The 251540-nt window shown below is 37.1% G+C and overlaps 10 protein-coding genes across 14 annotated transcripts; 6 read left to right on the top strand and 4 right to left on the bottom strand.

The window, feature by feature from the left end:
• Window positions 1-13254: 13254 nt before the first annotated feature.
• Window positions 13255-32944, top strand: LOC105222552 (mucin-5AC). Its single transcript, XM_049447847.1, has 5 exons — window positions 13255-14337; window positions 22352-22548; window positions 29327-29543; window positions 29809-30111; window positions 30236-32944. The coding sequence occupies exons 1-5, from the start codon at window positions 14298-14300 to the stop codon at window positions 32275-32277; spliced, it is 2799 nt and encodes a 932-aa protein (XP_049303804.1). The 5' UTR covers window positions 13255-14297; the 3' UTR covers window positions 32278-32944.
• Window positions 32945-34947: 2003 nt separating this feature from the next.
• LOC105222558 (ATP-binding cassette sub-family G member 5) lies at window positions 34948-42875 on the bottom strand. The gene is made up of 11 exons (XM_011199927.4): window positions 42515-42875; window positions 42215-42323; window positions 41949-42139; window positions 41743-41887; window positions 36469-36766; window positions 36222-36389; window positions 36045-36162; window positions 35893-35986; window positions 35690-35828; window positions 35252-35630; window positions 34948-35178 (listed from the first exon to the last, which is right to left on the bottom strand). Exons 1-11 carry the CDS (start codon window positions 42581-42583, stop codon window positions 35065-35067), a joined length of 1824 nt encoding a protein of 607 aa, XP_011198229.3. The 5' UTR covers window positions 42584-42875; the 3' UTR covers window positions 34948-35064.
• Window positions 42876-44395: 1520 nt separating this feature from the next.
• Window positions 44396-91058, top strand: LOC105222551 (uncharacterized). The gene is made up of 11 exons (XM_011199913.4): window positions 44396-45222; window positions 84899-85032; window positions 87776-87907; window positions 87981-88214; window positions 88290-88414; window positions 88511-89070; window positions 89134-89521; window positions 89592-90061; window positions 90126-90246; window positions 90304-90584; window positions 90663-91058. The coding sequence occupies exons 2-11, from the start codon at window positions 84902-84904 to the stop codon at window positions 90894-90896; spliced, it is 2676 nt and encodes an 891-aa protein (XP_011198215.1). The 5' UTR covers window positions 44396-45222; window positions 84899-84901; the 3' UTR covers window positions 90897-91058.
• A 475-nt stretch (window positions 91059-91533) lies between these two features.
• LOC105222550 (bifunctional purine biosynthesis protein ATIC) lies at window positions 91534-94737 on the bottom strand. 2 transcript variants are annotated; one of them, XM_011199912.4, is made up of 7 exons: window positions 94673-94737; window positions 93752-93834; window positions 93186-93672; window positions 92527-93112; window positions 92037-92470; window positions 91843-91969; window positions 91534-91771 (listed from the first exon to the last, which is right to left on the bottom strand). In XM_011199912.4, the coding sequence occupies exons 2-7, from the start codon at window positions 93768-93770 to the stop codon at window positions 91652-91654; spliced, it is 1773 nt and encodes a 590-aa protein (XP_011198214.2). In that variant the 5' UTR covers window positions 93771-93834; window positions 94673-94737; the 3' UTR covers window positions 91534-91651. The 2 variants fall into 2 exon arrangements, with proteins under 2 accessions (XP_011198214.2, XP_029404657.2); XM_029548797.2 differs by lacking the exon at window positions 94673-94737 and adding an exon at window positions 93914-94061.
• Window positions 94738-95035: 298 nt separating this feature from the next.
• LOC105222549 (protein YIF1B-B) lies at window positions 95036-97066 on the top strand. 2 transcript variants are annotated; one of them, XM_011199911.4, is made up of 4 exons: window positions 95036-95196; window positions 95553-96127; window positions 96195-96581; window positions 96646-97066. In XM_011199911.4, exons 1-4 carry the CDS (start codon window positions 95163-95165, stop codon window positions 96880-96882), a joined length of 1233 nt encoding a protein of 410 aa, XP_011198213.2. In that variant the 5' UTR covers window positions 95036-95162; the 3' UTR covers window positions 96883-97066. The 2 variants fall into 2 exon arrangements, with proteins under 2 accessions (XP_011198213.2, XP_011198211.2); XM_011199909.4 differs by having other exon boundaries at window positions 95037-95211.
• Window positions 97067-98206: 1140 nt separating this feature from the next.
• LOC105222548 (WD repeat-containing protein 20) lies at window positions 98207-112350 on the bottom strand. Of its 2 annotated transcripts, XM_019989075.3 has the most exons (5): window positions 111065-112349; window positions 104286-104474; window positions 103012-104215; window positions 102311-102954; window positions 98207-102237 (listed from the first exon to the last, which is right to left on the bottom strand). In XM_019989075.3, exons 1-5 carry the CDS (start codon window positions 111599-111601, stop codon window positions 102175-102177), a joined length of 2637 nt encoding a protein of 878 aa, XP_019844634.2. In that variant the 5' UTR covers window positions 111602-112349; the 3' UTR covers window positions 98207-102174. The 2 variants fall into 2 exon arrangements, with proteins under 2 accessions (XP_019844634.2, XP_011198210.2); XM_011199908.4 differs by having other exon boundaries at window positions 102311-104215; window positions 111065-112350.
• Window positions 112351-112666: 316 nt separating this feature from the next.
• On the top strand, window positions 112667-114084 carry LOC105222547 (DNA-directed RNA polymerase II subunit RPB1). Its single transcript, XM_011199907.3, has 2 exons — window positions 112667-113040; window positions 113096-114084. Exons 1-2 carry the CDS (start codon window positions 113028-113030, stop codon window positions 113974-113976), a joined length of 894 nt encoding a protein of 297 aa, XP_011198209.2. The 5' UTR covers window positions 112667-113027; the 3' UTR covers window positions 113977-114084.
• Window positions 114085-119091: 5007 nt separating this feature from the next.
• On the top strand, window positions 119092-131073 carry LOC105222545 (uncharacterized). 2 transcript variants are annotated; one of them, XM_049447937.1, is made up of 2 exons: window positions 119092-119114; window positions 130616-131073. In XM_049447937.1, exon 2 carries the CDS (start codon window positions 130634-130636, stop codon window positions 130880-130882), a length of 249 nt encoding a protein of 82 aa, XP_049303894.1. In that variant the 5' UTR covers window positions 119092-119114; window positions 130616-130633; the 3' UTR covers window positions 130883-131073. The 2 variants fall into 2 exon arrangements, with proteins under 2 accessions (XP_049303894.1, XP_029404660.2); XM_029548800.2 differs by lacking the exon at window positions 119092-119114 and adding an exon at window positions 124242-124274.
• An 11445-nt stretch (window positions 131074-142518) lies between these two features.
• On the bottom strand, window positions 142519-144895 carry LOC105222544 (uncharacterized). The gene is made up of 2 exons (XM_011199904.4): window positions 144742-144895; window positions 142519-143085 (listed from the first exon to the last, which is right to left on the bottom strand). The coding sequence occupies exons 1-2, from the start codon at window positions 144764-144766 to the stop codon at window positions 142622-142624; spliced, it is 489 nt and encodes a 162-aa protein (XP_011198206.2). The 5' UTR covers window positions 144767-144895; the 3' UTR covers window positions 142519-142621.
• Window positions 144896-150761: 5866 nt separating this feature from the next.
• LOC105222557 (uncharacterized) lies at window positions 150762-151711 on the top strand. The gene has a single exon (XM_011199926.4). The coding sequence runs from the start codon at window positions 151079-151081 to the stop codon at window positions 151676-151678; it is 600 nt and encodes a 199-aa protein (XP_011198228.1). The 5' UTR covers window positions 150762-151078; the 3' UTR covers window positions 151679-151711.
• Window positions 151712-251540: the final 99829 nt, after the last annotated feature.

The following is a 251540-nucleotide window of genomic DNA, read 5'->3' as shown; positions in this document are numbered from 1 at the left end:
TTTTCAGAAGCTCTTTGGATATTGTGCAATTGTAGTTCTCGAGGATTTTAGTGCATCATGAAAAAGGCCTGAAAGTGTTCAGAAAATTATCGGTGTAAATTGCATGTATTGGAACCGATAACTAGCAGGTCAGGAAGAGTCCCCGGTTTACCATAGTGAAATACATTTTTTGTAAAATTCAACATATTTCTCTTTAATGGTGATACTCTGATTATAACAAACTTCCAATTTTTCGATACCATTTTTGTATAACGATTTGCCCTTTGTTTCAAAATAGATCTTGTTTCGGCGAAATAGTCGCTGTGGGATAGATCTGGAAAATACGGTGGTTACGGAAGCATTTCGAATGCCAATTCATGGATTTTTGCCTTCGTTTTCATTGGCTTGTGACACAATGCATTGTCTTGGTGAATTAACACTTCTTTTCTCTTTAAATGCGACCGTTTTTTCAAAGGTTTGGTTCAAACGCTCCAATAATAATATATATTAGCCCTTGTTGATGACCTTTGTTTTTCAAGTTAAGCAATAAAAATGGTACCATGAGCTTCGCAAAATAGACGCGATAACCTTACTAGCCGACTATTGCATTTTTGGAACGCATTCATCGTGTACGAATACTGAATAACTGTCGATTGAAATTCGCAGTGAAATGATGGAACCATCTTTCATCCACTGTCACATATCGACCAAAAACTCGGTTTTATTAAGGTTGAACATCTCCAAACACTGCTCCGAATGATCAACTCATCGTTCTTTTTGGTCAAAAGTGAGCTCGCGCTTCATCATCTTTCCACAAAGCTTTTTAATACCCAAATATTCATCAATGGTGTGGTGTCCACGTTCAGTTGAGTGCCTGCTATATCGAACAAATTCACTTTACGGTCATCCAAAATTAGTTTATGGATCTTTTTGATGTTTTCTTCGATGATTGAGTCCGCTTAATAGAGTTGATAGATTGTAACTTAATATATTGTAATTAATGTCAACAATGTCCATGGTTAATGGAGATGTCCGCTTAATAGGGCGTGCACTTAATAGAGATTTCACTGCATTCTTTATTTGCGAATTGTTTTTACTATCCTATCTCCTAAGTTGGTTCGAACTAGACACACAGTGTGCTATATTTTACCAAAATCGGTTTAGTAGTTTAGGAGTCCAACGCAGACAAACAACGTGACTTGTGCTTTTTATATATAAAGATAAGTACATTTCTATGTACGCACTTGGCATAAGTAAACGCACAAATCTAAGAATATGACCCACAAAACTTAATACAAATGCATAAGATGATAGATGGCTGACCCCTCAGTGTGGTTGGGAATCATACTTAGGCTGTTATGTATAATCCTTTGCGAAGCCAGACGAAAAAAACGAATGTAGTTAGATATCAGCTATCGATAAAACGCTCTGAGCCTATCACAAATTTGCTTTATTTATTACCCTTTTATTTTTGTTTCTCCTATTTCCCCATGGTGTCTAAAATTCTATCTATTCTATTCAGTTACCAGTATACCACTTACCATATACCCTAAGCCAGAAGGACGTTGCGACTGTTAAGCTAGCCTGAGGCTCAACAGTCCATTAGTTAATTATAAGAAGTCAACGGAGCTCTTAATGGTTGTCTATGAATAATTAGTGAAATTTCTTCGCATCAGATTGGACAGTTTGATCATTTACCACACCGCTTAGCTAAAAGTGAGCCTCATCGGAAGAAGATGATTCTTCTTAAAAAAAATCGTTTTCAATTTCAAGTAGTTCCAATGCAAAGTAAGCGACGTTTACGGTGGTTCAAGTCTTTAGTTCCTGAGTGAGTGCAATTTTGTACGGATACAAGCCCAAATATTTTCTCCATACTAGCCAGATTTCGTTCGTTCGTCGTTTGAAATAGCTCCAATTTTTGAGAATGGCTTGGAATCGACAAATTATGGTCTTCAGCAACAATTGCCTGAACAGCTGCAATATTTTTATAACTTCAAGTGGTTCTTTGTCTTAATGGCACTTGAACATTATGTAAAGAAAACTTGCGCTCGAAATTTTCAACAATTCGACGAATAGCGAGCACAAGTGAATGATTATTACAACCATAAAATAACAAAAGCGCACGAAATGTTGCATTTGGAGAACGATTATTTTGATAGTAAAATTTAATAATTTGTACACGTTGTTCTTGCATATATCTTCCATTGATGAAATTGTAGACATTACTGATCCCAATAAAAAAAAAAAAACATATTAAAAATGTATGAAAAGACAAAAATTATATCATTCCTATTGGAACGGGCAGAATAGACCCTGGGCCACCGTGACTTAATTATCTTATCCCTATTGGAAAACTCAATGTAAGGTTAGCTACAAAACATTCACTGAGCTTCATATTGAAAGGGTGCATTTTCAACTTGCCAATGCTTATACCAATACAAAAGGTGAACGCTTTATAAATTCGGAAATTAACTAATCATAATTTGTCTTCTTCAAACAAAAACATTTGTTGGGAAATCAAAGTGTAGGACAGCTCTTCCATCTCATTAATATTAAGTTAATATGCAGTGATATTGCATTATTCCGCTTTGGCGGAAATCATGTTGAATTAACCGTATTAATTTGCATATTAAATAACTGTATTAACTTCGTGCTCATTACAAGTCTTCATTGCAAGTAAGCGCCCATCATAATTCATTATAAGTGAAATTTTATTGTATTTAAATGTCATGCTTTCCTTCAATAAGAAATAATATTAATAATAGCTACAAAAAATAAGATTATAATTTCTCTAAAGCGCAAACAGAGATTAATGACCCCGCTCTGAAGAAAACACCAGAAAATGCCAGTAGATTGACAACGAATTTCGCCAACTAAAACTTAGTTGCAGCAAAGGTCTTTTGTATTCAGCTCAATCGATTGTTTGGCCAGCGACAGTTGCACTTCTTCCCACGCAAGGTCTGCAGAGCGCCACATGTCTTCCGGTTGCTGCCGGAGTGCTGGAGACATCGCGAACTACATCATTTACCACAACGTAATCGACACTCAGCGTTCGCGCATTCAAATGAGCGATTATTGCCAGTATTTTCATGACTGTAAAAGTGCCCACTAGCATTTTCCATAATGTTGCATGCTCATCCATGTATGCATGTATGTATGCGCCGCTATTGTAATGAAATTGAAAATGCGCGTCAATTATTTACAGCGCGTGGGACAGCGGGTATGGTGCAGAAAACTCGTATGAGCCAATACGTGCGATTAAAAAGTCATATATCTAAATTTGCCTCATCGCATGTGAGGGTGGGTCTGGTGATAAAATATTGCGGGAACCAAAAATTATTTTTAAATGCTCAAATTTAATAAAAAGGCTAAAATCTATTAATCGAAGGCGTACTATTATCTATTGAGGCCATTACGAAGTTAATTTGAGTTTTGGTTATAAAATGGTTATATATTGGTTATCATACACTTAACCTTAATTAGAGTTTTGGTTATAAAATGGTTATATATTGGTTATTGTATCTGTTAACGATTTTCTTTTTTTTTTATGACACGTTGTTTTGCATTTCCGGTGACGATATGAGTGTTTATATCGTTATTTTGTATATATCAGACAAATCAAAAACATTAACATATTATTGATAAACATTTTGGTTTCTAATTTGAACACCCCTAATGTGCTTGCAAACACACATATATTGTTTATAAATGCTATGCCGGGGCATCATGCCCTCAACCACTATTGGCAGCTTCAATTGGTCATGGCTTAGCATCATAACACTTGATTGTAATGAGAAAATCATCAAACGCTGACTTCAGCAGTTTCTCCAGGAGTTCGACGGCAGGAAAATTCGAACACAGAAAAACTGCTAAGCTTTAAGTGATACTCGTCTCGTTTTGGAGGTTTGCAAGCGTATTTCAGCGCACATAAGGAAGACATTTCTAATGCAAAAAATCACAACAATAATAACAATGTAAATGTGCATAGAAAAGTGCAAAGGAGGCAAGGAGTGAGAAGAAGGCTAAATAGGCAAAGGTTCAAACGTGTTGAGTACATAAATGCACACTATAGTCGGTAACAACTATGAAAAGATTAGTCCTTATTAAGAAAAATATAATATATGTTGACTTTGTAGCCATTGTACTAAGGAGGAAAATAGGGCTTACAGGAAAACTCTATTATAAAAGATGTCCTGTTCTACTGAGTTGTTGGTGCCATTCGAAATTTTTGTTTCGAAATCCGAATAGTGCCCAACAAGCGAAAGAAGTCCTATAAGAAACCTCTTTAATTTTTTTCAATTTAATATTAATCTTAAATAGGTGGCAACCCTTCTAAAAAAAACTTGAACTACATAAAAGAATCTCTAAATATCTTCAATTGAATCCTTGTGTCGTAAATTTTCAGTAAAATAAAAAAATGTATCTTATAAAATTCTCCAAAGGTGGCAACCTTCCAACATTTTTGTCCTATTAAAGTCATCTAATTCGGTCCACCACTCATTAATGCTTTTTTTACTACAAGTGAGAGAATATTGTATAAATTATAAATAGGTGGCAACTCTTCTAAAAAAAAGTTGAACTATAAGCATCATAAAATCTAATCAATTTAATGCTAGTGTTGTAGATTTTCAGTTACAATAAAATTGTATCACTTAAAATTTTCCAAAAGGTGGCAACTCTACAACCCTCTAGTTCTATAAAATTCATCTCATTTGGTCCACCACTCATTAATGCTTTTTTTTACTATTAGTGAGAAAATATTTTGTAAATTATAAATAGGTGGCAACCCTTCTTAAAAAAGTTTAACTATAAGCAACACTAAATCTCTTCAATTAAATCCTAGTGTTGTAGCTTTTCAGCAATATAAAAAGTTTAAATGCTTAAAATTTTCCAAAAGGTGGCAACTCTACAACCTACTAGTTCTATGAAAGTCATCTAGTCCGGTCCACCACTCATTAATGGTCTTTTAACTACTAGTAAGAGTAGTAAGAGAATATATCCTCATTACGTTGCAGTGGAAGGGCTTTAACTTAGATCCTAAAGTAATCTGGCTCCAGAATATTTTTTAAGAATTCTAAAAAAAATTAAATTCCTAAGCCCTGTTTTATGAAAAGTCACCTCAACCATATGTAGGGCTCCTACGCTTCGTTGCATTTGCATTAATTGTTGTGCCCATAAATGAAGCAACTAAAAGCCACAGCCGCAGTCGCGCAGCAGGGATTGCCAAATCGTGTTTGACGCTGTATTAAAACTAAATTTAAATTAATGCAACAGCAGCAGTAAGTTTGCCTCCACACACACACTCTGCTCGATCGATCTCCGGCTCATTACGACACCGACTAAACTGCTCATCTGCCGGTGCGATGATGGCTATGATAGCAGACTTGTGTTGGGCTGTCGATTATTTTGCATTTTGCACGCGTCTTCAAGCGGCGACAGACTATTAAAAGCGCTTTAAGGTGACGCTTGAAGACGCTACCTTCGACCACCTCGAACTTTAGCTTGATTGACATAATGCGCTAACCACTCTCCCACTTGATGTACTTCGAAAAGCATAAATCATTTGCGACTTCACCCATTTTCGTGGTTGCCACAGCCGTCCGTCTTCATGTTGTTGTTGGCTTTTCCGGCAACCTCAACTTTGAAATGCCAAAATCGCATTTACTTACCTCCACATTTGCTTTGTGTCGCATCCAAGAGATGGCTTGTCGGACGGCCTTTAAGTTTTCTTATATTTGCTGTCATTGTTAATGTTATTATGGCTTTTGTAATAATTCTTCACTTTGCTGTTTAGTTTTCGAGGTTTGGAACCTTTGTGCTCCGTTCGTTGGCTGTCGAAGGTGCACGAACAAATGATTGCAGCAATTTTCAACTTAACAGCCGTTGCAGCAATCAAAGTCCAAAATTTTATTAAAAAGAAGTCAAATGACGGAAGTAAATAACGGTTTATTAAATATGCTAATAATTGGTATTAACAATTTTTGGTGCATCAATTATTGTATCTACATATGTACATACATATACATATACTTGTATGTGTATGCTTGGGACATTATTATGCTGTTCAGCAAACAGAAAGGAAAGAAAGGTTCAACTTCTATTTTGATTGGTATTTTTCACTTCAGTCTGTCTTCCCAATAAATATAGATTTACTTCTGTACAATATCTATTTGAGTCACACTATTAAGTTAGGTTATTATAAGTTCATTTCATATTTTTAAAACATTTATTTTATTATTAATTTTGTTACCCAATAATGTGAGCAAATTGTACCCCATACAAAATTGTATTGACTATGTCTTTTTATATTAATTGAGTTCAGGCCGTTACCGGGTGACAGCTGGCGGATAGTGGACGGGTTGTGCTAAGTAGGTTAGTTACGAATAGTAATACACAGCCCCCGACCAAGAGCTGTAGGAGAGAAGGGCTTGGCTCAAAACGCTTCATGCGCTCAATGAACCTCCGACGTAGAGGCGAAAAGATGCCGCTTCAAATTAGCGTCCACAACCCCCACCAGGGTTGCATAGAGGGAGAATGGAAACAAAGCGACGAAGGCACAATGCAGCGAGCAGCATCAAAAGTGCATAGTCGTCTACAAAAACCCTGAGCCCATCAGAATCGAGGCCAGTAAGATTCTTAATATTGAGGACTGGAAACCCGGAAAAGCTCTAGCCAAGGAAAGAGAAAGCTTTTAATGTCGACTACAATCGGCGTCATATTATACTGAGCTGAGTTCTGGGCAGATGTTCTTAAAAAGAAAAATCGGCGGAAGGTAGTGGCCAGAGTGGACCGCCCGCAGCCCACAGAGTTGCAGTGCCAAGAGAACAGTGACAGGTGATGCAATATTAGGGATAAGCGTTAAGGCATTTTCCACTCCTCACCAGCAAAAAAAAAAGAATCATATGCCAAACAAATATTTGAAGGATTTTTAATGACCTGATCTTTGTAATAGAAATGTCAAATTTATTACGTAAATAAAGGGAATTGTTTTGATGAGTGAAATATAAAATGTCAAACGACTGCCAACATTTTTGCTCTCCAAAAAAATAAATTAAAAATCATATTAGAACATTAATCTTATTTTTTATTATATCTTGATTATTTTCTTGAGCATGAAATGTAAATGAGTTACTATATATTCTGAGAGTAGTATACCTGGCGAAGGAGAACAAATGCAACGGAATGAGAGGGTTGTCCTTAGTTAAGCTTGTTTGTATGTTTAGTTCTTATGTCTTAAATATATATGATGTACTAGAACATTCGGTGCTATAAATTTCTCAAAACTATATTTTCTTAAATCTAAATGTTAAATATGGTAATAAATCAATTATTTTTTTGCCAGCATATACCTAGTGCTTTCATTCTCAGGGTTAAAAATATATCAGCTTCTCATCTCAATCAATTGGGATTTCTTACTCCACTTTTAATATTTTGATGAACGTTTGTGTACAAGATATCGTAATAACTTTTGGAATTTTGCCTATAACAATATCTCTTTAAGAATCAGTAGTAATACTATATGCCATAATGGAATGATCTAAGCAACCTTTATACATTTCTCCCATCACTTTTACATCCTACTCGAACACCTCTCGATTTTTCTCACGATAATTATCTAAATTATCTGAAAATATATCCAAATGATTGTGTAGATAGTGTAACTTGATACTCATATTTGCTTTTAAAATCTTCAAGCATATTTTGTCAGCATACTTTGTTTCTTTGAATAATTTCTACCAATCAAAATCGTTTGCTCCCGACAAACAATTATCTCCCAAGGCCTTTTCCAAATCACCGAAAGCACTTTATGTTCTTCAGAAAGACAAATGTATACTAAACACTAATGATAATATTGATTTGACATTTGGCACAGATGTTACTGACAGTATACAAATAGGTTTTTATGAATAAGTTCATCAAAATTAGCTAAGAATCCAGAGCAAAAAAAAAAAACGTTTACATTTGTAGACTGTATTACATCTATAAAAGGGGAAATTTTTGACGAATAAATAACTATTCTCTAAATATGACTACAATTTTGTGTGTCTTTCTTTTGACTTTGTGTTTTTCCATCCAATGTGAGCATAGCAATCAGCCGCAGATCAACCCAGTTGAACACCTGAAGCCCAGAACTCTTAACAATGAATCAAAAAGCTCGTGGCATATCAAAAAGCGCCTTGAACTTTAAACAAATTTGTTGAAGTGGGCATATAAATATTGTAATATAAATATATTAATCGTCGAATATAATATCATTTCGTTTGGTTCGTAGAAGTCATGGTACTGAGATGCTTCAACATTAGTCTAACGAAGCTTGGATTGAGAAGGTGAGTCTAAATATTTTCAGCTCGCCTTTCTCCATGTTGACAATTTGTGTCCTCTAGAATCCTCAGCCTCATCGCATGAGTAGCATTTTGGCTTTAGCATTCGAGAAGGCAACACTAAATTAAAGATGTAATATTAATGGACGGCAAATGTGGAATGGAAGCGATTTTAAAGATATTTCTTACTCCTTGTCGTAAATATTTTATATAGAATGCATAAATAACGGTAAAAAGGTACACTTCAAAAAAAGCACAAAGTATTTGCTTGGAAAACCCATAAGTAATTATGAGAAAAGCAATTGAGACTCTACAAATTAGCATAGAAATGTGAAAACCAAATACAACAGTAAAATTTTATTTAACTAAATTGCTTCAAATATATTAATGTAATTGAAACAATGACTTCATTACTCTAACTAATATTGCAGTGTCATTGAAGTAAGCAATTCACCAATAACTTTTCCAATAATAAAATTTGAGCAAATCCATTCGAAACCAACGAAATCAACCACAAATGCAGCGAAAGCATTGAAATTGTTATTTGTATGCAACCAAGTATACATATATGCATGTATGCATAATCTGAAAAACTATCAATTGTTTAACATCTACATCGGCAGACAGAGTGGAAAGCCTAATCCATGACTGAGCAACTAAAATACAATTGTAATGATACCGCAACCGTCATAGCAATTCACATGAATATTTGCCAAATTTAAATAAATATTTTCCAAATGACACGAAGCAATACACACCGATGCAGGTATGCATGAGTGTGTGGGTGCAAAGATGTTGCGGGACTACAAGTTCCCACACTGCCACAGACGACAGCCGAGCCACCTATGACGTTGACGCTGTCGTCAGCGACGCAAACGATAGTGTGGCAGCAACGACAGCAATTGAGGTGAGGATGCTGCAGCGCTGTTGCCTGCGCCCACCGACCGCACCACGCCACCTTGCCGCTCCACGAGCGCAACGCTCAACGCGCAAGTATATGCCACATGCCACGGCAAGCCACGTTGTGCTGTGGTGCGGCACAGTCACCTACATTCGTGTGGTAATACACATACACACACTCAGACGCACACATAACTTTAAAAGCAAGGTAGCAACAAATAGCTGTGACAGCATTTAAACAACTAAGCAAAACAGCGCGCGATTGTCTAACAACCCAGGCAGGGGAGTAAGGCACGCACACTCAACTTGTTTGCATGCAGCGCGCAGTTGTTGTCAAGCGACGTATAAGCCTCTAACAAAAACAACGACATGCAACATGTGGCATTACACGGTTGTAAGCAGCGCATATTTTGGTCTACATATGTACATACGCCTCAGTTGTGGCAGCTACCACCCCCTCACACGCGCAAACTTCTATTTGCATGTTGCGGCGACAAGCAACAAACGCCTGCAACAATTCTCGCCGCTTGTCGCGCACGAAACGCCAACAAGTCAAAGACATTTTCCATGGCCTCCAGCCGCTGCAGTCACACAATCGACAGCATAAATAGCCAGCCTCTGCGCCAGCCAGCCAAACAAACAAGCAACCAACCGACAACACACAAACACACTTCTGTAGGCATGTAGCAACAATCGTTGCCGCCGCATCTCCGCAATAGCAAAACAATCACGCTAGAAACCGAAAAATGCAGGCGAAGCCACAGTTGAGTCACACGCTCACTCCCCCAACGGCTTGACTATTGTCTCGGTGCGCCCAAACCGCATTTGCAATTCAACAGCAGCCAGCGCAAGAGCGCACTTCCTCGGCGCATCTCCTATTCATACCATTCATACGTCGAAGCTTTGAGCGCCCAGCAATAGCTGCCACAAAAAGCTACACACCTACAAACACACACGCATACACACATAGGTGAGTGTATATTTACATTTATAGATGATGTAAGCGCCGAAAAGTGTGATGCATCACCCGCGCATACGTCGGCCATCCAGTTGCGCTGTTGCATGCCGCAAAGACATTACCTGCACATACACACACACAGCTAGCAACTGCAGAGTCTCAGCCTCCTTTGGTTGCGTTGCGAAGCTTCACACAGCGTCGCTATTTGCCAAAGTTGCTTGCCGTGCGCTTTTGTGCCGCCGCTGCTGCTGCTTCTTCTTCTGCATTGGTCGCTTTTGTCTCTTTGTGCTGCCCATAGTCATTGTTATTGCTGTTGTTGGCCGCTTAGTCGCCTTTGTCTGTTGTCTGTTGTTTGCTGCCTGCTGGCTGTCGTAAATGTTGTCCCATAGCAGTTGAGGCATCTTCAGCAGATTAAAATCTCTGAGCCCATGCGCACAGTGGGTCGCAATCGAACGCCTGCGAACACTTGCGCTTCTTATATAATTCATAGATTTAACGCGGAAAAGTGTGTTTTTGTATAATTTTATGTATTTGACGTAGTCGCCGTAAGAGTTTGAAGTGGGAAAATGATGCGTTAACCATGTTTTGGGGCGGAATTCAATTGCATGGTAGCCGCAGGTGCGGTTGCAATTAGTTGGGGCGTTAGATTGCTTGACAGCTGCTGGGTTACTATGTCAACGAAATACTTATGTAAAGGTGTTTATAAAAATGGGTCAGAAGTGACAAGTGCGGGTTGTTCAACCTATATTAAGCGCGTGGTCAAAGCAGCACACGCTATCTCTTCCTTTCTATAGAGTCTATTGTGCATATCCAAAGGACTATATATTTTTGTTAGAATAGTAAAGTGAATATATAGTTTTGTCTCGGAAATTGAAGGAGAAGCATAGATACAAATGTATTTAGGTTGCCCTTATTCTTGGCATTCGCCTTTCATTTTACATTTTTTCCTTTTATTTCTTATATAGCAAAAATTAAATCTAGGTTCACATCTGCTCAAATTTGACCCGGACTGAAACCGAATCAATCTTTTTCCAGATTGGTACACGCCTTTTGCTAAATAAACAAAACTAAAATTAAGTTCATTCTGGATTTACACCTGATCAAATTTGACTCGGACTATGAAATAAAAACAAAAAAAATGCATCTGGTCAAATTTAACCTGGACTGGAATTGACTCAGTCACTTTCCAGTACATCCTTTTTTATGTTCGTGTAAAGTTTAATCTTTATATATAAATTAATGGGTATTCGGCAGTTGTTTGCTTCCGACGCGAACAACGTCTGGCGATTTTTACCATGGAAAAATTCCATTGGTATCACGGCTTCAGAATTTGTTGATATTATTGCAAAAGTGTTCTGGGGAACCGACGCACAGCATGCAGTCAAGGCCTTGTGCAAAATTAAAAAACACTGATTGAAAATCATCGGTTCATCATCCAAAAGATCTCATTGCAATTTATCTCATGAATCGACTAAAAATATTTTTATTAACATTTTTGGTACGCAGTGTGTCAATGCTAGAATCATATCAAAAGACCTAAATATTTTTCAAGAATGACTGAGAGATCACTGAAGAAATACTAAACAACATATAATATTTAAGGGCCCTACATTCTTCAAACCCATCATTACTGATGACGAGATGCTGGTTAATGAATATGACGTCGAAACTATCCAACAATCTACCTCCTAAAAAAGACCCGAAACCGATAAAACGAAAATGCACTAAGGGTACTGAAGATCATCGCAACTGATACTAATAGCAGTTATATGGAGATTTATATTAAGACTTGACATGCTTGAATTGGTTCAGGAGCCTATTCTGAAGGTAGTAGAGTTTTTTTCAGTCCGAGTCATTTTTGATCACATAGTACAATATTTTGATTGTATAATCCGCACAGTTCTTTCTATTGGAAGAGATGGCTTCAAGTGTTCTAGTTACAGTTTTGAAATTTTTTTAATATTTACCCCGGTTGCCTTTGCTTTCAACGTTCATTGAGGGGGATCAGTGATTTCATGTTCTATCATCTTCACCTATAGAGAAGATCACTCTTTTGAGTTCTACATTATTAGAAGGGCTTATTTTGACTGCAGCAAAGCCTCTAGATCTTCAACAATGTTATGAAGATGCTTGAGGCGGATCTACATACCTTGCGACTTAACAATTTCGTTCAGGAAGTTCCGCTATAGATTTAAGGAACCACTCTACTCGCGCCGTATTTCTTAGATCTGGTTGAGTTGAGTGCGTGTTATGATTTGCTGAATTCTTACATGGAAATTTTATACAAGGATTTTTTCTCGATTACAACTATTACAATTCTCAGTTCCGAGGGGCTACAAGAAAGATTTTCTTTGCTAATAGTGTAGCGTTCCCTACTTTATAAAAAGCTATATTTTCATTTATTAATTCTCTTCCCATTTTGTATTGAGATCCGTGACTTGAAGTGGCATAAACTAAAATCGTCAACTGCTTAACACTTCCTTGAGAATATTTTATAATCAGCTCATTACACATTTGCGATCATGATGCATGATTCCACTTACAACAATGCGCGTATAACTTAGCTTCCCTTTCACTTTTAGAACATTCTACACAAAGTAAGCCAATATGGTCGGCAGCAATTGTAATAAAATACAAGCGTATTGTACACACACACAAACACGCCATCGCATATGCCACCGGGCGCTATTGAAAGTGAAGCTCCACCGACCACTCAATGTTCGTGAGCCAACAACAAAAGCACCAGCAACAACAATGGCTAGATAACAAAACCATAAGCCGTCAGCAACAATTCAGTGTGGTGAAGAAGCAACACGCGCACAATGCGCAGCGCGGCAGAAGAAGTGTGTGTGTGTGACAGTAAGCTGCGTAGCTTCAAAGCTAACACTGTTGACGCCGCTACCAGTACGCCACCGCCAGCGCTGCGCGGCGCTGCTTCGTGAAACCGCTTTTGGCTTTTGCATTTGTCGGATTGCTGCTGCGCTGCCGACGCTGCTGCTGGCGTGCAGTTGGCGGTGTTGAAGATGTTTTTCAAAGCTCTTGGCTTGGCGTTGTTGCGATTGCGCAGAGATGGGCCCAAAGTGGTTTTCCTTTCGTTTGCCACAGATCATTCCGCTTCGAATTCATAAACGATCAGGTCGTGCATCGCGCACCACAACGCGTGGTATGAACATTTTTTGTGTGTGTTTCTTTTTTTGCCTTGTCTCTGGGCATCACCGGTGAGACTTTGTGCGCGCTATAAAAACGCTGTGCGCAGCATTTATTGTGTGTTTCTTGTTATTGTTGTCTTATTTTACTCACTTACTAAAGCTGTCAATTACAACGAGCGCTTTCGTGTATTTACATAGTTTGTTTGTAAAATTTGTTTCTGATATACAAAACGGTTTTCTTCGCGTTTCGCTGCACATTGTAAACGCTTTGGAGCGCCAGCGCCAGTGCCAGTGTCCGCCTTCTAAAGCGCACAAACGCTCGTACGGACATATACGAATGCGTATTTGCATTTGTTTTTCCGCTTGAGCGCCGCTGCGTCCAATAGTTAAAACCGACAAACGTTGCAGGCGCACAGCAAAAAAATTACCGTTAAATCAAGCAACCAAACTCCCGCAACAGCGATGACAATCAACAGCACCAACAACAACAGCAAAGTGGACTTGTGAAAATCTCAAAAACGTCTTAAACGCGTGTGTTTGCTGTTACTTGTTGTTGTTTGTGGAATAGCAACAATTAGAAAATCATTAACTGGAATTAAATTGCAACAGCGTTGACGAGCGGAAGCGTATTGCTGTTGTCTGCTACGCGTTCGCGGTCTTTTACTCTTTCGCAATTCTTTTACAGTGCCTTACGTCTTCATAATTGTGTTGTTATTGCCATTGTTGTATCTAATTGAAGGTGCGCGTATCCTTGAAGTGCGCGGAAGTGACAAGTGAAGTCAAGCGAGTAAATATAATATATATACTTCTACATAAATCCACCGGAAATTATCACGACAGTTAAACGAATCGATTATATAGTTTTAATCGCCTTTGAAAATCGTTTAGATACTTGTGTAAATCACTGCTGCCAAACTTTTTGGACAAGGACGTAATTTAAAACTTAACAGCAATTGGTTAATCTTTAGTGGATATTGCAACGGCAGCATTATGTTGGGAGCTAAAAGCATAACTTGGATTTATATCGGTGGTAAGTTGAAGTTCTTTCTTAAAATAATGACATATATAAAAAAAAACAATTAAGGAAGCGCTAAGGTAGGGTGTAACCGAACGATTATCCGGATGTTCGAGAATGTTTTTATTAGGTATTTGGGGATAAGGCAAGTATGTCCGGACATAGAAATGAGGAGAAAGGAATTTCCCGAATTTTCACAATATTTGTCACAGATCTACATATTTGGCATTATCTTTGGATAAAATACATTGTATGGCTTTTGATTTGTATACTGAAAAGTGAATTTAATTAGTAAATTTAAATTGTGTTGTATGGAAGGAGACATGGTTTTTCTTTGATTTTCTCCATTTTTGCACTATAACATAGGAAGTTTACATTCCTTCCTATCATGTACCAAATTTGGCTCAAATTGGTGGATCAGGTTTCGAGATATAGGTTTTCTCATATATATGGCCGGTGGCATGCACATTATCTTATTATCATAAAAACAATTTTTTAACATTTTTTTTCATATAAAAAATTTTATATTTTACAAAGAAATTCTGAAAAAATACCTTAAACTCTTCCATTGCACCCGCGTTGGCAGGATAACTCCTTACAGCATCATTTAAGTAAAAAAACGTATTTTAGTTAAAACCTTAATTCAAAATTTGAACAAAAAAACTGAAAATTGGATTTTTGGCAGACATTTTTACAAAAAAATTAAAATTGTAGTGAAAATTTCGAACATTTTTTTTTTCAAATATTTGTAATCGAAAAAAAATCCTTCGTCCAAGTCTTTAAGAATTAATCTCAAAGAAATGTTCATGAAGATCGGTTGAGTAGTTCTCGAGAAATCTTGCCAACCGACTTCAAAAACACGGTTTCGAGAAAAACGCGTTTAAAGACGGCGCACTTAGCCTAGCTAGCCTCGAGCGCACAAGTTCTTAAGGCTGTATCTCCGAAACTATTATTTTCATCAACAATTTAGGACAATATTCTAGAGGTGTTGTACAATTTAATAATACAATAAAAAAATATTTAAAAAAACCGATTTTTCGAAACCCATAAACCCATGTAACTCCTTCAGTATCGATGACACCTTTATTTATTGCATTGCCGTACTTTCGGGGTTATAATACGTTTTCAATTATCTTTACACTTTCTAGTGCTGAAGTGATGAAACGTTATATTCTGAGTAAGTTTGGTTGATTTGGCTTAGGCGGATTGGGAGATATGAACATTAAATACATGTACATTATACTCGTACATCTGCAATCCACTGCACCAGATCTGGAACTTAATTATAGCAATTTATAAGTTTTCGATTATTGGTGTTTTGTGGACGTGTCACGAATGATAGTTCCAAAATGTTTCAATAAAATTGGCATAACTTAACACATCTAATTCGATCCTTTATTAATTGAACTTAGTTTTTCTAAACTATGGGTTAAGTATTTATAATAGCCGACAAAATTGCTTTAAACAGCTCTAATATTTAGATCTCCGAGTAGGTTACATATTAAGTTTGCCACAAATTTTGTAACTCTCCGAAGGAAACGTTAGAGATGCCATAAATAATATAGGTTAGGTTAGGTTAGTCTGGTAGGCCAATAAGTCACGCATAGACCAGTTTTGATACCAGATGGAGTTTAGTTGCTAGGTCCAAGGGGAGTAGTCATCCTTAAGGATGCCGGCGCTTGATGTGAATTACAGTTTCTGCGGCCTCACTATCGTTATAATCATATCATATAGTGTAACAATCATTCGTTAACTTCCACATTCCAACGGCTTATATTTTATCAATTTTTGGATTCTCGGTTTTTAACACCGATTTCGTGGTTAAAACTGAAATTTTAAATTTTAATCAAACATTTTTTATTTGAAAAATTCGCAACCCTGAAAGAAAGTCATAATCATTCATGCATTAATATCAGATGGTCAAAATAGCTTTATCATTGAATCAGCGCAATTGAAAACAGACTCAAAATAAACTCCTACCAAGGCCAGGCGAAAATTGCAAATCCAATTTGATAATTTGCGCCGGAATTATAAAATTGCTAGACCTTTCATGAACTGAATTATGGGGACTTCTTCAAATGATGTCGCCAGAAAATGACACACCGCAATGACCAGCACAATTTGCATCATTAAAAGAAGATAATGCTTGTGGAATTATGTAGGTGTGTATGTATTAGTCCATTTTTCTGGCAACAATTTGCGCAAATTTCAAGGTTCATTCATTGGTACTCTTCGTTGAGATTTGGCACATTTAAAACACCATAATGGCGCTTTTATTGCGCATTGCGTGATTCGCATAATTATCTCCCACACTTGTATACAATACGATATACTCGTGTATACCCAAACACTACAAGCTTGACATTAGCGTTCAAAAATTTGATAAAGCGTCAGAAGCGTGAAATATGTGGAACTGAAAAAATAAAAAAAATGACGAAGTTGAAATTAAAAAATAGTTTATTTTTTGGATTCGCGCTCGAAGTAAAAAAAAATAATAAAATTTTGATAAATGTGTACAAAAACTGTTTCGCTCATTAGCATTTGTTTTGGTCAATCACACTGGGCAACTGCGTTGTGCATTGCTTTTGTAGTACTTCGAATACAGTCACACAAAGATTTGTGTTGAGAAATCTAATTACGCATAGAAAATTGATTCTGAATGCAACCGCTGTACTTTTAAGCCGCCGCTGCTGCCATAACAAAACGGTGACTGAAGGTCGCACAATCAAAGGCGCACAGCTCAATCATTGTCTCATCATATTTAGATGGTCTTAATTTAAATGAAGTGTATCATTATTAGATTAACGTGCAACAAATGTTTTCGTTTTTATGATTTCTTTAGGTTTATTTATTTGTTGTAAACAAGCGCTAATAATGTCTAAAGAAGAATATTTGCCTGAAATTGAGCAATAATTGCGATTTCATAGTTAAAAGTAAAATTTCGTCATTATTTGTTTATGTTGTTCAGTTTGTTAATGTTTAAATCTTCGTAATTATATTTCTTAACTGCAATCGGAGGCTATATACTTTGCCTCGTGCAGCTTCAGACATAATTGCTAGTTTCATGCAATATCCGCGAAGATTCGTTATAAAGGTTATTAAAACAGAGGTATGCAGCAGAAGAAGAATAACAAATAAAACACATGAAATCTCAAACAAACTAAAAAAGACTAAAAATAAACTGCTTAATTGTGGAACGTTGCTCGTTGCCAAAAGAGCCAAATGCGAGACTACAAACTGGATCGTTCCTTTTCCTTTACAAAAAGCTATATTTTCTTTAGCGGAACTATAGAGATATAAAAGTGAGGATAGAATTAAATTGTAAAAAAAAACAGGAAGGCGGTGCTATATATATGATTAGCTTCTATGGCAGCTACATTCAAATAATAATACTTTGTCCAGATATTGTAGCCTTGCCTTTAAAAATAATCTATGCACAATTCCGTGAAGATATCTTACCAGTTGTCCACACATGATTCAGTTGTACACGCTAAGTCTTATAGTGACTCGATATCGTCAGTTTCGATGAATGGGCAGCTTGTTAGAAATATAGAACGTAAGCAAGATTTTCAGACCGACATCTTCAAAACTGTGTAACTAGTTCACCTACATATATACAGACAGACGGCTAGACACACGAACATAGTTTAATGGTGTCATTGAGAACTCTGCCGACAGTCCTTGGCGGCATGTTCAAATTTTCCTGGCACACTTCCACTTGCCGTAATTTCTGGTCGTCAGTGAGCACTTTTTAGACCATCTTAGCGCATGTTTAAGTGCTCCGTCACAATGTCAAGAGCCACAGATTTTGATAAATTTAACATCTGAGCAATTAAACGAATACTTAGTCGACGGTCTGAGTTCAAACTTTGCGCACACGAGTCACATTGTCGGTGTTTGTCGAAGTCGTAGGTCTCCCAGCACGATCTTCATCAGCGACCTCTTCCCGGCCCTTAAAAAACGCCTGGTGCCACCGAAACACACCACTTCTTGTTAAAGCTATATCTATAGCTGTAATTAAATCCGCATTGATTGAATCAATATAACCTTTAAATCTCTAATAATTCCCCAAAAACGAAAATAGGGCAAATTACATAAGCGTGACACTGCAGTAATATTATAACATGCCAATAATTTGAATATCATTGAAGTAAAACACTTCAGCGACGGACGCCATCAATAGATATGTGGACACATGTATTTGATTAATGCGACTGGATCGTCAATTTAATTGCCTTTATCGAATTGTTCGAATCTTTGAACATATCCAAATCCATTAACGAGCAGAAATATTAAGAAATCACCGAAACAAAACAAAAATTTTAATTGATTTGGAAAGATGTATGGCTGAAGCTTACGCCAACCCCACACTCAAGCCTCCACCGAAGCAGGTGGAGCGCATACTCAGCTCATAAGTGCCGAATGTGAAGGTGAGGCGTTGCTAATCCGTTAAATAAACACACGCATCATAAAGCTAAGGAAACAATATATTCACACGCTTGTGGCTGCACAAAATATGACATGGACGTGATATGTGGCAACAACAATATGCCACATTACGCACGAGAGGGCAGAGCTAGCGTTAACAATTAAGTAATGCATTAAACAACAATTTTATTGTTTATTCGTACATTATAATATAATATTGTATACACTTCAATACGTTGATCTAACAATTGGCGAATTTGAAATTTCCGAATTATTTTGCGAACAATTCATCATTTTAATTTCTTCTTCACGGGCGTTTGTGTGGCGCAGGTAATTGCGGCAGCTCAAGGTTGCGAAGAATTCGCAAGCGAATAATATTCCCAGCACCCAAACTTTATTGCGTTTAATATTTCCATTCAAAATTCAAATTTTTATCAATTATGCAATAATATTACGTGTGTGTCCAATCAATTTCTTAATTATGTGAATCTTTCACACATTTCCTTGCTGTCTTAATCGCTACTTGAGCAGGGCTCAAAACTTCGTTTCCATATATATAAATAAATGTATATACATATGTACAAATGTTTTCATTTATGTTTGTTTGTTTTTTGTTATATTTTTTCTTGCCTCTTAACCTGGCTAATGACCATCAAGGTACAGCGCCGGTGATTCGGCATTAAGTTGCATAGTAAATGTGAGTAAAACGGAAATTAGCCAACTGACGGTTTGTGGTAATTTTGTTGATTTTAGTATCATCGCTTTTTTACTATTATGAATTAGTAAAAATTATTTATTTTTTGTTTGTAATCTCAATAGTTGTTAATATGAGAATGGTCATTAATATTGCTAAGATTGAGTTATTTCCTCGAGTTTTTTTTTTCAAACTTATTTCTCAATGAAAATTTTAAAGCTGAAGTTGTACGTCAAAGTACGGATGAATTAATTTGATTTTTTCAGGCTTAATAATTAAGCTTTGCTTTCCTTAATAAACAGTGATTAAGTCATTGTGATTAGATTCGACTGAGTGTTATTAAGTGGTATTCCTCATATGTGTGAACATATCTGAAAATATAGTAGTTTATTCATTTTAATATTATATTTTAGACCTTATCTTGCTCTGAATTAAGTAAACTATATATGTACAATAGTTTTATTTCTTCTTCTGTATTGGCGTAGTAGTTTTAGTTGCATGGAAAAATAAAATTTTTTACAAAAAAATTAATTTACAATTCAAGTATAGCTTCCCAAACTTATTTACCGTAATGTTACATATGTATGAGAGTTCTTCAAACACCATATAGAGAAATATATTCATATTTTTTCTTAACCAAAAGTTCTAACTTTTAAGTTTTCTCCCATAATATCAATATTTTTCTTTTTGTTTATTAAAGTTAAAATAGTCTGCTTTCTAAAGTAAACAGGACTTTTGGAATCTAGTGACCCCTGGTGGCGGCATCTAAATGTCGACTGATGCGTTAGAATCTATTATCTTTATCAATTGTCCAGTGAGAATTTCATGACATTTCATTGATTGTATATTAAGTTCTTGTCTTTCGGAACCAATACTAAATATTTTGTAGATATTTTTCTGGAACATTCTAACTGTTTAACTTTTTTTTTTCGAAACAGCACTTTAATGTTGTCATTGTTTGTGAGAATACATTAACGTGCTTTATATCATATCATGTTCTCAAAATGGATCCTAATTTTTTTTTCTGATACCACCTTCTTCAGACATTTGTTTGAATTTGTAATACGACCCTTCTTAGTTTCAGCAGCAAATACGTCAGTGTTATATAGGTTTTTTCAGTTTATGCTTTGAAAAATACTATGCTGGAAATGATTTGTTTCCTTTGATATTGCATATTTCTCAGGAGTCATTATAAATATTCTATGTATATAGAGAAAGGTTAGAAAACCAATCACATGAATTAGTAATATTAGAAACAATTTTAAGAATCATATAATGTAAGTAGAACTGTGAGGCAGCGAAAGCAGAGGTATTGAATTCTGTTATAAATAAATTCATCGACTCGATATTTCCCGTACGGAATGCCTTACTGCCAGTTTTGTCAACAAATTTCTTCGTAAATATAAAGGAATGTAAAAAGTAAAAGTGGAGAGTCGATCGGCGCCGCTCGCAGTAACTCGGACTGTCGTCTGGAATGACTTAACGCATTTTACGTCGAGATCTTAAATTGAAAGTGTACAAAAGGCAGCTTGTGTAAGAACTGAAGCCGCTCAACCTTTCTAAGTGACATCGCTTCGCTCTATGAGTTCTTCCAAAGTTCCAAGAAGATCCGACGTTTTCGAGCAAAATTTTGTTCAGCGATAAAGCTCATATCTGGCTCATTGGGTATGCAAAGAAGCAAAATTGCCGCATTTAGGATGAAGAGCAAACTGAAGAAATTCGAAAAGCTGCCATCTCATCTAGAAAAACGAACGATTTGGTATGGTTTCTTGGCCAGCGGAATCATTTCAAAAATATGAGTTAGAATGAAAACCGTCAATAGCGACTGTTATCGTGCCATGATAACCGACTATTTGATGCCTGAAATAGAAGCTCGTGATCTCGGCGACATTTGATTTCAATAAGACCTCGCCACTTCTCACACATCGCATCAATGCGATTTATTGACAGAACACTTCGGTGAGCAGATAATTTCACATTTCGATTAGAGACGAAGATCGTGTGATGTCACACCGTTAGACTTTTTAGTGTGGGGATATGTAAAGTTTAAAGTCTATGCGGATAATTCCGCTTCGATTTAGGCCTTGGAGCAAAATAGGATCCGTTTAATTCATCAGTCACTAGTCGATATGCTCGAACGAGTCATCGAAATTTGGATTCAATGGATGGACCATCTGAGACGTAGCCGCGGCCAAGATTTGAAAGAGATAATCTTCAAAAAATATACATATGCCAAAAAATGTTCTTTCGAATGATAAACATACCGTATTCAATTTAAAGTGTTTTTTTTTAAGTAGGGACCCTCGAAATGGATTATTCTTTAAATCTGATATTCGAATAAAATGTTATACAAAATATAACATAACTGAAGAAGGCGCAAGTCAAATTGCTGTAGTATTCAGAAAATTAGTGGCCTTTGCAATTTCAATAAAAAAATTTTATTACTTAAATAAATAATTAGCAATTTAGTTAGAAACAACTTTACAAATAATATTTTCGAACACACACAATGACCGCCTTAAACAATAGGCAGCTAACACTAATTGCATACAATTTTACACCTCAACTGACAGCGAATTCTTAACACTATTGCCTTAATACATATTTTGAATAAACAATTTTCTTGATTAAATGGCCTAAAAATGTACAGTCATAAACTACAACAAACATATAAAGCCATTAAACCAGTTTAATTGAGCAAAAACCAATTCTGCGCCAAGGCCATCCGGCCGCGATGAGCCGTCCATTGCAGCAGCAAAGCGCAGTTACTTTCAAAGCGCATTTTCCCAAAAGCCCACTAACTACCACATACGCAATCACGAAAAATATAAACATTAAACATAAAATACAATAATAACAGCAAGAAACTATATTTGTTTTTGTCTTTTTGTCGTTTTGTCATTGCAGCAATACTCTTGGCGACGGCGGCTTGCATTCTGGGACAAGCGCAGCTGGACTATCGCAAGCCATGGCCGACGTACAGCCTGCAAAACATGCCGCAGACGCGCTTCACATGCCACGACAAGATACTCGGCGGCTACTATGCAGATGCGGAGACTCAATGTCAGATGTTCCACGTCTGCGTCAAAGTGTCCGGAGTGGGGGTAAGTGCCAGCAAACATACGTACTAGTGTGTAAGCGTGTTTGTGTGAAGATCACAACCAGTCAAGTCAAGTGGCAATAGCAGCTTTGAACGCTAACAACAGCTACTTTGCAACGCACGAACTGCCAAGAAGAACCAAAAACAAGAAAATTTTAAATAACATTCCAACTACATAACTACAATCAAAGTGTTAGATGCAGGCCATCGCTAGTGGCCATTAGACCGAAATCACAATCAAATTGTCAAAATATGCGAATGCGATATACTTGCGTTTTCTTTGATATACCGATGGCAGCTGCAAGCGGTGCGCAATGTGGGCATCGTATGTGCGCATGCTCAACAAGCGCGCGATAGCGTTGCTCCCTTCACGAAGCAGTTGCCACTGAATTTTCTGTTGTCGTGCATCTCCAGTTGCAAGTAAAACGAGATATGTGTCCAAAGCTGCTACTTGTTCGTAATGTTTGTTCGAGTACAGGAGGTTAATAATTCCAGTTTGAGTTTCTTAAGCTTCTGAATTCAACTTGAATCTGAAAAAGTCAGATTATACTAATATGTATATATGGCATTCTGAGTAGTTTGAGTTCTCAGCAAAATAAGTCAATCCTAATTACACCTATAGCAGAACGATTATCCTACATCAGTTTAGGTAAATAATTTGAAAGTGAAATCAGTATATTTTAAGCTGTTTCCAAGGTTACTACTGATATTTAGAACAGATCTTCAAATACTTATGATATTAACCCATTTTGAAACTCCCATCACCATCGACAAACAGTTCTATCTAATGTGCCAGATTGGTTTGAGCAGTTTCCATACACTATACATATTTAATTTATGGTTCTCAGGTACTCTTAGGATACAAAAAAAGCACACGGACATGCTGAAACACCATAGCTAGATCAGTGATGCATTCTGCACATAATTTTTACAACAAAGCACTATATGATTTTTGTTAGTACTGAATGTAACATCAGCTCATATATTTTTGAAGAATTCTCAACTTGAAGACACTTGTTCGAAACAGAATTCCTCGTAGGAGAGCATGTCTAATACTCATACGACTTCATTTCATCGATGATATGTGACGCAACAGACGAAATGACTCACAGAAAATCTTCTAATACCTCAATGTGCTCTTTCTCGTTCCTTGATATCTAAGCAGTCAAATCTTTAAGCGCTGCGAACGAAGAGCTCGAAGTCTTGCTTGAAATTCGCGAAACTATCGTCAATTACGTTGTATATATTGGAACTGGTTTCACTTTTACTTATCTCCCTTCATTATTGCTATAACTTGCAAGCTTGCCAGAAATAATTGATCGTATTTTATGTAGTCGAAAAAGACTTTTCGTATTTCTATTCACACTTCAACTTAATTTTTTTTTTTTATATTTATAATGAACTTTAATGAACTAAATATGTATCATTTTGGTCGACCACTTTTTGCCATTTTCCGCTAGAGACACGCTACATCATTGCATCAGCGTAAAACTTTTCTAGTTTCTCGGCGAAAGTAATTTTCACAGGCTTCTCTTGAAGCCACCTTTACTCCATTAATGGAGTTCTGCATTGACCGCCAAGTTCTCTCAGTTTTTGGCGAGCCATTAGTGATGTGTATGGTCTAGCGTTGTCCCGATGGAAGACGAAGCCCTTTCTGCTGATCAGTTCTGGCCGGTTTTTTCGATTGTTTCCTTGAATCTCATCAGTTGTTGACAGTAAAATGTAAAATCAATCGTTCGACCAGGCTGGGGCAGCTCATAGTGACGCCAATCTTGGCTTTGCGACCATTTGTTGTTGACCACGCTTGGACCATGATCTTTTTCGCACATTATTGTCATACTTGATCCACTTTTCGTCCCCTGTTACCATTCGCTTAAGAATTGGTTCGATTTCATTTCGTTTCAGCAAAGAATCGCAGATGTTAAGCAGATGTTAATTCGGTCCAAACATCGAGCTTCTTTTTGTAGCCAGGCTTTTTAAATGGTTCAAAACCGTTTGATGATGGTTGTTAAGTTCCTTAGCGATGTTATGATTGCTTATGTGACGGTCCTGGTCAATCTTTTCCATAATTTAATCGACTTTTTCAACGATGGGTCGACCAGAGCGGGATACATCATTCACATCGAAATTTCCAGAACGGAAGCAAGAGAACCATTGTTGTGCTACACGAACTGATACAGCATCGTCCCTTTTCCGACTACCCAATATATATGTATATACTTTTAGTACGCTCTCTCAGTGCCTTAAGCTCTACAAATTTCTATATTTTTAGTTTCTAATTAGCTGATAATCTTCAAAGAGGCTACTAATACAAATTTTTCCTCAGACCTTAGTACTAAAATTAAATAAGAAATGGTCGTTCCAATTTTTTTCGCAAATTTAATTTTTCACTCAAGTAACCCAGTCGTGACTACAAGCAACTCAAGATTTGCCATGCCGATTTTCACGCAAGTACAAAAACAGCCTCAGTGGCGTCACATTTTTGAACGCTCCTACTGTTTTGCCACACGAACTTAACAAGCGATATGTTTGCGAATGACCTTTGCAGTTAAATTAAATTTTATTTCTTCAAACTCGCACATATATTTATCTTCGATTCGCTTCGAAATGCCGTTAAATAAATAAGCAGGAAGAAGCAGCATGTGGGTTGCAAACTCCCTGCTAGCGTTCTTGCGCAGTTGGCTGCCTTCATTGGCGGTTTCACATTTCTGCTTAACGGTTTATTTGCAGATTCTTGCTTTTCCACTATTTGGCTCTTATTGTCAACCGATATTTTCGTCTTTATTGTGTTGTAAATTAATTGAATCTGCACTTCGGCGGTACTGGAGCTTGTTCGCAGCAAATCAGCGCAGCTGGTAATTCAAGTCGGTCACATTTAAAGTGCTGAATTGCCACAAAACATTCTGAATTTTATTGGCTTCGGCAGCTAACGGTAGCCAACCGTAGACTTCTAAGCGGTTGACGGCATGTGCTTCAGTTTATGTGTGTGTATTTCTATGCGAGTGTTCTTGCCATTAGTTTTCCATGTGTGTCACAACATTTATGGTATGTTGCACGTTGTGCGCGACTGTCTGTATGCTTGTGTGTGTGCGCTTGCATTTGGCAATGCTCCCACAGCGCTTGCCGTTTCGCCAAATGGCAGAGTTCAACTGCAACGATAATAATGTATTGCAGAATATGATTTTGCTGCGGTTTTTGCTGTTCGCGCTGATTATAAAATTTATGATGCGCTCTAATGCAATACAACTGTAAGGCGCAAGATACACACATTTTTTCTCGGTTAACAGTTTTCTTACTAATTTTGTGTCTGGCCTAGGGGGCATGAACAATCATGCACTTGCTTTTAAGTAGTCCACAGAGAGTTCTCATAAAAGTGCCAATTGAATAAATATATGTTATCTTATGGATATAAATATATATGAATGTGGATAATCCGTTCAGACATTCTTATTCACATTTTTGTTTAAAAAGATATATAGATTAATGACATTCTAGAAATTATGAGGTAAGAATAAATCTTGACGTTTTTTCGAAAGTATTAAAATGGAAATTTTAATATATATTACTAATTATTAATCATAGCAATAAACAATTTATTTGTTATATAGTATGATTGATTTTGTTTTCTAACTTTATCTTAATATGTCATTTCTTATTGAATCATTATCTCCCAGTAAATATAAGAAATTTCAAAGTTCCCTCAGAAACATAAATATTTTTTTTATACCCTGACCGGCGTACATCAAGTTTGATACGAAGTTGGTAGCACCCAAAAGCAAAAAACGTTAACCCTATAAACTTTACATATTTTGTGACAAAAAAGTACCCGGAAATTGTAAAACGCTCGTTTTTCTCTCCATTCCTATGATTGTTGAATCGTTTGCATGTCAAACTCTTAAACCCATGTCTCATCGGTTTGGAATTCGCACGATCAAGCATGACCAAAGAGACCTGTTTACGGTACTCTTTTTGAAAAAAGATCAGCTTTATCGGGACGAGTGGAGCAAGAACGTATTTCATATCCAAAATATTCACCAAAATCATTCGAGCTTTCTTGCCATCTCTCTAACGCTCGCTGGCGGTTTTTAAGCACCATATCCTTCACTTTTTTAATATTCTTAATACTTTAAGAGATCTCTCGACGGTCTTTGAAGGTTTTGTACTACTTGTAGGCTTGTCTTTTTGATAAAACTGAATCACCTTAAACATTTTCCAGCATTCACAACGTTTCTCCACTCGAAATTTGATTAGAAATAGAAAAATTCAGACAAATTCTTTATTCTATATTTTTTCTCATTGCAAAAATCGCAACGCACTTCTGGGGTGTACCGACTTACAATCCTAACAACTAAGTAAAATACATTTTTTTTAAATATCATTTACACAGGGAATATAAATTATAATATCGGGTTACTTTTTTGTCACAATTAATGAATGATCAGCGGGAGGAGCTGGGTCAACTTGGAAGCATTTGTTGATTTTTTAATTGTCCCTCAGTTATTGAGATATCAATATGAAATTTTCATACACTCTTTTCTTCTCAAAAATTTACTTATTTTTCTTTCAAAATTAAGCCCATGAATGGAAATTTTAGCAAAGCTATCTACCCGAAACTTTACACACTTAACTATTTTCCAAGTTTTATAGTGTTAATATTTCAACGTATTGTTCAGAGAAGACCACTATAGCATACAGCTACCATACAAAGTGACCGATCAAATCAAGTTAAAAATCGGTGAATCTGTGAAAGGTATTATAGTTTCGATGGATCTGGACTTAACGGCTTTTAATTTTTTATTAAGAAAATAGATAAAAACTAAAAGAGGCGAAGAAACCCTATTGAAGGTCGAGTTTATAAAGGCCATTGGAACACTGTAGAAAAGTATATGACAGCGCTTACATTACACCGATATAAACTTTTGCTAAACTACTAGGAATGCGTCATTTACTAAATCTTGTTATAAAACTAGTGAGAAATTGCCAATCTTCTTCTTCTTTATTGGCGTAGACACTGACAATGCGAATGTGAAATTGAAATCTGGAGAAGCAGATACTCAAAAACAGTATCTACAAAGAAATTAATGTATTAATGGATGATTCAAGATGGAGAAGCTCGAATATGTAATTGTAAGCCACAAAATTTAAGTTTGCTTTCAATTTTCTCTTTCTTTCACGACGAAATTTTTTGGTTAATGGAAAGTATCAAAAGTGTTTTTGCTTTAAAGGACAAGTTTGTTACGAGGGCTGCTATATATATTTCTGGCCTAATAATGAAAATAGGAATATTTATCAACGAAAATGGTTTTATTGTTTTTCAAAATATTCTCCATCAAGATTTATACACTTTTCTATGCGCTAAAACCAATTTTCGAAGCACTTTTTCCACTCCGATTGAGACACCTCCAAAATATGGTTTTTGAATGCTTCAACAGCACCTTCTGGCGACGAAAATCGTTGACCACGCATTATTTTCTTGATGTGTGGGAATAAAAAGAAGTCATTGGGTGCCAAGTCAGGGCTGTCCGGCGGATGACCCATCAATTCGACGTTTTGGCCGGCCAAAAATGCGCTGGTTTGAGCCGATGTGTGAGAGCTCGCATTGTCATGGTGCACAATGATTCATCTTCTCTTGTTCGTTTTTCGAATTTCTCCGAAGACTTCAGGCAAACAAATGGTCAGAATTGACCGTCGAACAACTTTCGTTGGATTTGGCTCGTCTTGGAAGACCCACACGGTCGATTTCTGTTTTGTTTCGGGCTCATACGCATAGATCCATGATTCGTCACCTGTGACGATCTTATAAACGTCTTTTGAAGCACCGCGATCGTATTTTTTCAGCATTTCTTTACACCAATCCACACGAGCTCTTTTTTGAGCGATTGTCAAATTGTGCGGGATCCAACGAGAACAAACCTTTTTTACGGCCAGGTGTTCATGCAATATCGAATGTATGCTGGTGGGAGAAATGACGGTCTTGCATTATCAGTTCACGTACGGCATCGATGTTTTCTGGCACAACGGCTGTTTTTGGACGACCTTCACGGAATTCGTCTTTGAGCGAGCGTCGGCCACGATTGAATTTGTTGTACCAGTTTTTCACAGTGCTATAGGATGGTGATTCTTAGCCATACAAAGATTTTAGTTCATCGATGCACTCTTGTCGTGATAATCCGCGTCGAAAGTTGTGAAAAGTGATCGCACGAAAAGGTTCACGAGTTAATTCCATTTTTTGGCCGAGATGAATTTTTTAATTCCCTGCAAATAAAACAATTCACGATTAAATGACAAAACGTTCTGAGTGATGTTATGCTAAAAAATGTCAAACTTTCCAATGGAAATGTCAGATTGCACCTGGCAATACTTAGTGTTGCCTAGGCCAGAAATATATATAGCAGCCTACGTAGATTTCTTATGAATAGCCAGAAGATAAATAAGTGGTCTCACAGCTTAGGCCCGTTCTGGCCTCCATAAGCTGATGTTACAAATGTTCCTTATAGTAATGGATGCTAAAAGAACACCCCAGATCTCGCCACTAATTAAGCTTCAAAAATATTTTGAGTTAATGAGGATGGTGGATCGACCAAAACGCTTCGAATTTTATGAAACTTTCCCCTGAAAGGTTAGATGGATGAGGATAATTCATTAAAATATTGTTGTTTGGTTTTCTTCAATATAATCCATTTCAGATAAAGTTGGCAGTACATTTATATACCAAAACATATTTATATAAATACGTCACACTTTATTGCCTATTTTTTAAATTAAAAAATTTAATCTCACAGGTACAGGACTTCCGTTTCTTGTGTCCCAACGGCACCGCCTTCGATCAGGAAGCGCAAATATGCGCTGATTGGGGTGACGTCGACTGCGAGTCATCCGTGCTCTATTATGGCAGTGACAACTTTGATCTGTATCGTCTGGGTTCAGGTTTTGAAAGTAAACGCGCACCCTTGGCTGAAGAAGAGGAAGCAACATTCCATTTGCAGCGTGCCGAGAGCAGTAAGTGCAAAAAATACTAAAATTTCTAACAAACCAACGAAAATGTATACTCTCTTTCATGACAATATGTAAATTAATATGTAAAATTTGTAAGTAAGAGTAGATTATATAATAATTTTATATTTCAAACATAAAATATCAAGAAACACCCTGCACTTATTTATAACGTCAATTCATGCAAACGTTCCGAATTAAAAGTAATTATACAACATCTGCGATAAATATCTCATTATGATCTGTGTTTTTTAAATTTTTTGCTAAATAGGCGATATACGCCGCTCCAAAGAGACGCGCGTTGATCAAAAGTCACGCCCTGACCAACCGCCGAACTATTCAAAACACTTTGGCGCAACACCTCAACGCAACTCTTACCACAATTACGCAAATTCAAATACGCAAGGCAACAACAACAATGACAACGATGATTATGCACCAACAAAAGCACGAAGAATCGAGACGACACCGGCGCGTAGACCCATTGTTAATTATTACACGCCAACAACTTCGACCACCACCTCCACAACAACTACAACAACGACCACTGAACGCAATTTCGACGAGTCAAAACGTAAGTTGTGACGTATTATTTATTGAGCGACCTATTTCCCGCGGTGAAGGTTTCACTGTTTTCTTCTTTTTGTATTCTGATTTATATTTATTTAAACACTTTTTCTCACGCCATCTTTTTGCAGAAGAGTACGATGACATCTTCAAAGGCTCGCATAGTTCGCACTTCTTCGCGAATCGCAATGGCGGACGCGAGGACGATTTCATTGATCACCCTGTGAAGACGAAGTTCAACGACGTTAATGACTACAACAAGAAGACTACAGAGAGCGCCACCACTGGAAAAACACGCGCTCAGCCAACGCGCCCGAAACGTATTCAGCAAACCAGCACAACGACGACAACCACAACTGCCACTTCCACATCACTTGCCACAAATGCACCGAAAGTCATAAAGAAGGTCACACTGCAGTCTTATTATAACGTCAGTGCCTTTGATTATACCCAGCCGAAGTCCACTACTCCATCGACCACCACTACAGCTGCTACTTCGACTACACGCCCGAGTTACAGCGCAGCAAATCGTTTCAGTTTCAATTCGAATGACTATCAGACGCAAGAGAAAATCGAGCCAACGACCTACAACCCGACAAGCGGCGCTTATCGTATTAAAAGCACAACACCGAAGTATACCGAGTTCACACGGGAGAATACTGTTAGCGCGAGAGGAAGAAGTACGAGCACGAGTGGCAATTCGTATTTGCCCAAAGAGACGACGCAAAGTCAAAGTAAGCCGACCGCTGCAGCGCGAAAAGCGCAAAAATTAGAACGGACACAACAAAAGCTGGCGATTGCGAATGAATTTAATGACTTCTCGAAAATAAAGTTACAACCACCGCAACCTTTCCAGCCTGCACCGAATACACTGTCAACGCAATCGTCGCAATCAACGCAACCATCTCAACGTCCCACAACAGCAAATCAGTACCAAGAACCGCAGTACTTCCGTTCACGTGGCGCAAAAGGTGAAAAGTCGCAACGCAATCAGGGCAATCAAGAACCGACGCCGTTTAGTGGTTCTCCGAAACAGCGCGGTACGCCCACAACTGCCGCCGTTAGTACGGCAAGATCCTCGGTTAATCCGGAGTCGCGTCCACGTGGTTTCGCCAGTCGCGGCAGCATTAACTACAAGGCAACCACACAACGCGAGACGGATTATTATGCGCCTACGACAAGCACCACCAAGAAATTCTCTACACTTGTGCCGAAAACACAACAATCGTTGACGCCGACAACATTCAAGCCAACAACTTACCAAAAACCACTGGATACTTTCGTCTATCAAACGCAACAAACTGTACGTCCTTCAAGTAAGGCGACCAAACAACCGAGTAGTGCAATTAACACTTTAACACCCACCACCGCTAATCCTTACTATGATCCCGATGAGGATGACGGCCAATACCATCCGGAGTTGTATGAGGTGGATTTCCCACGCAATCGTTTCAATCTTCAACGCTCCTCCACAACAAAGTCGCCAACTACAACAACAACAGCCACACGCTCCTCTAACTACAATAATGATTTCCAGAATCCACAAAAACACCTGAAAACCCAACAACAAACAGCATTCCGCAAACAGCAAGAACAAGCGGAGCCAACCGACTTGAGCGATGAAGATGAACTCTTCAAGACCGCACATTCTTTGAACTTCGGCGCTGCCAGCATCAATAAATTGCGCGCAGACATTTTCAAAGCCGAGAAGAACTCACAGCAATACAATTCACAATACAGTCCGAAGCTTGAGCCGTCCACGACGAGATCAACTAGCACGTCAGCGGCTTACACAACAACCACACCCAGCACAACCTATAATTACTTCGCCTACTCCACAACTCAGCCGACAACTAAATTGTATACCACCAGCACCACCTACGCACCGCCAACGACGACATCCACCACAACTACAACGAGACGTCCAACCACCTATATTACCACACCATACAGTTTGCCGGTCTCGACCACTAAGGTCACCAAGGCGCCCAAGAGCAGCAAATCACCAGGCAAAAAGGGCAAGAAAGGCAAGGGCGCCTCAAAGCGTCCACCACATGCCGATGAGGACACCAGTTACGACTATGCCTACTATGACACCGACACATTGAGCGAGTCGCCGCAGGAGTATCCAGACTACGAGATTGCTGAGTTCGTGAAAACGCGCAGGAACTAAGAAGGAGAGCTGAGGCAATTCACACAAACACCTATACTTCATAGTCGCGCCATTATTTACAGTTACAGAAGAATATGTGAACTATCTCTAAATCAGTGTCGTTCCACAAAAACAGAAAGTTGGTGTTGAACTGTCATCTTACTTCCAATACCAACAAAATTAACTTCTTTGAAGATATTGACAAAGCTTGAAGTCGGTGTCAGTGCCAGAGTTTTTTAATGTCACATTTACTTCATCCGCCCACTGTCACCCTGCCCATAGCCGCAGCGTGTGTCGCCCTTCATTATACAGTTATTTTTTGTACTTTTTATACCCCATCCAATATCTTGTAATTTAATATTATTATTTGCGTGTTTCTAGTTATTTGCGAAATAATTATAAAAAATACGCGAAAAAGGCCGCAGTTCATAGTCGTTAGACAAATACTCTACACTTTTACTGTTAGACCTCGATTTTTTATGCAACCACTTTTCGTGCTCTAATTGTCTTTCTTTTTTACTTAGAATTTTCGATAAAATACTTTTTTTTTATTTTTTTATTTATAAAGAAGACAAGTTGAGTTAAGTTACATAAGTTCGCAAAGGCAACTTATTGTAACAACAAAGTGTATTTACTTTGTAAGTTTTTGCTGTAAATAAATTTTAATAAATATTTAAAATAAAAATATATGCTTTTGTTTTTGTTTCCTTATTTAATTGGTAGTAACGGGTGATCCAAAAAGAGGCACCTTTTTAATAGCCTTTATTGACAGATGTTATTTTTTTCAGTATCGTTTGGCATTTCGTCATGGAAAGACTTATGTCTGAACAACTTTTACAAATCGTACAAAGAATGTAGTTCACACGCTTGGCGCTCTTCTTGAGGCCCAGGATTATCATTATGATATGATATATGATTATGTTATTATAAATCCTTCTAAAATATGACAACTAGACTAAAAAAAGAATTGAATGCTAAAAATCCCTTATTTGTGCTTTTCGGACCCAACTAAATCTTTGCTATCAAATTTGACCCAGACCGACAAAAGCTACATTTCCAAACAGTTCCATACAAATTTTTCCTATCGCCTTCAAAATTAATCCATTTTTTATTCCTATAAGCGCTGGCTTGGATGGTCTACAGTTCCTTCAGCGAATACATACCCAAGACATTAACCTAAACGTATGGAGTTAATCAATTGCATAGATATGTTGAGATCCTCTGACGCCAGCACGTCGATTTTCAATATTGCTTCTTTAAATTTTTCGATGTTATCATCATTACCAGAGACGGTCGCCTCGCATGAGGCAAGTTTTCAATGACTAAATGACTTTCACGGTTTGCTTAGTGGTACCCAAATACCAAAACTTGTGTTCGTGGTAAAGTAGACTGCTCAAACCACTTCTTCACATATTCAACGATACCTTAGCTATGATTCTATTGGAAAAATTAAACTTTAATCAATTTCGTTATTAAATATTTTTGTGGAAAATAATGTTAGATAAACTTCTCGCGTCGTAAAGCTAGTTCTGGTCTTGGTCTTGTGTACGTAAAATAACCTGCAGCGCAATCATAGTATTTCTGAAATGCATAATATTGAAAGTTTGACATAAAATGATATCTCAAAACAAATACTTATTATGCCTATATTAATATTCTTAATATTTTTCAAATATCTCCAATGTTTGACAATCGCAGATCAACTATAAATGTATATTGTTTGTTATATAATTCTCGAAACAATATTTTTGTATTGAAATGAACATAAAAAAATTTAGTTGTACGAAATTTCTTACAGTGTACCGTATTCAATGCGCCTGTAAGTATGCCCGAAAATTATTATTATGTGTCATTCAAAGCCTATTATCAAAATTTCACTCTACTCCTATTCAAAATTTAAGAATCTTTTATGTATTCCACTTATTTCACTTAGAAAGTTGATTTTGCAAATTTTTTTATTATATATGGTTTTCCCATTATCATTGATACTACGACAATATTTGCTTGATCATTTGTATCTCATGCACATCAGAGGATAGAGGGTGTCGTCTGTAAGTATATGAAGATAATTAGATTTATGTATGTTATAGAGATTCATTCCACCAATAGCGGTTCTACGGTGCCTTTCCTTGCTAGCTCATCAGCTTTGTAATTTCCTAGCAATCATACGAGTCACTCTACAAAGACACGCGATGTTATTGATAGCAAGGTTCTCTGAGTTTGAAAGCAACTTTCACAGCCATGTACTTTCCTACGATGTCTACGGGTACTATGTGCAAGATGGCGTTAAGTGCCGTGGTTGGAGTGGACCTTAGTGCACCATACATGCTGATGAGGGCCGCGCGTTGAACGTTATCGAGTCTCTAGAACCCTCCACTATCTAAAGACTTCATATAACATAATAGGCTTGGCTATGGTGTCGTAGAGACAGAGCACCACTTTCGGTGAGAGACGTAAGCTTTTGCCAATGGCTCTTCTACAACAATATAAGACAATCGATGCCTTTTGCTCTCTCATCGATATTCGGCTTCCATGGAAACTTCCTATATAGGATGAGCCCTAGATACTTCACTGTATGCACCGGGCAGTATCCACTGTTATTTGAAATAAGCATGTTGCGCTCTTGATAGATAGATCTCGGAATGCGCCTCTTTATGTTTCAGGTCAGAGTTTTTAGGAACACATATGAGATTACAGTCTTAAGTACATTTATTGTTAATTAGAAATTATAATATTATAGAGCTTAACCCAAAATGTAGTACAATGGATCAAAAGGAGCAATAAGTGTTCCGCTTCTCCGCCACTTTTTCAGTCTTTGAACTTCTGTTTCACACATCTGGGCATTGGGAATAGATAGAGCAACATATTAAAAGCTGCCAACCCAACGGCAAAAGCACACGAGGCGGCAACATCAATGGTTTCCTGTATAAACAGAAAATTTTTATACACAAAATTAATAATCCGCCTGTTACTGAGTTAACAAAGTGCAACTTACATCAGGATCGGCCATGCCGAGACGTTCGTGTAGAAAATCTGCCGGTTTGGGGCATATTACGGACGCGGTGGGCGTACAGTTCATTTTGCGCGATTGAAAAGCAATGCTGTGCAGCAACGACGACACATAACGCGTATGCGTGCCCTTTGTATTTTCCTGCAACCAGGGCTGGAGACCTTTGAACGAACGCACAGTGCCGCTGGCCAAGGCTATGCTGATAACGAGAATGTAGGTGACTGCAATGGCGGCGTTGAAGGGCACCTTCACAACCAACAAGAAGGCGATGCTCAACTGTTCAGCGAGAACAAAGCTGGACCACAGCGCCACCAACAAATAGGCGAAAACGGTGCCGTTGGGAAATTTCGGATCCAAAAGCAGGCTGCGGAGCGAAAGGAAATATTCAATTTTTTTGAAACTTTTGAATTTCGGAGTGCTTACGGATAAATGACGCAACTGGCAAATACCGCCGATATCAACGAGAAAGGTATTGCTATGGAGTTGTAGGCGATCAAGAGAGTAGCGCCCGAGTACAAACCTTCGGGTGTGTCCTGTGAGAAACGTTTACGCCATATTGGAACTGTGATGAAAGAAAATGACAAAATTAATTATTTTTAGTAAAGGAAGGTGATATTTGTATGTACATAGGGATATTGTGGTGAGTGTGCCGCAGCCGTAGGCCAAGCCAATAATATTCAGTATCATGCCATTTTTGCTGAAGAAACCGTGCGCATCATCCTACGAGTAAACAAATTAGTAAATTTTTATTTACAGAAAAGTGTTAGTGATAACTTACGCCCACATCAGTGTAAAAGAGCCACATGAGCGCAATCGCTATGGGCAGCAACAGCAAGCGCATGAAGAGCGCTTTCATGCCGGAGAGACCACAGGAAAAGGTTGAAGCAAGCAGTTTGCTAAATGTTGAACAGAAACATTAAAATAAATGATTATTTAGTCGCTAAGTAATACTCACAGATACAACATAATCCAGACTTTCAATTCACCGGGTTTACCATATGCCAAGGGCACCTTACCGCTACCCATTGTATTAAGCGGTGCATCGGACATGGGAGTTTCACGCGAAAAACGCTCCACCAAAGCTTCAATCTGCTGGCTGGACTCTAAAAAGCGATCGCGGCTTCTACGAAAATTAAGAGAACATATGAATTATTTAATTACTAAATTATTTAATTACTAAAAGCACACGCCACTTGATTTACCTGCGATCAACAGTGCTCAAGCAGAGATAGTACATCAATGGGTTCTCGAGTTGTGGACAGGGAAATCCAATACTGTGAAAATATTCGAGCATTGCTCGGGTACCGCCCGAGTACACTACACCTCCCAAGCAGAGAAACAATGCGCGATCGAGAAAAGGAAATACGTCGGAGCGTGGTTTTTCCAACGAGAGCAATATACCGCAACCAGTCTTCTTGGCGCTGTTCGAAAGTATCGATATTAGCAAATAAGCGCTGAGCGGATCTAAGCCCTGTGTGGGTTCGTCGAGTAGGAGCATAACTAAAAATTTTCATAGCAAGTAAAAGTTAGAAAAAAACAAAAAAAAAAAAAAACAAACTATGAAGTTAGGTTTGATGAAACTGCCCCTTAAATAAAAAATTTATATTTCGTTGGGAAAAAAAACTGGCTTTCGCTTCTTAAAAGAAAAATAAACAGGACACATAGAACCTGAATGGAGGATGGGAGGCATGATTGTTAGGAAGTTCACGCAAGTGAGGCAAAAGTTCTCTGATTCGACCATTCATGGGAGTGGCCAGAAACGATTCTTTACATATGACTCAAGAGCTCAAGACTTCCGGTCTTTGACCAAGTATCCTCTGCGGTAGTCCTAAGGAACATCCGTTTGAAGGCGAGCTAAAGCGATGAAGGCGAAATATCCAAACTACTTAGGGTCGTGCGCTGGGGGTTTCGGGACCCGCCACGTAAAAAAAAAAAAACACCCCAAATGAAAAAAGAAAAACACAGCCTCGGATGAGAGACACCCTTTTGATGACGACCATGGCAAACGAAATAAGGACTATGATTGAGGGCATTGCAACCTGGAATGTCCGGTCCCTTAATTGGGAGGGGCCGCTGCCCCGCTGGTAGATGTCCTCGCTAAAGATAAAAAGGCTGCCATCACCGCCGTCCAAGAAATCGCGATGGGACGGGACAAGTACAGAGACGAGTAGAGTCCTTGTGACATTTACTACAGTGGACTATATAAGGAGCGCAAGTTTGAGTGTTGGATTCGTGGTGGGAGATGAGACTCCGTCGCGAGTACTATCATCACTCCGGAGAATGAACGTCTAGCCACAATCCGCATCAAAGCGAGGTTCTTCAAACATAATCGCTGATTTGCGCCCACGCCGCCGGAAGAGGAAGGACGATGTGACCAAAAGAGATTTTTATGAGTGCTTGGACGCGCACTTATGAGAGATGCCCCCCGCCACTGATGTCAAAATCGTGCTGTGGCGACTTCAACGCCACAGGTGTGGGAAAAGAAGGTAAATCTTTGGACAATACGGTCGGTAAATATTTCAGCCTCCACGAGGAAAAACGTCCCCAAATGGGTTGAGGATGATCGACTTCGCCGGGGCCCCGAAAATATTGGTTATCTGTAGAATAGATTCCAGCATAAGAAGATTTAAATCAAAGCTACCTGGCCTGTCTCCGCGACTTTCCGAAAAAACACCCAACCAGATCGATCACTGTTTTGATAGACGGAAGGACACGTCACTCAGTGTTTTAGATGTGCGTGCGCTCCGAGGTCCTAAACATCGACTCGGACCAATATACTTGCTGCAGCCAAGATTCGCACCCGCCGCTGTTCCGCAAAAAAACCGCACGCCAACAACCACAAAGGAAGGTTCGACGTCGAGAAGCTGGCAAATCACAACAAGGACAGCCGAACGGATTTTCTACTCGGATTGCACTCCTGCTCTCTGAGAGCACTCGTCAACAACTCGGTATACAGGGAACTGTGGGGAAAAAACGGATATCAAACCTCCTACGTACAGCTTGCAACCGAAAAACCATTGGTTTTCGGAAAGTGCAAAAAAGAACAGCTGGTACGATGAGGAGTTGGCCGTGTCGCAGCGGAGAGAAAACAGGGCTGCCTACCTCGCAACGTTACGATCCCCGACCACAACCACGGGCGGGATGGGATAGATTACCGAAGTTGAAGAGGGAAGCGAGACGCAATTTTGCAGACAGAAGAAGACAAGAGGCCGAAATGCGTGAGTATGAATCGCTTGAATAAGCTGGCCGACAGGGGTAATGCTCGAAAATTCATACGGAAAAAAGGCGGCGACTTACAGAAGGTTTCAAGGACCGGGAGCATTACTCCTGTCGAAACCCCCAAAGGTGATCTAAGCCAGATTGCCACAGAGCATAATTAGATTATGGGAGGGAAACCAACTTCTCCAGCTGCTGAATGGCAGTGAACACATAGCCAGGAGAAGGCGAACCCGATTCCCCAATCGATGACGATGTAGCAGACGTTCCAATTGCCCGACCATGACGGAAGTTCGAAATGAGCAGTTGCCGCCTGAAAGAACAAACAAAGCGGCAGGGGCCGACGGATTGCCGGGGCCGAGCTATTCAAACAAGGAGGGCAAAAGAAATGATAAGGCGCATGCGCATCAGCTTCTTTGCAAAATATGGTGCGGATGAGAAGCATGCCCAACGATTGGAATTTAAGTGTGCTATGGCGAATCCATCAAAAAAAGTTGGAGACCCCAACAATCTGCGCCAAACTACCGTGGGATTAGCCTCCTTCAACATCGCGTACAAGGGTTCTATAAAGAGCGTATTGTGTGAAAGATTAAAGCACATCGTCAACAAACTGACTTGGGAACCTTATCAGTGTTGCTTGTCAGACGTGGAAAACAAATCAACAACCGATCCAGAGATATCACGATGAGCCAATAGCTGCGTATGCATGGAACAGACCCGTACAGAAAGGAGAATCGACACTCACAACCACTTATTCGTCGATTTCCAAAGCTCGCCTTTCGACAGTACCGAAATAAGGAGCTGCCTTTATGCCGGCAATGTCTGAGTTTGGTATCCCCGACCAAAAACTAAATACGGCGTGTAAAACACTGACGTTGAGCGGCGACCAAAAGCTCCGTCAGGATCGGGAAGGGAACCTCTCCGAGCCGTTCGATACCAAACGAGGTTTCAGGACAAGGCGACTCCCTATCGTGAGACTTTTTCAATCTTGCTGCTGGAAGAAAATTAGTAAGAGTCGGCAGAAACTGAACCAGAGCAGGTACAATCTTTTTAAGAGTGTACAGCTGCTGGAGTATGCCGAATGATTATTGATATCATCGGTCTCAACACCCGCGCCGTTAGTTCTGCTTTCTCCAGACTGAAACCAAGGAAGCAACGCAAAATTGGGTCTGGCAGTTAACGAGAGCCAAGACGAAATATCTCTGTCAATCAAAACAAACAAGTCGGCGCAACTCGCGAACTTGGCACTCACGTCCACTGTTGACAGTCAGGAACCTTTGAAGTTGATTATAGATAATTTCGGTCTATTTAGGAACTCGAGCATTACACCACCAAAACAACAAGTCTCAGCCTAGAAAATCCAAACCCCCAAAAAAGCAGGATTACTCTTGCCAACAGGTGCGACTTCGGACTGAGTAGGCAATTGAAAAGTAAAAGTCCGTAGCTCTGCGATCGAACAAAAAACCAAAACTCTATAAAGTCGCTCATAATTCCCTGTTCCTGCTATATGGGTGCAGATGCTTGGACGACGACAACAACCGATGAGGTCGGACGTTGCGAGTTTTCGAGAGAAAAGTTCTGCCCCCCCGGACGATTTATGGTCCTTTGCGCGTGGCCACGGCGAATACCGCACCGATGGAAACGATGAGCTGTACGAGATAGCTTACGGGACGACATCGACATGTAGTTCAGCTGAATTAAATATTTTGATCATGCTGGCTACGCTGGCTAGGTCCTGTTGTCCGGATGGATGAAAAAACCACTCCAGCTTTGAAAAGTAATTCGAAGCAGGTAACCCGCCGCGGGGAAAAGCAAGGAAGAGGACAAGACTACACTCCGGTGGAAGGACACAGTGGAGAAGGAACCTGCGATCGCTTGGAATATCCAATTGGCGCCACGTATCGAAGAGAAGAAACGATTGGCGCGTGTGTTGGACTCAAGCTATATAATCGCGTAAAGCGGTGTCTACGCCCAGTAAAGAAGAAGAAGAGAACCTGAATTCTATTTGATTTGACTCAATATACGATATTAGAAGGCAAAGTCAACATAAAAGCTCTCTGAAGAGAAATTTACTATGAAAAAAATTAGTGCCAAGAAAATAATGGGTATATTAATCATATTCGTGTACTTATTGACAAAACTTGTAACAATTTTGGATAAGAGAAATATGTAAAGTAGTCTTATTAAGAATCTTCATTTGAAGATCTAACTTATATCCGTGATCTCCAAAGGGTGATCCATTTCGCTGGCTGTGAAAGCTCCCAGAAATTTCAAATTTTATGGGAGAATATTGTTTTATAATTCGAAATAACATCCTTTGCGAAGTTTATTTATGGAAGATTATCTCCTTCAAATGTCTGGTCTGGGTGCGGCTACGATCAGAATGGCTCATCAGTTGAGTCCAAATGGTAACAGGTTGAAATGAAAACGCTTGATGTTGACTCCGAGGGCCTGATTCTACGACTTTACATATCCCCACAGGGAAAGCGTCTAAACGCTGTGATATCACATGTATCTTGATGGGCCAACAACCGGCCCAAAACTTGAAATTATCTGCTCCACCCGAAAGTGCTTCGTCTATAAACGCATTGATTGAGGTGATGTGTGAGAAGTGGCGCAGTATTATTGAAACCCGAAATGTCTCCCAAGGTCATGAGCTTCAATTTCATCAAATAGGCAGTTAGTTCATGGGCAATAAAGGTCGCCAACTTTGATGCCTCTATAGAAAACAACAAACAAAACACAATTGCTCACACATAAATTAAATAGATTAGCTAAAATTATTATTTAGAAAAAGATTGGAGATGCAGTGTTAAGATCATTATCCACCTTCAAAAGCGAGTAACACCGATGGACTGTAAAAGTAGTATTTTCCACAGAGATGCTAGAGGAGTGTTTGAGCTAATTTTGGGTTTCTAAAACCGAAAATAATAATAAAAATTTACCAACACATGGGATTTAATGTGTTGTTATCAAGGGGTGTAAGAGTCAACCCATCACCATTTGCTAAAATTATAAAAATAGCTGTACGTGATGGAAAATATTTTAACTGAAATTCGAAAAAGGACTCTTCAAATACCCCATAGACCTCTTAGCAAATGAGTTGAAAATTTGTCCTTCCGATTTATTGAGAGATGTTATCAGAACAAATCGCATGTCATTATAACAAACATATCAAAACTATCAGGTTAGCGGGATTTCCAGTTCGGTTGTATGTACATATGTCAATAGCACAATTTTGTTTTATTTATGGTACGCACCTGGATCTCTAACTAGCTGTATACCAATAGCTAGGCGACGGGCCTCACTCATATTCAAATATTCGACACGTTTGTGAGCCACTTGAGATAGCGCCAAGTCAGCCAGGACTTGACGTACTTTTGAGCTTTTCAAGTAGCCGGAAAGCTGAAATGGAAAATAAAAACATTGAAAAATTTTAAAAATTGAATGTCGTTTATTTGCTTACTATAGTTGGCGTGTAATGCAAGGTCTGCGCCACCGTTAGTCCCGGTATAAATGTGCACGATTGTGTCACATAGCCGCAACGTTGCTGGAAGAGTGCTTTCGTTAGCGGCGAACCATTTAACAGAACTTGGCCACGCGTTGTGCCATCAGCGCGACGGGCAATTACATCCAACAAAGCGCGTTTGCCGCTGCCTGCGTAGAGTTTTAACAAAAAAATATGGTTTAGTTAATACAAAAAACAACAGTTTTTTCTTATCGTTTTTTTACCTTTGGAGCCCAAAATGGCCATCACTTCACCACTGTGCACAGTTAGGTTGACGCCTTTGAGCACCAGCGCTGGAATGCCGCCGCCATTGAAGCAACCACCGCCATCCACCTGTGAGATAAGACAAGGACTATGTTAGCCGAAAACTAAAGACTTAAGCAACGAACTTGAGAAGAAGATAAACATTTCTTTTTATTAAAATATTTTTTATTAAAATAATATTTTTACTAATACACAAATTTTTGTATTTTTGTTTTGAAAATTATTATAAACAAAATTTTCGGCATTTATCACTCCGCTACCTCTGTGGTGTGGAAAATGTTGTGCGCCTCCAATACGTAATCGCTGCCGATCATTTTCATGTCATTCATTCAGCCGCTACACTGTACTGCCGCTTGGCTGTGACGTCACACACACATACACTCGCGAACACAAAACACGCAAATGGCACTGTTCTCTTCGGTTCTGTTTTGTTTACACTTTTCGTTTGTTTGCACATGCACACTCACTACAAGTAACACTGAAAATTTTACTGAGTTCACTCTAGCTGAAGCGCTGAGAGACTTTGTAGAAAAACAGCAACACTAGTCAGCACTCAACTGGGACCAACTGCCACCGCTGCGCGATCCGTCGACACGTCCGAACACAAAAAACGCTCCGCAATAACTGAAGCTGGAATGGTTTTCTGTGGCTTGCTAAGCCACATCCACGCTTTGAGCCGCGTTGCTGGCTGGTTGACAGCACAGTTTTCCAACTGGAATGGAGCGGCTTGAGAATGTGTAGAAATGTACTTGTTTACCATTTATTCAAATAGAGATAGAACTGAGAGGAAGAGAGTGGTTGGGAGAATGTCTTTTCGCGGCAGGTGAGCAATAACAGTACACTGTGTTTATCAGGTGAGCAACATTATTGGAGTCGAAGTATAATATTATTGTCATGAATTGGAAGTTATTTGCGAAAGACATTTTAGTTTTATTTTTTTATTTTTTTAAATAGATTTTCAGAAAAATGAGCAGTTTAAGAGTAAGATATTTGCGAGTTATATAAGTATAAAACATTTTGAAAATTCGTTTCATTTTAAAAAAGGATACACAAGTCTGCCATCTGCTTGAAAATATACCTCAACCGCGGCGATTAACGCTTCTTTGTTACTAAATTACTCTGCTGCCAGTATATTGTCGAGGTCTGAGTACAGGCCTTGGAGATCAGATTCGGAGAGTATGATGACTGCGAAATTAATTTGAAGTATGATTTGTCCATTTTCGTCAAATTTTCCTTTTATTGGTTACATGGGTTTAGGGGTTGCAAAAAATCCAGTTTTTATTTATGGTCTTATTCAATTCTATAACACCTCTAAAATATTGTCCTAACTTTTCATGTCGATCCGAGTAATAATTTCGGAGATATAACCTTGAGAACTAGTGCGCTCGAGGCTAGCTAGGAATTTTAAAAAAGTCTTTTAGATACAACTCTTAATCAATCACAATTATTTAAAAAAAAAATCTCGAAATTTTAGCAGTAATTTAAATTTTTTTGTAAAACTGTCTGCCAAAAACTCAATTTTAAGTTTTTTTCCTTCGTTCAAGTTCTAAGTTTTGTCCAAAACACGTATTTTTCCACTTTAGATGATCGTGTAAGGAGTTACCGTGCCAACGCGGTCGCTTATTTTTTCCGAGCGGTCACCGGAAATGGCGTTGCAATGGCCGAGTTTAAAATATGTTATTCCAAAAAATTAAGATTTTTTTGTTAATAGCGTATATTTGCAACAATAAAAAATTATAATAAAATAATATTTCATTTTTTATATGAAAAAAAAAAAATTTAAATGCTGTTTTTTAGCCGAGGAAACGCATGTAACCCCTAAATTTTTAATACTCAAACCTATTGTTAATCATTTGTTAGATGAAGATTCTATAATTAATAATTATTTTAATTAAAGCTTTTTCCATTCTTTGCCACAACCAGCCCTTTGACACTACTTCATATCTCCACACATTTTTTTCTCTCACTGTAGAACAACATGTAGCACTCACCTGTTTTCCGCTGTCGCTGAGCGAACGTACGCTGCGCTCACATTTGATCAGTTGTATGAAACCAGTTAACTGGAAATGCCAACATTTTCCAGTCGAAATTTTCAAGTTGGACTTGGCGACTAAGATGGCGTCAGAGGCCAAGTTCAGTTCAGTTAATCGAGAGAGTTTGCGCACGTCAGTTGGTCGGCGCGCGGCGCGTCGTGAGTTTCATTTGAAATAGAAATAAATACATACATACACACATACCACATAAATTAAGTATTTACTGAATGAGAAACATAACGCAAAAAAGCTGAGCAGCACAAGTTGTTTGAAAAAAGTTCGAATCTAACATAAATCACAAAAAATAAAAAGTGCAAGAATTGTTGGAAATAAATAAGTTGAGTATTTATAAATAATAGTTCTAACTAGTTTAGTGTTTGCAGCAAAATAAGAAAATAATTACACACACATACACATGTATGTGGCCAACTGGAAGAGAGCGCATGCCAACCGGGCCCCATTCCGTCCAAGCAGAATTGTGAAAAGTGCTTAACGGCGAGAATACGCAGCGAACGGAGTGCAAAGCGAAATTTTCGTCTAGCTGTGCAGATTTTCAAAAAGATAGATACACAAGTGGAGTCGCGAACACGTATGTGTACACGTATGCAGGCGCACAGCACTGTTCTTTAGAGAAAAGCATACGCACACACACACGTATCTATGCAGTTGTTGGTGTGCGCGTAGTTTGGTGCGCGTCTGTGTGTTGCGGTTTAACGGCTGCCCGTTGAAATAAATACCCCAACTAGTGGTGGCATGCACTATTGGAATATTTGTTGTTGTTTTCGTATATTATTTTTTGTCTTCGGTTCTTAATTCGCGCAAAATCAACAACCCACTAAGGAAGCAAACAAACGAACAACAAACGACTCTCTCTTCGTGGAATTGTGGCAATAGAATCAACAAAGGTGCATAAAAAGAAAATAAAATAAATTTCGGTGAGTGAAACAGCTTTGTAAATAGAGATAAGAAATGGGGCTAAAACACATAAATTACAACAAATGCAAATATTGTGTTAAAATGACTAGTTAGAGGGTGGAATTTTGGTGAGATTAAAAGAAATTCGTATGCAAATGTTTTCTTGTTTTATTCTTTTACTATTTACTTACCTTTTTTATATGTTTGGCTTCTGGCGGATGTATGTGTTTATGTAAAATTACAGATGAAAGAAATGTGTAAAATAAATACAAATGTATAAGTGAATGTTATAATATTTTTAGTTTTCGAAATATGGTTTAATGACTTTTTGTTTGTGACTTGGTGAATCATTGTAACTGCTAAACAAGGTTAAAATAATATCAAAGTGAACAAAAAAATTTTATTTTGATTTAAAGGAATTTATTTTTTCTCTCTCGGTAAAAAAAATATTTTTTTTTATTAAATATTTTTTTTTTTAATAAAATTTTTTTTTAATAAAATAATGGTTTTCTTCACGCAATATTGGCAACATTAAAAAGAAAATCGGATAATAACTGTATTACAATAAAATCCGATTTTCTTTTTAATGTCGCCAATATTGCTTGAAGTAAACTATCATTTTATCAAAGAAATAAAAATTATTAAAAAAAAAAATATTTTTCTTTTACTAAGAGAGAATTATGTTAGGCTTTGATTAATTATCTTTAAAGTCAGGCTAGTACTTTTGAAATAAAAACACTTATTCATTTTTACCCATTTTGACCTCTTATAGCATTTTTTATTATTTGTGACAATATTTAATAATTGTTCAATTTATTTTGTCGCCTTCAAAGTAATCCCCACCAGATATAATACATGTACTTAAGTCTATGATACTTCCAATCCTGGAAACACCTTTCAGAAGCACTTTTTGGGATGACCTTCAGCTCCTTTAGTGTCTTTTGTCTTATTTCTTCGATGCGGCTGTTTTCTGTCCGCTGTCCCTCAGGAACAAATTCAGGGTGTACCAAACCAGGAATATGGAAAAAACAAAGATCATCACCTTGATTTTTAAGCGACTTTGGTGTGCAAGTTTTTGTTGGTTTCGGCTCGTTTTTTCTCTCCATTCCGATAACTGTTGACTTCTGTTTGCGTGTCGAACTCATAAATCCATGTCACATCGGCAGTTATAATGCTTTCGATGAATGTGGAATCGGAATTCGTACGCCTAAGTATGTCCAAAGAGACCTGTTTACGGTAATCTATTTGGATACCTTTTTAACACAGCGTATGTATATAGTTATAAAATTGACCTTAAAGTATTTTTAATTTTTTTTAATGAATTTAAAAAGTGAAATTAAACACTTAAAGTCCTTATTTTTTAATATTTATTTATTGGGAAATAAATTGTTTAAAAATTCCCACTAACACATATAAAAACATAGATTTTTATAAAATAATAATAAAATTAAAGAAATAAAAATAAATATTTTTGAATAAAAAAATAAATTTTTAATTAAATTGTAAAAAAAATTTCCACTAACACATATTTAGATGATTTTTGCGAATTTCTTATTAATTTAAAAAAAAAAACATTATCAAGAAATAAAAAATTTTCGCTATGTGAACTATTGTAAGCATTCTCTGTATTATTTTGAATTATTCAGGAAAGTTTTGTGATTTGCTTATACATTATGCGAATGAGAAAATTCATTGACAAATTATAAGCATATAATATTTTGAAACCCCCTTAGAAAGCCAAAAATGTTTTATCTTATCGACTTTAGTATTTCACATTTATTAATTAACACCTTAAACATGCCGCCATTAGAGAAATGTATGTATATAAAAAGTTACCCAATATTACAGTAAATGCTTTTAAATCTCGTTTTACTTATTCGCACACATAAGAATGTGTTATATAGTTTTTTTGCTTATGTACCTAAATAGGTATATTCACTTGCATTACGTCTTTATTACACTTGTCAGCGGTAAATATACATAAAAGCAGTTCTAGATTAGAAGCTCTTAATGACGCCTCTCCTACAACAACAATAGCACCAACATGCCGCCTGCGAGCCATTCCGCTGGGCAGCGTTAATTTCTTATTTCCTCGCTTTAATTCCTGCCCATGCGTTTATTATGCACGTAACGCGCCCTAACAGTTAATTTCGTTACGCATTAGGTGCCCACCGGCACAAGTTCCTACACACTACACACCTATACATACACAGTGCACGTATGTATGTGTGCACAACCTACAACCTACACAAGACAAGGCAATAACACTTATTTAGATTCAAGAACAAATCCAACAACACAAACAACTCGTCATTGCACAAGCACACAAGTGTTACACGATCGCGAAGGGAGAACGAGCAGTTTCAAACGGGAAAAGTACGAGTAAAACGAGTCAAGTAATAAGAAAATCAAAGAAGTTTGTTTGCTTTTCTGTAACTTCAGTCACACACACACATACACACAGATATGGTGGCGGTTCAGTTGGGCAGAAGCTATGATTACCTTAGGCGGCAGCGTTGTAACAGGTCAAAGATCTTGGAAAGCATTTAGCAAACAACTGAAATAACAACAACAATCATAAAGGCGGCTATATTCGCTCGAGCAAATAACACACACATACACACAAACAAAAGAAGGGCTAGAATGAATTTCTTATACTGGGGATATAGAGTACATTTTCTGGACGGGAAAATATTGCTTACTTTTTGTGAAAAGCATTTGGTTCGGAAGTAACTAAATTATGACTAGTTTAAAAATTATATATTCCAACACACTTATTTCTTCGTGTCTATTCCAATTTGTAGGTCTCTGGGTCCCTAAAAGTGGTAACTGAAAAATAAAGGGTTATCCATTTCGAGGTTATCCACTTTTTAAAGAAAAAACATAGAGACTTCACATTTAATTCGAAAGAGTATTGGAAAACTTCGGATCTTTTTGGAACTTGTCAAGAACCCATAGAGCGAACCGATGTCGTTTGGGAAGGTCGATCGGCTTCAGTATTTTATACGCTTTCAAAATAAGATCTCGACTACTCCTCTAACTAAATTAGTATTTTTGACACAACAAAGACATCTGCGACATCTGAAAAGGCTCTTACAAGTAAAAAAAAACTTAAACCAGTTATAATTTTAAAATCACCACAAATGCACCAGTTAATAATCAACAATTCCTCCACAAACCTTTTCTCAAACTTCTATTTCTTCAACATTCAAGCAACCATAGAATTTACCCTCACTTACAGCACGACTATGAAGTCAAAGCAGCACCAATGTATACTATGATCGTTTGCTATTCGCTTTTCTTGCATCCACTGCTATTCTTTCCTGCTCTCTAGACAGCGCATGCGCGTCGCTCATTTCTCCAGCATACTCGTAAAGCTTTGTAAACTTGTTGTTTAGCTTGTTGTTGTGTTTGTTTATGCTTGTGTTGTAGCATACTGTTGAGTCTTGCTTTTGCTATTTATGCTGCTGCTTTTGTTGTATCTTTTCGTCGCCTATCATCTATTCCACCAGCTATGATTGTTCTTTCCGTTTTCCGCTTGGCATTAAGAATCCAGTTTTTACTATTAGTTCGTTTTGGGTTTTCTTCTCCAGCTTTTCTCTATATCATTGCTTATTGATTTTGCGCTGAAACCAATATACAGCAATATATATTTACTTATGTATAGTATAATGTACAAAGCACATCTGAAAGTATGTGCGTGAGTTAGTGCAAGTGTGAGTTTGGTTGTGCGATTCTAGGTGCCTCTAGCATGAAGGTATCAATTAACATTTTTGTGGTCAGTTTGAGGTAAATATTCTTTTTCATATTGATATTTATGCAATAGAATCGCAGTGAGCTTCAAATAAATATTGTATAGATCTATAGAATAATTATGAGAAATTTTGCAATAAGATTTGAAAATATATATAATATTATATAAATTTTTAATAAATAAAATTCTTAAATAAACCATTATCTTAACCCATACTCAAATATTTGAACGATTTGGACTCTTATCTGCATAAGAATGGTTAGCTCATCATGCGGTATAACAGATTATGTAGATTAGACTAAGAAGCCCGTGTTAAAAATTTCACTCAATTACTACTTCGCAACTTTTAGAAGTTGTCGACTGGTTAAACTTCCATTTACTTAAACTTCATTTACCTTTAATGAAATAAGATAACAGAAAGATCTTTTAAAAAATTATGGTGGAACATTTGGGTAGAACTAAAAGTGAAGATATTGGACACTCTGTCGATATGGATTGAATAGTGGAATTAGAACAAAAAACCTGTTTAGGAAGACGGCGAAGAAATAGTTCAAGAAACAGCGGCAAGCAAGAAAGACACCCAACTACCTTGCCTTCATTTTATTTAATTTTGGTGGTAAAAATCATAAGCAGATTAGTATTTGAAATTAATGTTATTAGAAAATATTTATACGCAGTCTTCATCATGTTTCAAAGTGGCTTAGCTTCCTTGTTGGCAAATATGATTGATTACTTGTATAAACAAAGCTACATAATTTGTAAATGTTGAATGAAATAACATGCGAATGCGAAATATAAGCAGAATATTCATGACATGAAAAAAGATCAAGTTTTTAAGTATAAAAAAATACATTGCGCCCAAAAAGTACCCGGCAACTGTAAATAAAACGCAAAATATTTAATTCTTTATTAATTTTTCTTCGTCGTCTTCCAAGTAATCTCCACAAGATGTAGAACACTGATGCCAACGATTTTTTCAGTCCTCGAAACGCTTTTCATAAGCACTTTTTGGGATGACCTTCAGCTACTTCAGCAAATTTAGCTTTATTTATTTATTTTTATTTATTCGATCGACTGAAAACGGGTGCCATGAAGCGGCACTTTCAGTTTGAGGAACAAAAAAAATCGCAAGCAGGCAAATCTGGTGAATGCGGTGGGTGATTGATAGTATTCATTGCGTTTTTGGACAATGAGTCCTTTTTACAATACTTTCTTTTTTTTAAATTCAGCTTAATCGGGACGTGTTGAGAAAGAACGCATTTTATACCAAAAATACCCAACAAAATCAATGACGAGAGATGTCGTAACGTCTTGCCATCTCTGTAACACTTGATTGACGATTTTAATGCACCATATCGTTCACTTTTTAATATTTTCATAAGTTGGGGAAGGTAGTCTAGAACGAAACTTGTTTTCAATGATCTTTCCACCATCTCTGAAGACTTTGTACCAATCGTAGGCTTATTTTTTGAATCATCGAAAAACTTTTCCAACATTCGCAACGATTCCGCACACGCAATTTGGTTAGAAATACAAAATTTTGATATATAATGCTTAAAATACGTTGATTTCTCAAGAACATTACAAAGAAAGTAGAAAGTCTACAAATTATTGACATTTTTATGCAGAAATGAAATCAATCATTAAATACTGAGAATATGCAAATACATTTTTTAATTTCTACATTAGCTGCTTCGGCAAAATGTGCGACAAGCTCACGTATTTCACTTTTTATTTACAAACACTTTGAGTTAATAAAATTTATTTGCTTGTTTTGCATTCCAAAGCAATTACTGGGCATATCTTCATAGCGTTGATTTGCATATGTATGTGATTACAAGCATTTATCTGCACCTGCAAGCTGCCAATTTGATTTGTTTTATGACAGTTGATAGCTTTCACTGCGCGCACGGGCTTAAACGACACTGAGCATGGCTGAGATGTTGCTGATTTGTATTAACGCGGGTTATTCGTTTGGTAATTTCTAATAAAATTTTTCAGCATTCCAGCATAAACGCTTTTTCATATATTCTCTGCATATATGTATATGTATATAAATATAAGGACTGGCAAACAAGCTAAACTCAATGGAGTTTAAATTTCAGCCTTGCCAGACGCACATGTATTCACCAGCTTTGCGCGCACCATTGATGTTATGTCATGCGATAAATAATAATATTTATTTCGGTTTGTATACCCATATAAATGGTATCAATTTCGATTTCATTGATTTCCTGCCAAACAAAACCGCTTACAGACACACAAGCGTGTTTAATTACAAACGGCGACTATGAATGTCGTGCGTCATTTTTGCTATAACTGAAGTGTACTGCAAGCCAATAATGATATAGCGCAGTCACTCATTCTTTGTTAGCCGATTTAATTACAAATTATGGAAAAATAAAAATAAATATTAACCTTTCAATGGAGGATGTTATTTATATACAAGGGTTGTTAATATAACTATGTTATGTGCTTAATTGTTTTATTGAAGAAAAACTTGAAACAAAAGGCATTGAAAGGTTATTTGCTTACATCTTTGTGAATTAGATTTGATTTTGCTACTTAAAAATCGACGATTAACAGTCAGAGATCTTAACGGATGGATCAATAAAAACCTTAAGAAAAAATTAAAATACGATCGGTTCCAAAACCACCCAATTTTTTCGAAAAAACAGTATCACGTTTACGTCTGTGAAACAATGCTTTCCGACTACTAAGACATCATGAAACTTATTATTACTGGCGATTAGTCTTGGGTCTATGTTAACGACCCGGAAACAGACGATCAGTCGGCCGAATATCGTGGCACAGGTAAGCCGAAGACAAAAAACTAAGTCAAAGCAGGCCCAAAATCGAGGTTATGTTTTCTTCGATTTTCGAGGTGTGGTGCACTCCGAATTCCTTCCGACCAGCCAAACTGATAAGAAGAAATAATATTTGAGTGTTATGCGTCGTTTGTGCGAATCTATTGCTAAACGAAATGGGAATTATGGGCCGACAACTCTTGGCTTTGCACCATGATAATACACCGTCGCATACTGCATTGATTCTTCGTGAGTTTTTCGCCAAATTTTCAACCAATATCGTGGTTCGATAACCGTATTCACCTTACTTAGCTCCTTGTGACTTCTGGATATTTAGGAACTGAAACGCCGCTTCAGGAAAACCATTTTGAGTCTGTTGAAGGCATTAAATGAGAATCGCATTGAAGATAAAGTGTCCGAAAATTGGCTTTAGTAACTATTTAGAGTATTGAGAAATCGTTAATAACACAAATGTATTGGCACCAAAAGGCATTACTTTGAGGAGGACGACATAGATTTTGAAGAATAAATTAAGAATTTTACAATTATGAACAAAGTCTTGCTATTTTTTGCCCATATCAGTATTATAAGCTAAAATCGAAATTTTGAATGAAACTAATATAAATATTTTGAAAAGCAGAAAATATAATAATAAAAATATACATTTATCCGCGAAAAAATTGCCATTTTTGATTGATTGACTCAGTGCACATCCGTCCAGTGCATTTAGTCATACACAACAACCTTAAGAGTAATGCATGCTGTAATTACTGCAAATTACATAATTGAAAACTTGGTGAAAAATTAAAAAAAGATTATGTCATGGATATAAATATCGCATAAATAGCTAAATAGCTTACTCACGTTTTCTCAGAAGGAAAGGAGAAGGAAGCAATGAAATAATAAATGCTGACAGTCATTTATTCAATGAAATGAGGAAAATATACAACAATATTTAATGACTTGACCAACATTGAAAGGAAAAATGCGAGATTTTCGAAGAGTAACGGTACTCATAAACTTGTCACAAAAGGTGAAGAGTCTTAAGTGCCATCGAATAATTTCGTTAATCTCATGGTAGACATCAAAAAAGGGGAACATGTCTAATTTTATATGTGTTTTCGTAAAATATACGCGTGCGCGCCAAAAACTATGCTAAATAAGTATTGAAGGCTTATACATATTTATCCGCGAAAGTTCTGCTAAATTAGTCTAGAGAACTTATGTATATTTTTCCCCGACAGTGAATGTGATTATGTTTATTTCGGATAAGTTAAATATATCCAAGTTCAACATTACAATTGTTGCCTACATGTAGGAGCAAAATGGAAAAATTTATTAAAACGAGGCGCAGACAGCATTAGCGTCAATAAACGCAGTGAAATATGATTTTAATATTTTTACAGAAAATTTACAAAATTATACCTTAACACAATGACTTTAAGCAACAGTAGAATCTTTATACGGATTTTTTTAAAAATTACTTTTTTTTTATTTTTTAGTTTTTTGTTTGGCAAATTCAAGGTTATGCGTACTTACTAAGTCTACTTAAAACTCATTAACATATTTGTAAATACACAGAGTGATAGAAAAAAATTAAAATATTTATATGGAACGTGTGATATTGAATTTGGCGCTCACGTAGCCACTTCTGTATATAAGGAGATACATACTTAGTACGCAAATATTGTATAAAATCGTGCACCCAAAAAGGTTATACTCGCACGCGAATGTCATGGACGAAGCGCATCAGCTTGTTTATACTACATAGACACCATATATTGCCGATTTGGCTTTACTCGGCTCACTATGTCACAGCGCATTATGTTATGGGAGGATTACGTTCGCTTGCAGCGTGTAGTCAACCGTGAGAGGAGTAAATTTTAAAACAAAAACACCACAAATTTGGTGCTGCTCAACCAATGCCATTCACCTAAATCTGCGCGGTGAATAGGTGAATAATTTACATACATACTCGTATGTATATACAGACTTGTATACAATTTTTACCAGCTTAACGCTTCCTCAAAACACAATTATGCTGTCGTCAAACGGGAATTCGCGTCTCTGTGTGCTCGCGTGTGAGTGTATTTGCATGACAGTACCACTTTCACGACTCAAATCCGACAGCACATCGAGTTCCACTTAGCGCAGCAGATACTTTCCATTCAACACTTGCTGCAAAATTCCATGTAAAAAAGAAATCAGTAAAAAAAATTCAGGGCTTTGATGACAGCGACACGACGAGTGCGGCATTTCGTCAGCAATGATTGTTGATGTATACTTATACATATGTAGTTATAAGTAGTATACATATGTATATACTTAAGATATGGTAAATTTCAATGCAAGCGGTAAATTGTTTTTTTTTTCATACGTAGAATAAATTTGGAGTACCAGCTTATAAAACTCTTGGTTTATTCTATCCAAAAAAGTATTAATTTTATTTTATTTTTAAAAATCTGAATATTGCTCTCAGGTGGTCCATGCGTTGAGTCCAATTTTCGATGACTCGTTCGACCATTTCGACTGGTAACTGACGAATGAAACGCGTGATGCTATGCTCCAAGGCCTGAATTAAAGCGGGATTGTCCGCATAGACTTAAGACCTTACATTTATCCACAGGAAGAATCTTAACATTTTGATATCACATGATCTTGGTGGCCAATTGAGCGACCTTTCTCTCAATAAATCTATTGACTGACGCCTAGATCACAAGCATTAATTTTGAAGAAAAAATGGTCCGACGGTTATACCGGTCCACACCCCAGACCAAGCCGTGTTTTTTCTGGATGAAATGATAGCTCTTGTATATCTTCAAGTTGCTCTTCGTCGCAAATATGGTAATTTTTCCTGTTTACATACCCATTGAACCAGAAATAGGCCTCATCGCTGAACAAAACTTGGCTCGAAAACGACGGATCTTCTTGAAACTTTTCAAGAGCTCATATAGCGAAACGATGTCGCTTGGGAAAGCAGAGCGGCTTTAGACACAATCCGTAATTTGTTTGCTTTTAATTAAAGGTTTTTTTCACATTTTTACACTAGACTCTTTTTACACTTCGAGAAATATCTTTATAATAATCTTTTTTTCATTAATTATTTTTCAAACGATATTTGAATGTTAAGAAGCACATTTGGAAGTACAAATCTTTCTTCGTTCTCAATTCTCTGAAATTCTGGGAATAGTTTAGATATTTTTTAGTATTCTTCATCTCTAATTTTCACCAATTCTGAGAACAGTCCATTTCAAGCGAAAATTAGTTTTACAGTAAACTTTACACTTACCTTAACAGTTCTTGGCACATAAAGCGCCTAATAAGCATTGTCTCAAAAACCAAATAAACCAAAAAATTAATCATTCCAAAGCTTTTAATTACTTCTAAGCTTAATGACTAGCTAATAAATTGATTTTAAATAAAGCGAAAGACTTCAGGCACCAACTCGTTGCTAGCGTATCGTCTCTCTGAAGCAATGAAATCAACCATCGTTACAGCGACACACACACACATCCAAACCAGTGCTTGAAACAGTAGTTAATGAAGCGTTTGCTGGTTTCGCATTGACAGCCGGCAATACTTGTGCTAGTGGCGATCGTATCTTAAGCACGTCAGTAGATATTCTAGCGCACTTAACGGTTTAGCGGTGGCAGGAGGTGTGGACGCCGTTGTGAGTTGCTACGATCCGACGTTGAGCACTGATTGCTGATTACTGATTATGGTTTGGTTCTTTGTTCCAATTTTTATTTATTTAATACTGCTTTTGCGACTTTGTTATTTAATTTATTTTATTTTTCTAAGCATTCTTGCTTACATTGAACCGTTATGAGGCTTGACAACGGGATTTTGTGGTATTTTTGTTATGAAAACCGCAACAACAAATACTTATTGTTCAATGAAAACTAAATGTTGCTAGTTTGGGTACGATTATAAAGCTATTATAATATGAATTTGCAAGTAGTATGCTTAACTTTTGTTAGGGAATGCAAATTTTATTTCGTTAAAGTTTGTTTGGTATTTTTAAAGCCTCATGTAATATTCTTTCATATTCTTTTCAAATATTCTTTCATATGGTGGTAAGCAAAAATCTAGCTTAGATCTTAATATGAATGTAATTTGCTCGAGTTCTATAATTCTAATTCAAATTCCACTACTTTGTGTAGGCATAGATATCACTCTTTTATATGTATGAGTTTGTAGATAATTAAATATGTGCAAGAGTTTATATTTATTTGATAAAAGTGCTAATTTTGCTTTATTGAGTTAATAATACCAATATGATTTTTTATTAATGCGCCTAATTGTATACTTCACTACTTTTTATATATATTAGGAGAATATATTGCATACATTTAGGAGCATACGAAAAAAAAATTAGATTTGTAAAATATATATCGTATTAAACCACATATATTTCCATTTGCCGAATTCCAATTGCTTCTCCTTCAGATTTGACCGCATTCCAATACCGTTCAATACACTCAACCACCAAACTATTGCAAATATTTATTTTAATTATTTAGCACTAATAATGACAAAATTAATTGCTGATGCCGATAACAGTTATATCATTGATTGGTAATCAAATATGAGCAGCGATTCGTTCTCGTTATTTTTCTTTAAATTACTTTATGTCTTTAAGCTGCGCTACTTTAGGTTGCCCAGACAGGTTTGCCTTGATTTTTGCGCAAGCTTTCGAAATAATTTAGTACCAAACTACTGCTAATGCAAGGAAATAATTACAAAAAAAGAAATAATTACAAAAAAAGTGATTAATAAAGTAGCCAGCTTTTAAAACTTCATAACACCTCTATAAATATGGCATTTTCAAGCAGCTGTGCAATAAACCTGTGGCAAGCGCATACTCAAACAATTTTATCATTTATTTTATGATTGAAGGTACTTAATACTAAAGACACACACACATACCCAAGCATGAAATAAATATTAAAAAGGAAACATTAATAGCCAAAGCAAAGCAAATACAATTTTCTAGACATATTTAAAGCTGAATCACATGCTCGTTGGTACATGCATACATACAAACGCACATATACATATACACATGACATTTAATATGACCGGTTTGCATTTAATCAATGACTGCGCCGGATATGTGATGCAAGTGTGTTACTATGGTTTATCGAATAACCGCAAAAAATTTACTCACGCCATTAAACTGGAAATTGGCGTAAAAAAAAAAATAATTCAAAAATCATAAAAAAATTCAAAATTAAAAAAAAAAAATTTTTAATTCGCAAAAAATGTTAAAAGCGGTTTGTTTACTCGTATTTTTTAAATTTCTAAATGCAGATTTGCTTTAAACGTTGAATTTAATTTCCTTTTTTATTTGAATATTTCAAGCATTTTGCTTCCCTTTGCTATAATTAATACACATATACTTATAGATACATACATATATATCACGTGTGTACCTGTGTGTTGTTAGCTGTCAACGCCTTACAAAGTTTACTGATACTTGATATATTTGATAGACATTTGTAAGTACAGTTGTCCAAATATGAGCGCAACTCTTGTCGACGAATGAGTAATTGCAGACATACATGCTATATATGTACAATTATTTAGGTGTGAAAATGTGTTTATTAGTGTACTATGCTCATATAAATGTTTTTTACATATTTACCTGTTCACATGCATACTTGAAACGAATGCGCAGTGCTTGAGTTGGCATCGATTCAAAAGACTTAAGCAGCGAACTCAATGAGCAATGAAGTCATTCACTGTTCAAGTAATCATTTTACAACGGATTTCGAAAGAAAAATATATTAAAAATAAATAAAAAATATTAAAAATGAAAACAAGTTGCTTACTTAATAAAATAAATGGTAGATTTTATCAATGATAAAGAATGCTGAATCGACATTTTTTTCATATTCTGTTTGTTGAATTTGAAAATAAAGTTTTTTTCTTAAATTTTACCATAATACTTAAATAAATAGCATACGTTTTGAATAAACATAGTTTTTAATTTTTTTTTTTTAATATTTTTAATTTTGGTTAGTATTTCTTCATTTTTTATATTTCTTTTCCTTGCTACTAAGAGCCTTATATAGCCTGTTGGGCATATGTACATATGTATATATTACAACATATCGCTATATTCGTTGTATTTTCTTATAAATCTCAAGTTACTATAAAAGGCCTTTTTGTTCATTTCCAACAAAGAAGTAAGTATATATTTTCAACACCTTAGGTTAGATTAGTTTAATCGCGTCAGCCAATAATCCATGCACAGACCAGTTTGGTCTTTTGTGATACCAGATGGAGTTAAGTTGCCAAGTCCAAGAATATTCATCGTTTAGGATGCCTGTGCTTGACGCGAATTTTAATAGACTCTGCGGCCTCACTATCGATACCTCCACCAGTGTATCATACTGTGGATACCCCAGCTGCTAACAACGTAATTTGCCAATGCATGACAAGTGCACAAGAGATGCTCTATTGTTTCCCTGATTGCATTAGACATTTTCTACAGTCTTCTCGATCTGTCAGCTCCATCCTGCGACCGTGTGTCGCCACGTGACCAGTTAGTATTCCCATCATGTTACTACAGTCTCTCCTACCGAGTGCCAATAGGAATTTTGTGTACTTGTTGATACGTTGATAGATTTCGCCACGCTTAACACCCTCAGGTAACTAGTTGGCACGTCCGGATTCTATTTTTGTAGCAGGAGCAGAGCATGTTTCGGGTCCACCATGCGAGCTATGGTTACCTTCGTTTTGGGCATCGATGGAATACTGCTGTGATCTACCATCTTCAGTTTCACTCCTTCTCACAGGTTTGAAAGTGTTCTGACCGCTTCCTTACCCATTTTAGCTTCGGGTCGTCGTTGCTTTTTAAGATATTGGCTCCGCTATGCCAACCTGCTCCATCAAATGACAGCAAAGGTGCGCTCGGTTCGGCGTTTTCGAAAAGAGGGCTTCAAATATACTCATTTCCACCGCTCCTGTGACATTTGTCCCAGCGGGTTACTGCGGTCTATGAGCGCGACAGTCAAATACCGTTTCGCAATCTCATTGGTCGCCGCCGCTGCTTTGGACGTTGTCGGTTCATTGTTCGCGTGCTTAACGCCTAGCTTCCCGCCTACGTCTTTGTATTTCCTCTTTTTCGAGGCTGCCTTTTGTTAGCTCTCCGGCGAACGCTGCTTCTTTCCCGCAATATGCTTCTCAACGCCATGACCATATGCTGTATCCGAGGCATTACACCAATTACAAGTGGCGAAGTGTACCCGGCCGTTCTTCACTTTCTCTCTGGCCCAAGCCAGCCGTTTCACCTCTTCTTTTTTCAGGCTAGACTTGCCTTCGAGGCGGCACATTAAAAAAACTGTTGGTTCTCAGTAAATCTAAATATGTATGAAATTTATATAATGATTTTATTGATCCCGTAGTCGTTCGCCACGGGGGACCTCCGCCAAAATTCGTCGGGTGGTGAGGAAGTAATTTTTGTATAAAATTCTCTCAAAGCCAAAACTCAACAATTGTTATTATAACAACAGATGAAAAAAGCAAAGTAAAAAAAAAAAGACTAGTAAAAATTATGATTTTTGAAAAATATGATTTTTGACAAAATGGGGCTTTCCAAAAAATTCGGTTTTTAGTCAAAAAAAAAAATTCAGAGTGGCTTAAAAATGGTATTTATTATTAAAAATATTTTCCCTTGAATCATTATCTGACAAAAACATCCAAACAGGTCGTACGGATACTTTAAATCGATCGGTAAAATCGGAAAAATTTTTTAATCTGTTCATCAACCACGAAAGCGACCATAGAAAAAGGAGTTTAAAGCAGAGCAGATTAAAAAATTTCTTAAAATATCTTCAACTACACATGCTAACGATTAATAGAGAACTATAGTATAACTCCTTCAACAAAAAAAAAAGAAACCTAACCTAACTTTCTTTAACTAAAATTTAAAAAAATTACTGTTGAAGATTACATTCCATATTAATGCAACCACACAGGGTTTTCATGCGTTTCAATGCTTTCAATTCTATCAAATCAGGCATAACTAAGCCTTTGAGCTTTGTCTTGATTTAAGTGGTTCGGTTGATTTGATTGAATTTTCTCCACGATTCACAAAGAGCATAACAATTAGTTCGAAATAACCGTAAACAATGAAATTAATGCACACTTTACAACAACGCGTGTTGACTCTTTACGCACCCAGCTAAGTGCGTGTACAAATGGGCTGTCTGCAGATAATGTTGCACCGGCGCAGTGCGTGCACACTAACTTCGTCTCATTGCCACTTAAGTTCTTTTTCATTGGATTTCAATTGAATTAGCATAGCAGAGTGTGTGAAAGCAAGTAAACATGGAAAGTAGCAAAAAAATTCCTAAATATGTAACCTACAATAGCTGAGGCGTGAGCGCATGCGTTGCGGTCGCGTGCGTGACGCCGCACATACGCAAACAAGCCCACGAGTGGAAGTCAGGCAAAATTGAAATTCGTTTGAGGAATAAATTCAAACATTGCTACAAATACACTTTGTAGCTTTGACACAATGACAGCATTGACAAACACACACATACAATCACAGACATACTCGTATACACATACGCAGTCGCAGATACTCATGCTTGAATGTTAATTTAAGAATGGCACAAGAAGTCTGCACGCAGCGCCTCGAAAGCGCAACAAATTCATTTACCAACACACACACACATACAAATACAAATACACTATCCCCCTTGCACTTAACTCGAGCACTTTCATGGCATTCAACACGCATTGTTATAGTTCCCGCGGCGGCCTCTTAGCCAACTTCTGCGCTATGCTTTTCTCATCGGCGCAAGACAGCACCTTCGACGGCTTGCCACTTTGCCGCGCTGCGCATAAATTTACCGTTAAATTTATGTCATTCAACTTGTGAATTAGCAACTTTCCGCCACTGCGCCGTCGCACCGCTTCCAAGCCGACGCTCATGTTGTGACCGCATGACAGCTGACGGCCCATTGGCTGAGTGAGTGAATGCCTATGAATGTGTGTGCGCCGTAGTAATTACGTGGCTGTGTGTGTTGCGGGGTATTACGAGTCCACCAGCATAGTTGTTGCTGTTCGGCGCGGCGTTTACTTGCCACACACAAACGCGTGCTCATGCTTTGGCCATTACATCTTTCATTATCTCTCGCCAAACGACCGTGGGTGGGAACCGGCAAGAAGCCAGCAGCAAATGTATACTTTCGTGATCATGCGAGTACTCAAATGTGCTCAAGCGTGCGTGTGTGTGTAAGCACTTTTGCATAGATATATGTAAGTGAATTCACCGTTGGCATGACTGTCAATAGATAAAGCCAAATTGTTGCTGTTGCTATTGCTACTCAATTGAGGTGATAGACTCTGCGCCAAAACAAAGCCGCCTGCTAAAGTCACTGGAAAATTTAACAAAAAATTCTCGCCAACAAAGCAAAAAGAACGCTTGCTGAAATTCAATTCGCTAAGCATATGAATAGGCAAGTTTTCTTTTGTTGTTGATATTTTTTTTTTTGTTGTTATTTTTTACATTTTTTTCTTCCAGCTATGTTGGCTGAAATTTATGTGTGCTTTGTGGAATTTGTGTCATTCGAATTTTGCCAATTTGCTTTTTCGTATTTTTTTTACCTCAGTCTGGCGATTTCTAATATATGCATATACTATTTTTACATACATACATGCATGCCTCCGTCTAACCCATGCAAGCTTAGCAGTACGTGCCGCGCAAATTACATGAAGAAACTGCAAGTTAGATGCTGGCGAAAATTACTTGGCTGCTGCAGCTGCAAGCCCTGTAAATAGTAGACAAATGTAAAAAATTTGCATGTGGAAATATTTAAGCGCTTTCATGTATGCAGATGTGGAAAAGTGACTTATAAACATACAAACATGTGTATACATATACACAAGGTACATATAGTAAAAGGTTGGGAGCCAAAAGAATGTAGTGAGATACAATTATTATTGTGAACAAATTTTTTCAACGATAGGAATTTCAAAGGTGCGATGCAGAATTTCTTGAAGAATTTATGAAAGTACATAGTCTTTTCATTTTTAAGCTTTCTGCATTCCAAATTACAGCAAAAATTGTCTATAGGTTAGGTTAGTTTAATCTGGTAGGCTAATAACTACAGATAGATCAGTTTTGGTCCTTTGAGATACCATATGGAGTTCAGTTACTAAAACCAAGAGGAGTAGTCATCTTTCAGGATGCCTGCGTTTGACGCGAATTTTAACAGACTCTGTGGATTCACTATCCATAACTTCTCCAGTATATCATACAGTGGGGACTCCAAATGCTTATAACGTAGTCTTGCCAATACGGAACAAGTGCACAAGAAATCCTCCATTATTTCCCTGGTGCTTTGTTTTATACATTTCCTGCAGTCTTCTCGATCTGTCAACCCCATTTGGCGGGTGCGTGCTGCGACTAGACAGTTAATATTCCGATTATGTTCCAACAGTCTCTTCTATCGAGTTCCAATAGGAATTTTGTATACTTCCGATATATTTTTTTTGAACATGTTTTTTCAAGTTTTGCACCCAGGTAGCTCGTTCCATCGGATTTTGATTTTCTTTACCAAGCTCCTTTGGAGATCGTCGTATAGATAATCATGGCTTTTCCAATGTTGATCACATTTTTTGATGTTGCCCGTATACCATTCTCGGCAATCGCGTCCACTATTTCATTGTCCTTGATGCCTTCGTGATTTGGCACCCAGTAGAAGTATAGTCGCTTGCTTCTGGTACACTCTCCATGGCTGAGCTGCTTCTCAACACTTCTGACCGATATGCGATATGATGCTTAAATTGCTGCTTGACTTTCTGCGTAGATGTTGACTCTGGAATTGTCTGCAGGTGCATTAGAAGCCAGCTCCGCTGCTTTCCTAATAAAGACCTCAGTTTGAAATATACAGCAGTGGTCCGAAAACTTACAACGCCTAACTCTGCACAGTATATTCCCGCACTAACTTCATCATCCATTTCTTTCTATGGTTACTTTGAAGAAGGTTCAGGTCCCAGTTGAAAAATCATGTAGTCGGTGTTTACCGCCATTACCAATCGACCTTTGCGAGAAGGTTCTATATGAAAATTCTCCTGCAGCTAGTAGTCGCCCCGTCGATTTTCTGCGCAATTTTCAGCCAAGAGGTCTATAGGTGGTTCAATGCCAGTTGAAGAGCCGCCATCAGGGTCTTGAACCCTTTCCATTGACTTCCGGTAAATTGAATAATTAAAATGTATTCAAAGTTTTAAAATGAATTAAAAATATAGAATAAATAATAATAAAAATTTATAGTTTCACCTCTTTATTTGCTATCTTTGGCAAATATTTGAGAAAGGGTGTCAATTCGATGGCTCTTTAGAATACTGTATTCCTTTTTTATACCAGCAATACATTCAAAAGCTACCTTCCTATAGTTTGAAGAGAGAAAATCGCTCTGAGAACAAAAAATATCAAACCATGCGAAATCATATGTATGAGATTTATGCATTATCTCATAACACAAGAAGCTGTAATTTTGTTAAAAAAAACCTCAAATGAATTTTTCATAAATTCAAATGCACTGCTGTGAAGAAGCTTCATTAGTCATTGAATTGTGAATTGCATGCAAATATGCTCAAATACATACTTACATACGTAACCTTACTGTGAGCGTAGCACGCCAACGCATACCGAAGTGTCTAATCAGCGAAACTTAATTGTAATGCCGCACCAACAAAATGGCAGGCGACAATTCTGAAAGTGAGACCGCACCTAAAACTACAAGTATGACAAATATGAGAGAGAAACCCCAATGCTGGATGAAGTCAGACAAACATGAAAATTACACACACACATGAAAAAATTTATAAATGAAATATGCGTAAATAGACAAACATATAATTAGTGAATTATAATTACGTTCATACAAATATTTGCAGATATGTGTCTAATGTTTGCTTCTTTCGATTTCGAAATGCCGTAAAATAAATTAGCGGTTTTGGAAAAATTTGTATATATAAAAAGCATATTTACAGCATATAATATATGCAAATCTGGTTATTAATGTAAATAGAAGCTAAATAGTCAAGGTAATTTGCCGTTAAGTGCCATTGCCGTTACATACATGCACACCAAACATACATACACACATACATATACCTACACTTGTTGGTTCATGCTTGTATGCATACGTGTGTGTTTCGGGTGCTTATTAAAGCGTTTAAAACATCGGTACTATAACAAAGTCATTTAATTGCGCAAAGCCAACCCAGCGACACATATCAGAGATCAAATTTAATACTTTGTTAAACAAATGCGACCGACCTTCAGCGTGCTGAACTAGAGCTGTTGAAATTATATTTCAACACATTCTTCATGCTACTAGCATATATTTAACAATGTGTATATATATGTTTGTATATAAATATATATGTATATATAGGCATTTGTTTGTGTATGTGCTTATATTTAGCTAATTAAATTGAATCTGAACCAAAAATGCATTTTAAATATTTTTGTTTATTTTTTTTTATTGTAGTATGTGCCTTCAAGTGTGTAAATTTTATGGAACATTTCTTTCGTTCATACGCACTTGCTGACACGTACTGCTTTGTTGTTCGTTTAGTTATTATTATTATTATGTTTAATTTTCTTGACATTGACTTTGTGCTCTTTAAGTGCACACAATTAATAGCAAAATATTTGCTTGCTTTTATTAAAAAAATAATTTTAAAAAGATGTGTACCTTAGCTAACCCAAATAGTATTAAAAACCTTCTTGGAATCATTAGCAAATGTTTCCTATTTTATTAAACACACAACACATTCAACTCTACACAAACTCATTCTAACATAAAAACCCTATATTCCATATAAAGGTCAAAAATTGTTCAAGTATTTCCACAAGTAATTAATAATTTATCATAATAAACGCTGCTAATGGACGCATAGGTTATACAGGCCGGCTTTCACGCCATACATACCTACTGGTCTGTAGTAATGCAAGATGGAGATTCAGTTTAATAAGAGGTAAATTCGTCTCACAAGATGTCAACTTTTTTTTCAAACTTTAAGATCGACTTCATGTCTGTGTTTCATACTTCGTCCAGTCCTTTGAACTTCGAAGCTAATAGATACTTGAGTCGAGTTTTAGACAGTGCTGGACAAAGTCATAGGAGGTATTCTACAGGCACATAAGTAGCCCCATATTATATGTGTGTGCATAAAATTGTATTTATAATAACTAACTTCTCACTCAAATGATGACAGCGCGCTTTGAAGCATGTAAGGCGCCAAGCAGTACTCACCATGAGGTGGTAATGGGCTTGTACCTGCAATGCAAGTGGCTGTAAAAAAATGGAATTTCCAACTTTCTTTCGTACATTTTTTTCTCTTTTGTATTGAACATTTTAATTGTTTTGATCAACGCTTAGAGAGTATTGATTACTGTTATCTAACTATTTTGAGAATGAAATGAAGTTATAGAGCCTTAAGGCTACGCTCATTTTATATGCTATTTAAAAACCAGAAGTGAAGAATATGACTTGGTTAGTTAGAAAAATAATGAGTTACCTAATGTTGCAGCACTATCCGGACTATTCTTCATCTTTTGGTAATTTTTTATTTTCGCTGAAAATTTTCATTAAAGCAATGCTTTATTGACACACGAAATGCTTTATGACCCATTTTTTTTTTTAACTAACACAAGTTGCTTCACAAAAATGCTATATCTCATTTACTAATAGTTATAATCTAAACTAACAGAAATCATATAGATGGTAGTAGTAGTATTATCTATGTATCAGCCACAGTGAAGCGTGGACGGGTCCTCTAGTATTAAATATTTCTTAGAAGAAAAATATTTATTGAGGGGTTTATTCTTCAAAAGAGAACCAAAAAAGCAGTAGATTGTTGCATTGAAAGTCACCCATCTTAGATAAAGAAAGCATCGAATTATTTTGTTGTTATCTATCAAAGATAATTACATTAAATCGTCTGCTATTTATTTTTCTAAGTTACAACATCAAGGAGAGAAACAAAGTGTAAGTTATCTTAAGTTGTAAACGACGTAACGGCCCACCTCTAGGACCCTCGCATTGCACATTATACTGAGGAATAAATCCATATATGTTATATTCCTCGCATAGTAGACATGACAAATCCTCAACTATTCTTTTGATGAATAAAAAGTTTTTGAAATCATTTTAAGCCACCTTAAGTGGAGAAATAAGGTTATGATAGCACTTTCTGAATGTTTTTTTTTTGTGGTGTTCGTTGAAAATATACATACGTGAATGTGAACGTGTGAATTTCACTTTTGAAGAAGAGTAAATATATTATATTAGCTATCTTATATTGCGAATCATAATCAGATCACAACTCAGAGTTTTGCATACATTATGGAGACTGCAAGTTTCATCTGAAATCATACAAGGTTGGAATTTACTTCTAAAATTTGTCCTTTTCTATAAGAACTTAAATGCTATTAAAAATTGATCATTGAAGTTTAAAAATTATTTTTTGCCATTATTTCAACATTTTTTTTAACAAAAGAAAGTAACTGCTAATATTCTGAAGCGATTGGCTTGATAATGTTTCAAACTAGTTCCACGTTCAAAAACAAAGTCGTATTGAGAAAAAAATAGTATTTTAGGGTAGGTAGGGCATACGCTACTTACATTAATAACTGAAGGTTTAGAGGCTTTATTTGCAATATACTTTGATAATTTTGTCAACAATTTATAAATTTTGTTGAATCGCCTAACTCTGTTTCCCTCTTAATAGCTGTTAATTGTACATCATAGAGACACCTGTCACAAATAGCAAAATAATCAACCAAATACCTTGCGAAAAGTAAACGTTGATCTCTCTTATTATTATCTCATCATTTAATAGCCACACTTTGATTATAACCCTTTCCAACGGCCACCGAAAACTTTCGTTTACACCTGAAGCGCTTACTTTCACTACATTTGGAGGAGTATACACGCTCCTTCACGTTTTGCGCAAACTTCTTTAATCGGAGAAAATAAGTTACGTTTTTATTTAGTCAAAACTTAATTGTCACAACGTTGTCATGTAAAAATAAAATCAAAAACAAAAAACAAAAAAGTTTTATTAATTCGCTTCCCACGTTCGCTCAGCATTTTCGAACTCCGACCGTATTCCTGTTGTAATGATTCAATCATGCGCCATGAAAAATCCTGACTGATCAGTTTTGGCTCACTCAAGGCTAAATAATAAACGCACGTACAACGAAAACAAAAACAACAAAGCATCAGCCCACTAGCCGCTCTTTGGCAAGGCGCTACAACAACTTGCTTTCTTTGGTCATCAAAAATTTAACACGAATTTAAGCGGACTGAGCCGCGACAGCGAGCCGAGTCGACATACACACACATGCATATAAGGCATACGCGATACACTTGCCACAAACTGCGTGTTGCAACAGCAAATTGCTGTAGGAAGATAAAATGTACAACAACAATTTGAATTTTGCAGCAGCACAACAACAAAAACAACAACTATACATAAAAGTGCAATATAAACTTGCATTACAGCATTCCATGTCAGCGCTGGCAACGATCAAACAACAACAAGATCAGCACCAACAATTGCGATTGCATTTCATTTTGTTTTTGTTTTTGTAAATGCCAATTATTGAAAGTGATTGTTGCGAACAGACAACTAACGTCCAAAAGATATCAGCAATGGGGTCTCACATTTTCGAATTGGGAGGCCGGAGTAAAAAGCGCGTAATTCAAAAAAAAACAAAAACAATAACAACAACAAAAAGCGTGTATAAAGGCGATTGCAGAATTTTCAGCGAGAAAGTGAAATTTTTCATGTCAAAAACGACGTTGTTTCAGGGAAACAAAAAAGGGATGAGCACAAAACGTATGCAATGATTAACCGGCGGAGCCGCAAAACGTACAACAACAAAAAGAGAAAAACACAATGGATGTATTTAAACACAAAACAAAAAACATATTGTGATAACTGTAACAAACATTTAACAATACGAGCTTTTTGCAGCCGACTGCTGCCACAATGGAATGGAGTCCATGCGATGGGTGTGTGTGACTCTCTGTCTGACTGCGTATGCGTGTGTGTGTCTGCATGTGTTGTCTGAACTCGTTGGCGCGCTGTGGCGAGGGTTTATGACTTGGCTTGTACGCAACGATGCCTGACGTTATAAATTTAGCAAATAAATAACATGCTGGCAGCAACAACAATAAATTAGAAGAGACAAAAACAAAACACATGACTCACTTGGACGTGTGCATAATAGAAATGTGGGCATTGTGGGGCAAGCAACTTCTTAACCCGCTTAAAATGGTTTGCATTTTTTAATATCAAAGTATTGCGTGTAAACGCATGTGTACTCAGTAGAAATATAAGGGGAATTTGAGAAACAATAATTAATTATCTCCAACTTATTGCAGAGTATGCGGTTATTTGTTTCAAAAGTGACAATTTTGAAAAAAATGGAATATTCGCTGTTGCTAGATGCTCACCGATCTCCATCTACCACCTGTGGAATAGGTTTCTTTATATTTAAATACATGAATCTGCTAGTTTAAATCTGCATCTAAACGGCTGATGAATTTATTTAGGAAGAGTCAACTATTAAATCACTTTTATTGATTGATTTGATTATGAAATTAAAGAAAACAACTAAGGAAGGTCCAAGTTCGGATGCAACCGAACATTTTATACTCTAATCGAAGCCAAAGAAATACTTTAAGATGTAAAACCAATCATATAGAGTAAAGTCAGCCGGATGTTTGAAAATCCTGATATTTGTTATATAGTTATATATTATAGTTATATATGTTTTCGCTCAAATTTAGCTATTTTAGGCAAAAAGATACACTGTTATGAGTAAAACAAGCTCTATTATTTTCATTGGGATAACTCACATGTTGGCCGATATATGTATGCAGTATAAAGTCATCCCGAAGTTCGAAAATCTTCATATTAGGTATATGGGATCTAAGGAAAGTATTGGTCCTATTCTATCCATTTTTGACATAGAGACATACCATTATAAGGGAAGGATTATCCCCTAATTTCAGTTATATATGTATATCATCAATTGAGCGACATTTTCGATCAAAAGTCAACTATAGGTACCGGGGTCTAAATATTCGGTACCTAGGGGCTTGAGAAGGTTTTATTGGAATTAAACAATTTTTGAACATATGGTGACACACACTAAAGTGCAAAGTTTTATCCCGTTATATTAATTAATTCCTGATTCTTTTACTGGAATCAAGTGGAATTTAAAATTTTGTTATATGGGAAGTAGTCGTTGCTGTTGTCCGATTTTTACAATGGGACATAAAAATATCAAAAAAATGTTAGGTACCAAATTTTGTCGAAATCGGTCAGTAGGGGCCCGAGATATGGGATTTCACCAAAAAGTGGGCGGTGCTACGCCCATCATTCAATTTTCACACCGGCTCTCATAAAGCTTTCGCAATTTTTACGTCTCTGACGTATTTGGTTATTAATTTATTGCGCTTTTAGTAGTTTCGAACGGCACCGTTGTAAGGAGAGTGAACGGGATTCGCATCGGATTTCGTGCATTTTCACGCTATAGGTAGGAGCTTTTGTATTATTCGCGCTAAGCGAATTTGGTTGTTGCAGCTTCTGCGGCTTAGGAGATACTTATATACATTAAACTTATTAGAGGGCGGGGCCACGTCCACTTTTCCAAAATTTTTTCCCACAGATGCCCCTCCAATTTCGCACATCTACAAACTCGAACTTTTTTTGTACTATGAAACTGCATACCAAATTTCATCAAAATATCTCCACTCAAGTTACTCAAGTCTCAAGTCTGGACGGACGGACAGACAGACAATCAACCGTATTTCAACTTTTCTCGTCACTCTGATCATTTATATATATATGTATATAACTTTATATTTGTCTCGATTAGTTTTAGGTGATACGTACAACCGTAAAAAAACTTTAACTTCGGTTCTGTCGAAGCTTTAAGTGCATTTTTTATAGCATGTATGAGCAAATCTGAAGACGGAACCACGTTTGATATAAACTTTCTTCAAGTCCAACTAAAGTAATTAATCTTAATTTTGTCAGTTAGTCGGTCAGTTTTTATGACAGTGATTCGATATTAACTTTACCACTTACCATCAACAAATTTATTTCTAAAATGCTCCGATCTGAAGTCTTGCGTTTTCGCTTTCACAGAAAAAATCAATGTCATTAAAACCAAAAAAATAATTAATGCTGGCATTTGTTTCTCTATAGTTTTTATTCAACTTTTGATAACTGACTTAGAACAATATTTCGAGTACTTAAAGTCTAAACTTAAGAATTTCACTTAACTACATGACGGCTTATTTAAATCGAGCTCATAAACGTTTTTTACATACACACGTATGTAAACTAGCTCACTACGCACTAATCTACATTTCTGCATACGAAAAATTGGTCCAGTCGTAGCGTAATTTAGCCACTCTTGCCGCGCCTTTCACCTTTCCAACAATGCCCAGCCTCAAAACATTTTTCACACATATCCGAAAGTGAGCAGCGAAACATTCACTAAATCCCAACTTTCATTTATGAATTTTCACATTTCCGCTGACTTTCGGTACATAGCATTCACGCGCACACACACATATGTTTATAATTATATGTATATGTACGCAATATATGTATATGAATGGCGAGTGCTGAGTCTGCGCGTTGTCAGAATATCTCTACTCGTAGCAAAGTGCGCGCACATTAAATCAATTCATAAAATCAAGTTTGACCGACATTCCAACACGACGCGTTAGTGAAGATTTCTTGTTTGCTCACAACCTCTGCTGGCATCGAAACCTGTATGTTGTTGTTTGTGTTGGTTTTTTGTTGACCGAGCAGGTGCCAATGAGTTATGCTTACGCTCGTCTCATCAGACAGCAAGCATGCGCAGTTATTTGCGCGTTTACTCGCTACAAGATAGTCGGCGCTAATCTCTTCATAACGAACGAGTTGGGGGGGTTGACTGCGAGACGTGCGGCGCGCGGCGGGCGTTCCGCAGCGCTAAATGTTTCTTGTCATAGACAAATTGCTTTTGTACTCGTCGAAAGTTTAGTTTATTTTAGTTGAATGGCTACATTTTTACTCAATTTATCATCATCAGCAGCGTTACACCATTTGAGAAGATTCTTTTGCCTTGACAGAGCTTTCTAAAGTCGTTTAGTGAATATGTGTGAATGATTGGCGTGTGTGTGCATATGTCAGTTTGTATGTTAAGAGTGTTTATTTACTATATTTTATTTGTGAGTATTTAATTATTATATTTTTTTTCAATCATTTTTGGAAATTAGTAATATTTGCAAAAAAGATAAGCTAAGTGCCAAATGGAAAAATATTAAAATTGAACTTTAGAGATTACTTTAACTTAGTTCAAATTTTCAGTGTGGTAAAATACAAATTTTACAGATAATTTCGTAATGCTACTCTCAAATAAACCATCGTCCCTCTTGGAAAAACACTGGCACAGTCGATTTGAACAAGCTTCTTTTGAGTCGATTTTTCACCAACAAAATTACCATAAACAGGAAGTGATAGTAATTGAGTGGTGCCAGGTTCGGACTAAAATGTAGTTGCATATTAACCTTCCAATCAAGCTCCCGGAGCTTCTGACAAGTCACTAATGGAATACAATTTCTCTGCTATTTTCCAAAACTGACCGCTTCTGTGCGATCGTCCTTCAAACGGTCCAATAGTTGACAGTATAACGTCACATTAAGGGTTTGGTCAAAGAAGAACAGCTCATAGTAATTGATTACCTACCAATTCCACCAAACTTACAGCAAACCTTACTTGACAGTCAATCCTGGCTTGGTCACCGTTAGTGCCGGCTGATCGCGTTGTGGTCAACACCGCTTTCTCGTGACCCACTATATATGTACCACCAGTAGTTTTGCGCGTCAGAAGTGGATCGAGTTTGTTCGAAAGCATCGGTCTTCCTTGTGTGTTCAGCCTTATTTAAGTGGTCCCTAAGAAATTTTGTCTAGTGCCAAAATAACCGAAACGCAATCCACGGAACTTAAATTGCGCATGATTGGTTTTCACAATATCAGGACATAAACACTATTCACATTTTCAGCCGCGTTACTTTTCTTTTCGACTTTATCGACAAAAAATATTCGATGCTATTACGTGTGGAACCCGATTTCTTTTGCATAGTCACTACGGGCACGCTTGCAGAAGTCCAGACGCTGAATCCAATTTTAGACGGTTTTCAAGCATAAGTCGGCCGATACTGCTGCAATTTCATGTTCGATATTGGTACGAAGCTCATCAATCGTCGCTGGCTTATTGGCATAGACTATAGACTTAACGCTCAACAGAAAAAAGTCTAACGACGTAAAATGGCACGAACAAGACGGCCAATTCACTGGGCCATTTCATGAGATAACACGTTCACCAAACTTGGTTTTAAATAAAACGATTGTGACATTCGCTATGTGGTTTATGGCGCCGTCCTGTTGGAACCACATATTGTCCAATTCGGGTCAAAAATATACGGTTATCATTGAGCTGTAGGGATTCCCATTCACAGTAACGTTCCGATCTTGATCATCACGGAAGAAGTACGGCCCAATAACGCCGCCGGCCAATAAACCGCACCAATCCGTAATTTTTTCGGTATGCATTGGTGACTCATGGAGTACGGGTGGATTTATGCCTGACCAATAACTCATATTTTGCTTATTGACGAAGCCGGAAATGAGTCTCATCGCTGAAAATGATTTTTCGATGAAAATCCGGATCATTTTCAAGTTGTTGCTCAGCTTAATTCACGATCATACAACGATTCTGTTGGTCCAGCGGCTTCAGTTCTTGCGTCAATTTGATCTTGTAGAGATGTAGGTCAATATATTTTCGTCACAGAGATGCTCAACGCTTGGGAACGACATGCGACAGACTGATTTGGGTCTTCCTAAATTGATGCGATAGCGGAAGCAATATTCCCGACACTATGAGCACTTCTTTGTCTCACTGGCGCGGAAACATTTTGCACTGTGCCTGTTGATTCAAATTTTTCTACTAGACGCTCAATAGTTGATCTGACAGGACGGTTATGACGACAATATATGTATTGAGCGTAGCGCTCTTAAAGCTGAGGCCACTGACTCGGAATTTTAAATTTTAATAATTTCGTCTCTTTGGTGGATCGTATATCTTTCCATGATGAAACCTTATTGAAGAGAAATGTCAAAAGAGCGGAAAAAATTTGGCGACGTTTGCTATCCCTATCGGTCTACTTTTGTAGCGTCCCTTTTGAAAAACTGTTATAAAATATCGTATTAAATTAAAAATTATAAGCAATTAATTGATAATTATTTATATTACATACTCTTAATTAATTTATATTAAATATGTATGTATGTATGTATTTAAACAAACCTATCCGAAGAGACTCTTCTTAAATTTGTCATGCGAAAAAAGTATGTCAATAGAGCACGAAATGCGTTTCACCAGAAAACTACAGTTGATAAACAATAAACAGTTAGCAATGACCTATGTAATAAAGTAGCAATAAATGAAACTTTGAATGAAAAACAATTTCCAAAGATGGTCATAAAAGTATGTAAACATCAGTTGGGAGCAGAGAAGTGCAATGTGACATTAACCGGACGACACAGTTAGCGATATGCACCAATACATTCAAATTCGAACAACACTCACTGTTAGTCAGCTTATTGAGTATCTTCAAGGAAGTCACAAACATACCTACATACAACCACTTAGAGCCTAACATAATGGACATTACATGATACGCGCTGCATTGCCGTCATTAAAAATGACAATTGCAAACTATTGGTGCAGAAAAAATAAATAAAAATCACAGGCATTACAAAGCAACCACACGCATTTGTTTGCGGCTTTTACCAGTTGCCAGTTGCTTGAGTGCGGTAACAGTATATAATCAAACAAAACGGTTTATTGCAAACGGGTTTGTTTGCCACGCCGCCGTCGTCATTCCAACAAACAATGAGCGCGAATCTAAATTGATGACCAATCGATCGCTTGCACGGTCACTCTGCTGTGCTCTGTTTAACTTCAGCCGTCGTTGGTGATGTTGCGTTGACACACATACACTCATACATATAAATATTCACTTAGACGATGTAGTGGACTTGTGACTCTATTCCTTTTGACTATGCCACCGCGAGTAATAAATGATTTCTTCTTTATGGCTAATTAATTTGTTTGCATTAGTAGCCATTACGTTTAACCAGTACCGTTATGCTGAGTACAGTAATGATTATAGGCTGACATGCATATGCCACTTGTTGCAACCAAGTTTTTGACAGCTCTGACCCATAAAGAATTACTTTCGAGTGGTTGAATTTTTATTATTAAATATGCTCGTAAATGTATGTAAAATGTGAGCCATTTCGAGGTTTCCTAATTTCTTAAAGAAAAAGAAAAGAAACTTTAACTTTAATGTGGAATATTTATCATCACTCGAAAGAACATTCTTTGGTATTTATTTTTTAAACTACTCGCTCTTACAAATGTTGTTCTAGGCAAAAGGGTTTGTCCGGAAAGTAGTAGGACTAAGTTGATTTTAAAAAATTTAATCGTTTCAATTCTTTAAAAACTTCATCGGCCTTATCAGGCAAGGAAACAAAAAGGAAGTCTGAAAGACGGTGTGAGCGGGCGTGGTCGTGATGCAACTTCCAATCGGCTGCGATGTCTTATCGGACCTGATTGATCCTTCATTTGAGTCTCTTGTAAGCTTTCATGTTAAACTTAGCGTTGACGGTTTGTTCAGGAACAAATTCATAGTGGACAATGCAATTGATGTCAAAAAAGACAATGAGCATCGTCGCAGATCTCCCAGTACGGTCTTCATCAGTGGCCACCCAAAATCACCACTTCTTGCTAAAGCAACATCTGGATAAGCCTGCTGGATCATATCAAATGTCTCTGTCGGATTTACCGAGTTTCACACAGAATTTAATCGCGTACCTCTGCTCTAACGAAAGCTGCATTTTCGTCATTTACCACTCACAGAAACACCTCGAAAATGTTTGTCCTGACTCTGACCGAAATTCAGTCCCGACAGAAGAAAATCAGTCCTATTAGTTTCTGGACAAACCCTGTATGTCTCAGATGGTCCATCCGTTGAGCCTAATTTTCGATGATTTGAATTTCAATGAATGAATTTCGAACTTTTCGACTGGTAACTGCCAAATGACACCCGTGATATTTTTCTCCAAGGTCTGAATCGAAGCGGGATTATCCGGTAAAATTGGGATATCACATGATATTGGTGAGCAATTAAACGGCTCAAACCGTGCTCATTGATTGATGCGATGTGTGGGAAGTGGCGCCATTTTGTTAAAACCAAGAGCCACCGGGATCGCGAGCTTCAATTTCAGGCATCAAATAGTAGGTTATCATTGCCGGCTAACGGTTACCATTGACTGTTACGTTCTCACCGGAATCATTTTTGAAGAAATATGGGTCGATGATTCCACCAAACAAAACATACCGAACCGTTTTTTTCTGGATTTAATGACAGCTCTTGAATTTCTTCAGGTTGCTCTTCGCCCCAATTGCGGCAATTTTGCTCATTTAAATGTATAAAGTACTTTAAGCCAAAAATTGGCCTCACCGCCAAACAAAATTTGGCTCGAAAATGTCGGATCTTCTTGGAACTTTTCAAGAGCCCATAGAGCGAAGCTATGTCGCTGGGAAGGTTGAGAGGCTTCAGTTCTTGCACAAGCTGTATTTTATTGCTTTCAATCTAAGATCTCGATATAAAACACGCCAAGTCGTTCCATACGTCAGACCGAGTTGCTGAAAACACGGCCGAATCGACTCTCCTCCTTCTTCGTGTACACAATCAGCTAAGGCTGCTATATTTTCTTTACTGCGTGCTGGATGTGGTCTATTCGGTCGAAAATTACCCAATGATGTGTGCTGGATCTCAAGATGGGGGATGGTGTTGCGAATAGTGTGCTCAGTAGGTCGATAATGTTGACCATAAGTTGAGCTAAAGGCGCAAAACACATTCTTTACAGAACAATACTGAACAAAAATAAGATGACAGCTTGACACGACTCCTGCGTGATCTGTCAAAAAATGGCTATTGAGAAAAGTACCTCTACTTGCATCACTCGTTATTTCATCAACAGCCATTAAAAAGTTATAAGGATATTAAAAATAATGCAAGTTATTACCTACATTAAAACACTGAGCACACACTCCACTATAAAAGTACTCTAAACTTTCTCAGCTTTCGTACAGCAAAAACTTCAGCTGCCTTACATTAGTTACGTAAGTTAATAATAAGTTAAGTGATATGAAATTAATGACTTAAAATTGTTTAAATGGCATTTTTTTACAAAATTATGAAATAACTAAGATTCGCGACTTTCGCTTTCTTTTGCTACTTTGTCGAAAACAAAAACAAAAAGCAGCTGAAAACTCATAATTAATGAGGCTTTATAGTCGATTTTGACCCGTGGTCACTGTGCGCTGATAGCGGCCAACAAACAGACAGACACACAACAACACTTAAGTATCAGTTTCCGTACACTCATTTGCATGTGAACACAGTTTAGGCGCTCTTTTTATGGCTCAACACATGGCAAGCCACTTATTTACACACATAACTGTCGAAAAACACACATTTAATAAAATTTATTTTAATCGCTTGTTGGGAGTTGTGAGTAGAAAAATTTGGCAGCACTTTTTCAAGTGCTTAACACTTTCATTGCGTGAAAGAAATGCTGTAACAAGCAGACACGCCTTTTGTTTTTGTACAACAAAGTTAATATAAAATCGTAAAAACATTAAAACTAAAAGAAAATAACAGTAATAAAAAATGAAATTAGCGAGCAATATTTTGATTGCAAACAACAGACATTAAACAGCAGCTCCATTACTCGCACGCACCGACTATCTGCGCTTAACTGCATTTATTCCAAGAAAAAATTTGTTTAAGCTAAGTACATACATACACATGTGTTGAAAATGAGCTAATAGTAAAACAAAGTGAACCGCACATTGCACTTATTTGAAAACAAAAATGGTCGGTTAGTGGCTGCAACTAAACTACTTTTAGGGTGCGGCGCCATCACTGGCACAGTATTGTTGGAAAGTGTAGCAGCGAATGGTTTATTAATATTAGGGTGACGAATTTCTTTAATAATTTTTAAAGTTCGTCATTTTGTGGGGCGAAACTTTAATATATACCAATAAGCCACGCATAATTGGTCCACTAGTTTAACTTAACCTAACCTATAGTATATAAATTACAATCAAAAATCCGAAAAATACTTCGCCAGTTTTGGTCTTTTGCGATAGCAGAAAGGCTTCTGATCAAGAGAAGGAGTTATCTTTTAGGATTCCTGCGGTTGACACGAATTTTAACAGTCTCTGCTGTCATACCCTGGGGATCCCAGGTGATTACAGCGGAGTCTTGCCAATGCGGGACAAGTGCACAAGAGATGCAAGATCGAAACATTTCCAGCAGTCTTCTCGATATGTCAGCCCCATTCTGCGCGCATGAGCCGCTTCCAGACAGTTACTAGTTAGTATTCCGATCATGCTCCTACAGTCTCTTCTGTCGAGTGCCAATACCGTTTTGTATATGACGTTTTCAGTCTTGCATCCAGGTAGCTTATTCCATCGTGTTTTCATTTTCTTAATCTTGCTTCTGTCGAGATCGTCATGTAGACAATGCATGGGTTTCCCAATGCTTATCACGTTTTCGGATGTTAGCCGTTGCCCGCGATACCTTTGTGGCTGGTATCCATTAGAAATGATGTTTCTTACTTCTGGCAACACTTTCTCCTGCTGCCTGTTACCCTGTTTCCCAATACGCTTCGGGTCGATATGCGATACGAGGTTATTGCCTCGACTGATGCTACACCTACATAGATGTTGACTCCGGAAATGAAATATACTGCAGTGGTTCGGCAACTTAAAAGGTTGCCTTATGTCGTGTCTGGAGAGTATATTCCCACACCAATACCATCCTCCATTTATGCCAGCCATCTTTTTCTATGCTCACTTTGTACCTTCTTTCCCAGTTGAAAAGTGGAGACATGTAGTCGGTGTTTGCCCAACCGTCATTACCCACCGAGCTATGGCCGAATGTTCTAAATGTAAATTATTTTGCAGCCAGTAGTCGTTCCGACGATTTTGCAGCGCAATTTTCAACGAAGAGGTCTAAGAGTGGCAGGTTTAGTACAAGTGTTCTTAAAGCTCCCGTTACGCACAACGCAGCGAACCTCTGAACCCTTTCCATTGGCTTCCGGTAGGTGGATGAAGGGAACCTCCATAGAGGAATTTTGTGTTTTTTTGTGATCACAAGCAGATCCGTTTTCTCTGGGTTCAACCCCAGACCAGCTTGCGAGACACCTACCCGTTACTAAGATGGCAATGTCATTGGTATATGCCACTATCTTAGGGACTTTGTCTTCAATGTTCCTCACCAATAATGTCCATAGAAGTGGAGATAGCATTCCACCTTGGGGACTTCCTTGGTCATTATAGCATCGTTCTATTCTTCTTTTATCCGTCTAGAGGTCAAAAGGCTGCTGATCTAGCGATTTATTGACTGAATACTATTCAGAATAGATTCCGTAGAGACGTTGCTGACCGCTCTAGAAATGCCCAAGAATGCTGCAAGAGCGTGTTCCTTATATTCAAGAGTCCTCTCTATATTAAATATCAGTGTATGGATTGCAGTCTCTACTGATTTGTACTTCGTATATGCGTGTTGCGGTAGGACAAGCTTTTAGGAGGCGCAGCGGACCTAATGTGAGCATCCAAAATCTACTTTAGCGTTTTCAGCAGGAGAGAAGTTAAGCTAATAGACCTAAACTCTTTTTAGTAGGTTGGATTGTTTTTTCTACCTGCATTATGGTATGAAAACTAGCCTATCTCTATGAGTGTGGTACCTACATATTTTCTGCTTATATAATATACGTCCCAAAACAAAAGCGCTGCTAATTTCCTCAACACAACTGCATATTTACAGCTAAAGCAGGAAAGATTAAGACAAAAGACCTGAACTGATGGAAAAACCATCTCACTGCCGTCCGCAAATTAGCTAAAATCGCCGCTATTATGCTTACAACTAAATTTACAAACATTAAGCATACATATGTACGAGTATATAAGCACTCGGGCGAATGTTAGTTCGTATACTCGTACGTAGTCGTACGGCTATTTGTGATTAAAAGGTAATTCACATTGTTGCTTTGTGGTCATAGCTATTTAACAACTGGCCTACTATGCCAGGGTGATCATAAATTAAAACAATAACAACAGCAACAACAACGATGGCAATAATAATAACAACAACAATAAAAGCAATTAACAAAACATTAACAAAGTGATGTTGTGTGCATTGAACCCGCTCGTTCAGCGTAGAAAGTAAAAGTGCGCCGAAGTGAATGAATCCAGTCGGTAAACACATGCACATACGCAAATAACTGCAGCTATATACATACATATGTATATATATTATTGTATATATGTATTAATAAACGTATGCATAGAAATGTCTGCGGGTATAGAAATGCTGTGCCAGCGTTTTCATTCGCGTCATATTTGCGGGTTATCAGCTTATCAGCGCAAGCATACATCTTTTCATACAAATATTAGCGCTCAAACAATATTTAAATAGATGCGTTATTGTTGTTGCAAATTGTTGCTAATTTTCGTCTAATATTCGCGGTTCATTCATGACGCTTGTGTACCTTTCCTCAGGGCTTAGACGAACGCTTAAATAATTTTCAGCATTTACAACAAAAAAGTTCAGGCAAAGCAAAACGGAAATTCATACGCCTCGTTGCACCGGCGCGCCAACAAAAACAGTAGCTGCCACTGCGCCGAGCCACAGCAAAGCCATTTTATTTGGCGGTGCGCTAAATGTGCGCAGCTGGCTTTGTTGTCATTGCTGCATTTGGCTGTTGCTTATTTGTGGTTGTTGTTGTTGTTGTTGTTGTTTAGGCTTGTTTACGCTTGCTGGTTGGCGTCGATCTATTAGCCAAGCCATTGCCACCGCTGCTGCCACATATGGTCCACGTTGGCGGCGCTGCGTCTGCTGTCTTCAGCTCCGTCAGCCGCCAACGAGCCAGGCAGCAAGCAGCCGTCATCCATATTGGTCAGCTTAAGCGCTTACGTAATAACATGTTCGTACGCTTATGCGTCTGTTGTAGTCTTTTGTGGTGGCATGCCTCCGATTGCTTAAGTTGCAACTTTAATTAAAAACTCATTTGCATGCGAATTCCGCGCCACCCGCGTGGAGCATAAGCACCGTTAGGCGCGCAACCGTAATGGCAGTAGAAAATTTAAATAGTAATTAAAGAAAAATAACGCTTTAACTAGAACGCGAATGTCGTAATATGCGGTTCTTATTGTTCTCGCTGCTCAATGCTCATTCATTTGCACATTCTCAGAGTTGTTTGCGTGTATATGTTTATGTTTCTATGAAAAGTCATAAATAACCATAAACGCTTTATTTTTTCTAAGTCTGACTTGTCCAATGTGTTTCTTGTAAAAATTGCATGAATTTCATTTCCGCTCAGCCATTCAGAAGACATACACTTGACAGGTGTTGCGAAACCTGTTAATTTTCCGTCCTAAATTTTAAGTCGAGTGATTTCAAATGAAATGCCATATCTAATTAAATCATTCGAGGTAATTGTAATTGTACTTAAATTATTCAAGGAAATTAAATATTTACTTTAATGCAATAAAAATAAACTCAGTACTGCTAATTTCATGATTTTGAAATTACAGAACAGTAAAAGCCAAACTAAAATTTGTATTAGTCATTTTTCGTAAAAAAATTGGGATCTTAGATGCTTTGACGTTTTTCGTAATCAGTGACATTTTAGATATTTATTTTGTCACCTTCAGAGTAATCCCCATCAGATGAAATCCACTTATTCCAGTCTTCGAAACACTTTTCATAAGCACTTTTTGGAATGGCCTTCAGCTCCTTCAGCGAAATTTGATATGTCTCTTCGATCGACCGAAAACGGTTTCCACATAGCGGCAATATCAATTTGGAGAACAATAAAAAATTACAAGGAGCCAAATCTGGTGAATATGGTGGTTGATCGATGGTGTACATTGCGTTTTTGGCTTTATGCCAAACTCGATGCGATGGTGGCAGTGCCATTGTATAAAATGAATAAATTGTTCTTCCACAATTGCAGTCGTTTTCGACGGATACTCTCATGCAAACGCCTCAACACGGCCAAATAGAATTCCAAACCACAAATATCGAAAAAAACAATAAGTATCACTTTGATTTTTGAGCGCCTTTCGTGTGATTTTTTTTTTGGTTTCAGCTGGTTTTTTCCCTCCATTCCGATGATTGTTGATTTGTTTGCATATCAAACTTATAAACCCATATCTCATCGGTAGTTGCAATGCTCTCCATGAATCTGTAATTGGAATTCGCAGGATCAAGCATATTCAAAGGACCTCTTTACGGTACTCTTTTTGAAAAAAAAAAATCAACTTTATCGAGACGAGTCGAGCAAAAACGCGTTTTATACCCAAAATATCTACCAAAATCATTCGAATCCACTCAGGAGTGTTGTCGAGTTCTCTTGCCTTCTCTCCATCACTTGCCTGACTATTTTTAAGTACCATATCCTTCACTTTTTTAATCATATCATCAGATCGTCCTGAACGAGGCATGTCTTCAGCGATCTCTTTGTCTTCAGCGATCTCTTGACCGCATTTGAAGGCTTTTTTCCCTCGTAAGCTTGTGTTTTAGATAAAACTGAATCACCGTAACGCACCGCACACGAAATTTGGCTAGAAATACAAAACTTGAGACAAGTGCTTTGTTTGATATTTTTATCCATTGTAAAAATCGTATTTCTCCAAAAGTACAGTAGAAGCTGTTATCAAATTACTACTTTCTGGTTGCACCAGTAAATATTTCATCTCATATTAATGCGCTTTCCGATAACTCTTAGTTGGTCAGCAGTTATAAAATAGGACAAATGTATCTATCTGTCTTCATTTTCATTAGATCTTCGTGCATTTTAGCCCCGCAGATAATAAATATATAATATTATTATAGTGACTCAACCAGAGCTACTGATTGGGTACTGATCATTATTATGTTCTAAACGAAGCGCTCATTAACAATATGAAATCTGTGGCTCCACACTACTTTCGGAAAATAGTTTTACCAAACGCCTAATGGAACGTCAGTTTCGTTAGTTACAAATCGCCACCACAAGGACTTCACTGTCATATTCCTTTTAACTCGGTCATAAATAAAACAAGAATGATGCCAATTATCTCTTCAGCATCAGGCAATATTCAAATACTCGTAGTTGCAGATTGCTGAAAAGTTTATAACGTGAGGTGTTACGTGACTTCGGCCTAGTTGATTTTAAAAGCTACGTATAAATCTTATCTTAGCCAGGATAATAATAAAATTTCCTGAAAACATGTGTCATTTCCATAAGCTCAAGCATGTTTCCAAAATATTGCCTATTCAAGATATACTGCAAATGCAAAGAAAGCAAACTGTTGGTTATAAAGTCATGTGTACCCACGAGCAAATGACTTTTATGACATTTTTTAATTTCCTTCGCATGAATGCAATATTATTTTATCTTTGACCAAGTCTCGAATAAAATCGCGTATATGTTTATTTTAGTGCGTATATATATATTTCTGTGAGCACAAATAATTAAATATAACGAAGCGAATAATATGGCTTAAACTTTATTGCTGCAAAAAACCCGCTGAGGTAAATATCAGACATTTTTGTGTCATGATTCTTCCGCCGTTTCTTAAGCAATTTTATGAATCATATGAAAATTTAATGGCTCTGACCGCCGCAGCAATTTCGATAAATGCATTTATAAGTTTTATTGTTAAAGGTGCGTATGTATGTGTGTGTCAACATATGAGAATATTAGATTGGGACGTATTCAATGAGAAAATCTTGCCTTTTAAGATCTTTTCAGCGGAATCTGAGTAGAAAAAGAAGTATAAAGAGCTCTCACAAAAGAAGAGCAAGGAAATAATTATTTAATAATCGCTTGTGGGTAGTCGAAAAAGGCTTTTCGTATCTTGTCAATAGATGTCATTGCAGTCGTATATCTTCAGTGCTACCAATCACATTATGCCATACCATACAGTGTTGGAAAGGTGGGATTTCAAGCTTCATTTAACAAAAAGATAAATTCGGTGAAGTTGAAAAAAAGTGAAAATAATGTAGAAATTCGCTATATTTTAAAATTTTTGTATAAAAACGGAAATAATGCCAATAATGTAAACCACCAATAAAATTTGTGAACTTTATGGAGACGATGCTGTAACAGTGCGTGTAGCACAACAATGGTTCGCTTGCTTCCGTTCCGGAAATTTCGATGTGAAGGATGGTCGACCTATCGTTGAAAAAGTCAATGAAATTATGGAAAAGATTGACTAGGCCAACATAAGCAGCCATGTCATCGCTAAGGTACTTAACATTCATCATCAAACGGTTTCGAACCATTTAAAAAAAGGCTGACTACAAAAAGAAGCTCGATGTTTGAGTTTACTTACTTAGTTTTCTAATCCTTAAACCTTAAGTCACTGGTATTCCAATAGCATACCTTCTACATTAGATGCCTTCTTAAGAATCTCGCAATAGTCATATCATGATTTTCAAAGCCAAAAAGTGCTAAATCTGTAGAATATGCTAGATAAAGAAGTTTGATAAATGAGCTAATATTTATTATAACAAAAGCAAACTTAACTTAGTACGTTAACCTTTTCTGCAAAGAAACCAAATTTTTTCGTTTTTGCACACTCTAATAGTTAACTAAAAACATACATACATACATATGTATGTGTACGCATATTGAAGTTTTCTCCAAACAAATTGTTATAAATAATAAAATAAATACTAACTGGTAAGGAATGTTGCTGACCGCACAGCAGAGTTCAGGTAAAAGCCTAAATAAACAACAACAACAACATTTAATGAATAAGCAACCATAAATACACCAGTTAGCCAATAATACCTTATACGCAGACAAAGCGCGTGCGCAACAGCAGCACCGCGCCATAAGCGTGTATTACTTATAAAGGCGGGTAAATATATACTTGTAAATACATATATATATATACATTGAATTACCATATATGTGAATATCTGCGCAAAGAAAGGCTGAAAGCAAAGACCAGACAAGAAACCCGCAAACTCAAACTCTGCAAATTCTAACTGGATTTCATGTTAAAACGCCAAAATTCACGGTGTCACGTGTTTTTTATGAGTTCACCGAAGTGGAAGCTGGGCGCCAAGAGCTTACGAACGGTCTTTGTTTGTTATTGGTTTTGAGTGTTTGAGCCCGCGTGGCCAGCTGCTTGACCTAATTCGCGTATTGTTGTTGTTTTCCGTTGAAAAACTGTTAACGGAAAGTAAAATTAGATGCAGAACGGACAGGCAGAGTTGCTAATTTGTAATGCTCTTGGCGCGTACGCTGTTGCCTCCGCTTCTGCGTTCGGTGTTCTGTGTTCTGCGAAGGAAAAGTAATAAATAATTTTGCTAGGGTTCATTAGAAATGCTAGGAAAGCGCGTTTATATAACTGATTATGTGTTGAACGCGTATTAAAATGACAAAGTAAGTTTGAAGAAACTCAGCACTAGCGCCCTGCAATACTTCTTTCGTCTCCACGAGAAATAATGCGCGCTTTTTATGGGTGCTCCACTAATGCGGCATGAACAGGTACCTGCCACCAAACTTGTAATTATGAAATATCGCAACAAAAAACATGTAGAACCGTTGGTAAAACCGCTTCTAGCCCCAAGCTGCAGTTAATGTGAAAAACGCCAGAAACGGTTATACAAAGTGCTTCAAAGTGTTCTTCTCTAAACGGTCAACTTTTTCTCAACGGACTTTGTCGTTGTTTTTTTGGTTTACGCGGTATTACACAAGAAATTTGCAGTGTGTGAAAATCTTAATGAAGGTTCTTTTTGCGCTTTGTCACTGTAAACGGTTTTTTTGTTGTAGTTGTTAAGCAATATTTTTTATTTTTATACACAGATTTTTATGTGAACATTTTTACTTATGCTTTATTATAATATTTTACGAAAATATATTAATTTAATCTTCTTCTTCTTCTTTGCAGACAATGGAGTTAAGCAATTTCAATGCATCGAAAAAGATATCGCGCGAGGAGCGCCGATATTCAGTACCTCACGGCCCCCATACACCACAGCCGCCAGCGGCATCAGAGGATTTGCATGCCTGGTCGATATATAGGTAAGCTAATTTATAACGAGTGGATTCAGGATGTATTTTTAGAAAGTTTGCGAACCTAAAACAATGACATAAAATGTAGATAATGATATCAGATTATTTCTACGCGGAAATCCTCACACACTTTGACTTCATAACGGATCACTTAGATCATGGAGTCGCCAAATCGAACTCTGCCCATATATAGGCAAGAGAATTGTGGGTGGGAAGAAGCCGTCGGAGTAGAGGGGCAGTGAGGCCTTTACGGATGGGTCAAAACTTGTGGGAAAGGTTGGTGGCGGGGTTTACTGTCAGCTCTCTGTCATATCCAGCTTCAGGCTTACTGACTATTGCAGTGTTTTCCAAGCCGAAGTTACAGGCATTAAAGTAGCAATAGATATACTGCTCCTGAGTGCAGCCTGCTTCAGAGAAGTGACCATCCACTGAGGTAGCAGAGCGGGATACTAGCCTTGAACTTATTAGCAGTGCGTTCAGGGTTGGTCAAAAGCACCGATTGTCTTTGTGATAAGACTGGTATAGGTGCCAGGCCACAGAGGAAATTGTAAAGCTGATGATCTAGCAAGCTACCGGTAGAATGGGAGTGGTTGGGTATTCCCGTATCCTCGTGTATGCTACTACTAGATAGCTGGGCTCCGCGATAGCTTGGCTAGTGCTGGGTCACTAAGGGTACATGCGCTATCGGAAAAGCCTTTTGGCTCAAGATTGATCGGAAGAGATATAGTGATCTCTTTGCCTTCAGTAAGGCTAGTTTCTCCCTAGTTGTGGGGCTTTTAACAGGTCATTGCCCTATTGGTGTCTACGCTGTAAGGCTGAAAATATTACCAGACGTCATCTGCAGAAGCTGTATTGAAGAATACGAGGTGGAAACAACTCATCACTTCCTTCTTGTCTGTCTCGCGTTTGAGAGGTGAAGACTTAAACCTTTGGGAACGCATACCTTCAGATATCCCACCGAGCTGGCGGAAAGGGGAATTATAGCCTGTGCAAATTTGTATTGGATACTAAGCGTTCGAACACAGTATTTCTTTTTTCCTATGGCTACACAAAGAACTTAATATAGCAGTCCACGTACGATCTCTCTAGATCAGCCATCTAACCTAACGTATTCCTTCGCGAAAAACTTGCCTAGCGCATCTTATCATTAAAAATATTAGAGAAGTGTACTTAATCACAAAGACAAGTATTTGATAGGCACAAGGCCCTCAGTAAAGATCGCGAAGTCACTAAAAAGTGTCTCAAGCGAGTTGTCCAACCACCTCTGTTAATGGCGATAACATTGTAAATGTTAAATGTTAAAGAAGCAGTGCTTCTACTGGTAATGAGACATGGGTTTATGAATATGACTTCGAAATTATACAATCTAGCATGGGTGTTCCAAAAATCAGCTGAATTCGAAAAACCTAAAATTCACTGAAGGCCATACGAGCCGAGGCTTACAACTACTAAATGTATGTCATGCTTGTATTAGCTCACGAGCGTATTTTAAAAGCGTTAAAAGAGATTTGTACTAAAATAATGTAGTTTTTTGTTGTCAGTCCGAGGTAAACATGACTAGATGGTATATAACATTAAGTCCATCATCAAGTGTTAATCATTTTTAACACTTAAGTTGATATAAGCAATGAAGGAACAGTGGTCCAGAGCATCTCTTATGTATCGGCTTTCAATATTTTGGATTCTATTTTTGAAATGATATACGTCACTACCAGGCTTGTACTAAAACTACCTGACCTTTACCGAACAAATGTCAAGTAAAAGCCACTAAAGCGATGGTGGTCAACACCAAAAGAATAAAAGCTCATGTAATTTATTCACCTTATCTAGTTCCCTGTGGTTATTTCCTATTACCTAAACAAAACTATCCATTTATAAGAACACAGCATGTATGGAATGAGATCAACAAAAAAGATATGTGAAACTAAAAGCTAATATGGTCAGTTCTAAGCTTTTAACAAGCGTGCAGTGGGGTGCTTTAAGCACTTTAACAATCTAAGTTAGATTTCGAGAAGAAGACATGAACAAAAATTTAATCTTAAGTACTCCTTAATGGGTGCTTAAATCCAAGGGCTCTCACTACATCTCCATATAGAAAGGCTTTACCATCTTCCCTAGTATTCTCTAAAAAATCACAAATTGAAACTGTCAAATAATCCGTCTTTATTTGAACGCTTCGTACTCCAAACTTTTGACATTAATTCTCGTTTAAAAGCAAAAAGAGTAAGCCACTTTATCAAGCGCACCTGTCACATGTGGTGTACATATGTATTTTATTCTATTACCTATTTCCGCTTGTGCGCACACAAATCAAAAAATAGGACTGAGTGGCCTGATAGATATGTGGGCTGCAACGCCCGCAGACGAAGCTTCGTCGATGCATTCTGCGGTTGAGTAGCTCGCTTAGGCGGAAGTGCTCATAAATTAACATTGATTGATTTTTGACGTTAAATCAAAACCGTTGAGCCGCAAGAGCCAATGTCAGGTAGCGCTTGAGCGCATCACAATACAACAACACACCACACCTTCCATGGTTGCCCGTTTAGGCATTTTGTTGAACGCCAAGCCCTTGGAAACCACCAACCTCAACACATTTCTCTTTTGTTGTCATTGCACAGCAATCCCGCCGACAACTTACTGCATTTACGGTTATAATAAAAGAAATCCATAATGTCATAGAAAACCGCACACAAAGCATGAATTAAATGTAATTTTCCTGCGCATTGTTCCGCTCTTCTTCTTGCAATTGCAGACAAAATCTCAACTCCGACTTCACCGACTCCGCTTTGGGCTCATCGGACAAATCACCGCTGCCATATGGAAATTTCCAGCTACGCGACACCACAGTGCAATCAATTCTCAATCATCCGCGCTACGGACCAAAGTAAGTTCTCACTGCGATGACAGTCAAACCGAAAGCTAAAACTTAACAACTTTTTTACTTTCCGCTTTCATAGATCCCCCTTGGGATCGAATATGTATACATATTTGAAATTTGGACTGCCGCGCGTATTTCCACCGAATGCCGGTTCGCAGCGTTCGCACCGACCGCCGGGTCCAGGACCGGGTGGCGTGCGCGGTCGTGTTAATCGTGGCTTCCGCGATAGTTCAGGTGTGCCACCAGCAGGTTCATCTGGCTACGATAGCAGTGACAACGAAACAACGCGCAGCCGAGTGCCGCCCAACTTGAGGTGAGCTCACTGGGGAAATTACAAAACCCCGCATTTACAAATACATTTTACTGAATTACGTGTTATTCCTTATAGAAAATACCGCAGTGAGTCGGACTTCCGTGCCATTGGCGGCATACCAAGCTCACGTCCCGAATCGCGCGCACAAGGCGTACCCATGACGGCGCTGCGACAGGCGAACAGTCGTGCAAGCATAGCTGGTAAGTGTTGTTTACTTTATCGATTCGCCTTTTTTGGCATACCAGTGCTAATTTTTCTATAATCGCTACTACTTCCCTCTGACACCCGCATGACAGTGGGCACACACATCAATACTCATCACTATATGCCGAATGGCAAGCATTACGGTCATCGTTCGCACAGTGAAGCCGATTTGTTGGCCGGTGGCGCTGACGTCATCGGTTATGACTACGGCGAGTCACGTATCTATGGCACATCGCGCAATCGCAGTTCAGACCATCCGAACGGTGGACACGCCGGCTACATTATGTCCAGCCGGAAACATTCGAGTATCGGGCTTGTCTATCCCAATATACAGGTGCATTGTCTGGATGTGAATCCATGTCTACGCGGTGTTTCGTTGCAAGCAAAGGCAGGCGATTTGTTCGCCATAATGGCAACGTCGCAACGTGAAGGCACAGCGTTAACAGAGTGCCTGGCGGGTTTACATGAGCGTATGGGTGGTGAAATTCTCATCAATGGCCAACAAATCAATAGACGCGGTTTACGTGAGCTCTGCAGTTATGTGCCGGCGTTAAAAGTATCCTCGCTGGATCCGCGTATGAGCGTGCAATGTACTTTGAATTTCCATGCCGCATTAAGAGGACCGCTGGATCGAACGGACCTCAAGGAGAGGGTAAGTGTGTGAAATGGGAGTATTTTAGGAACGAAGCAAACTAAGTTGTCTCTTTTTGTTTAGATGGATGTGCTAATCGAGGATCTGGGTTTGACTACCGTGCGCGCCTCGAATGTGTCTTCACTCACACACTCCGAGAAGCAGCGTCTGAGCGTCGCTTGCCAATTGCTTGCACAGTCGTCACTACTCATACTCGATCAGATTACTAGTAATATGGACATCTTCGACACATTCTTTCTGGTGGAATATTTGCGACAATGGGCTAGTGGTGGTCGCATTGTGATCATGACACTACAGCCACCTACATTTGAAATACTCTCAATGTGTTCCAGTGTACTGCTATTATCAGGCGGACGTACTGTGTTTTCCGGCAGTCGCTCCGACTTGCCACGACATATGGGCGAGTTGGGCTATCCTTGTCCGCCCTTTAAAAACCCAGCCGATTACTATCGTAAGTGATGGTTACAAATAAATATTTATATATTAGCTACTACTAGCACATTATTCCGTTTATGTTGCAGTGGATTTAGTTACATTGGATGACCTGTCAGCTGCTGCCATGTTGGAGTCATCGGCACGCATCGAATCTTTGGCCAATTCGTGGGATCAAATGAACTCCGAACCACCGCTAGCCGCGCCACCAGCATCATTGCCCAACTTCACAAGGAAAGCGGGTTTCTGGGGCCAGACGAAAGCTTTAATAAAACGCTTTGCCGCCTACAAGCAACCGGGATCGCTGCTTACCTGGATCAGTAAGCTGATTGCGGCGGCGGTGCTTTCACTTTGCATCGGTTGCATATTCTGGGATGTGCCCGCTTCAGATGCGCAACTCACATACAACGATCGCTTTGGTTATCATCACTGCGTTATGGCGGTGGTCTACTGGCCATTGCTACTCTTGACCATACGCGACGCGCAAGAGGACCGACGACATGCCGAGCGCGATATACGCTTGGGTCTGTACTCGCGTGGTCTCTACTTTACAATACAGGTAATTTAAATTTTCTTGTTGCTGTAGCATAGTGTTCTCTAAAGAAGTCTTCATATGTTAATAGTGCCTTTTGGGCCTGTTTCCGAGCCTTTGCATCTGGCTGGCTTACTTGCTGCCGGCGCACAGCATGGCAGGCTTGTACACATATTCCACCAGCAGCGACGCCGGCATCTATCTCTATATGGGTAAGCCTCAAGCTTTATGTTTATGAACGTACATTTAATCTGCTTTTGCCCTCGCAGGCTACATGCTGCTCTATTTGACCGTCATACAAACACTTGGCCTCTTCTGCGCTCACCTTATGCCCTGCAAGGTGTCCGCTAGCATTTTCAACGCACTTATCACACTGGGTCTGACCGCTGTGGGTGGTTATGCCGTACATCCGCGCGATCTCTCGAAATTGTGGTCCTGGTCACAGCTTATATCGCCCGAAAAGTGGTTGCTGCCTGTGCTGGTGCAGGATGAATACAGCGCAGACACACTAACCAACTCGGCGGGCCTACAGCTCTGTCGTAACAAGCAGGTAAGTGTGCGGTTTAGCAGTAGAGAGTTAACTACGGTAAGAAGCTTATGAAATTTGCTTATATTTTCGGTTTTGCAGGTGCAGCATCAGGAGATCATTGTGCAGCAGCCGTGCCCACCACCGAACGGCACCCATGTGCTGGCCGATTTTCAGTTGCTGCCGCGCAATCACATACTCGATCCGAGCGAGACGTACGAGCAGACCACCACACTCGCTTTGGTGCTGGCCTCGGTCATATTGTTCGTGGTGACGTTTTTCGTTTTCGTGTGCAATTGTCGCAATACTTTCCGTAAGAAGCAGAAGCGAATTTAAAGCAATTAAAAAAAAAAAATTTTTAAAAGAAAATGTTTGAAAAAACATTTTTGAAGAAAAAAAAATTTAAAACAAAAAATTTTGAAACCCAAAAATGTTCGAAAAAAATAATTTGAAAAAAAAACAAATTTTTGAAAAAAATATTTAAAAAAATTTCTTTTTTCCAAAATTTTTTTTCAAACATTTTAAGTTTTTGAAAAAAAAAAAAATTGTTTTATAAAATAATAGATTAAAAATGTAGAGCATAATGAACGTGAGCTAAGTGCTAAAAAATAAATAAATATTTACGCTGACTTCCATAGTTTGTAGCAGAATACGCACATTTTAACAACGCATTTACCGACGTAATTACTATAAATAGATATACATATATGCTAATTGATGTACCGATTATTTTTTAAAAAACACTAAATAAATTTAGCCAACGCGTTCCAATTGAAAATGTTTAAGTGCGATGCGGTGTTTATACAGCATGTATGTATGTATGTATGACTACAATATTAACATACTTAATTCTTCTTAGAGATAAGCGCTTAAGTTTTATGTATAAATAGCGTCAAAAGGAAAATATATAAATATAATAAATTTAGAATAAACGCAAGAAAGTGTTGTCAATGAGCGCGCAAATGATAAGCCGTTTGTCTGGATTAGAAAAACATGTATGTATGTATATTTTTGTATATTGTAGATTTCCAATGCTTATTGTCACTAAGAGGATTATGCTTTGCTTGCTAAATAAAATGTAGTATTTCTTATCAATGATGGAATAGACGCAAGTTTGTATGAGCCAACACGATGCCGTGTTCGTTGCAGGCCTCGATAACGCCAGCATCATTGGTGGAACCAGCCGGACTGCCGATGTATGAAACACCGCTCTATTTAAATAAAAAAACAACAACAGTCAATGTAGCATTTATCGCATATCGCAACAACTGTGCATGCTTACCAATCTAGCACGATCGATGTTATCACGGAATGGGAAGAAGGCATCGGAACCCAAAGAAACACCGTCCAATTGTTTAAGCCAAACTGCCTTCTCTTGCGCGCTCAACTGTGGTGGCACCTCCTCAAACCTGCAACGTCGTTACAAAAACAATAATTACTTAAAACATATATTTTTAAGTATTTACACAAACTTACATTGCCTCGAACTGGCTGAGCGGCATGTCCTTGCCCACAGTGCCGTTCACGTAGTTGTCGATGGCATTCGAGATTTCTGCGCGCTTGACGCCCGCCTTGAATTTCATGCCGGCGACACGTGGGTGCTGACGCAGCCACCAATTATCGGCCTTCTCGCCAGCCAAACGTGTGCAGTGTATGCGCGACTGTTGACCGGCGCCAATGCCAATGACTTGGCCATCGCGTGCATAGCACACGGAATTACTTTGCGTGAACTTGAGGGCAATGGTTGCGACAATTAAGTCGCGTATGGCATTCTCAGGTAGAGTGTTGAGCTTCGTGACGACATTGGCGAACAATGAGGCATCGATAACGGCATCATTGCGTTTCTGTTCCAGCGTTAAACCGAAGATGGTTTTGCGTTCCAAAGTGCTTGGCTCATAATCGGGATCCATCTGTGGCATAAATTAACATTAAAACCAATTTTAGCATATTCAACGCTGCAACTTACTTGTAGAATGCAGTAACCGCCGTTCTTTTTCTTCTTCAACAACTCCAACGCGGCTGGCTCATAACCGGGCGCAATAATACCATCTGACACCTCACGTGAAATTATTCGCGCAGTCACCACGTCGCAAACGTCGGAAAGCGCAACAAAGTCACCGAATGAGGACATGCGATCGGCACCGCGCGCACGCGCATACGCGATGGCCAACGGTGTCAAGCTGTCGTACAAATCGTCTACCATGCATAACTTGGCTTGCACATGACTCAATGGTGTGCCCACGGCTGCGCCAGCCGGTGAGACGTGCTTGAAACTGGTCGCGGCGGGCAAATTTAGCGCACGCTTGAGTTCGCGCACAAGTTGCCAGCCATTAAGCGCATCACACAAATTAATGAATCCCGGCGAAGCATTGACCACCTTTAGCGGAAGCGATTCGAGTTGTGTGAAGAGTTGTGCGGGTTTCTGGTGTGGGTTCATGCCATAACGTAAGTTGAGCTGCGATCCACCTGAAGAATATTGCTTGCGGAAATAATCGGAAATTGCATCGTCGTACGTGGCAGTGTGTGTGAAGGCTTTGAGCGCCAAAACTTTTCTAAAATCGAAATACATACATATGTACATACATGTTATTTTCCTATTTGAAATTTGAGCTAGCCGACTATTACCTAGTGTCCAAAGTAGTATCGCCATGCTCCTTGATTTCGCCGAGCACCTTGGCATAATCGCTAGCCTCGCAGATGACCGTGACACGAGCATGATTTTTGGCTGCCGCACGTAGCAGAGTGACACCGCCAATATCAATATTCTCAACAGCATCGGCCACTGTCACATCAGGTTTGGATACAGTGTTTACAAATGGATATAGATTGCATACAACCAAGCTGACTAAGTCGAAGTTTTGCTGTTTCATGTCGGCAAGATCGCTTTCAGTGGTGCGTGAAAGTATACCAGCATGCACGGCTGGATGCAGGGTTTTGACGCGACCACCAAGCATTTCTGGTGCGCCGGTTATGTCGGAGACATCATCCACAGCCAGACCAACATTACGCAACGCTGTGGCAGTGCCACCACTAGCAACCAGACGAAAACCAAGCGCGGCAAGGTTCTGACCCAAATCGATCAAACCGGTTTTATCGGATACACTGAGGAGAGCTGAAAATATTTTCCAAATACGACAAAGGTATTTGATGCTTACAAGTATTACATATTATGTAAATTAAGGGACACTTACCAATACGTTTCGCTGCCATTTTCCTTGATGAAGTCTGGAGGATATGTGGTAGAGAATCAGTACCGTTTGCGAACACAGTTCAACTGTAAATAAAAATGATATGAGCTGGTTTGGTTTATTATCAAAATAAACAGCAAAGATTTTTGAAGATATGTCGGTTACTTTCGTTGTTATTTTAAAATATTGCATGCAATGACCTGCTTTTAACACCCATCCCTGCAATTGCTAGAGATAAGCAGTGCGTTGCTTCCCGCCTAATGGGAGATAATTGAGATCTCTGTAATTGACCTCTGATTTGAACCTGAAGTTATCAGTAATGGCTAACGGCCACATACTAGTATATGTGTATGTATGACTGCTGTGCGACATTACATATTCAGTCACGGGCCTACATTTAGCTAACAAAAAAAGATTCGCCGCTTATCTACTACTTTTGCTCGAACTCGGCAACCCCAAATTCTATCAAACACGCTCGCTACCAAGATTTATGTTTGTAAATATGTGTATACACGTGTTTAACTATATACGTATGCATGTGCGTATATTTTTGAATGTTATTGCTAGAGTCTTATTTCTCTGCCTTCGCATGCGGCTCAAATTGCTTTGCGTCAATGTAAACATGTGGGTTTCGAAAACTTGTTGCATGCCGCTCTACAAATAACTACAATTCATAAAAGTTTCTTGGTTTCTTCTGAAATCCTTTTTAAAATCAGTATAGTTATCGCCTGGTAAAATAGAATCGTAATTGCTGAAAAACTCGTATCCGATTTCAAACTTTGTTAATTATGGTGATAATTTCGATATTGTGGTTTCTATTCTTCGATACCAATACTTCACACACTATAAAATATTTAACTAACATAACACTAATTATTGATAACTTTTAATGCATAATACTTAGAATTTATAATCTAATATTACCACTGTCAACCAACTACACGTTATGACTGAATTTAATAATTTCTAATTAGACTTTAATAAGTTGAGATTAGTTGGATCGTTAGCGAGCTGCCAGATCATACAAATGCGCAGTGAAAGATATATTGGAAATATGTTACGGAGTAAGCTGCCTTTACCTTTAAATTAACGCTTTTATCTAATATAAATTTTTAAAATAAATTTTCAATTGCTCTTTTTTATAATTTTATTATTAAGTAAAACTACAAATTAAAATTTTCTATTGTAGCAGTTCGGTTTTCATAACATATCTGTCTTAGAAATATGAACTTACACAAGCTGGCAACCCTCCGTTATTCTACTAGGAAACGTCAATGCTGGCATCAGCTGTCAGCGGTACTGTCAAATTGATCTGATTGGTGATGTGTACTAGCTGCTTAAACACTTACTAAATTTCCAATAATTACTCTGAAATTCTCGAAACGAAGCACTGTGCATTTATAAATAGGACGAGATGAACTACAATCCAAATGCCGGGATCCGGAATCGTAAGTTGGACACCTGTAAGGATGAAGATAGCGCAAGTACAATACGAGCATCCACTTGGTTCAACTGGTGGTGACTGCTTGAACCAAACATATCCACAAACGAAGTGGTTTATTATTTTACGAATTGTTTTGTTTACCTTTAAACTAAATTTTATCTAAAGTTAACAGTAGTTATCTAGTTTCCTATTTATTAGTTTGCTTGTTTGCTTTATTTGTTGCAATTCTAACATTTAATTTATATATGTATATGTATTTGTTTGTGAGTATTTGTTCTGCGCGTTTTCGTCTTGCAGTTTTTATGAAATAACTATGGTTTGCATATATATTAACATTCTCAATACTTTTTGCAACAAAAGCTCAAGGTCCATCCCGCAAGCCAAAACGTGTGAGTGATGTAAACGCCATGGGACCAACGGCTCCAATGAACGCACCGCTGCCTTATATGCAGCCAACAGTTGGAGCACCATTACCTGATCACACGACTGGAGTATCTGTAGGCTATGGCATGGCACCACAACAAACAGCCACCAACATTGGTGGATTCAACACTGGACCAGCGCCAGTGCAAAATCAAAATTACAGCTATGCTGCGCCACCAACTTCGCAGCCAACAACATTTGCCGCAGCGCCTGCTGCTCAGCCACAATATGGTGGAAATATGCCAATGGGCGGTCCAGGAGGCATGGGAGCAGCATCAGGTGCACAAGGTCAATTTCAAGCAGGCGTACCACAATTCGCTATGTTCCAGCAACCGATTGTGCAAGATATGGCTATGCAATATGGTCAGCGTTTGGCTGATCAAGGCAAGCAGCTGGTGGAGAATCAATTTGAGAAGTGGGTATCAGTTGCCAAATTGAAATATTATTTCGCTGTGGACAACAAATATGTAATAAATAAATTGCGTTTACTGCTCTTCCCATTCACACATAAGGTATGGCATAAATGTAATATATTTTTGTTTATAATTTAAATATCTAATATAACCTTATTTATTTTAGGACTGGTCACTGAAGTATGATCAAGAGAACCCTGTACAGCCTCGCTATGACATTAATGCACCAGACCTCTACATACCTGCAATGGCCTACATCACGTATGTGGTGGTGGCCGGTCTCATGTTAGGCTTGCAGAATCGTTTTTCACCCGAACAACTCGGCATACAAGCGTCCAGTGCTTTGGCTTACTGTATCTTCGAATTGGTTGTCTATTCGATCACATTGTATGTGGTTAACATAAAAACAAGTCTGAAAACGCTGGATTTACTCTCGTTCGCCGGTTACAAATTTGTCATAATCGTAACATGTCTGTTGGTTAGCACACTTTTCCATGGCGTTGGCTACTACGTGGCACTGCTTTACACAAGCCTTACGCTGGGTTTCTTTCTGGTATTCTGATTAAAATTTCATAGCATTGCATTTTTGTAAATATCTCTCTCTCTTAATTTCACAGTTACGCACATTAAAGACTAAAGTGCTGCACGATGCTACACCGACAGTCAACAGCGGCGCTATCAACTATGACCCATACGGCAATCCACAGCAACTCGACTACACTGGCGGTCGAAAACGAAAGTTATATTTCCTCTTTCTCATTGTGGGCGGCCAAGCATTCTTATCATTTTTATTATCGAAGCACTTGTACTTTCCGGACGCTGCGGTACTAGCCGTTAGAAATGAACAATTTTAATGCCTCATCGTGCTTATTTTGGTATGACCAGTGTGCGTACTTTTATTTCGGTTAGTGTTTTTGTTGTAAGCTGCTTTAAAGAAGTAAAACTATGAATTGTCGCCTGAAGGTTATGCATAACTAAAAAAAAAATATTGTAATTTTATTAACGAAATTAACCTTAAGTTGCCTGAAGTGAAAGTAAACATAACGAAACTTTGCAAAGGAGTGAGGAGTGTGATCAAAAGATATTGGTAGTTTTATAAAAAGAAATACAGAAATCGGCATTTCAACAATAATGTGACAAAAATAGAGATTACTAATTAGAAAGCTTTGTCATACGAATATACATACATACAAACAAACAAATATTAAATTCGATTCCATATTCTAAGCATATTTTTGTTAGCGAATGACTAAAATAAAAACGAATGAAACCACATAAAGCAAAAGGTGTTAATCATGTGCAGGTAAATATGATTCAATATTGATAGTTATTAGATTTTAATTTGCTAATTTATGTTTTTTTTTACTGTAACTAACCGAAAACTTTGAATTCCTCAATATACTCATCACCAGGGTTGCGAATTTCGTAATTATACTTTTGGCTTAAAAATTTCAATTCCGAATTTTGACTTTTCAAAAATTATTATTAATCATTATCAATTAATTTTTAATTTTAAACATATTGGATTGGAAATTTAAAATTAAAAATCTAATTAAAAAAAATTATTATTCTTAATTTGTAATCAAAATTTAAAAAACAAATTTCCATTCTAAACATCATGCATTGAAAATTGAGAAAATATTTGAAAAATTAAAAATCTAATTTTTGATGAAATTTATTATTTTTTAATTTGGAATAAAAATTAAAAAATAATTTTTAATTCTAAACAATTCGGATTGAAAATGGAGAATTTGAAAAATGAAAAATACTTCCTAATTTAAAAACTTTACGTACAAATAAAAATTTAAATTTTTCAAATTCAAAACTGGAATGAAAATGGATACATACTGAAAAATTTATATATTTCTAACTGAAACACTATAGTTACAAGCAATCGAATGTCAATGAGGCATGAAACTATGTTCATATTTTATTAAAAAAGCTTTTCCAAAAAAAAAAATGTATTTTTTACTTTTTATTGATAAACTATAAATTTTGTACCTTTTATACCAATACTTTTTCAATCCAGTATTTGGGATTAAAAATTTGAAAATTATAAAGAGTTTCGAGGTTAAATTATTTTTTATATTATTAAATTATTTGTTTTTATTTTTTTTTTTGCAACCCTGCTCACCGCAATATACAACATGACACATACCAAACATATATTTGAAACACTTTTTATTTTGTAATAATAATATTTATTGAATTCTTTAGTCTCTTTAATTATATGAAAACTCTCATCGGATGTTTTGCAAACGCACTTGTATACATATTTACATTTGCATGCACACTACTGTTTACACGTGTATGTATGTAGATTGCATCATCTCACACATGACTATTGAATTTCATTGTCGTCTTCACCGGCATAAACGCTTACATCATTGTCAGTACTATTTTAATTATGTTTTAATAACTTAAGCTAGAAAGTATAATGTACGCGTACGCATTCGTATTTGAATTGCACTACAGCACACTTTACTACATATACATCATATATGTACATACATACAAGTATGTACAGAAATATTTGTTGTTGTCGTTTATGCATTGCAATATGCTCAATTGTCTATAACAAACTTTCTGTTAATAGTTGCTAGCTTTCTGCTTTATTTGCTAAGTTTTTTTTTATTTTTATATAAATTTTTAATTATTTATTTAGTTTATGTTTAAGAGTTTCGTAGTTTTTCATTCTTTTAAATGTTAATTTCATTACAATGATGCATTATATGTGTGTGTATGTATGCTTGTGTACATGTGTGTAGGTGTGTAATATTTCAACAAACTTCGCATTGTAATAAGAGTCTAAGATTTCTATAACTATTACTCAACTCAACAGCGCAGGCCAATTTTTTTTTTTATATTCGCTTATTTTCGATTTTAATAAATTAGTCCAAATTATTCTGTAAGCAATCAAAGATCATGGTTACACCTCTCTATGGTATACATACATAGATTTAATTTTAATAAATTAAAAAATAATAATATAAGAAAAAATCCAATTTCCAATTTTTAAAATCTTCTCCGAAAGTTTGCATTTTCGTATTTTTGCTGTAACATTTTACCGTTAGTGATTTTCACAATTCTTCTAATTGATTCCAACCCGATGTTCTATAATTTTATTATAATTTTCTTGTTTAATAATTTTGTTCTTCAAATAATCAAATCATAACTTTGTACACTTTTTACATAACATTTTTATATATTTTACATACAACATAACCAAATGAAATATATGTACATACATACAAGTAATAAGGCAAATTATTATTGAGGAAGGTTTGTTACGGCTCACAATTTCAACGAAAGGGACTCACTGCTGTGTTTTCACCACAAAATAAAATATAAATTAATTTAACCGATATTCGCTGGGAGAAAATTTAGCTTTTTTGTTGTCAGCAGAATCGAAGTAAGTGCTGCAACCGGAGCTTCCGAAGAGCAACAATAAGACAACAATAACAATGATTTATGCTTTAACAAAAACAAGGGCATGTCGAAAATGTATATCCATAGAAATTAAATATCAAACACAAAATCAAAAAAATTTAAAGAATTTTTACAAAATAATTTATATAAATTTTAAGAATAAAAGCGGGAGATGTAAATGAAGAATTCCCGACAGGGTTGCCAATTTTATAATTATACTTTTGGATTTAAAATTTTCAATTCCAAATTTTGATTTTTAAAAAATTTGAAAATCTAATTTTTAATAAAATTGATTATTTTTTTATTTTAATAATTTTTAATTAAAAAAGTTAAGCGCAGCTTATAAATTATATGAATTTCTGTGAATTAATCTATTTTTTTTAATTTATTTAATGTCATACTACCGTAATCCATCCTCATTGTTTTCCTGAAATTTAGTTATTGTTGAAATTTGCAAAGAAAAAAAGTTATAAATTAAATAAAATGCCTGTTAAACCCTGTTTTTCTGACTTGGAAGTGAATATAACCCTTTAACCGTTATTTAGCTCGCTTCTGGAAGTTGCTTTAGAAAATAGAAAATAATTTATAAATAATAACAGTAATTTAAACAAATTAAAAAAATAAATAATTAAAAAGAAATAACAGTACTTTAAACAAATGCTGAACTTTCATAACTCAAACTTCTACAACTCGAAATTTTCCACGAACGCGTACACTTAAATTGGAAAAAGAAATCATACAAATTTCCTGTCATAACTCGAAGTTTTTTGTGGCTTCTGGTGATTCGAGTTAGGGAAGTTCAACTGTATATAATTTTTTCGGCAGTCGGGTCTACATAGAAGCTATTAGAATTTATCCAAAATATTTGCGGAATGTTTTATGCTGCAAGAACAAAAACGAGAAAACTTCTTATTATACGCCATCAACTGTATTAGAACACTTGTAGTTGTTAAAAAACTTTGAAAGCGCGTTATTAACGAAAATATTAAGAAGTAGCTAGTTGAATCAAGATTTTAAAGTCACCACAGCAATGTATTTTTTTGTAATTTCTATATTTTTTGTTATCATATATGTACATACACTTAAGCAAAAACTTAAATAATAAAAAAAACAGCGTTTAACAATTTTCACACGCGCTTTCGCTCTCTTTCTCCCTGTAATTAACGCTCTTTAACTTATTAACAGTAGCCATACAAATTCACCCAAAGCAAGCGTCGCGCGTACCGCACTGTTCCTCGACAAGACGCCACTACATCGTTCAACGCACTACACAACTAATCAATAAATTTGCAATTTTAATGATATGACTTCAATACATACATAAATAAGAGGATAAAATCAAAAAGGTATATACTATATATAATATTTATATATAGCATACAGTATATACATACATACAAGTTATATGAATTCATTATTGTTTTTCAGTTTTTGTTTTATATATTTATAACACATTATTAACATAGCGTTGCCCAACATAAACTACTAGTAATGCACATTTTATAATTAAAGCGATTTCTCTAGGATACTAGGATACTACAACATGGAAAATTATAATATTCAATTAAATTAGTTAAGCAAAAACGGTTCGAAATGATTTGCAATAAACACGGAAACAGCAATTTTAACTCGACGGCAACAACATTTAGCTGCACTTCGTTGGCTTGCAGCGCGAACAGGAAGCATTGCTGTGTTGTAGCGCACCTCGACGCAGGAGGCGTGCAAAGCGTTGGCTATATAACTTTAACAATTACCGCTTTGCGTACTTTGTGACGTGAAATACCTGCAGTTGGACACATTTCTGTGTGTGTGAGTGTATGCGGCGTGCCAAATTGTGAAATCTATTTAGTCTACTATACATTCGATTTTAACAAGCGTGTGCTTAAACGTTCAAAGTTTCAGTTCTACCTCATTTCGCATATATTCTTGTAATATAACAAAATTCACCGCACAAACACAATTACACACTATGAAATATTCTCTAGAAATATATGTACGACTTTGTGTGCACTGAAGTGGACGCTGGAGCGTAGCTGGCGCAACGCATGCTGCTTTCTAAAGCACTCTAAACAGCTTGCTATTGCTAAGCTTCTTTTCTTTCGCTGCAGTTTTTTGTTTAGTGAGTTTCTTGTTTTAATGTTCGCGCGTTTGCTATGTGTTATGGTGTGTATATGTGTAAGTGTGTGCTCACTATTTGCATACCTTAGTATTAAATAAATGTTTTATTTGTTTTTGTTTTCCTGTTTTGCTGTTTCATTCCATTTTCGTTATTTTATATCATTGTTTTTGCTTTTGCTTTCAACAAGTTGACTTGAAGATTACTAAAAATATTTAATATATTTATATGCATAATAGTATTGTTTTACATACTTTGCTTGTATATATATATTTATGCTAATTACAGTGGAATATTTGAAAATAGGTTTATAGTTTTATCGCCGTCATTTTAAATGACGTTTAAATGGTATTTTTGTATGTTTTGTTTATATATAAATTTTGCTTCTGATTTTCTTTTCTCTTTACTTTCCAAGTGTATTTTGCATGCATAAATTTCACACCACCGCCACCAGTTTAAATCTACGCACTCTCAACGACGTTCACTTTGTGACTTGGGCCGGCGCGCGCATGAGTTCGTAAATTTATTCTGGCGTTTCCAATGACATGCGACTGCTCCTTATGCGATTCTGTGCATAGTTGTTCATATTTATTTTATCGAACTATATTACCGTACCACCGGGAGGCGCCGCTTGACTTGGTGATAAATGCTGTGGTACATTTTGCTATAGGTTGTGGTACAAAAACAAAAACATATGATCAGCATAACATTTGCGTTGATATTTTATGCATACTTACGGTTGCATAGCCGGGTCGCGCCCATGTGTAGATGAAGCCATCTTGGCACGCGGTTAGGAAGCAATCTTCACGAAATATCAACGCCGAGAGACGCTCGTGCGCGATTTTCTTGCATATCAGCGGCTCCAGCAGTGGGCATTCGTCGAAGCGTGGACACGAGGGTGTGCCGATCAGTTTCATGGGATCGTAGGAAGTCACTACAGCATTGGATGCTGCGCTCAACGATGAGCTGTGTGAATGTGTATTGGATTTGCCCAGTTTAAGTGAACCGAAGCTATGCGCCGTCGTGCTGCTGCTGCCAATGCCGCCACTGTTGTTGTGGTCGTTGCCGCTGGCTGTCGCGCTGCTGCCCGCACCGTATGCTTGGTGGTTGTGATTGCTGTTATTCGTTTGGTTGTTGGACTTGAGCAGACTCATGCCCTTACGATGTGTGCGATGCGTCGCCGCAATTTGTGACGCATCAAAGGAACCAGTTATTGAGGAGGTCTTCTTGTCCGAGTTGCTCAGAAAGCTGAAATTCGAAAAGCGCTGCGTGAGGCTGTTGAATGCCGAGACGCTCGAATCTGAAGACTTGGTGGAACTATTCGAGTTCTTGCTGTTGTAGCCGGACGTGGAGACTGTCGAAGCGGTGTCCTTGTTGTTACCTTCAATGGAGTCCGATTTGGTGGCACTGATGCAGTTGGGAAATTTTATTGAGTTACCTGTTGCATTCGCCTTGTTGTTGGTATTGTTCGCTTTGTTGTTACCGTTGCTATTCCCTGTTGTGTTGCTGCCAGCTGGCATTGCCTCATCCGGTGGCGTATTGGCGTTCGACGATTGCGATGATATGGTGCAGTTCGCTGTAGAAAATTTACTTGAGCTGCTGTTGCTGTTGTTCTCAGGCGCTACTGTTTCTTTCGTTGGACTGCTGGTGTGTTGTGGTGGTGAGAATGGTGCCGTTATATTACCTATGGCTATTGGCCGTATCACTTTGATGCCATCCGCATCAATACCGCCATTCATATAACTAGTATCGTTTAAATTAACGCTATTGACTCGTTGACGCAGCGACAATGGGTGTCTCAGCACATCCTCTGTTATGTCCCATAGACAAATCTGCGTATCCTGACTGACCGAGCCCAGACGATAGCTAATCGCCAGTTTATCCGGTGCCAGCGCCGCTGATGAGGATGCATCCGAACGAAACGATGCTGAGTGTGGCCGCTGTCGTGTATGATTCGGTGTGGAGTTCTTCTCATGCGCAATGCTGTTGACACCGGGTATGTAATCGAAGCCATTGGCCGTTGAGTCGGCCGAAAAACGCGCCTCGCGCCCAATGCCATATTCGTTCATTTGATTTTCGTCGTCGGAAAAGTCACCGCCATCCCAGTTGGTGTACGAGGTCGTGTAGGGATCAAATGCCACCACGGACACCCATGAACGATGACCTTGACCGCGTGCCACTACACGTCGTTCGTGCAGCGACCACACCGTCACCAGGTCATCCTCACCGCCGACCACAATGTATTTGCCATCTGGCGACCAACACACACACAAAAAGCCACCGAAATAGGAACGCGCTATGCCCAGCAACTCCATGGTGTCATAGTGAAAGACACGCAGGAAGCCATCCTGCGAGACGATGGCCAAATTGGAGCCACATGGCGAGAAGCAAAACTCGTTGATGCAGCAATTCTCGGTGTTGAATATCCATTTGTAGAGTGGATTACGCGTCGATTTCGATTTGCAGGTGAGTATTGTATAGCCGTCGCCCATTTTAAAGGGCTGATAGTTGGGCGCAGTTGGTGTGCAGGGGAGGTCCTCGTTGTATAAATACAGATTGCCTGATGCGTGCGAAGCCAAAAATAAATTCGGTGAATTCGGTAACCATTTTAGGCATGTCACTTTGGTCTTGTCAATCAGCCGCTGTAGACAAAAGTTAAATTAATTATTTTGTTTCTATTTTTCAGTTATTATTTATATTAAATGGATGTACCTCTTCATTGTATAGCTTGCGCAGCTCACGTGGTCCTGGCTGTGGGGAGACGAGCTGGATTTGCCCTGTGGTGAAACCTACGAGCAGCGGCGCGCCAGTCGAGGTGGCTGTGGTCGCGTTGAAGTCATGACAACTCGGATTGGTGCCTTTATAGAACTTCTTGTCGATCGGTTTGGTCATTTCTGCACCCTATAAAAAATAAAAAAATTTAAGTTCAATTTCTTTATTTACGTTTAACAAAATTACAAAACTTAATAAGTATTTCATTGAAGTATGGGCTTTAGTTAGTCAACAAAGAAACAAAAAAAAATTATTGGATAGCATTTGTAAAGATGTGTGTATATAAGTATTTAAATTAAGTTTTGATAAGTTGCTGACGTCAATGTTTTTAAGTATATGCTATATCGATCCGATCTAAACTACTTCTGCAGAGACTGTTGTTGTTGTTGAGATTGTTATGTTTCCTTAGACAATAAGCTTTGCAAAATTTTGTAAAGATATGTATCTTCACAAATCAAATGCAGTCTTCCATGCAAGAATCGGATCGATTAGTTTGCATGTCAGCTAGATACCAAAGTGGTTGTTGTTGTTGTTGTTGTTGTTCACAGTCCATGACCGGATACAAATTCGGCGTCTGTTCCGGTTACGTAGACTCGATTGTCGTGGGACGGTACCAAAATGGTGCAATATCGGCGGTCCCGATTGATTTTTGGGGGAGGATGGGTGTGTGCAAAATTTCGCACATATGGAAATAGACGAACATGTCTAAAGCGACTCAGCTCATTACGGTAATAATTTATATTTGTCTCTCGGCAGGTTGATTAGACTTTTGAACTCATGGAGGTTATAAGCACACATTAGCAACTTTGATTGGCGGCTGCCTCTGAGTTCTTGCCATTGCTTTGCCTTTCTCTCTTCCTTGCGGAGCAGGTCCTTCATGTTATCTGAACCAACCGCAATGCAGGGTTTCGGTCCTATCATCCTAGAAGAGCCGGCCGTTCCGACGACAGTCAGTCTAACCAACCGGAACGGACCCAGATTAATAATCGGCCAAGGACTGCCAATTCGGCACCATTCCTTGAAATTAATTCAGGAATGTTTTCTGCCGCTATAACAACAACAACAGCGAGCAAGCTGGTTGGCCAGTTCATTATTATCGCCTACAGCCTATTGACCTGACATTAAAACTCTTACTTGCCAATAGATAGTCAATCAATTTAAAAACGTGATCTTCTAATATTATTAACATTATGCCTTACATATTTACTGAGTATTGTGTCTGTGACAAAAAAAATTAATATTAATTTGATTTATACACTTTTATCATTATAAATATTTTTTTTGCATTGTCATTGCGATAAAAACTAACGTCAACATCATTACGATCGTTCTAATAGTAAAGAAAAAAGTATTTAATAAATATATAGATATTTATGATATAATCACAAAAGCTGTGGTTTTATCTGAGATCGCCGATTAAATAATGTAGAATTCATGATTTGCATTTGCAAAGCGTTTTGAGCTAATTCATCACAACTTGATCATGCCGTCAATGAAAGTAAAGTCTGTAATTGATTTGATGCCTCATTTAATAACTAATTACACTTGAAAGAGTAGGCAATTAGCGAGTCTTTACTTCCTAATACAGAAACAGACAATATTCACCCACATATGTACATATGTGGATATAAAAAATTAATTGGCGCTATTTTTGAGTTGATAAATTAGAAAATGGTTAACTAATAATGGCGTCATCACGATGAAAAGCGTTTTATATGAGGTCTGGATAGTAAATAAAGAATATTTAGGTTGCTACGACTTGAAGAGATCGGAAAATGCATTACACTCACTTAAAAATAGCTTAAAATTCTTGAAAATTGTGTTACTGTGGGTCAATACATATTTTATAATCCCTTCCCACGACAATGGGGTCTAATTAATCGAAACAGACGCGAATTTTTATTCGGCCCAGGATTGTCAACTCGGTACCATGCCTCGAAATTACTTCAGAAATTTTTTCTGCTGCTTCAACAAGCAAAACATATTTTATAATCAGGAATGAAATCCTCTTGGCAGCTCAACTTTCTTAACAAACACGCTCAAGACGACACCAAGGTCTTTATTAAATGAGTTTATGCCATAATTACTTTCCGGTGACTCGGAAATTTCCTAATAGAAAAGTAAATAATTTTGATGAGCGTTAAAAGTAACTTTCTTGCAGTTATCTTTTCAAAGAGTGGCCAAGCGGTAATTGTAAAGCATTAATGCTATTTTTGGAAAATATTATTTATAGTAGAATGTTTATAAATATAATATTTTATCATTAAAAACACATACGGTTATTTGCACCAACATAAAACAAAATAAATATTCCACACAATGAGAAAAGCACAAAACCAGCTGTGCGCCTGTCCCCCCCTCCCGCGTACAATCCCGAAAACACCTAAATAAAAGAGAAATGCTTAGCTTACTTCTACAGCTGGATGGAACCGGCCGCAAGCACGCAACCTTAAATTCATTAATCTTTGACGTACGATATATCTACTAGTATTATCGTTCCAGAAATAGACAAATGTGCCTGAATATAAAATATTCATACATATGTATATACGTACATACATATTGTATGTATTTACTTATTTTGTGGCGTCTCAACTGTAATTATGATATGCGAATATGGCCATAACGACGAAAGTGGATACATGCAAAGCATGCGAAGAGATTATACACTAATAATATTAGATTAAAGAAAATATACATAAATATGTATGTGCATATGCTTGTACACCATAGTTCTACATACTTCATTTGTTCGTTTACATAATTAGTTTAGAAAATTTACAAAGTAAAAAATGAAGTAAGGGTGTGAAAAAAAAACGTTTACGGTATCATATATCTATGAAGTTGTATAGGGTACATTAGGGTGCCACTTTTGATGTTTTTTAACTAAATAAAAAAAAAAGTGCATAATAGGTTCTAATGCAAAAACTACTTCTTATTTCCTGATTTTTCCAATATTTAGATTTTTTTCGTTTGCCGTGGTCGTCATCAAAAGGGGGGTCTCTCGTCCGAGGCTGTTTTTTTCTTTTCATTGGGGGTGTTTTTTACGTGGCGGGTTCCAAACCCAGCGCACAACCCTTTGCAGGGGATGTTTCGCCTTCTCACTTTAGCTCGCCTTCAAACGGATGTTCTTAGGTCGTGAAGAAGTCGTGAGCTGCTTGAGTCACATGTAAAAGAATCGTTTCTGGCCACTCCCAAGTGAATGGCGATCAGAGAACTTTCCTCATTTCCGTGAACTTCTACACATGACTAGATCCAATATTTAGATATAATATTTATTTCTTTAATTATTTTATTTACCGTTTAACCCCTCCTGAAATTTAATTTAAAGTTTCCTTCTAAAGTTCTAAACCAAGTTTGACGAAGAAAACAAGATAACCGTTTATTTATTTTTTTTTTCAAGGATACTGTATTACCTTGTATGCATGTAAAAAAGTGAGCATTGCCTCGATTTTAATCGCCCAGTTTGAATAAAAGCTTTAGGTATACTCGTATATAAGCCCATCCGAAAAATTTATTCGTCGATTGTATGCCAGATTTCGTGAAGATATCTCATAAAATAAAAAAGTTTTCCTACAAGGATTTGATTTGATCGGTCATTTTGTATAACAACTGCATTAAATACTTCTCTAACAATGAATTGTCTTTTCAAAAGTTATTTGGGATAGTTGTAATATTATATGTCCAACATCATAATCAAAAATACACGACCACCCTAATGCGGCTAGTTACAATCAACTGCTTACAACTGCATTAAAGCAAGCTCAGCTTGATGCTTTAAGCTTTAGATCAAACTAAAAAACGAATGTTGCAGCTTGTATATGAACTAAAAACCCACAAGCGAAATTGTAAACAAACAAACACACATACACGCAACTATCTATATAGACTTATTTGATCAAAAAACAACAATTAAGGCGAAGACGAGTACTTCAATATTATATAATTAAAAATTGTTGTTTACTGCCAAAAGTTTGCGATATCACGCTTGAAGGCGCTATAATTGCCATAAACGACAAGAACTTCATGATCAGCAATAGCGACATTCAAAGCGGCAGCACCCACCGCCGTCGCCATCAATACACGCGATCATAAGAACTGTCAAGTTTAAGTTTGATTCGTGGCGATTATCTTTATAATTGTTGCGTAAGAGTTCAGTGTGACACAGCCGAGTGTTGTCACTGCTCATTTGAGTATCATTGTTGCTTCTCGGTAGTTACTGGCGGAGTGCGCGTATATAGTATTAATGCCCACCGACGACTGCCATGTTTACATTTACACAAGTGCATTCTGTGAATGTAGTTGCTTCAATTGGTGTTTTTGCAGTCACACGTCTACGTAAACGTACTTATTGTATGAGTGTAAATATGTATGTAAATGCTTTGCTGCACTTGCCACTTTTATTGTTACAATTCGGAATTAAATTGTTGTTGATGGCAACGGCGTGCTATGGACACCAGCGTGTACAATGTCTCAAACACGCGCCAGTTGCTCATAGTAGAGTAAACATATTAGTATATATGTATTGTATATATGTATGCATTCGTTTGTATGTATGCACCCTACCGAAATGGAAGTGTCATCATAAATGGGACATCGTACTGGACAACACTCGCAACATACTAACCTTCCTGCAAGTGTTTTATAAATACTAACACGGCGACTAACGATTATTATCAGAACTAGTTGGTGTATTACTATCATATTTCGGAGTTTGAATTACATAAGCATTATATCTGTACATATTTGTAGGATCTGTAAAATCTTATCAAACGACCCTTCTTCATTGATCCACCCTGTATTTTCAGAGCCTATCGCTAAATCATATCCATGCAGACATCGAAATTTTACTGCTACAACGATCGGTCTAACGGTTATAACAACAACAACAGAAGATTTCTAAACTCCATTAAACTGAAATTCTGACAAACGTCCAATAAATGTTGGTGTACTTATTTATATGCACATGAGTGTATGTAAGAAATTGAATTGAATAAAAATTGACTACATTCAGCGCGAATGCTTGAGAATCAATTAAGTATATCCAATTGAAAAGTTTGCCATATTAAAACTGAACGTTAGATAATTTCTGAATTTGTTTTTTTTGTATGTTACAAATAAAATAAATTTTATAAATAAAATAATTGCGTAAAAGAAAAAACGATGTCGTTGTTTAAAACTTTCCTTTTAATTTTTCAGTGTGATTCATAAACGAAATAGTGAGTTTTTTGAGAGAATTCAAAAAAATTGTATATTTATAAATAAAAACACTAACTTTGGCAGCTACATATATGCTATATTACTCTGAGAGAGAGTACCGTTAGCTTGGATAATAATTTTATTTCTAGAGAAATAAAAAAGTTTTCAATATAAAAATATTTTTTAGATCGATCAGTATGTATGGAAGCTACATGCTAAAGTGTTGCGATATACAAGTAGGAGTTCCGATAAATGAGCAAGAAGCTACTTTAAAGAGGAGGTAAGAATGGGTGCAAAATATCATATCGATTCTGAAGAGCTAACGGAAATAGTTATATCTTATCTCGTCTTACTGAATATTTATTTATACATATATTTTATAGGGTTTCCGAAGACTCCTTCTCTCTGTTACAAACTTGGTAGCAACCTTAATATTCCCTGTGAAGGGTATAAAAACAATTAATGTAATATATTAAAAATATCTTTGTAAATAAATAGATATTTGCCTTTAGGGTAACAAGTCTCGCGCAGGTCTAAAAAATACCATAAGCTCTAACAAACATGCGGATAAATTTCAATTTGTAATTTCTCGATCACCCAAAACTTTGCCTATTAGATGCCGCTTTAGAGCATCGTTTACAGCGAACGACTGTGTTTTTGTTGTTGTGGCAGAGCATACGACTAATCGAGCCCAGTGGTCAGCTGCTGCACACAACCGCTAGCCGCACAACAATTGCCCGACAAATTAACCGATTGTTTGCAAATCATTTGAATGCATTTTTATACACAATCACACATATGTATACGTTGCAATGAGTAAACAAACTCGTTATTTTTCAATTTTCAATTGCCACAAGCTCTGCAGTCGTTTTACTTTTCCAATTTTATACCAAGCAAATTCATTTAATTTCATTTTACAGCAGTTTGTTTGCTGATATTTATGACAATTCCTGTCTTTCTGTGTGAGCCTAACACAATCGTATTTTTGCAGGTTTGTTCTTTTACTTTACTTCATATTTGCGTACTACACGAGCAATTTAACATTATCAACGCCAGCCACTACCAGCGACAATTGGTTGCAACTTGCAGCAAACAGCATGTGTCACAACAACAACAATTTAGTAGTGTGTTAACACTCAGCGATCGTCCATGGAGTGACTGTGGGAGTTGTGTGAAAGTCGCTATGTCTGCTTTGCGGATGAAATGTCGGTATGCAGCAGCGACAGACGTGCATTAGATAAGATAAGACGTGTGTTTGTTATTTATTTAAATTCGTTTTTAATTTATACTCAGACTTTTAATAGAAGTAGAGAAGAAGTATGGTGGTGGTGTTACTTTTAAAATGAAAAGGTGGTACGTACGGATGTGCCTTGCGATTGTGTAATCGCATTTAGAGCACAAAACTCAGCTACGGCATCATAAAAAGATTCTACTAATAATCGTTTTCATTTACTATCTACGAACTACAAACATAAACTTTATGATGTATTTTTATTGTTTTACTATTACAAGTCATTTACCTTTTTCACTCCTCTAAATGCATAGACGTATAATTCCCTGCCGAAATTGAAACAAATCCGATCACCTCCATAGATTTGACTAGCCAGACCATTTTGTCCATCCGAGCCACCGTTGATCATTGTATGCATAGAAATGCCCGCACCAAGTCGCGCATCCATGGTAGCTGGCACACCGTAAGCAGCCTGTTGTTGACCATTCACTAAAGAACCAGTGGCGGACGCATTGCTACCATTCGCAGAACCGTCACCGCTTCCTTTGGAATTATTTGTTGCAGAACCATTCACATTGCCATTTATAGAGCCAGCTACAGCGGTGCTACCACCACCGCTTGTACCACTTATTGTATTTGGACACGGGTTATTATTAGGCAGCGACACAATGGAAACACGCACTTGCGGTGAACTTTGATTGGTATTATAGCCAACACGATTTGGACGGGAGTACTCAGACAGCGTGAGTAACCGGTAGGTGCCTTCACGAGTCACGAACTGAGTCTTCAAGTCGTCCTTGACATTCGGATCGAGTTGTGCGGCCATTACTCCGAATCTATTATTTGTTTTGACTTGCTGAAGGTTGTAATAGCCGACTACGCAAGCGGCTGATTGTTTTCAGCTAATGTGCTAGTGTTAAAGTAGGTAAGTGGGTTTGGCGAAAAATTGTTCAAATACCTTTTGGCAACCCCCTCCACCTTAACCCACCGACCGACTCGTCGTCACAGCTCTTGTGGCACTCGCCACTGACTTGCTATCCCCTAATCGTTTGATCACACACAACCACCCAACAACACAATATAATAAAGGAATGCTAATACACTTGCACCTTATCTATTTGCTGCTTGTAAAATTCGTAACTTTTCCTATTAACTAAACTTGTTTCTCGATTTATATGCACCGCGATATAAGAATTTTCTTTTGCAAGGAAATCACTATGACCACCACTGCTATTCTTCCTGGCAGTAAGTGGGCTTGGGGGCGCGGCCGTATGAGTTGCTTTGCCACTGCTGCATTTGTTGTTGGGAGGAATTTTCTTTTCGCTTTTCACACTATATGCATTTTCATTCTTGTAATTTCAAAATCGACCACACGACGAAATCTCATTTTTTAATACACACAAATGTGACGTAAATTTTCGGTTACCAATTGGATTATTTAATTTATTGCAATCACTTAGTCCACCGCTATTTGTAATTAGAACTTTTTGCACTTTTTCACAATTTTCCGTCAATTTCTTGCGTTTTTACTTTCATTCTAATTTTTTCTTATTTTCTAATTGACATTTCTCGCTAATTTGACAGTTTTCTGATAAATTCTGCTATTTGACAGCTGAGCAGAATGTTGCCGTGCAACATTCTCCGGAACAGGTGACATAAAATGTTGCTTAACGACAAGTGCATAGCTATGTGGCGACAGATGGCGCTAAATATTATTGGCTTCACATGCAGGTGGCGCTGCTGGTGATTTTGTTGAACAAGCAGAAGTTTGGTTATGAATTTACAAGTCAGCGCTTTAAAAGATTTTTAATTTGTCGCAAGTCCAAGTGTCGTCTACGATGCTTACTCGTTTATCTGTAATGCACACTATGTTCTACATTTATTTGTCATCTTCTATTTTTCTAGATATCTAGATCGAAGAAGGGAATCAGTTAATATGTATTAAGCAAATAATGAGAAGACAGTGATGAATGGCATTGACAGCGCTAATCAGTCAGAGTAAAACGGTTGCCTTTGCAATACACAAACATACACACATATACGCACATTCCTGTATAGCCCTCACATATCTACTTACCCATTTGTTACACAACTAGGGAATTACATTGAAATAAGCAAAGATATCTATAAAAAAAAATGAAATAAAGTCTTTTTCGTATAAAGTCCTCAGCATATAAAAGGGTTACCAGTGACACCCGCGTGGTCATTCAAAGCTAATTACTCGGCGCATCTAACGGGATTCGCAGTTAACGATGCAGTTTACAAGTGAGTGAATTTTATTCCAAATAACTTTTATCACAGAAATTTTAACATTTTACAGGCCACATACCGCTGCTCCTTGCGCTTAGTGCTAGCCTTTGCTATGCGTCGAGCAGCACGTACGATGGCAAGCCGGGTTGCAAGACGCCGGGCGAAATCGGTAACGTATATAGAAACTTTTGGGATCCGATGCGTTATTGGCGTTGCATTGGCTTAGATATGGAGCCGCTACGAGAGAGTTGTCCCGATGTTACCGCCTTCCAACAGAGTTTGGGTCGCTGTGTTCCGTGGCGATATTGGAAATGGGAGGTGCCAGTGTATCCGCCTAGTTGTCCCACTGGTGTTATGTGCATACAAACGGAGTCACAGCCTTGGTCATTTTACCCCCAGCAATTATATCCACAACAAGTGCCGCAAGCCTTATCGCCAATAAGTCCCTTTTTCTCACGAGGGCCGCAGCAAACACTAGTACCTACAAGTCCGTTATATCCTTATGCAGCGCCGCAAGCATTTGTGCCTACAAGTCCGTTATATCCTCAAACTTTGCCGCAAGCCCTAGTGTCAACAAGTCATCAATATCCTCAAGTGTCGCCGCAAGCTCTAGTTCCAACAAGTCCTCAATATCCTCAAGCAGCGCCGCAATCGTTAGTGGCAACAAGTCCTCTATATCCTCAAGCATCACCGCAAGCTCTAGTGCCGACAAGTCCGTTTTCACAACCACAGCTATCTACGAAGCCACACTTTCTAGGTCCACTACCACCGCAGCCGTCACCGTCTCCCCAGATTGTGCATCCTCCTCAACCCTTGCAGAATTTTGTGCCACCACAGTCTTCTCTAGTCTGGAGTTCGCCACATCTGTCGCCGCAGTCTCAACAGGTACTGAATACACCATATCCAATGATTTCATCACGACCACAATACCCAGTGGGGCCCAACGTTTAAACTGTTCGACTAAACAGAGCAACTTAGAGAAGACCTTCAGAGCTTGACCTTTATATAAATATATATTCGTATTAATTTTATTAAAAAGTTATTACATTTGGTGCTGGTGAATTAAAGTCTTTTGGTCCGTGATTTTTTCTAACTTTCTCACGCCGCTGCAACTACAGCCAAGTAGAAGTGACTCTTTTAAAATTGATGGAGAGTCGAAGATGGCAGTCTAAGAATATTTTGCTTCTTAAAGATCCATACAAAATCTCTTTGCAGATACTTTGGGCCATGAGAACTTTATTATTTCTTCGGAAGATGTCAATAAACAGGCTTGAAATCTTTTTCATACTGCCAGACATGGAATTGTGGGACGAGCTATCTCTTAAACTCGGCCTAATGAAAAGTTCTATATTTTTTGACTAACTGAAGCTCAAATATATAATAACAGGGTTAATATTTTCAGTTTGCTGCGAAGTTGGTAACACAAAGAAGACAACGTCGGAAACCCTAAAGTAAATATACGATATATGTAATACGTGACGAGTTGTCTGGATTTAGCTTTGTCCGTCTCTCTGTCCGTGAAGTTATACGCGAAATAGACCCTGAGTTGTTGAGATATCGATCTGAAATTTTACACATATCGTTTTTTCCCCAATTTGTCGGACTCGCCGATATTGGACTACTATAGCATATAGCTGCCATACAAACTGACCGCTTGAACTCAAGACCTTGTATGGAATACTTATTTATTTGAAAAGGTATTTTCACGATATTTGGCATAGATTAATAATTAATGCATTGCTTTAATATACGAACAAATTGTTAAGATCGGACTACTATAGCGTATAGCTGCCATACAAACTGGCCGATCGAACTCAAGTCCTTGTATGGAATACTTTTTTGTTTGTCAAGATAGCTTCATGAAATTTAGCATAGATTATTATTGAAAATATTGCTATAAAATTTGAAAAAATTGTTTAGATCGGACTACTATAGCATATAGCTGCCATACAAACTGACCGATCGAATTCAAGTCCTTGTATGGAATGGTTATCTATTTGACAAGTTATCTTAGCGAAATTTGGCATAGATCATTGTTTAATACATTGCTTTAATATACGAACAAATTGTTAAGATCGGATTACTATAGCATATAGCTGCCAAACAAACTGACCGATCGAACTCAAGTCCTTGTATGGAATACTTATTTATTTGACAAGGTATCTTCACGAAATTTGGCATAGATCATTATTTAATACATTGCTTTAATATACGAACAAATTGTTAAGGTCGGACTACTATAGCATATAGCTGCCATACAAACTGACCGATCAAAATCAAGAAAATAATTTTTATGCCCTTTTTTGCCATCAGAAATAGACCTTTGAAAGGTATTATAACGGTGAATTTGAAGCCAGTTATTTTTTAATTAAATTTCCGCATTATTTTCTGCACAAAATATAACCGTACTAACATTTCCCTGCGTGTGTGTAACAAGCAACAAATGCCTTTGCGAAAGCTCGCCAAAGCTCTCGATAGCTCACAACGAATGCACAAGGCACTTGTTCGTAGTTTTCCTAGGCCTCCCGCACTCTAGCAAATATTTTTCGTAAATCACAGCTGCTTACAGTTAGTGTAAATATAAATTGAATGCCTTCGCTAGTAAAAAATATCAACGAAATCAAATTTATAACCCCGAAGACCTAAAGAAAAAGGTAAATATTGACGGCGTGGCAAAAAAAGAAATACAGTTATTTATGCAAATATGAAACAAGTGTTCGTCAGCATCAACAAATAATTTGCTGCCCAAAAGTGCAAATGAAATAAATGTGTGTAATTAGTGGTGAATACATATGTGTGCGCATGTGTGTGTGCGCTGCAGGTGCCTGTGACTATTTTAACGCAATTTTTGCGGAGGTCAAGTGCATATTTTATATACTCGAACACATTTCTGCGTACATACTTGGCAAATGCTTATGGAATCGCGCCTAATTGTATGCTCTGCTGTTGTTGTTTCGTGCCTGCAGTTGTATTTGTAATTAAGCGTAGAGATGCTTGTTTCCGGTAGCTTTGCTGGGAAGTAGGTCAGTGGGGCGTGCCACAAGTACCACAATGCAAACAAACAACAGCTGCTCGAGACGCCCCGCACGACACACCTTCGGTGCGCTGCAATCGGGCCGTTTGTTTGGTCGTTACGAATAACGGTGAATATTATGCAGTTTTTATGTGTGTGTATGTGTTGCTGCATGCCCAGTAGAAAATTTATAGCTGCTGATGTCAATGCTGATTTTAAGTTCAAGTGTTGAAGTGATAATAACGCAAGAAAAAATATTGAAGCTGAGAGACTAAATAGTTTTAGTGGGTTTGAAATATTACTAATGGTTCTCTGAACTGACACATAGATAGCGCTACTAGACTTAAGTCCATATGATTTTTAGTTATTCCTGAACTACTTGTGTACAAAATTTTGACAGCTGTCAGATCATTCGTTTGCAAATTATACCATTTTGAGTGAGACGTGGTGAAAGGAGTACTGAAGACGGTGAACGCAGTGGACGCCGACGATGTGATGATGATCTCACGACAGTGTGGTCTAAGTAGCCGGAATGGATCCGGATTTTTATCCGGCCGAGAACTGTCAACTCGGCACCATTTCTCGAAATTTCTTCAGGAATGTTTTCTATCCCTACAAAAACATCAACAGCAAATCTGCGGACGCCCAAAAGAGGTCTTACCGACGAAACCATCAAAAGAGTCCCACAAAATAATTTTGGATGACCTTAAAGTGAGGTTGTTTAAGTTACCAGGTATTCTAAAGATATCAACTGAACGTGTACATCATATCATTCACGAATATTTGGGTATGAGAAAGCTCGGCGCAAAGTGTGGGCCGAACGAGCTCACTTTTGACCAAAAAACATGAGGAGTTGATGATTCAGAGCAGTTTTCGGTGATGACCAAGCGTAACAAGCCCGAGTTTTGGCAACGATATGTGACAATGGCTGAAACATGGCTCCATTTTTTTACTCCGGAGTACAATCGGCAGTCAACTGAGTGGACTGCACATGATGAACTCACTCCAAAGTATGGAAAAACGCAACAGACGGCTGGAAGTGTTATGGCTCCTGCATTTTGGGAGGCGCATTGAAAAATTTTAATTGACTACTTTAGAAAGGAAAGGGCCTACATGTGATTATAATCGTTATTGGACCGTTTGAAACACGAACTCGCCGAAAAACGGTCGCATTTGAAGAAACAGAAAGTAAGGTTTCACCCAAATTATGCACCGTGTCTCAAGTCAGTGAAAATGATGGCAAAAACCCATGAATTGGGTGGGCTTCGAGTAGCTGCCGCATTCACCCTTTTCTACAGATCTGGTCTTCAGCGACTATTTCCTGGTCGGAGACTTTTCAATTGACCTGTCGTGTGAATTTCTTATAATTTAAACTTCTCTAAGAATCCATTGAAGAAAGAGTTTTAAGTGGTTACATCTTCTCATTGTATCAAGTCAACATCTAATGTCACAATTTTCTCAGAGAAAATAACAAAAAATTTCGAATTGCTTCTTCAATTCGACAAGCGTTACTCTCAAGAGGATCGTAAAAACTGTACCAGATGCTCAAACAAAAAGTTGTGATGCAACGCTGCGGTCATCTTAGCGCCTGACACTTGAGTGATAGTTTAGGAATCTGTTTTAGTGAAGAAATTCTGTTTTTATAATTCTTTCTTAGTGAAAAAATCTTTTTTCGAATTTTTTAATTCAAAAATTTTCTAGTTAAGATTTTCGGGACTAAAAAGAATATAGAATATAGAAGTAGAAATTTGAAAATAATTTTTAGTTCAGATTATATTAATTCAATTATTTTTTTAATGTAATACTTGCAACCCTGTGCCTGGGTAGCTTTTAAGTGAAAAACATTTTTTTTTTTTATTCTTGAGTGATGGATTTATGAAAGTAATAAAGTATAAAATTTGTTTTTGACATTTTTTTATATATTTTTAAAATATTTTTTATAAAAAATATCAAATATACCAATTAAAGACAAATTAGCGCTTTCAAGTCATTACATTTCCTACAGGGCACACACACTGCGATTCGTAAATGGCCTTGCCTGCATAAGGGTACTCAAGGTCACACATTTTATTGCACTTGAGTTGAGACTTTCAAAATATTTTCTATTTACCAGCAAGCATTTCTCACAAATGTACAAAGCCATTAAACAAACGTGCATATATTGACCTCTAAACTGCAATTAGGACCCGCCGGGCAAGGTGAGATTTTACAGCTCTTCACTAAAAGCTCACGCGTTTTGGCACCTTTTCGAGACGGTACTTTTTCACATTTGCATGTCACAATAAATTAATTACACTTTCTACACGTTTCCACTTCCAATTTATCAACAAAAGTTAAATATTATAAAAAAGCAGATAATTCCATGTACATATGTGTGAAAGTACATATGTATGTGTGTGAAGCATTTTTGTATGTGATAAAATTCGCCACTTAATTATGATAAGTCGACATGCAATTATGATGTACTCGTGCCATACCGTTACTCTACGCTATGTCGGTACATGTGTCGTTACATAAACACCACAGGAAGAGGAATGAACGCTGGTGAGTAAGTTGAGTAAACGCCCTGTAATTGCATGTTGTTCTTGTGTTGATAAGATAAGTTTTGATTTGATTTGAAGGTAAAATAAACAAATAAAAAAATGAAAAAATCGAAAAAATAAAAAAAACTACATCTACACCTTCATTGACAGCACAACCACTGTCAATGCGAAGGTGAAACCCAAAAGTCGCTCGCAGTAAACACGTGACAACCTTGCAGCTGACTCAGCAATTTCAAGGGTGCAGCGGGTGATGGTCGGTTTTTACTGACTATATCTACTCTAAAAATTTAAGAGGTGTGAAAATGGAATTTTTTTTTATACTTCCTTAGGTCATACCTTAAAAAATAATATACTAAAATTTTAGTTTTAGAGCTACACCCCTTCCAGTGTTTTATCAGCTCCAACAGTTTGTATTTAACGATGTCTTTCTGAAGACTGGATTTTTTAATTTTCTTGAGTGATTAAAATCAAAATTTATCTGCTTTTATCGACGTCATTATTCGACTTGTCGACAGAAGGTCGAAAGTAGGACAGTACGTGAGCACATTATCCTCTATACCAGATTTTTTTTTAGATTTCATCTATGGAGAAGATCGGAATCCATGTAACAATGTGACTCTGTGTTTTTGTCACCATCAGAGATCGCATGTAATTCGAAAAATAGTAAATTTTTTTCTTGAAAAATGTCGTGTTCCACTCTGGTGAAATCGGGTTTCTTAACTTTACATATCCTGAACATAGTATTTTTAACATTCTATTGATTGAGAGATTCACCAAAGTACTCAGTACTGATTGAGCTTGTCATTCTCAAATATGTGCGATTCTTGCTTAACGCTGGAGACTACTCAAGAAGCATTAAACGGAAATATTTGCGTTTTCTATATATATAGAATATACATATATATGTACAGTTATACATTTACTAACCACTTATAATTACTCTTAAATTGGAAAGTTAATAATCAATTCAATTCCCAGGGAATTACCAAATTACAAACGGCAATGAAAGCTTTCATGCCTATTTGCGCTGCACAGTGGTCTAGTTGCAGTTGAATGTTGACAAAAACAATCAAAGAAAAATTAAGAAGTCAGCTTTTATAAACTGAAATTAGAACGCCTTTAGAAGAAACTGTCTACTTTTGTTATTTAAAATGAATAAGCGCCTTACAAAATTTTTTGAATATTTGAAGATATGATTAGGTTAGATTTCTGTAACTAAAATCATGTTTAGACTAGTGCAGAAGCCTTTGGAAACGATAAAACAGAAACAAATTCATAGTAGGATGAGATTCATCGCAAACGAAAGATAAAATAAAAAAAAAATTAAAGGAAAAATTATTTATGAGCGAACTGAGTGCGGGAAAAGGTAGAGAAGGGCTGTGATTGAATTTTTAAGGGTTAAGAATGGTTTATCTCGATATCTAGCAAATCTACGAGTTCAATAGAAAAATTTTGTATGACAATGTTGTAGGTAATGAAAAATTCAATAACTTTTCTATTAGAAATTTTTTCGCTTAACCTCAAATTTTAAGTGAAAAATTCAAAAAATCACAGATTGGGTTTTTTATTTTTTTCTTTCTACAAAAATTTTTTCCTTTCACGAAGTTTGGTGAAAACTTATCTTCTTAAATCCCAAACATACTATATTTTTCCTATATATCCTATATTATCCTCTCAACAGCTTAAAACAAATGATACAGCAATTGTTTGTTTATAACCAAAAAATCGCAGTTTTAAAAACTGAAGCTCTGAATTACAATAAAAATATTTTTATTTTAGCAAAATTTTCCATGTTCAACACCACTGTGCAACGCCTAATACTAACGGATTAGTTCAAGATTACGAAACTTGAACACATGCAAAATTATGAATGTCTTTTAGCGAGCGCTTGTGAAAAGCTCATATCGAAAGCTCCGCTAGGCAGTCAATAGTTTGCGCTAATGAAGTCTTTGGCACGCAACAAGTTGGAAATTGACTTTAGTTATTTACTTGCATGCGCTTCAAACGTCGAGAAACAGCTGTTTGGCGAATATTTTACAGATTTTTTTTATATATTTTGATCGTTGTGTTTTTCCACTCGGTAGCAGAATATTGTAAGTACTGACACGTTCTGCAAATTAGTAAATTGTAAAGACTTAATTAAGTGATATTGTGATTAAGCAATAAATTAAGTGTTTCATGTAAACATAATATAATTTGCGAATGCCATCGCTTGGTAACATATGTTTGGTATACCGGGTAGTATACTAGATAGTATACCGGGAACATTGGGTGTAGAAATATACATACATATTTGTTTCGTGTGAGTTTTGGAGAGAAGTTGCGAGTAAATTGAATTTTTAATACATTTCACAAACGATCATTTTGTTGAAAAAAGTTACTTGAAGAAAAAATATGTTTTTTTTTCAATTTACAGTTTATTAAGTTATGTTAGGTGGGACGACGAAAGTGGTTTGAGTGATTAACTAAATAATCGTTTGGTTTTGAAAATTTAATTTAAGTGATTTAAATTTTATTGACAGATTGGGAAATTATGTTACGGAGTATCCAGTGCTTTGCCAAATTGTGTATATAGAACACTAGTTATATATTAATTAGTTTGAAAATTTGCCAAATATTCGCTTCTACTGAGAACTGAGAGTCAGTTTTACGACAAATATCAATTGCTAAGGGATGAGTTTCAATGTATTCTTGACTACTAGCAGTTCAATTAGTTCCAAAATGAATGAAAGATGCATTTTTGATGTTTTTCGAACGAGCCAAAATTTTTCGAAATTTCTTTTGTGTGGTTGGAGATTTTTCCTTCTAAAGACATTTAATTTGTTGGATTTAGTTATATTGGAGTAAAGAAGAAGAAGAAGAAGTAGTATTGCGATTTTTTCTTGAAAGACAGTAATTGGCGGAAAAAATTTTCGAGTTTCACTTAGGCATTTTTGCATATATTTTCTGTTTCGAACTATACATATCAATAGTTTACTAACCTTTACCTCTTTGATCTCGAGATTTGTTAAGAGGTGCCTAACTTCATTCAAAATTACATCAAGCTACAATGTGGGTGAATTTTTGGTCATACGTATAGAACTATCACAGTAATAATAAAAATTGAAGAGTTTGTAGGGAAAATATCCTCTGTTCTAACATCATCAGACATCAGGTATTGCGAAGCTTGGCGAGCGCTGGACAACTGTCAGATGTAGTATGCTCTTTACTCAAATCTTTAGCAATTCAGGGAAGTGAACTAGATTAGAAAACACTCGTTTAGTGGGCACAACTGGTGTGAAATGAAAAAATTGTTTTGTATTTTTTATTTTTATTTTTTAATAATCTATTTTTGTATTTTTTTTTCAATTCTTAAAAATTGCCTTGTTTAGGCTATCACTCTACTTAGCTGTGTCTCTTAACCCTTTCAGCCCCAAAGGATTTTTTAAACGATGTCAAACATATATAGAAGTTGCTTATAAGCAACTTTATGGCTGAAAGGGTTAAGCAGATTTGTGTTGGGTTCAAGGCACTTAGTCTGCTAGCAAGGGGTTAAATTTTCATGAGCTTATATTATCTTTTGCCAAATTTATCAATTAAAATTAAAAACCAAAATAAATAATCAAACCAATAACTAAAAAGATTACCAAAATAATAATCAAAACAATAACCAAAATAATAACCGAAACTATAACCAAAATTAGTAACCAAAAAAATAACTAAAAAAATAACCACAACTATAACCAAAACTATAACTAAAATATTAACCAAAATAATAACCAAAGACATTCTTACAATTAAATTTATATATTTACATATCTATATGAAGTTCAACAAGCCAAGCAAATGATGTAATATTTCATTCGGGTACAAAATCAATAACAAAATTTAGTTATATTGATTACTTAGGCACATGGCGTTAACTTCTGATTATGCATGTGTATACTACCTTCCTTAAAAATTAGGGCCAAAATCAATAAAATTCTAAAAGAAACACAAAAATAAGTGTGTAAAAGACATGAAATATTCGTTGCAACAAATTTTTCCCATAAAATACAAATGTCCTAAAGGAACAACAAACCATATAAGCTGAAATTCCTAAAAATATAACAAACTTCTAACAACATCTTTGAGTGGTGGCAAGTTTAATCTGAATTATTAAGACGATTCCGGTAAATGTATGAAGCGACAAAGATATAACCGAGCTTTGCAACAGCGCACACTCAGGCAAATATAAGCATGTGTATGTGTGTATAATTCCAGAGACTAAACACATATATACAAATGCATATATTAGCATAAAATATTGCTTGTATACACACATACATATGTATATGTGCATACGCACACTAAAATGTTTGCTACCAATTTGAGATACTGTGTAAGCAATTTATTTTCGGTCATAGGCACACACATTAAGCCACAAACACCCATAACCCAGAACACACGCACACACATGTATAAACTATGAGCTCAGCAGACAGGTCGTATACGCAACTCTGACAACAAAGCGGCCAGGCGACCTAAGCACTTGTTCTGCTTGCTCTCATGTAGATGCATGCGTGACTGAGTGTGTGTGCGCCGACATTTGCTGAGCTTGACGAAACCGCAAATGGCTACAAACAATGCTAATTAATTCAAAGTACACAGCTCAAAGAAATTTTCGTGCAACAAATATTTTTAGCATTTCAGGCAGAGAGACGCTCAGACGGACAGCTGTTCAGAGCTCCGTTGCTCAGCCATCAACCTACACAAATGGCCACATTTTCATTCAACTGCTTGGATAACAGAGGTGTTGCTGTGCCTTTTGTTGTTGTTGATGTTAGTGTTTTGTGGTTGTTTTGGTTGATATTGAAATGGCTAAGGAGAAAATGCAATATTAAATTGTGTAACGAGATATTGCCCGGAAAATTGCAATCAAATTGGAATTGTATGTGTGAATATGGTAGTATTGGTGGAGCGATCATCAAAGTAAGGTAATGCATTAAGTAATTCTGCTTACAGTTTGTAGCTGTTTGCCGAGGTTTCACGAGAAAACAACTAGTTACGAACTGGTTTCAGAAGGACTAGTTACAAATTGGTTTCGAACTAGTTTCAGAAGAAATTATGTTAGGCGGAATAGAACCAGTACTGACAAAACCAATTCTTTTAAAACCATTTCTTCAGAAATAAGTTCTTCCGGAACTAGTTCTTCTGAAACCAGTTTGTAACTAGTTGTTTTATAGTTTTTAAATTAATTTGGCTAATGAAGCTTACGACTATTTTTGAGCTTGAATTACTATTGAGTTTGGTATAGTGACCTTAAGGTATCTATACAATTCAATTTTGTGATTGCTGCATTAAGCACTTGAAGAGAGTTGACTCAGGTATAAATATATCTTTATATATATTTTTCGAGATATCGAAGTAATATTTTCAATTTTTCTTTTTCCTTCCTAGAAGTTGCTCACATATTGGAATTGCCGATATAGCATACATCTTCATTAAATTTCTTTGCGCCCGCTTTCTTTCCAATTGACGGTCCTTTCAACGCTTTGAAGTCCTATCGATGCTTTCAAGTACTTTTGGCTCTTTTCAATGTTTCCATCACTACAGCTAAGTGTATTGATTGCGAGGCTCCCACTCGAAGGACCGCGGATAGTCTAATCATGGCAGATACGAAACTACAAAGTAAATATTAAAAGCTTTTCATAGCAATGACTGATTTCAGACAGGTAATATCATACTTCCATGTGGATTTCTGAAATGAAAACGATTTAAAAAAGTACATTCATCGTAGGGAACACACTTTCAGATAAATACATCTTGAGATGACTACTTATGGAGGGCTTTTGCCAGATTTTTCGTATCCAAATAAAAATGAGTTTTCATGTGAATCCTCAAAAAGCTTCAATAAATACACAATTCTCATATAGTTCCTATCTTCAAGCTAGTTAAAGAACTGGTTAAAAAAATTAGTTAAAGAACTAGTTACATTTGTGCTCCATGCAATTTCAACACACTTATATACCTATGATCCACATAAGTGCCTCTGCGAGTTCATGGCTCCCAATATAGCAGAGCACTATAAATCCCGTGTCACCAGCGTAAATGCGTAATACATCGCATTCGCGCTAAGCAGCTGTAACCGCAGCCGAAACTTCAAGGCGACACAATGCGCTTTATGCGCACACACTGACACACACACATACACCTGTATGCATAGTCGTTTTGGTATGCATGCGTCTGCCGTTGAAACGCTCAACAATGTGGGTGCATAATTTAGGCTTTATCACAGCGTCCTATTTCCCAGCAACATTTGTTGTCATTGCGGCTGTTGACGTCGCCATTTGCCATTTGCCGTTGCCTCGTGCTGGCCGCCATTGCCATCATTGTCGCAACGCCATCAATCCGAGCCGACTGTAGTAGTGGTTTAGTGCCTTAAGCCGTACCGTAACATGGTAAATAGTTTGCACAATTGAGTAATTGCATGTGCGGCTCGGCAAAGTAGCTGAAATGTAGATGCCAGTCGTCTGGGTAGCGGTTTTCGGGCACAACAACAACAATTTGGCAAATAATTATAGAAGGCAACAGATAAGTGAAGTGCGGATGGAGGTTGTGTGGTGCGCCTATGCGAGCACTTATGCAAGCAGATATGTATTTTTGCGTAAGGAAGTGTGTATGTGTAGGAAGAAGAAGTGTGTATGTGTGCACGCAACGGCAAGGTTAATGTGGGCTATGCAGCGTTCTCAGCGGGCAACCTTTGTGTGCGTGTGGCATGAATTGCCTGAGCTAATGGTTTTGGTTGGATTTAATGCTGGTTGGAGGCTGGCTTTGTTTTTGTTCGTAAATTCCTCATAAATTAATTTGAATGTTTAATGGCATGCAAAGTGGCTGGCTACCGGTCTGTGATTTTAGGCGTCTTTTGTGAAATTTATAGTTTAACTGCATTTTATAGTCTGTATTTTAGTCATATGTGGTTGTGGGTATATAAGTAATATATGTATATACCAAATACGTATATGTATTTATTTTTAAAATTTATCTAAGCAAACTTAAGTTTCGCCTTGTTTGGTTGATATGTAAAAGTGTCAGCAAATATTTATGTAGCTTCTAGCACCTAGCGGTTTTTATGTACAAGTGATACATAGTAATGTATACATATGTATATATGAAATGAAAACCCCATGTTTACTGGATTTGCAATAGCAATCAATTGCGCTTTGATCCTGAGCTTACGAAAGTCAACGACAATGAAGTGGAAAATATTTGGTATACCGTTCACCACATACATGTTAGAAAATTTCCATAAAGTTGCAAAAAAATATGCAATAGTATATGCTCAATTTCATGATGATAGTTATAAAAAAACTTTTTTCTATACAAGAACTTAATTTGTATCGTTCAGTTTATATGGCAGCTATATGTTATAATCGTCCGATCTGAAAACTACCTTCAAATATTGCAGTAATGCTCTAGATAATACTCGTTGCGAGATTTTGTGAAGATATCATGTCTGATAACAAAGTTTTCCATACAAGAACTTGATTCCGATCGTTCAGTTTGTATGGCAGCTATATTCTATAATAGTCGGATATCAACGGTTTCCAGAAAAAAGCAGCTCCTTGCGGAGAAAAGGACGTGCGCATAACTTGAAATCGATATCTCACAGCCAGAGGGTTTAGTTCGCTTATATACAGGCCGAAGGACATCGCTAGATCGACTCAGTTAAAGGGTTTACAGTCTAGATATATGTAAAGTCCAACGACTCAGTTATAGAGTTCTTGGTTCAGACTTATCATTCTGGATGTTACAAGCTCAGTGACAAACCTAATATACTCCGTCACAGGGTACCCAGGTTGCCCTTTATATTTCGGGAGTTGACAAACTTAGTATTACAAATTAGCCACTCACAGCTTAATCGTAAAATTGAACTTTTCTAACGTTATACATACTCAGAACTTCTTAATTTTTTTTATGTTGCTTACAGTAACTTAAAATATTCAGCTCAGCTATCTCGGAATTAAATAGGGAACATTTCCGCACGATTTTCTTCTGCAACTTTCAACGGATGGATTAACTCAGCAATAGTGCATCGACAAACTCAATTAAATTTTTGGCCTTAAAACTACATCAAACACCAGTGTTTATCCCTGATATGTTAAACTTAGTAATTTCCAACCAATCAATGTTTCTGACTCATTTAGGGTATACATACTCCAATTGCCAACAATCGAAGAGTGAATTTGAAATTCCCACGTATATTCGGTTAGTTGGCAATTTGTCGTCTGTCACCAAGCCAAACTGTAACACGAAATATTGCATACAAGCACCTACACATATACAAATGTACATACATATATTCAGCTATACAAATACACACCCATCCCCACTGCACTCGAACAACTCGTGCACATAGCTTCCGGCTAAAAGCTAAAGAAGCCACCGCATACACAAAGCAACCACTTGACTGCCAGATACCTGTAAATATAAATAAACATGCACGCTCACACATACTTAAGACACACACACATGCACACGTGCGCTTGTTTACTTTCGCTTTTGCACTAAAGATCGTCGCCGCTGCGCGTTGTACGCGACACACATACAAATGTTTGCATTGCTGGCGTTGAAGCTAAAGCGTTGTGATTGCCGATATTGTTGTTGTTATTGTTGTTGATAATGCTGCTTTTGATTTGTAACGCTTGCAATAAACAAAAGTAAATACAATTTAAAACTTGCTGCTTTTTTGCAATAATTTTTCTTGCGTTGGCGAAGCAAGAGATCGAAGGATTTGCTAAGCGTGTATTTGTTGGCTGCGTGACATTGAAGCCACCAAGAAGCGTGCTTGTAGTTATTTGACATACATGTAAGCGATAACACACAGAAGTTGCTATTTATTGGCGGTTTTGATTGGGGTTTCGGAGAGGAGCACTTTTTTCTGGAAAAATATAAATAATGAAATCCTTTTAAGTGGTTGCCAATATGCAGTGTTGTACGTGTTAGCAAACATACATATAATATGCATATACATTGAGTAGTGCAAATTGCTTTTATTTTATTTTCATTAACCCTATTTCGTTTCGGTATTCTCCGTTTTGCATGACAATCACTAAAAATGTTCATGTCTGCATAATGTTTTTATATGGATTAGCAGGTTTATGCTGCTTTACGCAGTTCAACTAAAGTACCCTGTGGGATTTCATGTACACTTTACATAGAAGGTTGTAACTTAAAAATTATTGGAGATTTTTATTTAAATTTGTGGTGTGTCATTTTTTAAGGTTTGCATTATCGATACATGGAAAAGGAAATTTTTATACCCTGAGCAGGGTATTTTAAGTTTATCATGGAGCTTGTATCTCAGAAGGAAATAGCAGAGACTCTATAAAAAATAAAGGATGCTTCATTTCGAGGTTCCCTACTTTTTAAAGAAAAAACACAGAGACTACAAATTTGATGGGAAATATTTATCATCCTTCGAAACAACATTCTTTGGCTTTTATTTTTTGAAGAATATATCTTTCAAATGTTGGCCGCGACTGCGGCTCAGATGGTCCATCCGTTGAGTACATTTTTCGATGACTCATTCCAGCATTTCGACTGGTAACTGGCGAACGACACGCGTGATCGTTTGCTCCAAGGCCTGACTCGAAGCGGGATTGTTCGCATATACTTTAGACTTTAAATTTTTGGCTTATGAAATCCGATAGACAACGACGTAATGGTATAGAAGCTAAAATAATATTTCTTTAACTAACTTTCATTATTCCTATTGACTCATTCATTGAAATTTACACATACACCAAGTACAAGCAAAGTATCATGCCGTGTTCAGTTGTTGCAAAGTGAATGCCAGTTTATTACAACATTTTAGTATGCAATATGCGTTGAAAGCTTTTACTATTTGTTTGCATACTTTCAGGCGTGTAGTCTGCATTCGCATACTGGCTAGGTGTTTACAAAGGTGGTTTGCAAAATATTTGAAATTTTTTCATCACTTAATGTTTGCACTTCCTGTGAATTTTTATGGCATGTTTTCTTGTAGGAAAATAACGAAAATCTGAAAAATTTCTAGCAATATTGGGATATGTGTACATGTGAATACATATAATAAAACATATATGTATATACATTAGGTGACGATATGTACATATGATTATATATGTATGCTCTACCTTATGCTATTGTTTTCACAGTTATTTCTGTAAATAGAAACATTGGTTTATAAATACTATTAGTCTACTTTTGAGCTATTAGAAATTCTATTGCCGAAAATTGGAAAAATAAAATAATAAAAAAACAAAATAATAATATATAGAACATGTATCTAAAAATTTGTTTAAAACTGCTGAGATTTGTTAAAATGGAGCATTTGAGTAGAAAAAGCATAAAGAAATATATAAGGAATTATTGTAGAATTTATTTGTGTTATGCAACTTTTATTATTTTTTTATATCATCTTATTTTGAGACCGGAGACTATTAAAAAATTTCCATAATGTATGTAAAAATACATACATAAATATTTTTAATTTCTTTATTTATAGATTAAATTCTTGCTATTTTTGCTTTTTTTATTTCTTGAATAATTTGTTACATATACTTTTTCGCTAAGATTTAGTTGTACTTAAATATATATAAGTAGTTGCTTTTTTTGTGTTTTATTGGTGAGGAGATGTCTTACGCCTAGATGTCCTTAGAATATCCTTAGTAATTTGCAAGCTTACGAAAGGAATGTTGCGTCCAAATCATGAACTGATTCAGCTTTCTTCGGGCTTCCTCCGAGTCTCGGGGTGTGATTACTGCTGCTATGTCGTCCGCGTAGCCGATTAAATATGCTTTGTCTGGCATTGCAAGTTTTAGTATTCCGTCATAACTAATGTTCTACAGGACTGAGCCTAAAATGTACCCTCGTGCAGCTACTGACGTAACTTCTATTTGCCTCTCTTGACTGGTACAGTAGTTTTATGTTACTAAAATAGCCACGGACCAGAGCATTGATGTAATTTGGAATTCTAATGATTTTAATGTTAGAAATGAAGAATGTGGAAGACCCAGAAAAGTGAAGAGGCCGAGCTAGTTCAAGCATTGTGGATGAGGATGAAACTTTGAGTCAAAAGCAGACGGCACCCATATTAAATGTTGCACACCAGACAATTTCAGACCGTTTGAAAGCTATTGGAAAGTTCCAAAAGTGAGAAAAATTTGTGCGACGTAAATGAAATATAATCCACAGCGCCCATATTCACAAACTGGACGAAAAGTACAGATTGGACCTTAATATTGCAGTCGATGGCGTTAAGATTCCGACTGCTAATAATCCAAAGATTTTAGGTGTGACTTTTGACAATCTGTGCTACTTCATTTCTCATACGACCGCGATTATCGCCAAAGTACAGAGCTGAAATAAAATCCTCAAGTCGCTAGACGGCAGTACATGGGGAAAGGACAACGAAACGTTGTTGGAAACTTACAAGGCACTCGGCCGGCTAGCCGGTACTATGCTACGCTGCGCCAATATGGTCGCCTGGATGCAGTGAAAAGCAAACGAAGAAGTTCCAAACTTGTCAGAACACTGCACACCGAACTACGACTGGATGTCCCTTAATTTCTCCTATAGAACACCTGCATAGTGAGGTCCGTATGCTCCTAGTTAAGGACCATAAAGTCACATTCAATCAAAGACTTGGCTGGGTGCTGCCAGCTCATCCGCCGTATTCACCAGACTTAGCACTTCGATTCCTACGCAGAAGTCGAAAATTGACCATCTGTTTGGTTTTCTTCAAAACTTGCCTTCTTTGTGAGCAAAATGTTTCCACTTGTACCCAATATATTTAATTTAGCCTCTTTCGCTGAATTTATACCACATACCAGTATACACATATCTTATTTGTGTTAATTAGGTTGATTTTAATGCCAATATCTTGGCCATAAAGCAAAATATTGTAATAAAACAGAGTTAGTCTACGACCTTTATTGCAGCTCTTCCTTCCTTCTGACATACTAACATTTAATTTCACATATAAATCAATATTAAATCGTATTCACATTAAATTTTCCTTTTTTATTTCCAGTTGAATCTTACAAAAACCATGGTGCACATTGAGGACAATGGTGAGCCCGGTTGCAAAACTGTCTTGGAAGTAAATCAGCGATATCGTAATTTCGAAGATCCCACCTCGTATTGGCAATGCGGTCTACAGGGTCAACCGGCCAAAATGGTGCGCTGCGATGCGAACAAACTCTACTCGGAGGAGGAACAAAAGTGCATTGACTGGAAGAAATGGCATTGGTCGGATCCAAAAGAGCCACCTAGTCGACCAAGTAAAGCAAACAAGTGAAGAACGTGCAAAATCTTGATGAGTAGACTGTAAAAACGAGCATACATCAAATTGAGCGTGTGGATATAATAAATAATGATAGTAGTATAGTTTACAGAATCATCGTTAAGAATTATAAATTCTATTTATAATGGGTTAAGGCAGACAAACTTAATATATTTACAAATAAATTTAAAGTGTTCAGAGTTAAACATTATTGTTGCTTACCATGTTATGGATACAACTGTCTTGTCTCTCTTTCTCAAAGCTGTGCACGTGTTCATCATATATTTTTCCTTTGAACAACAGTGGATATTAGCTCGGCAATCAGGAAAGTTGTATTCAAAGTCATCTCACTGGGCTTCACCTCATCTCTTCTTGTTGTCTTCATTTCAGCGCGAATTATTTGCCACCACAAACAGTTTCCGAACAATTATACTGTCAATCATAAATTCGCTGCTTATTGTGTTTGTCAGGCGAACTTTCATTAAGTTTGTGTGTCGTTTGGCATCTTAGTCACTCAACTGGTTGCCAAAGAGCCATCGCTGTTCTGGTGCTGTCCCTCACATAACTGCGTTTCGATACGCAGACTTTGACAGTCAGCAAGCGCAGAGTTGATCATTGCCACAATCATCACTATCCCACCTTTACATTCCCCATCTATACAATATTGTTCAACCGCCGATTTCAATTGCTGTGAGCGCGTGAAGCTTCCGTCGCCGCTGTGTTTTGGCTGTTGCCGACCGCTAACAGCGTAAATACGCCATTTTATGTACCTTTTGTGCGTTTCGTTGCGTTATTTTGTTGTAAAGTGGCTTAACGGGTTCATTTGCTTCGCTTTGAAATTGTTGTTGCTTTTCCGCTTCAGCGGCTTTATTGCTTATGGCTCTTTTTAGCGTTGTATTTGTTGTTGCAATTGCCGCCGTTGTAAACGCTTTTGTTGAGTTTGCATTCAATGTTCCATATCCTGAGTGTTCTAAGTGCTCGCGTTGCCTTTGTGCAGCTTTTAAGTATCTTTTTTTTTTGCTTTGTTTTGTTGCTATCGAACTCGTGCGCTTTTAAGTGCTTGAAGCACATTACTCGGCTGTAACACTGATCCAGCCGCTTGTGCTACAGCCAGCTTCAGACACTTCATTGCCTTTTGGCATTTGTCGTCTGCTCTCGAATCCATTTCACTTAAGCGCTTATGCCCGCAAAGGGGTTTGTATGCAAAGCTTCACTTGAACGCACACACAAGCAGCAAATTTAAAATGTCCCTGTAGTCAAGTTGAGCAATTTATCGATGTGGAGCTTTGAGATCTTATTAAAATTCTAGGCTTTTAAAATTATGTTCACTTCAAATATAAATGGTCTAAATATTCTACTTTTATTTTGGAGTTTGAACAGGGAGTTTGATTGATGATTCTGCACCTGGTCTTTCCAATGGAGTGGATGTCTTCCTCTTCCTCTGCTTCTCCCTATGGGTAGTGCGTCGATTGCTCTCAGAGTTGGAGCATTTTCATCTATTCGCACGACTTGACTTAGCCAGCGTAGCAGCTGTCTCTTAATTCTCTGATCAATGTCATCGTATATCCTGTACAGCTCATCGTTCCGTCGGCTGCGATATTCGCCGTTGCCAGTGTGCAAAGGATCATAAATCTTCCGTAGAACCTTTCTTTCGAAGACCCGTACCGTCGACTCATCAGATGTTATCACTGCCCATGTCTCCGCACTATATGGCAGGACGGAAATGATGAGGGACTTGGAGAGTTTGGTCTTTGTTCGTCGAGAGAGGGCTTTACTTCTCAATTGCCTACTCAGTCCGAAGTAGGACCTGTTGGCAAGAGTAATTCTGCGCTGGATTTCGGTGATGACATTGTTCTTGGTGTTAATGCTGGTTCCGAGAGAGACGAAATTATCTACGACTTCGAGGTTATGACTTTCAACACAAACGTATGGGCCGAGTCCCGAGTGACACGACTTATTTGATAACAAAAAATATTTTGTCTTTCGCTCGTTCCTTTCCTGACCCATTCACATCGCTTCTCTGTTCAACCTGGACAAAGCAGAACTAACGGCGTGGTTGTTATTGCCAATGATATCGAAGCTCAAATTATCTTCTCCAGAAGTAGATTGAAGCAGTCGTACGACAGGGTGTCGACTTGTCTGAAACTTCGTTTGGCATCGAACGGCTCGGGGAGGTCCTTCCCGATCCGGACAGAGCTTTTAGTATTGCTCAACGTTAGATTACACAGCCTTATTAGTTTTGCGGTGAAGCCAAATTCAGATATCGCGGCATATTTAAAATCCACGAAAAAGTGGTGTGTGTCGATCCTCACGGATCTTTTTCAAGATTTGGCGCCTGGTAAATATCTGGTCATTTATTGATTTTCTAGGCCTAAAGCCACACTGATAAGGTACAATATGAATAGATCGGCCGGCAATCCATTGTTCCCGCCGCTTTGTTGTTCTTCAGGCGGGTAATTGCCAATCGAATTTCTTCATGGTCGGGCAATGGAACGTCCGCTCTATCGTCATCGATTAGGGACCGCTTATTGTTGTAAGACGGCGACTCCACTCTCAGAAATATTTTCCCCGAGCTAAACTAATACATATATACGTAAACTATAAAATGCGAGAAGTAGGAGAATAACAAAAATTATTATATGAGACTCGTTCAGTATGTTTCCAGTCGTGCTGCGTTGTGGTCGCAAATTTTGAGGTTACGCACCAAATGCAATAAGGCGTTAACGATGTAACGATGCAACCACAACCACAACCCCAACGACAATGACAATGTTACAAAAATGAAAAGCTCACCCATAACAGATTGAAAAGCTGCGGTTGGTAAACAACGGGAAGCGGCAGACATAATGAAACGTTGTGTGAATTTGGGCCAAATACTGGGGTCCACGGCGGGTAGGTGCTGTGAGGCTGTGCAATATTTTCGGGCTACGGAATTAATAGGATACAGCATACCCATACAAGTGAACACATAACGAACGCCGAAGAATATGAAAAGAAGTGGAAACAGTGCCAGAATACACGCTAAACTGGGGATCTGCAAATGAATGTGACGCACGCCCGACTGCGTTCACGTGAGACGCTTTGACGGTTCACTGCTTGACTGCTTGACTCGTTGGCTTCAACTCGTGTTGCTGCCTGCCGCCTGCTGCTTCCATTTGGTATTTGAAACGCATTGCTGGCGGCGATGTTGGCCACGTATTTTTTTGGATGTGCTTTATGCATGTATATTCGCATGTGCGTACGTGTGGAGCCGTGCTTGGTGCACTCGCGCACATCCGGTTAAACGAAATTGGCGTACACAGCCAATGTAGGATGCAATACCCAAACGACGGAGACAGGGAACGGGCAAACACAGTTAGTTGCTAGTTGAGCGGTTTATGGCTGCGGCGAGTGGCATTCGCTTGTGCCACTGGAGTGTCACTTACACGAAATTCTGGCAGGTTAACGCACTTGGCTGATGGCTCGGCTGGCTGATTGGTCGTCAAACGAGTGCGTAGATTTGTTTCCAACGGCATTTTCAGTCGTGGTCTGCGACCATTGTTGCTACTGCTCTTCACGCTGTTGTTGCTGTTAAAACTGCTCCAGTCGCGGCAATTGTGAAACGCACTAGTTTGAAGGCTGCATTGTTAGTGTGACGTATTATGGCGTAATTTAGTTGCCATCAAATGAAGCCAACTTGTGTAGCCATTTTGGTGTTCTTCTTGTTGTAGTCGGTACCTCTGCTCAACATAATTGCTTTCTTATAATTTTTTTAAGTACAGACCTTCGTTCAGTATATTCTGAGGAGTTAGTACTTAGCGACCATTAGAGATGCGTCCATCCCTAACACCTGCTTTCAGGCCTTGTGTCGATAGATGTGATCCTTTGAAGGCAATATTCATGACTAGATTGTATATCTGTCATATATAATCATATATTAGCTTTCGGAGCTGGCTTTAAGCTTATAGATCCTCCCTTTGTAGAAAAACTTCAAGACGGGCATCAGAAAACGGCGGGTGGGAAATTACCTTTTGTACGGTCTTGTAGAATATGTTGAGTGCTTGCACCAGAGTTAAAGATTTCCGATACCGTAAATATATAGGAAAAAATTGTGCCCCATTCGCTAACAAAGGAACAAAAACACATTCGAATGCGACTTTCTCAGCAACATTTAGAGCATTTTAAAAAGGATAAAGTGGATTTTGTTCATCGATTCATCACTATGGATGAGACTTCCGTATATCACCATGATCCTGAATCAAAACAATAGGCTAAAGAGCGGTGTGAACTTGGTTCTTCGGTTTCGAAACGAGTTCGTGTTCGGAAATCGGCAAAGATGGTTATGGCATCAGTTTTTTGGAATGCAAGAGGAATTTTGTTTGTGGATTACTTAAAATCTGGTAAAGCAAATAATTCTGGATATTATTACAACCTTTTGGACCGCTTGAAGAATTAAATTCATGAAAAAAGACCCGGTTTGCAGAAGAAAAAATCTTTTCCGCCAGGACAATGCATCTTGTCACAAGAGCATTTTGACATTGGCAAAAATTCATGAACTAAAATTCGAATTGTTGGAGCATCCACTGTATTCACCAGATTGAGCCCCCAGCGACTTCCAAACCAGAACTTCAAAAATTTATGCGTGGCAAGCGTTTTTATCAAATGAAGAGGTCATAACGGCTGTTGAAGCGTATTTTGCAGACCTTCCGCATTATCACTTCAGGGATGGGATCCACAGATTAAGCTGAATTAAGCTGAATAATAAAGCGTATTTTGAATAATAAAATTGTGTTTTTCTTATCAAACGACAAAACTTATTGAACAACCTGGAAATCGAAACCGTTCTAAAAATATACGCGTTTTAGTTGAAACCCTAAATTAAAACTTGGATGAAGGGCCAAAACCTGAAAATTGGATTTTTGCCAGACATTTTTACAAAAAAATTAAAATTTCAGTGAAAATTTCGACATATTTCTTCTTCAAATAGTTGTAATCGAAAAAAAGATCTTTCGTCTAAGTCTTTAATCTCAACTACCTGTGTGTAAAATTTCATGAATATCGGTTGAGTAGTACTCGAGAGATCTTTAAAGACGGCGCACTTATCCTTGCTAGCCTCGAGCGTACAAGTTTTCAAGGCTATATCTCCGAAACTATTACTTTCATCAACAATTTAGAACAATATTCTAGAGATGTTGCAGAATTTAATAAGCCAATAAGTGATTTTTTGAAACCCGTAAACCCATGTAAACCCTTCAGGTGAAATAAATGCTTCTGTGAACTTTCGAGATCAAAAAGAACGGAAGCTTACGTTTATATTTGCTTTCAGACATTAATATTTCAGGCCCTGGCGGCAGTTAATTCCTAAGAGATACTTGCAAAAAAAACATATTTTAGTTCCGAACAATGGTCACTCGTTTTTTTCGGCGGATAGATAGTTTTTCTCATCTGAGCGAGATTCCTTATTTGAGAAAATACGCTAATATCGAAGAAAAATTATTTGCGTCTGGTTAGCGAAATCCAGAAACGGTAGATAATAGAAACACGAGGAAAGAGTTTAATTTTAAAGCCCTATAAAATAAAAACTTCAAATGAGTTGTTCTTGACTTTGCCAAGTATTCCTGTCTACCACACATTTCAATAAATCTCAAGCGTTGCGCGCTCCGCGCTGCTCTAATGACCGCACGTAGCTGGTCAACATTCTTTGCATTCAGCACCTCATGCTTCAACAGCAGCTGCTCGAGGCGCTTTGCACCATGATGTCAACGACTTACAAGTAAATAAAGTCATATATAAATACACACACAGACATGCATACATATACATATATACATACTTGAATACACTTATTCGTGAATGTATCCATGATTCCCAGCGCGTTGCGACATCCCGACTTCTCATATATTGGCAAATGAATAACTTCCGCTGTGGTCGTCTATATTTCAGCAACAACAACTGCAACAATGTGCTGCTTACGTGTTTTCGTTGTTGTCCTTATAGGGTAAAGTAAAAAGTCGAGCAGAAAAGCAGGGAAAAAAGTGAAAAAAATATGTGAAAATAGAAAAAGCTGGCGAAATAAGGGCCGTCGGGTGGCTTTAATTACGTTATTTCATTACACAACGCAGCACAGAAGTGGCAGTCGAGTGCGCAGTGTGGCAGAGTGGCAATCTACACCCGCCTGCTCATCGCTCACTGGCTGGCAAGTGTGGTAAATTGCAACGCATAACGCAACCGCAGGCAGCGTGAGTGGCAAGTGGCGAGCAGCGTGTTAAGCAAAGCAAAGGAAAGTCAGGGCAAATGCCAAAACAGCGGCAAAGGCAGCTGGTGTGGGCGCATGCGGGTGGGTGTGGGTGGCTGCTCCAGTTCGGTGGCAGCCAGCGCGAAGTGGCAATTTAGCAAATCATTGTGGCGAAAAGGAACGTGCAAAGTGGCCACTTAAAGCCGGCTGCGAAAGTTTGTCGTTGTTGTCGTCGCTAACGTCATTGGCGTTTTCACGTGTTGTTTTTTTTTTGTGTTTTTCATTTTCCGCTTGGCGTGAGTGTAAATGACATTTTTAATTAATACTTTAAACAATAATTAGGAATTTTTAATGTTCTGCACACGTTTTTAATGCGTTTAATTCATTTCAGCGCAAATTGTATTTACACGAAATATTTCAGCGTGACATTTTTGAAGGCGTGAACGCTCCTTAAACACACACACACATAAAAGCAATACGAGTATTTGAGTTGTTGAGTGCGCAGAGCAGATGTTGAGCGGAAGTTAATTAGCAAATGTGCTGGCATTGTGTCAATGGAGGTTTTTACTTGAATGTGTAAATCAGTCTTTATCATTGTGTATATTTGTAGCTTATAGGGAAAGCCTCTGGCTCAATTTGTTCCGCGGTTTACTGACGCGTTTTCACAAAATTTTGAAAATAATGAATGTTTAATATAAATTTTTTTTGAGTTATTTTCAATGATTTTATATATCGGAAAACCTCTACCGCTAGCGTTTTATGCCAATCGTCAGGTACCTCATTAGCAGTAGCAGATATACATCCCCTCTCATAGTGTTATATGCAAAGCATGTTACCAAGAAGAAGAGAGTATATATGTACCTCCCTTAGCTAGACGCCGCCTGCTCGCACTATCTAGACCTGTTCTAGAAACTAGTCTCGTTGCCAAGCTGAGGAGATTGCCAAAAGTGCCATCCGTCTGGCTACCGAACAGGTATATGAAATACGGAAGTCACTTAGAACAGTATGCAACGAAGTTTCCGAAACAGCTGACAGACGGATCAGGGCGGGATGAAATGCCTTAAGTACATGCAGGATCGACAATATCATGCGCAAGAGATCTTTAAGAAAACTCGCTTGCTTCTTACTCACTCGGTCTCGAAAGAAATGCCGGATGGCTGTTGGTCTTTGAATAGGTCACAATCTACTGGCATCACATGCGAGTCGGATGAGCATACGTGATAACAATACATGCAAAAATTGCAAGTTAACATGAAAGAGATGCTGGAACACCTCCTATGTCTTTGTCCAGCACTGTCTACAACACGCCTCAAGTATCCAAGAGCTTCGAAATTCAGAGGACTGGACAAAGTATCAAACCTAGACATAAAGTCGCACTTAAAGTTCGAAAAAATGTTGACATTCTGTGTGATGAATTCTTCACCTCAAATTAAACTGAACCTCTCAATGAAAATTGGCAACATTGTATTTTATGGGTGAAAGTTTCAAAATGTGAACAAATTTGTTCAAACACCATAAATAAAAACTAGAACTGGAATTTTTATCCGAACCATGCATATCCCAATGATAACACCTTATTATAAATATAATATGTGATTACTATAGAGAAATCTAATATTCTAAACGAATATTCTTATACACGCTAAACTGTAGATTGGTCACCTCGGCGGTATGTTATTGAAAAGGAAAGAAAAGATAATTGATCAAATAATATTTTGAGCTAGAAACAGTTGATTTGCTGTGAAGTATAGTAAGAAAGTGTTACGATGGTAAATATTCTAGGATGTGAAATTCTGACGGTGGTTGAATCTGGTAATGAGTACGCCATTAAAATCCTACTTAATCTAATGAAAATGTATTGAGAGGCAAGATTTCAAAGACTTATCAAGATATCTATGCAGAGTTTTAAACTCCTTCCCAGTTAGATTTATGTTACTTGAAGATAAAATTGTATATATATGGACAGAAAGTACCCCTGTCTTATCTCGCGGTCGGGCGACATAATTGGCGACGACGTTAAGTGAAATCTTCTTCTCAACCACCGTCGTGGTGAGTGGCACTTGAGCGCATTTGCTGCTGCAACTTTGTCAACTCGACGAACTCACAAGCGACGATGGCAAAGGAAGAAAATAAAAAAGGCACATATATATCTATAATAATAACCCCACAAGTGTTGTTGTCATTGCTGTTTTAGCTGTTCTACTTGAAGTCAACTCGTTAAAGGTAATTGCTGCTGACTCTGCACATTTCCAGGTGCATGTCAAACGATCTTCCTGCCGGCTGGCTCAAGCTTCCTTTGCTTGCGCAAACTTTTTTGCGCTTTCTTCATTTTGCATTGCTTCCCCGCCGCCGTCTGCGAATTCGTTTATTTGCTGAGCTGCTTCTCGCTTCGACGCTTAGGCAATGGTATCATTCTCTCAAGTTTAAAAGGATTTTTCTAAAGACGTTCGTTTTCATTGGTAACATTAAAAGCTCCAATTGCTTTTCTTCCCAGTTTTCTTGTTTATTTTGGTCACACTAACTATAACACCTTCTATTATGTCCTGTTAACGCACACAAACATGTGCTTGTACAATATGGGAATTTATGCTGATTAAAATTTAAATGGCCCATGAAACTGCGCTCCTTTACGAGTTAACTGAGCCAGCGCTTTTGAAGTGCTTGTGCTTGTGAGCAGTTAGCTGATTGGTCCATTTTTTGTACTATTTAGAAGCACTAAAGGTTTGGTATAGCTTCTGTTCAATTTCAGAATCTTGATTTAAAATTATAAGTAGATTTTTTAAAAATATTTTTGATGTCATTAATTGTTAAAAGTTTTTAAAAATTATAATGATATAAAGGAATTTTGGATCTGTATGTGTTAAACGGTTTAAAATGAGACCAGTTAATGTTTTATTATCCTCTTTTTAAATCTCGTTCGATTCTTTGAATAGCATAAACTGTGGAAGGAAAAAGATAAGATTAAATTGTCCTTTGACCATATTTGATTCAAATAGCGTTATCTGGTATGCTCTTCTTCTTTGACTCTACAACAGTAGATCGGCCTGAGCCGAGAACACAAAATTTCGACTGTTGCCTTTGTGCTTTGGTCCATAAATTGGATGCGCCCTTGTTTTCGTTGTCCATCTATGGTTTACGAATCGAAGTAGCCTTTCGCTAAAGTATCGTCTTTCAAGTATACGGCATGACCGAGCCAATGAATTTGTTTAGGTTTTACGCGCTTAACTATATTCATATCGCCGTGGAGCTCATGCGTTTCGTGTAACCATCTTCCTCGGGAATCATCGCTCATGCGAACGCCTCCAAAGACTTTGAACATAATAGTGTTTCGAATGCTCCATGCGCTTTCCATTCTCGGTTTGCTATTACCCACATTTCTAGACCGCATAAATGATTTCCGATAGACCACAGTGTTTTAGTTTATTACCTGGCTCTACTAACCGCAATTGCAAAGATTCGCTGATGCTATATACGACAGAATCGAACGTTGAGTTATTCGAAATGCCACCAATCTTGACAAACTGTGCAAAATATTATTTTATTATGTTTTTTTGCAAATCATTTTGTGCATTCGGCGAGTAGTCCCGGAGCCATTTCAATACACTTTTAAGGATCTTCTGTTCACCTAGATTAATTAAGCTAAGAAACGAAAAAATCGGTTCATAAATGCAATTTTAGCAAAGTTCAACCAGCGCTATCTACTGATCTCCATAATCTAAGGGAGTTAAATTAAGTGTCTGTAATACCTAGAAGCAAATATTAGAAACCCTGTAAGCTTCCGCGATCTAATAGTAAAACACAAGAGAACACGGGGCACAGATCAGTTCCCTTTTTACCGGTAGCGGTTCTAGTCCAGTAGCAGTACAGAGTGTCTTATCACAATGACACTCGATGCTATTGATAGCGAGGTTAGGCGCCCTTTGACCAGTTCTGAACGCACTGTTAATGAGTTATGGTCTCTGTTATCACAGTGGATGGTCACTTCTCTGAAGAAGGCTGCACTCCGAAGCCGTAAATCTACTGCTACCTTAATGGCTGCAACCTCGATCTGAAATATACTGCAATAGTCAGGAAGTTTGCCACTGGAGTTGATGACAGTAAAACCCTGACAGTAAACCCCTCCACCAATCTTCCCTTCAAGCTTTGACCCATCCGTGAAGCAGCTCACTGCCCGTCTCCTCCAACAGCTTCTTTCCACCCACAACTCCCTCTCCGCTATATAGCCCTCAGAGTTCGGTTTGGCGACTGAATGATTGAAGTGATCCGGTATGAAGTCAAAGTGAGGATTTCCGAGTGTTCAACACGTGCTCTTTTAGGAACTCAAATTCGCTGAGTCTGATATCAACTTTCGCAGCCATATACATTCCGAGTGATGAGCTGAGTCGATTTGGCATTATAGCATATAGCTGCCATATAAACTTTAAAAACTCTTTAAAAATCGAGATAAAGACCATATATACGAGCATAAATTATATTTACGCATTATTTATTCATGTTTTAATTGGAAAACGTATTTTGTTGTTGTTATCTGTGTGTAGTTTAAAATACTCATTTGTTTACAGATTTATCGCAGCCCTCAGAAGGAATGCCTGGCGCAGATAATTAACTCGAAATGATAAGAGCAGAAGCATAAATAAACTATAAATACACACATACACACACACACACATTTGCATATTTGTTTGTGAACTAAGAGAACTGATTTGCAAAGCAATTAATTAGTTTCCGCTAATACGATATTTTATCTAGTCAAAGCGAACGGTATGAGTGCTCTAGAATGGGCAATTATTTACCGCTACTGGCGCCGAGTGCCAGATAAGAAACTCATTAGCGAAAGCAAATGCAAGAATGCTGAATGGCAAAAGGTAATTATGAATTTTTGATTGATCTCAAATTTTCAATGGACTATTCAGTCGAACCACTCAGGTTCAAGAGTTAAATGAATGGCAATCGCATAAGTTAATCGCAATTAATTATTTCTAAGTTATTAAGAGGACAAATTGCTTTGATAAAGCAGCATTTCGTAGCAATTGAATTATAGTTAACAAATTTAATAAATATAATATTATTTATTTGGATATTTATGCTTTGCTTTCGGGCAATTGCTTGAAGTCTTAATTGAGTGACGACCATTTATTTAATTTTATTTATTTGAGAATTCTTGTTTGAAAATTAAAAACAAAAAAAATCGCAAAGCAAATAAACGATTTTTTAACTTCAAAATTTAATAATTTTGAAAGTTTTTTAGTTAAAAATTTTTTCGGATTTTTCTTTTTTAATATAATTAATTTCTTTTATCGTAAAAACAAAACATTTCGAGAATAACTGTTTATTGCCGGAAAAATACAAAATTCATGATTCGAGGTATAAAACAGGAAGGAATATTTATAAAGTACTGTTATTTTATGTACGAAAACCATATTGATACAAATAAATATATGCCAGTATTTACAGTGCGTAGCACATCTGTATATTTTCACTTTAAACTTGCATGTTTCTTAACTAAATATATTTCATTTCTTTCTCAACGCTTTGACTGTTCAAATTTGGTTGGTCAGCGTGTAGCAATTGCGCAGCGCACGCCACTCGGTCCAGTCGAAGCAGCCCAAGTATCCGTCCTGCTTAACGAACGCTTTGCTATCCGCACAAGGTAACAACAATGGCGTGGCACCTTCACTTGTGCAGAGATAGAACTTAGTTGGGTCCGTACTGGGCTGTGGCTGTGTGACGTTGATGCCGCTACAGGCGCCCACTTCAGCCGTATACACACAATTGGGATCCATCAAAGCGATTGGTATACAACCGGTGAGTGTCGCGTTACGTACGAAGAAAGTTTCATCGGGGCAATCTTGTATAACTGATGTATTAGTGTCTTGATCGCAGAAATAGAATTTGGTACCATCGTCAGTGCCCCACAATTCATCCTGGTACAAACAGCTTGTATCATCGACGGCTGTGATGGCGGTCATAGTTATGCCGAAAAGGCAGGCCAATAAAATTGCAACTGTAAAGAGATAATTGGTGGAATATAATGTAAAAAAATGTTAAAAACTTTCCATTAATTAGTTTAAAATTTTTAGGTGTTCTTTATATTTGAGGAATCACTAAGATTTTTTGGGGTTATCAGAAACGACTATTACTAAACGCTTTTGGTTTCTGAGAATTCAAATGTCATATACTCAACGATTAACGCAAACCCATAAAGCACTATTCGCTTATGAAATCCTATACGATTTTTTTCTTCTTGAAGTATCATAAGAGAGATATTATAATTTCGATTGCTTCTTTACTCGCTTAAAATTGTCGAAGTGAGAAATTTTTTCGTGTCCTAGTCTGGCCCAGCCCTTATGGGTATTTACATGGGATTATGACATTATTTACAGTTCAATACTCTCCGAATTGGAAATATAGTCACGAACTTAACCGACCGCAATAGAATCATGGTTTCGAAGTCATGTTTGCATTTTCATAAAAGTTGAATAAGTTTATTAATGACAAATGTTTGATTGGTGGTGCGACCGAAGCCTATTGGCTCTTAAATTTAATTAAGGGGTTACATGGGTTTACGGTTTCAAAAAATCTATTTTTTTATTGTATTATTAAATTCTGCAATATCTCTAGAATATTTTCCCGAATTTTCCAGTTGATCAGAGTAATAGTTTCGAAGATACAGCATTGAGAATTTGTGCACTCGATGCTAGCTAGGTTAAGTGCGCCGCCTTTGAACGCGTATTTTTTTCGAAACTGTATTTTTGAAGTCGTTTGGCAAGATTTCTCGAGAACTACGCAACCGATTATTATGAAATTTTACACGTTTATTTAAGACACAAATCTTAAAGACTTGGACGAAGGATTTTTTTACGATTACTATTTAAAAATACGATACTATTTGAAAAAAAAAGTTCTCTAAACTTTCTGTTTTTTTTTGTAAAAATGTCTGTTTATTTTCCTTCGTCCAAGTTCTAAGTTAAGGTTTTAACTAAGAGACGTATTTTTTCACTTTAGATGATCCTGTAAGGCCTGTAACGCGGCGCATCTCGAGGAAACCCATGCAACCGCTTAAGAAATATTTTTCTTATCGATTACTTTCCGTTAGAACCCATAAATATAATATAATCGATAATTATTGCGATATGCACTGCGACCTATGATCTATTGACACAATCCCTCTTCCTGTTTCAGAAGGCCCCCTTATAAATTCAGTTTAGTTGAGAGTGTAAAAAACAACTTCGAACTGTTCGAGTATTCTAAAATGTATATTATTTCACAACTTTCCCACAGTATTTCTCATAATTGGAACAAATATCGAATCTAATATCCGAAAATTAGGATAACTTTGTGGTTAAATTCGAGTTTTAATCACTGCTTGTGGAAATTCCTTTTTTGACCAATTCTACTACCCACAAGCACTTCCAGAAAAAAAATCGAATTTTTTATACATATTTAGCCTACTTTTTTTATCTCAATATGCAGGAAATTCTAAATACTATATATTTATTTTAGATATTTTCTCACAAATTTTATTGTTTTAATTTCATTTCTGAATTATTATTTCATTTCAATGTCCTTTTCCCATGCATCTTTATATCCTTTAAAGCGTTCATCTTACAAAAATTGTAACTATTTTTTAAAATCTTAACACTTGAACTTATTTTCACACCTTTATTCATGTTGATGCCCGACATTACTTCACTTTACAGTTTTCTCTTTTTGATTTTTATGCTCTTGCGCTGTGTCTTTCACGATGTTCGCGTTGATCCGTGATAAACAAGTATTGAACGTAAACTGATTTGAATGCTTTTGAATTTTGGCATTTTATTACCTCATTGACGTATCCCAATCGCCAATTAATTTGACTTATCGGGCGCTGTGATTTCCGCAGGCCTTTAATTTCGCTTGTGTTATCTTTCTATTTGCAGATATAACGTTATATTTGGTAACGCTATAAATATTGACATGTATTCAGCATAGACGACTGCATACATATATACATATATGAAACTGATTTTTATACCTCAGAGTCCATATAGCAAATAAAGATTGTCTCGCGTGATAAAATTACTATTTCTAAATTAATGACAACGCAATGTTTGGGAAGTTTCTCCATAATATGTTAGGGAATTAATTCCAAAAATTTATAAGTAAAAGTTTTTGAAATCCATAAATATTGATATGTCTTATAACACATTATACTGTCGTCAATTTAGTGGTTGCATAAATATTTTTATTTGTGATCTCATTGGCTTCCGTTGAGGTAATTCCTCATGTCTTGTGTTTATTTAGAAAATGCACTCATGTTCCGAACCGTATCAGAAACCGCAAGAGGAGATAAAACTCACGCACAAGAATTTTGATTTATGGTGAATGAATGAATGGCGGGCTAACAATGCATCGTAAATTATCAGACATTAACCCGATTTTTAAAAGGCACTTATGTCATCTTCATGGTTTTTAAGCTCTTTAAAAAAGAAAAAGAAAGTAATTTATTTAGGCAACGTTCACACAGCATTAGCTATATAGAATATAAGTACTATGGTAAATATTCGGAAATGGTAGCTTTTATATCATAATGTTATCTTTATTATATATATTTTTATATTTACTTTTACTTTCTTAAGATATATATTATTAATATATTGAGGTCGTTTTTTAAATATGCCCATTTTGTATTTTTGAATAGATAATAAGAATATATATTACTAGAAGCTCGTGAACTCGGCGAAATGTGGTTTTAACATAGCCACATAAATCGCATCAATCAAACATCACCCGTTTCACCGGTCAGAATGTCATCGAGAAGTGGGCTTAACGGATAGGCCATCTGAGATGTAGCCGCGGACAACATTTAAAAAAGACAATCTTCAAAAAATAAAGGCCAGAGAATGTTCTTTAGAATGATAATAAATATTCCCCATTAAATTTGAAGTTTCTGTGGTTTTTGTATAAAAAAGTAAGGAATCTCGAAATTTATTATATCACCCTTTATAAATAAATCTGAGAGCGCAACCGGTCAACGGTTTTCATACCACGGAAAAAGTTTTTGCTTCGCTTTAGGCACATTGTTTGATTTAAACAATCTTATAGTCGAATTAGCTTAGGTTTAGTTAGATATACATATATGCTGGTATTCGAATAATCCCACTTGAGCTGATATCTCTATCTAGCTTGAACGTTTTGATGATCATTTGAACTCCTAACAATGAATCAAAAAGACCGTCGTATATCTACAAAACGCATAGACTGAGGCACAAATTCAAAGCCGGCCCATATCGGCTCCAGTAAATTCGCCGAGTTCGTATGCAACCAAATCTGAACAGCTGGACAGTGAAGCAGAAAGAGTCTAGATGTTTTACCTCATCTTTCTCAATGCACAAGTTGTGAGTTGTGCTAGTAGTTTCATGGACCTTTTGTGTTCCACTTCGTTGGAGTACATCTGCTGTTGCCTTAATAGCTGTCACTTCTGCTTGCAAGACGTTGCAGTGGTCTGGCAGTCTGAAACAAGAAATGATGAAGAAATGACAGAGACACCCCCTTCAAACTTTCCCTTGAGTTATCCGCGAAAAAGCTCACTGCGCCCCTTCTTTAGCGATTCCCTCCACCCACATATTCCTTGGAAGTAGGTGCAGAAGCTGCTAAGAGTAGGCTTTACGGCGCAGTGTTCCAAGTTATCAGTGACGAAATGGAAGTGTGATAGGATTCTAGAATGTCTACCTCTGTGACTCTTAATATGTGTACGGTTATTTAATAAGTATATAATATCTTTAATGCAAACCTGTATTTTGATTTTGCTTTCTGCTATAGTGGTTCCATCTGAACCATTTGACCAACGCAGGTTAGAGCGTTAACTTGAACAATATCTCATACCGAATTTCCTCAAGATATCTTGTTAAACAAAAATTGTTTCATATTAAGATTTATTCTGAACGATCAGTTTGTATGACAGCTATATTCTATAGTGGTCCCATAATGGCGATTTCGACAAATGGGCAACTTCTTAGCGAGAAAAGGGGGTGTACTGATCGAGATATGTTTCTGTGAGTGGTACGTGATTAAATTTTGTGTGAAACTCGGTAAACCTGCGACAGAGACATTTAATATTATCAAGCAGGCTTACCCAGATGTTGCTTTAACAAGAAGTGGTGTGCTTCGGTGGCACCAAGCTACTTTGAAGGGCCGGGAAGAGGTCGCTGATGAAAAAGGGAATAATGAACAAACGATGCTCATTGCCTTTTTTGTCATCAAAGACATCGTCCACCATGAATTTGTTCCTCCTAGACAAACCGTCAACGCCAAGTTTTACGTGGAAATCCTCAAGAGATTCAAACGAAGAGTCAATCGGGTCCGACAAGACATCGCAGCCGATTGGAAGTTGCACCACTACAATGTCCCGGCTCACACCGCCTTTCTTGTGAACAGTTTCCTAACCAAGGCCGGCTTCCCAACGCTTCCGCAGCCGCCCTACGGGCCAAATATGGTCCCTCCGGACTTTTTTTTGCTTTCTTGCTTGAAAAGGCTGTAGAAAGGCAGAGGCAGCATGCACCTCGGCTCTCAAGATTATTCCGCCTTCAATGCTTGCAAATCACTGGCAACGCTGCATCGACGCAGATGGAGCTTTATTATGAAAATGTTTAAAGTATTGTATCGGTCGGTTCAATAAATTTTTTTAAATCGACCGAGGTCTATTACTTTCTGGACAAACCCTGTAGTAATGCCCGCAAATTTTCTTTTCTGCGGTAAAAATATTATGAAAATTGCTGCATTTTATTTCATTCTTCTTCAAATTACTTTAACAGTGGATATTGTTATAATACCCAAATCTAAAATGTTGCCATAATATAAAAAAATCCTGTGACCTGCCAGACGCAGGGTTCATTAAACTTTTAACCATTGAATGGCTTACCAAGCTCGATTTACATATACTCTCACAGCAGGAACAGACCATAAGTCCCTGTACATACACATATCAGTAAGTTTGTGTGTGTGTGCGGTATTTAGTGCTCAGTTGCACTAGCTGTCAGCAAGAACTTTTTGTTGTTTTCTCAACGAAACTTTCACAACAAAACAGCAGCAAAGTTTTGACAGTCCCACACACACACACTTACACATGCAATTGAGAGGATTTCCCCACACTATTGTTAACTATTTGCAATGGCGGAAACGTCAACTGGCAAACAACAACTCCAACAGGCTGCCAGCAACAACTCTAACAAGTGTTAACATAAACAAATCGGATTTGTTCGAATTTAGCTCAGCCTAAACACAAGTCAATTCGTATCGGCTCAGTGCGCACACACACACCGACACACCTAGTGGCGAAGATGTACTGCAAAGGTCCTGCATGTGAGTGTGCATAAACAAAGTCACGTTATTGTTAGCATTTCAACAGCAACAACTCTCCGTTTATGCATTTCATTTGGCCAGACCAGGCAGCAACATAAAGAACGACACCAATACCAACGCACCGCATCAATACTTAAACCCACTTACAACAAAAACGGTGGAAAAAATGTTACAGCAACAAAGCAATCAACAATCAGCAATGAACATCCGACTGGCAATCAACGCCGTTTGCTTCCAATTGATGTTTCGGTTCGCGACCGCCTGTTAGCGACCGCCGCCTGTGCCACCCTGTGCTGCGACCGCTGCGAAATGCCGCATGCTGGTGAGGCTTGTCAAAACGTTTGAACATGTCAAATTGTTGCTGGGTATTTTTGGCATTTCGGCATTTTAGCATTTTTGGCCAGCTCTCCAAACGGCAAAGCACTTGCCAGGGGATTTGCCTTTGTTGCAACACGCACTAAATCCAGGCAAAGCACTTTTACGGCGCGAGTGTGTTTGTGTGTGTGTGCACCAGTTGCCCTCGGGAGGGCTTGTAATCGAGCCACATCGTTGACTGTGCAATTAATTTGAGGGCTTAGCTTTTAATCCTGTGTAACAAAAATGTGCCAATTAAGTTAGTCAAAAGCGTTAAATTGTAGCGACGGTTGCGCGGTGCTCTAATGTGGCAGTTTGACCTGCGGGGCAGCAAATGTAGCGGTGAAATAAAATGTGAAAACTTAAATGAAAATTATTTAATTGTGGTGATTGCGCGTTGGAAAGTAAATGGTAGCAATAGTTCTTTAATCTGTTGAACCGGTTATGAACTCGGTTTAATAACTGAGGAAATTGAGTTCTGAAAAACGCTTCATGTAGTATCCGCGATAGTGAAGGTTAAACACTTCGGTGGCGTGGAATATATGTAGGAACATTTATTCCAGACTTTATTATTAAACCGGATTCTTAGCTCTGGTTTTCAGAGTGTATACTAGAAACACGAAGGAAGAATGTCGTCGCCGTTTGTCTCAAAAGTTTGAAAATGTCGATTTGCATGCATTAGTCGGTGAAGATCATTTCGAACACAAAAAGAGCTCGTAGAATCTCCAAAAGTCACTCAAGAAGCCAGTTCCAAACGTTTAAAAGCTGCCGAAATCAAGTAATATACTTATGTATGAATATACGCTACGAAATTTCGAAAGACGATTTTCCATGTCAGCTTGCTACCCGGATGTACAGCGTCGAAAACTTTCAGACTGGAGTGTTTTCGTCCATTCGGACAACATGTCCCAGCTAGAGTATCCGCTGTCTTTTAATTCGCTCAACTATGTCAATGTCGTGTCGTCGTGTATCTCATACAGCTCATTGTTTCATCCACAGATCTTTCATTCGAAAACTCGTAACGCCAACTCTTCAGATATTGTCATCGTCTATGCCTCTGCACCATATAGCAGGACGGGACTGATGAGTTATTTGTAGAGTTTGGTTTTTGTTCGTCGAGAGAGGACTTGAGAGTGATTCAGCGTTAGATTTCGAGGCTGACGTTGTTACTGGTGTTAACGATGGTTTAGTGGAGATATTTAGTCCGGTGTTTGATGGCAGGAGATATTTCGTCTTGAATGTGTTTGCAGTGGTCGTCATCAAAAGGGGTCTCTCACCTGAGGCTTTAGTTTCTTTTTCATTGAGAGCATTTTTTACGCACAACCTTGGGGAGGGATGGTTCGCCTTCTCACTTTAGCTCCTCTACTAACAGATGTTCTTGGGCTACCCAGTGGATACTTGATCTAAAACTGGAGTCGAGAGCGGTATGAGCCATATGTAAAAGAATCGATTCTGATCACTCTCAGAGAACTTTCCTCACTTGCGTAATTTCATGACTCTATCCTCCAACCTCTATTTAGATCAACCATTACAAATGTATTCAAGGGTAAGGTTATCAAACTCAAACCACATGACAACTATTTTTAATATCAATATTATTCTTTTTAACGATAATATGATCACGTGATCTTGAAGAGGTGAACTTCCGTGTTTCAAACATTGTCATTCTTATACTTGTAGATACGATCTGTAACTGCAATCCGTTACAGCTAGCTAGTCATAGCAAAACAAAGTATTTAACGGGTTTCAAAGTGGAAAATAACATTGGTTACTCATTTTGCTTTTCATCAACAATAAATATTCTTATCTGAGTACAAGGTCGACATTGCCAATTACAAACAATAATGACTGTATACCACAGAAACATTGCCTCAGAACTTACGTATATAGGTTGATACACACTCGTACATACAAGAATTTGTCGGTTCATATCGGCATGTAAACATTTTTTTCGTCTGGAACACTGATTGCATCCAGCTGTTACCAGTACCGTTGACACGGCTGTCAACTTGCTCAGTCGTGAGCCTCACCCACAACGGCAACAACGTTGCAGCCAACACTGTCATTGCGCCAAATGACACTGTCATAAGCGAGAATGCGAGGTAATTTCTATAAAAGTAAATGAGAATGACACGGCATCAATCAGTCAATTTGTAAGAGTGCGCGCGCACGACGGCGATAAATTCATTAACCTGTTTATGACGAAAACGCAAAAACGTTTATCTAACCATAAATAAGGCAATAAGTTATCGAACGAGCGCGAACAAGAACGAGCGGCTGTGAAGTAGAGAAAATAAATAACAATGAAATGGCTGACGGTGGCGAACTTGCAACCGCCGATTACACTGATCTCCTTGCTGGTCGTCGTGTCCGGCGTCAAAGCGAACAAACCTACACAGCCTACTGAGCGGAAGTATTGCAACAGTACTGCAACAGCCCACATGTGGGGCGATGTCGATCCGAACATATTCTACATCTGCGATGAGGCGACCAACGCCACGCGTCAAATGCGCTGTCCGACGGGACGTGGCTTCTTTCGTGGGCGCGGTTATTCCGGTTGCATACCGTACGCCGACTGGCCGGCCTGTCTCGACCCCCACAGTCTGCCCGAAAGCCAAAACAGTAGCAGTAGCGACGGCCAACGCAGTAATGCCACTGTGGAGCTGTGCAAGGACGAAATGCATCTGCAGCAGACCTGGGCGGCTATGGACCCGAATAAATTTTACATGTGCCAAAACGAGCACTCCGCACCATTGCTACTGAACTGTGAGGCGGGCAAAGGTTATGTCAGCGCCTGGACTGGCGAGAGTGGTGGCATTCATAGCGGTGAAGGCACGCACATTGTGGGCTGCGCCGCATGGGAGAAGTGGCGCATGTACATGCATTGTACGGACTTCTATTGAGATCTCCGCTAATTGAGGTTAAAAAAAATTAAAACTTGCGACGCAAAAAATGAGTAACGCGTGCAAATGTGTATGTGTGTGAGCGGATGCAGTATTGCTGGGCGAGGGGGCTGAGTGAGTGCATTCATGTGTAGCTGTTGTTCGAAATATTTTATACATTGCACACACACATACACATATATACCCGCAGCATGTACCCTTCATATGTGTGTGTTGTTTTTGTAAATGTATGCACTTTTATGTAATAAATTTGTTGTGGTTCTTGTTTTTATACGACCCCCAATGGCAACAACGTTGTGCCAGCGCTTTCGTGTTGGTAAAAGTAAAAACTGTAATTAAGTTAAAATAGGTATGATAAGTTCCAAAATTGTTTTTCGACTGATACCGTTGATAAGATAGCGTGCGGCAGTGAATTGTGTTGGTAAAAATCTCTGCTTGGTTTCGGGTTAATAAATAAATTGATTGAAATTGCTGTGGGCCATGAAATTGAAATGCGATAACAATTACCGATTTCTGCTCGCAGTGGTTCCTAGAAGTGCGACGAGTGAAATTATAATGATAAACAAATATGAAATGTGGGTGTGTGGATGCATATTGAAGCAGATACATAGAGAACGAAATTTAAGTAGATTTTATAAAATTTTGTAAAGAAACTCATTAAATTTTCAAATATTTCCTCAAAAAGTATATATGTATGTGTATACAAAATATAAATAAGATTTTAAGTGTAAATAAAAATAATATTTTTTAAGAAAATATGCAATTTTTATACGTTTAAATTATGAAATTTTCTTTGAACTGAGTTGGAATATTTGCTTCTCAAAAATGCTTTAAAATGATTGGTTGAGACGTTATTCAACAAGTTTATATAAACGTTTGAAAGGCTCCATTTATCTAGTTCTCAACAATACTGGTGATAGTCATAATGCCTCAGTATTAACATCGATATTGTGTACGGCGAAATTAAGGATCTAATATGTTTAAAACAAAAACGTTAGTTTCGGCTGCACTGAAGCTAGAATATCCATCCAAGAATTTAATGTTTGATAGGTCAGCTTGTGTGGCAGCTGTAATCCAAATTGAAAAACGTACTCGAAGACTACAAGTACATCGATGTCCTTAACGAAAGTTCGTGCCAAATCTCTTGAAGATATTTCGTCGAATAAAAATGCTTTCTGGGCATGAATTTGATGTTTCGGTTTGTATATCAGTTATACGGGTGATCTAAGTAAGGTACTTTTTTCAATAGTAAAAATTTGTCAAGCGACTTACTATTTTACTTCAGTATTGTTTGGCATTTCATCATTGAAAGACTTGCGACTGAACATTGTTTACAAATCGTTCAATTTTATTACGAAAATTCTCGTTCCGTAAAGAATGTGTTTCGCACGCTTCTCTCAACTTATGGTCAACATAATCGGCCTATTGAGCATACTATTTTCAACACCATTATTCATCTTGAGACCCAGCATTAATTATTGGATAATACTCTGCCGAATATGTAGACCATGTCTAGCACGCAGTGAAGAAAATATAGCAGTCGTAGCTGATACCCCTTCGATTCGTGGAGAGTCAAGGCGGCGCCGTTCGCAGCAATTCGGAGTGACGTATGGAACGACTTATCGCATTTTACGTCGAGATGTTAAATTATCCAGAAAAAACAACGGATTGGTTTGTAGGTCGTTGGAATCATCGGTCTATGTTTCTTCAAAAATGAAGGCGGTGAGAACGTAACCGTCAATGGCTACCGTTATCGCGGCATGATAACACTTCCCATACATCGTATCAGTCAATGGATTTACTGAGAGAACACTTCGGTGAGCAGATAATTTCGCGTTTTGGGCCGGTCGATTGGCCATCAAGATCGTGTGATAGCACATCGTTAGGCTTTTTCTTGTGAGGATATGTAAGGTCTAAAGTCTATGTGGACGATTACGCTTCGATTCAGGCCTTGGAGAAAAAAAATACCCGCGTATTTCGCCAGTTACTAGATGAAATGCTCGAATGAGTCATCGAAAATTGGACTCAACAGATAGACCATCTGAGACGTAACCGTGGCTTACGTTTGAAAGAGATATTATTTAAAAAATAAATTCCAAAGAATGTTTTTTCGGTTATTTAAAAGCATTTCTCATTAAACTCGAAGTTTCTGTTTTTTTTTCTTTAAAAAAGTAGGGAACCTCGAAATGGATCACCCTTTATTAATTAAGAAAGCGATATATTGCCTCAATATTTACCTCGAAATTGTTTATAGCAAATTAAGGATCTAATATGGTTATATCAAAAAAAAGTATACCCTTCACAAATAAAGAAGTTTCATACAAGAACTTAATTTTTGATAGGCTTGTTTGTATGGCAGCTTTAAGATATAGAAGTTCGATTTTAAAAACGTAATCGGAGATATTTAAAGATATTTTATCAAACAAAAAGGCGGTATATGCTATAGCTGTTCGATCTAAAAACTTTCTTCATAGCATAGTGTTGTCTTGAAAAATAATTCATACCAAATTTCGTGAAAAAATTTCGCCAAAAGACACATTTTCCATATAACAATTTGGATCGTTCAGTTTGTATGGCAGCTATATGCTATAATAATCAGATATCGGCGACAAATGCGCAGTTTCCTGGAGACAAACGGACGTTTGCAAAGTTTCAGATCAAAATCTGAGAAACTGAGGGACTTGTAACTAAAATTATTCAGCTCGTCACGCTGGTCTTCGATGTTTCCTTTTTGGTGTTACAAATATCGTGGAAAATCATCTAACTCGAAAGCTCCGGTCAGGAATTTGTCGCACCAGCTTGTTTAACGCCAAGAACTTATAAATATGTTGAAAACTTTAAGTTCTCTACTTCTTCAGAAGAAGTTGGCAATTTTGAATTTCTTGAGTTAATGAATTCTTCCGATTTTTCAAGGTTTACAAAAAATAAATACATCTAATATCATCTTCAAGTAGTAGGTGACTGTGAAGAAGAAGAGATCAGAAGATCGGATATTTTTTTAGGTGAATTTATACACACTTCTCTGTACTCTTTTCGAGTGTTTCATTTCGAATATACGAACAATAATGGTTTTTGGATGGGCCAGGAAAAAACTCTTTCAGCAGTAAATTAAAAGCGAAATGCGGCAACAGCGCAGGTAACTTGAAAATGTTTTTATTTACCATACAATAAAAAAATCATATCTATTCCCATGTTCTATCAACTATGTTAGAAACATAAAATACGAGTATAGAAAAACAAAAAAAAACTTTGACCAGGATTCGAAGCAGAGCATCGTCCAACCATTAATATGTGCTTTCCACAATATCAGGTGTTAAAATTATTGTTTGCTTTATGTTAATTTATCTATAGAATAAAATGCTGACATCAATAGATATACCAATATATATATATATATATCTTATAGCTACAATTTTAACACTTCATGTGCCTGCCACCTTGACAAGATTCAGACAAAGGCGCCTTGACGGCCCCTAATATTGGGTATTCGAAAAAGGTTTTTCGCATTTCTAATAAAATTTTAACAATTTTTTTTATATTAATAATAATAAATAAATAAATAAATATGTACCATTTTGGTCGACCACGTTTTGCCATTTTTCCGCTAGTTCCAAAATATTGTTCCATTGTTTGAATTACTTCCCTGTCGAAATAACTGTAATATCGCATCATTCAGCTCAGTCACATTCAGCATGTAAAACTTTGAAGGCAATTTTCACGAAACTGCATTTTTGAGACCAAAAGTTGGCCCAGCAGCAGCCATTTTGTATCAAAACGCCATATTAAAACAGCTTCTAAGGAAATACCAGTCTCTTCTGTTTACACATAGCACAAAGGGGTAAAGGTAGGACTCTTTACTGTGCTCTCAGGCGGTCTATCCCCTTAACACATTATTAATTAGGAATACTTAAGTGCACAAGATTAGAATATCTTTCTCCAGCTAATTTCGATATAATAAATTTATTAACGGGACGCCCAAAAGAACTTAAAATTGCGTGTGAACTAAGGCAGCGCTTTATTTATCAAGAGAGAAATGCGAAATCGCTTTTATAGACTGCAAAATGATTTGTTAAAATCTCAGCTATTAAATACAAACGTCAAATCATCATGATCAGTATTATGAATATACAAACTGTATAGTGAAAAAGAATATAGTCTTTTTGCCACTGAATTATTGAGGTTACTCATACGCCAGCGCGGTCGTAAATGCGATGATTAATCATAGCAATTTGGAACAATTTTCATTGGAAATTCTATATGTACAACTCAAAATAAAAATGCAAAAAAATATTGTTTCCATGTGCAGCTTGTAAATTTCTATGATTGGTGGTTATGTAATAATAGACATGGCAATACCTCTGCACACCAGTGGCTCATCACAAATAAAAGCATGTTGCTGCATATTGATTGTTATTTGAAAATATTTGCCAACTATGTGTTTTTCATTTCGAATTCATTTATGTGTGTTCGAGTGTGTGTGTGGTATATGAGCGCAGCCATAGATGACAAACAATCACGTAAGTCAGCTTCGATGAGCGTCAGCGAAATTGAAAAATCCATGCGGTTTCATGCTTGTAAACTAAATTCCAACCACTTTGCCAACTTTGGAAAAACACATGCACATGTACATACATACTATGTGTGTGGCTATGGTCTGCATTGCCACAGTGAAATAAAAATGATGTTTGAAATGTAAAAAAGGAAATGGAAAATATTCGTTATAAATAGAATGAGAATGTAGTTCATCGATGCCAAAGTTAGCAGGTGAAGCACGGCGATGAATCCGCTGCAACATAATGCTTGCAATTGTGTGCATAAATGTTTGTGTGTGTTCGCCGTTTGCATGTCAAAACGCTGGTGTAGGTGAGATTGCGCGCATTAGCAATGCCGCTTGCTGCCATTATCCAGCTGACATACTGCCACGGCTGCGGGCGGAGGCGCTGAACGGTGCAACTCGACTGTCGCAATGCATCATGCAACTTTTCAATTAAGAAATATTGCCATATTGATGTGATATTGGCGCTGTTTGCTGAATGAAATGAAATCCATGCGCTGGCAAAGTTTCGAACGGAGTGCGGTTTAGAAAATAAATTACGTACGTGATGGCAATCGGGTATTGTTTTCATTTTCATTTGCGCTCTTCTTTGTTGTTTTTGTAAGGCGGTGTATGTTCGAACTGGAGTTAAGTTAGGTTTGTGTCTTGACTAGCGCATTGCAGTGGTTTGGATTTCAAATAAATGAAATTTGAAAGTTCTAAGTACTTTAAGGCTTGATTCCACATATAATTAGATGATAGATTGAAGGTAAGTATTTTGTGAAATTTTGAATGTTGCTAATTTTTGCAACTTTTTATAATCTAGGAAAACCAGTCCGGGTCAAATTTGATCAGATGATATACATCTTTTATTGTAATCTGCCAGATACTGTAAGTAAAAAAAGGTGTCATAAAACCTATTCAGAAAACAATAGAAAGAATCGACGATTCGAGCTCTAATATTATGGAAAAAATAATGAGTTCAATTATCGACTTCATTTTGCTCCAACTCGGAAGAGAAAAGCAAAAGAACGCTCCACTTCGGATATGATGTTGCACCATCCTACTATTAGTATCCCTTCGGCATCAAACTATGCCCACTATTTTTCTTTCCTGTATTTCACCTAGCAACTCACAACTTCTCTCACTTATGGTTTGTGACTTTGCTAAAACTTGTAAGAGAGCCCCAACTTTAAAACTGCTTTTAATATTACTTTGCTCTACTCCCATGATATTAGAAAAAATTGAAATTAATACGAATTCGATACCATCGTATAAACCTACATAAATATATTTGCATTTGTTGATCTAGTATCCACTTTCCATTCTATTCACTCATCCGTATGACATTTGGATTTGTTGTATCAACGAGTGTTTGAAGCGCGGAATTTTATTGATATTTGGTTTCAATTTATACACTTTTCTATTTGCAGATATATTTTTCAATTTGAAATCCGCTGTCATCTATGTCACTATCAGCTTCCGAGCGCGTGATACCGGTGTAATGAAAAGTGTGCAAAAGAAGAATGAAAGAATAGAATGATGAAATGATGATTGTTTAACATATTTGTTTGTGTTTTTGTTAGTGTTTTTTGGTTATCTCAAAATGGCAAAGTCAGTCTGCTTGATTGGTGTCATATGTTTTAATTGAAATGAAAACTGATAACTTAGTGAGTCAGGTGTTCCGATGAGTTGTTTCTGTTGTTGTGTTCGAAGGTAAATAATTTAATAAGGAAGTGGTTTTTTATTGGGTGAATGGACTTTTATTAAAAGTTGAACTTTTAAAATAATTTTTAAGGAGTTTAGTTGGTCTCTTATTGATAGAGTACTGAAGTTTGGAGATATATACAAAAGCATATATGAGAAATTAGATGATAACAATTGGCTTAACATCTGTCTAGAAGACCATGATTGATTTCAGCACAACAACTATCGCATTTGAGAATTAAGGGGCACACTTAAAGCAGAATCAAAAAATGTATATTATTTTTCACACTTCTCAAGGTTATACTTTTAAAAATAACATACTAAAACTGTTAACCGATAACTCGAATAGTTTCGGAGCTACAGCTTGCTAAATCATAGTCTTTAAACGTAATGGTTACTAGGAGGGTAAAGATCCGACTACTCTTATAAAGTTTTTCTACGAGCGCTGCTTTCTATATTTCGGAACTTAGAGAACAAAAAAAATGTTAATTATTGGATATTGTATTATTGTTTTTTAAAATATATTCCATTCAGATCTATACACTCTTCCATGTGTATAAATCAATTGAAAAAGACCTTTGATTGAGATATTTTCAAAAAATGTATTTTGAACGCAACAACCACCTCTTTAAGTTTTTAAAAATGTTGAACTCTTAGTCGAATTCTTACATACGGCAATAAACGGTGTCAAACTACGGCTGTACGGTGGCAATCTCATACTCGTAAAGCCGATGTAATGAGGGCTCACAGTTGTTTCAGCCGATGAGTGAGAGATGGCATTGTCGTGGTGAAGAGTGATTCGTGTTCGGCGGGTTGACTTCTTGAAAGACAATTGTTGACACAATGGCTCCGTATTAGTCAAAATATGCTGTTCTGCATTGTTCTGGTGGTATGCCTCTGACATGTTCAGTATTTCCAAAAGACAGGACAGGCGGTTATGTGGAAGTGCTTCGAGTGCGAAAAGCTTTAGTTGGAGTCGGTTCATCTTGAAACCATACAGCCGACTGTTATTTACTTTCACTTATACTTATTTTACTGTTTCTCATAAACACCATATTAGACGTGTTTTGAAGCACCACTATCGTATCTTTTTTAATTTATCTGGACCAATAGACACGCGCGTTTCACAAACTGTGCCCCATTATGGTAGGACTTGGCGCATTTTACGACGAGATTTTAAAATGAAAGCGAAAAAAATATTGGGACGACTTGACCTTACATAGAGTGATCTACGACATCGATTGAATTCACCATACCATTGATAAACACCGGTCCTTGATGGAATTTCACCGCCAAAGATTGAATTAAGTCTAGCGATGAGGCCCAGTTCTGGCTCATTGGGTATGTAAACGAGTAAAATTTCTGCATTTGGTCGAGATGAATATTTTAACTTACTGTAAACAATACAAATATCGCACGTATATCAAAGCATTCTTATAGAGGGATTCTGTAACCAGTCTTTAGTTTCTATTTGAGACATTTTGAGGTAAAATCTCAGTTTGTGACTAGTTCACTAAACAGTCTCTATCGTTAGTCTCAAAATATTGAGACCTGGTAGTTAGCAGGTCACAAAACTAAAAAGAATTCTTGTCTGCCATTTTGAATATACTGAATAGAGATCATCATAGATATTAATCGATTGTCGTTTTTTTATATTTTGTAAGCAACTCAAACACGAAAAGGTTAAAAATAAATCAATTTTATATAAATTTCATAAATATTATGAAACAAATTCAACATATATTTTTATTTTTATTGATAATGATGTTTTTTGACTATGATATAGAAAATTTAATATTTGTTATCGAAAATTGGACTCAACAAAGGGACCATCTCTGAATGATGAAATATAATAGATTTTGTGACTGTCACTTACAGAATAGCAAAATCGTCTAAAGTCTCAAAATTGTCTCTTTAGAATGGCAAATTTAAATATATACAGATAAATTTGTAGTTTTTGTGTTTTTTCCGAAATATAAAAAGGCAACCTTCATAAAGATCACCCTTTTGTTTTTATTTTTTTTTCACAGTGTAAATGTACTAAAAGTTGTTTGCAGTTTTATTACTATTTATATATATATTTTTTTCGGTTTGGGCCTACCTTTAATTTATTTTTGAGTTAAATTTAGACATTTTTATCAGTGGATATGTACATTTATTGCCCAAACACAAAGCCAATCTACTTCTCTAAATAGCTACATACATGTGTATATAAAACTATTTTCACCCAACTCATAAAAGACTAAATCAGAACATCAACAAACACAAAAAAGCAAAAACAAAAATAAACAAACATTATCGCATGTATCATTTGTTTTGCTTGTGGTTATTTTTATTGCCGCGATTTCACGACTGAGCAAATATGTATGAAGTAGCAGCACATTCCTCGCAGCTCATAGGCAAGACGTTTATAGTAATGGCGCATAAAAGCTTACAGCCTAAACGCCGAAAATCTGAAATGACAACAAATTCTTGCTATTTCCCCCTTGCACACACACAGTCGCACCATAAATAGAAACGGCACTTGTGTGTGAAATGGGTGAAAATGATTTATTAAAGCAAATCGTATTGCAGTGCAGCGGTTGGCAGCCAACCACGAGAATTACGGTAAAAATTTTGTTGCGGCTTGAGAGGGAATGGAGGCAAAGTTTCAATAGCGTTGTTTGCGGAAATTTGTCATGAGAATTCTTCTTTTTTATTTTTGTTGCTATATTCCCACAGGTGTGTATCTTCACAAATGAAATATTGTGGTTTGAAACAAAATGCCCGCTTTGACAGAAAAACATAACCGGCTTTTAAGCAGTAGGTGAAAGTTTGTGTAAACATTAATTCAAAGGCTCCAGTACTTTCTGATGAATCTTAAAAATTGGAAGGATTAATTATTATAAAAGGAATTTGTTTTTTTTTCCAATTGTGTTAAAGAGAACCGAAGGCACCCTTGACAAAGAGAAACTGCAGCGGTATAGCCGAAAAGATACGCGAACGACAAGCCGATAGCATTCAAAGTAGTGGCGGTCTGTGAGGTTGCGAATCGATATGTGATCGTGCGACACTTTGATCGCAGTAACTCGCTAAGACAGAACTTGAAGCTTTTAGAAGCCTTCTTCTCGAAGATGGACTAGGGTCTGACGCATTCATTTCGTCATTTAATGGAACAAGATGGATGATATAGCTGAACTAAAACGCTCAAATGCTAAATAATATCTAGCGTGGTAACAGCTATGAACACAGATTGAGGCCACAGCTCCATCTCCAGATCACTAAGAAATCAGACGGCACAGAAGGGCGACGTCAGGACAACCGACTTCACTTCTACTATTTGCCAGATAGCAAAGGCATTCGATGGATATGATATAGTGGTCAAGATTGCCATGAGTGATGTATAGTTGTCATTCGATAATATGACAGTATTTGGTACACCCAAGCATTGTTCTTACGACGATCTGGATATGTGCATGGCAAGGAGGGTCCAAATGCGATGGAATGTTCAACCGAGATGCAAAACTGCGAAAGTTATGTACAAAGCAGTATATCAAAGCAGTATATCCTAATCAATCTAGAAGGGGCTGTGGAGAATTATTGTAGCGGTATGGTGGTTCCAGATCGAGATGACTGCATGTAATGTCAAGAGCAAATCACCAATGAAACAATGGCGCATCTCTTGTATACTTATCCCGCAATGGCAAGCATTTAAGGGCCCCACGGTATCAAACTCTGGGAGAGGTATCAACAGAGAGTTCACAGAGCCTACTGAATTTCATATAAAGTACGAGTATGCTGAAGGCTGACTACTTCAAGTGAACTACGCCACGACATTCCATTAGGAAAACAGGGCGTTTTACGAAATCACAATGAAAAATTTTGGATTTCAAAGAGATTTTTTCAGATATTTTGTTGTTAAAATAAAAATATAAAGTCAAAAATAATAAAGTAATAAATATAAAAAAAAAAGTTCAACAAAAAGTTTGCGAAATTAGTAACGAATTGTTAACCTCCTACTTTTAAAGCTTTCAAGATAAAATGAGCTGAAGTTCCCCAACGGAAATTATTCCTTTTAAAGGTTTTATTGATACTTGCGTGCAAGCCGCTTTCATTATTCAAAAGCGGAAGTGCTACAGCATAGATAAAGTGGACAAAGAGCGCAAACTTCCGGTCGCGATGGAGCGTAGGGGAAGCTATTTTCAACGTGGCAAGGTATTACAACTCCTGAAAGGTAAGGGGAAGCGACATAATACAATGAGCTCAATTTTTCTTGAACATCTTAAGTGGGGAGGCAATAATGTTACACCTTTTTCGTTTTTCTTCGTCGTGAGCGTTTCATTGTTTTCGCTCGGAAGCTGACACATTAATTACACCAATAAAATTCCAGTGAAATTCCATTTAATTAGTTTGGCTGCAATTTTATTTAGCTGGCAGCCAATGCCCCATTTCATTTGAAAAATGGTTGAATTTGCGAAATTAGTTAGGAATGCAGCTATTAAATTACCTTAAAGAGGGTTAAACTTATTTTATAGGTCTGCAGTTGGCGGTCTGGGCAATTGTTGCGCATTTGGTGTGTGTTGGGGGTGTGAGGTGTAAGGTGTGGACTAAAGCAAAAGCGCAAAGCAGAGATGGCGACATGCAAATGTACTCACTCATTCACCTACTTCGCTCGCCTTGTTCGCGTAAAACGAGCATTAACGGCGAAACAATAAATTTTAAATGTAAACGTGGCGACCAATGTGGCCCGCGACGAACCAAAGGGACCAGGGAAAAATATAAGTAAGTGAAATAAAATGTTAGAGGCGGAAAAAAATGCAAGAAAGGAAGTCATCGGAAATGAATACAGCCAATTGTAAGGTGAATACATAAATTAGGAGAAAAGGAGCGTGTAACAAATGCCATCTAAGCCCACGGGCTGATAACACGTTTTATTGCAATTCTGTTTGGCGAAACAGGGACGGATCAGTAGTGCTTGAAATTGAGTAGGGCGCTAAGGTTTATAAAGAAGTTTTCAAAATTAAAAAAAGTGTTGCCTACATTTAGGGTCACCGCAAAATAGCAATAAAAATATGTTGCCTACATTTAGGGTTACTACTTGGTAATAAATAGTAATAACAATATAATGGGTCTTCGAGTGGATTTTTATATTCGCTGTTAATATGTGGTTTCTGAGGATCGAGACCTTCATGTTCCTTGTAAAATTTTTATCGAAAAAGATTTTGAGAAGAAAAAAAATCGGTAATGCATTACCCATGTTTTAATCTGTAGTTTTTTAGCCCTTAAAAGTGCATATGATATAGATCCGCTCCTGTACCAAATTTTCTTTCTTGTGGGAGGGGCTAGAAACCGCATTTTTCAAGAGTGAATAGGATGCGAAAGTGCACATAAATTATGCATATTTAGTGGAGAAAATTGAAAACTAATTAATTACATTTGTTGCACGTGCCACAGACAGCAGGGCACTACGTGCAAGGCTACTTTCATAGAATAGTATTCCAGCGCATTTATTGAATCGCCGTGGAAGATGAATGTCTGGCGACCAAAGTAGGCCACACTCGTGAGGGCATTTTGGTTAAGTGTTAACACAATCGAGCGATAAAATGAAGATGGCAATGTTAGGGATTTGCATTTAAGTGCAAAAATGCCAGAAAAGTTAAGAGGATATTGGAGAGCAAAATAGTGAAAAAAATTCTTCAAGAATAATAAGTGGAAATGAGTATGTGTGGAGATGTAAATTTTTATTGACTAAAATGACTAATAATTTTTCGAAAGCTCTATTAGATTAGAGTAGAGTAGAGTAGAGTGGAGTAAATTAGATTAGAGTAGAGATTCGAGATTTCAGATTTGTAATTAAAGGCTCGAGTTTTGAGATTCGAGATTTGACATTTGAGATTTGAGATTCGAAATTTGAAATTCGAGTTTTGGGATTTGAAAAGTAAAGTTCATCTAATTAAATTTCAAATTACTTACTTTCAGGTTATTAAAGTATCCCTAAAAGTTTCACTATTCCATTATTTTGTAGTTTGATATGTACTACCAATATCGTCCTACAATTTGTCACACTAGTAAATTATCCTTCCGTTTGTATCCTCATATACTTATGTGTTATCAATTTCTTCAAGCATTAAAAAAGTCATTTATCATTCTAAATTATCACAGGTGGTTCAAGTGCTATATATACATAATTACGAAAGCGTAAATTTTTGATTCTATGGCGCCTAAAAGTGAGCAACATATCATTAATAATATTCACACCGAGCACATTTATGTTTGGGGCACGCAAAGAGTGAGAAGGAGAATTTTTGATTAAAGGAAAACTTACAATTTATATACCTACATACATAAAAAAGCCAATTGTTTGTGTTTTTGTGCTTGTGATTATTGTCACTGATATCTGTGTGATTTTATTTGTCAAATGCCTTTACCGCTTTTCCACATGAAATACTTTAAATTGATTTGCTCTCAGCGCTTTTGTTTAAAGTAAAGCGGTTGAGAAATTATTGTAGTCGCAAACGCACGTATGTATTGTTGTATTGTATGTAGCTATATGTGCCGTTAGTATAAGTACATGTGCACTTAAGTGTGCGTACTTACGCTTGTCTGCATGTTTATGTATATGTGTGTATGTAAGTAAGCTCATATTTGCTCTCATGCATTTGTATGCTTACGGTACTTTGATGTTAACTGTTGTTTGCGCACACAATCTCAGTATTTTATTGAATTTGCTTGAGGGAATTCATTCATTAAATTGGAATGCAGAGTGTGCTGTTTGCTTCATGTGTTTGCAGGTACATACTTATGTATATACTCGTAGAAAGTAGGCTGCCTTGTAGGAAAATTGAGTGAACAGGAGAAGATTCAACATTATTCTTCTAAAATTGGAATTTGCAAGAAAGAAGTGATAACTTTTAGTTAACTTATCGGCAATATATTTACTAATAATGTTTAATAACCAAATTAGTATACTACAGGGTGTCCCAAAATTAAAGCTTGAATAAAATTTGTTGTCATTTCAACTAATTTTTACAGTTGACGAAGTTAAAACACTATTTCGACCATAATTTTTAGAGCTTATCTAGATAAGTGGCGGCATTCTTAAATTTTGGGACACCCTGTATTTAATTACAATTTTGGCTTAGCTTGAGATACCCTATATAAGTATACAATTATGTGGGAAACACAGAGCGGAAAAACAACTATTTTTGTACAGTAATCCTATCTGTTAATCTGTCTTACATATTGCTTCGAATCACTGATAAAGGAGTAGTTCCAGCAACATCGATTCTCTGTTGGAAATAAACACTTCATATGCATCATTACACTTGATAAATTTGAAATTATGTGAAGCATCCTCCTTTATTTATTTATCACTCGACTAACCTAAGTTTCAGCCAGTTTTTATGAATCACAATTTTACTCACTCTTTTCCTGCAGGGTATGTGTTTTAATACGTGCAACTTTAAGGTAAGTTGCATGCGAATTGCGGATTAAAACATGCGGTAAGGTTGGAGTAGTCATCGGTAAGCGGTTATTTGTATAAAAGTCACGTTCATCGACACTTTTCTTTCGCATACAGACTTTTATTCAATAAAATGATTCAACTTTATTGATTTCAACCCTTCAGAAGGACTTGTAAATAAAAATTGCATCGAAAAGGAATGTGAGCAAGAGCCCTAAAAATGTACATTGTATATAACTGTATACATATTTACACAGTATAAAGCTTAACTTAAAAGATATTGAAATCACTGTTAAAGTTTTTCTTATTATTTTTGCCTTAAATGGAGAACAAAAACATATTTCGATCTTAATACATTATGTTATGATGTTATTGGAAAAATTTGTTTCAGAAATGTTCAATATAATATATATACACAAGCTGATCAAATTTGACCTGGAATGACAAAAAAATGTTTTCATAGTATACTAAGGACCTACTTCTCTCAGTCCATGACCCGTCCATCGTATTTCCTGGACAGCGGTGATATCAGCCTTTACTCTACTGGTTAACCAGAGCATACCTGGTCTAAGACCGGAAGTCGTTAGCTGCTTGAGCCATATGTAAAATAATAGTTTCTGATCATTTACTTTTTGCTATGCCAAATATGTTCTCGATTGCTTGAATATCAACAAAAAGCAATCCTATTAAACACACACTAAGCTACTTCCGCTGCTGTATCATTCATCAATAGTAATAAGCCACCTCGCCAGTAACAGCTGATCACACTTCAGCTCTCAACGTGTAAAAATAATGCCAATTAATTTAGCACAAAATCACTAATTAATCCTGTGGATGCTGACACCCACGGCTTTGAGCTTCCAGCGCTGCTGACACACTTCAATTTGTAAGTTAATATGTAAGCATACACACAGGCGCATCGAACACAGCGTCAGGTAGCGGCGTAGGTGGCAAACAAGTAGTCAAGTGGAAGCAACACCAAGTCGCCACACTTGAATTCATTTTGCGGCATCGATTCGCAAACGGCCCAATCGGGTTCGGGTGTGTGTGTGTGTGTGCTATCAAGCGGCTTACGCCAGTTAGTGAAGTCAACAGGATTCTGCTAGGACTGTCAGCTGCTATGAAATATGAGGCAATTTCTTTGATTAAAGTGTCAAGTTATTGCGTGCCAAGTGTTGTTGCTGGCAAATGTAGTTGAAGAGCATTTCACAAAACACAAAAACACAAACGACAAATGCGCAAGCAATTGCGCCACACCCACGCGCTATCAAGCCGTGCACGCACACATATTTAAATACTCATTTCTGGATTATGTATTATGTATCCAGTGGGACGTTTGTCACAGCGAACTTGCCGCAACGAGCGCAATTCATCTTACTCGTTGGCAGCGCTCATCTCGCCGCAGATTGGTGAACATATGGAATTGCATAGTGGGAGGCTTGTCACAGAGGTCACTTAGCGGCCTCTTGCTGGCTTTATGGCCTTTAAATTTATTTTAAACGTAACAAGAAACCTCAATGAAATGAAAGCAGGAATTGAATATGCCAGTGTATTTTTGGAACCAATTTGTGGTTATAAAGAAATTAATATATTATTATTTATACATAAAATTTATTTTAGAACCAGCAACAGTTATTTCATACACGTTTAAATATTTGAGTTTAGGTAGTTGCCGAAATTTTCTTTCTAAAGCAATTTTCTTTGCAGCCCAGTTCAATTTCGCCGAGATCACGTTCGACTGTGGCATACACGAAGTCATTTCAAATTGCGCGAAAATCGAGTTCAAATTGATGGTGTCAACGTAAAGTAGAGCACAGAGAAAATAAGTACAGTTTTTTGTGCTGTAACTAATATTAGGGGTGTCTAATAATATTGGAAGTTTAAAAAGGCTTAGTTAGGAGAAAAAAATAAAAATGGAATACTATATTTTTTGTCCGAATTTTGAATTATAAATTTTTTTTGAATTTTCACTATTTTGATTTCCCAAATAAATAATATAATACACAAGAAAAATTCTTAATTTCGCCTGTATTGAAACTGCTCTTCACAAATACGTAGGGTTTCAAAACCAAAAAAAAAAAACTAATCTGAAAGCTGCGTACTAAAAATCATTGGATATACACCCTGTCAAGAAAGTATAGGGAATTTATGAATAAAACGAAAATTTTTCAATCATCATCCACATTTATTTTTTCGCCTTCAATGTAACATCCAATTGAAGCGATGCACATGTACCAACACTTCTTCCAATCGTTAAAACATTTTTCATAGGTACTTTCCGGAATGGCCTTTAGCTCTCGCGTCGAATTTCGTCGAATTTGTTTTGATGTCTTCAATTGAGCCGAAGCATGTTCCCCGAAGTGGATATTTCAGTGTGGAGAATAAGAAAAGTCACAGGGGGGCATATCAGGTGAATACAGTGCTTCTCAATGATATTTATTGAGTGTTTGGCCGAAAATTCATTCACAATGATGGCTTTGTGCCATGGTGTGTTATTATGATGAAGAATTTACGAATTGTTGGCCCACAAACTCGGACGTTTACGACGGATAGCGGCTCGTGAGCGCCTCATACAACGAAGATAATACTATTTGCTGACGGTTTGACCAGTTGGAAGGTATTCATAGTGGACGACACCACGAATATCGAAGAAAACAATGAGCATTACCTTCACTTTCGATCGGCTTTGGCGCGCCTTTGGGTCGCCGTTCGGATGATTGCTGGTTCATAAGTGTGCCTTATTCGAAGACCTACGTCTCGTCACCAGTAATTTTTGATAGAGCAGATTTACCAAAAGCCTTCTGCAACATTTTCATTATATCGGCACACGAAAATTCTTTCCCAATACAAAATTTAACACAAATACGTTGATCAATATTTTCGGCCTTTGTAAAGTTCGACAAACACTACTATAAACTAAATAATTTTTGGCATCATAATTAAGTACAGTTGACCAACCTAGGAAAAAAAATTTACCTGTCTTCCATATAAGCGGGAGATTTATATGAAGAATTATCGATACTTTCTTGACAGGATGTAATGTGTGTATATGAAATTAGTCCGACATCAATAGAGAGACCGACTTTTATCGAAATCAGTTTTTGAGTTAAAAAGTTGACTTAAAACAGTTAAGATAAATATTTACAGATAGAACGTGAATGAGAAGGTTAGTTATGTATTAGTGGCCAACATCATCTTCTGAATCTAGAACGGACTTTGTAACGGATAATTGGAGGTAGTTGAAGTTAAAATTAGGTAAAAAATGAGGGCATGAATATTTTTGTTGGCGCTGCTTTAAACAGTCTTTTATTCCCTTGAAGAGAAATTAATTCTGATGTTTCAGAAAAAAATAATTGCTAAAAATGAAAATATTGAAATAATTTGAACTTCAAAGTTGCACAGAACAGGATAGAAAATTTTTGAAAACAAAAATAATCGTAGTTGGATGAAACCCAATATATTCAAAAATTAAAATAACAGATATTAAGGGGAAATATTATAAGGGCTATCTGGGAATGAGATAAGGAATGGTAGGATATTTTTATAAGATTATTTTTCTAATTAAATTCAATTATATACGCCATAGATATAAAATTTTACTCCAAAATGGTATGATGGGCCTTCAATCGAGACGTGGTTACATTGGACGAGGGGCGTGAAATCATATATCTCGAGATCCGTCGAAACGATTTTTACAAAATTTGGTTCCTCTAACTTTCTTATATTATAGTGTGATCGGACTACAGCCACGCCTACTTTCCATATAACAGAATTTTAAATTTCATTTGAAACTATCAAAACTTACTGAACATGTGAACCCAGTGCTTATAGATGACTTTTTACCGAAAACTTTGGTCAATGTATGAGATATGTAATAGAAATTCAGGGAGAATCTTTTCCTGATATTAAATTGTTTGTGTGCTACAAATGTGTTAAAAACCAAAAACTATTAATCCAAATGAATAAATTTTTTCAAATTCTTTATCGCTAATAACTCGAAAAAAATACATTAAGAAACTTGTTTCCAGGCCAACTAACTGCTAGTTGGTTAGCTAAGAAACGACTAACTGACCTACCCGCATTCACAAAGAAGAGAGAACGAAATAACAAAAATTCAACGAGGCTAGAAAAAGACAACAGAACAGACATAGTACGTACATATGTGTGTATGTTGCACGCCGCTCGAAACAATATCAGCAGTCAATTATGTGTCGTAAAATGTAGCGGATGCCGCTGGAATAAAAGCTTGCTTCCGCTGCAATTCTTGTGCGGCTATTTTCCAGCTGCCACGTCTGTTTTCTGTTTTGTTATTTGCTTTTATTTTTAGATTCCGCTTATGATAGTGATTTCGCTCCAATCAAAAGTCAACTCGGCTAAAGCAATGACATGTGCTGCCCCCAGATATTCGATATGCCATTGTTGTGTACAGCGCGAAGTCGTCTATGTGTGTGTGTGTCTCCACGACATACAAACACCACTCGTACATAAGCACATACATCCATACACGCAAGTCGATCCAGGCACGGCAAAATGAAGAAATTGTTCAAAAACTAACAAACGCGAAACTGAAATGTCCATTTACTGTTCTAATCCCGCTTCGTGCCTTCGGTTATATCCCGCCGGATTTGAGACAAAAAGTACGAATTTCGTTCGCTTGGACATTTGCGCGCCTTTGGGGTAAGCGTCAGTTTGGCGTAACATTTTTTCCCCTCACATTAGTTTTCGTGCTCTGCATAACAACTGGACAGCAGCTACAACAACAACAGCTAAAAATGCACAATAAAAAGCGGCACTGGAGTACACAAGCTGCCCTCTACACTGGAAATCCACAACACGCTCAACTAACCCACTGAGCCTTCGCGGCACCGAGGCTCGCTGCAATTTAGTTTGATTAGAAAGAAATATCTTTTTAAGTGACGGCAACGTCCGTGACAGCAGTAAAGCAGCAAAACGGTTTCGTTGACACGTTAGCGCCTAATTGACGGACAAGAAATTTTGATGGGGTAAATGCCATTTCCATTATAACAACAACAAAGTATTGTTGCTAACGATGGTTGGTCTAAATAGTTCTTTAATGAAAATGGAATTAAGCATGTTCAAAAATTAGACTAGCTCCTGAAATAAGTTTGGTTATCTCAACTGACTCTCTTCCTCTTTTTCATTTTTGGCGTTGACAACCGCGTAGGTTATAGCCGTGTTAACAACAGCGAGTTAGTCGTTCTTTCTTTTCGCTGTTTCGGGTCAATTGGAGATTCCAAGTGAAGTCAGGTACTTCTCCACCTGGTCTTTCCGCCGGAGTGGAGGTCTTCCTCTTCTTTTGATTTCCCCGGCGAATACTGCGTCGAATACTCTCAGAGCTGGAGCTATTTCGTCCATTCGGACGATATGACCTAGCCATCGAAGCCACTTTCTCTTAACGACTTTGTCGTCGTATAACACATGCATCTCATCGTTCCATTGAAAGAGATATTCGCCGTTGCCAATGCGTGAAAGACCATAAATCTTCTGCAGAACCTTACTCTCGAAAACTCGTAAAGTCGACTCATCAGGTATTGTCATTGTCTAATTGTAGCGATTAGTGTATGTTCGTCGGAAGAGGGCTTTACTTTTCAATGTCTACTCAGTCCAAAGTAGCACCTGTTGGAAAAAGTTATTCAGCGTTGAATTTCCAGGCTGACGTTGTTTTTGTTAATACTGGTTCCAAGATAGACGAAATTATTTACGACTTCGAAGTTATGACTGCCTACAGTGACATGGGAGCCTAGTCGCGAATGCGACGACCGTTTATTTGATTACAGAAAATATTTCGTCTTGCTCTCATTCGCTACCAGACCAACTTGCTTGGCTTCCTTAGCTGGTCTGGAGAAAGCAGAACAAACGGCGCGGTTGCTGAGACCAAGATATCAATACCGTCAGCGTACACCAGCAGTTATAGACTCTTATAGAAGATTGTGCCTTCTCGCTTCAGCTCTGCAGCTCTAATTACTTTTTCCAGGAGTGGATTGAAGAAGTCCCACCATAGGGAGTCATCTTGTCTGAAACCTCGTTTGGTATCGAACGGGTCGGAGAGATCCTTTCCGTTTCTGACGGAGCTTTTGGTATAGCTCAACGTCAGTTTACTCAGATAAGGTCCAATCGGTGTGTTGCTTTAATCTTTCACGGTGAGCAGTAAGCTTGATAGAACATTATACGAGATATTGAGTAGGCTTATCACACGGTAGTTGGTGCAGATTGTGGGGTCTCTCCTTTTGTGAATTGGCCAGAGTACACTTAAATTCCAATCGTCGACCATATCCTACATCGATGCTAATGCATGCTCCTTATGAGTTTTCCGCCGACGTATTTGAATAGCTTGGCCGTAAATCCATCGACCCCCGTCGCTTTGTTGTTCTTCAGACGGGTAATTGCTATTTGAACATCTTTATCGTTGAGCAATCTGCACCACCGTTATCGATTGGGGAATCAGGTGAACCATCTCCTGATGTTAGATTTTCATTGCCAGCAGGCTGGGGAAGTGTTCCATCTATAATTTCAGTATGCTCTGGGCATCAGTCAGTAGATCATCCCTGGAAACCATCTCTTGAAACCCTTTGTTAGTCGTCGCATCTTTTCGTAGAATTTTCGAGCATTATTTGGAACAGAACTTACGGCAGAAGTAAGCAAATACGAGTATAGTAGTTCCCGGAAAAACTATTTTGTATGACATTGAAATTAGAAAGAAAATTCCCCATTTAGTTCATCTTCGCTTTGTTTTACACTACTCCCCATACTATATACATACATATGGCATGTGCGAGTGTACTTGTATTCTCAGCTGATTTCCTTTGAACTTCGAGACGAGCAAGTGACAGCAAAATAACACCACTGTATGCGCGTGTTTGTGCATTTTGAGGAATAATTGAGTGTGACAATATGTGGCATGTGTCTATGCTGAGCATGCAGTATTTTTAGACACCTCCTCGAAAGGGCGTGCGACTCGAAAACTATTTCAACTGCAATCGAGATAATATGCCAAGTTGCCGCGTAATTACAGTTGCTGTCGTCTTTGAAGTGCAACGAATGCCAGCAGTTGAGGTGGATTGGTGTGTGGGTACAAGTCTTGCTTATTTTGCGAAATTAAAAGCGAGGAGCGAAATGCGAGGATTTGCAGACTAGCGTGTGCATGAAGGAGTGTCACTTTAGTTGGTGCTGACGTTGGTGTCAGTCTGCATCATGTCTGCTAGAGTAAAGAACGTCTATGTGGAGGAAGTGGCGTTGTATTTCAAGGTTAATGAAGAGCTAAAATTTAATTGTGTGTAAAATATTTGAAAAGCTGATGTGGGAGCTCATGTTGGTAGATACCTCGTTATCGCGGTAATATCAGATGATATTCTGTATGAATATGTGGTTGCAGGGTCATTATTTAAGAAGTAGAAAATTAATTTGTATATAAGTTAATGCTTTGAATACAAATATTGTTATTGTCATTGTGATTGTATTAGCAATAATAGTATCAATTCTAATTATCATTGTAGTGATAATGGAAATTGTAATTAAAATTTTATTTTAACTTTAAATTTAATTTTAATATTTATTTTAATGTTAATTTTATTTTTTTTATTTTAATTTATTTTAACTTAAATTATTTTTTTTTTTAATTTATAAAAATTTTTGTTAATTTTGGTTTTAATCTCAATCTTAATTTTAGTTTTGTTTTAATTTTTAAAATTTAATTTTAATTTGATTTATTTTTAATTTTAGTTTAAATTATTTTTTTAATTTAATATTAACATATTTATTAGCATTAATAATGTTAATCATAATATTCGATTTATTTTTACTTTTAGTTTTAATTTTTAAAATTTAATTTTAATTTTAGTTAAAATTTATATTTTGATTTCACTGTTAATTTCGATTTTAATTTAAGTAAATGTTTTAATTTTTATTATAACTTCAATTTTAATTTTAAGTTTTATTTTGAATTTATTTTTAATTTTAATTCTAATTTTAATCCTAATTTTAATCCTAATTTTAATCATTATTAATTTAAATTTTTATCTCAATCTTAATTTTAAATTTAAATTTTAATTTTAATTATTATTAATTATAATTTTTATCTCAATCTTATTTTTAGTTTTAGTTTTATTTTAATTTTGATTTTAATTTTAATATTAATTTTAATTTTATTTATATTTTTAAGTTTTAATTTTATTTGTAATTTTAATTTAATTTTTTTTATTTAAATTCTAATTTATATTTTTTTATTTAAATTCTAATTTAATTTGCTTTATATCCTTATAAAGTTGTAATTATAAGAGATCTTGAAAATAACAAATTATTCCAAAACTCCACACCCAATCCTTTATTATTCTTTGTATGTTTACTGCTTTATATTTTTGAGGAAAAACTCACAATCTCATAAATTCTTTACGAACCCACCGCCTACATTTTATTTAGTGTTGCCAGCTCCATCGAAGTTTTTCCCCTACCCAAACCACTTTATAGCTTCATAAAGTCTGCGCCAAATCAGCCGGTAGCACTGCCGCACCTTCCAAGCACTTAACTGATAAACAGCAGTTGCCGCAACTAAACTCGAGCGAGCAAATAGTTACGCGTACATAAATTAGGGTACACACACACCGCCCCCTCACATCTTGTGTAGCCCAGCAGCCGCGTGGTGCCATAAACAGCCATGTAGTGCATACACCTGCTGATACCACAAACACACACGCACACCAGCTTGGGAGCGCGAGCCCGAATCAATGCGCTGCAGTGGTCGCTGTCGAAACTCCCGGAACGTTACTCTTGGGGCCAATTAAGTGCGCCACTAAAATGCTCCCCAATAAGTTGGCCAGTGTGTGATGTGCATCGAGGCATGCTTACGCGTGTTTGTGGAAGTGTCTGTACGTATGTGTGTGTGTGTTGGGTAAAAAATGGTCACTCGAAGTTGTATGTTAAACTCTATACAGCACTCTTAGGCACTTGTTATTTACTTGAGCACTCGTATTTATTTATTTACTTTTGTTTTTGCACTTATGGCCGAAGCGTTGCCCTGGGCACATGTCGTTTCACAGCTTTAATGTGTGCTTTGGTAAATATTTGATATGCTGCTGTACAATTTATTAGTGGAGTGGAGTTGACCAGGCACTGACGTGGAAGTACTCGTCGTCACCGCGTGTGAGTGGCCAGCTGACCGGTCGTGGCTGAGGGGTCGCTGTATGGTAATGAAGGTTTCTAAGAGCCAAAAAATTAGTTCATATAAAAATAAAATAAAATAAAACCGTATGTATTATACGGAACAGATGATTTCAGAACGTGTTCTAAAGCCCGTCCAAACTTGATCTGGCGCAGAAACTGAAATATCTGCCCTCACTGTAACACTTTACTTCTCTCTCTAAGAATATCCTGTTCTAATGAATGATAAGGTTTTTGAGAATTCTTTTGTAGGTTATACAGAAAATAATTTTTGTCCGCAATTTTAGAATCAAAACTTTGCAACTCTTAAGTGTTGCAACATAAAATATCATAATTCTTCTGCATAATTTTTGTTCTCCCAAAAACTTCCTCAGCCAAAGGAATGACATAAAGAAATATGTAAAACTTGGTGCCGTGGAATAAGAACAAAAACTTGCCGCATTTGACAAATTACTTTATTTAGAAGAGAAAACTCTGCACGGAAATCTTTTTATGCTATGACGATATTTTTCCAAAAGTTAGTGAATTTGCAAATATGCTGGCACATAAAGTACATTCAAGCGAATTGGGAGCAAGGAAAGGCGAAAAAAGCAAAAGCGGAAACTGGATGTCAACTGCCAAAATACGGGCTTCACATCAACTGGCTGTGCTGGCAAAGCGTGTGGCATGCAACAGCGAAGCGCACTAGCGACTTCCGGAACACACACACACACCAGCAGTCGAGGCAAACGAGCCTAAAATCGGTTTGAATACAAGAAACACCTGCCAGTTGCATGGAGCAGGCTACCATCTGCCCGGCGCCCGCTTGCTGTACATTTCCCTAGCTGCCGACGACAAACTTTGACTACCAACCTGCACTTGAGCGAAGTGAAACTTGCAGCATTTTTCACAACTTTGCCGCATACACAATTGAATGGGCTTAAAGGAGCGTGAATATGTATGTATGTATATACTTATGGAAAAATAATAAAATAAATAAGTGAAATAAAATAATGTACAATAGAAGGAATTTGCGGAAGAGTGGAATGAAAGAAAAAATAATAGTAGTAAAATAAAAAAATAAATTGGAATACATATATAAAATAAAATAAAATAAAATGAAATAAAATAAAATAAAATAAAATAATATTAAATAAAATAAAAAAAAATAAAATTAAAATAAAATAAATAAATTAATAAATAAAATAAAAAATAAATAAATTAAATAAAAAAAATAAAATAAATTAAAATAAATTGGATAAAAATGAATTAAAATAGCAAAAATAATAAAAGAAATTAAACAAAGTACAACAAAAACGATAAAAAATAAAATAAAAAAAATTTAAAAAATAATGCAAAAAAAATAAATAAGTAATCAAATTAATTTTAATTTACATTACATTAACAAAAATAGAAAAAAATACATAATAATAAAAAATTAACATAAAATGAAGAATTACATAAAAAATTAAATAAGTCAAGATTTCTAAAATAAAAAAAAAATTATAAAAAAATTTAAAAAAGTAATAAGAATTATATACAAAAAAATATTACATATAAAACAAAAAAATAAAAATAAATAAATAAAATATAAAAACAATATAAAATACTAAATAATAAACTTAATTATTTCAAATTAACATAACAATAAAATACCATAATAACAGAAAAAAATGTAAATAATATAAAACACAAAATAAAAAAACAGTAAAATTTAAAAACAATATTAAAAAATATTTTAAGTAAAAAAATTAAATTAATTCAAAATAAAATGCAAAAATTTAATAAAAATAATATAAAATACAAATGTACATAAAAACAAAATAAATAAATGAGATCAAAAGTAAAAAAAAGTTTTCTAAAATAAAAAAATATATAAAAAAAGTTTAAAATATAAAAACAAAATAAATAAATTTTATAAAAAAAAAATAAGTCAAGTTTCTTAAAGTAAAAAATGGAAATAATATCAGACACAAAAAAGAATTTTAAAATAATATTAAAAAATATTTTAAGTAAAAATATTAATTTATTTGAAACTAACATAACATTAAAAAATAATAATGAAATAAAATACAAAAATATAATAAAAAAATTTAAAATTAAAAATTACAGAAAAACCAAATAAATGAACCTTAAAAACATAAAATAAATTAATATAAAGTAAATTCACTTCCAAATAAAAAATAAATCACAAAAGCAAATCAATTTTATAATCCAACAATCTCAAACTTGCTGCGCATAAAAAGCGGATTACAATAAAATAGGGTAAACATTGGGGCTAACGAGGCTAAAACGGATGTTGAAGTGTTCGAAAGTTTGCGTTTACGTGTGACTTCAACTCACTGACGGCTGGCGTAGAAATGCTTTCGCGAACGGTTGCATTGTGGCAACTCGGTTGCAGCACTACTCCATCGCTAAGCTTTATTTGCTGTTTTTTTGTCCACTCAATGGAAGTTTTTCCATTTGGGCCGGCACATACATATTGACGAAAAGTTTTACTAAATAAATTATGCTGTGGACCTTTGTGCACCGCATATTTGGCAGCAACCGGGCTGCGACTACGACTGCATTTAAAATAACAAAATCCAGAAGTTTGCGCCGGTTCAAGCAAGTAAATCATGAGCAAGTTGAGATATTGTTGCGCTGCTCGGCCGACTGGTTAAAGTACTTCACTCCAGCGACGAAACTTCATGCGACTTCTGCTGCACGACTTAACAAGGACTTAAAGTTTTTTAATCTGCCTGTACATTTTCCGCCGTTTTGCGTCGCTTCAAAGACAAAAGTACTGCGAAACATTGGAAAACAACAAAAAAGTCGGTGCGAGTGGAAAATAAAAATAATGCAATAAAAGCGCAGAGCGACAGTAAATGAACGAGACGGATGCCGGTATGTACTCTGACATTTTTGGCAGCTGCCACAATTGCCACAGCTCCACAAGCAGACCTCCGAAAGCCCATTAGTGTGTCTCGTGTCACGCGAATCTCTCAGCGCTTCCAAGCAGACAAGTAAAATACTTAGTTTATATGTATGTTTGTATGTGTGTGTGGCAAATAGGTGAGTAGGCGTGTGTGTGTGTAATGGCGCGAAAGCTCTGGCGTCCCTGCGGAAAATCGCAGTTAGAATAAATTATGAAGTGGCAAGAGCGCGCTCAACAAGTGTGATTAAATGCACTCAAAGGCGTAGTTAAGTGCACGGAAAAAAGTTTTACAAACGACGAGCGTTAAATGTATGGCAAAGTAAATAAAGAAGAAAATATATGTTTTTTCCTATTTTAAACATAAATAATTATTTGGCAACAGAGTGGGTTATAGCAGCAGTTCCCAGCGGAAGACTTTCCACATTTACGGAATTTTTTCATAATTTTATTTTTAAGGCGAAAAGAAAATTTTTCTGAAGTTAAGGTTAAGACGTATTTAGATAAGTGGGAATTGTTTGCTTAACGGTACTAAACTCAACTCCAGAGACGTTTTTGTGAGCCAAATGAGTTCCAGGCTGACCGTCTTTGATATTAGCGTTATATTCGTACTTTTAAGCTTGGAATTTGTAGCAGAATATTCACACACATGGTATCTGGAATTTTAAATTCCTATGTCCTTGGGAAGTTCCAGTTAATAAAGACAAGATATCTCAGTGATGTTTATTTTACCTCAAAAACCGTCTTACAAAAAATGTGGAATTAGACATGACCTTTCGATCCTTCAATGAAATTCCAAATGATGGAAATGATAGCTTGCTAAATATCGTCGGAGGTTAAAGTCGAGTTTATAACAGCACGCCCGTCGTTCTTCCTTTTCGCTCTTTGGAGCCAATTGATTTCTTTTCCACCTGGACTTTCTATCGGGATTGAGGCTTCTTCTTCCTCTGCTTCCCCCGGCGGGTACGGCGTCAAATTCTCTCAGAGCTGGAGTCTTTTCGTTCATTCGGACGACACATCCTAGCCAGCGTTACCGACATGTCAATGTCGTCGTATATCTCGAACATCGACTGCGGTATTTGCCAACCCCAATACGTAAAGGACCATAAATCTTCCGCCGAATATTTCTTTCGAAAACTTGCAACGTCGACTCAGATGTTGTCATCATCCATGCCTCTGCACCATATAGCAGGACGGGGATGGTGAGTGACTTGTAGAGTTTGGTCTTTGTTCGTCGAGAGAGGACTTTACTTTTCAAATGCATACACAGTCCAAAGTCGCACCGGTGGACCGTTATGTTATTCAGTGTTCGATTTCAGGCTAACGTTGTTGTTGGTTTTAATGCTGGTTCCAAAATAGATGAACAGTTTGTTTGATGACAGAAGATATTTCATATTTCCTTCGTGCACAACCGGACCCATTTAATTCGCTTCCTTTTCCAGTCTGGAGAAAGCAGAATTAACGGTGCGGTTGCTATGGCCTATGATATCAATATCATCGCCGTTTGCAGGTACTTAAACACTCTTATAGAAAATTGTACCTTTCCTATTAAGCTCTGCAACTCGAGGTATTTTCTCCAAGATTAAATTGAAGAAGTCGCACGATTGAGAGTCGCTTTGTCTGAAACCTCGTTTGGTATCGAACGGCTCGGAGAAGTAATTTCCTGACGGTTATTTTAGTTGTTTGTTGACGGTGGTCTTTAATCTTTCACACAGCACGCTCAATAGAACCTTATATGCGACGTTGAGGCGGGTTATTCTAAGGTAGTTGACACAGATTGTGGAGTCGCATTGTTTGTGGAATGGGCTGAGCGCACTTAAATTCCAATCGTCCGATCTTATTCTACAAGTACAAAGAAGCTCCTTATTAGTTCTTCGCCACTGTATTTGATCTCCAGACGGGTAATTGCTATTCGAACTGCCATTCAGCGGGCTGGAGAAGTGTTTCCTCCCTAATTCTAACATGTTCTTGGCAACAGTCACTTGACTACCTCTGGGAGTTCTATAAGAGTATTCTCGCTTGAATTTTCTGACATCAGTTCAATTTGCAAACTCACTTGGGTGATTACACAGAGCCAAATGAGTCGATCCCTATCAAATTCATTCTCCATACATACCTGAAAATCGAATTTTGGCAGGTCAAAAACAAATAAAATTCGGGCTGATTTGCTGAATTTGTAATTTCTGTTTGGGTTCATTTTTTATTTTTTTTTTTTGATAACATCTTGCCCCACATTATACGTAATGTCATTCCCGATTCGTCCTCCGAATAAGTAAAGGTCATTACGGTACCAATAATATTCTAAGACATCAGACCAGCAACTGTAGTCCCACGTAGTCTTCAAGTTATTAGATCTTTGAAACTTTGTCTTGTTTAAAAACCAAGCTACACAGGAATGAGACTCTGCTGTTTCGAAAAAAAATAATTAAAATATACATTATTTAACCAACCTACGAGCTAGAGCCCTTCATCCAACTCCTTCTTTCCAACGCCGCTTAAGACTTCATTTAATTGTGCTTATTAAAATGTACGCAGGAAGTAATTTGACTAATTTTCACCTTTGAAGTGTGTGTTAAATTCTTAAACACTAGCGTAAAAAATAATTGCACACGACTCGAGCAATTAATGAGAAAAATCATCATTAAAACTGAAGAGTTTGCGGTCGCAAAAAGTGACGGTTCATTTTCAATATGCCCACACACACACGCATATATGATTGTGTGTAATTCTCGCTATTTCTCTTTGTGGCGTATTTTTTGCATTACGCGCCTGCAAACACCTGCATATTTCCTGGCCATAATTGCAAACCACAAAAGGAGCTGCAAACAGCGCACGAACACGCACATACACACACAAATGACGGCAAATGTATGAACGGAGATTAAAAGAGAAATGTGCAACCGCCGCCGTCCAACCAGAATGTTTGTGTGGATGTGTGTGTGTGTGTTGCCACTGCGGCGCTTTCCTGTGGCCCCTTTGCTGCAGGCGACAAATACATTCAAACACATATTATATATGGATGTATGTGTGAGCGCCGTTATATAAATGTATGAAGTGAGAAATAAAACAAAGCTGGCAACACCATTGCTGTCATCGGTGACGCCAACTGTTGACGCTGCGGTTTTCTGCTTCAGTCACCCGCTCGTCGTTAATGTGTGCGACCGACGAAGGATAATGCACGAGCAGGTGGGGGCGACGAATGCGAATGCAGGTATTCTATGTGTATATGTATGTATGTGTGTCCGAATGTAGCAGTGGGCATGAAAAGGCAATGCAACAAAGCCTAAATTAAAAGTTCACAACAAAGCACAGGTAAAAGCTGCAAGCGCATATGTGCGCATTTTTGTATGTGTATGTGTATTAGTGTAAATGTGTTAGTGACATAATTTATGAAGCAACAACAAAGAGCTGGCTTTGATTTGAAGCGCACGTGTTAAAGGTGAAATAACGAAAGAAGCATTTCTAATGTTTTTGAAGCTCCAGGTGACAGCGTGAGGAAAAAAGTGGGAAAACCTGAAGTTGGTTCTACATGGAGATGAATGCAAAATATATATAGATGGCTTTTCCGCAAGAGGATTTACTATTGTTAAACCAGGTAGTATAGAAATCTTAAATTTACGATTGAATAGGTTAGGTCAGAATACATACATGGCAATATATTCGGTGGGGTTCTGAAAGTACCTTACACAGAAGAGTAAGTAAAAGCAGTATACAATTTCTAGTAAATTATTACTGATCGGAGCTACATACATTTCTGTGACCACCAGAGCCGCATATTTTGAAAACCAGGCTAACAAAAAATTTTTGCTAGAAGTTTTCTCCATAACTCGCAATTAACTTAGGTTAGGTTAGGTTAGACAAATAGGCTGATATTCGTAAGACCACATATAATCTTAGTCTGGCGAAACCTAGACAGTGACAGAGAAAGTGTCTAAATGATTCCACTTTATCTTCCTACACTGCAGTGGTCTGGCAGTCAGAAATAAATTTCGATTGAGAGCTCCCGAGAGAAGACTCTCCTATTTCCCCTCGGGCTTCGATGCAATCGAAGTACGAGAGAATTTTGGAATGTCGCACTCTCTCTTAATATCTCCGTCTTCTTGGTATTCCCGGAGTCTGATAGCAACTTTTGCAGCCATGCATTTGCCATTTATGTCAAGCGGTGCTATATGTAGAATGATATTAAGTGGTATTGGTATTGTACCTAGTGCATCACTGATGCTAATGAGAGCCGTTCGTTGAACACGTTCCAGCTGTTTAACGAGTGCGGCTTTATCGAGTTCCCTCCACCTGACAAATACACCATAGAATAGCATTGACTTAAGACGGTTTCGTAAAGCCAAAGCACAACTCTTGGTGAAATATAAAGGAACTAATACTGTCCTTACCCTCTCCTCAACATTGGATTTTCATGACAGCATATCCTGGATGAGGATGACCTTTTCGACCGTCAGCGTGAGGCCGAAATTCCGCAATTGAGGTCAGAGGTGTATTCGGGATTTGATTTCTCCGGATATATAAAACTAGATCAGTTTTATTTGGATTAAAAATTTAGACAGTCCTTTTCTCTCCAAGAACATGGCCATTTGTCGGAACCTTACAAATAAACTCATGCCCATGTATGGCAAACTTTTTTTATTTGACAAGATATATTTTCGAAATTTGGCTCGATTTATTGTTCAAGATAACCTCTGAAGAAATCGGTCAAAGTGCCTGCTTGCATAGCTTTTTTAGTTTAAGAGTTATCTTCACGAAATTTAACATGTGTTATTTGTTAAGGCATTAATAAAATCTTCTAAGAAATTGTTCTGATCGGATCGATCGATTTACACAAGCTTTTCTTGAGACGAAGTTTTCACTAGAAAAATTATTCGCAGCAGGTAGAAATCACTTGGTGTCAGGATAGAATTAAAAGTTGAATACCAGAACGTCGCAAACAAGCTCTTGGAGCTTTTAGCGAATCACTATCGATATGTGTGGCTTTGTCCTAGGATAACACAATTTTTCTCCTGTTGGCCGAAGTTGGCTGATTTTCGGCGATTGGCTCCCTCAGACAGTTAAATTCTTGATAATTTAAGCTTGAATTTAAAGTTTGGCTGCAGTGAAGGAACATAGTAGATGATTCCTTACAAAACCCTTAAAGGCATAGCAAAACTTATCCCAACCGCCTATACTGGCTTGGCCACCGTTTGCGCTGGCTGTCATCGGTTGTCGTAAAAGACCCGATTTGATCACCACTAGCCATCAGCTTCAGAATTCCAGAAATTGATTTTAATAACTGTTTCGAGGGTTTGTAAAAGCGTTGGCACAAGTGCTTTGGGGCCAAAAAGAATCACAGATTTTGAAGAATAAATAAAACTTTTATAATTATGAACAAAGTCTTACTATGCCAAATATGAGCGCGATCTGTCAACCTGTTTGTTTACAGCAGCTATTTAGGTCGGTACACTTCAGTGGTACGTAGGGATTTTTTCGAAGGATACAAATATCGAACAAAGAATTTGTCTCTAATCTTGTATTTCTAACCAAATATCGTGTGTGGAATCGTTGTAAATGTTGTAGAAGGCTTTACGGTGATGCAATTCAATAAAAAATATAAGCTTATGAGTGATACCTTCAAAGACGGTCGAGGGATCGTTGAAGACATGCCTCTTTCTGGACGAAAAAAGTGAAAGATATGGTGCTTGAAAATCGTTAAGCTAGTGTTAGAGAGATGGTAAGAGAACTCGGCATTCTGGCGAGTCCGTTCGAATTATTTTGGCGTATATTGAAACGCATTCAAGAATCACCTGGATAAAGCTGATTTTTTCTCGCATCGAGACACGATTGTGACCGAATTTAAAGCCAAAAACGCAATGAATATCATCGATCAACCACCGTTTTCGTTAAATTTGCTTCCGCGTTATATTTTCTTGATCCCCAAATTGCAATAATCACACTGCGGAGCCTCGTTTTCAGTCGATCGAAGAGATAAATCCAAATTTGCTGCAGGAACTGAAGGCCGTCCCAAAAAGTGTGTAGGGAAAGTGTTTCGAGAACTACGAAAATCGCTGGCATAAGTGTATTACATCTAGTGGGGATTACTTTGAAGGCAATATTATAAATATTGATGAATAATTAAATATTTTCCTATATTATTAAATAGTAGATACACTTTTCTTTTAATATTCTTAATTCAATTTATGGCTACCTCATATGTGAAATGGTAGAAAATTTGTTTTCAGAAGCTATTAAGCCTATGAACTGGTTTCTGATAAAAGAGAAAAAAGGGCTTACATTAAAATGCATCGGATCTTAAAACCATGACGAATAATACATACAAATGCTAGTAAAAGCTCGGAGTTTAACGAGCTTAATCTAATTAACTTTAGTATAGAAAAATCCATTTTAGTGCGAGAGTTTACTGAAAACGAGATTTTCCCAATTGCATTAAATAATTTCAAGCACTCAAAAAATTATGGAAAAACTAATTTGCATATCTGCTAATTGATGAAGTGAAATGGTGAAAATAATAAACAGAAATTATTGCAAAATTCAAATTTGCCTTCGCACTTATGTATAAAATTAATCTCACAAAAATATCTATTTTAACGCGCGAATGTGTTAAATATGCCGAACAGCAAATGCGTTTTCATTATTTCGCTATGGTTTGCTAATTTGCAACAAATTCCACAATGCAACAACAAAAAAAAGAAAATAATAATTTGCAAATTTGAGGCGAAATTAGCGACGAATTTGTAAATACAAGCTGCTGTGGGCAACTGTATGCGTGTGTGTAGGCAAATAAGTGTGTGTGTGTGCAAAATCATGTTCGACAGCTTTTTATTGACACACATTCCACAGTTTACACATGTTCCATTTCAATTATTATGCGCGAAATTTAGGTCATCTGTGTGGGAATTTACTCTTGCAATTTTATCAGCACACATTTGTCGGCAATAACGGTTAATTAGAACAAAATTATAGCACACGAGTTAATATAAATACCACATGTAACTGTATATTTGGATATATACATATATACATACGCATGCCCTGCAGGGATAAACGCTCATTTCTAACTGTTGACCTTCAAATGCGTTCGCTATTTGTTGCTGTGGCAAATGATGGAAGTTTTCGTATAATGTTTGTATAGAAAAAGGAAAGGGATATTAGAAAGAGACCTAATGGAAGTTCAAAGAAGAGTCAATAGCACAAAGGGCACATAATCTATCATATAGAAGGGTAGTCAAACTTGACACGGTTTGTTTAACCTTAATGATGGTTAAATACCTTTACAATTTCCAAACTAAAAAATAAAGCTTTAGTCTTTAAATCAATTTTACGTACCCTAATGTGCTGCGATTACAATAATATGTGCGAGAAACAGTAATTTCCTCAAATTTCATTGCTGATTGTAATGTGAGCTGGTATTTAGCAGCTGTAAATATACCTAAATTAATGAAATGTTTGCGATAATTCGCTACAAATTGTATTTGCAAAAATTTGATGAATGAATTGCCTCTTTGAGTCCATGGTGAAATAAAGCTTATTCAAGCTCAATTCAAAATAGTTCGCATATTTTACATACACACATACTTATATCCATGTAATGTGATTATTAGGTGGATATTAGAGATTTAGCTGAAATTTACTGCTATTTACAATTTGACTGAATTAAGTTATTTAGAAAATGCTATAATGAATTTTGAAACCTGAACAGGGAAATACCGAAGAATTTATAAAAATCGATTTTTAAGTGAAATACTCATGTGGAGAATATTATAGCATTAGTGCAGCCGATGTTAACGCTATTATACTCTTGTAACGTGTTGGTATAGAGTATAGTAGTTTTTTTATCTAAAGGTTGTTTGTATTACCTCAAAATATTCGCGTTAGAGGGATAGGGTTTTATGGTTTAGGTACATAGGTTGTCAAATATCTCCCTTCCGCTTTTTCTCTTTATTCAATGCTTTATAAAAAGTATTACAGTGATCTGATTTAGTTCAAATATGCTTCGTATCGTTCGATAATCTATTTCCATCTACACGGCAACTTCATAATACCCTCCTCGTAGAAGCCCGCTAAGAACTCCTACTGCCACAAAGCCTCTTTTGAGTTCAACTTTACACCAACGAGTGCGTTCGCCATAAACAGGAACAGGTGGTAATCATTGGCGCTATGTCCGAGCTATATGGTAGATGCGATTAAACCTTCCATCTGAGTCCTGTAGCTGGTGACGAGTCATCAACGAAGTTTGTGTTCTGGCGTTGTCCTGGTGGAACACTACACCCTTCCTGTTGGCCAATTCTGGACGCTCCTGGCCGAGCGCCTGCTTCAAGCGATCCAGTTGTTCGCAGTAAATGGTAGAGTTAAGCGTCTGGCCATATGGGAGCAGCTCATAGTGGTTGATTCCCTTCCAATCCCATCAAACACACAGAAAAACCTTCGATGCCGTCGTATTGTCGTATGTGATTTATTTTTCGTCACCATCCGCTTCATATCGCAGGCGTTGATTCTGTTCAGAAGGTTTTTTTTGCGTCCTTTTTATCCTTTTTATGTATATCCAGCCTTCTGCAGATGGTTTAAAATGGTTTGGTGACTAACTCCCATCTTCTGGGCATTGTAAGGATGCCACATTCCGGTCTAAGTCGATGTTTTCCATGATGTGATCAGCATGCAGAGGGAGTCTCTTAGCCCCAGCATATTGATAAAGCTAATATCCTGCTGGGTGCCGGTGAGGCGATGTGATCCCTATCCGAAAACATGGATCCAAGGGCCTTCAACCTGGGTGTACAGACTGCTATGCAGTCGATTAACAGATGTTCCGGGGTTTCAGGCTCTCTGTCGCAAAACCGGCAGTTGACGCAAGATGATAAGCCTATGTTAAATAAATGCCTATTCAACTTGCAGTGGCCGGTGTAGAATGCGACCAGTAGCCTGAGTTTATCGCTTGGGATGATTATCGATTTAAACCTTTTTTGGTTGTACCCCCCAATTAGCAACTTGGCATGTCGCATACCATGCGCTCGTTGCCAATGCCGTTCTCTTCCCGCTCTTTCTTCCGTCAAGGTCTGGTTCACATGCTGCTTCCACCGCAAAGTTGAATCTAGCGTGAGACCAAGAAATTTGACCTTACTAGTCATCTCAAGCCATTTGACAGGCTTAGACCTCGTCGTACCAGGTCGCAGAGAGTGTACTCAAATTTACCTCTGGCTATAATAATTCTAGAATATAAATCAAAAAGCAATTAGTAAAAAGAGATAAAACTTTTCACTAGTATCTCTTAAGGATGACACCTTTTGGCAAAAAGTTGTCCAAATCGGACTAAAACTGTTCCAACCCCAAGGTTGACCTTATAGTTGACTTTTTACCAAAAATACCGGTAAATGTGTGAAATGTGCAATGAATGAAATTTGGAGAGAATCCTTTCCTAACAGTAGTGTCTCTGTGTATTAAAAATAGTTTATTTGTGCTTAGAAAGAAAAAAAAATCGGTTGAAAATTTGCCTAAGGCCTCTACGCTCGAAGAGCTCAAAGATAACATTCAATGCACTATAGCCGAAATTTTGCCGAAATGCTTCGCCGGGAGATATGCAAACAGAGCGGTGGTTACCAGTTGCTCAAATTATAAATACCATAAAATTGTCTATATAGCAAAAAACAGAACCCATTTTGGCCAAATTTCAATGATTTATTTCATTCTAATATCACATCGTTCTTATTGGTAGATCTTATATATATGTATGTATGTATATTCAAACTCATAAAATTGCAACCTTTCTAGTTAGTTAAAAAATATATTATTGTTTTCCAAAATACAAAATTTTTTTCTTGTTTAGATAAAGTTGACAAAAGCTTCTGCAATGTGTACCTAACTATATTTGGCAGCATGGCAGAGAAATGCTTCCGTGTCAAGTTAAAATAAACATTACTATCGCCTTCGCAAAAAGGCATTCGCCTCATTTACGAAGCAGCGCCATTAATGAGCAAAGTTTTTCCCGTTAATACCCAGCTAATATACACACAAGCTTTGATAAAAATCTATGACATTTAATAAATGTAGGCGTACTTGTGCTAATAATTCTATTTTGGTTAGGCTTGACAAACAAACACACAATCATAAACTTATGTACGAGTATGTATGTATATAAATAGACAAATCTATGCATCTTGCTGATTGCTAGCTTACTAATGCGCGCTCTTTATCTTGTCATCACATTGCCAACATGCTCAGGGTGGCAATATTAGGGCTTAAGCGCAAATAGTTAATTAAGTATGAAAAAGCGTCAATGTGTGGGTGTGTCTGCATCGCAAAGAACTTTTGCAGGCAACTGCGTGCTTACTGACTATATGCACGATGTATTAGCGTAGGAAATGTTTGCGGTAATAAGAGGGAAATAAAAAGATGAGTGCTTGTATTAATTACTGTCATAAGTAATTTTTGTTGTTGTTGTCTTTATTAATGATAATATATGCTACACCTACTTAATTAGAAGTTTTCTGTGCATTCTGGTTTTGCTTGGCTTATGTATGTGTTTGTAAGGAATGTACGTATGTGTTATGGTGCTAGTTAATTAAAGGAAATTGATTATTTGAAAAAAAATTATATGAACAAAAGAGACAAAATTTGTGGCAAATTGATAGGTATGTACATAAATAATTATATATGTAGGTAGGTGTATGTATACATGTGTGTATATTTGCATACATGTATGTAAACACTACGCTTTTTATATTAACAGAGATTCATACTGTAACATACCTCTATACAAAGCCACTATGCCTCTAAGCACATTACTACAACTTTATGTTTTTGTTGCATGCAACACTTGCAGTGCATTTACTGCGCCCAACGCATGCACAGCGCGCACTCGTGCACAAAGGATGTCTAACTCATAGCCACAGGCGTCAAGCAATGTGTAAAAATCATCATCAACTGCTGGCTGTCCACCACACAACTCTGTCTGCAACTGACTTCAAAGGCAGCGCAGTGACATTTGTGACAGCCAACGATTTTTGATGCAAGTTTTCAACAGCCGTACTCCCTGCCTGCTGCATGACTTCACTTTAAATCCTTAACACCACAATTGCAGTGTGAGCTATCACTGCCACGGGCTTTTATTGACAATGACGCTTGCTGACGTGGCAGCTGAGTTGAGCTACGTTTGTCGTTGCCACACTGGATAAACTTTAATTGAGGCGTGTATGGCAAATAAATCGATTGTGGTTACGATATGTGGCTTAAGCCTTGCTATTTCGCTTTGTGTGCGGCTTTTATTGGTTTCATAGCTGTTGACAATTTTCAATTTTGAGTTGCTGTTGTTACTCACATGTCACTCATACGCCTCGTCGCACGCACGTTATGTGGAATAAAGGCTTGTAGAGCGGAAGTTGCCGTGTCAACTTCAAAATTTTTTACTAAAAAAAAATATATATTTTATCTCATTAATTATAATATGAAAGTGTCAAGTAAAGGTTTATTCATAATTTTCAAATATTTTTGGACGATTTTAAGGGAAAAAGTTAAATGATATGTGTTTGAATGTTTATGTAAATAAAAGTTGTAATGCAAACTATCATGATGGACTTGTTGGGTCTGCATCTAATAGCTCCAATTGATTCATTTTTAGCATACGTTTATGTTTGATTTGGTGACCAGACTGGTTCTGAGTGTCGACTATATGAAGATTTTCCTCGAAACTATCTTTTCAATGCGGTTGCCACGATATTTTATACTTTACATAGCTTATAGCCCAATATCTCTCTATATTAGGAAAATACCATTTATGTATGTATGTATGTATACATGAAACTAAATTTTTTTGTGTAACTTTTAAATAATTCGAGAAAGTTCTTGAATCTCTTCAGGTTGCTCTTCGTACCAAATGTGGCAATTTTACTTATTTACAAACCCATTGATCCAGAAATGGCTCGCGGAACAAAAATTTGGCTCGAAAACCTCGGGTCTTTTTGGAACATTTCAAGAGCCCATAAAGCGATGGTATTGATAACAGTACGCTCAGTAGGCCGATTATGTTGACTATAAGTCAAGGTAAATTTTTAGGGAAATTATATAAAATTTATATTTTTAATCATTTATCAAAAAACGCCCCCTGACTAGAAGTACTCGAATTCAGCATCAAAATAAAACGGTGTAACGTGTTTTCCAAATTTTCCTGATTTTGTTACAAGTGTCATTAAAAAGTATTGCACGCCCCTGGCATTAACAGCAAATAGCGAAAAAAGGTCGAAACAGTTGAAATGAAATTGTGACACTATGCAAATTAAAGTTCACGCAAAAACAAAGACAAACGCGAAATTTAATTAATTGCCAGCAAAGCCGCAAATCAGTGCTAAATTGTAGCCATTTATTGCCAACAGGCAGTTTAATCACACAGTCGTTAATTAATTGTGCGCAATTACAAGCGAATTCAACACACAAAAAATTAAATTTAATCAAGAAAAATTTACATAAAAATGGTAATAGTGAAATAATTATGTAAGCGGTGAAATGTGCGCGGGTGTGGCGGACCAAATTGACGCAAATCAAAGTTGAAGCGTTTGTAGATGCAAATATATATATATACATACATATATATATATATATATAAATGTGTGTGTGTATGTGTTGCTGTGTTGGTGTGTGTGCGTGCGCACTTGTTAGTTAACATTTTAATTTAAAGCCGCCATAACCACACAAAATTGCAATTAATTAATTTCAATTTGCTGCCTGCGCTTCTGTGTGTGTGTGTGCGAGTAGCTCAATAATTATTTTAAATTGCATAACAATTATGTACAGTTAATAAATTAGAGGTTTTGCTAATGAATAGTTGATGCAACAAATCAAATTCCTCTGGGTTTGCGCATATCCACAAACTGTGGCATGAAAAACTCGATTTTTTTTAATATAAATTACCCACTATTTTGTAGGCATTAGTCAAATTAGGGCGGTGTGATTTTAGGAATAAATTGAAATTTAATTGGAAGTCAAAAATTTAATACTTTTGGAATTTTGCTGGAACAATTTATTTTTCTTGGCTTAAGGTAAACAATTCTGAGAGAAAATAACCAGTCTGCCACTTATCGACTGGGAGATTAAGATATTTTAGATAAAGCTAAATAAACATTTACTCAATTTCCATCTGTTCTTTGCGGAGGTGACTTTTCGTGGCTTTCTTTCAGCGCTTATAGAGCACAAAGCGACTGTATAAGATTAGGCGAGAGGTTCTCCACGACAGGTTTTTAGATGAATGGACATATTTTAGGAGGAGTCCACTGATAACTTAAATCTCAGCCCATTCGATTACTATTATGATTAGAGAAGTGTCCATCAGTATGAGATCGACCTAAGCTAAGGAATGCTTAATATCACTTTTTATTGAATCAAATTTGATTTCTAATAAAGATTTTAGGATGTTTTGTCGCGACGGAATTAGTAGAAGTTGTAAATCTGATTTAGTTTCCAAAGAAGTATGATTTAGACTCGCTATTATCTAACTGGAATCCCGGAAGGAGCTCACTTGTTCTCTAGAGTTCTAATACTGGACAGTATTTGTGTTGTCGCAAGAATCTTGCGAGTAAATAAGAGAAAGCCTTGAGCGCTTCTTGCACTCGGTAAAACACTTCTACGATATAACCACAATGTCGGGTTATACGAGTACATCTTATTCCTGCGAATCGAAGTTTTTGAAAAATGGTGAGGTGAAATCTTCACAACATGATGTGTACCATATGATAAAGTTTGACTAATATGGACGATAAAAAACTACAACTACAGCTGGGGTGGCCTCAGTGTCTTCACCGAATTTTGGTGCCTTCGGTTTCGACTCATCTTTGCAGCACCATTCGCCAGAAGTTTGAACGTTTCGACATCATATTAACAAACCCACATCTTGTCACTAATAATCATGCGTTTGTTGGATGTGACATCCTCATCTACTTTTTCAAGTATCTCTTTTGCGACTTTTACTGTTTACAGTCTTTTGTTAAAAGCCTAACATTGATAACCGAATTGTGTTGAGTCGAAACATAAGAGATGTTAAGTTTATATTCTACATGTCAGCATGATGATTTTCAAACGCTTTTCCTTTAACTTACTCGATGATATATCTATTTTGTAAACAGAAGTGGATGGATGACGCGTGTGAGACAAGTTTTCGTTTACTTCGCGACCTTTCCTGAAACCGTCATGCGACTCAAATACTTATATGTAAGATAAAGTGACTCACTAAAATACTTCTGTAGGATTATCGTGGATTTCATAACCGTAAATCAATTAGAAACACTAATTTCAAGCAAAATCGCTGTTATAAATTTCATACGCGCACTAATACACATGAAGATCAAACTTCACAAGGCCATAAAAAATATAAGAAACAAGAAAAAACGTTAACTTCGGTTGCACCGAAGCTAAATACCCTTCACAGGTGCATTTCTGTTAGTAACTATGTGTTCAGTTTGTATGAAAGCTATATGCTATAGCAATCCGATCGGAACAATTTCTTCGGAGATTACATTGTTGCCTTAAAAAATAATCTATACCAAATTTCGTGAATTTATCCCGTCAAATATGAAAGTTTTCCATACAAGAACTTGATTCCGATCGTTCAGTTTGTATGGCAGCTATATGCTATAGTAATCCGATTGGAACAATTTCTTCGGAGATTACATTGTTGCCTTAAAAAATAATCTATACCAAATTTCGTGAATATATCTGGTCAAATGTGAAAGTTTTCCATACAAGAACTTGATTCCGATCGTTCAGTTTGTATGGCAGCTATATGCTATAGTAATCCGATCGGAACAATTTCTTCGGAGATTACATTGTTGCCTTAAAAAATAATCTATACCAAATTTCGTGAATATATCTGGTCAAATGTGAAAGTTTTCCATACAAGAACTTGATTCCGATCGTTCAGTTTGTATGGCAGCTATATGTTATAGTGGTCCGATATCGGCAGTTCCGACAAATGAGCAGCTTCTTGAAGATAAAATGACGTTTGCAAAATTTCAAAACGATATCTTAAAAACTGAGGGACTAGTTTGTATATATACAGACGGACAGACAGACGACATGGCTTAATCGACTCAGCTCGACATACTGACCATTTATATATACACTTTATAGGGTCTCCGACCCTTCCGCTTCGATAAATGGTTAATTCATTTGAAAACATAAAAAAAAAATCCGATCGCTACGAAACTGGGCCATTTTAAAGATCCTAAAAGAAGGAACCGATCATATTACATAAAAATCGGTTCAGCCGTTTCGGAGTCTATGAGGAACATATGTATATACATAGTATATACAAAAGTTATCTTCTACATACATACATATCTCTTTATCTCTTACATGCATATGTATATAGGAATTTTCCGAAATGGTCATGTTCTAAGTAGAAAAATCGCTTAAAGAAAGTGCGAAAATTTATTTTCATTTATAAGAAATTTGAAGTTCATGCCATCATCTTTGAATTGTTTGCTTTCTAATAAAAATACAATTTCATGTTTCTGCCAGCAATGTTTTCAAAAACAACATTTAACGATTGAAATAATATTCAGAGCAATATATATTATCATTTCTCATAATGTGTCGAATGCACTGCAAATATTGAAGCACAAAGGAATTAAATGCAGACGAAATATTTTGTATATAAGCGTATCAAATACGCACAAAAATAACAAAAACAGTAATATAAACCTACAAATTTCTGGTTTTTGTGTGAATTTTAAAATAACATGTAAGTGTTACAGCAAAAATAACAAATCCACAAAAATCTGCTTTACAAGGATATTTGTAGAGCTGAGCAAGGAAAAGAAATACATGTAAATACGTGACAAAGTAAATAAACAAAATGCCTGAGAGGCAATACAAATAAATAAATAAATAATCAAATAAAATATAAATGACGGCTAGCTTATTAGATACAATATTTGTGCATAGTTGTTGTTTTTAAGAAGAAGAAAAAAAAAAAACAATTTATTCAACTGAAATATGAAAATACATATTAAAATTATACAATGTATTTTGTAGGTATGTAAAGAATATTGTAAAATCCAAAATTTCTATATAAGGTAAGCATTAATAAAAATCAAACGTTACTTTCGGTTTCATAGAAGTTAGAATACCCTTCACAAATACAAAAGATTCCATGCAAGGACTTTGATCGGTAAGTTTGTATGGAAGCTACATATGTATATGCAATAACGATCTAGAATATTTCTTCGGACCGTTACCGGACTGTCTTATTATAACGTTACCCTAGACAATAATCCATACCAATTTTGAAGGAAATATCTCGTCAAATAAAGAAGTTTTGCAAACAAGGTCTTGATTCCGATGACTCAGTTTGTATGGCAGCTATATGCTACTGTGGTCCGATATCGGCGATTCCGAACAATATCTCAAAAACTGAGGAACTGGTTCGCTTACGCACAGACAGACGGACGAACAGACATGGCTAAATGGGTTCAGAAAGAGAGCTCGACATCTCTCGCGTGTCCCTTCGAATGAATTTGGTAGATATTTTGCGTATAAAAAGCGTTTTTAGTCGACTCGTTTCGATTAAGCTGAATTTTTTTCAAAAAGAAGTACGATTAAGACCGAATTTAAGGCCAAAAACGCAGTGAATGCAATCGATCAACTACCATATTCACCACATTTGGTTCCGTGTAATTTTTTTTGTTGTGTCTGAACATCTTACCTCACCTAATTTATCACACAGCCGCTATGTTAAGGTCTAAAATCCGACCCAGACCTACCTTACATCCACAGTTAAGCCAAACATTCCACTGCAAAGGAATCTACGTTTGTAACTAATACTTTTTGTTTAAAGAAGCAGCAGTGCCATCACACAGCTGCTAAATGTTTCTCAACGGCAGTGCATTTGAACCACTCAACAGTATCATTTTTACAGTTGCCACTGTTGCTAAAACGGAAATGCATTGCGCAGTAAGTTGCTTTCCATTACATTCTACAGACTACTGTCAGTCATTTACCGTTATTTTTGTCTATTTTTCTCTCCACTTCTTCCAAGCATTTACTCACTCATTTTATGTTTGCCAACATTGTAGTTTTTAGTGTTTTCTGCAAGCTCTACTTTTGGCTGAAATGAACAAAATACAAGCGCGCCCACCATAGTGGCAGTGGAAGATTTTTAATGAAAACACAACAAGTTGTACAACAACACTATGTGACCAAAGCAACTGCAAGTAAAGTGGTGCGCACAGCGTTGCATTGCAATGAAAATGACAAATGACCAACCGACACCAAGGACAAAAGAACCCGAAGAATATCAAGACAACTAAATAAAAGCGAGCAATGGCGGATGTGAAACAAAAGCGAACTGACACGCTGGACATTCAACGTCCAACGCTGCAACGCAGCAAAAACGAACAACAATAACAACAAAAACATGAAACGTACAATCAGCCATTTGAAACAGGAAACTTTTCTCGTGACTCTGCGCGTTTCCGTGCAGCGACAGTAAAGCGAACAAGATGTCCTACCGGTCCCTTTAGGCCAGCATAGTTGGGGGAATAGTGAATGGCGCACAAAAAACAACGAGCGTTGCTTTCAGAAATTGTAGAAATAGTGCAACGGTATACTTTTTAATATTTCTGCTTAGCAGTAGTCAGATATCTATTTCCGTTTTTTTTTGCCAAATAGTTCCAAAGTTTGTTCTCGAGTTTTGCTGTAAAATCCGTCAGTCTGTCAGTTTATCAGTATTTGCTTGATTCGCTTAGTGGAATGAAGCTCAAGTTGCACTGTTTCAATTTGAATAACACCAGTTTTATAAATATTAAATAAAAATTATATAAAGGTGTTAAAAAAAGTTGGATAATCTTCTGAGTTTCACTAATTTGAAAAGGTAGTATATATTAATAATTAAATTTTGAGTATTAATTATTGAGTTTGGTATTTTTGGACTCATAATATGAATATACATATATTATTGTAAAGAAGGCAAAGCAGTTTTAGTTTTAAAAGGAACTTACATTTTCCGATGAGCATATTCACAAATATGTCTGAGCGTTCCAACTTATATAGTGAGAATAGTGAGATTTATAAATTTCATTGATTAACTGCAAAGAAGAACTCTTTTTAATTTTAATTTTTTTTTTTTAATTTTTATATTACTCCCAACATAATTACCGCATGATTCACTTGAATTACCATTTTCAGTTTTTTTACTAATATGTACCACCTAGTTGATCTTATTGTTATATCCAAGAACATACAATTTTTGCTAATCTGCCATGGTTTCCTGATTCTTCAAGCATTTTAAATATTTTTCTTCACATGCTCTCATACAAGTTTTGTTATTTATCTTTTGAATCTTTTTAGTAGTCAATTATGTATAATTATCTATTATTTGTACCTATATACATACATATATTTAAGACTGAGGACATAAAAAAATCATTGTGACTGATATGCGTACAATTCAATTATGAAACTACAACAACTGAGAGCACAGTTCACTATAAATTTTCATTATATAACACTAAAAAATCGAATTTAATTGTTTAACAAAATATTTTATAAACAGCTGAATGATATACGACGAACGCGAACAATTTTGCAGCTGTGTTACCGAATATTAGCGGAAACCAACCAAGTAAGTGGTAAAAGAGGCAGCGTTGCATTCAGTTATTAATTTATGTATAAAAAAACAAGTTAACAATTGGTTGGTAAACATTAATTAAATTAAAATGGCTTTAAATGAAAAAATCTAAAGTCTCTCGCATTTATACATTTATACTCTTTTTAATAAATTATTATAAATCCATAAAATTATACTTCAAATATATGTATATAAGTTCAAATTAATTTTATATTGTAATCATTGCTAGCTTCTGTACGGCAGAGGTCGCAACTACTTGCGATTCATTTGCAACTGCGCAAGTTCATTTCAAAGCGATTGCGCTTGCTGCTATTCACATGCGCACAATTTTAAACACCTTTTATTGAGTTAATACAACTTACTTACGATACCGTATGCAAAGGGCTGGATAAATGTTATTCAGTTGATATATTTAACGATTTTTAACTGCATGTAATGGTATGAGTGTATCTTATCATATCGTCTAAATTAAAGCACAGCGACATCTGTAGTAGACTAGCATTTATAAGTTGGTATCAATCACGTTAATCATGTCTTCTGTATGTGTAAAGAGCAATATATGAATTTATAGTTTTTCTTGTGGTTATTTAATGTTTTTAAGGCAATTTTAAGTTTAATAAATTCGTGTTAAATATTTTTTTTAATAATAAGCAAAAATAAATATGTTGACAAATTAAATATTGTATTTAAACTTGTGTGCAACCCTATTTCTATTTCCTTTGTTATCTGTCTTCGCAGTTTCCGCCATTGTCGGTGCGAATTTAACATGAACGGAACGAAGTTTGCAAAATTTAACTCAGTGATTATTTCTGTTAGTGATAATAATATCTAAATTAGTTAATGAGTATAAAATTAATAAGTATTAACTAAAAATTAGTGAGTTTGAGTTTTTACTTGTCTAAGTGCATGCTTAATACTTTATTGTGTACGTTAGATTAGTGGTGCGCAGTTTGCTTCTCGAACCTTCCAACAACAGCAAGGTTCAGATAACATTTTTTAAAGAAAATAAGGAGAAAGCTGCTTGCGTGATAATTATTTCATCTACAAAAGATCAAAATGATATTTGTTTTTAATAAAAATTCCTATACAAGAGATTTTTATATGAAATGCTAATACTAAATGAAGGAAGCCTGTGTAGGTAGACTTTTGTGCGTCCTCTGAAAAGGTCTTAAGCTATTGCAGGAAGTGACGGTAAAATGAATAATGAATATGTTTAATGCAAAAAGTGGAGATTCAAATTGTTCTCATATGAAAAAAAAAATGTCTCCAGATCAAATTATACGAACGAATCGTGTTAGTAGGAAGCTTTTGATGCAAATATTGGAAATAGGAATTAAGGTAAGTTTTCTTAACAAGTACTACAATGTAATTCTTAAAGTATCTATTGAACAGAAAATATTTAGTCTGTCACGCAGGTTGCAACACCCGGGGGAAACGTCAGATACCCTCTATAATATGTATAATATATAGTATATATGTATATATACATATATGACCAGTATGAGGAGCCTAAGTAATTTAGCTCTCTGTTCCTCAGACTGTCATCTGTCTGTCTGCCCGCATATACGCGAATTTTATCTCTATTTCTATGAGATATCAATTTGAAATTTTGCACACGTATTTTTACGCTCAAGAAGTCGGAACTACCCATACCGAACCACTATATCGTAAGTTCTAGAAATACATATTTATATACACAGATTGGAAACAATTGCCTTACTCATAGATACAATAAATGTTGTATTTTATTTATTTATTCTATTTACTTTATTTTACCAACAAAAGACTGCCAGTCCGACTTTTCTTGTAACCATTCACCGTTTAGTGTAAAGAAAGATGCCGGCCCATAACACAGAATAGATAACAGTTTACTGGCAACCACAAATGTTCATGACAAGTGTTGCAAGTGTGGTTTAAAAAGCCGAGCAAACGATTAGCATACAAACAAAGTCCACAACAAAAAGCAAATATCAAAAAATTGGACTATACCGAGCGTATACGTAGCGTAAAGCTTGCAACATCAGCAACATGACATTGCAGAACAGAGCAGAGATAAAAATTTACTTCATGCTGTGCGGCCTGCATGAAATGTAGAAGATTTGTACAATATATTACAAAGTTGAATGTGTGTCTACTGTACCCGGGTGCAGGAAGAGGGCACTACAGTTTCTCGTTTATGGTGAAACTTCCGCATGAGATTGACATATTCATGCCAGGATGAGTTCCAATTAAAATCTAAAATATGCAAGCAAGAGACAGGACAGGAAATGCATAAAAGCTTGCAAACGCAGCAAGATAACGATACTTTATGTCAAATATGTTGGAAGAAATTGAGGAGAAGAACTTGAAATTGCGCAAATATTGTGCAGCAAATCTTTTCAGGTTTGAGTTGAGCAGTTGAGCTGCTTCCTTGGCCGGAAGTCAATAAATCAAAGATATTATGACAATTTAAGGGAAGTTGCTATTGCGAAAAGGGATAAATCGTGAAGGCGCTTCTTGGTTTAGACTAAAGAGTGGTGTGTTTACTGATACTGACATTTTTATACTCTTGCAACATGTTGCCACAGAGTACAATACTTTTGTTCACCTAACAGTTGTACGTATCTCCCGAAACTAATCGAGATAGATATAGGGTAATATTTATAAAAATGATCGGGATGAAAAGAAAAATTGAAATCCGGGTGACTGATTGTCTGTCCAACCGTCCGTCTATGTGAGCTGTAACTTGAGTAAAATTTAGATATCTTGATGTAACTTGGTATGTGGGTTTCTTAGTACAAAAAATTTATGAGTTCGGAGATGAGCGTAATTGGACCACTGCCACGCTCTCAAATCGCCATTAACCGAAAACCTATAAGGTGCTATAACTAAGCTCTAAATTAAGATAACGGGTGATTTTTTTGAGGTTAGGATTTTCATGCATTAGTATTTGACAGATCACGTGGGATTTCAGACATGGTGTCAAAGAGAAAGATGCTCAGTATGCTTTGACATTTCATCATGAATAGACTTACTAACGAGCAACGCTTGCAAATCATTGAATTTTATTACCAAAATCAGTGTTCGGTTCGAAATGTTCGAAATCGACAAATTTTGTTCAGCGATGAGGCTCATTTCTGGTTGAATGGCTACGTAAATAAGCAAAATTGCCGCATTTGGGGTGAAGAGCAACCAGAAGCCGTTCAAGAACTGCCCATGCATCCCGAAAAATGCACTGTTTGGTGTGGTTTGTACGCTGGTGGAATCATTGGACCGTATTTTTTCAAAGATGCTGTTGGACGCAACGTTACGGTGAATGGCGATCGCTATCGTTCGATGCTAACAAACTTTTTGTTGCCAAAAATGGAAGAACTGAACTTGGTTGACATGTGGTTTCAACAAGATGGCGCTACATGCCACACAGCTCGCGATTCTATGGCCATTTTGAGGGAAAACTTCGGACAACAATTCATCTCAAGAAATGGACCCGTAAGTTGGCCACCAAGATCATGCGATTTAACGCCTTGAGACTATTTTTTGTGGGGCTACGTCAAGTCTAAAGTCTACAGAAATAAGCCAGCAACTATTCCAGCTTTGGAAGACAACATTTCCGAAGAAATTCGGGCTATTCCGGCCGAAATGCTCGAAAAAGTTGCCCAAAATTGGACTTTCCGAATGGACCACCTAAGACGCAGCCGCGGTCAACATTTAAATGAAATTATCTTCAAAAAGTAAATGTCATGAACCAATCTAACGTTTCAAATAAAGAACCGATGAGATTTTGCAAATTTTATGCGCTTTTTTTTTAAAAAAAGTTATCAAGCTCTTAAAAAATCACCCTTTATAAAATTCTAATATTTTTCTTATTTCTTCGATTAGTTACTAGACTTAACAGGCTTGGTTTTTTAATTTCTGAGGATCCAGTTCAGAGATATAGTGGTCACCGCAAAACGTCTTTTTTGAGAGGATCTCTCGAAGATCAGCTGTAGTTCTTTTCCAAATAAATATTTTTACTAATACTAAGGCTTAAAATACAGCTAAATGACACCACAATATGTGTACGAATTCTTGGAATCAATAAATTTAAAAGTTTTTCAGAAAAAATTCTAGAAATTTCGCTTTTTTCGGCCTTCTAACTATACATAACGCCTTAAGGAATAAACGATCAGTGTGATGAGCAGAGCCAATTTAGTCATGTCCGTCTGTAACTCAGTTTTTGGCACATCAATCTTAAATTTAAGAAGATCTTCAATTGTCGAAACCACCATCGTCGGACCATTATACTCGTAGCACATAGCTACCATCTAAACTGAGCAATCAGAACCTAGATCTTGTATGGAAAATATTTTAATTTGACGAGATATCTTCAACAAATTTGACATGTATTGTATAAAACAGTTATGCAATCTCATGTTGCTCAGATCGAAGCGCTATAGCGTATAGCTGTCATACAAAATGATCGGTTGAAAGTAAAGCCTTGTATGGAAAATATTCTCATTAAACTTGGCATGGAGTATACCCAAAATAACGATACAATCTCCGAAGAAATTGTGCAGATCGGATCACTAAAGCTTACATATAGCTGCCATACAGACTGAACAATTGGAAGCAAGTGCTTGTACGGAAAACTTTTTCCTTTGAAAAAATATATTCTGGAAATTTTGGATGGGTTATTGCTGAAGGATATGGTGTAATCTTCGAAAAATTTGTTCAGATCGGAAAACATATAGCTGCAAAACAAACTAAACGAATTTCTGAAAATAAATTTAGTCCCCGAGTACTAAATATTCGCCTCCTAAAAGGAAAAGAAATATTTCCTGTGATAGACAATAACAGAAATTTGATTTATACCATTTTCCCGTAAATGGCCGTCAAATAATTCCGGCACTGCAAGCCATTGACTGGCCAAAGTTGAAAAATGCATTGAAAATTTTCAATTTATGCATTTCAACGAAACTTTTCGGCAACTTTATGAAAACTGTTGTTATTTGTGAGAAGTGCCGGCGATGCTTGCAACATTAACTCCGCACAATATTATGCTATTTATTTGATATGTGAAGAGCGGAGAGCCGCCGACTGCGGCAGATTGCCTCAGCCGTGCCGAAACGGAATGAAAGCTGCCGACAGGCATTTTTACTACATTCCGCTGTTATATGCTAGTTGTTGGTGTTGTTGTTAGCTTGCGAGCAAGCAAAATGAAGGCATGCCAAGTTAAGTGAACGCAGCCAACGCCATAAGTAAAGTGAATATAGTGAAGTTGAGCGTTAAGTTTATGTGCTGTGTGTCAGACCGACTAGAGATGCTGTGCAGCTATAGCTGAGCCAACAACAAACACAACTGCAGCAATTGCGAGCACTGCACAGCAGGCTATGTGGCATAAGCAAATGCCGATGGCAGCACAAAATATGGACGCATCCTCTATATACTTGTGTGTGTGTGTAGGTATTTTTGTATGTATGGCTGTGTGTGTGTGTGTTAGTCAATACTGTTGTGCATACGGTCAATAGGTCTGTACACACATATGTAGTGGAATGCAGCAGGAGCGAGAGCAACAGCAACAACTTGGGACGCAAACATCCGCATCTGTTTCGACAAAGCTCTGCAGGGACTTAGGATAATGGCTTAAGTTGCAAGCAAAATAAAGGATTTCAACAATTCAGCACATGAAAAATTGAGCATACAAGGCACTTGGCGAAGTCATGCCCAACAAATGCACCGTTGCACACACACACACACGCACACATTCACCTACTAGTTTGCATGTGTACACGTCGAAATAACTGACTTTTGTTTGTAGTTGCATATTTGTGTGCCTGTGGGTGCGTGTGTGTGTGGGTTAAAGAAAACCAAAATTATAGAAGCCAACAACTGACTGGCAACAACATATCAACTTGCTTCACTGCACTGTAATGGCAAACACTGTGTTGTTGTTGCTGCATTTTTTTGTTGTTTTGCTTTTGTTGTTTTATTTATTGGAACGCACGCTTGTGAGTTGCCAAAGTTTTGCCGTTAAAGTAGCAACAACTATTTTTCATTAGCTTCTCGCCCAAAGTTGTCCACTTAAACGCAGTTTTATTGTGTGCCGATCGCAATCGAAATAGTTTTCAAGTGTGAACTTTGCACATTTTGCATTTATTTTAAACTGAAATATCTAGTACTTAAGGGCTAATTACCGAAACAGCAATTAATGTTACTTATGTGCGAAGTCCTGTGATCATTAAAATGGCATTTAAAGCTGAAGTTCCGTTTGAAAATTTACTTAAGATCTTCGTTTGGTGCTTTTGAAAAATTCGACAGATTTGTTCCCATTTTTTATTTTTATTTTTAGTTCTGCCACAAACAGCCACTTGGCCCACCTTGGAGTATAGTTTTCCGTAAACAGTCTATCTTCTTCAAACAACACAGTTTATCTTATTATCATGAACCTCTTTTTTGACATGTCTACTTGAAATCTGCCAACGTCCTTCTCTTTCCAAGAAGCTGCTTAATTGTCGGAACCAACGATATCGGGAAATAACATAAGAACCAGTTCGGTCCTTTGCGATACCAGAGAGAGTTCTGTTCCTAGGTCTAAGAGAAGAAGTCATCCTCTAGGATGCCTGCAATTGACGAGAATTTTGACACACTTTGTGGTATCAGTATTGATACCTCCTCCAGTGTATCATACTGTGGGTAGCCCAGATGCTTACAGCGTAGTCTTGCCAATGGAAGACAAGTGCACAAGAGATGCTTCATTGTTTCCCTGGTGCTCTGCTCTAGACATTTCCTGTCGTGATCAGTGTGTGACCAGTTAGTATTCCGATCATATTTCTACATTCTCTTTTATCGAGTCGAATAGGAATTCCATTTACATCCGTTCTACCGTTTTTGCACATAACTTTTGTAGTATTGCTGCTGTCGAGATCGTCGTATAGACAATACAGGGGTTTCCCAATGCTTATCAAGTTTTCTGATGTGCTGATACCATTCTTGGCAATTTCGTCCACTATTTCATTGCCCTTGATGTCGTTGTAGCCTGGCACCCAGTTGAAGTAAAGTTGCTTACTTCTAGCAATACTTTCCACTACTGCCTTGCTTCCCAAGATGCTTAAGGTCAATGTGCGATACAAGGTTACTGGCTTGATTGCTGCTTGGCTGTTTACGTAGAGGTTGACTCTGGAATTGCCTGCAGATGCATTAGAGGCCAGATCCGCGGCTTTCGCAATAGCAAAGACTTCAGCTTGAAAACTCTGGTCAGTATATTCCCACACCAACTCCATCCTTAATTTTCGAGCCATCCATATAAATGTCCAGAGTGTTGCGCCTAGCTAACATACCTTTACGTCAACCATCTCATTTATGTTTACTTTGAACCCTCTTTCCCAGTTAAAAAGTGGGGTCATGTAGTCGGTGTTTGTCCAACCACCAATATATGCCCGAACGTTCTATGTGTCAATTCTCCTGCAGCCGATAGTCGTCCCGTCGATTTAGCTGCGCAGTTTTCAGCGAGGACGTCTATAGGTGGCAGATTTAGTACTAGTTCAAGAACCGCCGTTGGAGTTGTTCTTAAAGCCCGTTATGCACAGCGCAGCAAGCCTCTGAACCCGTTCCCTTGGCTTCCAGTTGGGGGATTTCCATACTCTACTGCACCGTAGAGCAAAATTGGTCTAAAAATAGCTGTGTAGCACCAGTGAACGAGAGTGGGAGAGAGCCCTCAGATTGTGCCGAGCATCTGCCTACAAGCATATTAAGTATTGCTGGCTTACTATTTCACTCTTTCTTTCACGTTGTGCTTCCACAACAGTTTGCTATCCAAGACTACCCCAAGGTACTAGGTGCGTCCCTGGAGAGAGAGTTGTGTCCCATTTATAGAAGGAACCTCCATAGAGGAATTTTGTGTTTTCTTGTGAACACAAGTATATCCGTTTTCTCCGGTTGTAATCTCAGACTCGCTTGCGATGCCCACTTCTGGACGGTATTGAGAGTGGTGGTCATAATATTGCTGATGGTCTGTAGACTTGAAACCAAAGTAATGAGATCTCTCCCATTTTATCTCATGAACTTTAATATATTTTGTTTTTCATTCAATTAAAAGCTCTCAATCTCATACACACCATTGTAAGCTAGCTTAAATTCGAACATCTTTCCTTTCGGCGCTCACTAATATTTTCCTCTCACCCATTCAAATAAAATGTGTTTTTTGTTTATTTTCACTTTTCGTTTAACCAGTTTCCACTTCAGTCCAGTCAACCGCATCATTTTTCATCTCGCACATTTACCTTGAGGGTGCTCATAATTCTATTAAGCCAAGTAACATTAATCAATATAAAAATTTGCTCGACTTAAAGCAAAAACACCCATGTGTGTGTGGTAGCTGCATGAGAATATAAAAAAAGGCAAATAGACGCAGAGAAAATGTGAATATTTTAGGGAAATTTGTGGCAGAAGGAAAACTCGTAGAAGCATAACATGCTCATATTAATCATCCGTGGTCAATCATTGAAATTGATGTGTGTTTTTTAACTACTGAAAGGAAAAAATTTGTTTTTGTTATTTTGGTTTTCATTTTTTTAATTTTTTATTAAGAATTTTCTTACTAAAAGTCAGAGATATGTGCAAAGCTAAATCCGCAAGGCAGGAGAGAGGCACAAGGAAAGCGCAAAGACTAGGAATTAATAACCAAAGTGGCTGTTTGAAACTTAATTATAGCTTCGCTTTTCTCTAAATCGTGTGCCAAATTTAGCAGATACTTAGGCGATTTCAAAATTTTTACTCTTAAATGAAGTTTCTATTAAGTTATTCAAAATTGCTGTATTAATTTTATTTTACTTTATCTAGTTTTCACAAATTGAACACGTCTCTGAAAGGGAGAATGTAATTAATAGCTTTTGGAAAAAATTGTTAAAAATTAGAAAATAATAGTTACACTGTGATATGTTTCAAAAAAGTTGAAAAAGTAAGGATAAATATAATAGGTTTTGAGTTCGCTGATAGTATGCTTAAATCTGGTCAAGGAGTGCAAGACCTCACCTGCAGGAAATTCAAGCTACTACCATATAAAATTTGTGTGGGTGCCTGGCCACAGCGGTATCATGGCAAATTGTGAATTTGTTGAGCTTGCGCCCTTACCCAAATGCCATCTAGATGGGAACTAGCAGCTGTTCCCTTGCCTTTGTGCATTCAGGCACTGGATCTATCAGTCTCGCGCGAGCTCAGCAAGCGTTAGTCAGCAACCATGACTGCTGGAGTTGCGGAAGGCTGCTGGTTCAAAATAAAACGTTAAGGGTCAATTGAACTGTAAGCTATTAGCAAGACCGCAATGATAGGTGTCCTAACCAGACACTGTTCCATAGACACTCACGCGTTGGTATGGTTGACGATTTCGGAGGGCGAAACTTATGAAAGTTACAATGAGGAAGATGAAGTGGAAATATTTTTCACTTCTGTTGCAGCTTTCACCATACTAAGATTGAAGCACCTCGGTAACCGGCGAATTGGTCAGAATTGATATGAGCAGCCTCAATAAATCGGTGGCAGCCGGGCTTATGTGCTTTGTCGATCTGCGACGGTTTGTTTGATACATACTTAGAAGTATTCCGCTACAGATCAAGCAAGCGTCTCTATCTGTTCAAGTGAAATTATTCGTGCCTTTCGAAAAATCGGAATATTTATCTAATCTAAGGATAAATATTGCTTGATTTTGATAAAGAAGTAAACTTAATTGAGTTAGACTTTACTAGTATTAATTAAGACTGATTCAATTGCTCGCTTTAATTTGATGAGCGGTTGGCGGCAGCGCTTCCTATTAACTGTTTTAACCGACTTCAGAAACTCCAAATATGGCACGCCCTTTTAACCTCACCAAATACCGAGTATTATCTTGTCATCTTGGATATTCATAATGCGATGCTTGCCTAGAAAAATTAATTATCTAGGGTTGGTATCCTAAGTTTAGACGTGGTGAAATCAGCACCGAAGACGGCGAACTCAGTGGGTGCCCAAAAGAGGTTGTGCCGACGAAAACATCAAAAACTTCACAAAATAATTTTGAATGATCGTAAAGTGAAGTTGTTCGAGATAGCAGGTACTTTAAAGACATCTACTATATACGGGTAGGCCATTTAAAGTTGACCCATCTGGCAACGCTGTAACTTTTAACAGCGCTGACAAATCGGCTAATGTCATACCGCGTTAGAAGCGTCATTCGAAGACAATTTATACCATGGAACAGTACACTCCAAAAGAACGCGCTGAAATTGTTCAGCTTTATATTCAAAATAACTTTTCAATTGTGTTAACTCAACGTGCGTTTCGCAAAAAAAATAAAGTGAAAAGTGCTCCAGTTAAGAACACAATTAAGTCTTTATACGCAAAATTTGTGAACACCGGTAATCTCAGTAATGCCAGTCATGCATCCAGACAACGCACAAGACGTTCTGATGAAAATATCGAAGCTGTACGAGCCAGTATTGAGGAGACTCCATCGACATCGAGTTATCGCCGCTCTCAGGAATTAGACATCTCTCGCACCACTCTCCGACGCATAATTCATAAAGATTTGAAGATGTTTCCATATAAAATTCAAATGGCACAAAAACTAAACCCAGCTGATTATCCGCGACGCCTTAATTTTGGCAAATGGGCCATCGAAATGGCTGAAAACGAACTTGACTTTTGGCGAAAACTCATCATGTCAGACGAGGCACATTTCTCGTTGAATGGAGGCGTAAACAAGCAAAATTGCCGATTTTATGCCACCGAAAATCCTCAATTAATTGAAGAACAGCCTCTTTACGACCAAAAAGTAACAGTTTGGTGCGGTGTTTGCGCGAATATGATCATCGGACCGTATTTTTTCGAAGACGATGATGGAGCCACGACAACAGTCAATGGTGAGCGTTATCGAGTCATGATAACGGATTTTGTGATACCCATTATTCGCGAAAATGACATGGATAACTTCTGGTTTCAACAGGACGGGGCTACATGCCATACAGCTCGACCAACAATCAATTTATTGCGACCATTTTTCCCCGGGCGATTGATATCGAAAAATGGTGATGTTGACTGGCCACCGAGATCACCAGATTTGACGCCACCAGACTTTTATTTGTGGGGTTATTTGAAATCCAAGGTATACGCTAATAAGCCAAAGACCTTAGCTCAACTGAAAGCCAACATTCGACGTGAAACAGCCGCCATATCATCCGAAACATTGGCCAAAGTCATGGAAAATGTCGAAAAAAGAGTGCATTTAGCTGTCAAAGCTAAAGGTGCCCATTTACGCGATCTAATTTTTAAATATTAGCTGAAACAAATCCCCTTGGACCAAAATAAATTATTTTTGAAATGAACAAAAAACATTGTTTTCTTTTGTTCTTTTTTTTTAGAAACAAATGGGTCAACTTTAAATGGCCTACCCTGTATAATACTATTGGAGAACATTTGTGACTGAGAAAGCTCTGTTCATAGTATGTGTCGCGCGAGCTCATTTTTGAGCAAAAACAACGACGAGTTGATGATTCGGAGCAGTGTTTGGAGAAGATCAAACTCCAGTTTTAGGAACTATATGAGATAATGGATGAAACATGGGTCCACCATTTTACTCCGAAATCTTACCGATAGTCATCCGAGTGAACTGCACACGATGAACCCGCTGCAAAGTGTGAAAAAGACACAACTGCCGGTTGGCAAGGTTATGGCGTCTGTGGTTTCGGATGCGCATGGATTAATTTTTATTGACGACCTTGAAAAAGAAGGGACCATATTTGGGGGGAAAAGAGAATGCCTCGTACCATAAGCCAGTAAAAACGATGGCAAAAATCCTTCAATTGGGCTTCAAACTATTTCCACATCCACCGTATTCTACATGTCGTGCACGCAGGGCCTATTTCTTGTTTTTAGATCTCAAAAGAATACTCCCTGTGAAAAAAGTCTTGTCGAATGAAGAGGTGATCGCCGGAACTGATGCCTATTTTGAAGCAAATCCGAAACCTTCGGCTTCTACATATTATGAAAATTTCTAATTTTAATTTTCAATAACTCCTACTCTCTACAGACAATGGTTACATTTTATATTCAAATTATATCAAATAGTGCTCCTTTTGCTCTTTGGTGCTATTGGCACACTCGGCTGCGTAATATTTTGACACATTCACTTCGGTTCTGGCGGTGAACCGCACGATTACTTCAGAACAGCTATCAAAGCAAATAAACCAGTGAAAAGCTTGCGTGCGACGAGATGACGAATGACATATTGCTCTAGCTGGGTGCGGGGCAGTAAGGGGGGTTAAAAATAAGGAATGTCTGCTTTATTGTAGCACAATGAGGCGGGAACCATTAGAATAAATGTCAAAGTGAAATAGTTATATTAAATGTATATATATATATGTATATTTACACTTATATATACATACATATATATGTGTTTGTGTGTGCGCGGTGTTGTGTTGTCTCATAATAGAAATTTCCCAAGATAACTGATGATATTTTATTGTATACAATTAAGGCCAGCAGCACAAAAGCAGGTCGAAGCGGGGTCGGCGGGTGTTTGAGGTTAGACAGGACGGGCAGCAAAATGTAAAATGAAAGATTAATTAAATACATTTTGAAGAAGATTGATTAATCAAAATATGTTGCTATATTTATAACGACAAGCTGATGGCCGCATGGTCAGTGATTTCTATTGTCTGATCTTAAATTGCTTTTGAATGTGATTTGAATATTTGATGAAATTGCCGAGTGAGATGAAAATTACAGATATTTTGAACATTTAAATTTTATTGCCTCGGAGTAATTGAATTTGCTTATCATCCATCATACAAGCAACAGTGATGGATTTGCCTCAGAGTTTAGTTAAATTCTCGTTGGCTGCACTGAAATATTTAGAGTTGTGGAAATTGAATGAAAATTTAGTTTTATTTTCCGTTACTTATTTACGTAATAAATGGTAGAAGCAAAGTGCAATTGGAAAATTGCTGGCCAATCGAGATATTTGCTATACACACACACACATATATACTTTATTGATATATGAGTACACTTATTGACCGCCATACACACGTTGCCTCCAGTTAAGAACAATATATTTACTGAAATGAACACACACACACTCAGCAGCTCAGCCGTGATAGCGCCTGCACTTTGGAGAGCATATTCGAGTTGAAGAAAATTGCGAGAATCAATTTCATTTCCGGCTGAGTAAACGGAAAACGCATTCGATGAATGTGCAGAAAAGTAGGAGGAAACCTAAGAAAAAGTGATAAACAAAAGCAAAACAACTGAAATGTAAGTTTACACTTGGAAATAGACACCAGATATTGAGCAGTATAAGTGCTGGCCGTGGCAGCGCCAGTAAACGCCTGTGAGTAAGTGGGCGTGTGTGTGCATATGTGTGTTTGAGTGTGCAGAATAACAGAGTGAAGGGTACGTGAAGGGATGGATTGGAAGAAAAATGCCAAAAAAAATGCGGAAAAACTATTTAAGCTGCAGTTGAATGGAAGTCAATTCATATGTGTAATATTTGGAAGTGATAGTATGTGTAGGTGGAAATATGCCCAACAGCGACAATTTCATGACAATTTTTAGTTATTGAAGAGAAAATTTTAATATTGTATTTTTAATATATCTGTAGCCTACTTTTATGCGCAAAGTTTCAAATGATGCAAATTTGATAAACTCAAAGAAAACTATCAGTAAATGAGCCCAAAAGTAGGCATTATTATTTCGAGGCAACTAAAGTACTAAAACGGAAAATATTTTGGAGAAAAGTATAAAAACACATTGTAGAACCTTGGATATGGCTACTAAAAAATCCTGTGCATCTTTCCTTGCAAATTCGTTGCCGAAAAATTTCTTTAAAAGTTATGCCTTGATTTTGTCTTGTCATTATGGGTGTGCGACTTAGATAAAATTTAAGAAAACGATCAGTATATGAGTCTAATAGTAGTATATGGGATTAATAGTAGGCAATATTATGCCGAGGACGGAAGAATATTTTACAGAAAAAAATATAAAAAAACATATTTTAGAAGCTTGGATTTTGCAGAAAGATTTTCAAAAATTCTGATCATTTTACTTGAATTTTCGGTGAGACTATTTACGGAAACAATTTTTTTTATTGCGCCTTGATTTTTGACACCTAATGACATTATTTTCATATTTCTGAGCAAAATTCCAATTTTTTTTATTTGCAGAAAATCTTCCTATTCTCTAAAAATCTCATAATGAAGAAGAAAATGTCTAAGTTCTAACTCAAAAGCTAATAATCGAACCAAATTTTTATTTTCTTTACTTTATATCAACGTTATTAGTGTTAAGGTTCGCTAAAAAGAAAAAAATGTGACTATGCGCCTAAATGTAGGCAACATTTTTTTCAAAAGCGCCAGAATTCCAAAATCTTAGAATATTTTGTGGCAATATGTAAATAACTGGAACTCAAAATGTAATATAATATTAATTTAGCTTGAAAAAACTTCAAAACCACAAAAACAAAAGTGTTCTTAAAATAAAAAAAATCTTTTCCTGCTTTAAAATGATTATTTAACACCCAAGAGCACAAAAATAAAATGTTCAGCAGGGTATTCTTTTTAACTCAGCACACAACTTACCACTTACTTCCATTCACTAAGCTCACATTTTTTGCTTGATCACCACTTCCGCATTGTACTTCTCCACTTCGGAATAAATTCAGTGCGTGGCAGGCAAGTATGTGCCAAGTTGATTCGTAAAAGGACAGTGCAAAGCTGGAAATTGAACTCAAAATAGAAAATATGTATTGTGTGTGGCATATTTTACGTGGCTGCCACATTTGAGCATGCACAGAGGCTGATTTCTTTCACATCATTTCTTCGTCTTTTTCTGTGTCCAGTGGTTTAATGGACCACAGAAGATTTCGAGTGCACTCACAGTGGTCTTCCTAAGTGGTTTGGAATTTAAATGCACAGCAGAGAGCAGAGAAAGAACATTGAAATGCTTACGAGAAATGCTGCAGCCAACTTCATTTAATAAATTGGTATTTTTCAGCTGGCATTACTAAGCGCTTTAAGTTCCAGAAACGCAGTGTTTAGTCAAATTATTTTATTTTTAGACAAATTGCTCTGAAAACTTCAACGCTTCTTCAATATTAGCCACTGGCGAATTCAACAAGTGCAGAGTGGTTGCGATTCCAACCACAAACTGCAATTGCAGCTTTCGTGGCCACAAAACACTCAATGTTACCGCTGACTGTGGTGAGGGCAGCGGCTAACCTAGTGGTCGCCACAGCAGCTGTTTGTAAACGCTGTAGTATAGAAATATCTGTGTAGAAGTATTCACGCAAAATAAAAATTTGGTACTGCAAAAATCTAGGGAGTTTAGAAAATTAGTTTTATGAGGGAAGAGATTAATTTTGAGATTTAAAGCTTTTGTTAAGCAAATTTTGATAATTTCGAACAAAATTACAAGAAAACAATAAACAAGATTTACTTCGACTTCAAATAAAGTTTTAATACCCCGCACAGTTGCATTCTTATAGTATGATGGGTATTATAAATATGATTTTCTTGATTTTGGTAGATCAGTTTGTATGACAGCTATATGCTGTAGTGGTCCGATCTAAACGATATCTTCGGACATTGCAGCGTTACTTAGCATATTAATCTGTGTTAAATTTCGTGCATATATCTTGCCAATTAAAAAAGTTTCCCATACAGGGACTGGATTTTGATTGAACAGTTTGTATGACAGCTTTATGCTATAGTGATACCATATCGCTAGTTTTGACAGGTAAGCAGGTTCATAAGGAGAAAGGGACGTATGCAAAATTTCAGAGCGATATCTCAAAGTATAAGGGACTAGTTTGCGTTTATATAGACGGAGAGAACGACGGACTAAATAGATCCAGCTTATCACGCTGCTCATATAAATATATACTTTATAGGGTTTCCAACGTTTGCTGTTAGATGTGACAAACTTCCTGGTAAACTTAATATACCCTGTTCGGGCTTTAAAAGTATTGTTGGCGACCCAGAGAGTTTTTCCGTTCGGCTCGTGAGCTTTTTATCGAACTTGTCCTAGAAGTTTCGACCGATTTTTATATATGTATATGACACTTTTTACTCAAATATTTTTATTAGTAATCCGTTTTCATATTAATTTAAATCTGCGAATTACACATTAAACTCTTTACTTTTTTTTGAACGCAAAATGTTACGTATACGCACTGTCATTTCGCACACAACTCTTTATACAAACTAAAGTACAATACTAGAAGCATAAGTATAGTTAACGGTGCCCACGCTGGTCATTTTAGATGAGCTAACTGACTTGCGCCACTCACCAATAAGCGCAAAATGCACGTGACCCGCTGCAAGCATCGCACCAACCTTCGCTGGCTCTGTGGATTATTCACTGCAGTGTTGTAGTAGCCAGTGAGTTCATGCAAAAAAGCCAAGAGTTCAAATGAAAGCGCACAGTTGATACCAGTCCGTATTGTGTCCGCAGGTGCGTGCTTTTCTCTATGTGTATGTGTCTGTGCATATATGGATGCTGATGGTAAGGGTTATTGGTGCGAGTGAGTGGTGAACGCTGACACTTCCGGTGGCATTGTATTGAACGCATGAGTTTGGCTTGTTGGCAAAACGGATATCCGTTTCGGAGCTGTTTGTGGCGTAGAAAAGTTGTGTATTTTTTCTATACGCTAATTCTCTTCGTTTGTTTTCGTTTTAGCCATTTCCGCTGCCGGTTTGGTGTTAATAAAGCACATTTTGGTGTTAGATAAAGTATTGTTTTGCAAAGTTTGTCTGCTCGTGTGCAGGTATGAGCGTGTGATAGAACCAATTAATTACAGATTTCATCGTTTCACCGAGTTTTAACTATCACAGTTGCCTTTGGTTTCTATATCCGGTTTTTTACAATTGTTAAGCTAGTGATTAAATATTTATTTTTTAAAATTTTGAAATTTAAAAATATTTTTTATCTCGTTTTACTATACCTGGAATAACAGTTATAACGGTTTTGAGGTATGTGGTATAATATGAAACTATTTTTTCGAATATTTATTACCGAAACTAACAGTTCATTGGTTGAAATATATGTAAATTCTCATTAATATTGATCCGGACTGAGAATACAAAATTTTTGTATTTTATTACAAATCTATATTTGAGTCTTCAAAAAGATTTTGTTTGGGGAATTCGGATCAAAATTGACCGGGACTGACAAAACAAAAAAAAAATTTCATATTTTATTAAAAATCCATGTACATATATCTTCGGCTTAAAAACAGCAATTTTTTTTTAGTATACCAGTCCGACTCAATTTTGATCAGACGTATTTTTTGTTTCAAATCATTTTACAGTATTTCTATTCAATTAAATTGATCCACAACTCTTCTGCTAAGACTTTTTTTGGCTAAAGTCCGCAAGGGTTCAAAAAGATTAAATTAAATTGTACAATTTGGCTATATTCGCCTAAATGTATGCATTGCTTTTACTGCTCATCTATATCTCTCATGTATATCTCAATATATCTATACTTTATACGTGTCTCCGAATCTTCAGTGTATCTTTTAATCACAGTTCAGTGGGAGTCGTTCTTAAAAAAATGAAAGAAAGCACAGCAAATATTTGAAATTCCATTTTGCCCCGAAAAATATGCTAAAATAAATTGCGAACTAGTATCACTTATAATAGTTAGGAAACGAACCATATTAACCAAAATAAACTCATACACAACAATCTCTCTCCACTTCTCAACTCTTAAGTCCACAAATAGTTCACTACAAATCATAAAAGGAACACACACACAGACGCAACAAATGCACAGCACAATTCAACATTCTCATAATTTTGGCATAAATTATTCGGAAATTCGACTAGCATGGTATTAAGGATTCTACGTTTGTAACTGTCTGCCTTAGACTGTTTTACATTTTAATCTTTTGATGATATATGCAAGTACGAATCAGTTTTCTGGGTGCTTGCAAGATTTATTGCACATTTCCTTTGCATTATACGCTCGTACATTTGATAGCTAGCACGAAAATGCAGTAGCTCATTGTTATTGTAAAATTGTTGTTGCTGTTGCACTCGCCTTTGCTTGTGCACTTACAAAAGTGCTGGCTGGTGGTTTGGAAGTTTGCTTAAACAGAAACTTTGTCACGCAGCTTTATGAAAGCAAAGCAAGTATTTTATCTCTGAGCTGCTAAGCAAACTGACCAGCTGAGCGGTGTGGAGCGGAGCGGCATTTATCTTACCTTCGTTTCATTTTCACATTCTTTCACTGTTGACTTGGCACTGGCAAGGTCCTTAATTTTAAGGATGCAATAAGTAATTTCAAATATTTCTTTGTGCACTAAACAAAAGTGAAGAAAAATGCAATTGCATTCGTGCTCAAGCTGTGACGCAATGAAGAGAGGAATGTTGGGAGTTATTTTGTGTAAATTAGTTTCGTGAAAAGAGATAGAAAATGAAACTGATTAAATTACATGAATTCTTTTGAAACTAAAATGTTAGTAAAAAGATAGAAAAATAATCTGAACCTCATTTTTCAATAATAAAAAGATCTTGTAAAAAGAATTACATTAGTTTTCCCCAAAAATGGCTCTAAAAATCTGTATTAGTTAAATATAGAGACAAACAAGAAGAAGGTGCCCTAAATTTCACACTTTTTTCTCGACAAAGGCGAAGGCATAGCCAGGCGTCTGAATACGTGAATAGTGTTCAGGGTTCAGTCACTGTAGGAATCTATAACGTCAAATTTCGGTTTCGACGAGGTCTTTCTGTAATTTTGATATCAGAGATGCATCTAGCTCTATCAACAAGTAGTGAGAATCATGGACGCATGTAAACACTGCTTCGATTGTTGAGAAGCAAAACAATGGTTCCATTTAAAACCACTTAAAACGACTGAATAAAAACGAAGCTCGTCCCAGCAGCATCATCTGCGAATCACCGCTGAGTCCCAACCAGATCGATCCATTTCTGAAGCAGATAGCTACTGGAGATGAAACGTGGGTCAGTTACGACAACGTCAAGTGAAAGCGTCTACGGAGTAATGGAGACAAGACAAGATCGACAGTCAGAAAGGTCATCGGAAGGTGTATGGCTGCGAATGTGACTATTGGACTATTGGATAATCTGGGTTTCTAAAAGAAGGTGCTTCTGAACATTCGCTTATCGTCACACACTTCGTCTTCATATTGGATCACTTAGATCATGGATCGAACCGAAGTATATTACGGCTCTTTCTCTGCTCTTACACTGACGAGAAAGCTATGGGTGTAAAGAAGACGTTGGAGTAGAGGGACAATCAGCTTCTTTACGGATCAATGCTTAGGGGAAAGGTTCGTGGAGGGGTTTACTGTCAGGAGCTCTCTATCAACTCCAGTTTCAGACTTCCTTACTATTGCAGTGCCTCAGAGGTTGCAGCTATCGTGATAACAGTAGATCTGCTGCTCCGGAGTGCAGCCTCCTTCTGAGAAGTGACCAATCACTAAAAGAGAAGAGCGGCGATACTAGTCTTGAACTCATTTACAGTTAGTTGGTCAAGAAGTGCTTAACCTTGCTATTAGTAGCATCGAGTGTCTTGGAGATAAGACTGGTATGGGTGTTGGGCCATAGCGAAATCGCAGGAAATTGAAATTCTGATGAGTTAGCAGGGAAAGGCAAAGGAAAGTGGGTCGGTGCTTCCGTATCCTCCTGTGTTTTTCTACTAGATAGCTGGGCTTCGCAGAAGCTTGGCCAGCCCTAGGCCACCATCGGTACAAGCGCTGTCAAAAAAGCCTTTTGACCAAATATCGATTGCAGGAGATCCAGTAATCTCTTAGTCCTCAGTAAGGCTAGCCTCTCCCTAGTTGTGGAGCCAGGCCATTGTCTTATTGGCATCCATCCTTGCTGCAAGTTCGAAAATTTTACTAGACGCCTTCTGGAGAAGCTGTATGGAAGAAGATGAGGTGGAAACAACTGAACATTTTCTTCTTGACTGCCCCGCGTATGTGAGGTCAAGCCCTAAACACTTGGGAACGCACATCCACCGTAGTTTTGCTAATCTATAAGTTCGAACACAGGAGTTATTCTTTTTTATGTCTTCACAAGAGACTACACGTAGAGTCCACGTGTGGTCTTAGATCAGCTATCTATCTAGCTTCGGGAGTTCTTATGATTCTACCTGTAGTCTGGACTTTTCAATTGGTAATAACTCATCACGCAAGCAATATTTCGAAATATTAGCAAAAGTTTTATTATAAACTATTGCAAAAATAGTTTTACCATAACCGCCTTTATTTGTGCTAAATTTTATTCCGATATCTTTCTTGCAGACTCAGACACTCTAGCTATAATAAACTATTAGCCAACGATCCAGAAATCAATACATAGCATTGTCATTATCATTGCCATATTTATGTATTTTATAGGCTTCACTGTTAGCTCTTTCTACTGTATTTTACTATACTCTACTTTGTGCAACATGTTGTGACAATATGAAAGGAGAAGGCGAAATATATAATATACTCATCCGGATAGAGTAATTTCTCATTCACCCTTTGCGTAACAAATACTCCTCAATTAATGCAGAGACTACCCTAACATATCATTACAGGCTATCAACATTAGTATTTATAGCAGCACCATTATTAAATAATATTAAATCACATAAATAATGCTGAAAGAGTGCATGCATAATAATTTCAATTCAAAACCAAATTGCTTCAATGCAAACCTTTGATATAAACACATTATAGAGTCTATAATTTTTCCCCAATCCTTTAACAACGATACACAAATACAATAAATCCTGATTTCCTTCTATTTAGTGCACATACCGAGAGTGCCATTAGCAGCCGCTAGGCCACCTACACAAACCACACTCACACACACATACATACATACAAACACCTCGAGCTGTGCCACGGAAATTCAATTCAATATCGATATTTCATTTTCTAATTTATAGCGCCGGCATGTGGCAATCGTACAAAGCAATTACGGAATCACTGTGCGCCAGCTGGCACTTTCTTACGAAGCCAAGCGCTCGTAGCGCCGAATTGGCATGGCGCACGAGGGTGTGCTTTTTAAATAAAAGAAAAACCAATTGAGACCGCCGCCAATATGAACTCTTCGAGGCTTACAAGTATATGCTAGCACGCTAGCACACACATATTTATGTATATAAATACATTCGTATGTATGTCTGTAAGGCGTTGTGCTTTCTCCACTAAGCGGCTTAATTTGTTGGCATGGCAGCGGCGCTACTCCAGCACCCTTTATCGACCCACCTAAAGCTTACTAAGCTCAATGCTGTAGGAGCACTAGCTGCGGCTCTGGCGGTTATTCGTGCGATTCCAAGTCCAATTGGCAGGGTAGACATACAAACAATTTGGTAGCGGCGTGGACCCCCCGAGGCAATGGCGTGTTTTCTATTATCTGATCGTAGGTTTTTCCTGCTTTAGATGTTTTCATTGCTAATACCCTGGTATTTGTAGTTGTTGTTGTTGTTGTAGTTTTCGCTTTTATTACCTTTGTTTCGATAATTGTTGTTGCTATTGTTATTATTGCTGGCTGTTAGCTGTTAACTGTTAACTGCTGCAAGTGGCAGCGCTGATAAGCATTGGCGATTCGTTAATTGCTCAGTTTGCCAAGTCGGCGCTAAAGCGATGGCGACTTAAAGTGAAAATTGTTTTGCGGATTGAATGAATGAAGTTCTCAAAAGTGGCGGTGGTGTTGGTGGTGGCAAGCGGTTGGTTGGCGTTGTGCTGTGGTGGCGTTAAGCTTAATAGATTTCGCTGAAACTTTGACGTAAGAACAACGGCATTGTACCGACTTAATTTGTTTCTGAATTGGGATTACTACTTATATAAATGAGCAGGAATAAGCGCTAAGCTCTGTCTAACTAGTTTTTGAATTTTGGGTAGAAAAGCAAAGAGATTTGGGATTATTATTATTTCGTTGGCTTTAATGAGTTAATGAATTTTATAGAAGTGAGAGTTAACAACTGATTTTTAATTTTATTATGGAAGCTTAAAATTAGTTCTTTACAAATTATAAATATTATAGTGTTTGTCTATAATACTATAAAAATGTTGAGCTTAACCTCCAATTCGTTTGAAGATGAAAAAGAATTACCCAAAAATTGCAAATAAAGCACAAAATATTTAATTATCGACTGAAAACGTATTCCAAGAGCGACAATTTCAGTTTGGGGAACAAGTAAAACTACACGGTACCAAATCTGGTAAATACAGTGGTTAATCGATAGTATTCATTGTATTTTGGTTGGTTTCGAATCGTTCTTTTCCCCTTCATTTCGATGATTGTTGACTTGTTTGCATGCCAAACTTACAAACCCATGTTTCTTCGGCACTTATAATGCTCTCCATGAATGTGGGACCCGAATACGCAGGATCAAGCATATCCAAAGGGACCTATTTACGGTACTCTTTTTTAAGGGATGAGTCAAGCAGGAGCGCGTTTCATATGGTGCTGATAGTTAAAAATCAGAATTCGTTGTCGTAGATTCCGTTTTCTTTGCGATTCCGATTCCTTTAATGTTGATGCCAAAGGGGCATACCGCTGCGGATAGATGTAGACGAGTCTTAACGTTATGTCTGATTATTTGGTTTGCTGAGGAAGTAAATATTGCCCCAAAAAGGGCTTGAAACCATTTAATGACAAAATCCCCCCAAAAAAAATATATCTCATCTACCTAGTTTCCATACGCGAGACGCTACTGAATCGATACAAAATTTATCATTTTTGAGAGCGGCTGGTTAATTTTGATATAAAGTCGGTCACTAAAAGGAGAAAATGGTGGTGAGTGAATAGCTGCCCAAACGTTGGCTAAGGCAGGACTGATGGTCAGGAATATATTGTTATGTGCTTGTTGATAGGATTTATAGAAATTGCTAACTCTAGGTTAAACTTTTATATGTATTGTATACACAACAACTGGAGGGTGTCATTCCTTTGCAGTCGCCAACTTTGCTCAAAAGTTTAGGGAAACGTCGAGTTATACTCGTACACATGAAGCGTTCACGAAATAAAACACATGGAATGAAAACATTTCGACAAGGAAAAAAGTTCTATATTCATACTACAAATTTGCCATGAAATATGTACATATATACGCCAAAAGGCGATATTTATAAATGATCAGAGCAGCGAGCGGAATCGGTTTAGCCAAAGACAGTCTGTTCGTCTGTCTGTCCGTCTGTATATATGGGAACTAGTTCCTGAGTTTTGGACAAATCGCTTTGAAATTTTGAAAACACACTTTTCTCCACAAGAAGCTTCTCGTTTGACAGCACTGCCGATATTGGACCACCGTAGCATATAGTTGCCATGAAACTGAAGGATTGTAGTAAAATGCTTTTACGGAAAACTTTTGTATTAACGAGACATCTTCTCGAAATATGACGCAAAATATTGCTCAACGTAGTGGGTCAATATCCGAAGAAATTGTTCAGAATCGATCACTATCATCAAATTAAATTCTGGTAAGGAACTTTTTGTATTTGTGAAGGGTGTTATTTTTTCGGTGTAACTGAAGTTAAGGTTATTCTTCTTTTATATCACAAGGGGCAGGTGTTTCGGTACAAATGCGATTCTCGTCGTGCTCGTTGCCCGACACCTAACCTAATATAAAAATACAAAATTTTCTGGCTACTTTGTGACTTGCCTTATACTTAAACTTATTATAATCGAAACATAAGTTACCCAATGTTTTGAGTTGGGAGTTTTTATGGTTAAGTACACAAAGCCTTGTGTTCTGCAATCAACTATAAGTCATGAAAAAACAACTTTTTTGCTTAGGTAAGTGATTTTAACCCTTTTGTTGTGTTTAATAGCTACAAAGCGATCTGGTATTAAAAACTACAATAACAGCGATAAAATAATTAGCAATTCTGTATAAAAATTCTTCAGAAATTCTTAGTTACAAAGTGTTATAACATTTATGTCAAATTATTAAAAATGTTACAGGAGATTAACATCCAGTGCCTAATACTTTATTGCCCTCTCGGAACTAGAAACTCCACACAGTTTTTTAAACACATTTGTGAATATGCCTGAAAATAACTTTGCGTATTTTATCGATTTCGAAATTCACGTTTAACACTTAGGATATGTAAAATACTCGTACATCCACCAAAATTCCTCAGTAAACCGTCTCTCCAACGCGCACTTTGCTGGAAAGTCTCATGCAAAGCGATTTGTATGCTTTTGCCATGGAATACTTCTAAATGGCAAAATATTGACAAAACATCTGATATGGCTCACACAAGTTGTTTCCATCACCTTTTACCTAATATTGCTTGCATGCGAGTTATAACACACCCACACATCACACTAATACCCATGCACGAGTGTGCGCGTGTGTGTGTGTCTATGCAAGCGATTTGCCAGTGTGTCTTTCAACTTTCGTGTCATGACTAAACATGCAGAAACATTAAAACCGCACAACACTACATAGAATATAACATAAGCAAAAAGGCCACACAAAACGATAACACGCACACACATGTTCGTAAAACTGCATATGTGTGTTGCAACAAATGTTTGAGTTAGCTTGCAGAGGCCGCAAAATAAGGAGAACTGCACTGCAACCGCAGACTGGTAGAGTGGAAAAACTTTGCGACAAATTAATTCACAGCCAATGCAGTAAAATACTACAGAAACCCCGTATATGACAAGTGTGTGTGAGTGTATGTGTGCTGTCGCAGTAGCAGGGGTAAGGCAAGGGATCATAAGCGCAAGGAAAAGCGCCGGCAAAGGATGAACTATAAACAAATGTCGGAGTGCAAGTGAGCATGTCTACCAACTGGATTGAGGCTGACAGCGACGCATGCACTCACACATATGCACGGCAGTACAGTGTCGAGTAAAAGTATTAGTCATTTGGAGTTTAATCAGTTAATGTTAAACTAGGCAATCCAGCGAGAATAGTTCTGCCATGGTAGACTTTCCATAGATCATGGATCCCGCCACAATAATATGAAGGAGCAGCTTGGACTCTAGCAGTGATATAAACGCTGTATACATATATGCACTTTTAATCCCTTCAGGGTGGTATCGAACTAACCGACCGCGGCCAGCCGTTAGAGGCGACTAAAATCCATATGCATTTTGTCTGTATTTTCGGATGGCCTAGAAATGTTCGCTTGAATATTATAGACTTTCAATGAAATTCTTTCTAATTAAAAGACATTTGAAGTTTAAGAGACAAATGTCACCAGTCATCGATTTGTGGGGTGCTCAACTGGTAATAGCATAAGCTATGTACAAGGTCTGACCCGAGACTTAAGTTTGGTACCACGAAGAGCAGTTAGGTCTTGGAGTTCGGTCTAATTTGCTCATTGGGCTTGGTCCTTTGGGGAGATTCGTGGTGGCTGTGGTTTAAATATAAAGGAAGGTAGGATTGAAAAATTCAATCCTGTGTGGATTGAGGACCCACAGTACAGCAGTAGTTTTAAATCGGCTTCGAAACCGACCAAAGAGGAAAAAATGTCAAAAACTAAGTGCAAAAAACATTTATTATTTGGGGCGCTGGCCAATGCATTGTATTGATCTCTGTGCTTTTAAAAGAACCGTGAGGTTCAGGTCAGGCAATCCGTTCTCACGATAATCGGGTCTACGTATCGTAACGAACCCAAATTTTTATCCGGCCAAGGACTGTCAACTCAGAGATTGGAGACAGACTCGACGTCACGACGATTATGGTGTCAAACTCGACTCTGTCAATGAACTCGGGCTAAATTGGCAAAGGGATCGAGAAAGGAGGCCATGAGAAGTTAAATAGAACGTCTTCATTACTCAATAGACGGGAAAGGCAACACAGGGCAACTACCCTTAACATCCCACCATTATTTATGCCAATGCCCAGCTTTCAGCCGGATAAGACGAGATATATTCCACGGGTTCCAATACTACAACATAAGAGAAATGGAGCAACCGGGGTGGAATGAAGTCTTATGGCCAATATTGGACTCCGTTGACAGCATATAACTCTAATGAAGATGAGGTTCTTAAGGAGTCTTAAAGACCTTTTCGTGACTTAAAGACTAAGGTTCCTAAGGAGCTTGGTTTCATAGTTTAAAAGACTTAGCTTGCATTTGTTCCATAGCTTCAAGTGACTCTCTACACTCGGAAGATGACTGTACTGTCTTTCACGGAGTTAAGGGCCAGTGGAAAGACTTCGTTTTTAATCGAGCCATATCGAGCTTGGAGACAAAGCAGTTTTTGGTAAACCACTGGATTAGGTCCATTAGTCCATCTTAAATAGAGTCTGTTGCACTGAATACATATTTCCTTTGGGTTTGCCAGTGTCAATGATGCCGCCCATTAAGGAATCGACCGCATATTCTCTAGTCATGTAATTATATCTCCAAGCGATCACTTATCTGAGAAAGTACGCATACTTTTCTACACCACTGTAAGCCTGTCACATGCTTTTATATTCAACCGCTGTCGCCGTAAACGGTTTGTGACTTTTCCTCAGTTGACAACAGCAGCAACAGCTGTCACTGTCAGTGTCACTGCCAAAGCTGGCGGCGCCACGGCAAAGCACAAAGCAAAAGTTGTGAATTGTTATTAGACGAAACACATGCATGTATGTGTGCGCACGTGCACATATGCCTCCATGTATGTGTAAGTATTTCATGTATTTATGTGTGGGTAAATTTGCATTTCGAAGCCGCAGCTGTGCGCGTATTTATTATGAGTGCGGCAGTGTTGCATCAACACGCAACATCATGTGTGGCACAGACAAGTCTAAACTTGTGCCGCTATCTTTTGCGCTTTGTTGTTGTTGTTCAACTTTTGTCTCAAACCGCAAACGCCGCAAAGAAGTACAAGCAAGCAGTGCCATGCACGTAGGTGTGTGTGTTTGTGTGTGCGCAAGTGACTTCCGCTTTTACGAGGCTGCGTACAAGACAACAAAGCGGTGACACTCACTTAGGCAGCCATTTAAGTAACTTCTTGCTGCAAGTTGTGCGGCAAGTTGTTCATAAGAGTTTCCTCATCTGTGTTGTTGTGGCAGTACCCGCGGATGTTTTTATGCGTTTATGTGTGTGTATGTGCTTGTGACTATGCAGAAAAACTTGCGCGCCCATTTGCAACACCTTTGGTGAGTTGAGTTGAGAGTTTCAGTGACAGCAGTAATCATTCCGCTTACCGCAGCATTAATTTGCATGAACTGCAATTGCGTAAATGTGTGTGTGTGTGTGTATGAGTATGCTTTTCCGTTCAAGAAGCCAGGCACACATATACACATACATACAAAAGCATTTAAATTGTGCAATTCTCAACAACACGCCACCGTGTCACCGACTTATACACTCACACACATCTAGAATCCCGAGTCTCGTTTCAATTACCCGCCAGCTGATGCGCCGCCTGTGCACCTTCTGCTTGCAACTAATTTCATTATCGCTTTGTTGTTGCTTGTATCTAAATATTCAGCTTTGTTGCGGTTCACTTTACCGCATAGCTGCCACACATGTACAAACACACACACTCACACACTACATACGACTTGCCACATGCCATTAAAACCTTTCACATTCACATTCGCACACATCCTTAAAACACACACACAGATATATGTTTATTATGACTCTTTGCCGCAGGGGGGAGGTTAGGTGTTGAGAAAGCTACGTTTGCCGCTGCTGCCTGGAAAACTTTCAAGTGTGAAATTATTCAAAAGGCGCAAGACTTTACCAGATTCGCATTGAGTTTGCATCATTCATTTTAATGAAATTAATTGAGGAGTAGTTCGCACTTGTTTACATGATATCAGCCCGAGTATCTTTTTATTAGTGCTAAATAAATTAGTTTACGGTAATTAGAAGAGTGCACTTAAAAGCTTGAAGCATCATTTGGATAATTGGCACACTTGAAAAAGTTTAACGTATTCAATTTCAGTTAAGTTTTAGCAGTTGAAATATATAAATACATGTGATTTCTTAATGTGATGAGTTGGGCTGCTCACTTTTTCTCTCATTTCATCATTAGCAATCACATTAAAAGTAAAGAACTTCTTGGAGTTACCTTTACCCTTTAGTTCCATGCTTAAAACATAAAAGCTCAGAAAAGCTAATACCTAATTTCATAGTCTATCCATGGATGGATGTGTAGAAGTAGAGGATAGAGCCATGTGTAGTTCACGCAAGTGAGGAAAGTGCTCTGACTTCCATTCACTTGTGGGCGGCCAGAAACGATTGTTTTATATATTGCTAAAGCAGCTCACGACTTCCGGTCTTAGGCCAGGCATACTCTGGGTTACCAAAAACATGCATTTGAAGGCGAGCCAAAGTGAGAAGGCAAATCATACTTCATCAGTATTAAGCGCTGGGTTTGGGACCCACCACGTACAAACAAACCACCCCATCGAAAAGAATTGGCTTTCCAATTTAGGAATACACAAACCCCTCTCAAGTTAACCGCTTATCAAGCAAACCATTTCTTGCCAAATAAGTATGAATGTTTTGAATAGGAATGAAAATCAACAAAGGCTTCTAATAGGTCTATCATAAACTTATCGATCGTTCACGCCATTAGGGATCATAAAAGCACATCTAACCTAATCGGCTTCTACAGACAAAGTAAACAATGAATATAGTTACAAATATTATTGTACATCAGGTGCATGCATCTCAACAAAATTTAAAAAAAATGTTGTAAATTGAACATTTCTATTACATGATCAAATTCGTATTCCTAAGAGATACACAGGGTGGCGCAAAAGTAATCCTCCTATCAGAAGATGCTATAAATTTTCCAATTGACCTCTAATATCAGTTCTGTTTTGACATTTGTGTAGTAAACTCATGCGAAATACACGTAAATAAACAATGGTTCGCTACACTGCTCTAGAACGCGGGTTATTCTTCTTCTTCTTTACTGGCGTAGACACCGCTTACGCGATTATAGCCGAGTCCACGCCGAGCCGAGTCCGACGCCAGTCGTCTCTTCTCTTCGCTACGTGGCGCCAATTGGATATTCCAAGCGAAGCCAGGTCCTTCTCCACTTGGTCCTTCCACCGGAGTGGAGGTCTTCCTCTTCCTCTGCTTCCCGCGGCGGGTACTGCGTCGAATACTTTCAGAGCTGGAGTGTTTTCATCCAACCAGACAACATGACCTAGCCAGCGTAGCCGCTGTCTTTTAATTCGCTGCACTATGTCAATGTCGTCGTATATCTCGTACAGCTCATCTTTCCAACTAATGCGATTTTCGGTGTTGCCAATGAGCAAAAGACCATAAATCTTCCGCAAAAGCTTTCCCTCGAAAACTTGCAACGTCGACTCATTGGTTGTTGTCATCGTCTAAGCCTCTGCACAATATTGCAGGACGGGAATTATGAATGACTTATAGAGTTTGGTTTTTGTTCGTCGAGAGGACTTTACTTTTCAATTGCCTACTCAGTCCGAAGTAGCACTTCTTGGCAAGAGTTATCCTGCGTTGAATTTCCAGGCTGACATTGTTGGTGATGATTACGCTGGTTCCAAGACAGATGAAATTATCTACAACTTCAAAGTTATGACCGTGAGAGCCAAGTCGAGAGTGCGACGACTGTTTGTTTAATGACAGGAGATATTTCTTCTTGCACTCGTTCACTGCCACACCCATTTGCGTTGCTTCCTTGTTCAGTCTGGAGAAAGCAGAACTAACGGCGCGGGTGTTGAGACCGATGATATCAATATCATCCGCATACGCCAGCAGCTGTACACTCTTTTAAAAGATTGTACCTGCTCGATTCAGTTCTGCGGCTCGGGTTATTGGTGACTATTTATTTGATCAATAATCGGTCGCTGAATTTGGCACAACGTGAATTTCGTCGCAGATTTCCTGGCCGTCCGACGCCTACTGTTGAAACACTGCAACGCTTAGCCGCTCGCCTCGAAGAGACTGGCACAACACGAGATGCTGCCAGGCGTGGCAGACTCCGGAGTAGCCTTTCTACAGAGAATAATGCTGCTGTTGCCGAGGATGTCATGGAAGCGCCGTCGACATCGACCAGACAACGTGCCACTCAAATGGGTATCAGTCGACGGTGTTTGCAGCGAATTTTGTTAAAAGATTTGAAGATGTTTCCGTAGAAAGTCCAGACGGTGCATCAGCTGTTAGCTGCTGACCGCCAATCGCGTCTAACATACGCTCAAGCTATCTGTAATCACCACCAAGAAGAAGATGATTTTTCATCAAAAATAATCATGAGTGATGAGACCTATTTCCATCTTAGCGGGTACGTAAATAAGTAAAATTTACGCTCCTGGGGCACTGAAAATCACGCGTGTAACCTACGAGGAGTCATTTCACCCGCGCAAAGTTTCTGTATGGTGTGCTGTTTTCGCTGGAGGAGTCATCGGAACTTTTTTTCTTCGAAGACGTCGCGGGCCAAACGGTTACTGTGAGTGGTGAGCGCTACAGAGCAATGATCAACGAGTTCTTGTTGCCGCAACTTGATGAGTTCAGACTTCTTTTTGTGGGTCTTTTTAAAGTCGCGGGTTTATGTCAACAAGCCTCAGACTCTTGCAGCTCTTAAAGCCAATATCCGTCAAGATTGTGAGGACCTATCGCCGGATGTTCTGGCCAAAGTGATGGAAAATGCCATTAAAAGGGCTCAAATGACAATCAACTGTGGCGATGGTCATTTTAACGACTTGATGTAAAAAAATTAAAAGACCCAATAAAAATAATCCACAAGTAGAATCAAAGTTGTTCATTTCTCAAAAAAATTACAGCCAAAAAACATCGGATGGTTCTTTTTATTTTATTTCTTTTTTGTATAAATATAAATTTTAAACTTTAAAACGGCAATAGTAAATTTTTTATTGCTAAAATCGACGTTTTCAGTATCAGGTGTTACCCTTGTATTACAGACCAAAATAAAATTCTAAAAAATTACTGTCTAGTCATACACATTCCTAGAACCTCACGATCTCTCTCAGACTAGTATGTACATTGTAGACCTGCAAACTAGTACATTTCATAACTAACTGAATGCTTCAACTGTGTACACTCAACTCATAAGCGAAAAATCAAACAAGCAACAAAAGTTAAATTTCGAAAAATATTTATTCGAATTCGCTTCACTTTGCTTGTCTATAACTTTAACATTTATTTTTGCAATATCCAAAAAGCAATCACATAAATATATTCCGTTCAATTTACACACGCAGCTGCGGTGCTGTCGGTTTATTTGTTATATTTGACATTGATGGCATATTTTCAATCAATATTTATGACACACACGAACACGCAACCACACACATACCACATAAACTCACCCATATATAAGCCAGGGTTGTGTCCTCATAGAGAAGTTCAACGTTTAACGCCGCCTTCTTGGCGTAGCCAGCTCGCACATTATGAGTATAAGCGTACATTTACTTTCTCGAAGTCAGCACATTAGCATAATCCCCTCACACAAACACGCGCACATGCTTACACGAACAACAAAATCCAATTTACATGCGCATTGTTGGTTAATGAAAACACTCATAAGCGAGTATTTATTTATGTTTTTGACGTCGAAGCGCTGGCGAAAATATTTTGATTGTCTCTCATATGGAGTATTGAGCTATTTGCCAATCAAATGTGTCCACATGAACACATGTGTGTACACACAATCATATCAACTGTCAATTTTGCCATGCGAATTGATTAATGACACGATTTTGCGAAATTAAGTTATTTTGTCGACTTTGCGAGTTTAATGGAAATACATTTTTTTCTCTTAGGTTGGTATTTATTGACAGTAGAAAGCTATTGGAGCATATTAAATTCCCTTAAATTAATTGAAAGTTATATGCGCTCGCACAGCACGTACTAAAGAAGTTAACAAGGTTGTTAAAGCTTTCCACACTATATGGTATGACACAATGTGATTGGTAGCACCGAAGATATACGACTCCAACGACATCTATTGACGAAATACGAAAATACTTTTTAGACTATCCAATATTTACGTATATGTTTATGTTGAAACGGATGTTATAGGTTAGATAATGTACTGCAACTTGTGGTCTTTCGAATCCCTTTGCAAAAATGTCACAAAAGAGGTATGAGGTGAAGAGCACTACCATAGAAGAACTAACAGACGTAAGGATGACGCCTGACAACATAGTGAGTCACATGCTGCGATCAGAGCGGCTGTAGGCTGAAATGAAAGAGTAGGCCGCAAAAGCACTAAAAGAAGTAAGCATAAAAGAACGCTAGCGGAGAAGCATAAGACAACGTGAATAACCCTTGAGAAAGTCTGTGAAGAGGCACCTATTGCTCGGCTTGGCCCAGAGAGGTAATGCTTACCAGTGGGTTCGCGATCCAAATACAAGCTACAGAAGCCGAAGTTTAGTACGTAGGCATACTGGTCCACAGTAGCATCTTTGGAAGATTCCGCCTTCCCCCTTCGGAAATAAAAACAAAAACTCTTTTTTCCATAACAAAAAGCCATCGGACATTTAAAAGTTTCGTCACATTAAATACTGACCCACTGAAAAAATAGCTAAAACAAAATTTACAGTGTCGCAATTACAGGCTAACGGTACATGAGCTGCTATACTCGCCACACACCCAGCATTTGTTTAAATGTCACCGAAACATCTCAAAGTTGCAAATGAAGCACATAAATGAAAATCTGCCAACGAAAGAATGGCAACGCTGCGCGCGGGTGGGACGGGTGTGTAAAAGAGTAACGCGTGTTAACCAGATTTAGCTGATGGACCGATAGCTGTAGTGAAACGTGCCACACACACTCACATATGTGCTCATTTGTACATTGCCGCACATGCATGCAACATGTGTGTCTGTGTATGTGGAACAAACAGCAATTTTCACAGCTAACCGACACTAAACAAATTTAAGAAAAATTACAACCATTTCAATGCAGTCGCGCGCTGTGAATGTAATAGAAATAGCACAGCGTAACAAAGCAAGCTTACAGCCGCAGTTCCAGCTCACACACACACAGACATGCGCACGTGCAAACGGTATTTATTGTGCTGGTGTTAGCGGGCGTGCATTGCGCCAGTTTGCAATTAATCTTCGTAAATTGCTGTGCAGTGCGCTAAAAAGGAGCAACAAAACCAACAAAAAGTGCACAAACAAGTAGGGCGTGTTGGAGTGCGGCTCGAGCAGCAGATCTTATAAAAAAATTCCATATCTTTCTGTAATATGATTTCAGTATTGAATGATCCTTTAAATGGAATCAAATATATCAAATTATTTGGGTAGTCGAAAAAGTCTTTTCGTATTTTGTCAATAGAAAACATTTTTAAAAAACATATTTTACTTAAATGATAAAACCCTTCGTACAGCATGTCGTCCCTGGTATAAAAGCATAGAAAATTTGTTGCAACTGGCATCGCGGAAATATCTCGCATTCTACGTCACTCATGCGCCATGGCGTTCACGGTGCTACACATATCGCCACATATATTGTTGTTGCATGTAGCCCAGTCGCACGAAATTAGTTTTATGTAACAAACTTATACTCGTCGTTTTGCTTTGTTCCGCTCGCTCGCTGGTGTATGAGGGTGTGTGTGTGCGCGCCTCTCGCGCGTATAAAGAATAGTTTCGTTATTAAATATTTCATTGAGCGAAAATATTCTTAAAAGTTAGCTATCACTTTTTAAACAAGCGAAACAAAATTTCGCAACAACAAATTAGCTTGTACTCAATTTGCTTAGTTCCTCATAGTGAAAACAGGTTTGTTATTTTTGTTCATATATATTCATATACATACATATATGTATATAGATTCCCCTCGTGCGTGCATTCGCTTTTGGAAAATCCGTAATAATAAAATATTTGCCAACGAGCCGTCTGTTTTGCCATCCATTTAATTTATTTTGTGACAGTTGATGTCACAGCATATGTCAGTTGCCAAGCAGCAGTTGAACATATTCGAGCATTAAAAATTGTATATCTTTAACTGGCGATATAATCTACTCTATGGCATATGTATGTAGACATGGAGACGTTTATTTATTTAAATGGTTTGAGGTCGTTTTATAAATTGAATATTTTATTGTATTTGCATAAGAATAATGATAATATTTTCAGTTTTGAAACCATTGGTTTTGAAGATATCTTAAGTTAACTTAAGTTATGTTATGTTATGTTATGTTATGTTATGTTATGTTATCTTTTATGTTATGTTACGTTATGCCATGTGTTGTATTGTTTATGTTATGTTATGTTATGTTATGTTATGTTATAATATGTTATGTTATGTTATGTTATATTACGTTAAGTTAAGTTAACTTAGTATATCACAAAATTATTTTTTTCTATTTAAGACAAATTAAGTAAACTAAAATAATTTTAATTTAATTAACATTTGAGAAGTTATGTTAAATAAATGTCTCCCTATTTGTTTTTTTTATTGATGAGAATTGAATTAAGTTTATTTACTATTTTAAGTTAAGTTACCTTAGCGTTAAAGGGGGTTGAGTTAAGTTAAGTTATGTTAAGTTAAATTAAGTTAAGTTAAGTTAAGTTAATTTAATTTAAGTTAAGTTAAGTTAAGTTAAGTTAAGTTAAGTTAAGTTAAGTTAAGTTAAGTTAAGTTAAGTTAAGTTAAGTTAAGTTAAGTTAAGTTAAATTAAATTAAGTTAAGTTAAGTCATGCTTGTTAAGTAAATTTTGAAATCGTAACCAAATTTTTTTTTATTTTGCGATCGAAGTCAATATTGCTTATTATTACTTATGAATAATATATTAATTAACATAAAATATATGTAAATCAAATATTTATGTATTCACCGAAATCTCACCAAATTTAATATTAATTCATACACATTGTTATTCTCTTCCATTCCTCTCCTCACGCACAATTTTTAATAACATTCCGCCATTTGGAAAACCGCCATTTTGTCTAAAATAAAAATTTTGACTATTCTTTCGACCATTACCTAAACTCATTTAGAAATAACTTTTTTTTTTAGGCTTTTAGATAATTTTAAGCACAAAAGACTTTCTCACTGCCCAACACAGTTTTTTTGGAGATCATCCTGGAAATCGTTTTAAAATTGTCTCAAAAAATACGTTGTTCTGACTTGTAACGTGATGTAGTCCTCTAAGAGAATACTGAGATGCGGATCTCCAAATTACACAGCCATCACAAATATGCTTAAGCGCTTTGTAGTACAGATACCCAGATCGTCTGGCTGTCTCAAGGTATAAAATTTATGTTGCTCCAATCTTGGTGCCACAAAAAGGTCGATCTTTCAAAAGCCAAATAAATCGCTAAATTCCTTTTAATCTGTCTCGTTTCCAGAAGACTCTTGACATTTTCTATCTGTAGTTTCCATGTTATTCCTTAAAATGTTCTGATCAAATCGCTTCTATAAGGCGACTTGAAACTCAACGCTACATTAAAGCTTTACAAACAGTGAGCAGAACAATGACCATTAAACACAAACATACTTGAACACAATACTAAACTATGGCTTTTAACAGTTAAATGGCGATTTATCGTGCAAACAATGAACAGTTAATGCCAAATATACATTTCTATTTGACTCAAACACATAACACAAAGGAAAGTCTGGAGCTGGAGATTCTGCCACGAATGCTTGTCGGCTCGACTCGCCGACTTCCACTGCAATATTAATGACGTTTTCCGTTCGTCCGTCTGGCCGCGCGCTTTTGACGTGCGAGACGGCTCTTCGCATGCTTCATATCATTGGCAATTTTATAGCACACGAAATTACCAATAATCACAGTTGCACTCACCACTCGCTACGCCCTTCCCCTGCGCTGCTCTTCAGCGTGTTATACGCTTGCGGTGGGGTACGAATGCGGGTAATCACGCAGCGAAGGGTTAAGTTTATGTTTTATGTTGCCGTAGACTGTAACGCCTACCGAGATACGGTTGTTGCATGCAACATTTCCAGTTAATGTCTTCATTTATTGTACTCGTGCAGTTCAACGGCACTTCGTCAGCACGGTGACGTACATACAAGCACAGCGTAATATTTGCAAACGTATAAGAAATCCAACAACAACAATAATGTAATTTATGAATTTGAACATATGGCTTATGCAGCACGGTGGCTTTTTATGCTTTTTATAGACTTTCTAAATTGCCAATGAATTATAAATGTGGAGAAAAACCGTTAAATTGCTGGAAAATGCCGTGGTGTGAGTGGCAGACACATGCACACTTATTTTAGGTTAGGCCAATAAATTTGGTCTGAGTTCTATAGCTTTAAATTTTTTTTTAATTTTTAAGTTTTAAGTTTAAAGTTTTAAGTATTAGATATTATTCCCAAACTTCAAACACAACACGCAAAAATTCATTAAGATCCTCAACTCAAAAACTGAAAATTTCTGAAACTGTACAAACAACTCGACGCCTTCTTTTATTCATCAACATACTATGTACCTAAATCTGTCTAGTCGTCTAAGCCCTTCAGATACGGAAGTGAAATTTCATACCTTTCATAGTTTCATGCAAGTGAAGACTCCAAAAATGCTAAGTACTTTGTGCTGCTCCATTTGTTTGCGCTAGTTTAACTAAGGATAACAGCTAGATTATAAATGCAGCAACTAATTGATTTTCATTTTAGAGATTTTTAAGCACTTTCACAAAGTGCAGAGCTTAATTATTTCAATAAACCCTCGAGTTGCAACAAAGTTACTAATTCTGCAAACTAATGTGAGCATGTAAAGTGGAGTGCTATGTTTGCTTGCTTGCGCGAGTGTGTGTGTGTGAGGATGAATAAATTTGTAACTAGGATATACGCATGATACTCGTTTCGTTTCGCAGGCAAATTACATGAAAGGGATACAAATAACTAACACGACTACTTGGCATTTAATAAGCGTACACGCATACAGACATCTAACGATGCAACACAGCAGAGAATAAAGTAAGACTAGTTTCGTGGGGAAATGGAGCAACGGATAAAAATGAAATGGAGAAGTTGTTGACGGTAATTATGTATATCAGTCTTTTTTAAGAACTGTTGGAGTCGGGATCTCTTCTCTAAATATTGCTTGTTAAATCCCGAAATACTCGGAGAAGAGTACAAATGCACAATTTTAGTATGAAAATAGTGGAGTTGATTTTTTAGGATACCGAAAATCTGTATTAAATAACAGAAGTTTTTAAATTTTTTACATAATTATTTCGGGATTAGATTTTCGGGATCCCGAAATTTTCAAAAATCAAACCTTAAACCATAATGCATTTATGACTAAATTACATTCTTATTTGATAGTTATATAAAACTATTTTTACTTATTTTATATTTCGGGATTTGGCAACCCTAGTGTTACTTTCTGACAACTCACAACTAAAAAGGACATACATTTTGGCTTTTTTGATGTTATTCGTATACAAACCCAGCACGTTTTCGTTTTCGTTTTCGTTTTCTCTTTATCTTGTTATTATAATGCATTAATATTCGTTGTCAAATCCCGAAATACCCGGTTTGATAATAGTAGATATCCAAATTTCGGAATTCGGTTTAGGGATCCCAAAATATCAGACATTTATTTGATTAATAGTAGTTATTATATAGTTTTAATTAAACCTTATGTGGTACTGCATAAACAGCATTGTCAAATTCCAAAATACACGTTACAAAAAATATCGGGATTCGATTTTCGGGAAACCGAATGACAGAAAATTTAGTTAATTAAGCCCTATATGACTCCGCATAAACATTATTTGACAAATCAAAAATATCCGGTTTGATATTAGTATAAAAATATCGGGATTAGTTTTTCGGGATCTCGAAATCCCGAAAATTTAAGTGATTAAATCTTATTCGGGAATGCATAAATAGTGCTTGATAAATTCGGAAACGCCTGGCTTAGTAGCAGTATCGGGACTACATGTTCGGGATCCAGAAATACCGAAAAATATGTTTATCAAATCTTGCACGATATGACATTACATATTCTTCGTGGACGTTACAATGCTAATAATAATTGTTGTTCTGATACTAATCACAAGTTTGATAATCTTTGTTAACTGGGTGATTGCAAAGGTTCATCTTTGCCTCAAGTGTATATACAAGTATGTATGTGTGTATATCGGCGATACCTGCTTAATTGTAGCATCAAATGAAAGTTTCACTTTGTATTTTGCTTTGGCGCCAACGTATACCCACCTTAGCGAGAGTTTCAACGTACACGCCCTTACCCACATAGAAACAGAGAGCACAAACGCCCAACAAATAGTGGCGCAACAAATGGACAGCAACTGTAACCGTTGGTAAGACCAGCAACAGTTTTCTCGACTAACTTTTTAATCCCATTGATTTTGATTTACATGCAAATTGCAAAGCGTTCACACACCAACACACACGCCGCAGTGCAGGTGTATTCGCACAGGCAAGGACCAGGTGGCATATAAACACATACATATACACAGTATATACATATGCAGGTCTACCTTTGATAATTTTTATTGTTGCATTTACGAATGTTGTTGTTGTTGCTGCATGATAATAGCAGCAAGAATGCTGTAAGGTGTGCAAGTTGCCACTCAGCACTTTCGGTGGCTGGCGATCGGCGAAAGGAAGCTGCTGTGTGTGTGTGTATGCTATAGTTTTGCATTCGCTTGTACTTCTATTGCTTGTGTTGCTCTTTTATTTAATTTTTCAGCAAAAAATCGCTTAACATGTGTGCATACTAATCCGGCAGACTTAAGCAGCTTACGCTGCGGCTTTAAATTTCATTGTAAGCTCTAAGTGTTCTTTACCAGCTCAATGACGGTGAACTGGTCGAGTGAAGCTAATGCGATCGTCTATGTGTGTGTAGGTGTGTGCTGCATGCAAAATACTTGCAACAGTATGAGTGTGTATGCTTGAATGGCTTTGAATATGCTGCGGCAGCAAAGTGTTTGAAGTCATATTTACATACATATATAGGTGTGTATATGTGCTTGTGGTTGTGTGTGTTTAAGCTGGGGTTGCTTTGGCATATCCTTCGGTGGTTTTGGAGTAGTTATTGCCAAGCAGGTCGAACATGCAAATGCTTTAAGATTAATTAATGACAATCATGAGCTGAGTGTTTTGTGGATAAGAATAGAGATTTCAATTACAGTTTGTGTGAAAAATATTTACAGAATATTTTATAGCAAATTGCTACTGAGATGTGTATATACATACATATATAAGTGAAAACTAAATAAAAAAAGAAAAATCAAATTTTAAGGTTTAAAGTTGAGAAAAGCCAAAGCTGATTTGACTTTAGCAAAAATATCACTAAGAAGTGCACAACACTTTAGTTTTCCTAATAAAATGTCAAAATCAAGCAACCGAAGGGTTTGTGTAATGTATGCAATACGAGAAATTGGCTTGTATCGGATTTAAAAAACAAGATTTAAAATTTTTAAAATCAATATTAATAAACCTAACATAAAAAACACCTAATTGAGGATCCCGAATAATTGATCTCGAAATTTCGGGACTTGCAGAATGAAAAGCTTAAGTGCTGGATTAGAATGAAATAATTCTTTAAAGTTTTGAATATCCGAATGATCAATCCCGAAAATTCAGAACTTAAATTAAAATGTGTACCAAAGTGTTTGTCATGCAAAAGAAATTATTTTTAAATTTTCGGGATCCCGAAAGTTGAATCCCGATTTTTCGGAAACCAATAATTACAGTATACTCTCGAAAAGTAAATTCTCAGAAAGTAAATAATCGCGGAAAAGTAAATCACCTTTAAGATTACACATGCACCTCGAAAAAGTAAATTTTTTAATTTACTTTTCAGAGAGTGTGATAAAAAATTCGAAACGAAGCAAGCAGCGTTTTTTACGATGTTGCAAAAACACTTACTCTCTTGTTTATCGTGTCTGTTTAGTAAATAAACTTTGAGATATGTACATATGTAAATGGTCAGAAAATATATTGCAAAAGAAAAAAAACAAAAGAATATTCAAAATTTTTTCTCTTCATAATAAATACATATGTTTTTCATGTAAATCCATATGTTTTATTGAAGCAAATAAATGAATGAATTTTTTAAGTTTAAAAATGCATTTAATATTCTAAAAACAGATAATTTATGTATATATTTGGAAAAGTAAATTTTTCGAAAAAGTAAATTACCCAAAATACCAATCGATTTACTTTTCGAGAGTATACTGTATAATAATTATTTTTTATTTAATTGAAGAAACTGTCTTATATAGAATAGGAGTGTGATATGCATACATACATATGTTCCATATAAGTTTACCTATGTACTATACATACATATGTATGTATATGTATGTATGTATGTATGTATGTATTTCACAAATGAGCTGGAATTACCGATCGTTACTATTATATGAAAAAACCGAGTATATTATTTGAAACTATGCATTTTAAACTATTAGAAAGCTTGTAAATTGCCAACTGATAAACGAGATATTAAAATTAGTATATCGGGATCCCGAAATAAGTGTATTATATTGCAGCTTTTTTGGCTCTGGTTTTCAATTTTTTTCTAACTGAACCTAAAAATTGGCGAACAAGAATTTGAAAATTTAGTTTCGGGATCCCGAAAATCCCCTTCCAATACTTCGGGATCCCGAAATTTCGGTGTGATATTAGCAATGCATTTAAGTATTTTATATTTGTATTTTCAATTTAATATAATATATTTATTTTTGCGGAATTTCATAATTAAATTTAGAAATGAACTTAATTTTGGCGTTCAGGCTTTTCAATTGTGATTTACTATTCACGAACACGAACAGGCAAAGTAAAGAAAATTTTTCAGGATCCCGAAATACTAAAAGTATATCTTCAGGTTTGTATATCTTCATAATCTCAAGACCCCGAAATACCGAAAAGGGGAAAAACAGGAATCAGAAAGATTAAGTTGATTTTTCAGATCCCAAATACCGAAGGTGGACTTTCGGCATTCCGAAATTAATTAATTGCTGCATTTAGTTCTTCTTTTCATTTTCAGCAATATTAAGTTGATTTTCCAAATCCCGAAATACTAAAGGTGTACTTTTCGGGATCCCGAAATCCCGAAATCATTTTAATACTGCATTTAGTGCTTTTCCAGTTTTATTTCCAATTTACTAAATTTTTTTTTTTTTTGGGTCATTTCATGTATGCAGTGAAATAATCTAGCATAACTACAAAGAATTTCCGCCGCAAAATATTTTATGAATAAATTGATTTATTGCAATTCGGCGAAACTTTTAGCAGCTGTGCGCATTTTAACGAACCTGCCACCTATTCTAAGCCAATTTATTTATTAAATGCATATGCATAGGTGGCGCAGCGCGCCCGAAACTGCTGCACATTTATTTATTGTATACTCTCATTTTTCAAATTGCTAACGGAAATATGGCATAAAGGGCATTCTGATGCAAAACTGGCGAAAAATACGCAAATAGCTCAGGTAAATTGAAAGTAAAATATTTGTAAAGCAATTGTTTGTTGTTGTTTTATTTATGTTTATTGTCCGCCAACGCAGTTGATAATTAATCCAGTTGTGCATAACAGCAATTTATTTGTTTATTGACGACATAATGGTTTCCATAAAATTACACAGCACATAATATTTGTTTGAAAAACACACGCATATGCGTGTGGTTGTGTGTGTGTGTGGTTGAATCGCAATGAAATAAATCAGGCAAAACATCAAAATGACGTCGCCACAAAAACTTTTGACTACTAATTCCATTAAAACCCATTAAATTTGATAATCAAACAAACTCGAACTTGGCAAGTAGCGCGTCAACAACAACGACCAATGCAAATGGTGGGTACAACAAAAACAAAAACAGTATCAACAAACACAAACACAACGAAATAAGCAACAACATCCCGCCCTAATGAAAAGCTATAAATAAAGCAATGAAAGTTGTGTTGCTGCAAGTGTCAGCAGCAGAAGTTATAACGCTACAGCCCCTCTCCCACGCGCTGTCAGCTGAGTATAAGTAAAAATGCGGCGAAAGTGTGTGTCTGCGTTGGAAAGTTAAGAAAATCCTGTCCAAACTATTGTCTAAGAGTTGTAATTAAAATTGATAAAAGGCGGTCAGTTGCAATCCAATTTCAAAGCGGTTGGGGGGTGGAGGTGGAGCGGACTGAGGTGCATGATGACGCACTTTGATTGATTAAAATTGTGTTTCGGAATTTTTAATGAATATTGTTAAGCGAATGCGGGGAATATTTCTTTATTCTAAACAGTTTGTTGTTACAACTTTGTTAATGTGGTTTTTATACCCATGCCCAATAAGTTTTAAGGTGTTATTCACTTCGTACCTCTGTGTAGAATATTTGTTTGTTTGTCCTTCTACGTGGCCCAGATTACAGCAGATTTTGTGAAGTGCATTATCGATGGAAATAAAAGTACAACTAAAGCGGCTAACCAAACCAAAGGATCAAAAATTGTTATATCAGACATATGGCGGTAAAAGTCTAGACCAATACCTTTCATATCGGGTTTATAATGGAGTGAATGCCAGAAATCATTATAAATTGCGACAAAAAAGCCCCCGAAAAATTTAATTAAATTTCCCGCCGATTCGTAATCATCGACCAGAAAAACTGCAAAACAATTTTCAAACAAATTCGTCATTATATGGAAAAGTTTAAAATGCTGAGTTTGCTTCTCAAAATCTATAATTTTTTTTTTTTTTTTTTTAGAAACAAATTGTGATGTGGCAAAATGGACTTCGGATTGGAGCTCAGCGAACATCAAAATCATATAATACACCATGTTTGATGAAAGGAACCCCTCAACGATTGTTTTTTTTTGTTGACTAGCGTTATAGTTTTATTAGAATCTCAACGAAAACATTGGCAAGTGGAATGTTGATTAGTTTATATCGATATGGACTTTAGAGAAAGAGATAAGATGCATATTATGGTCAAATATCTTGGTCTCAAGCTGGATTCCACAGCCAAAGCAACAAAAGCACTAATAGTGTGCAATCGTCTAGCTGGTAGATCCCGCCGACGTGGGTCTCGAAACTGCGACTACTCGCCTACGTCTTTGTGTCGGGCTCGACGGTGGGACTTGAAGTCATGAGGGATCTCTTCCCACCGCATGGAGGACTTCAGTGGCCAAATACAACTACCTCTTCTCCCAAGGGACAGCATTACCAAAAGTGTAAACTTCACTAGGAAGTTCAAAGTTACCCTCAGAAGTAAGGCTGGATGGAACGTTTCCACTCTCGAGCTACTGTTTAGCGATAGTACAATCAAGTGGTACACCGATGGCTTGAAAACGTCTGAGAGAATTGTCGCAGAAGTCGCAGGACCACGTACCAAACTTTCCATACCTATGGGATGATCTTGATGCAATTTTTGCTATAAGTCGATGCGTAAAGATAAACCTCCAACGTAACTATTTCAATAAACGTATAATCAAAGCATAAGAGATCAAATCGCTATTGGTGCAGAAGTGTATGGAACGACTGAACAGTGCAATCCTAAGTTATTTATCTAATCTATTCTAATCTGTATCGATTTGTCTTGTGAATAAACATCCTTCAATATTAGACTTGTGAACTGTAAGTCATTTTCTGTAGATGATTGTAATCTTGGATGTTTACATACATGTATTATTTTTCCTATAATTTTTATTATTTATTGCTTGCTTTTTAATGCTTGCGCTAGAAGGTCCCTGCAAGTTTTTACACTTCAGAGAAATCGATCTATAAGTCCTAATTTAATTTTTTTCTTATATATACATATATCAATTAAAGTAATGTTTTTGACAGCTTACCTGATGACACATCCTTGTTATTGCCAGCAACAGAAATTATAATTTTTGTTGTTTTCCTCCATTTAGTCACAAAAGTGCTGCTAAACTAGGACACATCGATGGAAAATGTTGCTCAAATAATCAAATAGTCCAATGATTAGAAATTTGTAGCAAGAATTTGATTTATTTTTCCTTTCATACTGACAACAATAGCAATAAACTTGTAATTGCGAAGATAACGTTCACCTTAACAGAAATCAAATAGAAAATACCGATAAATCAAAAGTGAACAGTAATCTAAAGATATTTACTAACAAATAATTTCAAGTATTTGTTCTACAAAACTTTTCCATTAGGCGCCGACAAACATACACACACACACACACAGAGAAACACACCGACAGGAGCACAATGCAAGCATGGCGAACTTTCGAAAATTGCAATTATTGCTTTTCTCGCACCTTCATGGTTGTTGTTGGTTGCGCCAAATTGCGTAGAACTCTCCACACCTTATGATAACGGAAACTTGGTGAAATGCAGTGTAAGCAAATTACAAAATATCGATTCGTAATTGTTCGTTGATGGGAATTTCGAAAGTGTTTTGTAGGTGTGTGAGTGTGAGCGAATTAAGGCGAAAGAGAGAAAGATATTTGCAAGAAAGAAAGCTGAACAAGTTGTGAAGTAAAGAAAAATATTGTGTTTTCATTAAAAAATTAACAAAAGTTGGAATTAGCAAGTATATACAACAAAAAGGCATTAGTAGGAGGTGGCGAAAAATTCGTTGGTGTTTCAAGCGGTCTTATTAATGTTATTCATTGTGGTTTTTATGCATCGAAATTAAATAATGCGAATACATTATAGCAAAAAATAAAGAAAATTGTTTAAAAAGAGTATTGTGTTCACTTTCTATTTCGAAGAATTAATTGCAAGCTAACGGCAAGTCAATGGCACGCCAATTTATTAACGCTGTCACATCATTTGTCAGCTCACTTGCTTCTTCCACAATTAACATACAATTTACCGCTAAAATAGCAAGCTTCGGCAGGTCGAAGTATAATGAAAAGAGACTTTGAAGAAGGTTGAATAATCTTTGTGACTTTTATTAGGGTTATCGATGTGACTAAATTATGCTTTAAGCCGGCTTAGCGGTGCGACAAACGACACGTTGGCTCAGTGACTCAGTGGCAGATCAAAACTCAGCCGAAATCATCATTGACATTCATGAAAATGGAATTGAACATCTCCAAAACATCGACTTATCGTATTTTGGCCGCGCATTTGGGCTTACGAAGGGTGTGCGCACGGTTTGTTCCACACAAATTGACTGGCGACCAAAAATTGCTCACGTTTGTGACCGATTATTTGACCAAAAATCACATTTTAACCATTAACCACTCCCCGTATTCACCTGATATGGCACCGTGCGACTTCTTCTTTTTGCATTTCCTTATGAAAGGAAAGCGTTATGCAGACGTAGAGGCCACTCAAAAGGCTTGCACCGGCATACTGGCGGCCATACCGGCCAACGAGCTAAAACACTCGTTCGACATGCTTTTGGACCGTGCAAAAAACTGTATTGAAGCAGAAGGAGACTATTTTGAATAAAATAAATTAATTTTGCCCAAAAACCATTTGTTCTGTATTTTTTTTTAAAGTCCTGTTTACTTTGGAAAGCTCCTTATATAACAAAATCTATCACCACTAACTACTGGAGCCATCCGTTCACAAAACGCGGGATTTTATTGCTCGCCTAATTCTTAGGTTGCCGGCTTCATTACCTCCGTCAAATACTTCCCGAATTATCGTTTTCGAAAACCTCTTTCTATTAATGTATTTCATTTAATCAAGTACTTATGAAGTATACCTTAAGCCCTAACACAAAATATTTTAAGGTTTCATTTAAAATAATTTGTTCTAACTAAAATATATTCCGGCTACTTTCAAACAGCTCTGAACTGTTTGTGCCACTTTTAAGTCTATTGCTATTAAAATTTTCACTACTTCGTCCTCAAAGTCTTACTTTACTTTCCTGTCATCAACCTTGTTCATCCACCTTCATTCAACAGCCTTTTACATCAACTAATTGTCTTCATTATAACAACCAAATTGGCAAATAAAAAAATAATTGCTTAGCAACAGCGAAAATATCTAGTGGAATGCACAAATTTAGTGAATCGACAAATGAGATATTTCCATTTGATATCTCGTTGCGCAGCTGTCTGCTCGTATTGCTTTACGTTTGCCGATTGCTGTGCTCTCACTTGCCTTCTTATCGATATCACTTCATCTGCCAAATAGCCTGATAATTAACTGAGTGCTTATCTTCATTCTTCATGGCAAATGGCGGATTTGCTTTGTGCGTTTTACTAGCGGTGAGCTGCCGCTTGAAATTGCGGAAAAGCGAAGAATTGCGAGAAAAGAAAAATAATTGCGAGAGAGGATGAACACTAGTGTGTCGGTATGCATCTATGTATGTGTTGTGCCATTTTCTACACCAACAATTATATTTAGAATTTACCGTTAAATATATAAAATGGCAATAATTAAGCAATTAGCTCGCGAAGGTGGCAGGAAAGTGGAAAGAAGACTTAATGAATAGCAATGAATATGCGATTGTCCTGAATGTTAATATGGCGTTTGCATGTTGCTTGCGCATTACGCTATTTCAGCGGTGTTGTGTAAGGTTAATTGCAACTTATGTAGGAACTAATATAGCGACCTAGAGCATTTGTGATTTTAACGCAATAAAGTGAATGTTTATATGTTCTGAATTGCTTTTTATTATATGTATATGACACCAATATTAAGGTGGATATACGTCTAGCCACAATCCGCACCAAAGCGAAGTTCTTCAATGGCTGATTTCCGCCCACGCCTCGACGAACAATGTGACCAAGGAGACCTTTTCTGAGCGCTTGGAGCCTCCAGTTTCCATGATGAAATATCTCCAAATGGGTTGAAACTTTATCGGGACCCGAAATGTGGTTATCTGTGGTAAGATTCTAGCATATTAAAATTAATCAAGCTACCAGACTGTTTCGGGATCGACCAGATCGATTATGTTGTGAAAAACGGAAACCTTCAATTCAAGTCTTTAGATTTAAGAAATCTTAGATTTATTACAAATGAGAGACATGAGCCATTGAATGCATGGATGACATATCCAAAGAAATATACGCACATATATAGCTTTAAATTTTTTTTTAATTTTAAAAAATTTTCCAAACTACTTGCCTTTACTTTAATATACATATTTGGTGTTGCATTACTATACACATATATGGTATTATTTATAATAGTATGTGTTTATCACACACTATAAAATTCACTCATAAAAATTACTCATACGCCCTGCGGTTCATATTGCAATTACATTTGTTCTGCTGATAAAATGAAGCGTTGATTTATTTGCTGGCAATAATTTAAATTGCAATCTTGTTAAGCTTAATTTAAAAAAGAGGGTTTTATTGCTTTTAAAAATTAAAATTTAAATTGTATATACCATAAAATTATATTACAGGCAAAAATGAATCTAAATTCGCAAAGAAATTTAAAGGTAAAAATGAAAATATTTTATCCTCTGCTTACCTCGCTCTCTGTCGCATTAAAAAATATATTTTTAATATAGAAACTTTCTTTATCTTCCATGCAGTAAATACAAAATGTTTTTATTAAACCAGCATTCTTCCGTCTTTAATGCGTCTTTAACAGTCAACTGCCAATTTGAGTGATAAAAACGAAACTCTAAATTGGCATCACTTAGCAACATGACAAATATGAGTTATAAATACTGGAATCGTCAAATTTTGCGGCAAGAGGCACTTCACTTGCCACATGCATGTAAATACAGCATAAACGCAGCGGCTTTATATAGACTTATGCGTGCGTTGTTGTTAGTCTGAGCCGGTGGAAGAAACAAATAAGCGCAAATAACGAGATTTTCGCTCCTCACTCGCATAAAAAGTACTACAGAGCTGCATATGTCAATATGTGTATAGCACACATAGCAATATTAGGGTGGGACAAAAAAAAAATAAATTAGTAATATCAAATTAATGGGTTAACATGAATATATGTATATACAGAAAAAAAATATCCCAGCTAGGGATATTTTTACTGATAGGGATATTTCAAAAACAGATTTTGTTACATATTAAATTTATGGAAAATATTAGTATATGTATATACAGAAAAAAGTATCCCAGCTAGGGATATTTTTAGTGATAGGGATATTTTCAAAATGAAAACAGATTTTGTTACATATTAAATTTATGGAAAATATGAATATACATATATACAGAAAAAATATCCCAGCAAGGGATATTTTTATTGATAGGGATGTTTTCAAATAAAAACAGATTTTGTTACATATTAAATTTATGGAAAACACGAATACATATACAGAAAAAAATATCCCAGCAAGGGATATTTTTAGTGATAGTGATATTTTCAAAATAAAAACAGATTTTGTTACATATTAAGTTTATGGAAAACTTTGTATGCTCTTCACCACTTTAAAAAACGTTAAGAAAAACCTGTCTTTTAGAGATATTTTTGTTGTGTTTTTGGTTTCATTTTAAGCCAAAAATTCTACATAATTTTTTTTTTGGCCCCCCTAATATGTATACAGCCTTATTAAAACGCACTCTACGACATTTGAATGATTTACGAGATTTTTCGAACTTCGCTGTACAAAGTTCAACACATTTCTGTGAAAAGAAAACGGTTTAATCTCACAACATGTTGCGTCGCAACCAGCGCGTGTTTATTTGCTTTGCATGCTATTTACATACGGTTTTTATTTCACCGTTATATGCATGTACATATATATTGCTTATTTAAATCTTTCGCATTTTCTTTTACATGCTTTGTTTTATTTTTACTTTCTCTATATATTTCCACTGGCAAGCTCCTTTTCGTCTCCATTCCATGCCGCCGAAAGTGGCGTGTGTGTATTTTTGCGGCTCTACGCCTAACCATTCCCTTAAGATTAATGTATGCGTATATGCTTTCAGCCTGCCTTTCGAATATTCCATCATGAGTAATTGAAGCTATTAATAAATTGCTGAGATGATGATATGGGATAAGCCCTTCGTAATAATGATGATGACTACATTTTTTATTTGATATACATATGTGAAGTTATGTACTCACACCTACGCATGGGAGTTCGCTTTGTACCTTTTCCATGCACACACGGATTTCACGCAACGCATATTTAATGTCGCACGTATGTATATATACATTCTTCTATATATATGTATGTATATAACGGGTGATTTTTTTGAGGTTAGGATTTTCATGCATTAGTATTTGACAGATCACGTGGGATTTCAGACATGGTGTCAAAGAGAAAGATGCTCAGTATGCTTTGACATTTCATCATGAATAGACTTACTAACGAGCAACGCTTGCAAATCATTGAATTTTATTACCAAAATCAGTGTTCGGTTCGAAATGTGTTTCGTTTCGTTTTTATCGACAAATTTTGTTCAGCGATGAGGCTCATTTCTGGTTGAATGGCTACGTAAATAAGCAAAATTGCCGCATTTGGGGTGAAGAGCAACCAGAAGCCGTTCAAGAACTGCCCATGCATCCCGAAAAATGCACTGTTTGGTGTGGTTTGTACGCTGGTGGAATCATTGGACCGTATTTTTTCAAAGATGCTGTTGGACGCAACGTTACGGTGAATGGCGATCGCTATCGTTCGATGCTAACAAACTTTTTGTTGCCAAAAATGGAAGAACTGAACTTGGTTGACATGTGGTTTCAACAAGATGGCGCTACATGCCACACAGCTCGCGATTCTATGGCCATTTTGAGGGAAAACTTCGGACAACAATTCATCTCAAGAAATGGACCCGTAAGTTGGCCACCAAGAGCATGCGATTTAACGCCTTTAGACTATTTTTTGTGGGGCTACGTCAAGTCTAAAGTCTACAGAAATAAGCCAGCAACTATTCCAGCTTTGGAAGACAACATTTCCGAAGAAATTCGGGCTATTCCGGCCGAAATGCTCGAAAAAGTTGCCCAAAATTGGACTTTCCGAATGGACCACCTAAGACGCAGCCGCGGTCAACATTTAAATGAAATTATCTTCAAAAAGTAAATGTCATGAACCAATCTAACGTTTCAAATAAAGAACCGATGAGATTTTGCAAATTTTATGCGTTTTTTTTTAAAAAAAAGTTATCAAGCTCTTAAAAAATCACCCTTTATATGTATATGTATATCTCCACTCGTTCTTTCAATGAACTGCCGTTTGCGCATATCCTTTTGTTGCGCTTTAAAAATATTTTCATGTATTTTGAAAGCCTCTTCTTCTATGAGTTAATACAAAATGTGAATCTCAGACGCAGCCATTCTGTATGCATGTGTGTGTGTATTTGTGTTATTATATTTCATATGATTTTCACGTTAATTTCGTTATAACTGTAAAGCGCGTCGTGCTGCATATAAAGTGGCTTTTCTTTAAGCGAAAACTGTCTTGTCAATTGCTTTAAATTATAACTGCAGGCAGTTGAGACTCTGCCGTCACTGCAATAACAACTACAACAACAATGATTTACTACATTTCCAAAGCTGCTGCTGGCTTGGTGATACACAATAAATTAGACAAAAATTTAATCATAAATTTATGGAGTCAAGTGCTTACTTGTTTGCTTGAGGCAGTCCATGTCTGGGATGAATACTCAATATATGAGGCTGGAGGAGGTCACCTGCAAAAAGTTGTTTGGTTAAATATGAAGGCATATATCGCTATATTTAAGGCACTTGAGCAATGCCACCTGAAAAAGATGGGTGCTCGAGCAAAGCCACCTGACCTGATTTAACCACTGTCAAAATGGATCACATCGTGAGCGCAATCTTTACAATGCACGAAAAAATGGCTAGTGATCCAGAACACACTCTAAGATCTCTGCAAATTCCTCAGTTTATCCTTGAAAAGCTGCAAGTAGCCACTGACAACATCAAGTCAAAAAATCACCCGGCTCAGACAGGATCCCAGCAGATATCTTGAAAAAATCCCTGCAAAGCGAATGACATTACTATTGAATATGTACAATGCCTGCCTCGAAGCCTGAATATTTCCTGAGCCCTGGAAGAATCATCGGCTGATGCTAATCAGTAAGGGAAAATAAGATCCCACTTTCACTATGCATGCTTGACATAGCGGGAAAGCTCTATGAAAGCCTACTTAAACTCTTACAACGAAGCTGTAGGGCTCTCCTCTTGGAAACTCGGCTTTAGACCCAACAGGTCAACTCTATTAGCTACAAAAAGCATTATTGAAAGTATAGGAGTCACACAACGTAGATAGCATAAATACAAAAGAATAGAGTTGCAGACTTTAGATGTCCGAAACGCTTTCAGCAATGCTATAATTGTAGATATGATCCACGCTCTCGAAAAAAGCTTTAAAATCCCTGACTGCTTCAGAGTTGTGGTGTGGAGCTACCTTAGTAAACTGCTCTTCCAAACTAGAGAGGGACGATGACAGATAGCGGTCACGTCAGGAGCAACAAAAGGATCCGTAATAAGCCCAGACTTGTGGAACAGCAGCTACGATGCTATACTAAAACTCGAAATGCCAGACGAATCGTACTTAATTAGTTACTCGAACGACATTGCAGCAGCAATTACAGCAAAAGACACAAAATAAGCGCGAAGAAAGCTTAATGAGGTCATGATACGAACGCAAGCATGGCTCGACTCACACAACCTCCAGCTCGCTACGGGAAAAACAGAGCTACTACTGCTAACAAATAAGCACATACTCGACAAAATAAGAATGCAAACGACTAGGAATATTCTTAGGCTCAAACTACTCAGAAAGTAGTAAACTAACTAGGCGCAAGACTGGACGCCAGACGACATAAGAGATCACAGCCAAGAAAAGAAGAAGCTCCTAACGTCGACGACAACCAGCGACCTATTATACGGAGCTGAGATCTGGACAGATGTATTTCGAAAAGAAAATTAGTGACCTTCAAGTAGGCTTCAAGTGGCACATGCCGCTGCTGTGACGACAGCACTGATGATGGGGAAGGCATTTTTCATCCACTCACTGGCTATAAAAAAAAACTATTTAGGGCACTTCCTGACGTAAATAAAGTTGGTTCTAAACAATAACAGCATTTAGGTATAGCCTATAGTTCAGTTCTAGCTAATCTAACTTGAGTTTATTATTCAAGCCAATCCATTTTAACAAGAAATTTCATTTAAAAAATACACAACAAGGACACGTTAGAAAGTATCCTAACGAAACCACGTCACATATTGACAGACATAATAAACTTGGGTTACCAATAATTCGCATCAATTATAGTGATAGTTTGACAGCTTATTGTACTCTTCCGGAAGAACCTTTTGACACTTAGAATATTGATAGTGACATTAACGTCAAGCGTATGTGCTTACTTTGACAGTTGGTTTGACAACTTTTTCTGTAAGAAACTCTATACTTACAAAAAAATAAAATCTATGGGTGTAAATATGTACTTGTTTAATGCGTATATAAATATTAAGGCAATTTCATGCATCATGATTTTTATTGGTGCTGCCAAAAAAATGTCAAACCTGCTAAATCATTCGACTAAATCACCACAGTTTTGTTGAGGTGTTTGTACTTGACCGTGGCATACACAAGGCTGTAGTAATAAACAGTAGATTTTATGACTCAACAGAATTTGAATATCACATACTGAGTGAAATTGCTCGGGCATATGATCCACATGAAGCCAATAATGCTTAGAGCTAAAAATAGCTATGGACATTTATTCAGTGTTTGAACATGTCGAGCGTTTGTTTGGCAAGAAGGGGAAAGGTCACATTATGTAAAAATAATACATTTGATACTGACGCAAATCTCGTATGTATATATTTCGTGCAGGAAATGAACCTTTCACAACAAGTTAACTTAGTTTTTCTTTATTAGTTCTTCATTGTTGTTTCTGGTTTGTTATACTACCTTTAACATGTATGATTTATAAATGAACAGGGGTAAATTATAGGTTTTCTTAGAGCTCTTTATTATTATTAAAAAATTTAATTGAAACGATTTTTACAACCGTATAATAGTAATATGTACAGATGAGAGAACCGTCAGTTCGATTTAAATGCCATCGCCTTTGTAAGTGCTACAACTGAATTATCAGATTATTTCTTCTTCTTGGTTAGCTCAGGCCTAAATTAAACCCCAAACTATCAGCGTGTAATCCATTAGACGTATTTTAAATATTTCAGCTTTTGCTCACGAGCGTTTGAGGGTGCCGCACCTTAGGCAAAAAATAGTAAGACTTTTTAATCTAAATTTCGCACGAAAATCTATTCGTTAAAATAATTATTTTCTAGACTGGTATGAACTGTCAGTGAATTCTGTGCCAAATATCCCTATAAATAATAATAAATGTTTAGTATATGCTTGTCTTTCTGAAGTACAACTAACCACGTCCAGGACGGCTATCAACATCGGCTGATGATCAACACGTCAATAAAATAAAGAAATTGCTCTATAAGAGTCAATGCATAGCAGCCAGAGATCTTACTAGCATCATCCGGATATCGGAAAGATCAGTGAAAACCATTTTGAAGAACCATTTGGGTCTAAGAAAAGTAAAAGCACGATTGCTTCAAAAGTCACCCAATTAAAAAAAAGCAGATAACGTGTGTGAAGCAATGCGTTTCGAATATCAAGATGTCATCATGAAACATATTATTACTGGCGATGAGTCTTGGCTTTATGTATAAGACCCGTAGGCATACGATCATTCGCCCAAGTATCGTGCCAAAGGTAAGCCGAATAGAAAGACTTACTTTATTGCAATGTATAATGCTGTAGAGAGTTCGGGTATTGAATGGAAAACTTTCATAAAACAAAACGAAGTGGGCCAAATTTTGAGAACCTTTCGAGAACTTCTTCGGCAGTGACTACAATATCATAAAGCGTGTGCAGCAAGGCCAGGCTGATCAATCTATCTTGAGGCGAGCTCGTCCTCAACCACGTTTTCATGCGGCGAAGTGTCGAAAGAGAGCGGCTGTGTGCAAAATATGACAAGAAAACTATGAATTGTGGATTATGAATTATGGTTTATAGGTTTATATTGCAGTTTTTCAACGTTTCCAATGAAGTAGTCGGTAACTTGTTGTCTTTTAACTTCTGCTTCTGCTCCCAATGACACTCCCAGTGATCAAGTTCACCTTTGAACTTCAAACGTCGCACGACGTTTTTGTTATCCAAAAGGCCTTTGAATCTATCTATCAAGCAGTCAATAGAATTTTCTATTTTTTTGGTTTTCAAAGCACATACTTTTTCTGGAAGCAGAAAACTCTGTTAAAATGCATCCAATACTTCCCTTCTTCAAGCTTTGCCGATTGTATCCAACAAGTTCGCAAGTTCTTCCGCAAAGACTTTCGCGTTTTGTTTGCCTGCCTCTGATGCTAGGTTTTTCTACGTTAAGTTCAGTTCTGTCGCCATTTTTTTCGTGTCTGAATAAATGGATCGAAAATGTTTCTGAGCTTTTTGAATTCGATTTCGGAACGTTACAAGCAGCGTATCTATCATATTTGATGCCTTTGCCAGATCGATCGATTCTTTCTGAAGAATCACGCTGAGTATATTCAACCTCATAAATATATTTTGGTGCTGGTTTAATTTTTTTATTACTCTATTTACATATATATATGTATATATCTTTTCAAAAACTACTTCAGAATAATTAATTTTTGCTTACCGCGCCCGAAAACAACTATTTTAGCTTAACAGTCAATATATTTGTATCTAGGAAACAAAAAACCGACACTCTTACATAGATTTATGTAAATATTTGTATCAAATTATGAGCGTTCTCTTTCAATCATTAATGTCAAATGCCTTTATCCTTCCATATTTTTTGCATACGATAGTATAATATATATCATAAATGACCTTTGGTCTAAAAATAATTTAATTTCATCATGACACCTACCAACCCACACCCCCATACTCCAACGTATGCTAAAAAAATCTACAATTAAATAAGAGGACTGTAATACAATCAAAATTCGGGCGGGTAAATACTTTTAAGCTAATGAATAAACAGAACCGAAAATATAGTCACAAAACGGAAGAAACAAAATCAGACACTTCGGTGGCAATACACTACCGCTGTGAGATGAGTGAGAGACGAGGGAGCGGCAACGCGAGTAAAACGCAAAAGTAAATGTACATTTGAGCTAAACTGGCAAGGACACACAATTTTAGGCAAAAACTTCAAATAAAACGAGAATACTCAGAGCGAAAGCGGAAAGTTTGCCACTTAGATTACCGCCCTCACTCATACACGAACTATTTACATAACTGAACTACTAGCGTCACCGCCGTTGTGGGTTGAGTACTCCCACTGATGATGATGATGATGATCATGTTGCTGATGACACCGGTCTCATTTTCAAGTAAACAATAATCGGACTGCTGCTTTCACTCAGCCGCACTCGGCTGGTGCTTCCAACAACTGCAGTGTCTGTTTACACTGCAGCACAATATATCCCTACAAATGCAACAAAAAAGAGAGAACAAAACAAGATAGTGGCAGCGGCGAGAAAACTACAGTTGTCGTGTAGTGCGAAAATTGCTTATGACCCAGAGCGACAGCGCAGGATAGCAGGCGTGCAAAGTTTTGAATAACAATAATAAATTTAATGTCATGATGAGCCAAAGTTAAAAATTACAACAAATCCGACACGAGCTTGAGCAGATTAGCTTGAACAGTTTGTGATAGCAGTTAATAGTTTGTCTCACTGTCGAGTATTGCGGAAGTGCCATTACTTGCTTGTCACAGTTACTGCTGTACTCTATTACATTTTCTTGACAATCCCATTATGGCTGGTGGAGTTGGTTATCGGGGTACAAATTAG

The sequence above is a fragment of the Bactrocera dorsalis genome, chromosome 2 (assembly GCF_023373825.1).
Source record: "Bactrocera dorsalis isolate Fly_Bdor chromosome 2, ASM2337382v1, whole genome shotgun sequence".
NCBI lineage: Eukaryota > Metazoa > Arthropoda > Insecta > Diptera > Tephritidae > Bactrocera > Bactrocera dorsalis.
The sequence above is the reverse complement of the archived record's forward strand: the minus strand, read 5'-3'. Positions and strand labels throughout refer to the sequence as shown.

Excerpts from the sequence above, each read along its gene's own strand:
- LOC105222548 (XM_011199908.4), bottom strand. The coding sequence starts at position 111,601 with ATGGCCGCACAACTCGATCCGAATGTCAAGGACGACTTGAAGACTCAG. Across the intron at positions 104,475-111,064 it reads CATTTAGAGGAGTGAAAAAG|GGTGCAGAAATGACCAAACC; the intron begins GTAAATGACTTG and ends TATTTTTTATAG. Across the intron at positions 102,238-102,310 it reads CGCGACCCGGCTATGCAACC|CAAAATGTACCACAGCATTT; the intron begins GTAAGTATGCAT and ends CACAACCTATAG.
- LOC105222557 (XM_011199926.4), top strand. The coding sequence starts at position 151,079 with ATGAAATGGCTGACGGTGGCGAACTTGCAACCGCCGATTACACTGATC.
- LOC105222550 (XM_011199912.4), bottom strand. Across the intron at positions 92,471-92,526 it reads GCGGTTACTGCATTCTACAA|ATGGATCCCGATTATGAGCC; the intron begins GTAAGTTGCAGC and ends TTTATGCCACAG. Across the intron at positions 91,970-92,036 it reads CTCAGCCAGTTCGAGGCAAT|GTTTGAGGAGGTGCCACCAC; the intron begins GTAAGTTTGTGT and ends ACGACGTTGCAG.
- LOC105222544 (XM_011199904.4), bottom strand. The coding sequence starts at position 144,766 with ATGTCGGGCATCAACATGAATAAAG. Across the intron at positions 143,086-144,741 it reads GGGCATCAACATGAATAAAG|TTGCAATTTTATTGGCCTGC; the intron begins GTGTGAAAATAA and ends ATCTCTTTACAG.
- LOC105222558 (XM_011199927.4), bottom strand. The coding sequence starts at position 42,583 with ATGAATGACATGAAAATGATCGGCAGCGATTACGTATTGGAGGCGCAC. Across the intron at positions 42,324-42,514 it reads ACATTTTCCACACCACAGAG|GTGGATGGCGGTGGTTGCTT; the intron begins GTAGCGGAGTGA and ends CTTATCTCACAG. Across the intron at positions 35,179-35,251 it reads TCGGCATGGCCGATCCTGAT|GAAACCATTGATGTTGCCGC; the intron begins GTAAGTTGCACT and ends CTGTTTATACAG.
- LOC105222552 (XM_049447847.1), top strand. The coding sequence starts at position 14,298 with ATGTTGGGAGCTAAAAGCATAACTTGGATTTATATCGGTG. Across the intron at positions 22,549-29,326 it reads TCAAAGTGTCCGGAGTGGGG|GTACAGGACTTCCGTTTCTT; the intron begins GTAAGTGCCAGC and ends TTAATCTCACAG. Across the intron at positions 29,544-29,808 it reads TTTGCAGCGTGCCGAGAGCA|GCGATATACGCCGCTCCAAA; the intron begins GTAAGTGCAAAA and ends TTTGCTAAATAG.
- LOC105222551 (XM_011199913.4), top strand. The coding sequence starts at position 84,902 with ATGGAGTTAAGCAATTTCAATGCATCGAAAAAGATATCGCGCGAGGAG. Across the intron at positions 88,415-88,510 it reads CAGTCGTGCAAGCATAGCTG|TGGGCACACACATCAATACT; the intron begins GTAAGTGTTGTT and ends CCCGCATGACAG. Across the intron at positions 89,522-89,591 it reads AAACCCAGCCGATTACTATC|TGGATTTAGTTACATTGGAT; the intron begins GTAAGTGATGGT and ends TTTATGTTGCAG.
- LOC105222549 (XM_011199909.4), top strand. The coding sequence starts at position 95,163 with ATGAACTACAATCCAAATGCCGGGATCCGGAATCGTAAGTTGGACACC. Across the intron at positions 95,212-95,552 it reads GAATCGTAAGTTGGACACCT|CTCAAGGTCCATCCCGCAAG; the intron begins GTAAGGATGAAG and ends TTGCAACAAAAG. Across the intron at positions 96,128-96,194 it reads TCTTCCCATTCACACATAAG|GACTGGTCACTGAAGTATGA; the intron begins GTATGGCATAAA and ends TATTTATTTTAG.